The sequence below is a fragment of the Trichosurus vulpecula genome, chromosome 8 (genome assembly GCF_011100635.1).
Source record: "Trichosurus vulpecula isolate mTriVul1 chromosome 8, mTriVul1.pri, whole genome shotgun sequence".
NCBI classification, from domain to species: domain Eukaryota; kingdom Metazoa; phylum Chordata; class Mammalia; order Diprotodontia; family Phalangeridae; genus Trichosurus; species Trichosurus vulpecula.
The window spans coordinates 42,065,307-42,343,406 of record NC_050580.1 but is presented as its reverse complement, the minus strand read 5'-3'; the positions used below and the strand labels follow the sequence as shown (position 1 = coordinate 42,343,406).

The 278,100-nt window shown below is 39.8% G+C and overlaps 1 protein-coding gene across 6 annotated transcripts; it reads left to right on the top strand.

The window, feature by feature from the left end:
• The first annotated feature begins 56,578 nt into the window (after nt 1-56,578).
• CCSER2 (coiled-coil serine rich protein 2) lies at nt 56,579-207,564 on the top strand. Of its 6 annotated transcripts, XM_036769606.1 has the most exons (12): nt 56,579-56,899; nt 75,963-77,439; nt 81,448-81,650; nt 123,781-123,871; nt 132,266-132,428; nt 138,986-139,181; nt 158,756-158,842; nt 160,064-160,150; nt 169,646-169,735; nt 190,713-190,797; nt 198,882-198,921; nt 203,496-203,649. In XM_036769606.1, exons 2-12 carry the CDS (start codon nt 76,002-76,004, stop codon nt 203,557-203,559), a joined length of 2,544 nt encoding a protein of 847 aa, XP_036625501.1. In that variant the 5' UTR covers nt 56,579-56,899; nt 75,963-76,001; the 3' UTR covers nt 203,560-203,649. The 6 variants fall into 6 exon arrangements, with proteins under 6 accessions (XP_036625501.1, XP_036625502.1, XP_036625499.1 ...); XM_036769607.1 differs by lacking the exon at nt 198,882-198,921 and having other exon boundaries at nt 203,496-207,564; XM_036769604.1 differs by lacking the exons at nt 190,713-190,797; nt 198,882-198,921 and having other exon boundaries at nt 203,496-207,564.
• Nucleotides 207,565-278,100: the final 70,536 nt, after the last annotated feature.

The window sequence follows — 278,100 nt, the reverse complement described above, 5'->3', positions numbered from 1 at the left end:
AAAGTGGTTTGGCAATCGAGGCCTTAAGGTTTTTGCAGCACTCTTGCATGTAGTTAATCTGGACCTAGTTGATGGAACTCATGGAGGACAGCATGGTAAAGGTTTAGATTTCAATTTTCTGTTAATCATTTTTAGTCTCTGCTTCCCAGTCAGAAGATCATTCTCTTTGGTAGTAAAATCAGAAACAAAAAAGTAATTCATGAGATCATAGCTTTAGAGCTGGAAAGGACCAGAAAGATGGAGTCTCTTATTTAACTGATGACTAATTGTCAGAGGTGAGATTTGAACCCAGGTCCTCCTGACATGAAGGCCAGGACTCTTCCCAATATGCCTTTCCCTCCATAATCTGTTATCCACATCCCATCCTCCCTGAATGGCAGTCTTATTCCTTCTCTGACCTTTCTCTTTCCTCCAACATAGTTAAAAACAAACAAATAGAAAAACCATTTTAGGTGATAACATTCTTTGCAAGCCTTAGTTCCATCAATACATTTATTTACCTGCTGATATTTTTACTGGATCAGGCAACTTTTACACTTATGCTCAGTTACTTGCCATAGCTTACATTTTGGGGATGTGCGATTTGAAAATTCCCCAATTCGTAGGTACCCACCTTGTTTACAGTCTCTTGCTATGAGAAAAAGTGCTGCTATATATAGTTTGGTATATAAAGGGCCTTTCTCTCTGTCTTTGACCTCCTGGAGATAACCTCTCAGTAGTGATATTGTTGGTCAGAGGGTATGAATAGTTTAATGACTTTTCTCTTCTAGTTCCAAATCGTTTTCCTGAATGGCCGATGATTTCACATCTTCACTAAAAGTATATTAGTGTCCCTGTCTTTCCACAGACCCTCCCACATTGATTATTTCTGTCCTTTACCATTTTTGTCAGTTGGGTCTGCTTAGCTTGCCTGGCGTTAGTCTGACAGCCCACTGGAGAGACACAGATGTATTTCTAGCTATGATCCGATTCCATAGTGTCAGAAGGACCTATAATACCTAAATGATTGGCCTTTCAGGGTCAAGGTCAGGTTTCTTTAGACTGGAGTACATTGGGTAAGTGAACCAGGCATCCCTTGGTTTGGGATGGCAGCCAGCCTTCCATACATAGGCTCTGTTGTATGAAGGTTGGCAGTGATAGAACCACCTCAACACTATTGAACTTACCCCCTTTAAAGTTAGAAAGCCCTTCTTTGTGTTGGCCCATCAAAGACACTTAATTCCACATGAGCCCTTGGCTTGAGGCCTGAAAAGCTCCATGTTTCAGTCTCCCACCCCCACTCCCAGCTGCCAAATGTGTTGGTTATCAGTTTCAGGCTTCACTGGGTTGTCTTATGTCCATGACTTGGAAATGACCTTCTGCCCCACTCCTAGCTTTCCAGTATCAAGTTTAGTGGGTAACTGGCACCATAAACTGAGGGGCTTGTAAGAACAGCTGCCCCACCTTCACCTGAGCACTGAGGAAGTTTTGGGGGTGCTGGGCTTTGGCTAGAAAGCCTTCTGGCTTGTCATTATGCTCTGTGAATTTATCAGGGAAACTCAGTGGGCTGCGCTGGTTGCTAGGGCTGAGCCAGCTGCCCCCAGAACCAAGACAGTCACCTTTGACCATTTGTCTGCAAAGGCTGGCTTTTACCAACTGTGCCTTCTCAGCTTGGCTGGCCAGATTCACTGAATGCCCATGTAATGCTGCAATCAGGCTATGTCCATAATGCCTTCCATATAGCACCTACCACATAGAACTGCTCATAGTACGGTAGCAGTGACTGAGGAGATCTGACCCAAGAATGAAAAGACCTCTGCCATTTGCTCCTGTGTGCCCTCAGGCAAATCACTTAACTTCTCTGAGCCTCAGTTGTTTCATCAGTAAAATGCATTAGATCCCCTCGAAGGTGCCTGCCAAGGTTAACTCTATAATCCTGCAACCTTTGATAATAATCGCAGTAAGAAAGAACATAATAGCCTGGCATGGTATAAAGAGCTCTGGATTTGGAGTGGGAGGACCTGAGTTCACATTCCAGCTCTATTGCTTACAGCTCTCTGGACTGCAATCTTCTTTTCCATAAAATGGGGGGCTTGGACTAGATAACTCGGAAGGTTCCCTCCACATCCAAATCTATGATCCTGATATTAATGACACTTCATAGAATCTCTCTATTCTTTCGAGATGCAGCTCAAGTACTGTATAAGCTCCTTGAAGGCAGGGATTATCTTTTGCCTTTTTTTAAATCTCCACTGCTTAACACAGTGCCTGGCACATGGGGGTGCTTAGTAAATGTTTATTGAATTGAACCTTCTACATGAAGTCTTTCCTGATCTCCATCTGCTGGTGCCCGCAAGCCCCAAATCACCTTGTGTTTAGCCATGTGGTATTTATTTCTTTTATTTTTATTCTGTATTTACTTATACATTTATTTGTTGTCTCCCCTATTAGAACGGAAGCTCCCTGAGAATAAGGATTGTTCCATTCTTTGTCTTTTTATTCCCCACCCCCAGCACAGTGTGTGACTTGCAGTTTGTGTTTAATAAATCCTTGTTTATTGATCCATTAAAGAGCAATCCTATTAAGTCCTACCACCACAACCACAAGCACCTTGCTTATAGTTTACAAAGTACTTTCACACACATTATCTGAAGACCCAGAATCCTTCCATCCCCAATTCTGGGATCTTGAACTGCCCATCAGTCTGGAGAGTCGCTCTCACTTTTTTTTTGTAAAGTTAATTTTCATTTCTATCTTTTTTTTATAACCTTCATTTCCAAATATAATTTCTTCACCTCTGCTCAGGGGACCATCCCTTGTAACAAAGAACAAGAAAGAAAGAGAAAATAAGAAGCATTTCAAGCAACCTAATCTACTTTTCAATTGACTCTGAGAATATATGCAAAGTCCTGCACCCACAGTCCTACCATTGTAAAGGAGGTAGGCAGGTGTATCTTCTAACCTCTTCTCCAGGAACACACTTGGTAATTATTATTATGCCTCATTCAGTTTTATTTTTTTCCTAATTCCATTGTTGTCATCAATATATGCATGTTGTTTTCCTGGTTCTGCTTATTTCATTCTGAATTGGTTCATGTTAGCCTTCCCATGTTTCTTTGAATCTTCATAGTCATCGTTTCTCATGGCCCAATACTAGCCATGACATTCATACATCACCATTTGTTTCAGCATTGAAGATGTAAGGTGAAATAACCTCTTCTTGAGCTGGCCCTCCTGCTCCCAGGGGTGCCTGGAAAGCCAGCTTTCTAGCTGACAGAGCTGTGGGTGTTGGTGGGCTGACTGCTGCTGTCAACCTCCTGTCCCTTCCAGGTGATATTAGCTTTCTTCCTAAGGCCCTGCTCTCTCTTCTCTCTCCCTCCCTCTCTCTCTCTCTCTCTCTCTCTCTCTCTCTCTCTCTCTCACTCTCTCTCTCTCTCTCTCTCTCTCTCTCTCTGCCTGACACTTTGGAGCCCTACCAGATGCAGCTCCCAGCCAGCCATCTGGTAATCACTGACTGTGTAAGTGATCTCAGGTTACTAGACCATGAGTCTCCTATTGGCAATCCCCAGAGAAAAGGGGTGGGCACACTGGCTCTCAGTCCTGTGGCTCTGTCAATGGTAGTGTCCCATAAATAAAATGAAAATGAAACAAATCATAAACTCTCCCCACCCCAAAAGTCATTTGTGAATTTGGGAGTCTCCCTAGCCTGGCTGGGGCCAGACTAAGTGAAATGTAATTAGGTTAGACCTAGTTAGGCTGGTGTATCTGAACAAAGACAACGGCCAGGAAATGAGCACTTTTAGAGGTGACTCTTTGGAGTGGAGGGGGGACCCCCTGGAAGGAAGACTGGAATAGTGCTAATAGTGCTGCTGGCGGGGGCAGGGCAGGGACTGAGGTTTGAAAGAACTTGGGGCTGTGGGAGAATTGGTGGGGAGGGACAGGGACAAAGAAGCTCAGTGGGTGGGAACACCTCAAAGCAATAGCAATAACTGATATTTGTAGATCACTTTAAATTTTTCAAAATCTTTTACACACACCACTGAATTTGATTCCCACTACAAGCCTGGAGCATAGGCAATTGTACTTTGCCCTATTTTACAGTAGAAGAAACTGAGGCTCAGAGAGACTAAGTTAATTCACCATGGTAACACAGTTAATAAGTGTCAGAGCCTGGGATCAGACCCAGGCTGTCTTGTTTCTAGGTCCTGTGCTCTATCCACAAAGTTTAAATTCTATCCTCACAACAACCTTGTAGTTCACTCTCATTTTACAGATGAAGAAGCTGAAGCTCAGAGAAGTTAATCACCTAGCTTGGGGAAACATAGCTAAACAAGATTCTGAGGTGAGATTCAAACCCATGGCTTGCTGTTTCTATTACATAATGCTCCAATACACCCCATTCAGCAGGATTTTGATCACTCATAAAGAAAAAGAGGTTAAGTCAGAGAAATTCTGAATATGAAGATGCCACTGAGACCACATTTAAGCTTCTTGGAGGAAAATAAGTTTGACTTGAAACCAAAGAACAGGCAATGGGAGAAAGTGGTAGTTGGAGAAGGGGGTGAGCTACTTTCTTAGGAACCAAGGAATCCGAATGAAATAGCTCTGGCCTCACACAAGGAGGTGGAAATATGGGAGGATCAGCAAAGATCAGAGGGATCTAAAGGACCTAACACCAAGAAGAGACAACTGATTTAATGGTGAAACAAAGAGGGCTCAAATGGCATCACCCAAGGGAATCTGGGATTGACTGGATAACAGGAACCATGCTGAAGGGTCAGTGACCTTTGGGCTTTGCTAGCCTCGGCAGAAGGCATGCAAATAATGCAGAACTGAGATGAAGGAGAGACTGGGAGGGGCTGCCAGTCATGGAGCAGGGTGGGAGACAAGCAGAGGGGAATTCCAGGGACAATGAAACCAGTGTGGGGAGCAAGAGGCCAATTCAGTGACACCAGAGTAGGAGATATAGGAGAGAACAGCAAAGATCTGCATCTAGAAAAGGAAGATGGATGGAGGCAGTCAGTCAGTCAGCATTTATTAAGATAGAAGCATTAGGATTTGCAGTTTTATGTGCAATCATCTTTTTTTAATTATACTATTTTATGGAAATGCTTATTTTATTCCATAAATTAAATGAAAATTTAAAAAAAGACAAAAGCAAAGATCTGAATCCAGAAAAAGAAGATGGATGGAAAGACTCAGTCAATCAGTATTTACTAAGACAAAAGCAGTTAGGTTTATGGTTTCATGTGCAATCATCTTTTTTATTATTATTACATGTTATGGAAATGCTTACTTTATTGCATAAATTAAAAATAAAATAAAATTTTTTAAGAATAAAAGCAAAGACCTGAATCCAGAAAAGGAAGATGAATGGAGGGACTCAGTCAATTAGCATTTATTAAGCATTAGCCTTTATTTATTTACAAATCAGTACACATTTATTATTTATTATGTGCTAGGCGCTGTACTAAGTGTGGGGCCAGAAAATGGAATGTTGTATAACAGGCAAGAAAACAGTTCATCAGAGGTGAATTGTGTAATATGTTCTGTGTAAATGTGTACCCCACTATTTCCATACCCCACTATTGGAAAATAACCAGACAATAATTTATGGACTGTGGGTGCTCTGTGCTGCAGTGGACTCTAGCAAACAAAATGATGTATAAGTGAAGAAGGCTGCCTTCAGAGAGAGTTGAGAGTATTGCTTCTTTGGAGGTCTGCAGACAAGGCTGGATGGTCTCCCTTTGGAGACATCACAGAGGAGAATCCTAGCAAGTTCAAGTTCAAACTGGTCTGCTTGACCTTTGAGGTTCTTTTCAGTTCTGCTGTGTGTGTGTGTGTGTGTGTGTGTGTGTGTGTGTGTGTGTGTGTGTGTGTGTGTGTGTGTGACCTTGAGGAGAAGGAAAAGAATGACAAATTCTATATCTATCTGTCGGGGCACTGAGAAGCTCTGTGATGCTGTGAGAGGAGCCCTGGGCTCAGTGTCAGGAGAGGATTTGGCTTAAACTCCAGCTCCAGCATTTATTATTTGGAGCCTATCCTAGTCTCAGTTTCCTCCCCAATAAAATAGGTGCAATAAATCTTCTACTACTGCCTTGCAGGGTGACTATGACACCAGCCCTTTGTAAAGCTTCCATGAATACGCTATACAAATTTTCTTTTTTGTGGCAGCAATAAGTTTCTTAGAAAAACAACTGTTAGAGGGAAGCCATGGAGCACCTTGATCCTGTCTTATGCTGAATGACCTGGAGCTAGCCACTACCTTTTTGAGCCTCAGTTTCCCCATTTTTAAATTGAGGCACGGGGATGAACTCTATTACCCATACAACCCCTTCCAGCTCTAAATCTCTAATTCCATGAATGCCTGCTTCCAGTAATGAATGAACTTGAGAAGAGTTTAGTGCAGTTGGCTGCCTTCCATGGTGTTTGAGGCTCACAATTCCCAACTGCCACTCAGCATTACTGTTAGCCTCTTCTGTCCCTGGTACCTGGATATTTATGTCACCATGGCATAGAGAACCTAATTCTGCCCAGCTGGATTTGACTCTGTTCCTGAATGATGGCACTGATGCCACCTTTCTCAGTGATTTTTTGAAATGTTCTTCCTGGCTATTCATTCAAAATTAAGAAAGGAAGTGTAAGGAATTAAATTTTTTTTAATTACAGGTTTAGCAAAGGGAAACTCCAGCAGAGACCTTCGGATTGTTCATTAGGGGAAAGAAAAAGAATAAACTCCTATTCACTTCTAATGCTTTTCTGTAGAAGTAAGTATAACTTTCCCCTTAAAACAGGTTCTTCCTTTTCTCCCTTTCCTCTGCCAGTCAACCTGGATTTAGTAGTTGAAACTTAGCTGTTCAACATTGTGTGATGAGCAGCTATGATAGACTTAGCTCTTCTGAGCAATGCAATGGTCCAAGACAACTCCAAAGGACTCACGATGGAATATGCTATCCAGATCCAGAGAAAGAACTATGGAGTCTGAAGGCCGACTGAAGCAGACTTTTTCACTTTTGTTTTTGTTTTTTCTTTCTCGTGGTTTTTCCATTTTGTTCTAATTCTTCTTTCACAACATGACTAATGTGGAAATGTTTAATATGATTGTACATGTATAACCTATATCAGATTGCTTGCCATCTTGAAGAGGGGGGAGAAGAGGGAGGGAGAAAAATTTGGAAATCAAAATCTTACAAAAATGAATGTTGAAAATCATCTTTACATGTAATTGGAAAAAATAAAATACAATTAAGTGGGGGGAAAGAAACTTAATGGTTGAAGTTTAGCGCAGTGCCTGGAACATTGTAGGTGCTTAATAAATGTTTACTGGTTAACCAATCAATAAACATTTATTAAGCACCAGCTATGTATCAGGTACTGTGTTAAGCTGACTGTTTGGGTTGAAGGGCATGAAATTTAGTATCAGCAGGTGTTTTTTCTGAAAATGCTGAGAAAACTTTGCCTTGAGAGCCATCCTGGGTTTCCTGCCTCTTTCCTCTCCTTTTATTTGCAATATATCCAGAAGAATAGTCAACTATCTGCAGACAAAACCTGAACAAAATTGGTCCAGGCAAAGTATGCATCATTATTTTCTCTTTGTTTTCACTTCTATCAACTAAAAAGTATTTACTGAATACCTACTATGTGCCTGCAGCTATGGTAACAGTTGTAGGGGATAGAATTGAAGTATAAGATATAATCTTTGTCTTCAAAGGACTCAGAGAAAATCCTTCCATCCAAGGTTGAGCCCCCTTTCCCCCGTATTCTATATGTATTTGGGGGGGGGCATGTAGTGTGATGTTTTGAGCAGACTGTTTTTACTATGCCACCTTAGTAAATTCCCATTTCTAAAAGCTAATTAAGTTTAGCTGGCTAATTGATACCAACTTATAATCATTAAAGTAGGGGCTAGAATGATCCTCAAATCCATTAGGGTCCATTAGAATCCAGTGGGGAGATATAAGCAACTGCCTCTGGGGACCTAACCTGTCATTTTGAGGGCATATGAGAATCAGCCCAAGGTCTCATCCACAAGTATATTCTAAAATTTTCTAGGAATTGAAACCAATCTTACTGACCTATAGTTTATATACTCTATTCTCTTTATATTTTTTGAAGATCGAGACATTTGTCTCTTTCCAATACTGTGGTACCTCTCTTGTTCACTCCAGCCTTTCAAAACACACTGCAGAGACTCAGCAAATATACTTGCCAGTTCTTCAAGCTCTCAAGGATGGAGTTCATCTTGGTCTGATGATTTAAACTCACCTGGGGCAGCTCGGTGCCATGATAATAACAATGATAATAATAACAACTAGAATTTATATAGCACCTTAAGCTTTACAAGATGTTTTTACAAATATTGTCTCACTTGATTCTCTTAACAACCCTGAAAGTAGGTGCTATGATTATCACCATTTTACAGGTGAGAAAACTGAGGCTGGCAGAGATAAAGTGACTTAACTGGAGCTATCCACCTACTACTAAGTGTCAGGAACTAATCATTAGGTCCTCTTGACTCCAGATCTAGTGTTCTATCTACCATGCCACCTGGGCAGCTATCTTGGGTATCAGTTTCCAACTAGCCATTTTTATTATCTCCAAGTTTGCCCCCAAAACTTCAATTTATTCTGAGGTTTTGCTCTCCAGACATTATTCTTTCAGGACTTTTTTATTAAACCTCTATAACCTTCCCTTGCTTTTAATTTTTGTACATATATTTTTAATCTAAGTAAACTGGTAAGTTACCTTTAGATAATCAACTTTTTCCTTCTCATCTGAATTATTTCTCTTTGTCACAGAATTTTATTCTTAAATTTCCCATCCTACCTAGGATGAATTTCCCTATCAAGTTATAGTCCACAGGATTCTACATTTATTTTTTCTGAGCCCTTTGAAATCTAGGAATTATTCCTACCATGCCTAACTTTTTTTCTCCTCTATTACAAATTCCAAGATGGAGTGGTCACTTCCCTCAGAGTTTCTCATCATTTCTGCTCCAGCAACCAGGTCTTTTCTGAGTGAGAATCGGATCCAGCAAAGAATTTCATGATGTTCATTGCTCTGCATTTTCAAGATGAAATTATCATTGTCAGGTTAAAAAAAATAGCTCTTTGCTTTTGGCAGAGAGAGGAGGGGCAGAGGGAGAGAGATGGGGAGGGAGAGAGGGAAGGAGGGAGAGCATGATTTAACAGATGTCTGAGTAGTTGAATACTCCATCAGTACTATATCATGCCTACATTCTAGGCTTGTGATCCTTCCTGGAATGCCTCATTTATTTCCTCTTTATGTTCTTGTAATATGCTCCAAGATGGCAATGTTGTTTCTCTTTCTGCCTCCATTGATCTTCCTCCAAGTGTACTCCACCATGTTTCTCTCTTTTGGTTCTTGGATTCCCTCACTTGAATATATCTTCTTCACAATCCATACTTCTCATTTCACCACCACCCTCTTCCTCTCTAATTATCCTACTTCTCTTGAATGAAGTACATCCTTCCAGAGACACATTTCAGTCATGGGTCATGTGATTCAGCAATATTGGTTTGGTGAGGATGAACTAGAAAAAGAAAAGACTGGAACCAAGTCATCTCACCACTCTGAGCTTCAGATTCCTCATCTATATCAGTATTTTCCAATACTATCTGTACTCCCTACTTCACAGATTTGCTTATGGCTTTATAAACCTTGAAGTGCTATATAAAATGTGAGTTATGATTGTAATTATTTCTCTCCAGAATGAAAGAGACGTAGCTGTCCTCTGCCCTAGTCAGACCATCCTTGGAATGTTGAGTTGAGTTCTGGGCATCACATTAAAAACAGTTTTATTTTATATCTTTTGTTTTTATGCAAGTCATTTCCCAATATTTTTCCTGCTCCAGCCTGCTCCCCCACCCCACCGAGGTACCTGTCCCAGAGCTCCTCCTTGTAACAAAGAAAAACAGTTAAGCAAAATGACAAATCTAGATTCTGAAAACCTGGGTTTGAATCCTGGCTCTGACATTTCTGCTTGTGTGACCCTGGACAAGCCACTTCATCTTTCAGGATTTACTTTCATCATCTATGAGATGAGGAAGTTGGATTAACTGGCCTCTGAGGTCCCTTCCAGCACTAAATCTACTATCTCGTGATCCAGGCAATGAATTAGGAGTCTACTGCTGTGACTTAGGTGATGAGGGTCTGAAATTAGGGAAAGGCTATATAAGTGGAGAGAAGTAGAGAAGCTATATGGTGGGGAGAGAATGGCCAATACTCAGCAACAGCTTTTCCTCTTCAGTTCCTTCTGTTTGAATCCTTCTCTTCTCTTTGTTCCACCTTCTACCCCTCTTATTTTGTCTTCTACCTCTACCTCTTCAGCCCTCCTTCAACTCATCTTTCTCTTTTTTCTCCTAATTCTCAAATCTGCCCAAATTTGCCCTCCCTGAGTTCAATGTCTGCTCTTCACAATTCCACAAAGCTCCAAATCATCATTATGATGCCTTCTTTTGCTCCTGTTCCTTCTCCAATTTCCTTCATGCCTTGATACTGCTTTTTGTATACTGAGTATGAAGCACAGTGCCTGGAACATAGTAGGTACTTAACAAATGTTGTTTGATCAATTGATTGGAAGCTGAAAGTGTAAATAAATCTAGAAAGGCAGGTGGTACCATCTTAGAGACCATAGAGGACCTTGAAGGCTAGACTGAGGAGTCTGAAATTTCCTTGGTAGATACCAGGGACATAATGAAGGATTTTGAGCAGCGAAATGTCATGATTAGATCTATGCATAATGGAAAATAATTCTGGCAGTAGTTTGAAGGATGGGCTGGGGTAGGGAAGAGACTAGAAGAAGAGGTGAAAAGGCTCTACAATAATAATAATAACTACAATGACAGGGACAGCTAGGTAGCACAGTGAAGAAAGCACCAGCCCTGGAGTCAAGAGGACCTGAGTTCAAATCCGGCTTCAGATACTTGACACTTACTAGCTGTGTGACCTTGAGCAAGTCACTTAATCCCAATTGCCTTGCCATCCCACCTCCAAAAACAAACAAACAAAAATAACTATGACAGCAGCATTTTGAGGTTTATAAAGGACTCCAATATGCTACCGCATTTGATTCTTAACAACTCTGTGAGGTAGGTGCTATTATCACCCCCCCCCTTTTACAGATGAGGAAACTGAGGCTAGGAAAGGTTAAGTGAAATACCTAAGATCACACAGACAATAAGTGTCTGAGGCAGCATTGAACTCAGGTCCTCCTGAATCCAACTTCAAAGCTCTTACCCACTAAGCTACCTAGCTTCCCAGTAGCGGTTTACAAACGTGGGTTGCAATTTGGGTTGGCCCATACTAGAGTGGTGACCATGTTCACAGAGCTGATATGCATCAATTAATGGTGTCCTAGGATAAAGGAGACTTACTGAGGCCAACCCTTTGAATTCCGAGAAAACACGTGAAACTAATCTGAATGGGTCAATGGAACTGGTTGTAGCTAGAAGCAGCGATTCTACCAAATTAAAAATGCTCTGGTGTTGAAACTGGAGTCATTGAAACATATGGGACAAATGGAAACATCTAGTCTAATGAAATATCTGGACCAGTGGCCTCTCCCATGGTTCAGGCAGAACAGCTTCTAAAACACTGGAGCAGCTGTGGGTAGTAGAGGGAGGTTTTAAAGCAGGCCTGAGCAGCTTAAGGGATCCAGAGGTGGTCCATGTAGTTCAGAAGATTCAAAGGCAGATCTGGATAGTTTGGGAAATTGCAAGCAGTTGTATAGATTTCATTGTTTTAAAGAGAGCAGATCCAGACCGCTAAAGCTCAGGTTTCTTGTGCTGTCACAGGCTGATATGGCAAATTCCAGCAATTAGAGAAATCCCATGGGGAGGGGAAGGGGAGAAACTAATCTTTGCTAGGGTCGAAGTAAATGAGGATCCAGGTGGAAGGAGAGCAGATGTAATCCAGAGGCCAGGCTCAGGTGAGCTATCCAACTAACCATAGGGTACCTATATTTTAAGGAAGCCAAGGGATTCAATTGGTTGCTCAGCTAACTTCAAATGCTGAAGGGATATACTGCAAATTAGGAAACCAAAATTCAGAATTAGGAAGTTAGCTTTTTGTCTGAACAAAAATTGCTCCCTGGATAGTAAGGCCTTTTTATTCTAAAGGTATGTGTTTTATCTTGGTTGATACTTATGTGATACTCTACATGGTCCTGGATGGACACTACCATCTCCTACTGACTCTACTACCCCTGTTGAGTCACAGACCTGCATACCATCTGTTCCCCCAGCTTGTGCCCCTGGATCTTGAGCCCTTGCCTTGATGAGGTGGCATTAGTGAAGGAAGGATTCTGCCAATTATAGGAAGCACACATGGTGTGCTGGCTCTCCTATCTTCTCTTTGGCCCCTAGTATACTCCTGCTATTCTATTGGATACCTCAATGTCTCTGTGAGTGGAATAGCACCCAGAAAAGTGTATTGTAACAAAGTTGAACCTTGTGAAAAATAAGTTTTAAATGTGTCTGACAATTATTTATTGGCCTGTTGAGCAGCTTGAGTGCGTCCCATGTTTATAAAGGCTATGAGGATGATGGTGGCATGTAATAACCACTGGAAGTGTTGTCTACATACCTAGAACACAGATTTTATGGTAAATAGCTCCTTCTTCAAAATGATATGATTTTCTCCTACATTGTCAACTTATGAAGAACACTTGGGGCTGGGGTGGCCTGTGAATGAACAACATTATCCACAGCAATATTGGAAGTATTGGTCTGTATAATTAGTTTCTTATCAGTTAATCAACAAGAATTTACTAAGTACCTACTATGATCCAAGCACTATGTTAAGGGCTGGTAGGGAAATAGTCTCTGCTATCAAGCTTACAATCAGTGTCATTTCCATTTCCATATGAAAGTAGATACAAGGAATCTTTTGCCTAGATATGTATGCATAGACAAAGTATATAGCATTTACAAAACCCATAGTTCATGCATAGTTATGCACACCACATTTTACACATACCACCTAGGTATGGAAAAGAACTACAACAAAAAGTTACAAAATAAGTTCTTTGGGGAGAAGGAAAGGTAGTAGCTGCTGAGAGGATAAGGAAAGGTTTTATGTGGTATGTGGTTTTGAATCTTTTTAAAAATTTTTTATACTATAGATTCTATTACAATTCCTGCATGAATATATTAATTTTAAAATTTTCTTAATTTTTTTCTCTAAAAAATAAAATAACACTGTAATGGATAAATACATGACCTATATTGAAATATTAAAGAAAAAATCCTTATAGTTCCACTGATAAAACTAAGAAATAAATATTTTCTAGTCTGAAGTGCTTTCTAGATTTTTCTGTAGCATGCTTTATCAGCATGTACTCAAATTTCAGAAGAACCAGTGCCTTCCACCAAAATCTCCTCTTAGGCATATCGACTTTTTTTTTGCTTTTGAATCTTGGAGGAAACAAAGGGTTGACTGGTTTTTGGGGTCATTAAATGTGCCCCATTTCTAACCCTGGGTGTCTACTGCAAGACCCTGGATTGCACCAGTAAATTATTGAGTGCTATCAAAGTTTAATTTTATGAATACCATTGATTCTGCAATAGCTTCCTTGTGTTGACTAATAGAGTAGTTTTTCTTCACTGGTGTACAAACTTGTGGGTTGAGTTCATGGTACTCCTAGCTGGGGCCTTAGGAAGGGGCTCAGGATCGAACCAAACCTACATCTTATTAGATAATTGGCTATGTCAATAGAGTCTAGTAGATATCAAAGGGCTAAACTTCTTTGGTTAGAGGGTTAAAAGTCTCTCTAAGGAGTACCCATAAGACTACAAATTAATGTGGCTAGTGGAAAGTAAATGCATGATATAAAAAAGCAACCACATTTTACACATGCTACTGAAGTATGGAAATGAACCACAACAAAAAGTTGCATTTCTTCAAATTTACCAACCTGAAAGAAGCAAACAAAATTCCAAAGGTTTGCTGTTTGGTCCCTGCACTTTTGTCATCAGTCTCGATTGATCTCCTAAATTGGTGTGTGCCATCTGTGATCACAGGAACACTTTGATTTGAGACATGTGAAAATATTAATTTAGAAGAGGGCTTTCACACAGCACAAGATCTGTGTTAAACAATGAAATGGTTTTTCTGAGTTTTGTCACAGCATTAAATAACCTAAGCAGTAGTGTTTAGGAACACTCCCCTGCTCATACATGTACAACAACAAAAGCAACAGCAATAAGAGCAATGTTTACACAAACTACCAGAAAACTCAGAATCCTTTTATTCCATAATCAGTCTCCATTCATGGCATTATCCAAACCACAGCCTTGTTTATTTGTTTGGACAAGGTAAACCAAAAGCCATACTAAGGATCATAGCTTGGTGCATAGTAAAGAGTATTGGATTTGGAATCAGAGGACTTGAGTTTAAATCTTGGTTCTGTCACTTACTACCTGTGTGATCTTGAGTAAGTGACTTCACCTCTGTGGGCCTTAGTTTCCTGATCTGTAAAATAAAAGCATTGGACTAGCTGGTCTTTGAGGTCCCTCCCACCTCTAGATATATGATCCTATGAGTTCTAAGTTTCCTGTAAGCTCTAAATATATGATCTGTGATCCTACAAAAGGATGCCTAAGGAGGCCTTAGTTTCCCCAATCTAGTGCTCTGCCAAGAAAAGGAGAGATAAACAGAGAGGGTTAGGGCCCCTGGAGGATGAAACTTCTGATGAAGGGCATCCTTAAGGAGCCTGCCAGATCCTCTTCAGACATGAACATCTGCAGAATTTTAATTAGACCAGGGGATGCGACCTTGCCTTTTGGGAAGCATGATGGTTCTGAAACTTCAGTACAGAATAAATGAGTGTAGGTACATGTAACAACAACACAGGTCCACCAAGGAGGTAGAGCTGATGTAATATAGGGCAACATTCTGAGTATAAAAGACCTCAGCTGGACAGTGAGACTGAAAGAGCAAGTTTTCCCCTGGGGATCTGTCCAAGGTACCAGCGGGCCACTGCTTAAAGCTCTCTGTGACTCCAGTGGAAGACATTAATAGTAAGGCTACTCGTAACGGCTTTTACATAGCTGGCTCAGCAATACCTTTCTGCTAGTCTAAACATTAGTACACTGGAAAAGCCTGGGGCTTTTGGATCCTCCTGATGATCTGCATAGCTATCTCTGGGGAGAGACTGGAGCTAGGAAACACTATGCTTAAAACTTCTGGGTGATCCTATGATCTCACACAAGCACTGGAATGTGAATTAAGCATGGGCAATGTGGTGTATTGGAGGGGAAAAAATCACTGTACTGTGCCCTAAGAGAAGCCTAGGAACACATTTCCACCCTTGTCACTAGCTGTGTGACCACTGACAAGCCACTGGACATTTTCAAGCCTCAGTTTCTTCATCAGTAAAACGAGGGAGTTAATCAGTCAATAAATATTTATTAAGTGATCACTGTGTGCTAGAACCTGTATTAAGCACTGAGAGTTACAAAGAAAGGCAAAAATAGCCTCTGTCTTCAAATAGCTTAATTTTAATGGGGAGGGAACATATAAATAAATGATACATCCTGAATAGATCCTTTATGGTTCTTTCCAGATCTAAATATTTGACTCTGTAATCCTAGTCCTTCTGTGCAGTAACTTTTAGCTCCATTCTATAAGTTTTGAAACTGAGGTTCCCAAGATATTATGTATTCATGTAACCAAATGGCTAAGGTAAGAGGAGTGGGGGTTTCGTATTTGCTAGACAATTATGAAAAGCTAGCCTGAATTTATGTGAATGGATTTTGATGGAGGTGTAAGGAGCATAGGACAAGTGATAGCTACAGGTCAGGGTTTCAACATTGCCAAGATGTTCAATTGATTTAAAAACATTATTTATATCTTTTGTTTTTACACCTACATTTCTCAATCTCTCTCCCTCCCTCTCTCTCTCTCTCTCTCTCTCTCTCTCTCTCTCTCTCTCTCTCTCTCTCTCTCTCTCTCTCTCTCTCTCTCTCTCTCTCTCTCTCTCTCTCTCTCTCTTCTCTCTCTCTCTCTGTCTTTCCCTCCCTCTCTCGTGAAGTGCTATTCCTTGTAACCAAGAATGAAAATGAGGGGGGAAAGTATAGCAAAACTAAACAATGCATTGAAAAAGTCTGGTCTTATCCAGTATTCCACATCCACAGTCCTCCTCCTCTGCAAAGAAGTAGGGAAGATGTCTTTAGGATTCTCATTATGTGATTTGGTCATTTTAATTTCATTCAGTTTTGATTGTTGTTCTTGTTTCTATTTATATAGTCAGAGTTATTGCGTATATTGTTTTCTGGTTCTGCTTGCTTTACTCTGATTCAGTTCATGTCTTTTCCTATGTTCCATGATTTCATACAGCACAGAAATATTTACCTAAAATTAGATCCATGTATCACTACTTGTTTAGCAATTTCCCAATCAATGAGAATCTCCTTTAAAATATGGAGTACTTCATGCTATTGTTGTTCAGAAACCATGCTAATTAATCTCTGTTATTCCAGTTTTAGTGTTTGTACTGCTTAAATGCAATTTTAAAATTCAAATTTATTATTTTTTCAACCAACAAATATTTATTTTGTCTTCCATCCATTCCTGTCCCCATCTAGTTAAACAAAAAAAAGATACCCCTTGTAACAAATATACATAATCCAAGCAAAGCAAACTGCTACATTTGCCATGTCCAGAAATGTTTGTCTTATTCTTCATTTTGAGTCCATTTCCTCTCTGTCAGAAGGTGGGTGAAATGTTTTATCTTTAATCCCTTAGAACCGTGGTTTGTCAATTCATTGATTAGTTTTCAAGTTTTTCAAAATTGGTTTCCTTTATAATGTTGCTTTGATTGTACATATTGTTTTCCTCTTCTGTTTGCTTTACTCTACCTCAGTTTGTACAGGTCTTCCCTCTTTTCTCCAAGACTATTCCTATAGGGCAATAATATTTCATTATATTCATGTCCCATAATTTGTTTAGTCATTTCTCAATAGATGGAAACCTCCTTAAGGTTCCTTTCTTTTTTGTTTCTAAAAAAGCTGCTATAAAGATTTTTGTACATATGGATCCTTTTTTAAAAAATCTCTTTGAGATATAGGACTAGCAGTAGTATCAAAGGTCAAATAAGGGCTAGTGACTTTTTGGGAATAGTTCTAAATAGCTTTATAGACTGGCTGAACTAATTCATAGCTCCACCACCAATATACAAATGTGCCTGTTTCCCCATAGCCTCTCCACTATTTGTCATTTTCCTTTTTTGTTAGCTTTGCCAATCTAATGGAGATGAAGTAGAACCTCAGAGTTGCCAGCTCTTATGTGAACACTTTAACATTCACAAAGCACTTTCTACATGTTATCTCTTTTAACCCTCAAACAATTCTATGATCTAAATGCTGCTGTTATCTTCATTTTACAAATAACCAAACTGAGGTTGAGACAAGCTAAGTGACTGGCCCAGGGTTACATAGCAGGTGTCCGAGTTATGATTCTAACTCAGGTCTTCTGGACTCCAAGTCCATCATGCAACCTATCTGCCTCAACGTTTTGATTTGTATTTTCTAGCTATTATGATTTGGAAGAAATCTGTTCATATCTTTTGGCCATTTGTCTACTGGGAAATCAACCATTTAAAAATGTAGCTATTTGGGGGATTTTCAAGGATCTGTACCACTGCAACACAAATGAGATTGAATTTCTGGAAGGAAATTGACCCAAATTCTGGGTGCTCTAAATAATGTGGGCAGACAGTGACACCCAGCCTTTGGGTTGACTGGTTGGCCATGGTATTATATTTCTTTACTGAGTCCTGTGCACCCCTTCTTTAAGATTCTGCAGGAAGGAAAGCAGGAAGGGCTCCAAAGAGAGCTAAGGGCTCTGTGCTTTCTCCTTCCTGTTAGAGTTGCCTCACCTACTCTCACTACCTCTCTAGGTGTCTACACTGTTCTCTACCCCCAGAGGCCCTTACTTTCAGCTATGTATCACATTCTTTACCAATGTGATAGCAGCTTAAGATATCCACCTCCCCATTCTTTCTCTATACCTAGGAGTATATTCAATACTGGGCTCTAAAAAGCCAAAAAGTATTCCATATCCAAAGGAATGAATCTCTAATAGTGGAATATAGGCTAGTGTAGTGCATTTTTGATGGAGTGACCAGTTCCCTTTAAATCACACTGTAGAAATAGCTGCCTACTTACAAGACTGATCTTGTCCTTAACTATTACCTTTAAAATAAAAACCATTCCTAGGATGAATCAAACTTTAAGATCATTGCTGCTCCTCTTCCCAATCAGTTAAGCATCTCTATGCCAATTTTGCAGAGGACTAAACCTAAATACATAATTAGACTTCATGATAAACTGCAACTAAAGACAGAAATAGAACCAAGGAGTCCAGAGTTTTTAGTCCCTAACATGAACCCCATACTACATAGTCATCACGCATCAGTGACAATGTGGTATGGAGGATTGCAGGGCTAGACTTGGAAGAAGGAAGCTTTGAATTCAAATCATAACTAAAATACTAGCTTGCGACCCTGGTCAAGTCACCCAACTTCTCTAGGCTTTGGTTTCCTCATTTGTAAAATAGGAATAATAATACTTATAATACCAAACTGATGAGGGGCAGCTAGGTGGCACAGTGAGTAGAGCACCGGCCTTGGAGTGCGGACCTGAGTTCAAATCCGGCCTCAGACACTTGATACACTTACCAGCTGTGTGACTTTGGGCAAGTCACTTAACCCCAATTGCCCTGCCTTCCCCCCTCAAACAACAAAATAAAACCAAAATATCAACCTGATAGATTTGTAAGGCTCAAATGAAATAAGATCTGTAAACTGCTTTGTCAATTTTAAGGTGTGGGATTTGGAGTTAGAGGGTCAAATCTTGGCTCTTCCACTTATGCCCTGTGTGACCTTGAGAAAGTCACCTCCATGGGCCTCGGTTTCCTCATTCATAATATGAAAAAGTTGGACTAGGTGCCCCCTGAGGTCCCTACCAGCTCTGGATCTCTGACCCTGTGATCTTATTGTATACATTCCAATTATTATTATCCAAAGGAGTACTGGGGTAAGAAAGGGGGTAGTAGAAAGCATATCTGCTTTGTAGCCATCAGACACACCAAAACCTACAACCATGTTTTTACTTTTCTGATCTTTATTCTGGTTGCCTGACTGAAGGCAAAATTTGATGGAAAAAGTGAAAAAAGACAATTCTTTCCTTGGTCTGAAGAGTTGAATCTCAATAAGCCTGAGCTGTAGCTAGTCTGACCAGATTTCAAAGCTGCTGCCTAAATGAGAGTCTAATTCAATTGGTTCACCCAATGAAGGCAGAGAAAGGGGGAGGGGTGTCTGAGAATGTTGGGTGTAATATGAGAGGTTTTGCTACCCAGAGCAGCATATGGCAAAGCTTCGGTTTCAGCTCAGGGTAGCTGTTTCTGCATTAGTAATTGAATAAAGCAATAATGTTTCCCACACTCTTCCTATGTTGGCAGATTCATTGCTAAGTGCTTATGATCAGAGCCCTGACTGTTTCTAATGGATGATGATAGTTCACTCACATTAACCAAGAACTATGCTATAAATGGATATAATTTGTATTGATGGTAGGACTTAAAATCTGGGGCCTAAAACATCAGAGTAGGAAGGCTAAGAGTCAGTGGCTGAGTCTTGAAGAGAATCCAGATCTCCTGAATGTCTTTGGGATTTTGTCAAGATTTTGTGCCTCAATTTCTTCATCTGGAAAGTAAGGAGTTGTTAAGGGTTTACTGCAGGCTTTGTCCTTAGCAAAACCACTTCCGATGATTGTCTTCTCATAAGGCATGGTACAGTGGAAAATGTACTGGCTCTGAAGAAAGAGAACACATGGGTTTCAATTCCAACTCTCATGCTTACACCTTATGGGGCATTGGGCAAGTCACTTAGTCTTAAAGGTAGCCAGTGGTACGTTGAATATAGCATTGTACCTAATCAGGAAGACCTGAGTTCAAATTTGGCCCTGGGCAAGTCACTTAACCTTGCTTGCCTCAGTTTCCTCAACTGTGAAATAAGCTGGAGAAGAAAATGGCAAACCACTCCAGCATCTTTGCCAAGAAAACCCCAAATGGGGTCACAAAGAGTTGGATACAACCGAAACAACTGAACAAGAAATGATGACTATGATGAATATAGAGAAGTATGAAAAAACTTACATAAACTGATGGAAAAATAAGAAAGCAGAACCAGGAACACAATCTGTGTAATGACTGAAACTCTTGTAAATAGAAACAATAACAATAATAAAGCAATTGAAAGTGAATGCTACAAAACTATAAATGACTGTTTGGCCTCAAAGAAAGGATATGAATAGATTTCTCCCTCCCACCTTCCTCATTTCTTTACAGATGTGAGGGAAGATGGACTTGGAACTTAACATGTAACATGTTGGTTAGTTCAGTTAAACTTTTCCTTTTTGCTTGTATTTGCATTCTTAGCCCTTAGGACAATGCTTGGCACATAGTAAGCACTGAATAAATTCTGACTTGATTTAATTTTTTAATTCTTTATTATAAAGAATGGCTCTCTGGGGTGGAGGAAATGTGGGTGACATAAAGACAAAAGATATAAAAATTTACTAAAATAAAGTTTAATTTTCATAAGAAAATAGAATAAAACAAAGGAGTGGACTGAATGACCTCTTAGGTCCCTTCCAGCATTAAATTTACAATTCTATGACAAGATCTGATCCTGGAGACCAGGGCCACTGCCAACTCCTTCATAGCTACTCTGGGTGATATAAGCTCCCCTTTGCTCCTGTCAGCTTAGGATTGGGCTGACTAGCATTCTCCCTTCCTCCCTTAATTTATCTAGATGTGTTTGTTTGCTTGTATGTTTGGTTACCACTGCATCCCTTAGTTATCCAGAGTTCTCTATCACATAGGAGCCATCTTGAGGGGAAGGCTACCTCCATCTCTCCATGCTCCATGATGGTAATATATTATCTCAAAGTTTTTTTAAATAAAGATTTGCTATAGAGCAACATAGGGGAAACATTTCCAAATGACTTTTCACTTACCTGTCACATTCTCCATACAGAAGATACCCTACCAACATTGTCTGAATTTCAATATTGGACTTCAGAAAACAGAAAAGTCTTAACAGTTTTGATGGGGATATGTATGCATGGAAATCCACTGGAGGGTAGAGGTTTCACATGTTGCCAGGCTCTTCTGGCTTAGCCCTGGTCCTATCACTGAATAAAGGGCATAAGTATACATTTCTTAGTTCCCAACTGCCTCAGCATCTTCTATCTGGCCTTTTCCCCAATATTAACCCAATTATAGGTCCTTTGCTTTGGATTTTGCTGAATAGTCTATGGCTGAGCTTTCTAGAATCTGCTTCTCCCAAATTACTCTAAGGAAATGGAAATGTAGATCCTGAGGCTGGTACTTCTCTGCATCAATGTCTCTATTTTGGTCGTTCACAGGAAACAGCACCCTAGAACTTGACCATAGAAGAAGTTTCATCTTCAGCCCTCTGGACCTAAGCCTAGAGAGGTCCTACTTAACTGACCTCAAAGACAATTCCACCTTTGGGTTTCAGGCATTGTAGCCACCCTCACCCTATCAAGAGTTCTCCATGATGGAAGTTCTGTCTCTCTGTTTCTGTCTGTGCCTCTGCATGTCTCTCTCTTTCTGTCCCTTCATCTCTCTCTCTTCCTCTCTATTTTTCTCTGTCTGCCTCTGTCTCTCTGTCTTTTTTGTCCCTCTGTCTCTGTCTATCTCTGTCTCTCTCTCTCTCTCTTGATATTGTTGGATGGCCTACTTGAAGCAAAGAGTACCAGCCAGATCTTTTTTATTCGTTCACAGAAAGGGAACTCAAAGGCCATCTAGCCCAATCTTCCTTCTCCAAGAACGTTAATAAGTGATCACATAGTCTTGTTCAAAGTCCTATAGTGAAGAGAACATTTTTCCTTATTTCAGTTCTAAATCTATATCTCTGTAATTATTACCCATTGTTCCTAGTCCTTAGAAAGAAGTACAAGACTGATTGTTCTTCCATATGATACAGCTCAGGTGGCTCCCTATCATCTCCAGGATCAAATATAAAAGTCTCTGATTTTTAAAGTCCTTCATAATCTGGCCTCTTCCTATCTTTCTAGTCTTCTTATACATCATTGCCCTCCACATCCTTTGAGATCCAGACACTGGCCTCCTTGCTTTTCCTCTTATAAGATATCCCGTCTCTTGACTCTGGGCATTTTCACTGACTGTCCCCAATGGCTGGAATATTCTCCCTCCTCATCTCTGCCTCCCAGCTTCTCTGACTTCCTTCAAGTCTAAGCAAAAGTCTCACCTTTTGCAAGAAGCCATTCCTAGTCATCCTTAATTTTAATGTCTTCCCTCTGAGACTACCCCCAACTTATCCTGTATGTATTTTGTTTGCACGTGGTTGTTTGCATGTTATCTCCCTTATTAGACTGTAAGCAACTTGAGGAACAGAAGTGTTTTTTGCCTTTATTTTTATCTCTAGTGCTTAGCCCAGTTCCTGGCACATAGTAGGAGCTTAATAAATGCTTATTGACTGGCTGAGTCTTCAAGTACTTGGAAAGCTATCATGTTGACCTTAAGTCATTTCTTCTTTAGGATAAATATCCCTTGTTCCTTTGGCTGATATTTGCATAGCTTGGTCTTCAGTTTCTTTACCATCTTGGTTGGCCTCCTCTAGAAATGTCCATCCTCGAAAGTAGCCACTAGATTTGAATGTGATATTCTTGTTGTGGTCTGATCAGGCAAATATTCAAAAGGGTTATTACTCCCCTGTTCCTTGACATTATCTTGCTCGTGAAGCAGCTGAAGATCGCATTACTTTGGGTCGCCATGTCACACTTTGATGTACATTGATCTTTCAGTTCATTAAAACCTTCAGATCTTTACCACACAAACTGCCATTCAGACACTCTCTGATCTTGTACTTGTGAAGATTAATTGTTTATCTCAAATGTAAGACTATATATTTATCTATATTAAATTCCATCTTCTTAGAATACACCTAATGCTCTAGGCTTGTAGGATCTTTTTTGGATAGTGAATGGTATCTCAGATGTTAGCTCTTCATTCCAATTTATGTCATCTTCAAGCATTTGTAAGTATGACATCCAAGTGGCCTTCATCCAAGTCACTGACTAAGATGATAAATAACTCAGAGTCAAGGCCCAAATCCTGGGGAACTCTTCTTGAGGTGTTCTTCCAAGTTGTCATAAACTGACTAGTGGCTCATGTTACATCCCTTCTTCTTGTCCATAAGGATAACATTGAAGGCTTTGTGGATTACTTTGCCTAGAACTATGTATCAAGTCTGTAGTAGCAGTTTTCTAACTCTCCATTCTTGGTTTCAGGACCCCTTTATTCTCTTAAAAATAGGATCCCAAAGAGCTTTTGTTTTATATGAATTACATCTATTGATGCTTGCCAATTAGAAATTTAAATGTCCTAGTATTGATATGAAAATGATTTTGACCTCATGGAACCCTGGACTACACTTTGGGAACTATTAGTCTGTAGCATTTCCTGGTCTACCAGACTAGTAAGTCCATTAACAAAAGGAAATGAGGCTCATTTGGAATAACTTGTTTTTTGATGCATAGAGAGTGCTAGATTTGGAGTCAGAGAACCTATGTTAAAATCTCAGCTCTCCTACCTACTGCCCATGTGACCTTGTTGTTCTGCCTCTCTGGGTCTTGTTTTTCTTATCTGTGAAATTAGGAATTGGACCAGATGACCTCTGAGGATGCTTCCAAATGTGAATTCATATGATCCATGCTGACTCTTAGTTATCACTTGTTCCCTTTCTACATGTTCACAAACTATCCATTTAAGATAGGTTATTAAGATAGGTTTGTTATATCATGAACCCCTTTGAAAGTCTATGAAGCCTATGGACCCTTTCTCGGAATAATGCTTTTCAATGTATAAAACAAGATACATACAATTATAAAGAAAATCCATTTTCTTTAAGTACAATTACCAGCATATTTTGTATTAAAAAGTTCATGGATCCCAGGCTAAGAATCTCTGGTGTAATTCTAGGAAATCAGTGAATAGGAACATACTGGAACTGAAGACTGTGGTGAATGCTATAGGCTCTGTTCCAGGTAATTTCGAGTATGCTGTCTGGCATTCTTCTCCATGTATGTCTCACCCCTCCCAGGCATGATTTGAAAGTCTATGCTGGTAGCAAGACCCTGATAATACTGCTTGCCTTAACTGTTTTTCTTGGCAACCTTCCATGCTGTTCCAATCCTCAGCTGTTCCAACGTCTGCTCTACCCTGCAGCTGTCCCTTCAGTTTATGAATGAATCAGCTAGGGGAGAGAAATTTAGATGAATAGGAGCAGATCACACTTGAAGAGAATCAGGAGAGGCAGAAATATATAAAATATCAACTGCCAACACTAAAAAGGTCCATCCTTCAAAGATTCTGTATTTAGACTGTTATGCCACATGAAGATTTTTACAAAAAATGATGCAATATGCACCTCATGAAGCAGAATGGTCTTACCAAAAGAATCTGATTGATGTGAGTTACATGTGGCTGAAACACAACTGCAGTCCTATGCTCTTGTAGCAACATCTGTCTCTGAAAAACAGGTGCACCCATAGCAGTCTGGGTGTTTTAAAGTGACAGCATATTTTGGTAAAAAGCAGTCTTGTTGGCTGCACAGAGAAGGGGTATGTGTTTGCAGTTCTATCTATTTTTTCTAAAAAGCAAACTGCTCTTGTGAACCAAAAGAAAGGGATTTGTTAAAAATAAAGTCAGGATTGGTCCTTGGATGTCTAAATTTGTCCAAAGCTTCTCTTTTGAAGCATAGGAAGGGAGTACCAGGCTTCTTTAGGTTATCTTTCTTATGCCACATTCTTCCACTGTTGGAAATGGAGAAAATCTCCCCAGACCCATACTTCTGGGGAGTTTTGGAGCCTATTGCATGTTTCATTTATCACGTGTCTTTATTTTCCTGTTCAAAAATTCACTAGCATCTTCATGAGCTGATGTATAAGATCATAGAATTTTTAGGTAGAAGAAGAGGCTTTTGATATCAGCGAGTACAATTCCTTACTTTTACAGAGAGGCTTGCAGAAGTTAAATGGTCATGGTCATACAGGTAGTAAATAGTAAATCTGGGATTCATCCTCATGTTTTCTGACTCCAATGTCTTTTCCCATTACATGATGTTGCCTTTCCACTGAACCACTGGATAGGGAGTTAGCTTCCATTCCAAAAGAGCCCTGATTCTCCAGAAAGTGTAATTGTATAGACTTAAGCCTAGAGGACTAGGGCTATTTTGAAGCATATTAAGGAAATTTCAGGTTTCTTATGAACATCTTTGGTTTTTTTCCATATTTGAAAATAGGAAGATTCAACCATCAGTGTGGTTACCTAAAGTTTTTTTTTTTCTGTGATAAGTCAGGGTGGGCCTCTGGGATAGACATGGTCAAAATGGGCTACGCGGCAGAGCTAGGAACCCACAGGATTCTGTAGTACTAATAGAGGTATAGCAGAGGTTTAGCAGTCAATCCTCTCCCCAAAATGTATAGCCTACCTGAGATGACCAATCCTTTCTTCACCTTCTACTGGCTCATTTTCCTTATTCATTCTCTCATCCCAAGTTCTGAGGCAATCAGAAGCTATGCTCTGATATTTTCTCATTAATTACTAAAATTATAACATCCCTCATTAATCAATTATTCTGATCCCCACTCCAGCTTATTATTTAGCAAGTAAATTGAGAAAACTTTTCCCACAATCTTTCACTCATCTCTTTGTATTTCTCTTTCTGACTTTTTGTCTCTGTCTATCCTTCTGTTTCTGTCTCTCTCTGTTTATCTCCTAAACTTAAATAAGCACCAAAATGACTGGTTATACAATTCGTTAACTGTATAACAAAATACAACAAAGATAAATTTATATTATATATTATATAACATGTTACATATATATACATATGTAATTTTATACATATATTTTATTGTTAAAATACAACAAAGAAAATGTATAATGTATCAGCTGTGAGAAAGATTGCAGCAAAGTTTTCTCTAATAACATCTGCTGATCTCCTCAAATCTGGAAATGCAGTCCCACCATTCAATTCTCTCAGGATACCAATTAGAGATACTTTTCGCAAGATTTCTTTTATGTTTCTTCATAAGATAAGCTAAAATAGTTCTCTCAAAAGAGAGATGCTCTTTATCCTCTTTCTTCAACTACTTCAATCAGTCTCTCTTCAGCCATAATAGGGAATAGTATCTCTATAATGGCAGTTAAATTCCTTGATGACCCCTCACAAAATAACAAATAAACTGTAATGGTCCAAAATTCCATTACTTCTTAAAGATACAGTAACAGCACCTGCAGTCTCTGTCAGAGAGGTTATTGAAGCTATTGAAGGTTAGCAGTGGCCCTGCTCAGGATGATAAATTAATGAACAGCCTATGCCTATGCCTTGTTGGTTTAGAGTCCTAAGCCACCTTCATTCCTTAACTAGAGATGTGCTGTTTTGAAGAAGAACAAGATGATAAGGATGGATTCACATAATGTGGATGCCATCTTGATTTGCTCCTGTTAGTTCACAGACATTTACATTTTAATTATTCTCTTTGTATACAGCCCTTTGCATTTTGTCTTCTCCCTTAGATTGTGAGCTCCTTGAGAGCTGTAATTGTCTTTTGACTTTTTGTGTATCCCAGCATTTAGAACAGTACTTGGTACATAATAGATGCCTAATAAATGTTATATAACTGATTAGAGAAGGCAGCTAGATGGCTCAGTGGGTAGGGTAGATAGAGCACTGGGCCTTGAGTCAGGAAGACCTGAGTTCTGGCCTTAGATATTTACTAGCTGTGTAACCATGGGTAAACACTTAATCTCTGTTTATCTCAGTTTCCCCATCTATAAAATGAGCTGGAGAAGGAAATGGCAAACAATTTTGGTGTCCTTGCCAAGAAAACCCCAGTTGGACATGACTAAACAACAACAGTTAGTCAAGATCCATCCGAGAAATGAAGATATTGTAAAGAATTTCTTTACCATTTTAGCAACATTATCTGGGTCTCTTAAGGAGCAAGAAGGGTTGAAATTAATCACTACTAGAAAATTCAGCAGGCCACACTTTGTTACCTTTAATTGGATTGAGTTGTTTCCAAATGGAGGACCAGAAGCCCCATGATTTAATCAGTGTAATAAATGTAATAAACTTACCTGAGGCTCAAAGACATCAAATGACTTGCCTATGATCCACAATACTTGTTCAGTGTCACATGGCCGGTATGTGTCAGGGGCAGAACTTGAACTCAGGTCTTTCTCACTTCCAAAGCCAGCTCTCTATTCATTGTGGTATGCGACCTTTTGTTGTTTAGCATGAGAATAACAAAAAAACTCAAAATATACTATCTATCTTCCAATTAAATCAATGGCTTGTCCATTGGTTCTTTTATTTAAGCCATTCAATTTTACTACATCCTAATAGTTCTCATCCACCCATGGCCATAACCATGAAGACAGTTGAAGTGGGCACTGTGGAGGGCTTAGAGCTTAGTCAGACATCAAAGAAGCCAAGGGCATCCACTGCATCCTGGACGATTGCCAATGGTCTTGACTTTTGTCTTGCCACTGGACTTTGATAACTCTGTAAGAGAGAGCGAGTCTGATGGCTTTGCACAACTCTGCCTCACTTAAATCCAATTCATGCACAAGTCAAGACATCACTATTATCCACTATTTTACCCTAACATTGTGATGTCATTGGTCCTCTTTGAAAGCAAAGGACAAACAACACAACACAAAATCCTATGACCCTTGTTGCTAAAGTCAGTATGCAGAAATCCTATCCAGAAGACCAAATTACAGATGCTGAACCAAATACCATCCTCTTGTAGGCACTCTAGCAAGCAGAGAACTTAATGGCAACCATGTTCTACTATAGTTAATCTGGTGGCAGCATTAAGACTTCCTTACCTAGGTCTTAACCAAGCCATGCTAGAAGCAGGCTCAACCTTGGTTCCAGAAGATGACAGTGGAACCATACTTAGAATCTACAGCCTCAGTCTATAATGTGATATAGAAGGATCTAGCAATGACTTTTTTTAAAAGTAAGTTCAGGAAGAGTTGCTGGCTCTAACTGGAGAGAAGAAAAGTCTTCAACATATAGAATCAATCCCTGCCAGAAACAAGATAATCTTTATGGCATTCTGGGATTGATTTTTAAGAAATCTAAAAGAGGGCCATGTTCTAGGAGAACACAAAAGGTCACACAAGGTACTTTTCACACAAAAACAAATAAAAAACCAAAAAGGTGGCTGATAAAACAACAGCAATGACTAATCTGTCAATTGCCAACAACAGCAATGACTGTGCTAATTACTCATCTCTGCAAAAATTATTATGAGAATGGTTTATATGCATTCACTGAGAATGTTCTTAACAAAACATGACAAAGTTAAAGCTAAAATAGATTTAACCAAAAGAGAAAAATAGGGAAACTATCTATGTTAGCAATTCAATGTTGACATAATAAGGTTCATAACCTCCTCCACTTCATAAATTGTTTGAGACCATTTAAAATAACTAGACAGTATAAAATTCCTAAGAGTATACTTGCCAAGACAGACACAGGAACTATATGAAGACAAACATAAAACACTTTTTATACAAATGGAGTCAGATCTAATAAATGAAGTAATATTTATTGTTCATGGGTAGGTAAAGCCAATAAAAATAACAATTGTATGTAACTAGTCTATCTATTTAATGCCATCCCAATTAAATTACTAAAAAAAAATTATCTTACTAAGTTAGAAAAAATAAAGTTCATTTGGAAGAACAAAAGGTCAGATATTTCAAAGAAACCAGGGGGGAAAAACATAAAGGAAGCAGATATAGTAGTATCAGACCTTAAACTATATTATAAGGTGAGAGCATTGTTGAAGTATAAAATGGAAAATTTTGACTCCTTTAAATTAAAATTTTCTTGTACAAACAAAAGTTATGCAGCCAAAAATAGAAGAAATGCAGAAAATTGGGAAAAAAAAACTTTTATAGACAACCTCTTGGATAGGATATGATTGGGTTGGAATATTGTTGTGGTATAGGAAATGGTGGCTGGTTGATTTGGAAAAACATGGAAAGACCCAGACTTATGAAGGAAGATGCTATCCACCTTCAGAGAAACAGGTGACAAGCGGAATAAGCATAGTATGGTCTTATGTGTATGTGTATGAGTGCATATGTGTATATATGTGTATGTTTATAGATATCTATGTATATGTAGATATATCCATGCTTAATTGTAGCCTTCTTTAGAATGGGAGAGGTGGGAGGGAGGGGAAAAAAGAAAGTAAAAAGTGCACAGCAAAGAACAAAAGAAAACCTACCAGGAAGCAAATAAAAGCTGGGCAACTTTGAAAAGAATGTGTAGTATTTATTATAGAAGTCTTCTTGAAATGGAAATTTATTGTTTTATATTGAATCCTCTCTTATGTTCTGCTGTGTACAGGGTGATGTTTTTTTTCACCTTTTCTCATTTTCTACTTAAGTTGAAAATAAATTTAAAAATTTATAGAAGAAAGAAACAAAACATGAAAAGGGAACAGGCAGGCTTTTGTAGATAATTTTCTATAAGAAATTATAACTTTATGGTTTTGCCTTTGATTGTGAGGGGTATCGAAAAATATAAAACAATGAAAGAAAAATATATCTTTAAATTAGTACCTCAATCAGGTGTGTGATGGTTCATGTAATACAAGTTGTCACAGATGTTGTCAGAAGAAGCACAACAGAAGGGATATTAGAAGGAAAAAATGGTCTGACAGTCTATGCCCATGCATAGAAAGCAGCTTTCTAGTCCTCACAATTTATGAAGTGGAGGAGGTTATGAACCTTATTATGTCAAACTTAGTAAATATCTTGGCTCCCTGGGAACTGTTGAAGAGCAGAAGGTAGTAACTGAAAATGGTGATCACTTTGAGGACTTTGATGTAATTACACAAATGTATTTCCCTTTTCCTCAGACTTTTTTTTTTGCAAAGAGTATCAGGATCCCTGCCAGCAATCAAAGGCTGTATAAATCTCAGTTTCAAGTTTCATCATAGAAATCTTTGAGTCCCTATATTTCAAGTTCTGGCATGGAGTACTTGTGGCCAACTGGAAAAAAAACAACATTTTAGGAACTAGTTTAATCATGACAGCAGGATAATATTTCAACTGAGTGAAACTTTTCTTGGAAGTCCCTATATTTCTTTATTTTTAATTAAATTAAAAAATGTCATTTAACAAACATTTATTTTCTTTCCCTCCCATTCCCAACTCAATTTAAAAGAGAAACAAAACCTTTGTAATGAACATATAGAGTTAACCAAAACAAATACCTCCATTGGCCATGTCCAGACATATATGTCTCATGTTGCACCTTGAATCTCTCACCTCTCTGTCAGGAGTGGGTAGCAAGCTTTACCACAGATCCTATGAAATCATCGGTGATCATTGCACTCATGAGTATTCTTAAGTCTTTCAAAAGTTGTTTGCCTTTACAGCAACGTTGTTGGTTCTGTTTCTGGTTCTGCTCAATTCATTCCACATCACTTCATAAAGCATTCTCAAATTTCTCCAAAACCAATTGTTTCATAATTTTTTTAGCGTAATAATAATCCATTACATTCACATACCATAATTTGTATATCCACTTCCTTTTCCCCTACTTTCCATTTCTTTGCTGCAACAAAAAAAGCTACTATAAACAGTTTTGTACATATGGGTGTGCCCATATTTCTTTAGGAGAATAAGACAGTCCTTTCTCCCCTGGGCCATCTTGACTGCCTCTAAGGTGAATAAATTTGGGCACAGATGAGCTACAGTTATCATGTAACTATAGGATCCAACCAATCTTCATTGAGTTACAAATAAAGATAATCAACGACTTTTGTGTAACTTTTGTGGCCATAGCAGCAAATTCTGGATCCAAAAGGAGACAGGAAAGAAAAGCAGCATCTGGACTGTTGGAAAAATCGAAAGCAACGATTGTGTTTAATTGACTGGAAGGACTATAGGTCAGACAGCTAAATGGGAGCAAGTATGGAATGTCTCCACTCTCAGTTTTGTTGACTCCTCTGCTCCAGACTTTGTTTTCACAGAAAAAAACAAAACAACAACAGTGGGTAGGTTTTAAATTACTAGCAATCTTTGACTACTAAAACACGTATTTCATACCTTGTGGACACTGAGTGCCCCTTCCTCCAAAGGCAGACTTTCCCATTGATATTCTGGCTAGGTGACAAAACTTGTATATTGTTTCCTCCCTGTCCTATGTTGTGCTAAGGTTAAAATTGCTCTCCCTACCCCTGCTCCTGAAAGTTTATCCATAACAGGTGTTCTTAACCTGAGGTCCATGGACTCCTAGGGAATCTGTATAGAGATTTAAGAAGTCCTGTGAACTTGGATAGAAAAAAAATTATATCTTTATTTTCACTAACCTCTAACAGAAAATTAGCATGTCTTTTAATTATGACTACAGACAATAAACCATAGTAGCATTAACAGTACTTAGAACTCTTTCACCAATAGAAATCACAAACATTTTCATATCATATCATTGTTGCTGCAGATGTCTCTGAATATCATTTATAGTCATCACTACTATGAAGGTACTGTGTTATTAAATTGGTCTTTAGATCACATGTGATTACAGTCATCTTATCTCAGAATGAATTTCAATATAATAAGCTTCCTTTGTAATCCTATGTATTTTATTTTGTGCACTTAAACTTATTATTCCATGAAGGGCTCCATGGGCTTCGCCAGACTGACTGCCAGAGGGGTCCAGAACACACAAAAATTTAAGAACACCTGATCTAGAAGATGAATGGTCTCCCAAATAGTGTCACTATATTCTATTTCTCTCCCCACTCAATTCATCCAATTCATAGGTTAATCTTTCAAATCTCATGTCATGTCCATTTTCACACCCCTCTGATGCCTCCTCATTGTCAAGCCAATAAAGTCTAAACTTAAATTTACATCCATGGACTCCTGCAATCTAGCCTCAAACTACTTTTCCAGAATAATCTCAATTTGCTTCCACCCATGCACTCTACACACCAGTAAATTAGACTACTTGCTCTCTTTCAAACATGCTATTTTCTGTCCCTGTCCCTTTCCTTATGCCTTTCCCATCATCCCCCCTGTTATTTCTAGGTATTGAACCCTACCTACCTTTTGTGATATGCTGCCTTCTCAATGAAACTTAACTGGACTTTCCTGGTTCTCATTAATGCTCGTGCCTTCCTTCTAGGGAGTATTTCCAGTTTGCCTTGTGTATATCTTATTTCCTTGTCTGTACATAGCTCTTTGCACATTGTCTTTCCCCTTAGACACTGAGTTCTTTGAGAATGAGGATTATCTTTTGCCTTTCTTTGTATCTCCAGTACTTACCACAATGCCTGACACGTAGTAAGTGCTAATTAGTGCTTTTTGACTAATAGTCCCAGCCAGAAGTAACCTTTCCTTCCTCTGAACACCTAGAACATATTTTTTGGGTACCATTCAAACAGAACTTAACATTTTCCTTGAAGTCAGCTAGGTGACACTGGATAGAGCACAGTGCCTGGAATCAGGAAGATCTGAGTTCAAATCTGGCCCCAGAAACTTACTAGCTGTGGGACCCTAGGAAATACACTTCACCCTGTTTGCCTCAGTTTTCTCCTCTAAAATGCCTGGGAGAGGGAAATGGCAAGCCACTCCAGTGTCTTTGCCAAGAAAACTCCAAGTGGGGTCATGAAGAGTCAGACACAACTCAAATGACTGAACAGCAACAGCAACAGATTCCTCGAGGGCAAGGACCATGTGGTAGAAGCATCATGTACAAAAGCATCATATACAGTGGAAAGAGTTCAAGCTTTGGAGTCAAAGGACCTGGGTGCAAATCTTGCCTTTGTGTGAACCACCCAATTTCTTCACTGATAAAATGGAGGTAATAACACCTGAAGGACCTACTTTAACAGTTTGTTGGGAGGTACAGATGAGATAATGTGTGTATAGTGATATCTAAATGTCAACTTTTATTATTACAAGGATCAGATATTCAAGAAGCAAAAGAATCTAGACAAGAGGCAGGGCACTGATGGTCTCTTGCCTTGGCCTTGAAGGGAATCCCTCAGTCATTTGCTATTTCTGAAACATTGGGAAAGGCAAGGCTTGCTGTACCACAGAGATCTTTGCAGCAACTTCTCAGCCTCTGCCAATTATTGGACAATTGCTATCTTGGACAGACCATCCCTGTGTATGGTTCTAGCTACTCCCCACTAATTGGCACTCTCCCAGCCAAACCTCAGAAGGACTGAAAAATAAACATATGATCAGAATTTTAGAACTGGCAGGGACTTTAGGTATCCTCATGTTCCAGAGGAGGAAATGCAGGCCCAGATTAGTGCAGTGACTAACAGAAGGTAGGATTTCAACCCAGGTCTTCTGACTCCAATCCAGCCTTCTTTCTACTACATCACATTAAGGCTGGGATAGACAAACATTGCGAGGGAGATCGAGACAGAGAGAGAGAGAGAAGACCAAAGACTGATCACTCCCCATTGGCGATGGGATGCTTGTACAGGGGGAGGGAAAGGGCAACCCAAGAAGGTATTTGATAGAAGACTCAGGATCATGCATTATCATAAAGGCAGAGAAAGAGAGTCTCTAGGAGGACAGGGGTAGTCATCTAAAGTGTTACATGCATAACAAATAAAGGTCAATGAGGTGGAGGACTGAAAAAATGTTCCTTGTGGACAGGGTTCTGGGAAGATGGTGGAGAAAATTCCAAGCTCTCCACATTTCCCCCACAAACAAGATAAAATAATGCCTCAAGGTGAATGTAGATGGTAAAAATAAACAAGAGCTGGGGCAAAACAGTGGTCCTCCTGAAATAACTGGAGAAACTCCAAAGAAAAATCCCAGAACTAAGGTTTGTTCCTTATGAAATCTAAACACCTCCAGGCTAGTGTGAGCCCTGGAGCTAGCTGGATTGGGAGGGAGCTGTGGCCCTAGCCACAGGCATATTCACACATACTCACCCACCACCCACAGTGTGGGGAATCTGGTGTCTGAGTTGGGGAAGATTGAGGAAATCTCTGCTAAATAAGGGATGCCAGACCTAGCTGTGCTGCTGAGATGCGGCCCTGGGTGAGAAGGAACTAGCACACACCCCATGAGTGCAGAAGCAATGGGGCAGGGATGCTACTGGCTTTGGGTACTTACAGGAGGGTGGAGTTCTTGGTTTTTATTCCAGGCCAGACTGCAGGAGGGTCTGAAGGCATAGGCCCCATCCCCCATACTCCAGAACTAGAGGTGATTACAACAATAAGCTGCTACAAATAAAAAAAGTGAGCAGGCAAAAGAGAAAGAACCCAACTAAAGAAAGTAAATATGGGGATAGAGAAGATTAGGATTCATCTTTGGGGGAGGGAGGATGCTGAAGCAAAAAAAGCCTCTTGTACCCCAAAGTGAAATGCTAAATTGTCACCTGCCCAAAAAGAATTCACAGAAGAACTTTAAAAAGACTTTGAAAATCAAATGAGATTGAGGAAAAGTTAAAAAAATAAGAATAGTCCAAAAAAAACCCCAGAAGATTATGAAAGGAAAGTTAACCAACTGGAAAAAGGATATCCAGAATCTTAAGGAAGAAAACAAGTCCTTAAAAGTTAGAATTGGGTAAGGGAAGCCAGTAAAGTTAAAAGACACCAAGAAATAATAAAACAAAATATAAAGAATGAAAAAATAGAAGAGAATATGAAACATCTCATAAGAAAAACGAGTGATCTGGAGAACAAATCAAGAAGAGAAAACATAAGAATAGTCAGACTACCTGAAAGCTACAATCAAAAGAAGAATCTTGATACAATAATACAAGAAATTGTCTTGAAGTGTTAGAAAAAGAGGGAAAAGTAGAAATAGAAAAAAAAAAATCTGCTGATCACCACATGAAAGAGATCCCACAAGGAAAACCTACAGGTATATCATAGCTAAGTTCCAAAACCCCCAGTTCAAGGAGGAAATATTATGAGCAACAAGAAAAAAAAAAAACAATTCAAATATGGCAGAGCCACAATTAGAATCACACAAGACCTAACAGTGGTGACACTAAAAGACCACAGGTCTTAGAACACTATGTATTGAAGAGCAAAAGAACTGGGGTTGCGGCCAAAAAAGAATCATACCCAGCAATGTTAAGCATAATCCTGAATGAAAAAAATAAGGATATTCAATGAATTGCCAAATTTTCAGGATTTTGTTGCAAAAAAAAAAACCAAAAAAACCCTGAACTCAATAGAAAATTTGACATACAAAATCCAAGAGAAATATAGGTATACATCAAAGACTAAATACAAGGGACTCAATAAGGAAAGACTGTTTACTTTTTATATGAGGAAATGTAAAACGTATGTCTAAGATTGTTATTGGTAATTGGGTAGTTCAAAAGAAAGATTGAGGTAGACTTGAGTATGATGTGATTCTAAAAAATAAAACTGTTTAGAGAAAGGTAAAAAGAGTAATTATTTTACGAGGTGGGTATAAGAGGAAGAACTGACAAAAAGGAATCAGATGAGAGAAGAGGGCTGGTAGTTCTGGAACCCTACTCTCATTAGGAATGGATGAAAGAGTGTGTGAGATAAATGAAATGTGAAGACTTCACAGGGGAGAATGTGTATAATACTCATATCTATTCATATCTATATACAGGAGTGTTTAAAAATCAAGATATAGGGAAGGGGAAGATTCTGAAGCCATGAGAGTCTGATGGCTCAGCCTCTGGGAAAGTTTACCCTGAAACTTTTTGTTCTTTCTTCTGGTTCTGGTTTAAAGATTTGCTCAGTAAGAACAGGGTCATAATGACCTGTTTTTCTCTACTGTAGAGAATGGAGAGGGTTTCCCCCTCCCCTTATCCTATTTTCCTTCTTTAGATTTATAGATATCATCTCAGTTGTAATCATTAACTAAGGGAATGGGAATTGGAGTTTCTGTGCCTCAATTTCCCTGTTCTTTGTCTAGCTTTCATGCTCAGATTGTAAGCTCACCTCCCAGTCAATGGTGGGAAGGGTCAGAGGTGGGCAGGAATTCTCTTGTGTTAGGTATAAGTATGGGTGCCTAGCCTCTTGTAAAGCGCCTTCCTTGCTGGATTCGCTCTAGCGGGGGATGCCCAATTCTCGAGAATTGAATAAAGTTTATTTCTGTTCCCACCCTGAGATGGCTCCTTATTAACTTTTAATTGGTGAGGGTCTTTCATCCCACACAAGAGGGAACTGCACACACACACACACACACACACACACACACACACACACACACACATTTGGAAGGGTATAAAAGTCTTCTAAATTCAGAAAGAAATAAAAAGTTAAGGGGACACAGAGAGAAAAGAGGATAAGGGAAGGATTTTTAGAGGGAACCCTACTCACATCAGATCCGGGTTAAAGAGAGAACAATATATACATTTACAAACAGATAAAAGTCTTCTAAATCTATAAAGAAATGATGGTGAGGGAATAGAATTGGGGAGAGGGGTGTATATAGAAGGGTGTCTAGATTAATAGGGATGAGATAAAGAGGGAATAAGAAAGATATTTGGAGGGCTACAAAAGTCTTCTAAATTCAGATAGAAACAAGAGGGGAAAGGGTGGGGGGAAGAAAATAAGAGGGGGATTAAGGTTGAGGTAGGTTAAGAAATAGGTGGGCAAGGTAGTGGGTAGAAGTAATATAGAGGAGTAGGAGGAATAGGAAATAAGAGATACACACAAACATAAAATAAAGATCAGGAGTTGAATTTATTAGGAAAAACAAGCATGGGTAGTAATCATGATCTCAGACAAAGGTAAAACTAAAATAGATGTAATGAAAAGAAAACAATAGGGAAACTGTACTATATGTCAATCATATTAATATTGCTTTAGATTATTTAAAATAACTAAGCACTATAAGGTGGGAATATTGCTATGGTGTACAAAATGATGAGTTGGTGGTCTTAGAAAATATGGAAAGACATAGACTTATGACCATCCTCAGAGAAACAGAGGACAAATAAGTATAGTACAGTCTTACATAAATGCATATGAATGTAAATGTCTACATATTAGTATGAATATAGATATCTAAGTATATGTATGTGTATGGAAGTGTATGTATGTATATGTGTGTGTGTGTGTGTGTATCCATGCTAAACCTTTTTGGGGGTGCGGTGGGAGGAAGAGGGAAAAAGAGAAGAAAGTAAAAAGTACACAGCAGAGAACAAAGGAAGATTTACAAGGAAGCAAAGGAAAGATAGACAGCTCTGAACACAATGTGTAGTGTTTATTATGTAATTTTTCTTGAAATGGAAACTTATTTCTGTATATTTTGAATCCTCTCTTAAACACTGCTGTGCACATGGCAATGCTTTTTTTTCTTTTGCATTTAAGCTTATATGTTTCTTTTTTCTTTTCTTATTGTGTATTTAAATTTTAGTTTTTAAATTTAAAATAAATTTTTAAGAAAGGTTGTTTGATCTGGCTGGCCACTGGAGACCTAGGGGGAAGCAGAAATCATAGTATTGTGCAGTTCGGTGGAAAGAAGGATAACTTCAGAGTAAAATAAGCTGAGTTTAAATCCTATTACTATTCCTTAGTATACATGTGACCTTGGGCAACTCACTTAACTTTGGTTTGCCTTAATTGCCTCATCTGTAAAAATCTGGGCATTGTCTTTGAGACATCTAAGGTCTATTCCAGATTTAAACCAGCTAGGTGGTGCAGTGAATAGAATGCTGGGGCTAGAGTAGGAAAGATCTGAAAATTTGGCTTCAGACACTGGGCACGACCCTGGGCAAGTCATTTAACTTTTGTCTACCTCAGTTTTGTTGTTGTTGTTGTTTTTTTTTTTTTTACTGTAAATTGGGAATAATAATAGCACCTACCTCACAAGGTTGTGGGGATCAAATGAGACAATATTTGCAGTGTTTGGCACAATGCCTGATGCATAGTAGGAGTTTAATAAATGCTTATTTACTTCTCCCCACCCATCAAAAAGTAATCTTATTTCTTGAATACCTCTTTTTTTCAGGTGTGCTTCTATGTACAATATAACACTAATTAGACAGACATTTGCCTTTCATGCCATAAAATTATAAAACATTATCACTGCAGACAAAAAAAAATAGGTGTAACTTATCCTTACAATTCCTGCCTCAGCAATTTCAGAGTAAGGGCCATGGGCCGCCCTGATTTTTTTCTCTTTGGCTTCTTTGCTTTATCTGCTCTATATGGCTAATCTCTCCCTAAAAGCTAAGCATTATCTGTATCTGTAAAGAGGATTATAATGACTTATGATGGTAAGCTAATAGCTATCTGCTAAGACACACAGAGAATACTGTAGTGCATTTCAGATGAGCCAGGGGTGGGGGGTTGTGGGGGGTGGGGGAGGAAGTGCTCTTTGGAAGTCAATCTTGCATCTTTGCAGTGGTTTCAGGGTTGTTTTTTTTTCTCCTCCCAACAGGTTCTGTGCTCTTCAAACGTGAATATCGAAATCGATCTACAGGATACTCATAATTGTAATGCCCGTTGTTTATGACATAAACTTCTTGCTTCTAAAGCATTTCCTTTAAGGCTGGCTTCCTTTTTATTTTGAAGAAGCAACTCATAATTCATTAGGCCTGATTACTTTTCTTGAAATCAGAGCTGCACCATTTTCAGCTAGTGTGAATTTCACACATAAGGCAAGCAAATAGTTCTGTTTCCAGCTAATCTCACTTGCAACAGATTCATGGTGTATAATCTCACCTAGGCCTCCTACCATGCTTGAAAGCCCTTTTCTTCCACTCTTACCGAACACACAATAACTATACTAAATGTTTTCTTCTTTCATCTCAAAGCCTGTCAGGGTGTTGGTCTTTATGCCTCAGGTTTTTCCCCATTTCAGTCCATCCTCCATCCACTCGTCAAAGTGCCCTCCCTCACTTAAATCCAATTCACTTGCATGTCATGGCATCCTCTCCCTGATATCACAGGCCTCTTCAAGAACAAGGGACAAACAGAGCTACCCCACTGGGGACCCAACTGGAACTGGCCACTTGGGCAACATGGCTCCTTTTCTTTTCTTTTCTTCTCTTCTCTTCTCTTCTCTTCTCTTCTCTTCTCTTCTCTTCTCTTCTCTTCTCTTCTCTTCTCTTCTCTTCTCTTCTCTTCCCTTTCCTTTCCTTTCCTTTCCTTTCCTTTCCTTTCTCTTCTCTTCTCTCCTTTCCTTTCCCTTTTCCTTCTTTTGTTTTTTTATTTTCACTTCCTTCTTTTCCCTATGTCTACATAGCATATTATACCCTCACCTGTAGATACACAGCCTAAAGAAATGTAAATTTTGATGCTGATACCTTAAGGACCATGCCTTAAAGCCAAATCACTCTAGCTTTCATTCGTTGGCCAACAATGGTAGTTGTCCTTCCTTCTTGAAGAGGACCAAAATTACATCACTCTGCTAGAGTCAAGTTTCAGCGTGTCCCACTGTGGCTGATCAGACCAATAAGAGTTCGGAATGCTCTACCACAGCTGGTACAAATAATCCATGTGAACACTTAGGGTGGATATTCTAAATTTGTGCATCCTGCATTTTCTTTGAGCTGTTTCAATTCTGCTTTGCTCATAGAGCACAGCACCTTCTCTGATGTGGGAATGCCATGCTGCCCGGTCCTGTGCCAATATCTCCCATGTCACACAATCAATTCCAAAGTTCTTGAGAGACATTTTAAGAGTATCCTTGTATTGCTTCTTTGTGGCAAGCTTACATTTTATATTCAAACAACATGGCCAGCCCATCTGAGTTGTGCTCAGAAGCAGAGTTTGAATGGTTGGCCAACAATAGGTCCCAGGCCAAGACTTGGTCATTGTTTAGGCCCTGATTGGCTCAGAGTGAATGTAAATAGCAATTCTTTCCATTTTGGCCAGAAATCCTGAGGGTCTTCCCCTACCAGATTGTTTGGTTTTTTTTTTTTTTTGACTAGGTAAAAGAGGCCATTCTCTGTCTCATTTCTTACCTAGCCTTAATCACTGAATGGGCGTTGCCTCTGTCAATCTGACACCTGTTAAAGACCTTACCTGTAAAAAAAACCCCAAGGTTCCCCATTGCATCCAGGGACATCTCCAGTCATCCTGATCTATATCTTGCCTCTAGACCCAGATGGCTCCAGAAGAGAGAGTGAGGCTGGTAACTGCACAGCCCTCCCTCACTTATATCCAATTCACTTGCAAGTCATGACATTATCTTCCTGATGTCATGGTTCTCTTTGAGAAGGAAAGACAAACAGCCATGTTCTAACTGTGTCAGCTCCTCGTTAGTGAACTCCAGCAGCTCCCTATTACCTCTGGGATCAGATACAAAAATCCTCTGGCTTTTAAAAGCCTACATCAGCTGGGTTCTTCTTTCCTTTCCTACTAGTCTTCTCATTCTTTATTTACATCCACATAATCTGTGATCCAATGGCAATGACCTCCTTGCTTTTCCTTGCATAATATTTCCTGACTCCTTTTCCCAGGCCGTCTCTCATACCTGAAACATTCTTCTTTTCCCCTCTGCCTCCTGGCTTCCCTTGCTTCCTTCAGGTCTCAGCTAAAGTACCACCTTCTGCAAGAAACTTTTCCCAGTCCATAATTTTAGTGCCTTCCCTCTGCAATTATCCCTAATTTATCTTGTGTATATCTTGTTTGCACATAGTTGTTTACATGTGGTCTCTACCATTAGGCTGTGAGTTCTTTGGCAATAGGGGCTGCCTTTTGTCTTTCTTTGTATCTTCAGTATTTAGCACAATACCTGGCACATAGTAGTCACTTGTTGCTTGTTGACTTGCTGACTGACACACAGAATCCTGACCCAGAATCTTACTTAACTTAGAAGGCTGAGTTCAAACAATGTGAATCCCTGTAGCTATGCCTGTTTCACTCCATAGAATCTTTTTTTCCCCTTAAGCATTAATATTTTCTCTATTTCTTCCTTCTGGTCAGTAAGGTTAATAGCAGGACCTCTCTATATGCCTCTAATTCCCTTCTATCCTACCCTCTCTAGTACCTTGCTCCAATGGTTATCTCCTCTAAATCATAAAATCAAAATATCTCCAAGATGGAAGGAGTCTCAGGAGCCATATAATCTAACCCATCCCTGAACAAGAATCCTCTCCATAATACACCTAACCTTTGCTTGAAGACCTCTAGGGAAGGGGAACTCACTACCTCCCAAGAAATTAATGGAATCTTTTGGATTGTTAGCAAGCTTTCCCTTATATCAAAGCTAAATCTGCCTCTGCAATTTTCATTCACTGCTCTTAGTGTTATTTTATGGGATCAAGTCTGATGCCTCAACCATTTACAAGCCCTTGAAATACTTAAAGACATCTATCATGCCCTTTTCCCTCTACTCCTCTCCACATCTTCTCTTGTCCAAGTTTAACATTATCAGTTCTTTTAACTAATCCTTAGCCATCATCTTGAGCCCCATCATCATCACTCTTATGGGCACTCTCCAGTTTATCACAGTATATCCTAAATTATGGTACATGGACCTGAGCTCCAGAATCTGGGTGTGGTCTGACTAGAACAGGGCACCAATGAACTATCACCTTCCTAGTCCTGAACCCTATGCTTCTCAAGGCACCTTTTTTGGCTACCTTATCCCACTGAAAAAATATTTTATCTCAAGTATAAGATTTACATTTATCTCAATTAAATTTCATCTTATTAGATTTGGTGAAATCTAGCCTACTGGAACTTTTGTGGATCATAGCTACCTCTCAATGTGGCTATCCTTCTGAGCTTTGTGTGATTAACAAATTAGATAAGCATATCATCCTGGCTTCCAATCAAGACATTAATAGCCATGTTAAACAACTAAGGGCCAAATGCAGAGCCCTGAGAGACTACTACAGAGACCTCAGTTAACAGTGAACCATCAAGGACCATATTTTGGATCTGGTCACCCAATTGGGTTCAAATCACCAAACCAGTGGTGTCAAGCACCAAGAGAAATGAATATATGTGGGGGCTGCATTTTGACTTAGGAAGCCACAAATTAACATTATTTATATTGTATTGTATTTTTATTTAGTTTGTTAAACATTTCCCAAATACATTTTAATCTGGGTCCCACTGTTTTTCCTTCTTTAGACCCAAGGTCTCTGAGTTTGACATCTTTGCACTAAACTATACTATTGTGTAACCTATATCTATCTTTTCCATAAAAATAGCAAGAGAGTCTTTGTTAAATTCTTAGCCTTTCTTTACCATAGATTGTAATACAGAGTGGTCACTTCCCCTTAAGGTCTCTATCATTTCTATCTTAACAGCTAGTTGTCAGGAAGTGGAATCAAGACACGTATCTACTTCTTCATGAAAAACCAAACTCCTCACATTAGGGATGAATTCTATCATAGGGGATCAGGGAGGATAGAAGTGGTAGGTTGTGAGTGGCAGGAATAATTATACTCATCTTGGAAGCATATGTATGTGTAATATACGCGTATCTCTATGTACACATATATGCATATATGTATTTTTATATATGTACATATATATGTATACTGGATTTGAAATGTTTTTCCACTATTTTCTCCCTGACATTGAGCTATGAATATGAGACAGAAATTCAGTGAGAGCAGACTAGTTCTTATACTTTTGGCTGTGTAAACTACTTATAATTCTTTTGCATTTAGTTTCCAAGGTGTGGTGAGAAGCTAAACTTAAGCCTATAAGCAGAGATAATTACCCTGTCTGGAATTCAGCAAACACTACACAATACTTTATTACTAATAGCAATAAAGAGTCACTCACAACAACAAATAATAACATACCATGGGGAATACAAGAGAAGTACAAGGCAGAATATTGTCTCTCAAGAAGCTTTCATTGGAGAATGAAGATGTACATTCTTGAAATGAAAAGAGAAAAATAGAAAACAATATTGTTTTGGGCAGAGCAGGGGATTGCATGTTTGTTGAATTTGTTGAATTAAGTAATGAAATGCATATTGTATATAACAGGTGCTCGGATGTTTGAATGAATGAACAAACCAATATATAAAATTGAATGTATGGTACAAAAAAAAGAGAAGGAAACTATGTGCCAGGCACTTTGCTAAGTGCAATATAAATATTACCTCATTTAATCCTCACAACAACCCTGGGAAGTAAGTGCTATATTTATTCCCACTTAATAGTTGAGAAAACTGAGGCTAACAGAGACTAAATAACTTGCCCATAGTCACATAGCTAGTAAGTTTCTGAGGCTGGATTTGAACTCACGTTTTCCTGACTGAAGACCAGGTGCTCTGTCTATTGCCTCATCTGGCTGTCCTGGGATATAAGGCCTGTAACATTTTGAGAAAAAGGTACATCATTGCGGAGCCATAATAATTTCAAAAGGCTTCATTAGTGGAGTGATGCTTGGATTGGGCCTTGAACAATGAGTTGAGCTTTGGTAGGAGAATATTCTAGAGTCTCAATAAACAAGGCAAAAGATGGGGAATGAAAATGTCAGAAGGAAGAGTGGGATATCAGAGTGACTAGAACAAGGGAAAGGTTCTATTATAAAGAAGCAGGAGCTAAGATATGGGCAGAAACCTTCATTTGTTTAGCCTAGCACAATGCTCAGTACAATGCACACGCTTATAAATGCTTCTTCTTAGTGTTGTTGGAAAGATAGGGTGGGGCCCGATCTTGGAAGGCTGAGGCAGAGGAATTAGACTCATCCTATGGCTGAGCTATTATTTATGCTCATTTTGTTATGGAGAAACAGATAATTAAAAAGTGACTGGCTTATAGTCACCTGACACCCTTGCCTTAGACTACTGCTTATGAATCCTACTACCTCTCAAGATAGTCTGGAGGGAAGGTAAGGACCTGCCTTATAGTAGGACAAAGTAGGACAATTAAACAACATTTTTTATTAGTGACTTAGATGAAGGCATAATTGATATACTTAGGAAATTTGCAGATGACACAGAGCAACAAGAATAATTATTATGATAAAATTCAATTAAATTCAATAAACATTTATTAAGTGCCTATGCCAGGCATTGTACCACATGTGGATAAGAATAAGAAAAAGAGTAGATTTTTCCCTCAGGGAGTTTACAATCTATTTGGGGCAGACAACTCACCAAAGACAGCTGAAAAGGATCAAGGAGTGAGGGTGGGAGGGGCAGGAGGGACCCAGAGCAGTGGCATGGTGTTCTATGCAGTAGAAGCCAAGCAGAACTGCTGATGGAAGATGTTGAAGGGTGTGAGCCCTCTTATAAAGGAAGGCTTTGGGAGGAATTTAATGCTCTACCCTCAGCTCTCCAATCATAGGGGAAAGGCAACTAGGGTGAGTTGAGAAGATGTTGAACATCAAAACATGAGTTGGGATTACAAAATTGGAATCCACATATAGGAAGATGACATTGAATAAGAATAAATATAGTAAAAAATAAATGGTAATAATAACTGTGAGAAATTATATACAACAGGTAATATTATGTGTAACAAAAATAAATGTAAAGTTATTATTATTATTGGATTTTTTGGAGGCATAGACCTTAGTTTCAAATCCTATCTCTGCCACTTACCAGTTCCATGACCTTGGGCAAATCATTTACACTTTCTGAGTCTTAGCTTCCTCATCTATAAAGTAAGGGGATTTGATTATGTGATATCTAAGTCTCCTTCTGGCTCTAAATTTGATCAATCAGTCAATAAAACTAAAAGGCCTAAAAATTAGGCATCTCCTATGTGCCAGGTCCTATGATCCTAAAATGGTAGATACAGAGGCAAGCTTCAGCTCATGTGAAAAGGATCTGGGTTTTGGTGGATGGCAACTGTCAATAACAAAAAAACAACAAAAATTCCTTAGCAATTAGAGCAGTCTAAAGTAGCATGGACTTTCTTGTGAGGTCCTGATGAGTTCCTTATCATGAGAGGTCATTAGCTAGAGGCTGGCTGAACATTTGTGGGGATGCTGTAGAGGGAATTCTTGCTCAGGTATATGTGGAAAACTTGATCTCTGAGGTACCTGCCAGCTTTTAGAGTTTATGAAATCAAGATTTAGTTGATCTTCTTGGCTCTGTTTTTGTACAGTGATTGGTAATAGAAGGTTTCCCAGGAGATCTCTGATTCACATTTCAAATCACTGTGGGCCCATTCTTCCAGAGAAAACTCATGGAGTTAACTTTATTAGCAAATGTAATTGTTTTAAAAAGAAAGGCACCTGATATTTTAATTTCGAACAATACTTCTCTGAGATGATTCACAGGCTTTTGTGTCTCTAAATAGAAATGAGAGGATAAAATAGAGAGTTGGTTCAATTGGCCTGTGTTAAGATTATTTCATTTTACTTAAAATTCTTAAAATTGTAATGCTTTGGATTAGGCCATCTAATTTGAAGTTCTACTTTATCATAAGGAATTTCTCTTATCTTTTAATGGGTGCTTAGTTTAGACTAGTCAAGCAAGTCAATTCTAGTCTTCTCTACAGAAGGGCTTGCTAGGCATATGATTTAGCCATATTCATTTCCAGATTTGTGGAAAGCCTTGACCTTCCCCCATGAAGCACATCCCTACTTAAGCATGTTGGGTTCCCATGTTGATTATTCACTAACAACTTGTTGGGATGCCCTAGTGTGGTGTTAAGGTGACTCTGAACCTTCATTATTATGCCAGAGGAACACAAGCTCTAGTAGGTTCTAACAAGCTGGAAAAATTTTGAGCATGATCCAATGGTAAATTGGCCATCTATTGGCTGAGGACCAACTTAGCTAAGTTTCAGAGAGGTCTGTTGTCATTACCTAAGGTGGGACAGCTGGTGATGAATTACTTCATCCATGTTGATCTTCCTTTTCTCTAAAGTGCTACAATAACTCTGTTCTCCTTTAAATATTCAATTTTGCTTACTCATAGTTCATCCATTCAAAATCTACAGGAGATCATGACACCATCAACTAAGGCTTGGAAGGACTGTATAGGATCTGAAGGAAAAAAGTACCCATTTGGACAGAATCACAGATCTTTTGAATTGCTAAGGAAATATTATTTTGATTGGGAATAAATTTGGCTTCTTGGTCTTCAGAATGGGCTAGTTGAAATATTTTTCTCATTTAATTTTTACAGGTTTGTGTAATCATTTATTAATGATGCTTTGGCCTCACAGGATCACAAATAGAAGCCATCTAGTCCACCCTCCTCCTTCCCCTCCCCCATTTTCCAAATAAGAAACCTGAAGCCCAGAAAAACAACATGATATAGCAAGAGAGTGCCAGATTTGGAGTTGAGAAGACCTGGATTTGTGTCTCTTTTGATATTTACCAGCTTTGTGAGCATGGGCAAGTCACTTAATTTCTCTGAGCCTCGGTTTCTTCATCTTTTAAATGAGGATATAATAGCACTAACTTCACATGGTTATCATGAGGTTCAAATGAGAAAATGTATGTATGTAAAGTACTTTGAAAGCTTTCAATACTATCCGAGTGTGAGTTATTATAATTAACTTGCCCAAGGTCATACAGGATGAGGATCGAGCCCATGCTCTGGATTAAGTGCTATCTTCACAGTACCCCACTGTTTCCCATGTTAATATAATCCATTCTCTATCAGTTTGGGCACACAGTTTGTTTTAGCCTAATAAATTCAGAAACAGACTGTGTCATTGCCTATGTCATGTGGCAAAGGGAAATACAAAAAGCTTGATCTAGATATAGGTCTTGAGATTTGTGGCTTCATTATATTTTAGTATTTTTTACTATTAAAAGTTCATATATATTTAAAGGATGTCAGGATTTACTTCTTGATGTGCTTATAATTGGTGAATTTAATACTAATGTGGAGACTTTTTACTATATGTGATATTAACTATCATGTCTTTTCCCCTCCCCTTCCCACTCCCAAGTCCCCTGTTTACTAGGCTAAACATGCTCCAGTCCCATCAATCAATCCTTAAAGAAATTAGCTTCAGGTGTCCTCAGCATTTTGATGTCTGCCACTGTAGGAGATCCAGCTTGTGAATGTGGTACTCAGGTTTAAGATGCTATGTGGTCTGTCTAGTACCGAGTCTAGAATTATAACCTGCTATCATCTGAATGCTGAGGGAAGCTCTGGGGTGAGAAAGCAGCTGAGGCATGGTGTGAAAACCAGAGAGTTAGAATCAGAGCCAGGAAAGGAATGATGGATGGTTTCATGATCTCAACAGAGAGATTATGAAGAAGTAGAATTGAAAAAAGACTGTGGAAATTAAGTAGCAGGAGGTGATTAGTGGCCATAGTGAAGGCAGTTTAAATGGAGTGATAGGCATGGAAGTGAAACTTCAGAAAGACAAGGGAATGAGTGATAAAGAAGTAGAAATAGATATAGATATAGATACTGGTTTGACTATGAAATGAATGTGAATTAAAAACTGAATTAAAAATTGTTGAAATGGTAGAATTGAGTTAAGGTGTTTTTCTAATTGCCTTTTTTTCAAATATGAGAGATCTGAGCATCTTTGAAGGTAAATGGGAATAAGCTATTAGATAAGGAGGGATTTAAGATATTAGTGAGTAATATGTGAAAACAAAATGCATGAGGAGATAGGAAGAAATGGAATCCCTAGCACAGATGGAGGGTTCATTTTCTAGAGGGATCTGTTCCTTTGGGACTACACATGTGACTGATATAAGTGGAAGGAACATAAAAGAACACCTCAGATTCACATCTGAACAAAAATCCTCTCTACAATAAGCTCAAGAAATGGGCATCCAGTTTCTTGAGCTTACTACATTTAAAGATAGATCATTCCATTGTTGGACAGATCCAGTTGCTAAAAAGGTTTACTTCTCTCGGGCAAAATCTGCCTCTCTACACAATATTCTAGATATAATCTGGCCAGGGCACAGTGCAGCAAGACTATTACCTGGGTGCTATTAGACTCTGAATGCAATCGAAATGTTCTGGACATTATGCTACTCTTAATGGAGCCCAAGATTGCATTAGTATTTTTTTTTGGCAGACATTCAGACTGAATACAGACACAAGAGAGTGAGTAAACAAATCTATGTGAGCTTGGCTGAAGCCATACCCACCATGTCTCAAGTCACAGAAATTTACTGTCAAATGCAGAGATAGGGAGACTGGAAAATCCAGGGATGGAACAATAATCACTCAGGCAATATAGATGAGGCTTCTTTTCGCAAGTTGATGCCTCTAGTGTAGGCACCTGACAATTAGCCTCTGAAAGAAAGAAACCTGAGAAAAGTGATCCCATTCTAGCTGTGAGAGGTTATTACAGCAGAAGAAGCTAGACAGAATCACAGTTGGAAAGCTGGTGAAGGACAACGTGTGAGGAATTTGTGTCTTTTCCTTGACTAATCCCACTATAGAAGGGGTTATTATAGATTTCAGGGGGTTCATGAACATGGATGGGAAAAAATGACATCTTTATTTTTTCTACTAATCTTTGATGTTTAGCATTTCCTTCAATTATGAATGTAGACAACAAATCACGTTCTGAGAAGGGGTCTATAGGCTTCAATAGACTGCCAAAGTAGTTCATGACACAAAAGGTTAGGAAGCCATGATCTGTAGAGTAGGTCTAGGCTGGGCCTCTGACATAGACTAAGCTAAAGGCAGCTTGTCTTAGTGGTCATTTCCCTCTGGTGAGATGACTAACTCAGAGCATGCCTCTGAATCCCTCCAGTTCCATATAGATATATACCAGAAAGACAGAAGTCTATAAAGGAGCTCTCCTCTCTCGGAATAAAAAATGTACCCAAACCATTTCCCCTTGACCCCATTTCCAAGATGTGGTCCAGGAAAAAATATTTTTCCAACCAGAGAAAACAGGGTTCTGGCCACAAAATGATGTAGGGAAGATTTCCAGGATAAACAGTTTTAAATATGTGTTCTGTTAGCACATCTCTTTAAATATTACTAACATGAATGGAATAGGTTATTATTGAGCCAGAAGAAAAGACAAATAATAATTAAGAGAAATATGGGAAGACTTATGTGAACCAATATAGAGCAAAGCTGAGAGACCCAGGAGAACAATAAACATGATTACAATAATATGAATGAAAACAACAATGAAAGATAGCTAACTCAGATTACTTGCAATAACTAATCTTGACCCCAGGGAACAGAAGAATATTTACAAAAAAAATAAAATGTACAATTTAAGAAAACAAGAAATAGAGACTTTAAATAAGCCAATATTAGAAAAAGAAATTTAGTAAGTCATAAGTGAACTCATAAAAAAAACAGGGGTGGAGCCGAGATGGTGAAGAAAAGGCAATAATTCTCCTGAGCTCTCCCCCAAACCCCTCCAAACACCTTTACATAATGCCATAAAACAATTCCTAGAGCAGCAGAACCCACAAAAAGATGGGGTGAAATAATTTTCCAGCCAAAGACAATTTAGAAGTTGGCAGGAAAGGTCTATTACACCTGGGTGAGAGTGGAGCACAGTCCACTGTAGGCTGTGCCATCACAGACCCAACCCCAGCAAACCAAGAGCTGCCTTTGAGAGTTACTGAATCTGCAGCAACAGTAGCAACTGGCTTTGAGGCAGGACTCTGTTGCTTTGTCCATACTCAGATCTGGGACAGAGTCCCAGGTGGCAGTCCCAAGGCAAGGAGGAGCACTAGCACACTGGAGTTCAAGTGGTGCAAGGACCCTCACTGAAGTTCCAGGGCAGAAAAGATTGCTTGTGGTCACTCACAGACCAGAGCACAGGCCAGGAGAGTAGTAAACACACCTCTTCTTAGATCATACCATCTTGGAAGAACTGAAAACTTACAGGTCCCTAGAAGTACCTCTGAAAACAGCTGCACAAAACCCATAAAGCTTGAAACAGCATGCCCTCCACCCTGGAAGCACAGCCCTACTTTAACAAAGAGTTAAAAGTCAAGAAGTAGGCTGGGAAAATGAGCAAACAGTAGAAAAAAAAATTCTGACCATATAAAGTTACTATGGTGACAAGGAAGATCAAACACACACTCAGAAGAAGATAACAAAGTCAAAGCTCCTCCATCCAAAGCCTCAAAGAAAAATATGAATTGGTCTCAGGCCATGGAAGAGCTCAGAAAGGATTCTAAAAATCAAATAAGAGAGGTGGAGAAAAAATTGGGAAGAGAAATGAGTGATGCAAGAAAATAATGAAAAACGAGTCAACAGCAGGGTAAAAGAGATGCAAAAAAATGCTGAAGAAAATAACACCTTAAAAAGCAGACTAGGCCAAATGGTAAAGAGGTACAAAAAGAGGAAGAATGCCTTAAAAACAGAATCAGTCAAATGGAAAAAGAAGCGCAAAAATTCACTGAAGAAAAAAATTCCTTAAAAAGTAGAATTAGACAAATGGAAAAGGAGGTACAAAAGCTCACTGAAAAAAATAATTCATGAAAAATTAGAATTGATCAAATGGAAGCTAATGACTTTACAAGAAATCAAGAAACAATAAAACAAAATGAAAAGAATAAAAAAATTGGAAGACAAAGTGAAATATCTCATTGGAAAAACAACTGACCTAGAAAATAGGTCCAGGAGAGATAATTTTAAAAGTACTGGAAAACCATGATCAAAAAAAGAACCTAGACATCATCTTTCAAGAAACTATCAAGGAAACCTGCCCTGATTTTCTAGAATTGGAGGGTAAAATAGGAATGGATCCACCGATCCACCGATCACCTCCTGAAAGAAATCTGAAAATGAAAACTCCCAGGAATATTGTAACCAAATTCCAGAGCTTCCAGGTCAAGGAGAAAATATAGCAAGCAGCCAGAAAGAAACAATTCAAGTGCTGTGGAGCCACAGTCAGGATAACACAAGATTTAGCAGCTTCTACATTAAAGGATCAGAGTGCTTGGAATATGATACTCTGCAGGGCAAAGGAACTAGGATCACAACCAAGAATCACCTACCCAGCAAAACTTAGTAAAATCCTTCAGGGGGAAAAATGGATATTCAATGAAATAGAGGACTGCCAAGCATTTTTAATGAAAGACTAGAGCTGAATAGAAAATGTGACTTTCAAATAGAAGACTCAGGAGAAGTATAAAAAGGTAAACAAGAAAGGGAAATCAAAAGGGACTTGATAAGGTTAAACTGTTTACATTCCTACATGCAGGTGGTAAACTGACTTAGAAAACCACATATAGACATTTTCTATATTCTACGGTATTTTTTACTTATTTTTTTAGTGATGCTGCCAGCTATATGTTTGATACGTCTCAGCTACAGTAACATATCAGAAAGATGATACACTATGACTAGGCCAGATTTATGCCAGGGATGCTGGAGTAGTTTAATATTAGGAAAACTATCAGCATAATAGCCCACACTAATAACAAGAACAACAAACATATAATTGTATCACTAGATGGAGAAAAGCTTTTGGCAAGATACAATACTCATTTCTGTTAAAAACACTGGAATAAATGGACCTTTCCTTGATGCGTTATGTGTCTAAAAACAAATTTGTTAAATATCTAAAACTATCTAAAACCAAGAGACAGCATTATATGTAATGAGGATAAAGTAGAGGCCTTTCCAATAAGATCACTGAGAAAGCAAGGATATCCATAATCGATGCTACTATTTAATATAGTGCTAGAAATAGCAGCATATCAAGGGAATAAACACAGGCAGAGTACATGAAATTATTGCTTTTTGCAGATGATATGATGCTTTATTTAGAGAGCCCTAAAGCATCAACTAAAATTAGTTGAAATAATAACCAGCAAATTAGTAGAATATAAAATAAATCCACATAAGTCACTGGTATTTCTGTATGTCAGCAACAAAACCTAGCAAGGCAGAAAGAGAAATTCAATTTAAAATAATTACAGAATGTACAAAATGCTTAGTAATCTACCTAATAAGATACACACAGGAATGACATGAATACAATTACAAAATAATATTTATGGAAATGAAGACAGAAGTAAATAATTGGAGAAATATTGTTTATGGGTAGGCTGAGTCAATATAATCAAAATGACAATACTACCTAAATTAATTTACTTATTTCAATGCCATACCAATCAAATTACCAAATCAATTCCCCATAGAGCTATAAATAGTATTAATGACATTCATCTGGAGGAGTAAAAGTTCAAGAATCTTGGCGGAAATGATGAAAAATCATGGAAAGAGAAGAGGCATAGTAGTATCAGTTCTTTGACTCTATTGTACAGCAATCATCATTCAAAGGATTTTGTACCGGTCAAAAACCAGAGAGGTTGATTAATGAAGTAGATTAGGTATACAGCATATAGAAGGAAACAAACCTAGTGGCCTAGTGTTAGATAAACCTAAAGACATCAGTTACTGGGAGAAGGACTCACTGTTTGTCCAATCTACTGGGAAAACTGGAAAGCAGACTGGCAAAATTGGTTTAGATCAACATCTCACGTAATATACCATGACAAACTCCAAATGGATACATGACCTAGGCATTAAGGGTAACATGATAAATACATTAGAGGCATAAGGAAGAAATTACCTTTAGGATCTATGGATAGAGGGAGAGTTCATGACCAAATAGGAATAGAGGGCATTATAGAAGATAAAATGGACGATTCTGATTATATAAAATTAAAAAGTTTCTATGCAAATGAAACTAATGCAGCTAAAATTAGAAGGGAAAGAGGAAAATGAAAAAAAAATCTTTGTGACAAGTTTCTTTTATGTCTCATTTCCAAGATATATAAAGAACCAATTCAAAATTATAAGAATAAGAACCATTTTCTAATTAATAAATGGTCAAAGGATATGAAGAGGCAGTTTTCAAAGGAAGAAATCTAAGTTATCCTGATGCTGAGTGAGGGGAGCAGAACCAGGAGAACATTGTAAACAGTTACAGCCACAACTGTGCACTAACTTTGAGAGACTTGGCTCTTCTCAGCAATGCAAGGTTCTAAGATAACTCCAAAAGACTCATGATGGAAAATGCTATCCACATCCAGAGAAAGAGTCTGAATGCAGATCAAAGCACATTATTTGCTCTTTCTCTTTTTGTTTTGTTTCTTCTTTCCCGTGGTTTATTCCATTGGTTATAATTATACATACATACATACATACACATACACATACATACATACATATTATATTATATATGTGTGTATATATATATATATACAGAGAGAGAGAGAGAGAGAGAGAGAGAGAGAGAGAGAGAGAGAGAGAGAGAGGGAGAGACTATATCAGATTGAATGCCATCTTGGGGAGGGGAAGGGAGGGAAGGGGAGAAAATTTGGAACTCAAAAGCTTGATCTCCTTCAGCCGCTCTCCTGCAACTCAATTGAATCTATTTTAATTACTTCTTGTATTATTTTCATATCAAGAATTAGTTTATTTTAAAATATGCTTTACCCTCAAAAAAGCTGTTTGTCCCTTTTTCCAGGTGCGAAATTTGATACTTACATCTCTGCCCCACAGCATGTTACAAAAACTTAGGGAGAAGTAGAACGGGAAGGGACAGGATGAGAGGGAAAGGCAGTATAGAGGAAAAGAATGAGAGCGTGGGAGAAAGGGAAAGAGAGAGAGAGGGATTCTTCTGGGGAGCCAATATACACATACATGAGTACATACAAAAAATAAAGTAAATACAAAGGAATTTGAGTAGGGATGAAGAGGGAGGTATCAACTGGTGGGAAGGGATAAGGAAAGGCCAGATACAGGAGATTCCATCTGAGGCAAATGCCCCTATTGTGTGCCAGGAATTTTGAAGGAAATCAAAGGTGCAGGGGGAGAGGGCAGGGGAGTCATTGCAAAAGTGTGGACACAAAGAGTGCTATGCCAATTTGGTTGGACTATAGATAATGAGGATAAAGAGGATCAATGCCATTAAGGCTGGAAAGGTGGGTTAGAGCCAGCCTGTGAAAGCATTAATGTTAAATAGAGGAGTTTGCGTTTGACCCTACATACACCAAGGAGACACTGGAGTTTAATGAGTAAGGCAGTGACAGTGTTTTAGGCATATTTTTGTCATACTTTGTGTGTGACACACAAAGGCACACTTTGTCAGTTGTGTGGGAGATGAAAGGGGAGAGATCTGAATCAGTGGGGCCAATTAGGAGGCTATTGATATGGTCCAAGGTTGAGATGATGAACAAAAGGGTTGGACATGTTAGTGGATTTCAGAAATCCATTACCAATTATAGAAGATATATTGATTTGAGAACTTTTGTTGGCCTTCATTTTTATTCAAGATGGCAGATTGAGCCATAAATCACACAAAGGTCTATCCTGACAGCTTATAATATTCAATCATTCCCTCTACCCAAGTCATTCAATTTTGATAATTATTCTACAACTAATAAGCCAAGTGACATAAATGTAAAATACCTCTGGACCAAGTTAAAACAGATTTCTCTTTGGTTAATGATAAAGACAAAATAGATAATTTAGCAGCCTGTAAAAGAAGACATGGAAGACTCCTAGAGGCAGCATGTTCAATGGAAAAGAGCAATAGATTTAGAATCAAATGATCTGGGTTCAAATGCTACCTCTGTGTGACTTTTGACAAGAATCTCCACTTCTCTGGGCCTGCCTCACTTGCCTAACTAAACTTGCCTTCTCAACACTGATGATCCTTGTTATCCCCAAGAGTCATCTAGTCTCTTCTTGAAGATCTTTAGTGGTGGGAACTCACTACCTCCTGGAACTGCTCATTCCATATGAAGAAGAAACTGAATGGGTTTACAAGGGTCATTCTGTGGACTATGCTGTCTTTCTACGTTCCAACTGACCCTGTTGATGCTTCACCACACTGGTGACTCAGGGTTATGGGGCACTGAGATAACAAATCTTATTGGCTCCTCACACAGGAGGTAATGATTCATGGACCTTTTAAAAAAGGAAATGGTTTCAGACTGGAGCCTCCTGGCTGTTACTCTTTAGCTTGATATGGCTTGATTGGTGATACCTCTGTGTGCCCAAGGAAGATCAGATGACCAGTAACCCCTTCCTCGTTTGTTAACAATAATAGCCAACATTTATATGATGCTTACTAGGTGACAGGAACTGTTCTAAACACTTTATAAAGACTATTTATTTGATCCTTAGAACAGCTTTGGGAGATCTATCGGGCAGACTTTCATGCTTTTGGGGACGTATCTACCATGATGGTTTATTAGTTGGTAATTTTACACTTCTGATGCCCAGGGAAACTCGGAGAAATATTAGAAGTTGGCAGCTGGAACCATAAATGGCCTGTCACAACCTTAAACAAAAATCATTTTTTCCCCTTCCCTTGTTCCACGGTTTTCTTCTTTCTCTAAAAAAGCAACATGAACCTTTTTGTTAATCACTGTCCTCTCTCAGCCTAGTCGCGTGGCCTGGCACTTAAAACATACTGTGAAAGTAGATTTGGTAAGACTAAACTATTTCCTTCTCTCTCATTTCGTCAAGGGGCAGGGGCAGTTTCTATTTTCTGAGTTTGTATCCTCTGGGCCTAGCATTGGCTGCTGGGGTACACAGCAGGTGTTTTTTGAATCGAATGTGTTATATACCTATTATTCCTGCACAGGCTTGGTTTCTTCCAGCCCTTTACTTGTATCTCCCCGTTCTTCCACAAGCCTGGGATCCCGTGGATTGTGAAACCGAAAAGAGATTAAGGGCTTAAGCCGAGTCACAGGGTGCGGGGAACAAAATTGAGGTTGTAGTCATTGCAAGCTCCTTACAAAGAGGAGCCCAGCCTTCCAGCCCAGCGCTGAAGAAATGCTCGCGGCCCGTCCGAGGGACGACTGATTGATTGCCCGGCTGTCTGCTTTTCGGAAGGAGGCCGGGGGAGCTCTCTTCGCCGTGGTGCCGGTACGGGTCTGAGGACCAGCCGGGTTTACAGGGATGGCCCACGCCCCACGCCCCAGCGATTAAGGAAGGCGGCAGGCCAGGCCCCGCACGTGGGGATCAGTCACCAGCCCAGGACGCCCGCCCCGCCCCAGGGCAGGGGCCGCAGAGAAGAAACAAGCCTCCCAACCGGCCGCAGTGTCCCGGGGACGGCCTCAGCCAAGGCCAAGGTCAAACAGCCCGGCACGCCCGCAGCGCCGCCGAGAGCTCCCGGACCTGGGCTGGGGAGGACGGCACCCCCCCTCCCCCCGGCCTCCATCCGGCCCGCCCAGCCCCGCCCCGCTCCTGAAGGAAGGGCAGAGCGAGGTCCGCAGAGGAGCTGCCTGGAGGAGGTCTGTGCACGGGCCGATGTGGGGGCGGGGCACCCGGGAAGGGGGTGGGGCCTAGGTTCTAACAGGCAGCACGGGGGCGGGGCCCGGACCTCGGTCCCGATTTACCGGGTTTGGAGAACTGTCAGGGAAGGGGCCGGGAGGGCGTAGGCTGGGAGGAGGCGGGGCCTAGAAGCCTATCAGGTAGGACGGAGGCGGGACCTGGGGCGGGGCCTGGAGAGTGTCAGTCAGGAAGGAGGCTGGACTCGGAAGGGCTCTTCCGACTCTGCCGGGCGAGTTAGGGGAGGTGGGCCAGGCATGCCGGAGGCGGGGTCAGCCTCGTGTCTGGCTGCTCATGCGCAGCCTGGATTCGGAGGGGGCGGGGCGAGTGGCGGCTGCGCGTGCGTGCCCGCGGGGCGCCTGGGGCGGGGCCGGGGCTCAGGCCGGGGAGGGTGGGAGGGAGGGGTGGGAAGGAGGCGAGGAAGGGGCGGCAGCGGCTGAGTAGCCTGAGGAGGCTGAGGGAGCGGAGGCGGCGACGGTGGCGGCGAAGGAGAACACGAACACTGGGTCCAGGCAGCCGCGGCGCGCCCAGCCGGGCCGGAGGGCATGTGACTGCCGGGCGTCGGGGGCGCTCCATCCTTCCCACCATCCGTCCCTCACCTCCTGGGCTCCTCCCCCGCTGACCCGGCGGTCGCTGGGCCCGGCCCGGGGGCGGCGGCGGCGGTGACCCGAGCCGGACCCGCAGCCGCGACCTCCCCTGGGTGAGTGACTGAGGGGGCGGAGCGGGTGGGGCGCCCCCCCCCCCGGGGGTCGTGGGCCTCCTCTGCAGGCTCGGGGCCGGTGGGTGGGTGTGTGACTGCTGAGGGCGCGGCTCGGGCCCCGCGGGCCCCCACCTCCCACAGCCCTGGGCGGCTCTAGGCGGGGCCGACCCAACATCCTGGCGCCCCTCGGAGGGCACGTGGGGGTGTCGGGGGGCTGGGACCTCGTCATGGGCTGTGCTCTGGGGGGCCTGCGGCTTGGGGGGGGGCAGCTCTTCCTTTTTGCATTAGGTGCCTGGATGCTATTTATAAAGCCGAAGCATCCAGCGTTTCTCCTGCTAAAAAGATTCAGAAAAGGCTGGGGCTCCTTTTAGAGGAGTCAGGGGACCTCCGCAGGCCTTCGGGGCACCCAAAAAACAAACTCCACATCGTGCCAGGCAATTTACTGGGATGGATCACATTGCCGGAGATGTCAGGGTTTGAATTGGATTGCCGAGACCTTTATCTTCTGGTCGCTTCACCGACACTTTTTTTTTGGCCCAGAAAGAGGGAAGGATGGATCCTTTGTAGTGGTTATTGGTGATTGCACTTGATCTTGAATTTCATACTTGCAAATTCATCTTTGTAGACTAGCCAGCCAATTAGGCTTGTTTTCCAAGATGAGGCCTGAGTCGTTCAGAAATCTGTTTTTAGGCACCTCCTCTTGCTTTGATCAGAGGTTTATATAGCCAAAGGAAACACAACTCAGCTGTTCATCCCCCTAGGTTAGATAAATTGTATATATGTAAATGCGTATATGCATATCCGTATGTAGATCATAGAGGCAAAGAGTGATTGATTGAGAGGTGGGAGGGGCATTGGAAATCCAGTCCACTCCAGTGGTTTTGCAGATTAGGGGAACTGAGACCTATAGAGGTGGTATGACTTGCCCAAGGTCACAGAGCTAGCAACACTAGGCTGCAAAATCAATTCCATTTTCCATCTATTACAGTATACAATATCGCCTCTCACAATAACAAAACTCTCATAGCTTGCTTTCTTTTTCTCTATCTTCAACATACCCCATATCAAATAGTACCTTTGCTTCTTCTTCTAAACTTAGGAAGAAATTGACAGATGGCAAATAGATATATAAGTTGTAAAAATTTAAATCGATAGTAATCTATAATAGAAGAAAATATGCTGACTAAAGGTAAATCATTATTTATATAAATTGATGGAGGCAGACCCTTGCCAGGTTCCTCTGTGCATTAAAATGTTACACAAGCAATTTTTCTTTTGGCAAGAGTATCCAGTAACCAGATTTCTTAGACCACAGTTTTGTGGTAGATTTTGTTATCTTCTTGGCTGCATCATTTCTTTGATACTATGCTACGTACAGTGAACTTTGTAATTAATCTGTGTTATGGCAAATAATATTATATCTGGCTGTACCATTTTAATGGAATGATTGCTAAATTTAACAGGACACTACCAAATGATAACATTTGTATTTGATGACCATGGTTGCTACACCATAAGAATATAAACTTTTAAGAAAAATACCCCTGAAGTTGTAACAGGAAGACCTGGGTTTTGCCTTTGATACAAACTATCTGTGTGACTAGGCAAATTACTTAACCTCACAGTGCCCCAGGCATAGTTTAAACTTTTTTGAAAATTGATATCTTTTGTTTTTATATCACTTTCATTTCCAAATATATCCCTCCCCAAAGAACTTTCCCTTGTAACAAATAATAAAAAAGAATGAGGAAAAAAAGGCAGCATAGCAAAATTAAACAACCTATGGATGTGAAGTCCCAAGCAATTCTCCAAGATGCTTTAAGTTACAGATGAGTTACTCATCTGCATTGATGGAGGGAATGTTCACATTGGGAGTTCTGCATGCCTATGAAATTGCAGGCCTTCCAGATTCTCTGCATTTCCGAGAGTTATTACTAATGCCTTCCAATTTTTAAACCTCAAACCTCTTGACCATCTGTCATTCCTTCATCACTTTCTTCATAGTTGTTACCTTTTTTTTTTTCCCCATGTTCTCTTCACTATTGTTATTTTCTTCAACCCTAGGCTTCATCTTTAATTCTATCCACAGAAATACAGCTTTTTGTAAACCCTTTAGCTAGAATTTTCAAATTTTATGTAATTAATGATCTTTTAATCTAGTGTCAAAGTAATGTATTTAAGGTTCGATAATTTCATCCATGTGTGTTCACTCCCTTCACTGACAAAGTTTGAAGCCCTTCCGTATCTTTGTAGATGGTCATGTGAATTGCTTTTTTGGGAAAGAAAAAAATTACCTTCAGTCCATTTCCTTGGAGATAATGAGCTTCTGTGAACTGACTTGCTTTTAGGTCTTCCTTTTGCTAGGACCATACTCAAAGCCTTTTTGCCTTGGTAAAATCTGCCAGAGTTTATGTTCACTGGCATAGTGTTCAAGAACCTCAGGACTCAGGACATTTCTCTGTCAGGATGAGGTATCAAAATAGGACTTTAATGGAGCTGTGCCACACAAGAGTTCCTTATTTTCCTTGGAGATATAATGTTATCCTCTACCAAGAATCATTCTGAGCATAGTCAAGACATGGATCCAAATCCCTGAATTAAGTGCATACTTAATATAAATGAACTGTGTTAGGTGCTAAGTTTGGGGGTGGGGTGGGGATTACGAGGTTTAAAGGGCTGTCCTGATGGGCTGGGAGAGGAATTTTGATACCCATATGGATAATCATAAACAGCGTTACTTGGCAGATACCTTAGAGAACACTTTTTGCTGCTCTTCTAGTGATGAACCCATCATTTTGCATGGTCTACATCTTCTAGTCATTAATTCCTTTATTTTAATTTGCTAAAGGTACTAGCCTGTCATCTAGTGGTAATTAATTGGAATTGCTGGTTTGTTTTTTGAGAAGTGCTTTCCAATTCTTACCATAGCTCTAAGATTGAAGAATGATTTTAAAATCCTTTTGCTTGGTATAAGGAAATTCAAAGAAAGAGAAAGCAGTTGTCTAGATCTTCCTGCAAGTGGTCATTTATGTCCACCGAAAATACAAATGTGTTTTACCTTTTATTCTTTGTCACTAGCTCTCTTCTTCCTTGTCAGAGTATCTGGAACTCACTGCTTCCCAGTTAATTCGTGGTTCTTCCAACTAAAATGTATAGTCTATCCTAAGTGTGAATTTTCTTATGAAATATGGTATATTTTTCTTAGTGCCTTGTGAACCTAAAGAGCCATTATTATATTTCCAGTTTAGAAATAGAGGGTGGGAGACAAGTAACAAGTAGGGCTTTTTGCTCTTGGGTTGTTTTCCACCTGTTGATAGCAGTAAAAATCTTTAGAATATTTGAGATGGTTGTGGGCTTATTTCAGGGCCATGAAGGTCTAGGTGAAGATAACATTCTATTCAGCTGTGGGCTGGCAGGGTAGGGTATGGAGGAAGGAAGGAAGGAAAGAAACCTAGGGTTAGAAGTAATATGTGGTTGTGATGGAAAGGGCAGCGGGTGATCCCTGGGGAAATTACCCCTGAAACTTCTGAAGAGAAGACAAAGCCTGCAGGTTAAATCCATATACATATGTAGGCACACCCTGAGTAATGTAAGCCTATTTCATGACAGTGTTGCTAATTGCCCCCCCCCCCCCACCCACCCACCCAATTAAGTTTACTTCCTCAGCTTGCACTCAGACTCAGGTTGGGTCTCCAGAGATAAGCCTGTGGGTGGCTACTCCTGTTACTGTAGCTCCTGATCCTTACTGCTTCCCATGAAGTGGTCTTGATTCACTTCTCTGGAGTAAGTAGGGACCTTAAAAGGTCATTTTATAGATGAAGAACAGGAAACTGAGGCCTAAAGAGATGAAATGACTTGCCCAAGGTCACAGAAGTAGTAACAGAGCCAGGATTATAACTCGGGTTCTGTGACTCTAATTTTAGATATGTACTATTATTTTTGATGTCATACTTTTTAGCATTTTTAGTCGTTTATGTATCCTCATATAAGTTGCTGAGAAATTGAGGTCATAGTCTTATCTAGAACACTAGCTTGTCTAGAATCACTGAGTAGATTTATGATAAAGTTGGTATTAGGACACAAAGTTTATTTTCTAATAATATACTTTTACACACTATACAGTACTTTAAGCCAGTAAGTGGTATCAAGTTAAATGTAAGAGAAATCAGGCCCTTAAAAACCAGAAAGGAAGCTTGTATCTGACAATCATTCGTTTAGGCACAGGAAATGAATCTTACCACAGAGCACACAGAATGTAGAGATTTACAAGATACTCTACCAGAGATTACAGACTGAAAGAAACTTCATGGTCTCACTTCCAGTCTTACCATCTTTGAAGATTTATGTAAGTGAATTCTTGTGTCCTCCTCTCCTCCTTGAAGGCAGTTGATAGCAAGTCTATTAGATGACTAAAGGATTTTACAAGACCCAAGCATTGAGATTATTTGGCACAAAAGAGAGAAGTATGAAATGACTTCAATGATGTAGACTGTATTGGAATAATAAGAATCTACTTTGAGTCACTATAGAGTAGGAGTTCTTAACGTAGGATCTACAGTTTTCCTCTGTTCCATGGTAGATTTCAAGGGGTCTTAGAAGTTGGACAGGAACCAAATTTCATCTTTATTTTCACTGACCTCTTTTTGAAATTTAGCATTTCCTTCAATTATTTAACATTTTAAAAAGTATTATTCTGAATAGGGGTCTACAAGCTTCAGATTGCCAGAGGGGTCCATGACCTAAAAAAACTCAAGACCCTCTGCTCTAGGGAGAAGAGGATAGACCAGGTGATTTCAAAAGTTTGAAAACATCTTGACCTAGAAATTACTCCCTGGCAACAATTTATGTCACTGGGAAGGTGACCATGTTGGTCATTAGGATGTCATTTAGTAAACTACAAGATGTTATTTATTATAAAAGGAATAAAGCTTCAGTACTCCTGTCAGTACGGATTACCACTCATCCATGCCTTTTCATCTTGTGGAATTTTTGTCCATGTGTTTTTTTAAATTCTCCACAGAGAAGTGATCTAGTGTCATAGAGGCCTTTTTCTCACTTAGTGGTTCTCAAACTTTTTAGTCTCAGGACCCTTTTATACTCTTAAAAATTATTGAGGACCCCCTCAAAACTTTCTTTTATTTGGGTTATACCTATCAATATTTACCATATTAAAAGTGAAAACATCTTAGTATTATTATGAAAATAGTTTTTCATTTTGCAGGTGTTCTGAAATGGTCTTAGATCTTCCAGGAATTCCTGGATCACACTTTGAGAACTTTGGCTGTAGTTCTTTAGATGCACATGTTGAGTCAGGAAGGCCTGGGGTTTTATCTCTCCTCAGGTTACTTAACTTTTCTGGCCTCCAATTTCCTCATTTGTAAAATGAGAGATTTGTATTCAGTGGATTCTAAGGTCCCTTCCAGCTCTAATTCTGTGATCCTATGAAATTTCATGGATACTAGCATTTAATTTGTTAATCCCTGACTGTCTTTTCACCCATGAAAAAAACAAATTCTTATTGGCTGCAGTGGTTGATCTATCAGTTAGTAAACATTTATTAAGCACCTGCTATATGCTAATCACTGGGGATGCAAAAAATCAGTTCCTGCCCTTGAGAAATTCACAGTCTAAAGGGGGAGTCAACATCCAGACAGATATGTACAAAAAAAAGATATATTCAGGTTAAATTGTATTTTAGCAGAGAGAAGACACTTGAATTAAGGAAGATCAGGAAAGATATGTTTGTTTTAATAAGGTTGATTTAGTGCTAAGTTTGATTACCCTTTAGAAAACTTTATTTTTTTTAAAGCTTACCGAATATGCTATGAATAATGCATTTTAACTGTACGAGAAACAAAAATTTGTTCTAATGTAAGTTTTTTTCCCTAGAAAAAAAGAATTCTAGGAAGTCTAACTTGTATTCTCAAAAGTTGCTTTCCAAAACTTTGTTTGCAATGTAATTGTTTTGAATTCAGAATGTATTTTCCCGTGGAAGCATACTAGTAATAGCGATTAGATGTACAGTCTAGCTCAAAAGAACCCATTTAACCAAAATGCCATACATTTGTAATGAAAACTATTTCAGTACTGTCAATTAAGTAAAGCAAAATCAAATAATAATTATACATTTTTCTTGCAACTTTTTGCTTGAGGAAAAGCAGAATTTTAAATGGAGGAACTGGTGGGTAGTCTGGTACTTCAGGTATTTGGCATGATAGAAAAATCTTAATTCTATCTTTTACAAATTGTCTTTGTGACCACAGGCAGGTCACTTTATACGTCTGGGTCTTAGTTTCTTCATTCTGTAAGGAGAGAATGTCCAGGGTTGGGCCTGATGCCAGTCAAGTTCAGGCTCAGGATTCGAGCTGCAAGGCACTTGTGAAGCATCTAACATTTACTTAACAGGAGCATAGAAAAAGATATTCAGCAAGAATCTAGCTCTAGTATAGCTAGCTCACTAGCTCCCCTTGCCTCTGTGTGGAAGGAGTGGGACCAAAGGGTGTGTCGATGTCTGTTCTTTTGGCTGGGTTTTTAAGGTCTAAATGACAAGGAAGCCTGAGTTAACGGCTCAAGCTCTAGTTTTCTGTATTGATCACATCTCTGAATGGTTTCACTTCCTTTTAGGGAGAAAATTGTTTAATCTACATTGCAAGTAGATGATGCTCTACCGCTGAGAGGCCGTATGGTTTAGGGGCAAGAATGCTGTGGAAGCATAATTAAAGAAAATGTTAAGAAATACACATTTTTATAGTCTGAAGTGAGGCAGCTAGGTGATAAAGTGGATGAAGCACTGAATCTAGAATCAGGAAGACCTAATAAGATCAAATGCAGTCTTAGACACTTGAAAGCTATGTGACCTTGGGCAAGTCACTTAACTTCAGTTTGCCTCAGTTTCTTCAACTATAAAATGAAGATAATAATAGCTATCTTCCAGGGTTGTTTTGAGGACCAAATGAAATATTTGGCACAACGTAGGTTCTATATGAATACTAACTATTTATTTGAAGTCTTTTCCAGACTTATCTGTATCTGGACCTGATCAAACTTTTGGTAAATAGTTAGGGGGGTAATATTAGGGTGTTAAATCCTTTTTCTTCTTCCCAAAGGCCTTTCTATAGAGAAACTGGAACAAAGTTTGAGGAGTTCTAAACCCCAGGAAAGTGGTACTTAGATTCAGATGGGGAACACCTTAAACCGATTAAGGTCATTACCTATCTCAGTCTTATTGACAGGTTGAGGGAAAACAGATTCTCCAAGATGTTTGCATTTTAAACAGTTATTCTGATATTGATATCTTTTGTTTTTATAACCCCTTAATTTCTGCATATATTCCCTCTTCTCCACTCCCAGCTGAGCTAGTCTCCTTGTGACAAAAAATAAGGGAGATAAAAGTTTAGTAAAACTGATCAATACATCAGCTGAGTCTTACAGTGTATGAAATGTGCCATACCCATCCTCATCACTGCAAACAAAGGAGTGAAGTGCCTTTTCTTAACTCTTATCCAGGTACAAATTTTGTCATTATAACTAATGACCAAATTAATTACAATTAATTAAAACAGGTTTAGCTTAAATTTTTTTCTTTCCCCTTTCATTGTGGTAACCACCACGTATGTTGTTTTCCTGGTTCTGCTCATTTCACTCTGTATTACTCATGATCTTTCAAAGACCACTAACAGTGACAGTAGTCCTAGATGTCGGCTCTTTTAATTTGTCCTGAGGTTTAATTTGTCAGGGCATAGTGAGTGACTTTAGTTCATTAAGAGTAGCTTGATTTTAAAATTTTTCTTTATCATATTAGGCTTAATTTCTTGATCATTTTTATTCCCATTTTTCCTGTCTTTACAAATGGGGAATTAAAAATTATTCTTCCTTATAAAATGAAAGCAGAAGCAAAATTAGAGTTCAGTAGTTGTCTTTTTATTGCCTGAAATGAATTCCTAACGTAAGACTTAGCTTGGCTGATCCTCAGACTATGGCTGCATAGTCTGCCATCCTGTCCATTTTATTGCTGTGATTAAGAAAAAGCCATTACCATTGCTTTGACTTTGATAATATTAATGTTCAGTGTGTCATTTGAGGAGCAATACACTTGAGTAGAAAGAACACTTGGCAGCTGAATGATCATGGTTGTAGTTTAACTTTCTCACTAGTTGGCAATTCACAGCTTCTCTGAAGTCCATCTTTTATTGCAGCAAGGCCATCTCAACAATTGATTTTCTTTTGCACTCTCCATAACAGTTTTTTTAAATCTCCTACATTACCACTTCCCCCTCTCTCACAGCTGAGGACCTTACCTCATACTTTAATTAGAAAATAGAGGCCATTCTCTGTGGACATTTCCAATTCTCAGAAACCTCATTCTCTCCCTTCCTCTAATCTCTAAGGATTGTATGGATCAAATGAGATAATATTTCTAAGGCAGTTAGTATAGTGCCTGGCATCTAGTAGGCACTTGACAAATGCTTGTTTCCTTTTACCTACTATGTGCCAACCTGCTCGAGATAGGGAAATCCAGTCTTTAAAAAGTAGATAAGAAAAGAAAAAAACAAAATAGGTCATGCCAGACTAACTTTATTGACTTTTAGGTAGAGTTACTAAACTGGTAGGTTAGGAAAATGCTGTAGATATAATTTATCTAGATTTTAGTAAAGCATTTGACAGTCTCTCATTGCTGTTCTTATGGACAAGATGGAAATAGACTAGACAATAGTAGAATTATCTAGATCCATACAAAATTGTACTTATTCTACTTCTAATTCTTTCCTCTGGAACTTTCATTTCTTCTAGGTGTTCATTATAGAGCTTGTGGAAAATCTGTTTGTTTTTTTTTATTTGAGTCTTGTAGTTGTTAGGGACTTACTTGCTTCTTATTCTGGAGGATTTCTAGGACTACAGTAGTTTTTGATACTGGTTGGTGTTTTCTTTGATTTACTCATCTCTCTAGATTTAGTTTCCAAATTGTGGTTTTATGCCAGGACCAGATAATACCCCCTCCTTTACTTTTGGGTTGGATAGTTAGCCCTGCTTGGTCTTGTCCTATGTCACTTAGGTTCTTGAGCTGATCCCCTTTCCCAGGATTAGATTGGGAGCTCTCTATCTTCAGGGTTCTCTCTGGAATCTTAGGACAGAGGGCTAGGAATCTCAGAGCCCCAGGACATGGGGTATCCTGATCTGAATGATACTATTGTAATATCATTGATAATCACTGCTTGCAGTTGCTTCTTGGGCTTCTAAGGCCACCACTTTGGAAAACTCTCAGGACTTTCTGACTACTCTAGGACTTGGGGCATTTGTCTGCTGTTGCCTCCATGTGTAGAGCCTTGAAGGCTATAAATGTCTCTGATCCATTTCTGGGTATGCTAGAGGGCTGCCTTCCTCCTATGCTGGCCTTGCTAGTGGCTTTCTTTCCTATTAACAACTGAGCAGCAGTTCCTGTATTGGACAGCTTTAATGGGGAGGGGGGGGTCGTCAACTAGGTGGTGCAGTGGATCAAATGTAGAGCCTGGAGTTAGGAAGACTTGTCTTCCTAAGTTGTAATCTGACCCCAGACACTTAGTAGGTGTGTCACTTAAGTCACTTAACCTTGGTATGCCTCAGTTTCCTCATCTGTAAAATGAGCTGGAGAAGGAAATGGCAGACCACTCCAATATCTGACAAGAAAACCCCAAATGGGGTCACAGAGAGTTGGAATGGACTGAAAAATGCCTGAACAGCAGCAGTACCCCTTTCCTATTGCCCATGGATCTTTGGGCTGACATCTTGTGCAGTTCTGGGGTGGGAGGAGTCATTTGCAATAGTCTCTCATTGGATTTCTTGATTCAGTCTGGTGTGAGCTTAAGGGTTTTGCTGGAGTAGGCATATGAAAGCTGGGTGGTCTGTCTCCTGTTTTGGCTACTATCCTGTTTGGAGGCCTGAAATTTGTTTCCCGTGTTATTGCCATCTTGTCCTCTTTCATATACCTTGAGAATTATTCCATCTGTGCTCTCAAAATTGTTGTATCCTGCCTTGCCCTCTGCTCTCTGTAGTTGGTCTAGTTCGCCTTTGTTTTTTTCAGTGTTATTTCCATTTCATCTGGCAGCCCACTCAAGACTGCGATGTTAGAGTCCAAATTTGGTGGTTCCATTGTCCTTGATGAAAAGAATTTATGACAAAAATCTCTACAAATCTTTTTTTAATTGTAAGAGATGAATCAAACTTCTGTTTCCACAGAAAATATGTAATATACCAGAAGTCTTGTATTTGCCCAGGAAGGCAGGAGAGAAAGTCTTGGGAACGTTGATTAACACTTCATTCCACTTGGATACCTGCTTATCAGAATAGCTAAAGGCAAACAACTCCTTCCTTGTACTTTGGATAAAATCCACAACTCCGAAGGCTGGAGGAGAACTTCATTCCACAGCACTATTTTGAATATTAGAACTCTTCTCCTGTTAATGGTGAAGATAACTCAAACACACTGTGTCCTTATCAATTGAGGATGTTCCTTTAAAAGAATTTATGACTTGTTCTTTTACTAAGTAAAGTATAAAGAAAATGAGAAATGTAAACAGGGATGGAAACCCACTTGGGGGTGGGGTTTAGGGGTTTTCAGGTAGGCAGTGAAACCTGAAATGCTGACCAATGAAAGGCAGGAGGGAAGTTTGAGTTGGGAACAGAGCATAAATAGCTTTGCATTTGTCTGAGCAAGCATACTCCATTAGGGAGCTACCCGTTCAGAAGAATAAATGTAAAATAAATATAATGAGAACTTTCCGGGCTTCACAACAAGTATTGTTCTTTCTAGAGTGAGCACGTTTCTCACAAAGTGAAATAATTTGCTCATGTTTGTTTTATTTTTGTATTTATTTTTTCAAGAATGCCTCAAATATCTTACTTTCTCATGGCATATCAGATTTAAAAAAAAATTGATGATTAGGACCATGTTATTTTAAGTTGCTGCTTGGGTGCCTTTGATTTTGATATATACTATTCTATTCTCCAGTGAATTCTTATGAATGAAGAATAATCTGCCCTTATTCAAAATGCTTTTCCTTCATATTTAAAAGCATGATTACTTGAAACATTTCTGTTATTAAAATTGTTAAATTTTACTACTCTGTACCATTCGTATATTTTCTTATTCAGTACTTTTTTGTTTATATTCAGAAGTTCTAGACAATTTTTTTGTTTAGTGTCTTGCATTTTATGCTACTCAGGTTTTTTGATTTGTTATATTCTTCTGGGAGACTTATGATCCTTATGTTATCTCTAGGCATCCTATTTTCAGGGTCACACTTTAGTTTGTATAGGATTCCTGTGGTGGGTTTTTTTTTTTTGCCTTTTGGTTCTTTTCTGCCAAATTTTTCTCACTTTAGTGTTTTTGTATTCAGTATCTGTTATTCTTTCTCTTAGAACTTCAGTTTCTAGCAGGAGTTTCTTCAGGAAAATAGGTTAGATCCAGTTGACCTTTTGAATTTCATTTTCTTAAGTGCTATTGCCATTTCTTTACTTAGTATTTTGGGTACTGAGGGGCAGAGTCAAAATACAGCTATTCTGTTATAAACTCCCATGAAGATAGATCAATATGAAAATTCTAGTGTATCTATTATATTTCTCATCTTTATCCTGTGGGTCTTCTCTGCCTCCCACCTTCAGGGAATAGAATTGGGAACTTTGATGGGTAACTCCATGGCAGTGCTTGTCCCTTTTCCCCCCTTTTAAACCAGGGAAATAATAAATTCAAGTCTAGGTTCAGTTGCTAATTATTTAAAGAGATCTAAACCAGGGACAGTATTGAAACAGCAATCTTTCTTAATGAAGTAAAGCTACAGAAACATCAACCACATTTCAGAATTCATACACTGTCCTTTCTGCTCCCTGTTTTCTCAGGGGATGATGGGTAATAGATGCCCTTTTCCAGTGGCATGATAGAAAAAATTATTCCTGCCTTACTGGATGTACAATGACTCTCCCCCCTCCCTCCAGAAAGAAAAGGGTGGGGGAGCTGTACATAGGCCTACCCCTTGTTCCAAGGAATCAGCAGCTAAATATCTGTTTGTTGACTTCCTCCATTTTGTTACAAATACTTTGAGGATAATCTGGTTTAGCTGAATCTCAGAGCAAGCTTTCTTTACCTTCAACTACTTTTCATTATATTGTAATACTTTCAAATCAGTTTGTACTCCAAACTGTTTGTATTGCCTTTGTCTGTCCTGATCTCTGCTCTGCAAGGAAGTGTTGTTTGCCAAATTGAGGTGGTTTTAATGGCCGCTGTGATTTGTTAAACTTCTCTAAGAAACAGTGATAGAGCCAGTGTTTTTGCTTTTATACATGTCTGAAGTCAAATGTGTGTTTAAAAGGTAGGGTTAGAGCTGTTATAATTCCATGCAAAGTCATGTGTTCTTTATCCTTTCTTATAATTTGGTGTTTACTTGGACTTTGTAGAAAAGAAAATGATTTATGTTTGTAAACAGTCATTACTTGGTTAAGATGCATTTTCACCTTAATAACAATAACATGTGTGTTTTGTTCATTTGTTTTCAGTTATGTCTGACTCTTTGTTGATCCTATTTGGGGTTTTCTTGGCAAAGGCACCGTATTTGCTGTTTCCTTCTCTAGCTCATTTTACAGATGAGAAAAATGAGGCAGACAGTTAGATGAATGGCCCAGGGTCACGCAGTAGGTGTTTGAGGCTAGTTTTGAACTCTGGAAGATGAATCTTCTTGACTCCAGGCCCCTGGAACTCTATCTACTGTACCACCTAGCTGTTACTTATATAGCACCTTCTGTGTATTAGGCATTGTGCTGAGTGCTTTACAAATATCGTCTCATTTGGTCTTTACAACAACCCTGGGAGGTAGATGCTATTATTATCCCCATTTTAATGTTGAGGAAACTGAGGAGGACAGAGGTTAAGTGTTCAAGATAGTAAGTGTCTGAGACTGAATTTGTACTCAGATCTTCTTGATTCAAAGAGTAGTTCTCTGTACACTCTATTGACTCTGTCTACAGCACTAGCTGCCCCTGCCCCATCTGCCATTTTTTTTGTGTGTGTGATTCAGTGCTTGCCACATCTAGCACCTTTTGAATTTCTTCTTGAAGGATCACCAGCACAGTACTGGTTGAAGAGGCATTATAGCCAATAGGTGAGGTCTTCTAGCTGCTGCTACTTGAGGTTGACATTGTTATGCTTGATGCATTGACCATAATGTCATCCTCAGTGCTGGATATACTTCATGAGAGTGATAGATATCTATGGTGAGCATTTGATATTAATAATGAAAAGTTCATAGAACAAACTTAACTCTGTCGTATCTTTCAGGATATCTTGAGTGATTATGGCATATGCACGGAACATATCTTGTTGGAGAAGCTTCTTTAAGATGGTATTTTGCTCTAATGAATAAAATACTTTTTTTGTATCAACAAGCGTTACATTCTTTGCCTTTAGATCAGTTTTGGGATTTGAAAGATGTAATCCCCTGTGGGATATTGTTGTTGTTTTTTTTAATACAAATTGTTAGTGAAAATAAGCTTTATTACATCAGATAATAAATACATACAAAGATGCACATAACAGTTTTAGTCATTTATCCAGATTTTTAAAAAATCATTCTATGGCAAACACAAGATCTGAAATCTACAGTTTTCATCTGAAAAGTAACTATCTGGGTTTTTAATTTTTTAGTAGGTTCATCAGTCCTCCGTATTTATAACTCATGAATTTTAAATCGACTTCAAAGCGCGAACAATCATGCAAGTCCTCAGACACCAAAAACAAAACAAGCAAAAAACCCGTGTTATTGTTTAAAGCAAGATCCCTATTATGTAGCCCTAACTGGGAGATAACCCAACTGCTAGGTAGAATGTGCAGTTGGCACTGACTCGTGAAAAAATCCTTAAGAGTTATTGGAGACTCTGGAAAAGGTGGAAAAGAATGACAATTTGGGTGTTTTTAAGTGTACTTAAAAGAAGAAAATCAAAGATAGGGTCAGGTTTTAACAGGGCAATAAACTGTAGTTGGCCGCAACACAAGCAGAACTTTCTACATGCAGTTTCTGGACTTAATGCTTTTTTAAAAAATGACCTAGGTTGTTCCTAACTACTTATAGTGCTTATTTTAACTGCAAAATTGCCATTTTTTCTCACAGACTGATAGGGATGGGGGGAAGAAAAGGGGAAAGAACCCAAACTTTTAGACCATTCAAAATAAGGGCTTCATATGAATGTTTTGAAAGTCACCAGAGGAATAAGTGTTCTTTCTTTTTCCCAAAGAAATGGAAAACTTTGGAAGTGAAGTGGGAGGCTAGGTTCAGTCTGTCCCAGGCATTCCTGGACTAATCCTTGAGCATGAATGATGCCCGCTTTAGCCTCTCCATGGCCCTTTTGGTCCCAGAATACATGGGTCTGATCTCTTTGCCTAGCTCTTAGATGATAGATAGCTAAGAGTTCTGCATATTTGCTTTGCAGTACCTGGCTGCTCCCTGTATCTTGGATATAGCCTAGAGATGTAGGTCCATAGTCATTGATCAACTGTTGGTACTGGGTGGGGGCTGCCATGCTGGCAGAAGGAGAGTGGACACTCCCAGCCTGGTTCAGGGATGTGCCTGACACGTGGGCCCAGCCCACTTTTTTTTCTGGGATATTGTTTTGAAGAGCCTTTTTGTTCCCTTATACTTCCATTAATTATTCCATTGATGTGAATGTGGCTTCATCTTCATAAAAATTTTAGAAAGGCATATGGGTTGGTAGTTATTCTGGTATTTCAGTTGCTTTTTTTGGATGGTAATAAGGCCCAAGGTTTTTTCGTGCTTTCTTTCTCTTTTCCAGAAGCAAAGCTAATAAATTCTTGTCTTGCTCCTAGTGATAATATTGACCTTCAAAAGGACAAACAAGTGATAGGGGGAATTGCTGTTTTGGATTATGGATTTAGAGCTGGAAAATACCATAGAATTAATCTAAAACAACTCATTTTGCATATAGAGCTAGTTATTGCAAAAGAAATGAAGGGAATTGAAGGGGGAAGTAACTTCAGTATTAGACTTTGATTAAGAAGGAGAGGAAAACTAGGCATATTCTGAGATGATTTTAGAGGGCAGGTATTAAAGGAATCAGAAAAGGGTTAGGTGGCAAAACATGGTCTAATATCCATGTGGTCCACGTACAGTCCTGAGACATAAACAGAAATAATTAAAATGACAAAGAAAATGGAAAGCTCTCTGAAGATAGCAAAGTAAAAAGATAAGGAAGTCAGTGGCCAACTGGAATTTAAAATGAACATATACTGTAATTGATCATGAATATGAAAGTATTTATAGTCCTATAATAATAAGATCAGATTCTCAGAGGCAGGCTAAAGACAGCAAGCTTGTTTTTTCTGGCTATATTTGAGAAAAGGGAATGATTAAAGAGTTATGTGTCTGGTTGTTAGGATGAATGAAACAAAATTAATAGGCAAAGGGAAAACATTGCTAAATTTAGATATAGAAGGGACCTTAGAGATGATCTAGAGTGACCACCTTTATTTTACAGATTAGGAAAAGATGTGACTTAAATAGCAAAGCCAGGATTTGAACCTAGGTCCTCTGACTCCAAATCCAGTGCATTTTCTACTGTGTTGTCTTCTGAGGAGAATGGTCTTTAGACTGGAAAGGAGACAATAAAAGTACTAAATAGGGAGTTGGAACCCAATATTAGTAAGGCTTTGTAGGAACATGTAGCTCTGCTGTCTTTATTGCAGGGTAGCAAAAAACATGATGTTTATAATTGCCGAGTAGTGTTAGTTATCTTTGAAGGAAAGGTGTCATAGGACTGTAGAAAAGGAAATATTTTCCCAATTTCAAAAAAGGGAAGAGAGTAACATGTTCAAACTGAAGCCAGTGAGGTTGGTGCTAATTCCTGAAAAACTAGAATATATTATCAAAAGGAAGGTTAAGAGAGGGAAGTGGTGATGACAAGAGCTAGCATGGTTTTTTCAAGATGAGATCATGCCAGACACATCTCATTTCTTTTCTTGTTAGATTTTACTAGACTGGTCAATCATAAAAATGAGGTAGATAACAATTTAACTTAGACTTTTGCAAAGGTTTAGACAAAGTCTCTCATGCTAATCTTGCAGGCAAAATGGAGAGATGAAGGTAGAGGATAGAATAGTTAGGGGAATTCAGAACTGACTGAATATACCTCAGATCCAAAGAATAATCAATGACTGAATATAATTAAGATTCAGCATTTTTATTAATGAGTTGGATGAAGGTGTAGATGGCATACTTTTCCTATTTGAAGATGACACAGCTAGGACTCAGGAGTTGGAGGTCTAACACTGGATGAGAGTTAAGATTTGAAAAGTTCTTTATAGGCTAAACTCTTAGGCTGAATCAGATCAAATGACGATTAATAGGAGTGTATGTAAAGTTCCACACTTGAGTTCCCAAAGTCAACTTTCCAAGTAGAAGATGGGAGCCTGACTAGGTAGCATTTCATCTGGAAGAGATTTGGGGGTTTTAGTAGCTTGCAAACTCAGTATGAATCGGTGTGAAATGGCAGCTCTTAAATGCATTAAAATAAGCATAATATCCAGAATGAAGGAGGTAATAGTTCTGCTTGAATTATGCCTGTGTGTGAAACTGCATCAGTCATGTTAGGTTTAGCTTTGGGTGCTACACCTTAGGAAAGATTTTGGCAAGCTGGAACATGGCAGCCAGGATGGTAAAGGCCATGCCATATGAAGATCAAGTAAAAGAACTAGGAGCACTCAGCTTAGAGAATAAAAGATGTCCTGGGTGGGGTGGGTAGGCAAGGAGGGCAACATTGGAGAGGAGTGGAGAAGGAAAGTTTGATGGACTGCCATGTAGGGTAGGATAGGAATTATATTTGTTCTGACTGGTCCAGTGGTCAGGAATAAAAGGTGGAAATTGCAGAGAGGTAGATTTTTGTTCAGTATAAGAAAAATACTTCATATTAATTAGAACTGTCTAAAAGTTGATTCTGGAGAAGGAAACAAACCATTCTAGTATCTCGATCAAGAAAATCCCAAATGGGGTCACGAAGAGTTGAACATGACTGAAAAAATGACTGAAAACAAAAAAAAAAAAAGTTGACTGCCCTGCCTTTACAGGAGGAGAGCTCTCAGGATGAGGCTGGCTGTAAGCTGAAGGATACTGTAGAGAATATTCCTGTTTATGTGCTGGTTGAGCTAAGTTATCTTAGTGATGTGGTACTTTCCAAATTTAAAAGTTTATGATTCTAGAAAACATGTCCCAATTTCCCATATAAAAGATGGAGCGTTGAGACAAAAGAGCCTGATCACTTCTTTAGGTTAGAACAATGTTTTTAGGGAAAATATTGGGGATGAAACACTCATGTACAAGCCACATTTCAGAAGCTGTTTTTCTTCCTTAGAGTTTCTAGGTGTATATGGTCTCAGGAGACAGTGAGCTTCTCAGCACTGAAGGGCTTCAAGTGGTGGCACTGGGGTAGAAGGGAATCTTGTTCAAGTACCAATTGGACTAAATTTCTAAGGTTTCTTCCAATTCTGAGATTCTGTAAATCTATGAAGTACTAGTGGTTTTCCTATGGACTTCTGAAGATTTCTTATGAATAGACATAGTGTATTTGTTTCTGTCTTGTCTTATATTACTTATATTTACTAATTATGTTTTGAAAAAAAACCAAAAGCTCCCTTAGTATAACACCTTAGTCCTCTGGTAGTAGTAGTTTCTTTATCGTGGAGGTTTCTCTTCTCCATTGAGGCAACTACCCCAAAAAAGTATATGTGGTTTTGCCAAGCCTAATGTCAGAAGAAATATTCTAGGTGCTACTAATCTTCTACCTAGACTCCTGCCTAATTTTATAAAATTTAATTTCTGTGAATATTTTAAAGTTTATGTTCTTACTGCATTTTCATGTTTAACTTTCTAAAACATTTGAACATTTTTAAACTTGATAACTGGCCTGGACATTTTCCTGATGTAAACCAGTATTTAGATTCTCCTTTCTACCACTTAGGCTGTTAGAATTGCAAAAATATAGAATTTGTGAGATCTGCAGCCCTTTTGAAGAAGGAATGTAGTCTAGTTATGGCTAGAAGCAGAAGGAAAGACTTTTCAATGGAATGTGAAAAACTGCAACTGTATTATTTTTCTTAAGCGAAAATTTAATGTTGTCCTTGCTAAATTTCTCTAAAACTGTTCCTTGTGGCACAGGAGTTTGCTTAGCAATACAAAATAGAGAATTTTGCCTATGGCTAGTGGCAGGATTTGTCCCGTGTTTGCTAACATAATTTGTGGGTCTAGTTTCTTTTTGCTGTATGGCTTTGGATTTTTATTCCATATATGAAGAGAAAAGGCTAATTTTTAAAATGTTGGTGTTAAGTTGGCTGTTTGGATTGCTAGTTAGATTGTTAAATTTTTGAATACACTAGGAAGTACATTAACCATGAAAGTTTACAAAAAAACCTTATCTTAAATGCACACTATCTATAAAAGGACAGTGGTAATCATGACTAATTTCTGGACTTGGTTTACATTAGAATCTTCAATCCTATAAAGTTAAGCTGAAACATCTTACTTAGTACATTACAGCAGGGCTGTCCAAAATATGGCCCTTGGGCCACATATGGCCTGCCTGTGGGTTTTAATTTCCACAAGCGAAAAAAATAAAATAATAATTTGCATGTAATACGTATTAGATTTTTTTAATTCCATAACTAATAAATCATCAATGTTAATTTTCTTTGGTGTTTTTAAGCAGTATTACAGATGGAACATGTCGCATGGAATTTTCAATGGATCTGTGGGATGCATTCCGTCTGTACAATGCAGTCAGTATGCACCCACCTTTATACTGTTGTGTTGTCGCTTTGTTGTTTTGTGTTTGCTTTTGTGCTTCCCACCTTCGCCTGTCATTGATGACACGTGTCCCCCCACTTTCTATTAGTGTACTGTATTTTTTTTTCTGGGTGCGGCTCTCGAATAATTATTTTAATGCAGCCCGAAGATAACCTAAGGTTGGATAGCCCTGCAGCATTATAATTGACTTTATGTATATATGATGACACTGTCTTTTTCTCCCCCTTTTTTAGATTCTGTCAACTTTCAAGAACAAATGTGCCCTATAACTCATGGAAGAAAAACTACAAGTCAAGACATCTTTGGGTTCCAAGTTGCCGAAGTATGGAGCAAAATCTATAGGCAGCACCCTGCAATCAGTGCCGAATGGGACAGCTGTTAACTTATCAGGGAATTCTTCAAGTAGCAGTGGCAAAAATTTCGTCAAGCACAATGGCTCTATTAATATGTCTTCCTATTCCTTTAACTGGAGAAAGTCAAATAAATACCAACTCAATGAGCAAAGTACTAGGGATTCTCACTCTACCCATAATTCATGTGGCAAACTAGTTGACCCTGAAAAACATGTTAATACTCAAGAAACATTTGGTAAAAGTGGATTAAAGAGGGATTTGAAGAGTGTTTCTTTACTTACATCAAAGATAGCAAAGCCATCCAATATGTTTGTTTCATCTTCAGAGGAGTTAAACCAAAAGACTTTGTGTGGACTATCTAGTTCAGGTAAATTCACCAAAGCATCATTATTAGGAAGGACTTCATATTCTTCACTTAGTGCTCCAAAACCACAGTTAAATGGATTTTATGGAAATAGACCAACTATAAGTATGCAGAGGCCTAGAGCAAACTCCTGTACCACCAGAAACAGTTCTGGAGAAAGTTTAGCACAGTCCCCAGACAACATTAAATCTTTTACCTGTGAAAAAATAGTACGGTCACAGAGTTTTTCACATTCCATTCAAAAGTCTTTCCTTCCACTTTCATCCATAACTAGATCACATTCCTTCAACAGGGCTGCAGATCTTGCAAGGCCTTATCAAAACCAACAGTTGTCCATCAGAGTGCCTCCAAGGTCAAGTATGCAGTCAAAAAATGTACGATCAGAGGTTCTCAATAGAAATGAACATTTAACATTTGGATTTAATAGGCCCTATGCTGCTTTTTCTGGCTCTGGTTTAAAGAAGTCGGCTTTACCAAATGGCTCAGGGGTGACATCTTTTGATTATAGGCTGGGTCGAACCTCTTTACTGAGCCCAAACAGACCACAATTTACTGGGAAGATTATAGAGGATGATAATAAAAATTCAGCTGCTGACAGATGTGTATTGGAGGATTCCTCAGTTTTGAGTAATGATGGAATTATTGAGAAGGAAGAAGACTCAATAGAAAATTATAGTACTAGAACAGAAAGTAGCCAGGGCATAAATGATAACATGCTGGAAGATAATGCAAAAGTCAGATACCTGAGTGATGATGTGGATGAAATATCCCTTTCATCTTTGTCTTCTTCTGATAAGAATGATTTGAGTGAAGACTTTAGTGATGATTTTGTAGATATAGAAGACTCAAACAGAACTCGAGTAACCCCAGAGGAAGTCTCACTCAAAGAGGAAAATCTTGGAAGTGTTCCACTAGTGGATCCATTTGATTCTCTGAAAGAAAGTGAAAAACCTTTCAGTAAAACTGATGAATGGATAGATATCAGTGTGCCAGGTAAGTATCTTCATTTTGTCTCCTAGAAAGTTTTATGATTTTTTAATAGCCAGGTTGCTTATAAGCACAGTCTTTAGGAATTTCAGGTAAATAAACAAAGGGCTTAGACATATTTAGCACCTTATTTAGAAATGTATAGTTATTCCCACTGTAGCCATGTTTTAGATCTCTGTACATTCTGTTAAGTAGTGAATGCTTTCTGGGTTGCTCTCCAGGGTAGTCTTATTGTCTTTATAGAACATAAAAATCTGTAACTACTTTATTCAATGCTTTATTATGTTGAACTGTTACCAGTATCCTGTTTGATCTATTTGCCACATTAGGCAGCTAGGTGGAGCAGTGGATAGAGTGCCTGAGCCTAGAGTCAGTCTTATCTTCTGAGTTCAAATCCAGCTTTAGACACTAGCTTTGAAACTCTGGGCAAGTCATGGAACCTTGTTTACCTCAGTTTCCCCATCTGCAAAATGAGCTGGAGAAGGAGATGACAAACCACTTCAGTATTTTTGCCAAGAAAACTCTAAATGGGGTCATAAAGAGTTGGACATGACTGAACAAATTGCCACATGTACTTCTTGTTAAAAAAATATTATTCATTTATTTTTAGCATTCTTTAAAAAAGTTTTTTTGAGTTCCAAATTCTCTCCATCTTCTTAACCCCCCACGGCCCTGGTCATTGAGAAGGCAAGCGACATCTGTGAAGCTATACAAACATATTTCCATATTAGCCATGTTGCCAAAAAAAAGCAAGAAAAATAAAGAAAGTGAAAAAATTGCACTTAGAATTCATCAGTTCTCTCTCTGGAGGTGGATAGCATTTTTTATCATGAGTCCTTCGGAATTGTCTTGGATCATTGTGTTTATCTGAGTAGCTAAGTCTTTCACAGTTGATTATTACAAAATTGCCATTACTATGTGCAGTGATCTCATTTTTCTGCTCACTTCACTCTATATCAGTTCATATAGGTCTTCCCTGGTTTTTCTGAAACCACCCCCTTCATAATTTCTTACAGCACAACAGTATTCCATTATATTCACATATCACAACTTGTTCAGTTATTCTTTGATTTATGGGCATCTCCACAATTTTCAGTGCTTTGCTGCAAAGCTGCTATAAATATTTTTGTACATACAGGTCTTTTTCCTTTTTCTTTGGGGGATACAGACGTAGTAGGATATTGCGGGGTCAAAGGATATACACTGTTTTATAGCCCTTTGGGCATGATTCCAAACTTTTCTTCAGAATGGTTGGACTAGTTCACAACTCCCACATATTCTTCTAAACTTTAGAAAATCTTTTTTTTTAAAGGAGAGATTTTATTGCACAAATAAATAGTAATATTTTGAGGAATATTAGAATTTCAAAAGGGAAGTTTTATTTTTTATAATGTACAACTGTAAAATAAGATAAAATGGAAAGATTATAAAGTTTTAGAGCTGAAAAAACTTTATGTAGTATATTCCTTTTTTTAACATATGAGGAAACTTTAGAACACTAAAGCTCAAATGACTTTTTTTTTTGTCGGGGGGAAGGCAGGGCAATTGGAGTTAAGTGACTTGCCCAAGGTCACACAGTCAGTACCTGTGTCAGATGTCTGAGGCTAGATTTGAACTCAGGTCCTCTTGACTCCAGAGCCGGTGCTCTACTCACTGCATCACCTAGCTGCCCCTCAAGTGACTTTTTCAATGTCATACAACTAGCTAGTGGCAGATTTGAATCTAGAGCCCCAAATCTCTTGTCTCTTTGTCTAATATGTGTCAATAATAGCACATGCTCCACTGATAGAATCTAAAAAAGCCCTTTTGGCAATATATAATTAACAAAATGAATTATTTTGTCCTCTGCATAATCACATGTCTCTGTAACCTCTCTTTAAGTGTTGTGTTTCTTAAAATCATAGGATTTAGAGCTGGAAGAACTTAGAGGCTCTCTGGGCCAACCCCCTCATTTGGTAAATGAAATAAGTGAGACCCTGAAAGATCACACAGGAAAAGGATTTGAACCCAGGGCCTCAGATACCAAATCTGTGGTTTTTTTCACTGTATATGTATGTTGCCTTCACGTTTTCATTAGGAGGAGACCCGGGGTGGGGGTCAGGGTAGGAAGCAAGATGGAGGGAGAGAAGGACTGAGGGGGATAATGCCTATATGCATCATACAGAAGCAAAAGTTAGGGAGGAATTATTCAATTCCATGCAATTCAGCAAACTATCAAACATCTTCTCTATGTTACAAACACTTTTGTGGTAGGGTTTTGCTTCTGTCTTAGTTTCTCTTGCTTCTTTGGCTAGCAGTTACAGCAAGGCCCACCAATTGTAATATGTTTGATGTAGGAGTGACTAATAAAGTCTTAATAGGTACTCTGTAAACCAGGCTCTCCTTTCCTGCCTGAGACTGCAGTGGCAGTGTTAACCATGTGACTGGACACTTGTAATACAGGGGCTTCAGACACTTGTCTGTTTTACTCTATGAAAAGATGTGAGAATGTAGTGGGATGTAGCGGGGTAAGCCAAAGGAAAATGTGGGGTGGGATTAAGAAGAAATGTTGAGTTTGAGATGCCTGTGAGACATATAGTTAGAGATATTTGACAAATGAGTAGTATTGTAGAACTGGAGGTCAGAAGGGAGACAGAGGCTGAATGTATGGATCTGGGAGTTTAATGCATAGAGGCCCTGGTTAGACTAATGGGAACAGATAAGCTCATCTATCCCAGGGGTTCTTAAACTTTTTTTGTTTCGTATACTCCTTTGGCAGTCTGGTGAAGCCTCTGGACTCCTCAGAATAATGTTTTTAAATAATAGGAGGAAATGATAAATGTCACTTAGAAGTTAGTGAAAATAAAGATATAATTTTTCCTATTCAAGTTCGCTGACTCCCTGAAATCTATACCCAGGTTAAGAACCTCTGAATTAGAGAGAGATTAGAGAGAGCAATGGACCCAGGATAGAGAGCCCTCAGGTACATCGATACCTTTTAAACTGAAGCCAGATTGAATCAAAACCAATCAATGCTTTTGAAAAAAAAATTCTTTTGGTACAAGATTGACAAATATGAAATGCCAGGTGGTTGCTTTGAAATGGCCCATATCTTTTTTTATCTATTAGATTGGCATTTTAAAAGAGAAGTTTTATTTGTAATGCTTAAATATTCGGAGTAGCTAGTGAAAAATTTTTCTTTAGGCAGTGTAGACTAACACTCATTCTTTTCAGTGTCGATTAGCACTTACTCTATTAGTAATGTTTTTGTCCCTTGGCATATTTCATTTCTTATTTTTATTTCTGCTTTGCTTACTTGTAGACATTTGGCAGTAGAAACTATCTTCTTAGAGTACCAGTATGAACCCTTGTATGTATAGCTATAAGGGAATAAGAATTTCATATTATCATGTATGGTTAGTGACTATTGAGTGTTACCTCTCCTTTTAGGTCTTCAGAATATGCCAGTGGAGTTTTGAAACCTAGGCTTGACAGTGTCTGTATACAAGAGAATTCTTGCCTCAAAGTTATTATTTTGTGCTTTGTTGCTAGAACTGGTGACTTCTGACTGGCTCTCATGAGGGCTCTTAAATTGACTGAAGATGCTGTTAAAATTCATGGCAATTTGAGGACCCTTCAAGAATGGCAGTAGTCACAGTGCAAAGTTCATAGATATTTAGACATTAAAGCAACATCTTTAGCTATTAGTTGAAAGTTAAAATTCTTGAAAGTATACTGTTAGGAGAATTTTAGATTTTTATGTACATTATTAAGTAGCTGAATAGAACTAAGTAGTGTTTTTTTCCTGTTAGAATAGAAAATAACTAGGTATATTTAAAAAAAATCTGGCAAGAAGCATTGCTTATTATTATTTTTGCTCAGAATTTGAAAAGTGTTTTAATCTTGAATTGAGTTTGGTTAATTTTTGCTAAAACCCATCAAATTACTAGAGCGTGTTTGTTAAAACCTAAGAAAAGTCTGTAATTATTATATTATTTTGTGAATTAATGCCTTTTTGTTCCTTTTTTTAACTAGTAGAAGACAAGAATGAATGCACCAAGCACACTTCAGGAAATAATCTGATTTCTCCAGATATGGATTACAGAGCTAGTTCTTCATTTGAGCTCTCCCCATCTGATAGCTCGGATGGAACATACATGTGGGATGAAGAGGGTTTGGAACCCATTGGAAGTGTCCATCCGTGTGGAAGTTATGAGTCTTCAGAAATGAACAGCATAGTATGTATGGATTTGTACAATTTTTTTGGTGCATTTCATTTTTCTGACTCTAGAACAATAAGAAATACTCATTTTTTTGAATGTGTGAATTAGTTGTGTAATGTAACTTACATGTTAGAGGGCTCCCAAAGTGTCTGGAATTAAACTCTGAAATAGAGGTAGAGAAGCAATGCAGAACAAGGAAAAGACATGCATGTCTTCATTCAGTATGCAATATATGAGTGCTTTTGGGATTTTAGTCTTTGTACCATCTTGGTAGCTTATTTTTATGAACTTTTTACTTCATTATTTTGATAGCTTCTCATCCTATGTGACTCTTGTCTAGGTCCTTGCATAAATCCTTCAAAAGATTAGAGGCCTTCTTATAGGTCTTTTAATATTTCATGCTCTTACTTCATGATTGGCTCATCTTCTTTTCCATTCATATGTGGCCTCGATGATGTCATTGTATTTTTATTAATAAAATACTATTACTTGTGTGTTTACCAGCATGTTAGGTAGGAGCCAGAATTTTTCATTGTTAGGTAATGTGACATTGCAGAAATGCTAAGCGGTATAGTACTCTCTGGAAATGGTTATAATTTAAATAGCTCAATATATTTAGGCTTGTAGTGGTCTTGAAATGATGACCCTCATTTAAAAAATCACAATTTGTTATGCTGGGAGATGGTTAATATTCCAGCAGTCTCTTCAAATGCTAAGTGAGATTAAATGATAATTTTACATTTGTTTCATTATTATTCTTTGGGTACTGGGAATTTAAAAAAAAAATTATTTTGCTGCTTGGTCTATCTAGCAGAGAGTTTACTAAGAAGCCATCCCTTGGTGGTGAGCAGGAGAAACCTAATGAATGAACAATGTCAATTGCCCACATTATGACATGTAGTTAGACAGAAAACTTAGCAGGCCTGCCATCGGTAAGTGGACCAGAGTCAAGCAGGAAGAGAAGAGTAGGTCGCCTTTAGGAAATTGAAAATCATTTTTTTTTTTAATGATCCTAAACTTCTCCCAGAAACAAATTCCTGTGTTCTTAATACTAACATTTTACCAAATACAGTGGAATTAAAAATGAGTGTTCATAAAGTAGTGGATATGAGTGCGCTGCAACATATATGAGGGACTTTGAAGAGGAACTAGAGTCAAAGGTATCATTAGGGAAGTATGATGAGGCAACAAGAAGATGGCTTCGTCCTATTGGCAGGAGTGAGGGAGGACAGATGGACAGCCCAAGTGCTCCACTGATATCTTTGTGATGATAGGAGAAAGTGAGGAAAGGCCCCAGTGTTTTGGAAGACCTATTATGGTGAATTTCTGGGAGGGCATAAATAAAAATGGAGGGAAAAACCAAATTGATTGGATTGGAGATGCATTTGGTTATAACATCTTGCAGTGATTACCTTTGCCTGAAGAAAATTGAGGATCTTGTGGCTTCTCTCTTAGTACTTTAAGCCTAGGTAACTAGGCTGCAAAACAGACTATCCTATAGACTATTCAGGTTGGGCATTTGTAGAGGTTGGGGGTGGAATGGAGGTACTATATAAACATGAGAGATCATAGGATAATGTTGAAAGAGGAAAGTAATTGCTCTAGCAGCAATTGGAGTGATCTCTCTCACTCTTAGTTTGTTTCATTAACATCCTCAGATCTGTTTATTGGGTACTGGAAGTGTTGCTGGGATTCCTGGTCCAGGTCATATCATTCTTCATTTTCTACCTCAAGATTTTCCTACAAATTGACCTACAGACAAAAGTTCTATTTCTCAGACCAGGTGACATAGTAGACTGCAACCTACATGGGAGAAGGCAGTCCTCTATTGAGGAAATCTAAAGCCTCAGAAGATTTTCAGTAACTTCTTACCCACTGGTACTATTCCCTGCCCACTTCAGTAGGCAGGAGGCTCGTGGTAGACTTTTATCAGCTGCCTTTCAGGGCCTCAGAATGGACCTGGCCTGGAATTAAATCACACTACTGGACCTCTCTCCATTCTTCAGCGCAAGAGTGAACTTCTCATGATCAATAGTCTAAAAACCTTCTGCTTGGAAGTCTAAGAGGAGGTGTATCTATTGATGGAATTGGTTCAATGGCCCCATAATGATAATACCTGACATTTCTGAAGTACTCTGAGGCTTATAAAACATTCTCATAGCACTGGATTTAGAGCTGGAGGAGCCCTCAAAGACCATTGATTAGTATCCTCTATCCCCCCACCATCTTGTACTCTACATACAGTTATGGTGCTCAAGACAGGTATTACAGGTATGATGATTACCATTTTACAGATGATACTATTGTCCCTATGAACATGTTTAAAAAATGGGCTAGATAAAACTTTAAGTGGACTATTACATTACCCCCAAAGAGTACCGATTAATTTACTGATGTCAAGTTGTAGGCAGTTCTCCATCTATGGAATGACACAGAGTTCTATTCCCAGTTCTGTTCATTTTTATTGTGGACTTCAATAGGGAGTTTAGTCCCAAAAGGCAGGAGAGTTATAGGATGATAGCAAGGAGGGCTGGATCAAGCGATGGTTTTTTGAATATGGTGGAGATGTTGGCATGTCAGTAGGCAGTACAGAAGCAGCCAACAGACAGAGAGAGACTCAAGATAAGTGAGAGAGTGGAAATGATCTTCTGGAGAAGACAGGATGGAATGGGTTCAATTATGTAGGAGATTGGCCTTAGGAAGGAAAAGGGCCATTTCATCTTGTGAGATGGGAGTGAAGGAGTAGGTAGAGGCAGAAGGCATCTTGGTGATGTGAGAATAGAGGAAGAGAGAAGAGGGGGGGGGGTATAGGGCTCAATTTTTGTCGGTGAACTATGAGGCAAATTTCTCAGAGGGTGGGGGTAGGGGAAGTCATGGGAAGTTTAATGAAGAAGGAAAAGGTTTGGAAGAGCTACTTTGGTGAATGAGGAAGTATAAAAGGATTACCTAGTAGCGGTGAGGTCTCAGTTGAAGTTTGGTAAGATGAATGTGTAGTGGACCTAGTCAGCATGGTTGCATTATTTTCTCCTGCTTCATTTAGCAGCACTGCATAGGAGTGAAGGCAGCTTGGATGGTGGGAATGATCCAAGGCTGAAACTTAGCATGCATGATTGGCGATATGTTAAGTGGGTGAGGGATACAAGAGAAGAAGACAGTAGAGAGTTGAACTAGTTCGTCAAGGAGTCAAGATGGGGAAAGGATGATAGTCTAGCTAGTACAGGAGTGATGGCCTGTGAGAGAACTGAGGGATCAAGGGATTGGAGGTTACAGTTTAGACAAACAGCAGGGCTTGGTAATGGAGGGCAGAGAGAGAGGTGGAATGCCAATAGAGTGTGATGAGATAAGGGAATTTTAGAGTTCCTGAATGTGCAAATGATGTATTTGTGGGTGATGGCAAGGTCAAGGATATGACCATCCTTGTGTATGGCTGAGGTGGGCTGGAGGAGTAGGATATGGGAAGCGAGTAAGTTGAGGTACTGAGAAGTTAGAGAATTTGAGGGAATAACAATATATAGGCAAAAATCCCTGCATATGAAGATAGGAGTTAGAGAGGAAAGAAAGATTGTGGACTCATTGAGGAAGAAAGAGGTGTTGGAACTTTGTAGGCAACAACGGCCAGGAGTTTGATTGGGTGATATAGCAGTTAAATGGTGGTGAACATTATAATAATAGCTGCATTTGTATAGTGCTGTAAGGTTTACAAAGAACTTTACATGCTTTATCTTGTTTTATTCACAACAATTCTGTGAGGTAGTTGTTTTAGCTGTTAGTAGTTCCATTTTGCAGATGAGTAAACTGAGGGTCAAAGTGATCAAATTACTTGCTTTCTAGGTACACAACTTTTAAATGTCAGAAGAAGGGTTTGAATCCAGTTCTTTCTTAATTTTTAAGTACAAAATCTTTTCTATTTTAGTATGTTGCCTCCCATGGTATACTTGAGATGTGATTCATATAATGTGAATTGGAAGGAACCTCTGGAAGAATGCCATAGGAATCTAATCCACATCAGAGCAGGAAGCACATCTCTACAGCACCTCTGAAAAATGATCATACAACCTTTCCTTGAAAACGTTTAATGATAAGAAACTTAATGCTTCCCAAAGCAGGCCATTACACTTTTGGAGACTTCTTTGGGTTAGGAAGTTTTTCTTTATATCATGCCAAAAGGTAGGTTTTTAGTTTCCAAGAGGAGAAGGTGAAAGGGCTCAATGAATGCCTCTCTGCTCTCAAAGAGAACAAAGTCATCCTTGAAACAGTATAAGTAAAAATGTTTGAGAAAAATAAAAAGAATTTTAGGAGGCAGAGAAGAACCTAACCTGTGTCAGGAGTTTGAAGGGCAGAAGAGTGTGACTCAGGAACACTCAACCATTTGAGTCACTTAATTGATTTGAGGCTTTTCTGATAGAGAAGGAATTTGAACCCTCTGCAGAGGTTATAATTTCCTGTGCTCCAGAGAACAATAGTGAGCAATCACGGGTGTTGCTAACAGACTTCTAGTAAAGATCCGAGGAGGAAAAAAAAGTAATTCTGACAAGTTCCTCCTAAAGGAAACCAAAGTGGATCATGTCAACCTGACATGAATAATTGGTATAGCCTTCCTAAGATATGACAAAGAATTGCATGGCATCAATAAAAGGGCTGGTGGACTATCACTATATATTGAGATTTACCCTGTAGGGCAATCTCTGAGCTGAATGGCACAAATATGATGGAGAATACTTAGGTGAGGAATATTAGAAGGAGAAACTGAAAAAGAAACTGCTGCTAGGTTCTGGAAGTAGATCACAAAACTGGTATGGAAGCTAACAGTTGGAACAGTGAGTGTAAGTTGTAGGTAGATGTCTATTCAAGAAGAAAAATTCCCTTTTTCTCAGGGCTATTCAGGACTGGAATTAGTTATCTTGAGAGATTGTCTGGAGAGACGGAGATAGAGGTCTTCTGGCAGAAGTTGGATGACCTCTTGTCAGGCATTTGTTTATTGGAGGGAATTCTTTCTTAGGTATGGGTTGTATTAGATTACCCTTAAGGCTCTTTTTAACTCTGAGATTCTATAATTCCATTTGTTAAACTCATAGTCCTCAGAGAAAAATTAAATGATAAAAAGGTTCAATGTAAAGTTTTTTAAAGTATGTTTAAATACTTATAAGTTTTAACTGTAAATATTTAAGTGATTGAGTTTTAAAGTTATATTTAACAACTTTAAAAGCAATTTTTGCCTTGTAATATATTATCTTTGGCTTCTTTAATGGTGAATGAATGCATTGTCTTGACATGAATTATAAAAATTCTTAATGGCAGAGTTTAGATTTGTTGCCGGGGCATAGGGACTTCACTATAGACCTTGAGTAAAACTACATAATGATGAAAATGGTATTTTAGGAAGATTCGTTATATATTCAGAATAGTAACAATAATAGTTAACATTGATAGCCCTTTAAGGTTTGCAAAATAATATACATATAAAATGTACATATATTTACATAATATCTCACTTAATCTTCACAGCCTAAACTCGGGAAAGAAAAAACAGAGATAGCAAGATCATTTTAGTGATGTAGTAATACAGAAATCAGATAGTAGGGGCCAGGAATTGTGGGATGGAGAGACAAGATAATTAGAGATCTTAGTGAGTGATTGAATAAAGTAATAGACTAGTCTTATCCCTCTTGTTTGTTAAATTTTTATTTTTTCAATTAATAAAAGTCCATTTTCCCTCCCTTTCACCCTCCCCTCCAATAAAAACAAACAAAATCCTTCTAAAAAACATGCATAGTCAAGCAAAACAAATTTCCCTATTGACCATGTCCAAAAATGTATGTTTTCCTTATATTTTCTGAATTTATCACATCTGTGTCAGGAGGTAGGTAGCATGCTTAAATAATCCATCCTCTGGAATTGTGGTTGGTCATTGTGTTGTTCAGACTTTAAAAAAAATAATTTTTAGTTTTCAGCATTAACTTCTATAAGATTTTGAGTTTTAAATTTTCTCTCCTCCCCACTCCCCAAGATGACCTGCAATCTGATATAGGCTCTACTTATACTTTCATATGAAAGATATTTTCACATTAGACATGATGTAAAGAAGAATTAGAACTAATGGGAGGAACCACAGGAAAGAAGAAACAAAACAACAAAAGAAAAGGGAAGCAAATAGTATCCTTCCATCTGCATTCAGACTCCAAAGTTCTTTCTCTGGATGTGGAAGTGATGCTATGACATGCAAGTGAATTGGATTTAAGTGACGGAGGGCTGTGCGAAGTCACCAGCCTCAGTCTTCCTCCTGGGTCCAGTGGCAAGATATAGATGAGGATGACTGGAAATGGCCCCAGATGCAGTGGGAGACCTTGGCCTTTTTAAGCTAAGTTCTTTAACAGGTCTCAGTTTGACTGAGGCAATGCCCATTTAGTGATTAAGACTAGGTAAGAAATGAGGCCAAGAATAAAAAAATCAATCTAGGAGGAGAAGACCCTGAGGGTTTCTGGCCAAAACAGAAACAATTGTTATTTACATTCACTCTGAGCCATTCTGGGGCCCAAAAAATGACCAAGTGGGGCTTGGCTGGGGACCTGTTCTTGGCCAATTCATTTGCATTGGGTTATTAAATAGTGACACAAAGTCTTCCTTTGGGTTTGCAGAAAATAGTCCTTGAACCACAAAAACAAACTGGCCTGCTTGTAGCCGTACATAACTGTCACAAGTATCACAGACGTCACATGTGGGGGCTCATGACACCAAGGATGAAAGTGGGTGATTAGGCGGATGGTAGTGCCTTTAGCAGTAACAGGAAAATTGGAAACAGGAAAAGGTTAGGGGGGGAAAGATAATGATTTCTTTGAACATACTGAGTTTGAGGTGCTTATGGGACATTCAGTTTGACTTGTTTAAAAGATAGTTGGTGTTGTGGGACTGGAACTTGGAAGGAGACTAGAGAGCTAGGTATAGATGGATTTGGGAATCACCTGCATAGAGAAGATAATTGTACTCATGGGAACTGATGAGATCACCAGTGTGAGATGAAGAGATGATAAGGGAGAAGAGAAGAGGGCTCAGGTCAGATCTTAGGGCTTACTTATGGTTCGTGGCAATGACTGGATGAAGATACAACAAAGGAGACTGAGAAAGAGTGGTCACACTGGTAGGAGGAAAACCATTATATTGTCACAAAACCTAGAGGATAAAAGAATCCAGGAGGAGATGATCAACTGTATCAAGGGCTGCAGGGAGATGAAAAAAAGTGAGGATTGAGAAGAAGGCATTAGATTTGGCAATTAAGAAATTATTGGTAACTTTAGAAAGAGCATTTTCAGTCGATAGAAATTGGAAGTCAGATTGCAGAGGGTTTGGAAGCAAGGGAGAGGAAAGGAAGTAGGGGTACCTAGTTAGTACAGGTAGATTTCTCAAGGGGTTTAGTTGAAAAAGAGAAGAGAGATACAGGGCGATAGCTAGTGATGTAGTCAAGCAACAGATAAAAATCAGACAGAGAATGGGAAGACAGAGGGGGCAGTCTGCTGAAGAAGAGGAGAGGGGTTTGCCTTGGCAAAGAGAAAGGCCACCTCTTCATCAGAGATAAGAGTGAAGGAGGATGTAGTGGAACAAGGTGTCTGAGTTATGTGAGATGAGAAGGAGCAAAGAAGAGTTAGTTTTTGGCAGATGGCCTGATTTAGAGAGAGCAATTTTGATTGAATGATAAAGCCAGACAGGTTAAGAAGAGAGGAAAGGAAGTGGAGGCATTGATTGTAGACAGTTTAGTAATTAGTTTAACTCTCACTTAAATGTCACTACTGGCCCATAAAGGCAGCAGAAATGATCTCACTTTCCCTGCACATAGTTCCTGAAGATAGTGGTTTATATATCAGTGAAACTTCAAAAAGACATAGGCCTCTATTAGACATACTGACCAGGGGGACTCTGATGCTTGGCTGGTAGACTGCAGTATGCTTCTCTCAGCTGAATCAACCTAAGGTGTCCTTGATGCCTATCCGTGTTGAATAGCCCTCTCCTACTATGGTCAAGTAAGTCTTCCTTTGTTTGTTTAACTGTTGCCTATTGGAGAACCAGAGAAGCCAGTCCTCTGCTCAAGGTGCTACAGGGGCATTTCAGAAAAATTATTCCTCCCTGAGCAGTTGTCAATCTCCTTCGGTGGAGCAGGTTTGCACATAGAGAATACTCATACTGATTTAATTATAAGACCAGAGCCTTTAACTCTCCCCCCCACCCTCAAATCTGTTTAATGGAGGAAAAACAGAATACAAGAATTTTACAATTGTAACAGGCCTCAGAGAGCATCCAGTCAGATTTCTTCACAGTTGAAGAAACAAGTCCAGCATTGTTTAGGGACATGACCAAAGTCACAGAGCAAGTAGATGGGAAAGGTAGGACTGGAACCCAGGTTTTGTGGCTTCCAGACTATTTTTCTTTAGATAATGATTATGTAAAGTTAATTTTCTTTATAATTCCTGAAGGCTCTGTTACAGTACCTTAATTACTTGCAAATCATCTAATGCCAATTAACTTGCTTTAAACATTAAAAATATCTATTAGTCTTTGCTTCAGGGAATCCAGCTTAAAGTTTTCAGTACAATTTATTCTTTAAATAAGACAGGTCTTAATTATGAGTGATGCATAATTAATATTCCCATGGAAAAATTTGTGAGGTTTGAATTCTGATTTAATCTAAACTATTAAGTAAAATAAAATCTAGATATAGATGAAAGAATATAAATAAAATATGGAATATGTTTATTTTAAATTTAGGCTTGCAAAGCCCACTTAGCTTATTATAATATATCAAAATCTGGTCTTCTTGGTTGGTCCAAATCCCTTAACCTGACAGAGCATTTCATACTATTCTCTAGGAAAGATATAGACTAGATAATATTAGAGCTCATGGGATCAAGTTACTCATTGAATAGTTGTTGAGTAGTTACTCATTGTTCATGTCAGCTTTGAAGGAGGGTTCTAATATGAGAATTGGTGCTTGGGTCTGTGCTAAATTGAATACAGTTAGAGATAGTGTGTTAACTAGTAGAACTATCCCAAATGGAATAGGCCTACTTGCCCCTTAGATGTGGGTATCAAAGACCACTTACCTGTTGGCTATGTCTTAAAGGGGTTGGACTAGATTAGGGGTTCTTAATGTGGGGCCTGACAATTAGATTTTTTTGAAAAAAATCTTTTGATAACTTTCATTATTATTGAATTCCTTTGTGGATCCTCTTAATTTTATCTATCTAAAAACATTCTGGGTCAGGTCCATAGGCTCTTGTACTTTGATAAAAAGATTCATGATACAACAAAGGTTAAGATCCAACTCTGAAATTATTCTGTAAGATAATATTTGTACTACTTACCTCGAAGAGTTGTGAGGAGAGTTTTGTATAAGCCTGTTAGCTCTAGACAAATATACATATTACTATCTAAGCAAAATTCACACATTTTGCTGAAGAGATTTTATACCAGGCATAGATTTGATAACAGAGAAGAAACGGAATTCCATTTGGTAATTGATCTATATACCTTGTGATGTAATATTAGAAGTTGTTTTGTTTTTCTAATTGAAATTTATCTTTAATTTTCTGAAATATTTAAATCAATTTTTTTAAAAATTCAATCTTATTTTATTTTCAAATAAAGATCTGCCTTCTCTCCCTTCTACCTCCAAATTTCCCCAACCCCAATAAAAAAGCAAGAAAAACAAAATTCCCATATCAGCAGTGTCTAAAACAATATGTTACAACTGCACTTTGAATCCATCATCTGGGGGTGTTCTAGTAAATGTTTAACAGCCAACTCTCTTAATGGGTCCTACACCCTCTTAAGTTTAATTTGCATTATTAACATTTTCTCTGTCACTTTCTGTTATTTAATAAATTTTTATTGATATCTTTTGTTTCTTTTTGTTTTTTTTTTCCGATTTTTTATTTATTTAATATATGTAGTTTTCAGCATTGATTTTCACAAGAGTTTGAATTACAAATTTTCTCCCCATTTCTACCCTCCTGCCCACTCCAAGATGGCGTATATTCTGGTTGCCCCGTTCCCCAGTCAGCCCTCCCTTCTGTCTCCCCACTCCCCTCCTATCCCCTTTTCCCTTCCTTTCTTGTAGGGCAAGATAAATTTCTATGCCCCATTGCCTGTGTATCTTATTTTCTAGTTGCATGCAAAAACTTTTTTTTTTGTTGTTTTTGAACGTCTGTTTTTAAAACTTTGAGTTCCAAATTCTCTCCCCTCTTCCCTTCCCACCCACCCTCCCTAAGAAGTCAAGCAATTCAACATAGGCCACATGTGTATCATTATGTATAAGCCTTCCACAATACTCATGTTGTGAAAGACTTTTTTTGCTCCTTCCCGACCCATCCCCCTTTATTGAATTTTCTTCCTTGACCCTGTCCCCTTTCAATAGTGTTTATTTTTGATTACTTCCACCCCCATCTGCCCTCCCTTCTTTAATCTCCCCCTTTTTTTTATCTTCTTCCTTCTTTCCTGTGGGGTAAGCTACCCAATTGAATATGTATGGTATTCCCTCCTCAGGTCAGATCTGATGAGAGCAAGATTCACTCATTCCCTCCTCACCTGCCTTCTCTTCTCTTCCTACAGAACTGCTTTTTCTTGCCACTTTTATGCGAGATAATTTACCCCATTCTATCTCTCCCTATCTCCCTCTCTCAATATATTCCTCTCTCATCCCTTAATTGGATTTTATTTCTTTTAGATATCTTCCCTTCATCTTCAACTCGCCCTCTCTCTATTTATATATATACACATACATATATACATACATACACATTCACTTATACATATATATACACATAAACATATATATGCATATTCCCTTCAGCTACCCTAATACTGAGGTCTCATGAATCATGCACATCATCTTTCCATGTAGGAATGTGAACAAAACAGTTCAACTTTATTAAGTTCCTTGCAATTTCTTTTTCTTGTTCTTTTTCTTGATTACCTTTTCATGCTTCTCTTGATTCTTGTGTTTGAAAGTCAAATTTTCTATTCAGCTCTGGTCTTTTCACTGAGAAAGCTTGGAAGTCCTCTATTTTATTGGAAATCCATAGTTTGCCTTGGAGCATGATACTCAGTTTTGCTGGGTAGGTGATTCTTGGTTTTAATCGTAGCTCCATTGACCTCCGGAATACCGTATTCCAAGCCCTTCGATCTCTTAATGTAGAAACTGCCAGATCTTGGGTTATTCTGATTGGGTTTCCACAGTACTCAAATTGTTTCTTTCTGGCTGTTTGCAGTATTTTCTCCTTGGTCTGGGAGCTCTGGAATTTGGTGACAATATTCCTTGGAGATTTCTTTTTGGGATCTATTTGAAGAGGCGATCGATGGATTCTTTCAATTTCTGTTTTGCCCTGTGGCTCTAGAATATCAGGGCAGTTCTCCTTGATAATTTCTTGAAAGATGATATCTAGGCTCTTTTTTTGATCATGGCTTTCAGGTAGTCCAATAATTTTTAAATTATCTCTCCTGGATCTGTTTTCCAGGTCAGTGGTTTTTCCAAGGAGATATTTCACATTGTCTTCCACTTTTTCATTCCTTTGGTTCTGTTTTATAACATCTTGATTTCTTATAAAGTCACTAGCTTCCACTTGCTCCATTCTAATTTTCAAGGTAGTATTTTCTTCAGTGATCTTTTCAACCTCCTTTTCCATTTGGCTAATTCTGCCTTTCAAGGCATTCTTCTCCTCATTGGCTTTTTGGAGCTCTTTTGCCATTTGCGTTAGTCTATTTTTTAAGGTGTTATATTCAGTATATTTTTCAGTTTTTTTGGGGGTCTCCTTTAGCAAGTCATTGACTTGTTTTTCATGGTTTTCTTGCATCCTTCTCATTTCTCTTCCCAATTTTTCCTCTACTTCTCTAACTTGCTTTTCCAAATCCTTTTTGAGCTCTTCCATGGCCTGAGACCAGTTCATGTGTTTCTTGGAGGCTTTTGTTGTAGGCTCTTTGACTTTGTTAACTTTCTCTGTCTGTATGCTTTGGTCTTCTTTGTCACCAAAGAAAGAATCCAAAGTCTGAGACTGCATCTGGGTGCGTTTTCGCTGCCTGGCCATGTTCCCAGCCAACTAACTTGACCCTTGAGTTTTTCAGTGGGGTATGACTGCTTGTAGAGTTTAGAGTTCTATGTTCCACACTTGGGGCGATGCGCCTGCTCTGCCACACCAGCACTCCTCCTTCCCCAAGAACCCCCAACCTGGACTGGACTTAGATATTCAGCAGGCTCTGCATTCCTGCTCTGATCTGCCACTTAATTCCTCCCACCAGGTGGGCCTGGGCCAGAAGCAACTGTAGCTGTAGTTCTGTAGCTTCCCCATCTCCGCTGCCCCCGGGGGCGGTAGGCGAACCACAAACGCCTTCCACTCCCCTAGCTTTTCCCACTAACCTTCTCTGTTGTCTTTGGTGTTTGTGGGTTCAGAAGTCTGGTAACTGCTGCAGCTCACTGATTCAGGGCGCTAGGGCACGGTCCTCCTGGCTCCTGGTCTGGTTGGTCTGCGCCGCTCACGCTGGGCTCTGTTCTGCTCCGCTCTGCTCCCAGCTCCGTGTGGGATAGACCTCACCCAGAGACCATCCAGGCTGTCCTGTGCTGGAGCCCTGCTTCCCTCTGCTGTTTTGTGGGTTCTGCAGTTCTAGAATTGGTTCAGAGCCATTTTTTATAGGTTTTTGGAGAGATTCAGCAGGGAGCTCACGCTAGTCCCTGCTTTCCAGCTGCCATCTTCTAGAAGTTGTTTCTTGATCAAAGCTAACTACCATTGTGTAGCTAAGTGGTAGGTGTGACTTGAGAAATTTTCTCATATTCAACTTAGGATAAAGAGGAACATTTAAACTTGGAATGCTTAGAATGCGGTTCCCCTTCATTTCTGTACAATTTCCTTTCTACTTAGGCACTTAATAAATATATGATTGTTGAATGAATTGTGACATAGCTCATCTACAAAATAAATTTCTAAGGCATCACGTGTCATAATAGCAGGCTGTAGGTAACTAAAAATGTAAAGACATTACAGATGTTGTATTGGAGGCACAGCTCACAGATCACTGAGAAGGGCTAAATGTAGGTAAATGAAAACCTCAGAATAAAAATGTACTTAACAAATGTGATATGACTTCGCTGAAAGAAATGTGTGTTAATACTCACAGAACTGGAAGAGACCTTAGACATCACCTCATCTGATCTCTTCATTTTGCAGATGAGGAAAGTGAAGACCCAGAGGTACTATGTTAGCCCTGTCATTGATAATTCTGATAAATTAAAGCAGATTAGTTAAGACTAGAGTATGTTCATTAGTTAGAATATATTGATATGGTTGTATAAAATTCATGACTTTTAAAAAGTTTAAACTTATTAAATATTGTAGTTACGAGTCTTTTCACACCATAGTGTTTATTTTTGTTTTGTATGCTCTTTATCGTTTAAGAAAAAATATGCAGAAAACTTCAAAAGGGAGAATGTTAAGAATGAGTTCACAAAGCTATTTGTTGTCCTCATTTAGAAATCAGAATTGTCATAGTAATACTATTATTAAATTCTCTATTACAGTTAAAGATAGCTCATTATGTATACTGAGGCACTGAGATCTTACTGATAAGTCATGTTAAACTGCAGTGAACATTGTTCAGTGGAGTACTGCAGAAAATCAACCTTGTACTTTTTGGAAAACCCTCATCAACAGTCAAATTACAGAAGTTAAAATTAACCTGAATATGGTACAAACCATGACTTTAATTTGCTCCACAGAAGCATAGATTGTAAATCAAAGAATTTAGTAGTCAAGCCATTTCATTTTACAGATGAGAATACTGAGGCCCAGAGAAGTCACTTGCTCAAAGTCACACAGGTTACTAAGTCTCAGAATTAGGGCATCAATCTACATCCTTTGTCCCTAAGCTCCTAGTGTTTGTTCCTTCCACTTCACCAGGATTAATCTTTTCCATGATTCATCTAATATATTAAGCCTCTGGACATGCTTTACAGAAACACTCTAAGAACTTGGACAGTAAGGAATCGGGCTTAATTTATCGTACTGTCGTGGCTTTTCAAACCTATTACTGTTTGTAAGGTAAACAAATTAATTGGGAAACTCTCCTAGACTGGTAAATATATGATATAGAAGGTGTGTGTGTGTGTGTGTGTGTGTGTGTATTTGAGGGGGACAGGAAGAAGGAAAAGAAGGAAGAAGGAGAGGGAGAGAAAGTTGGAGAGCCGAAATCCCAGTATTGCTTTTTTTCATTATTAAAATTTCAGTGATGTATTTTTTAAAATATCTAGTTTAATTGTGCAGTAATCACAAGGGGGCACTGTTTTCCTTGTTGTGGCAATTCTGTGTGCACGCATCTTTTGCCTGGTCCTTTTAAACTTCATGAACTGTGAATGTGTCTATAGTTGTCTCCTAGGCAGATCATTCTATATTGACTGTAGTTTTCAAAGATAGAGAGTGGCAATTTAATTTAGCATGTATATTTTAAAATTTGGAAGAATATTTCCTTCTTGTTGACATAGAAGACAAAAATTTAATATAAGTAAGAGTTAAAATTTAAGTTTAGCATGTCTCAAATACCATGATTCAGAAGTCCTTTAAATAAAATACAGTTCTTGTAATAGGCCAGTTTTAGCTATTCAATGTGAAGGAAAATTTTCCTACATTCCAAAACCTATGAGGACTCCCCAGTACATAAGTCCACCTACCTCATCCTATAATCAGATAATCAAAGTAACTTAAAAATAACTGCATAGGATTTTATATGCAACTGTATCCTTTTGTTATTATAGATAGGAGAAATGTAGACCATGTACTTGAACTTTTACCAAGTAGCACCAGTGTTATCCATTTTGTTTTTAAAATAAATTTATTTACTTTTAGTTTTCAATATTCACTTCCATAAATTTTAAATTTTCCCCACCTCCTCCCCCCCCCCCCGTTCCCCTTCCACAAGACAGTGTGCATTCTGATATAGGCTCTACAGATGCATTCTTATTAATTAGAACTAATGGGAGGAAACATGAGAAAGAAAAAACAACAAAAAAGGAGCAAATAGTGTGCTTTGATCTGTATTCAGACTCTATATTTCTTTCTCTGGATGTGGATGGTATTTTCCATTGAGTCTTTTGGAGTTGTTTTAGGACTTTGCATTGCTGAGAAGAGCTGAGTCTATCAAAGTTAGTCATCTGACAGTATTCTCCTGGTTCTGCTTACTTCACTCAGCATCAGTTCATATAAGTCTTTCCAGGTTTTTCTGAAGAATGCCTGCTCATTATGTCTTATAGCACACTAGTAATCCATTACTTTCATATACCACAACTTGTTCAGCCATTCTCCAATGATGGGCATCTCCTCAATTTCCAGTTCTTGGCCACCACAAAAAGAACTGTTATAAATATTGTTGTATATGTGGGCCCTTTTCCTGTTTTTATGATCTCTTTGGGATCCAGCCCAAGAAGTGATCAAAGGGTATGCACAGTTTTATTGAGCATAGTTCCAAATTACTCTCCAGAATGGTTGGATCAGTTTACAACTCCACCAACGATGAATTAGTGTTCCAATTTTCCCACATCTTCTCCAGCATTTATTATTTTGATGTTTTGTCATGTTAGCCAATCTAACAGGTGTGATGTGGTATCTAAGAGAGGTTTGATTTGCATTTCTCTAATCAGTAGTGATTTAGAGCATTTTTTCATATGACCGTGGACAGCTTTAATTTCTTCCTCTGAAAACTGCTTGTTTATATCCTTTGACTATTTATCGATTGGGGAATGACTTGTATTCTTATAAATTTGACTCAATTCTCCATACATTTGAGAAATGAGGCCTTTATCAGAGATACTGGTTGTAAAAATTGTTTCCCAGTTTTCTGCTTTCCTCCTAATTTTGGTTGCATTGGCTTTGTTTGTAAAATACTTTTCAATTTAATGTAATTAAAATTATCCATTTTGCATTTCCTAATGTTCTCTCTCTCATGTTTGGTCATAAATTCCTCCATTCTTCATAAATCTGAAAGGTAAACTATTCCTTGCTCTCCTTATTTTCTTATGATATCAGCCTTTATGTCTAAATTGTGTACCCATTTGGACTTTATTTTGGTATACGATGTAAGATGTTGGTCTATGCCCACTCTCTCCATACAGTTTTCCAGTTATCCATTCTATTTACTATTAATTTTGTTATGTTATTTCATGTTTATTGAGAAAATAGAAAATTATGGGTAATGTGGTCTAATATTAGTGCTAATAGTCTCAGAAGTGACTAGAAAGACCCCAAGTATATTATCTTCATATAGGCGTTTCCTTTCCCTAAATGTAAACATAATATCAGGAAGAAGTTAGGACAGCACATCTGGACTCTCTTTTCATTTATTTATTTGCATGCCAGCAATGTGCTTCTAGTTGCAGATGTAGGCCCTTGAACAAGAGGTGGTATAGTGTGGTAGAACCAAGCCATCTTACTTCGCTGAGCAGAGCTGAAGAAGTCAGACTAGATGATGTCAAAGGTCCTTTTCATCTCCATCTCCATGATCCAATGAGCAGGTAATCTCTAAGGTTCCTTTCAGCTCTAGAAGCTATGAACTGTGATTATAGTGTGTACATATTTTTTTAAGCACAAAGATAAGAGATACATTCAGGTTAAAATTAAATGATAAAAAAACACAAAGAGATAGAAGGTACGTTCAGGGAAAAATAAATGGTAAACCACTAACATGGAGTATTTTCTTCATGTTATAATGAATTATAATAAGGCATTGGCACTCCCCTACTTCAGAGGAATTTTATAAATGAAGATTTTTACAAAGGACTTGAAGATCCCTGAAAAATCCTAGGGAGACAGTTTCGTGTGGTGGAAAAAAATTATTGAATTGGCAGTCAGAAGGCTTGGGATTTAGTCTAGGCTTTCCCCCTATCTAGCTGTGTGGCCTTGGGTAAATTGTATAACCATCCTAGGGCTATTCTATAATAGGGATCTTGGACTAAATGATCTCTGCAGTACCTTCCAGGTCTAAAATTCTAAGCATTTTCAAATAGTTGATAATGCCTGCACATGCACACGTCTCTCTCTCCCCCTCTCTCTCTCATGTGTTAAAGGAAGTCAGTATTCCCAAAAATATACCAGTTAGTTGATATTGAAATATTTTGTTTTTTTAATTGGTTATTAATCTTTTGTTGTTGTTGCTGTTTAAGATCTATGATTATAGTACTCCTGCTGATGCAGATTAACAACTCCTTTTAAATTTGGAGAGTTAGTTTTAGGGAGTTCCTTGAGAGCACTAAAAGAGTAAGTGAATGGCCATGTTCACATAGTATGTGGCAGACAGCAACAGAATGTGCACAGGTCTTTCAGAAAGGAGTAACTCCAAGGCTGGCCCTCTATCTACTGGAACATTTCCTCCCCTAAAAACAGTGACCTTATCTTTATTTTGTATATGTTTTGTGTATATTTATGCATAAGTATGTGAAATCTCAGGTAGAATATAAGCTTTTTGAGGGCAGGGACTGTTTTATTTTTGTCTTTGTATCCCCAGCTTCTAGCACATAGATGGTTTATATAGGCATATTCTTTGCTTACTTCATTCATAGTAAGTGTCTAGTGAGTGTGCATGGCCACTGCCTTAATTTAAGCCTCCATTACTTCTTATCTGTACTGTAATAATAGTCTTCTAATTGGTCTCTATCCCTCTAGTATCTTCTGTTTTCCAATCCATCTTTATACACAGCTGCTAAAATAACCTACCTGAGGCCAGCTCTGAACATGTTGTTCCCCTTCTCAAAAAACTTGAGTGATTTTCTGTTGCCTCAAGGATAAAATACAGACTCCTTCCATTGGTATTTAAAGCTTTCTGAAATCTGGCTCCAACCTATCTTACCTGTCTTTTTAAACGTAACTCCCTATTTTCACATTCCATTCCTGGAATGCTCTCTCTTCTGATCTAATTTACCTTTTAAAATTTTTATCTTCCTTCAAGGATCAGTTGAGACAGCCCTTTCTTCAGGAGTTTACCCTGAGTCCTTCAGCTGCTAGCACTTTCTCCTGCCTCAGTTTACCTCGTATAGTCACTTACCTATATATATCTGGAATCCTCTCATTAGAAATGAAGAAATTTTTAATTCTCAGTGCTTAATTCTTAGTAGGTATTTAATGAACATATGTTGACTTGAATTGTGGAGTCTTGAATGCTATGCTAAAGAGTTTGAACTTTAATATTGAAGATTATAATCATAATTGTTATTTTGTAGTATTTTGAGGTTTGCAAAGCATTTTAAAAACATTATCTCATTTATTCCTCTTGATAACCCTGTGAGTAAGTACTACAGGTATCATTATCCCCATTTTACAGATAAGGAAACTGAGGCTCAAAGACGTTAAGTGACTAGCCTATGGTCACACAACTACTAAGTATCAGAGGTGGGATTCGAACCCAGGTCTCTACTGACTTCAAATCCAGCGATCTTTCCACTACACCATGCTGCATTTTGTTCAGGTAATAGGGGTCCATCAAAAGGGTTTTGTCACAGAGGAGTAATAAGACAAACTCTAGGCATTCAATTCAGCAAATATTAATTATTACTATATGCAAGGCCCTGAGCATAAAGAATGTATTTGGTAGTCAGTCAACAAGCATTTATTAAACATTTACTGTGTGCTAGGCACAGCAGTTGAAAAGATCCTTTAAAGCAGGGAGAGAAGGGAGGAGGAAGAACAATGTGGTAGTTATCCATTTAGGCAGTGAGAGGAAGTGAGTAATGGCAGTGGGGATGGAGAAAAAGGGATGAACTCTAGGGATAAGTTGTGGAAGCAGAACCTGTAGGACTAGCTAACCTATTAACAGGAGAGGGGAAGAAGGGAAAGTGGGAGAAGAAGCACCGTCTGAATGTACTGGGCCTAGAATTAGAAAGGCCACTGTGTCCCGCTTCCTTGCTGTATCACTGTGAACCATTACTTCACCCCTCTGGGCCTCAGTCTCCTCATCTAGGAAAAGAGGAAATAACTTCTAAGAATATTTACAATTCAGACTTTCTGTAGGTTTATGCACTGACAATAAACATTTTCCACATGGGAGATTGGAGAAATAGTAGTGCCATTGACAGGATTTAGAAATTTAGAAGAGGGGCAGGTTTGGTGAGAAAGACATAAAATTGTGTTTTGTTCATGTTGAATATGAGGCTCTAGTGAGACATCTCATTGAAAACGAGTGTTTGGAGCTTTGGGGAGATCTTGGTCTGGAAAATTCTCTCATTTCATTTCATTCAACCAGTTTTTCATCACATTTACATATTAAACTCTTTGGGGTTTTAAGAGCTGTTGAGCATCCTGGTATAGTTTGGGTAAGTTAGAGGTATTCCAACTCAAAGTCATTCTTCCATTTTACTGGCCTCTCAGGTCTAGAGAAGGGATGTAGTTTGTCATCCTATTCTCAGTAGCCTTCAAAACCATCACCACAAGACTTGTGCGGTGCCCCCCTCCCCCATTACTTCATTGATTTCCATTATGAGAATTTGCTAACCTGTAGTTTCAGGAATTATTACCCCACCTCCCTTCATACTTTACCCAGCAGACTAAGCAACTGTCCCTTTTCGGTGTCAGTAGCCCCTTATAGGGTCAGCCCTGGGCAAAATTGGAAAATTTATCTTTGGTACCCTTCTACTTTTCAACATGGCATTTGACTGGGCATTGAACAAACATGGTAGTCAGAAGACCAGGCTTCCACGTCTGGCTTTGCAACAAATTAGTTAGCATGCACTTGGACAAATGGATTTCTTTGGACCAGACTCTTTGCTTTTAGCAGGTTAGTGTGATTCCCACTTTACTGTGAGTCGGCCTGCTGTTTCCCAGTGTATTCTAGCCCTGTCCTGCCTCCATGAATTTGTGTCTCCCAACCCTATAATATACTTCCTTCCTATCTCTTCTGTTGAAATATTTTTCTTCTTTCAAGACCCAGCACAGGCACTTCCCCTCCACCTCTCCATGAATCCTTCCCTTATTTCAGATTTCTTACTCCCTAGAGGATTTTGTCTGACTGTCCTCAGGTGCTATCTCCTCTGTGAAGCCTTATCTAATCCTCCTAGGTAGTTGTATTTTCTCCCTTCTCAAAATGTCTTATATTTAATTATCTCCGATCATGTCATATCTCTTCTTTTTTCCCTCAAGGGAAATACATTGTTTTGTTTTCCTTTTTGTATACATATCACTTATCATGGTATCTTGTACATAGTAGGTTTTTTTGTTTTGTTTTGTTTTTTGGCAGGGCAGTTGGGGTTAAGTGACTTGCCCAAGGTCACACAGCTAGTACATGTGTCAAATGTCTGAGGCCGGATTTGAACTCAGGTCCTCCTGACTCCAGGGCCGGTGCTCCATTCACTGTGCTACCTAGCTGCTCCTCATAGTAGGTTTTTAATAGACATTTTTATTCAGTAACATTCTACTTTGAATTATTTGTATTTGTATAGCATTTAGCACACTATTAGAACTTAATAGTAGCTGACATTTATATAGCACTTCCTATGTGCCACAGACTGTGCTAAGTGCTTTACAAATATTATCTCACTTGGTCCTCACAACAACCCTAGGAAGCAGATACTGTTATTTTCTCCCTTTTACAGATGAAGGAACAGACAGATTAAGTGCCTTGCCCAGAGTCCCAGCTATTTAAGCGTTTGAGGATTTGAACTCAGGTTTTCCTGACTTTAGGCCCAGTTCTCCACACTGTGCCACCAATTGCCTCAACCTAATACATATTTGTTGACTTAACTCTTTACCTGTTTTCTTCAAAACCTTTCTTCATCTTTCCTTTCTTTCTTCCTTCTTGTTTCAAGAGATAAGAGGACCATTTTTACCAGGACTTACCATCTATCTTGGTCTTGATTCTCTTCCCTTTTGCCTCCCTGAGGATCTTATTGCATCAGTCATTTTTCCTTACTCTTGTATCTTTGATCTCTTCATGGTCTTCTCATATGCCTGCTTAGGTCTTTCCTATCATTAAACAAACAAACACAAGAGCACCCCACCATCTAACCTGATTACCCTTTTGTTCTGCAATTCTGTTTCTTTTTCACTGACAGATTTCTTGAAGATTGTCTACACTCATTACCTCTGCTTCCTGACTGACTACCTACTCACTGCTCCACCTCATGCAGCCTAGTTTCTGTACGTAGAACTTGCCTAAAACTGTATCTTTAAGGTCACCCATCAGTGACCTAATAGGCAAATCCACTGAGCTTTTTCTTTGTTCACATCCTCTTTATTCTCTTTGCAGCATTTGCTATCACTGATTAGCTCCTCCCCTTCATTATCTCTTTTTATTGCTTTCCTCCTACGTTTATGAATACTCCTTTTTCTGTCTCATTGTCAAACTCTTCTGGGGTCTCCTGAGTTTAGGCAGACTCTCAAGATTCTTTCTTTAGTCATTTTCTCTTCTTGCTGGAATAGGGGTTTGAGAATTAACTAGAATTCTGGATTTGTAATTCAGAGAGACAGACATTTCCTTATTGTTCTGCAGTTTGGATTACCACAGTTTTGAAGGAAAGAAGGAAGGAAATATTAAGTACCTGCCAATGTGCTAGGTGTTGTAGTGCTTTACAAGTATCATCTCATTCAGTCCTCCTAACAACCCTGGGAGGTAGATGGCATTATTATTATCATCTCACAGTTGAGGAACTGGGGCAGACATGGGTTAAATGATTAGCGCTGGGTCACACAACTAGTAAATACCTGAGGCCAGATCTGAACTGTCATCACTCCACTGTGTCACCTAACTGCCTCTAGTTTAAGGAGGAATTACAAGGAAGGGGTATCACTATTGAGAGTAGAATTTGCCATCTAGTACTGTATCCTTTCTGATGGATAGAGGTGTTGCTGAATTCCATTCAGGATTTTCTTATAATCCTTCCAGGGAGGGGTGGTAGTTTAGTGTGTGACATTTTCTTCTTTGATCCCTGCTCTCTCTTGTCTGTCCCCCTTCTCTCTGGAGATTTAATCAGCCACTCCTTGTTGCAATGGAGCAGCTAGGTGGCTCAGTGGGTAGCACTGGGCTTGGCATGAGGAAGACTCATCTTCCTGAGTTCAAATCCACCCTCAGACCTTACTAACTACGTGGCCCTGGGACAAGTCACTTAACCCTATTTGCCTAGATGTAAAATGAGCTGGAAAAGGACATGGCAAACCACTCCAGTATCTTTGCCGAGAAAATCCCAAATAGGGTCACAAAGAGTTGGATATGACTGAAAAATGACTGAACTGAGAACTCTAGAACGTGACTCAAGTCCACCTTCCAGCTCACCATGAATTAGCTGAGTCCTCATTTTGGAGGTTCCCTCCACCATGCTGATGGTGCATTCCTTCTGGTGGCCTCCATTTTGGGGACAGGTCCAGGTCAGTTTTGCTTTATTCCTTTCCTGGCTCTGCTTCTCTACCACCATGCCCTTGGGGTAGGTACATTTTTTTCCCTCCTCTCTCCCTTTCAGCTCCCTTTTAAGTCTTGTCTTCTTCCATTATAATGTAAGCTTCTTGAGGGTTGAGACCCTATTTTTTCCTTTCTTTGTAATCCCAGCATGAAGAACACTGCCTGATACATAGTAAATATTAGTAAGTACTTTTTGCCTGCCTGGCATAATTTTACTCTTACCAGGGGTGGGGAACCTGTAGCCTCGAGGCCACATATAGCCTTCTAGGTCCTTGAGTGTGGCCTTTTGACTGAGTCCAAGTTTTACTGAAAAAATCCTTTTATTAAGGGGATTTGTTCTGTGAAGTTTGGATTCTGTTAAAGGGCTATACATGAGGACCTAGAAGGCCACATGTGGCCTTGTGGCCTTAAGGCCACAGGTTTCTCACCCCTATTTGTCCAGCCTTAGCTCTGATTATTCTCTTTCAAGCAACCTTTGCTATAGTCACACTAAACAACCTGCCTGCTCTTATACCTTCTTACCATCATAACTTTGCTCATTTTGATTCCCCTGCCTCTTCCTACCACCTCTGTTAAAATCTTGTAAGGCCCAAAGTGAATGTTATTTCTTTCTTAAAATACTCACAGATTTCTCTTTCCCTACCCCAATCTAGAAGTGGTCACTTCTTTCTTGGAACTCTCATGTCAAATTCACATAAGTCTTTTCATAGATTTATTAAATATTAGGGTTAGCCAGAGTATACTTGAGAAATGCCTTCAGATTTGGTGTATGCCTTTAATAATTGACCTAATAAATGAGTCATATAGTGGTGGAGGTGGTAGAGGCCTCTTGGTTTACAACAACCTTTCAGTCTGTTGGACGTTGTTGGAATATTACCTCCTCCTTAATGCTTTAAGTGATTACTATAGATGGTAGCAATCTTTGACTCCTGTAAAGCCTTTGGGTTATATTTCTCTATTCACTAATTTATGTTATAATTATTTTATGTATGTCATAACTGCTTAGCTAGCATGTGAACTCCATGAGGAGTATCTTATTTAATATGTCTCTTGTACTCTGCAAATAGTAGGTGCTAAATAAATATTTAAATTATTAAAGAAAAATGTTAATTTTATTGCTTTGAGATAATATAAACAGTAATTCAGCTGATGGTGGGAATGAATTGTAGTAAACTAAGAATTAAATCTTGTTACCTTAATTCCTCTTCTTACTGCTTTAAAGATCTGAAATGAATATATGGGAAAAACCCACTGAAAAAAGTGCTGATTTCCTTGTTCTACCCATCTGATTACTCATTGGGACTCATAGGACACGAGAGAAAGCAGTGTTTAACCTATAGAAATGTTGTAAGATTATCTCTGCTTTCAATAATGATGTGTAAATCCTGCCTGTTAGGTACTAAGTTGTCCCGAAGCCTTTCGCACAATTAAAAGTCTGAGTTCACAGGGTTTATAGATTTTAGATTTATGTGTATGGAGCTTTACAACTAGTAGATTGTTGGATAACTCAGCTTTTACTGTGCTTAAGGAATTTTTCTGTTGACTTCTCTGACCTAAAAGGGGTTCCACTGTTAAAGGAGAGACTATAAAGTGTTAATGAAGCTATTTAGAGATAGAGAAAATGGAATAACTTCAAATCTCCAGCACTGGGGTCCATTGTATTTCAAAATGTGCTGACGTTTAAAAAATTTTGTTCTTCTATAGCTTCCTAGGGTGGGGAATTGGAGGTGAGGGATGGTAAGGGAGAAGTAAGGTAAGAGGAGAGTAAGGCCATAGTTGGTTTTACCTGTAAGTGGAATAGGTAATTTTTTGCTCTTTTTATGTGTTTATGTATGTGTTATATAAAGAACTCTCTACTCTAGAATATCTCTCCCATACTGCCTTAAACTGGAGATTCACCTAGGTCAACCGAATGACTGCTGAGACCCAGAGCAGTGATTAATGAATTAATGGAAAATCAAAAGAGATCTCTAGTGTTTTGTCTACAGAATTCTGCCCTAAAAAGAGTTATGTTCAGTATTTTTATTAGTTACTTGGATGAAGGCATTCAATTTTTTTTATTGATACTAACTTAGAAATAAAAATTACTTAATCTTATTGGTTTCATCCTAATACCTAGTAGAGAGATAAAAACTAAGGAAAAATATTTTGATGAGTCAGTAGAGTGTCATTATGTGGATTGGAAAAGTAGTCTGAGGTATACTTGGTGCTGGGGCGGTGGGGTGGGGGGGAGACAGAGAATATTGGGCATCCAGAAGTTAGGGAATGATTTTGTGGTTATTTGGTATATCTTTTGTATTTACTTACATGTGTACAGGTTATTTCCAGATAGAATGTAAGCCCCTTGGGGACAGAGACTTTCATTTTTTTTTTTGAAGCTTTAGTATGTATGTAGTACCCAGCACAAAATAGACACCTAATATGTGATTGTTGATTAATAGGAAAGGAATTAGAGAATCGGAAAATTTTAGAAATGATCTGGATCTCAGAGACCATTTAGTTTAACCTCTTCATTTTACAGATTAGGAAGGTGAAACCTAATTCAACACATATTTACAAAGTGGATAGAGAGCCAGTCCTGGAGTCAGGAAGACCTGAGTTCAAATGTGGCCTCAGACACTTACTAACTGGGTGACCCTGGGCAAGTCACTTAACCCTGTTTGCCTCAGTTTCCCCATCTGTAAAATGAGTTGGGGAAGGAAATGGCAAACCACTCCAGTATCTTTGTAGCCAGAATGGACTTTGTTTTCTTTGAATGACTCAACTTGCCTCGTTGAGCTTCCCTGGACGCTGGGGCTTGCTCTTCCGGGGCAGGACCAGAGCTTCCTGTGTGATGAGTCGTGAGGCTGGCTGAGGGGAAGTGTGTTAACGTGGTCTACGCTAGGGGGAAGGGCCAAGTCAAGAACCAATCGGCCCTGGTCGTTCAGGCGGCGCTTGATGATGTCAAAAACTCTATAAGAGGGGAGAGGACAGCTTGAAGATCCTCCTTTCCTTTTCCGGTTGGAGCCAGAGACACCTACAGCCGAAGCTGAGCTGCCGGTAGCAGAGCTGACTAGAGGCTAGTGGGTAATCTTCTTACCGTAGAGGGGAAGCATGTATACGATTTTGCCTTATACCATCTCACTTCTCTGTGGCCTCCTGGTTACCCTTGTAAGGCGGACTTATTGGGCCTGGAAGCTTTTGATGAAAATATCAAAATGGGGACGCTGGTTTGTGGGCTTGTTATTGTGGAGTGTAAATACATACTTTAGTTCTCCTGCCTTCTGCCTAGAGAATTCCTTATATCCTGTGGTTCCGGACCTTTTAGGCACATATGAGATTCTCTTTGAAATCATAAATTCTGCCTTCCTAATATAATCTTTGCCAAGAAAACCCCAAATGGGGTCACAAGGATTTGGACGTGACTAATTGACGAAACAACAATAACAGCAATATACAAGGCATTCTGCTAGGTGCTAGTGGACACAGATAACCAATAAGAAAGGAATCCCTGCCCTTAAGAATCTTACAATCTAGTTGGTGTGATGAAGCATATATGTTATTATGATACAAATCAGAATATTATAAATACTTAGAAGATATAAAATGCTGTGAGAGATTCAACAAAGGAGAAAGAGCTACGATCAGGGCAAGCTTTATGGAGCAGTTAGTACCTTGCTGGTCCTTGATGGAATGGATAGGATTTTATTTCATTAATATTTTTTTTATTTGATGGTTTTTGTTTTTACATTAGGCATTCCTGGCTATATACTTCTTTTGGTAGTGAGCCTTTTGTAACAGAAGAAAAATATATAGTTAAGCAAAACCAAGTGACAAATCAACTGTCTTAAAATATTTGCAGCATTCCTTGCCCATAGTTGTCTACCTTTCCAGTAAAAGGAAGGAAGTGCATTTCCTCATTTCTTCTCATGGCTATGATTGGTTGTTATAATAACATAATATTCAGTTTAATTTTATTGTTCTTTTTGCTTACATTGTTGTGGATGGACCTGTATTATTTTTTAACTTGTTCTGCTTATTTCACTTTGTATCAGTTCATACAATTTTTCACAGGTTTTGCTAAATTCTATAGTTAATGTTTAATAGCCTTTTCCTGAATTCCTTTTGTTCTTTGTTTCTTACAGCACAATGTTTTATCATAATTTATGAAGCCATTTATCAATTGATAAATAAACTCCAGGTGTCAGTGAAGAAACCCTGTTCCACAGCTCTATCGCTCTGCTTCCTTCTTTCCATTCTCCTCAACCTTTCATCTCTCCCAATATGTCCTATTTCATATCTGTCCATCCTGTTTATTGTGCCATCTGGAATGCCTACTCCATAATTGTCAAACTTGGTTTTAACTTGAACTTTTCTCATTTCCATTTTCTGACACTATAGGAGATGTGCCCCCACCTCCACCTCATAACACTGCATCCACCCGTGGTCACCTTTTCCATTATTGGCTATACTTTTGTCATACCCCCAACTCATTGGTCAGAGAGTTGAAATACTTTTTCCTACATTGTCACTTCTATATTCTCCCTCTACTGCCATCATTCAGCAAACCTTTCCTGCTTTGAGGTTCACAATATCTAAATTTATTAACAAATGTAAATCTTGGCAGCTGTTACCTACCAGCTTCTAGGATATTCTTATTCCTTCCTCAGTGAATTCAGTGCCTGGCTCCTAGTCTCTCTCTCCACCCTAACTTAGGCCCTCATACTAGGGGATTTCAACATAGGTTTTTATGTTTCCTTATATCCTCTATCTTCCCAGTTCCATAATCAGTTCCATTCCCATGCCACTCCTCTACTCTACCTTAGTTACACACAGAGGATACCTTTGATCTTGTCATCATGCACATTTGTGTTACATCCTTTATCTGCTAATAATCTTTTCTGATTCCATATTTCCTGATGTCTAGCCCTGTTCTTCCCTCTCACCGTGGCTTCTTTTTTTAAAGGCAATTGGGGTTAAGTGACTTGCCCAAGGTCACATAGCTAGTAAGTGTGTCAAGTGTCTGAGACTGGATTTGAACTCAGGTCCTCCTGACTCCAGGGCCGGTGCTCCACTCACTGCGCTACCTAGCTGCTCCTCATAGTAGGTTTTTAATAGACATTTTTATTCAGTAACATTCTACTTTGAATTATTTGTATTTGTATAGCATTTAGCACACTATTAGAACTTAATAGTAGCTGACATTTATACAGCACTTCCTATGTGCCACAGACTGTGCTAAGTGCTTTACAAATATTATCTCACTTGGTCCTCACAACAACCCTAGGAAGCAGATACTGTTATTTTCTCCCTTTTACAGATGAAGGAATAGACAGATTAAGTGCCTTGCCCAGAGTCCCAGCTATTTAAGCGTTTGAGGATTTCAACTCAGGTTTTCCTGAGTTTCTATTCACTGCGCCACCTAGCTGCCCCTCTCACCGTGACTTCTAATCTCCCTACCCTTCAGTGCTTTCTCAAATTACTACCCTAGCATTCCTTTCTAAATCTCCACACCTTGAACCAGTTCAATTCTAAACTACCTTTTACTCTTCTCCCCTTGTCCTGTCATTCACCAGGCCTTGACAAACTCCAGTCCTGGGTTATTCCTTTTCTAATACTGCTGAACAAAGTTAGATGCTGATTGGATCCACTACAAATTTATATCTAATCTCAATTGCATCTTCAGGGTAGCAAGGTAATTCTACTATTCTCAAATAGATTATCACTCCACTTTTTTTCTTTTTTTTTTTTTTAAGAGGGGGAAGACAGGGCAATTGGGGTTAAGTGACTTGCCTAAGGTTACACAGCTAGTAAGTGTGTCAGGTGTCTGAGGTCAGATTTGAACTCTGGTCCTCCTGACTCTAGGGCCAGTGCTGTACTCACTGCGCCACCTAGCTGCTCCAGAATGTTGGCCTCATTGTTTTTTGTTTTTTTGCAGGGAGGAAGGCAGGGCAATTGGGGTTAAGTGATTTACCCAAGGTCACACAGCTAGTAAATGTGTCAATTGTCTGAGGCCGGATTTGAACCTCAGGTACTCCTGACTCCAGGGCCAGGATTATCTACCCACTTAACACAACTACTGTTCCAGATCTTGTACCTCCTTGAGTCTCCAGTTGTACTCACCCACCCTCTCAAGTGATGACCTTGCCTCAAAAAAGAGACTATTTCCTAAGAGCTCACACTTCTCATCTCCCATTCCTCTGACATTATACCACACTATCTCCTCTCTCTTTAGTCTCTGATTATGATGTGGTTTTTCTTCCTATCAAGGCCAGCACCTAGACACGTGCATCTTCACTCCCATCCCCTCCTCTCTTCTCCAAAAAATTGTCCCCCAGTGTCATCCCTGACCTCTTTAGCCTTGTTCACCTTATTTCATGTCTTCTTTGCTGTTGCTTACTCTAACCATGTCTCCCTCATCTTAAAAAAAGAAAACTCTTACCTCACCCTACTTTCCCCACTAAATGTCATCCTATATCTCTGCTCTTCTTCTTAAACTCTTTTAAAAAAACTCTCTAGTGAGTACTTCATTTCCTTTTCTCATTCTTTTCTAAACTCTTACAATCCGTTCTTTGACCACATCTTTCAACTGACATTGCTCTATCTAAAGTTTCCAGTTATCTCAGACTTGGCAAATCCATTGGTTTTGTAACATTTGACACTGTTGATCACCTTCTCTTACTGGATACTTCCCATTTTGTTTTTTCATGACACTGACCTCTCTTGGTTCTCTTACTATCCGTCGGACTACTCCTTAGTCTCCTTTGCTGGCTCTTCATCCATTTTACGCCTGCTAACTGTAGGTGTGTTCTTTAAGGCAATGTCTTCGGCCTTCTTTTTTCCTTCTGTATTGTCATACTTGGTGACCTCATCAGCTTCCTTCCCAAGATTTCTCTCCCTATGTCTAATCTGTTTATAAACTCCAGTGCTTCCCTGTTTTCTCCAGCATCAGTCATAAAGTATTTTATTTGGTATTTAAGTTTCTCTACAGTCTGGCCCCTTTCTACTTTCTAATTTTCTTCCTTGAACTTTATTACCTGGCCTTAGTGGCCTATTTGCTTTTTCTCACACCTGACACTCTATCTCCCAACCCTCTGCCCTTGTACGGCTGTCCTTCATGTCCAGAATGCTCTGGCTCCTTAACCTCACTTGCCAGAAGTTCTGGTTTCCTTTGAAAGTCGGTTTAAATACCATTTTCTGGAGGAGAGCTTTACTGGTCCTCCTTGCTACTAGAGCCTTTTCCCTCTAACGTTACCTTCCATGTACTTCGTATCTATCAAAGTATTTATATTTTGTTTCTCCCATGAGAATGTAAATTGCCTGATGGCAAGGACTGATTTTACCTTTTTTTGTATTTCCAGTGCTTAATGAACATTAGTTGGATGAAGATTTATTGATTAATGGGCACTCATTTTGTTTCTATTTCTTCCACAAAAAACATTTTGAATATTTTGGTATATGTGGGGCATGTGCCCAGCAGTGGAGTCTCTGGGTCATAGGATATGAACAGTTAAAGTAATTCCACATTGTTTTCCCCAGGGGTCAGATTCATCCTCAGCTGTACCAAGAGTATATTGTATGCTTGTTTTTCTGTACTCCCTCCAAGAGTGGTTGTTTTGGTCTTTTTCTATCCTTGTCAGTTTGCTGAGTATTACGTGAAAATTCAGGAGTTGTTTTAATTTGTTTGGCTTAGTGACTTGTAGTAGTCCTTCATGTAGCTGTCACATAGTTTGAAATTTTTTTGAGAGCTGTTGACTTGTATCTGTTGACCACTTACCTATTAGAGAATTACTCTTGGTCATATGTTTGTGTAAATTTCCTATATATCTTGAATATTAAGACCTTTATCAAAAATAGTTGATGTAAAGATTTTCCACCCATTTATGTTTCCATTCTTCTTGAGGCAGATAAGGTGACTCAGTAAATAAAGTGCTAGGTCTGGAGTCAAGAAGACCTGAGTTCCTTTTTAATAGAAAGGATTTTAATAAATGAAAATGGGAGCTGTACATTTCTGATCATTTCAGTTGAAAAGTAAGAGCAAGACAAGAAAGGCCAGGACCTTGTTTGACTGACGCATAGGTGGTAGTAGCTAAAAGAAAAAGAACAATAGGAGATCAAACTGGAAAATTAGGTGGGAGACAGCTTGTAGAGGCCTGAGAGAGGTCTGAGTGCTGCGGAGTTTGGAGCAGTGGGAGAGATAGCACAGATGTTGAATCAGGTAATTGATGTCATCAGACCTGTGGGTTAGACCTTTGCCTGCAGTGGCTGATAGAGGTGGGGTTACCACTTGTGAACTCTTGCAGAGCTCCAAGTGAGAGGGAATGAAGGCTTTAAGTTGGGTGATCACAATAGGAATAGAAAGGGGACATATTTAAAGGACAATGTGGTGGTAAGATAGCTAGGATTCATTTTAGCAATTTGGATGGGGAGGGGGGAGGTGTGGTGAATACTAGGGAAGAGGTAAAGAGGACCCTGTGGTTTGGATCCTGTTGTTGCATAGTAACTGTAAACATACAGTGAATGTTTTTTTTTAAATTTATTTCTTTGATTTCTTTAATATATTTGGTTTTCAGCATTGATTTTCACAAAAGTTTGAATTATGAATTTTCTCCCCATTTCTACCCTCCCCCCCCACTCCAAAATGGCATATATTTTGGTTGCCCTGTTCCCCAGTCAGCACTCCCTTCTGTGACCCCACTCCCCTCCCATCGCCTTTTCCCTTATTTTCTTGTAGGGCAAGATAAATTTCTATGCCCCATTACCTGTGTATCTTATTTCCTAGTTGCATGCAAAAACTTTTTTTTTTTTGAACATCTGTTTTAAAAACTTTGAGTTCTGGGGGCGGAGCCAAGATGGTGGCTGGAAAGCGGGGACTACTGTGAGCTCCCTGCCGAGTGCCTCCAAAAACCTATAAAAAATGGCTCTGAACCAATTCTAGAATGGCAGAACCCACAAAACAGCAGAGGGAAGCAGGGCTCCAGCCCAGGACAGCCTAGATGGTCTCTGGGTGAGGTCTATCCCACACGGAGCTGGGAGCTGGGAGCTGGGAGCGGGGAGCGGGGAGTTGGGAGTTGGGAGCAGAGCGGAGTAGAGCCCAGCCTGAGGGGCATGGACCAGCCAGACCAGGAGCCGGGCAGAGCGGGCCCTAGTGCCCTGAATCAGTGAGCTGCGGCAGGTTACCAGACTTCTCAACCCACAAACACCAAAGACAGTGAAAAGGTTAGTGGGAAAAGCTGCGGGAGTGGAAGGAGTTCGAGGTTCGGCTACCAGCCCCGGGGGCAGCTGAGGTGGGGCAGGTACAGCTGCTCTTGCTTCCGGCCCCAGGCCCACCCGGTGGGAGGAATTAAGTGGCAGATCAGAGCAGGAGTGAAGAGCCTGCTGAAGATTTAAGCCCAGTCCGGATTGGGGGTTCTTGGGGAAGGAGCAGTGCTGGTGTGGCAGAGCTGGAACCTCTCCCCCAAACGTGGAACATAGAACTCTCTAGTCTACAAGGAGTCATACCCCACTGAAAAACTCAAGGGTCAAGTTAGTTGGTTGGGAATATGGCCAGGCAGCGAAAGCACACCCAGATTCAGTCTCAGACTTTGGATTCTTTCTTTGGTGACAAAGAAGACCAAAACATACAGCCTAAAGAAGACAACAAAGTCATAGAGCCTACAACAAAAGCCTCCAAGAAAAACATGAACTGGTCCCAGGCCATGGAAGGGCTCAAAAAGGATTTGGAAAAGCAAGTTAGAGAAGTAGAGGAAAAATTGGGAAGAGAAATGAGAAGGATGCGAGAAAACCATGAAACACAAGTCAATGACTTGCTAAAGGAGACCCAAAAAATACTGAAAAATACACTGAAGAAAACAACACCTTAAAAAATAGACTAACTCAAATGGCAAAAGAGCTCCAAAAAGCCAATGAGGAGAAGAATGCCTTGAAAGGCAGAATTAGCCAAATGGAAAAGGAGGTCCAAAAGACCACTGAAGAAAATACTACTTTAAAAATTAGATCGGAGCAAGTGGAAGCTAGTGACTTGATGAGAAATCAGGATATTATAAAACAGAACCAAAGGAATGAAAAAATGGAAGACAATGTGAAATATCTCATTGGAAAAACCACTGACCTGGAAAATAGATCCAGGAGAGAGAATTTAAAAATTATTGGACTACCTGAAAGCCATGATCAAAAAAAGAGCCTAGGTATCATCTTTCAAGAAATTATCAAGGAGAACTGCCCTGATATTCTAGAGCCACAGGGCAAAATAGAAATTGAAAGAATCCATCGATCGCCTCCTCAAATAGATCCCAAAAAGAAATCTCCTAGGAATATTGTGCACCAAATTCCAGAGCTCCCAGATCAAGGAGAAAATACTGCAAGCAGCCAGAAAGAAACAATTTGAGTATTGTGGAAACCCAATCAGAATAACCCAATATCTGGCAGCTTCTACATTAAGAGATCGATGGGCTTGGAATACGATATTCTGGAGGTCAATGGAGCTACGATTAAAACCTAGAATCTAGAATCACCTACCCAGCAAAACTGAGTATCATGCTCCAAGGCAAAATATGGATTTTCAATAAAATAGAGGACTTTCAAGCTTTCTCAGTGAAAAGACCAGAACTGAATAGAAAATTTGACTTTCAAATACAAGAATCAAGAGAAGCATGAAAAGGTAATCAAGAAAAAGAACAAGAAAAAGAAATTTCAAGGGACTTACTAAAGTTGAACTGTTTTGTTTACATTCCTACATGGAAAGATGATGCGTATGATTCATGAGACTTCAGTATTAGGGTAGCTGAAGAGAATATGCATATATATATATATGTATATATATATATATATATACATATATAAAATATATGTTTATGTATATGTATAAGTGAATGTGTAGGTATGTATATATCTATGTGTATATATATAGAGAGAGAGAGAGCAGACACAGGGTAAGTTGAAGATGAAGAGAAGATATCTAAAAGAAATAAAATCAAATTAAGGGATGAGAGGGGAACATACTGAGAGAGGGAGATAGGGAGAGATAGAATGGGGTGGATTATCTCGCATAAAGGTGGCAAGAGGAAGCAGTTCTGGGGGAGGAGGGGAGAGGGCAGGTGACGGGGGAATGAGTGAACCTTGCTCTCATCAGATTTGGCCTGAGGAGGGAATACCATACATACCCAATTGGGTATCTTACCCCACAGGAAAGAAGAGGGAAGAAGATAAAAAAAAGGGGGTGATGATGGAGGGGAGGGCAGATGGGGGTGGAGGTAATCAAAAACAAACACTATCGAAAGGGGACAGGGTCAAGGAAGAAAATTCAATAAAGGGGAATGGGTCGGGAAGGAGCAAAATATAGTTAGTCTTTCACAACAGAGTATTGTGGAAGGGTTATACATATGATACACATGTGGCCTATGTTGAATTGCTTGACTTCTTAGGGAGGGTGGGTGGGAAGGGAAGAGGGGAGAGAATTTGCAACTCAAAGTTTTAAAAATAGATGTTCAAAAACAAAAAAAAGTTTTTGCATGCAACTAGAAAATAAGATACACAGGCAATGGGGTGTAGAAATTTATCTTGCCCTACAAGAAAGGAAGTGAAAGGGGGAGGGGAGGGGAGTGGAGTGACAGAGGGGAGGGCTGACTGGGGAACAGGACAACCAGAATATACACCATCTTGGAGTGAGAGGGAAGGTAGAAATGGGGAGAAAATTCATAATTCAAACTCTTGTGAAAATCAATGCCAAAAACTACATATGTTAAATAAATTTAAATTAAAAAAAAAAGAAAAAAAAACTTTGAGTTCCAAATTTTCTCCCCTCTTCCCTCCCCACCCACCTTCCCTAAGATGGCAAGCAATTCAACATAGGTCACACATGTGTCATTATGTAAAACCCTTCCACAATACTCATGTTGTGAAAGACTAACTATATTTTGCTCCTTCCTAACCTATCCCCCTTTATTGAATTTTCTCCCTTGACCCAGACCCCTTTCGAAAGTGTTTGTTTTTGATTACCTCCTCCAGGGGTAATCCTTCCTTTTGCCTTTGCCCTTCCTTTTATCATTCCCCCTTTTTTATCTTCTTCCTCCTTCTTTCCTGTGGGGTAAGATACCCAAGTGAATGTCTATGTGATTCCTTCCTCAGGTCAAATCTGATGAGAGCAAGATTCACTCATTCCCCCTCACCTGCCCCCTCTTCCCTTCCTACAGAACTGCTTTTTCTTGGCACTTTTATGTGAGATAATTTACCCCATTCTATCTCTCCCTTTCCCCCTCTCTCAATATATTCCTCTCTCATCCCTTAACTTGATTTTATTTTTTTAGATATCATCCCTTCATATTCAACTCACCCCATGCCCTCTCTCTATACATATATATGTATACACATACATACATACATACATACATACATACATACATACATATATATATATATATATATGTATATGTATATTCCCTTCAGCTACCCTAATACTGAGGTCTCATGAATCATACACATCATTTTTCCGTGTAGGAATGTAAATAACACAGTTCAACTTCAGTAAGTCCCTTGTGATTTCTCTTTCTTGCTTACCTTTTCATGTTTCTCTTGATTCTTATGTTTGAAAGTCAGATTTTCTATTCAGCTCTGGTCTTTTCACTGAGAAAGCTTGAAAGTCCTCTGTTTTATTGAAAATCCATGTTTTGCCTTGGAGCATGATACTCATTTTTGATGGGTAGGTGATTCTCAGTTTTAATCCTAGCTCCATTGACCTCTGGAATATTGTATTCCAAGCCCTACGATCCCTTAATGTAGAAGTTGCTAGATATTGTGTTATCCTGATTGTCTTTCCACAATACTCAAATTGTTTCTTTCTGGCTGCTTGCAGTATTTTCTCCTTGATCTGGGAGCTCTGGAATTTGGTGACAATATTCCTAGGAGTTTTCTTTTTGGTATCTTTTTCAGGAGGCAATCAGTGGATTCTTTCAATTTCTGTTTTGCCCTGTGGCTCTAGAATATCAGGGCAGTTCTCCTTGATAATTTCTTGAAAGATGATATCTGCGTTCTTCTTTTGATCATGGCTTTCAGGTAGTCCAATAATTTTTAAATTACCTCTCCTGGATCTATTTTCCAGGTCAGTGGTTTTTCCATTGAGATATTATTGTCTTCCAGTTTTTCATTCCTTTGGTTCTGTTTTATAATATCTTGATTTCTCATAAAGTCACTAGCTTCCACTTGCTCCAATCTAATTTTTAAGATAGTATTTTCTTCAGTGGTCTTTTGGACCTCCTTTTCCATTTGGGTAATTCTTACTTTCAGGGCATTCTCCTCCTCATTGGCTTTTTGGAGCTCTTTTGCCATTTGAGTTAATCTATTTTTTAAGGTGTTGTTTTCTTTAGTATTTTGGGGGGGTTTTCTTTAGCAAGTTATTGTCTTGTTTTTCATGATTTTCCTGCATCATTCTCATTTCTCTTCCCAATTTTTCCTCAACCTCTCTTACTTGCTTTTCCAAATCCTTTTTGCGCTCTTCCATGGCCTGAGACCAGTTCATGTTCTTCTTGGAGGCTTTTGATGTAGGCTCTTTGACTTTGTTGACTTCTTCTGGCTGTATGTTTTGGTCTTCTTTGTCACCAAAGAAAGAATCCAAAGTCTGAGTCTGAATCTGAGTCTGTTTTGGCTGCCTGGCCATGTTCCCATCCAACTACTTGACCCTTGAGTTTTTCTTGGGGTATGACTGCTTGTGTAGAAGAGAGTACTTTGTTCGAAGCTTGAGGGGATGCGCTATGGTTACAGAGCTATTTCTATACAGCCAGCTCTGCCACAGCAGCACTCCTCCTTCCCCAAGAACCACCAACCTGGACCTGACTCATATCTCAAGCAGGCTCTGCACTCCTGCTCTGATCCACCACTTAATTTCTCCCACCAGGTGGGCCTGGGGTCGGAAGCAACTGCATCTGTAGTTCTGTAGCTGCACCACCCCTGCTGTCTCCAGGGCAGTGGCCAAACCCCAAACTCCTTTTATTCTGTCTCCCGCAGCTTTTCCCACTAACCTTCTCTGTTGTCTTTGGTGTTTGTGGGTTGAGAAGTCTGGTAACTGCCGCAGCTCACTGATTCAGGGCTCTAGGGCCTGTTCTGCCGGGCTCCTGGTCTGGTTGGTCCTGCCGCAGCCCATGCTGGGCTCTGCTCTGCTCAGCTCCCAGGTCCATGAGCGATAGACCTTACCCCACAACCATCCAGGCTGTCCTGGGCTGGAGCCCTTCTTCCCTCTGCTATTTTGTCGGTTCTGCAGTTTTTCTCTGTTGTCTTTGGTGTTTGTGGGTTGAGAAGTCTGGTAACTGCTACAGCTGACTGATTTAGGATGCTAGGGCCTGTTCCACCCAGCTACCAGTCTGGTTGGTCCAGGCGTGGCTCATGCAGGGCTCTGCCCCACTCTGTTCCCAGTTCTGTGCTATAGACCTTACCCAGTGACCATCCAAGCTGTCCTGGGTTGGAGCCCTGCTTCCCTCTGCTATTTTGTGGGTTCTGCAGTTCTAGAATTTGTTCAGAGCCATTTTTTATAGGCTTTTTGAGGGACCTGGGAGCTAACACAAATCCCTGCTTTCCAGCTGACATCTTGGCTCTGCGCCCACAGTGAATGTTTAAAAACAGTTATGAATGCAGCAGCAGGCTAGTATTACTTGCATTGTAATATTTGGTAGAGAGGGTAACAGCAATACCCATAAAATTATAATTTTATTTATTATATTAAATAACATATGTTGAATTAATTTTATTTCAGTCAAGGATAGTTATCCAAATAATTTTGTTCTTGAAAGGTCATATCAGCTCTGTAACCATTTAATTATTCACTTTCTGGTGTGGCTCTTGAGAGGCTGTTTATATTTTGTTGCTTTGGTGAGAGAGTGCTTGCTTTTCTTCCGTTTCTAATTTATTATTTATTTATTTTTTGCATGCTTTTCTTTTTCAATTTTGAATTCCAAATTCTCTCTCTCCCCTTTCCACCTGATGAGAAGGTTAACAAAAGTATCAGCTAATTATACATGTGAAATCATGTATAACATGTTTCTGTATTAGCCATATTGCAAAAAAAAAAGGCAAAAAAGATAAAGAAAGCGAGAAAATTATTCTTTAAAAATTTGCACTCAGAGTTCCTTAGTTCTCTCTCTGGAGTTGAGTAGCATTTTTCATCATGGATCTTTCATAGTTCATCATCATTACAACATTGCTGTTATTGTGCACAGTGATGCCTCACTTTACTTTGCATAAGTTCATATAGGTTTTGCCTATGTTGGGACTTGCTTTTCAACAAAGTAAGTTTGAAGGATAAATAATTGTTGACTTTTGGTTTTCAGGTGTTGACTAAGTGTCATTCAGTCAGTCAGTAGATATATATTAAGTGTCTGTTACATATTAGGCACTGTGCTAAGAGCTGGGGATAGAAAAAGGCAAAAGACTGTCCTCAAGAAGCTCACAGTCTAACGGGGGAGACAACAAGCAAACAAATGTACAAACTATATACAGGATAAAAAGGAAATAATTAAAGGAGGGAAGACACTAGAAATAAGAAGGTTGGGAACGGCTTTCTGTAGAAGATGGGATTTTAGGTGGTCCTTAAAAAGAAGCTTCTCAAGCCAGGAAGCATAGATGAGGAGGGAAAGATTGTAGAGAAGAGAAGAGACTACGCCTTGAGCTTAGAGATGAGGTGTTGAGTTTGTGGAACAACCAGGAGGCCAGACCAGTGTCACTGGATCAAAGAGTATGTGACAAGGGGGAGTAAGGTGTAAGAAGACTGGAAAAGTAAGAGGGAGCTAGATTATGAAGTGCTTTCAAAGCCAATTGTTTTATATTTGATCCTGGATATGATAGGGAGCCCCTAGAATTTATTGAATGGGGGAGTGACCTATACACCTGTGCTTTAGGAAAATCGCTTTGATGGCTGAATGGATGTTGGATGGCAGTGGGGAAAGTCAGGCAGGTTGACTCACCAGCAGGCTGTTATAGAGTAGTCCAGGCATGAGGTGATGAGGGCCTGTACTAGAGGGTTGATAGTATCAGAGGATAGAAGGAGGGGGCATATTCAAGAGATGTTGCAAAGGTGAAATTGACAGGCCTTGGCAACATATTGGATATGGGGAGGTGAGAGATAGAAAGGAGTCCAAGATGATGCTTAAGTTTTGAACCTGGGGACTGGGAGGATGGTGTTGTCCTCAACAGTAATAGGGAAAGTAGGAGGGAGAGTGTTTAGGGGAAAAATAATGAGTTTGTTTGGTTTTGGACTTGTTGAGTTTAAGATGTCTATGAGACATCCAATTTGACATGTCTGAAAGGTAGTTGGAGTTGTGAGATTGGAAGTCAGCAGAGGTGTTGGGGCAGGGTAGGTAGATTTGAGAATCTTCAGCATAGAGATACTAATTAACATGGGAGCTGATGAGATCACCAAGTCAAGCAGAATAAGAGGGAGAAGAGAAGCCAGGACAGAACTCTTGAGATACACCTACAATTAGAGGGCATGATCTGGAAGAGGATCCAGCAAAGGAGACAGAAAGAGTGGTCAGACAGGTAGGAGAAGAATCAAGAGAGAGTGGTGTCCTAAAAACCTAGAGAGAGGAGAGTATCAAGGAAGAGAGTGTTATCGACAGTGTAATGGCAGCAGCAAGGTTGAGGAGAATGAAAATTGAGAAAAGGCCATTGGATTTGGCAATGAAGCGATCATTAGCAACTTTGGAGAGAGCAGTTTTGGTTGAATGACAAGATCAAAAGCTGAATTGTAAGGTTTTTGTAGAAGACTTTTTCAAGGAATTTAGTTGGGCAGAAGAGAGATCTGGGGGGATAGTTAGTGGGAATGGAAAGAGCAAGTGAAGGTTTTTTGAGGATGGGGGAGACATGAGCATGTTTGTAGGCAGTAGGAACACAGCCAGTAGACAAAGAGAGATTGGTAATAAATACAAGATTGAAAGGCAAAGTTTTTAAAACCTGCCAGCCACTCAAAGAAGAGTTAGCAAAGGTATAAATGGAAAGAAACTAGAAGTGGAAGTCAGAGGACTGGAGTTCCAATCTTGACTCCACTACTTATTAATTATGACCTGGGGCTACTCACTTAACCTTTTCTCACTCTTGGTTTTCTCATATGTAAAATGGACTAGATGGTTTCAGAGGTAATTTTTAGCTTAACTCTTTGATTATAAAAATATTTCTGTAGTCATGAAAAGAAATGAATTCACTTCATGTATAAAATGAAATTAATACACTTCATGTATCAAATATGGAGCTTCATCAACTAATAATGCTTTATGGAATAATTTAAATAGAGGAGAAAAGTAAACCAACACCACCTTCAGAGAACTCATTAGATCTTTTAACTTGTTAAACAAGCAAATAAAATAATTCACAAAAGCATAATAGGCTTTTGAGCTGAAAGGAACTTTAGCGATCGTCTAGTCCTGTCTGTCATTTTACAGATGAGGGAGCTGGTGCCTAGCAAGAGGAATCGACTTGCTCCAGCTTGTGCAGATTGTAAGTAGCAAAGTCAGGATTTGGTCCTGAGCACTTCTTGCTATAACATGTTTCAGTTCCTTATACTTTCTGACAAGTAGCTAGGTACCCACAAGGGAAAAGTAGTCATGGATATATTGAATTGAATTATTCTGATAATCAATATGTGTCACCTTTTAAGGAAAACCATTTCCCTTGTTTTTTCCTCTGTCTGGAATATACTTCCCCTAACCCCAGTGTTCTTCTTAAGCTGTGATGACCAGTATGTAGTCCTGCAGCTAGCATGAGATGAAGGTAGAGGACAGTGGAACTCCCCCTCCCTATTCTCAGAAGCCCAGGCTAAGACATTACCTTTTTTTGGTGTCCACATCAGATTGCTTATTCACATTGAACTTGCAGCCTGCCATATACAAAGACCAGTATAAAACAGGGACCTTATGTTCTGCTGGGGAATTAAGACACAAGTATGTAAATAAAAATAATAATTTTTTTATCCAGACTTGTGATTTCATTGGTAATAGGAAGAACCTCCTTGGCTAATCCAGACCAGTGCCTGCTCTGCAGCTTGCAGTCTGAGAGCCGTCTTAGACCTTGCCACATTATGTGACTTGCTCAAGGTCAGTAGAGCCAGTACATGTCATAGGCAAGGCTTGAACCCAGGTCTTCCTGACTCTGGGGCTAGCTCTACCCACTGTATCATTCTGCTTCACACAAGTAATTTCAGGAGGGAGGGAAGGAGAAGGGGAGGGTGGGGAGAGAGTGATGGAGACAGAGAATGAATGAGTTAACATCTAGGGAGTTGGAGAGGGGAGCAGTGGGAGATCAAGAAAGTCCTACAGTAGGAGATGACCCCTGCATCCCTAGCCAGAAATCCTCAATTCCTATGTGGTTAAGTCATGGTCCAGAAATTTAAATCTTAATCACAGGCACTTAATTAGACATTTACATCCCAGAGCTGTCTTTTCCTCCTGAAGCCCTTTACCCTCAAGCGGCAGCAGAGATAAGAACACCAGGAGTATTCCTAAAGTCTTTGGTTTCTTGCCAAGGACTTCATAATCTCTGGAAATTCTTTCTAGATGCCTTCTGGCATACCCTTTGTCTTCCCATGAATCAATAGGAGTCAGGTCTTGGCTTCTTCTGGAACAATTTGGGTAGGCCCTTTCACATCCTGAATGTTTTCCTTTGAAAGACAGCCTGTCTCATATTTGTTTTTGCCCTTTGCTATGTCACAGCATGAATACAGTCACTACTTGTATCTTATTCTTTGACTATATTTCCTATCTCTTGGTGGGGTGGGGTATCTGTGAACTCTCCTCATTATTTCCTGGGGCACAAGAAGTTTTCTTGTCATTGGGTCCACCTCTCCCCTCAATATGAAGAACTTCATGTTTATTACATAGATACATAGTTTAATTTCACTTCTTCCCTTCCTTCTTTGAGTCAGATTTTTCCAGCTGCCAGTTTATCAAGTTAAGATTTTTGTTGCTGTTTCAGCTTCTTCTGTTCTTTGTTTTCCTCTTTCAGTTATTTCACATACCCTCATCCTTTCCAATAACCTGGTAAGTAGAGTGGTATTCCTCCAACCTTTTAACCCCTTTTCTAGTAGGGAAACCAACATGTAGTTTGTGCAAAAAATAAGCATCAGTCAGTCGTTGACAGAAATACAAACTGTTTTTTGCATGTCTGTGTAGCAATCTTTGTGCCCCCAGAAACTATTGTGATTCTGAAAAAAAATTTTTTTCCTTTATCTCTGCCTCTTAAAATCTCCAGCTTCCTTCCAAGCACACTTAGGTGCCCCCTCTCACATCTTTGTTCTGGTCTCCCTTGTTGTTACTGTTTTCTTCTCTATTGTTTGTGCTTGTATGTGTTTATGCTTGTATATGTGTTATATCCTCTAATAGAAGGTATGCTCCTTCAGGGTTGAGATTGTTTCATTCTGGTCTTTGTATTTCTATCACATTACAGGGTATCTTTCGTGTTGTAGGCACTTAAACATTTAGTTTAATTGAATCAAAGGGAGTCTCTTCTGATTCTGGATCCTGAATTCTCATTGTAATCACTTGCATTCTACCATTCATGGGATTTTATAATGGCTTCTCTTCTTCTGTAATATTAGAGTGAAAATATTAAAGGAAATAGCAAATTTGGCAAGAAAATGTTATAAACAAAGCACTTTATATTGGTGAAATGGTTTCTAGCTGTGTTTTAGCCCAGAACAAGAGGATCAGTTACTGCTTTATGAATTTGATTTCTTCTAAATCCTTTTGGAACATTCCACGGTGTTTTCCTCACTTGTTTTGATCTGTGTTTGTAGGATATCCTGAACAATCTTGACTCATGTGACCTTGAAGATGATGATCTCATGCTTGATGTGGACCTGCCTGAGGATGCACCTCTCGAAAATGGTTAGTGGGAAAGTGTTACTATTCGAGGAACCGTTTGAGGACTACTTTCCTAGAAACCTTATTACTGTTCTATAACTCGTAAAATGGCTACATACTCTTTCCCCCATATTTTGAGGAGATTTTTTAATGACTATGCTATCATCTTGACTGTAGTGGAATGTTGATGAGAGCACCCCCCACCTCCTTTTTTGCTTGGAGTTATGATTTCATGATAATAAAGAATTCTCCAGGAGTGGAAGATCACTCTTCCCCCCGGATTCAGATATGCAGCTTCTGTTTACATAGTTTTGAAAAGTTGTCTTGAGCATGATAGACTTAGGGACTTCCATTATTATACCAACAAGGATGTGTTAAGGGCAGGACTTGAACCCAGGTTTCCTCATTTCATAATCATCCCTCTGCCCATTTTTATGCTCCCTATAATGTTTTCCTTAATGATAAAAAAAAAATTCAGCATTTTACATACACATTTGCACTGTATTTGGACCACTGAAAGTTTGGCACGGTGGATAGAGCATGGGGCCTGGAGACAGGAAGACTTGAGTTCATCTCTGGCCTCAGATGCTCATTAGCTGTGTGACCTTGGGCACATCACTCAGCCTTTATCTGCCTTAGTTTCCGTAACTGTAAAATGGGGATCATATCATCTACTTCATGTTGGGAAGATCAAATGAGATGATATTTGCAAAGAGTAGGTGCTAAATGAGTATTTGTTCTCTTTCTTCCCTTCCCCACACACGTGAGACCAGTGAGAAAGTGTGGCTTGATCTTTCTTTGCAAATATGCTTACCTTCCATTGGATTCTCTTTCCACCGGTGGTAACCTATGGTGTTCACATGGCAGTGATACTGAGACTAAAACTACAGAGAAGATTGCCCCTTGCCATTCTATGAAGATATTTTTCTTAGCTTCTGTGGAAGAGAGAACTCTTTCAAGTCTGAATATCTTGATGGGGAGAGGAGTAGAATTCTAGGTTGAATGGAAGGTAGTTGGGTTACTGGTGTAAGAACATACGTGATTTTATTTCCTAAAGGCCCTTTTAGGGATGGAGCCTGGGAAGGAACCTGGAGCTGCTGGTCCTTCCCTGAGGTCTCACTAGAGATTAAGACTAATTGGATCAGCAGAGGGACAGGTTGACTAATATGAATAGCCTGGAAGGTTGGGTAGCTAGTGAGTAAATATCATATTTAAGAAAAAGGTTAGAGGTCAGAAGCCCCTCTTCTGCTCAGATATAATCAACTATGGGGAGGCCCTGGTGTCTATCCAAAGGAGCAGACAGGATGGATATTTGGAGGCCAAAGGGAGGATCACCATCTATCAGATATGAGGGAAGCTCAAAGGAATAGTATATTAACTTGAAAGAAAATTTTATACTATTTAGCATGCAGGTTTGAAGTTTCAAGAAAATATGGAGAAACAGGGTATTATGGACAGGGTACAAGTCTCAGATCTAGCTCCTATTTTGTTATGAGAGACCACTCAGTTGAGCTCCCAGGGGCTGGAGTACTGTGTCACTCCACATTCTATACTGAGGCATGAGTTTGGATTGGGTTCAGTTCTGAGGAGGGAGGCTGTCTTTAATTAGGAGCCTAATGCTGGTTAAGTTCCTCACACTGGTACCTCAAGGAAATGTTCACTCCGTAGCTCACTATGGTTCACTCCTCCTAGAGAGGGGGAGTAATAAAGCTTCTCAAAGGATAATACAAATCAGGTTTGGGACAGGTAATTCCTACATAAGGAACTTACAAGTATGCCTTAACAGAACAGGAATTCAGTAAGACACCTGTTAATGTTAGTAAGACACCTGTTATGTTAAGACAAAATTGTTGGTAGAATCTGCAGTACCTAAAGCAGTTTGTAGAGATACTGATGAGGCATTTTAAATTTGAACTTGGTTCCATACCCTCACTTTATCCAAAGCTGACCTCCTCTGAGCTTCATGCTCAGCCTCTTCCCTAGTCAGTCACTCTCCATGTGCCACTGCTGCAACCAATCTTCTCTGGTTAAACACTGCCATCACTACTCTCAAAGACCCCCCTCCAGATTGGTTAAACTCACAGGGTCACATTCTGGACACATACAGTTTGTGTTTGTTGCTCAGTTACCTGCTTAGCAAAGGAAACACAAAGAGGCAGCCCAAACCAAGGCTCGGGCTTGTCTTGGCAAGACCATGCGCTTCAGTGGCCACATGCTTGCAAATGCAGTGGAGGTCAAGGTAGAGAGGAATAGGGCCAGTCATCCCCACCTTCCATGACTTTGCAGACACTTCCTCAAATAGTCCTGCATGTTGCAGGAAAGAAAGAGGCGGAAGCCCTCTTTATATATCCCTCTTATATACCCTCTGAATCATCATCTCCTCTGATTCAAGAGCCAATTAGGAGACTTTTCATCTCCCAGTAAACCCTTTAGTGATAAATTGTACGTGGCCAGAAGCTGGTACAAAAGCTCTTAGCAGAACCAAGAAGGGCAGCTCTGAGCATTGTCTATTGAATGCCCCGATAGGTCCGTCCAGCCTGTGTTACACAGGAAATGAGAGGAAGGCCATAAACCAATGGATGTCAGCAGATGGCCAATCATTCTTTACTGTAGGATGCAGCAGTGTCTGTGAGCATTCTCATTATGTGACTTGGTGGAAACTGCTTCTAGGAAGTGATGGAAGCTCAGCAAATATCCACGATTACCCCTGCTTTTAGATTGGATCTTTACATTGAGGTTTGAATTTTTAAGATGTTTTTTGTTCTGTAGCAAGCAAAAAAATTACTTGTAAAAGCTACTTGCATATTTTGGATCTGTGATCTCTCTTCAGTTTAGATGTGTCCTCTGATATTCTTGTGCATTGTTCATTCATTATGTGTTCACATTCAGCAAAACATCACTTCTCACTTAAAGACAATAAGAATGCTACAATAGCATCATAGATTCCAAGATTCAGAAGAGACCTTTGAGGTCATTTAATCCAATTTGACTTGCAAAGGGATTCCCTCTATAACATGTCTGTCTAATCTAATATTTTGAGTATCTATTATAATTAACAGTGGACTCACTGTTTCACTGGATAGCCCATTTACATGTTGAGACAGCTCTTATTGTTAGACAGTACCCTTGTATATTGAAATGAAGCCTGTCTCCCTTTGGTGTTCTATACAGTGGTATTAGTTCTGTCTATTGTAACTATACTGAATGTCTTATACACTTATACATAAGAGCCCTTCATATATTTGAAGATAATTATTGTATCCTGTCCTCGTGAGTCCTCCCGTGTTTTCTCTTTTACGGTTTAAGTATCCTTCATTCTTCAAACATAATGTGACTTCAAGATCTTTATTATGCCCATATGCTGATCAGTTTCCTCTAGGTATACTCCAGTGATTTTTCTTAAAATCCACTGGTGGCTAGGTGGCGTAGTGAATAGAATACTGGACCTCAAGTCAGGAAGACTGACTTAGGAAGAGTTCAGATGTGTCATCAGTCACTTAATAACTGTGTGGTGCCGGCCAAGTCACCTAACATGTCTGCCTCAGTTTCCTCTTCTCTTAAATGTGGATAATAATAGTACCTACCTCCTAGGGTTATTGTGAGGATAAAATGATATTTGAAAATTGCTATGCAAACATTAAAGTGTTATATGAATGCTAGTTAATATCAGTAATAATAAAATGGAATCTCTTTCATGCTTCTGAAGTTAGATTTGCCTCCCTGCGTTAGCATCCTACTTTGTTACCCATCCTTAGTATGGGTATAGTTTAGAAATCTGAGCCCATGGTATTTATTACTGCCTTCCTTCTTGGTTTTTTTTTTTTTCATTGTGAGACAGCACTTCCTGCTGTTTTTCCTTTTACATTATAGCTCCTTTCTAAGGTATTTTATGTAGCGGTAAATCCTTGGAGTTGGTATTAAATACTTGTTGAGCTGGTAGATGTGTGTAGGCAGTTTTCTCTCACTTCCCTAGACAGATACATTTTTGTTGGACCTTATTGCATAGATACCATCCTTGCCAAGAGCCTCTCATTCCCATGTGTTAAGTTGGGTTCTGAAAATCCAGATCTTGTTCTGAGAAGCCATGTTCTTAACAAGCTATTTACTTCTTTCTTAGACTGTGTAACTGTAGAATCATAGTTGCCTTGTTTATGAGGTTTTTGAACTATACTGAAGTCCAAGATAGATAAACAGGCCTAACATTCCCTTCCTTCGCTATTATGACTTCTAACTTGGCATAATCTTCTAAGGTTCTTGTCATTTTCACATCATCAACCACTTATTCCTAATTGGTCCAAGTTAAAGACACTCTTAAAGAGTGTCCGTTCTCATTATGGTTTTTCACCCTGCTGAGAAAAATTTTCAACAAGTCTAAAATTTTTCAGATGCCTTTTTTTAGCAGAATGACACATAATAATGAATACCTCATATTCTCAGAATTTCCTAATCTTTATTAGGAAAGCATCATCCATATCCTTTCTCTAGCGCAATGTTCTGTAGTATACTTCTAAAATAGTATTGCTTTTGTTTTGAAGGAATATTGGGATTCTAAGAGCTGGAGGCAAGGAAGCAGGGAGTTCTAGACTGGGGGAACAGCTTTGAACAAAGGTATGCAGTAAGAATTGCATGTTCTCACAGTTTTGCCAGGGCACAAGAAGTGGACCACTTTCTCTGGAACATGAAGTGTTTTCAAGTGAAATAAGTATGAAGTTGGAGGCAGATTGTAAAGGACTTTAAATGCCAATTAGAAGACTTTGTATTTTATACAAGAGGCAATAGGGAGTTGATGTTTCTTGTACAGGGACATGGCTTGGTCATACTTGTGCCTTTGATAGCTTTGTGTGGGATGGATTGGAGGGGGTACACTAGTGTCAGAGAGGCTGTTTGGCAAGCTTTTGCAACATCCTGAACTCTCATTATGGTTGTGTGGAAGAAGAGAAGGAGATGAAAAAGGATGTTATGGAGATAAAACTGGAAAGCTTGTGTAGAATTATGTAGAATATTGTTGGTGAGGAAGCAAGAAGAATTGTAAATGACTGTAGAGGTGCAAATATTCTTCACTAAAAGGAATGGGAAGCCTTCAGAAGAAACAGGGGGACCAGGAGAGGAGGAAGTGGTTTAAGGAGAAAGACAGTGAATTCTGTAGTAGGTATATTGACTCTGAGATGCCTGTGGGATAGCCACTGAAGATACACATCAGACACTTGGTGAAGTGTCTTGAGAGAGAGAGAGAAGGGTAAAGAAAAGAACACTACTAGTCAGGTACCAAAAAAAGTTGAGAATTACTCATGGGTTGGTAGTAATAAAGATGAGGAGAACGTAGTGTAGAAAGAATAGACCGCACAAATAAATGGAAGTGGAAAGTGAGGTGGTGCAGTGGATAGAGCACTGAACCTGGATTCAGAAGATCTGAGTTCAAATCTAGTCTCAAATGCTTATTAGCTCTGCGACCCTGGGCAAGTCACTTAACTTCTGCCTTAATATCCTCATCTATAAAATGGAATAATAATAGCACCTACCTCTCAGAGTCGTTGTGATGATCAAATGAGATAATAATTGTAAAGCATTTAGCACAGTGCCTGGCACATAATAGGCACTACATAAATGTTAGCTATTATTTTTATTATTGAAATGGTTTGAAAAAGCACTGTAGAAGCATACTTTCCCCCTCTCCTTGGCTCCAGGAGTGCAGGTCAAGTGGGAAGAGTGGATATCAGTAGCCATATGAAAAGAATACTCCAAATCTGTAATAATTAGAGAAATCCAAATTAAAGCAACCCTGAGGTTCTGTCTGGCAAAGTTGACAAAAAAGGAATATGACAAAAGTTGGAGAGGCTTTAGGAAAAAGATCACATTAATGTACTGTTGATGAAGCTGTCAGTTCAGTCATTCTGAAAAACAATTTAGAACTATGGCCAAAAGATTACTAAACCTTTTACCCTTTGTGTACCCTTTGACTCATCAATACCACTACTAGACCTATACCACAAAGAGATCAAATAAAGACAAAAAGGATGCATATGTACAAAAATATTTATAACAGCTTTTTTTTGTAGTGACAATTGGAAAATAAGGGGGTGCGCATCTATTATTGGGGTATAGTTGAACAAATTATGGCATATGAATTTATTGGAACACTGTTGTGTTGTAAGGAGTGATGAAGGAGATAATTTTGGGGAAACTTGGGAAGACTTGTTTGAATTGATGCATTATGAAGTGAGTAGATCCGGGAGAACAATATGCACTATAACAACACTGTAAAAACAAACAATTTTGAAAGAGTTTGGTACTCTGGGCAATACAATGACTGACCACAGTTACAGAAGACTGATGTCTTCTGTAGCATCCTACCTACCTTCTGACTGGTGATGGACTCAGATATAAGATACACATATATTTTTTGGACATTGCCAATGCAAGAATTTGTTTTACTTGATTTTGTTTATTTGTTTGTTATGAGGGTTTTTCCTTTTCTCTTTTCCATTGGGGATACAGGGAGAGAAAGGTTTTTGCTAATTGAAAAAAAATTAAAAAACCTACTGCATAGCTCTAATGATTGTTTTTTATTCTTATTTATTGTCTACTTTGTGGTGCCTGACACTTTTGTCATCCCTCATACTTAAGTGATTAATAAGTTGTCTCTAAGTGAGGTTCAGTTTCCTTGTGGTTATGCTTTTACTGTTAACTTGCTCATAGAATATTAGAGGTGGAAGAGACTCCTTTAGAGACTGAAGCTTCCAGAGGGTAAATGAGTTGCCTAAGATTAACACAGTTACTTCTGGGAAGAGCCAGTACTAGAAGTCCTGTCTGCTGCTTCCTAACAGCCCCTCCTCCTCCTTTATTTTATAAATTTTTTCACAAAACTTGTGAAGAAGTTTACTTTAGTCTAGCACTTAGCCAAATTAATCTCACCTTCCAAGTTAGGAGAATCTAAGTTTTTACTGTGTTTGAACACAATATTTTAATAGTTTCACTTATGTGAATAATTTTGCAGGGAAATCCATTGTGTAAGGGTTCCTAATTTCAAGGATTTTCTTTTTCTCCAGAGGCTAACCTAAAAGTTATTTATATATTTTTAATGCCCTTTACTGTCATTTTGTACTTATTTAAAAGATTGCTTCAATACACATCGTTTTTTTTAATGTATTTTGAACATTTTGGTCAGTGAGCTGAGTGTTTGTACTTTATCATTTTTACAGCTACTATAAAATACTTCTGTTTGGGGGCAAGGTCTTCCTTTTTTGTTTACAGTGGTGTCCTGATTTAACTGCCCTTCAATTCTAGAAGTTGGTGTTCCAGCTCATTTATGAAAGAGTTGATTGCAAGATCACACTGACCCTGAAGCCTTTGTGTCAGAAGTTTTGGCTTGTGGGTGAAGCCACTGCAATCACTCCCCTCCCGGAAGTGGAGAAGCCTTTCTGTCTCTGCGTGGCCGGGACGGTGGTTAGTAGTATTTTTAGAAGCTGTCCTCGCTCCACAACTATGTAAGCCCTGGGCGAAGATGGTAGTTTGGAGTCACAGGGTAAACTGGGCTCCTTTCCCAATGCGTGCAGTCTGGGAGCTAAGCAGGAAGGAAGGCCTGTTTATCAGGCTCAGCCATGCCACTATGGCTGAGTAGGCAGCAGAGCAGCACAATGTTGCCCTGGGACAAAGCAACTTTTTCACTTAGTGGCCAAATATGTGAGGAAAAAATTTTCGGGTAAGTAAGAGAGAAACTTGGGCATTTGTGTCGGGCCTGATAGATGTTTGTGGGGCTGGGATTCCGGGAGTGAGCTGTGCTGCCGGAGCCAAGTGCTGGCTTTGTCTCCAGTGGCTTTTTAGACTTGCCAAACAGTTTGCACTAGGAAGTTAACAGAGACACAGGGAAAGCAGTTTACTTTCTAAAAATGTGAGCTTGATTTTTTTTTAATTTTGGAATTTGTAGAGAGATCAAGGTGAGCCTACATCTGTTTCATTTTTAGGATACAGTGGTTCTTTGCTTCCCTTCGGTGTGGGCACCTGACATTTTTCTTTTCTCTCCAGTTTTTAGTCTGAAATCAGAAGGGCTAGCAATGATAATAGCAGGTTTTTTTTGGTGGGGGTGGGAATTATTACTGGGATTTAAAGTGTATAACACCATAAGAATAATTTTTGTTTTAAAGTCTTATAGAAATTAATTCAAAGTGTTACTTAAACAGTTGTAAAGTACAAGTTTTGTCTTCATTGAAACTTGTCTTATTATCATTTATTTTTCCCCCAATGTGCCTGCTTTTCAAAATGTAATTTGTTTCATAAGTACTTAGTAGAAAGCCTTGACATTTTTCCAAGAATTTTTCTGTGGACTTTTTAGTAGCATGTGATCAACATACTGTACATTCTTGTTACTTTATGTAGTGTGTATAAATGTGAATAACAAATGTTGTTTTTGAATCTGTCTAGTGGAGTGTGAGAATATGAACCGCTTTGATGGATCGGACAGAAATGTTCGACAGCATCAGGAAGGCTTTTGGAAAAGGCCGCCCCAGAGATGGAGTGGCCAGGAACACTACCGCCTGAGCCACAGTGACAGCTATCATCAACATGGGAAAACGGACCTGAGCAGGTAGAAGCCTGTTGCTAGCTCGCTTCCTTGTTAGTATACACAGCGAAATTCTGCACAATGCCTTTTTATTCCCTAGACTTGTGTGCCAGGTTTTCAGAGGCACACAAAACATTCTATTGTCAAAGCACCAGTGGTTGTTGATGTAAAACGAGGAGCAGGATATTTTTTCATCACTTCCCTCTGTTTAGTCCTTGTGGCTTAAAGCTTCTTTTTGTTTTTTTCATCACAGATTTTATCCATGGCTAAAATGTAGTCTTAAGGAATCCCCTAAAGCAGGTTCTGTATTGATTTAATTTTTCATTTTTAATGTTTATGATTTTTCGTGCTTAAAAGATAAATTCCATGGATCTGTGATTTTTTCGGTGCTGGGTACTGATTGTAACCCCTTAAAACATAGTAGAGTTGCTGTGGCCAAAAAAATTCATATCCTTGCAGCCAACTAGTTACTTGTTAATAATAATAATAACTGACATTTACGTAGCACTTAGTATGTGCTAGGAACTGTGTGAAGTGCTGTACAATGATCATCTCATTGATCCTCACAGTAACCCTGAGAATTAGGTGCTATTATCATTTGCATTTCACAGGTGAGGAAAGTGAGGTTAAGGGGAGATTAAGTGACTTGCTTAGGGTCACACAGCTAGTAAGTGTCTGAGGCTGGATGACCCTGAACATAGCTAGGTTGGACCTTAGATGGTTCATGGCAGTAATATGAGGTGATTGTTACAGTCCATTTTGTTTCTTACTGAGTTGGAATTAATTTTTTAATGGACAGCTATAAATTAACTCTTTATAGACTGTATGAAGTAAAAACTGATGTTGCATAATGGGGAAAGCTATTTCTCACATGATGGGCAGAATCTCTCTAATCACCTTTCTCTTTTTTTATTTATAAAATAAGATTCCTTTTGAAAAGTCTTGTTTAAAAATTATAGATGTCTGTGGAATTAGTGAGGATAGATTATAGGACATTTCTGTAGTGTATGGAACAACTGAGCTCCATAGGTTTTTCATAGAATTACAATTGCAGGGGCCTTAGAATATAGCCTAGAATTAATGAATGCGTAGCCTAGCCAGTCTCAGCAAGACCTGGGTTCAAGTCTTTCCTCTGAAACATACTGGTTCTGTGACCCTAAGCAATGCCCTCTGACTGCCCCCAGGCAACTCTCCTGGTCTGTAGAAGGAATTCCTCTCCAGCACCTACTTACACTGATGAAGTCACAAGTAGCCCTAGTTTAACAGAAAAGATAGGGGGTCACTCAAGGCATGGTACATAGTGGGACATGCTTGAGATACTTTTAAGGCATTTTCTATGCCTGAAAGTGCCACTCTCTGTGATATGTAGGCATGCATTTTTTAGCTTCTTGTGACAATTTAGTACAGGGGATATTTGTAATGTGTGTATGTGTGTACCCTCTTCAGATGTCGGGGTATAGTTATCTTTATGAAGGCCTTGCCTTAGAAGTCATCTCTAGTCCAGCTAAGTAAGCTCAGGAATCACTTCAGCAACATCTTTCACAGATGACCAGACAGTCCTGCTTTTGAATGCATTCAGTGACAGAGAACCAAATAACAATGTTTGTTTACATAGTATTTTGAAGTACTCTCAAGTCAGTTCCTTCTACTCTGCAGCACTCTGCAGTCATGACTCACAGTTTAGGGAGTACCGAAGGGGTTGCGAGTGGAAAAAGTTTAAGCAGCCCTGCGTTGGACAGTGTTCATTTTTCATTGTTTCTTTCAAATGATTTAGTTTTTAGACCCTTAAGCATCTAGTGAGCCCTATGGTGGATACTGTTTAGTGATGACTTGAAGTTGTAGCACCCAGCACTGGAGAGAGTACTCCAGATGTAATCTGATAACTGTGGAGTACAGTGTTAATGCAGCCCAAGATTATGTTAGCTTTTCTAGCAGCTATGTTACACTGTTAACTCACCAGAAAAATTTCTTTGCATGTACCCAATATCAGAAATGTGGTTTTAAAAAATTAATTTTACTAACTTTAAAGCTATCCATGTGTCCTGTCCCTTAACTTCATAGTTCCTTAACCTCTTTGGCTCTCCTATCTTCCAGACATATCAGTCATCTGATCACTGGTGTGGCACAACCTGGATACAGGTGTGTCAGAGCAAAGCACTGCTTTGAAGTCAGCCTGGGGCTGAGATTTCAGGTATTCACTTTATCCCGGTGAAAGGCGTGAGGTTCCATGGAGCTGGAACCAAGCAGAGCTGCTGGTGTAATAGATGGAGAGCCAGCTTTTGTGGCACCAAGACCTCAGCTCAAGTGTGGCCTCTGACACCTGTTGTCTTTTGCGACCCTGGGCTAGTGCCACCTCAGTGCTCCAGGCAGCAGTCTCAGAGAAGCTGCAAAGCAGGGGCTGTTGTGCATTGGTAGAGGGAGTTTCCTCACTAGGAATTCCTTAGACTTAGTCTTGTCAGAAATGTGACCTCTGATGCATGCATTATGTCCCTTCAGTAAATTCCAAGTGAGGGGAGGGAGTGGGTAGAGAGGGGGCATGTCTCAATTATTTAATTATAGTTTATCTCCTCTAGTGCCTAGCACAGTATATTATAAATAATTATTAAGTGAAAAGAATTGGATTTGAGTCAAAGGACTTCAGTTTGAACCCACTTTTGTGGAATTCTGGACATGTCACTTAACTTTAGCTCCCAGTTTTCTTCTCTATTAAAGCAAGGAGGTGGACTTGGTAATATTTAAGGTCCCTTCCAGCTCTAAATTATAGCTATATTCCTGTGAATAGATGAAGTGGATTGACTGACTATTCGAAGTCTGCTCAACTTTTCTCAAGTCTCCAGCCTTACTTTTACTCCCACTTTCACTCCCCAGCCTCTTACCACCCCACCTCCTCCCCATTTGCTCGGCAGATCATGTCATATTTTATTGGGCAAATCAAGACCGTCAAGTACAATTCCACATCTTGGCTGCCTTTCCTTTTCCCCTTCCTGTCTCAGAATACTTCCCTTCTTTACAGAAAACGTTAATAGAAACAACTAAGCTTACTGCTAATTTTTAAATTTAAATTAATTAATGTCAATAAATAAAGTAGTATAAGACTTTAAGTAGCTCTTTAAGTCTCTGGCAGGATTCTTTACCCATTCATTCTTATTCACTTTTCCTTATGTGGTTGTAGTTTTCTTGTCCTCCATTCTTCTGATTCTGCTTCTTTCATTCTGCATTATTTCATATTTATTTCTCAGATGTGTTAGTCTTAATTGCATTACACTATTTCAGCATTCCATTCCACCACAACTTTTAAAATGATTACTTCTTTGCTTCTTCCACATAACTTTGTTTCCAGCCTTTTGTAATTACATAAAATGCTGCCGTGAAAGTTTTTGAATAAATAGGATTTGGGGGTTTGTTTTTGGTGATACTTCCTGGGAGCACTCCTAATAATGAAGCTATTGGATCAAATTGTGTGATTATTTTTGTAACTTTTATTATATACTACCATATTGCTCTCCAAAAAATTTCAATGTTTTGAAATTCCTCCAGCAATGAATGAGTGTACCCATTCTTCCCCAACCTTTCCAGCATTGAAAGTTCATTGATTTGAATTATTTTTACCAATTTGACAACTCTAAGGTGGTACTTCAGAGTTGTCTTAATTTTCATCCCTTTCATTAATGAAGTTTTGAACATGTTTTCAACTGATTATGACTCATTCATGTTTGTTCTTTTGGAAATCGTTCATATCCTTTGATCTATCCATTGTAGTCTCTGAAGTCACATTGTGACTTTTTAATAGTTCCATTTTTATTTTTAATATTTAACATTTTTAATTTTAATAGTTCCATTTATATTTTTGTAGTACAGAAAATTTTTAATGAAATAAAATGCATTTGTTTTGTCTTCAATAATTATTTCCATTTATAAAATAAAAACTTATTCCCCCTCCCTATTTAGATAAATATACCATTCCATTTCTTCTAGAAGTTTTTTTAAGTTGTATCTCCACATGGAACCCACTGAGGTATATAGTTGTAAGGCAGCAGTATCAAACTTAAAGACAAATGGATCCCTGCAGGCTGCACGTTGATGTAGAAAACCACAAATTAACATTACCTATGTTGTATTTTTATAAACTGTTAAACATTTCCCAATTACATTTTAAATCTGGTTCAGGTCATACTTTGGACATGGCCGATTTTATCCCAGGCTGAGTTTGACACCTCTGGTGTGAGGTATGGGTCCAGTTTTTTTTTTCTACCAAACTTACAACTTTGCCAAAAATGTTTGTTGAATAATGGGTCCTTTCCTCAGTAGTCTTTTGTTTTCTAAATATTTGTCATATAGGAACATGTCATATACATTTAATGGTGTAATCATTCTATTTCTTTGCTTTTTTTCCCTCCCTCTTTCTCTCCTCCTCCCCCTCTCCCTCTGAAAGTTTTGATAACACTGGCCTTGTAATTTTTTAAATTAGGGTGCAAACCCCTATGCCCCCCATCAGCTTTCCACTTCAGTGTGACCCCTTAATATTCTTGATATTTCCACCTGATTTCCATACAAATTTCATTCTGATTTTATCTAGTTTTATTAAAAAGCCCCTTAGTATTTTGATTACCATTGTTTTAAAAATAAAATTAATTTGGGAACTATGGTGATTTTTATTATATTAACCTGATCCATCCAAAAACAGTGATATTTGTCCAGTTACTTAGGGTCTCCTTATTTTGGTCATTATGTTGTTTTTTTGTGGTTTTTTTTTTTTTTTGAGTTCTTTGGAGGCACGTTGTATGTGATTCTGGCTAGGTTTTATTAGAAACAGCTGTACTTACTAGTATTTACCAAATATTTGGTGCTTTTCGTTTCTATAAATGAGTTTTTAAAATTATTTTTTCTTGATATTTATTGCTAGTAGCCTGTGATTTGAATTCTTGATTGTCAGTGCCAGTACCTCTAATATCTTTTCCCTTTCTTATTGCAATTGCTAGAACTTTTAATTTGATGTCAAATAAAAATTGTGGGAGTGTGGACATTCTTGATTTTTTTCTGTTTTTGGTCAGAATATTTCTCAGTTAATATGTTTGCTTTTGGCCCAAGATATATGCTCTTTATTGTATTAAGGAAAAATTCCTTTATTTTTATTCTTTTTAGAAAGCATATCTGATATTAACCCAGTAATGGTAAAATAAAAAGTAAATGTGTAAAGTTCAGCGTAGTGCAAAAATATGAAATAAAATTTTAATTAACAGAACATAGCAGTACATTAAGAAAATTATTCCTCACAATCAAGTGTGGTTTCTATCAAGCTTACAAGACTGGCTCAGTATCAGAAATATGTCATCAATATAAAATATATAAATAAAAAAATCGACAACAGAATCCCTTCTCCCCCAATATGTGTTTCTATAAATAGATGCAGAAATGCCTTCTGTAAGGCCCCCTTCCCTCAAAAGCTGATCCTTTCACCTTTGCCCTCTAGCTTGTCTCCTCCTACCTCTTTGGGAACTTTGTTTTCTCTATTTTTACCATGCCCTCCTACAGCAGTACAACAGCTTGTGTTGCTTTTCTCTGGCCTTCAGACACATACAGATTGTCCCTTTCTGTTGCCCCCTGTAGCCGATCATCCTATTTCTTTTACACTATCAAGATTACAGAATGAATTGTCTCTGCCTGCTGTTTACTTTCTTATCACCTAGTCTCTTCCTTATCTCCTGTCATCTGGGTACTCTTCTCCCACCAACTGGAGTAAAATGACTATCTCCAAGGTCACAAATGACCTCCCGACTGTTTTTTCTAAGTCCTCAATTTAATTAGCTTCTTTACAGCTTTGGACAGATTGACTCCATTCATTTGGCAAGTATTTACTAAGTACTTTCTGTAGGCAAAAAGCTTTATGTTATCCTCTCTGAGGATGCAAGGAATAAGATACAGGCTCTGTCCTCATGAGGTTTGCTATTTAGTAGGAAAGCTAAGACATATCCATAGAAATATTTCTCCTTTAACATGTGTGTACAGTAGACGTATAATGAGCGGTATCAGGTTCTATGTCTGGAAGAAAGAGTGACTGATCCTAACTCAGAGCAAATCAGAACAAACTTTTTTAATGGAGGACATTAGACAAGCAGAATTGGGGCAAAAGGAAAAACATTTCTGTTGGAGGATGCAAGTGAATGCTAGAAGGTAGAAATGGTGAGTACCAGAGTGAGATGGAGACGCAGACTCTGAAAGGGAGTAGGAGATGGGCTTGAGGATCTTAACACAACATGTCTGTGACAAAATTTATCAGATGCAGTATTTGTAGTGGGGTATGTAAGTATGTTTGAATGGAGGGAAGGAATCTTCTTATGAAAGCAAGCCTTAGGTGAAACTCCTTGGAAAGACTTTACTTCCATTTTAGCATTTGTTTTCTTAAACCATTGCAATCATTTGTGACTCATTTGCACTTTTAAAAACCTTAGTGTATTATTGTACTAAGTATGATTGTTCAGTAAAATTTAATGTGTTGATAGAGAAGAGTTCGAGAATTAAAAGACTTATAATAACTAGAAATGGTGCCCACATTTTCATGCTGAAATTTTTTTTCCCCCCAGAGGATCTCCCTATAGGGAATCTCCTCTGAGTCATTTTGAAAGCTACAGGGGAAGCAGTCTCTACCAGGGTCCTCGGATGTTGGTAGACGTACCTGAACATGCTGTGATGCTTGATGAAATGACTCTTCGGCACATGGTCCAGGACTGCACTGCTGTAAAAACCCAATTGCTTAAGCTGAAACGTCTGCTACATCAGGTCAGTGTGTATTAAACGCTTAAAATTCTAGCAGTAGGAAATCAGATTTACTGGACATGAGTTATGGGTGTGGTTCATTTCTCTTGTTACTTCTGAAGTACATATTTGGATTTCTTATAAGAATAATGCCTGTAGTACCTAAGATTACTTGAAATAAATGTGAGGGGAAGAGACTTGAGAAATGTTTAGTTATAGAACATGTATGATAAAGATATAGATAAAATATTACAAAGGTAATGTGTAAAGTTGCCCTTAATAATGCATACCATTTTCAAATAACGTCATTGATACATTATGGCCAAATCCCAGACTTCATGGTAATGTTATTCTGGATGGTCGTTTTTGTCTCCTACTTGTCCCCAGAGAACCCTTCCACTCCCTGATAGAAAGTGGAAAGTCCATCCAACAGGAAAAATGGTTTCTTGGCAGGCTCAGGGCAGCAGATTGCATAGAATATAATCTAATAGAGCGGTGTCCTTCTCTCTAAATCTTTGCCAGCTGGGCTATCCCTCAGTTTCCAGCATGGAATGATGTTTGGCATTTGTGATGGGGGTGGGGGGGAGGTTGGGAGATGGGAGAATGACTTGGATCAGAACTGGGAGTAAAGGGGAGGGTTCTGCTAGTTGAATGAATTGACATATGTATTAAGCACTTGCACTGGCCCAAGTGCTGGGGATACAAATAGAACAATAAGCCGGCCCTTCTATTAGGGGCTCACATGTTATAATGTAATGGGGGAGACAACACACAGGCAAGGTTTTAGTTACAAGGCAGATGGAAGGGTCCCCTGATCCTCGGGGTACAGAAGCAAAAGCAGATGGGCAGGTGTCTTCTTTAATGACATTTCCACTGATAAAATCAGTTTTTGATGTTGAACCATCTGACAATGCCAAGGGCATTGGTGACAACAGCTTTCTTTTCTGGATCTTTAGTAGTTACTCCTGGGAGCTGAGTTAGCACTAACCACAGGGATTAAGAATGCATTTAAGTAAATGTCAGATCTGAGGAAAGTCAGGAGGGCCTGAGGATTGGGGAAGGGGACAGTGACAGGTAAAACAGTTCAGCTCATGTTGGGCCATCATCATCATTGCCAGAATGTATAGAAAACTTTATTAATATTATCTCATTTGATCCTCACAACAGTCCTGGGGGGGTAAAAACTACTATCATCACCATTTTACAGATGAGGAAACCAAGGAAAATAGCACTTAAGTGACTTGCCCAGGGTCACATAGCTAGTAAATATATGAGGACAGATTTGAACTCAAGTCTTCTGACTCCAGGCCTGGTGCTCTATCCAACAAGCTATGATTGTCAAGCTCTTCAAGTGTACAGTGATAGAGCTGATAGACCTCACCCCTTTCACTAGGGAAGAGACTTCTTGTTCTCTAGGGCAGGACAAGAAAGAAACTGCCTGAGAGGGAGAGAGATCCAGAAGAGGAGAATCAGGGATTACCGTAATTATGATTAGATAATCTCTGGGCTTTCAGGCTATTTAAAATTCTTATTTGCCACCTCACAATAGACTTTCTCTTATGATACTCTAGTTTACTTTAGCAAACATTTAAGTGCCTCTTGTGTAACGTAAGATTGTCGTTTGAGGTGCTTAGGAATGAGCAGAGATCAGCTCATATATAGTCTCTACTTTTGCGGTATTTATAGTTTGGTAAGAGAATGTGATAAATATACTAACTATAATAGAAAAACATGCATAATAATTGTAGAAATTGTAATTAAAGAGTTTTGAGCAGAAGAGTATCATATCTATGTGGATTGTGGCATCTTGGATGTCAGTTGGATTCAACCCTCTCATTTCATGAGTGAGAAAACTAAGATTGAGAGAGAGAGTCCTGTCTCCAGGGTCACAGAGCTAGTAAATGTCTGAGGCAGATTTTGAACTCAGACCTTCCAGACACCATGTCCAGTACTCGATCCAGTCCCATCTATGTACAATAATTGTAATTTCTCTAATGCTTTAAAGTTTATAAGGAAAGGCATCAATGCGAGTGATGGATTGGAGAGAAGAATGTATGGAGGTAGGACTACTGTTTAGAGTTCATTTTAATAGGTGATGATGTGGGCCTGTAAGAGAGCTATGCCATAACCCGAGGAGGCTACAGACAGAATAGGTTTGAGGGACTGAAAATTGACAGATTCATTACCCCTTGTTACGCTAGTAACTGCGTTTGTGAAGCAAGGCAGAAAGAAGAATCAGAAATAATGTGGAAGGTCAAATGTGGGAAACAAGGTGAATAAGGAAGGCAGAAGTTGGATGATTTCTTGAGGGGAAAGCTGAGAAAGCTGAGGTTTGGACATAGTGAGTTCGAGATATTGGTGGGACTTCTAGCTTGAGATCATTTATAAATCACTGGGGAATCTGACTGGGGGACATAGATTATAGAAGCATTTGGTGATAGTTGAAGCCAAGGAAGTGATTGAACTTGCCAAGAGGAGAAAGTAGAGTAAAAATAGGGAGCTAAGGACAGAACCTTGGGGATCACTGCAGTGAAGGAACAGGAGAAGAGCCTGACAAGTCAGTGCAAGAGACAGTGATTGAAGAGCTGTGGTATCTGTCAAGCCAAGGGAGGAGGGAGGATGCAGCCATCAGTCAGGAAGGGATGGAGGCCCACCCTGCAGAGAAGGTACACAGGACCAGGTCTAGAGCTTTGTCCCTACAGAACCAGCTGCTCCTGAGATGCTTTGCTTGAGAATTCATAACTTGGAGCCATTGTTGTTAGTTTTGTTATCTTGTACCACAGACTTTTTTGATTTTGACAATGTAGATTTCAGGGAGTGTAGATTATCTATGTTGTGGTTTACCTGCCCCACGTTTCTGATCTCACTATAGCCTCCACTTTCACACAGCATATGTTTGTATCCTCTTCCTCACTGCAGAGAAGTAAGAGAGCCCGCTTAAGAGCCGCACCCACTGGAGCCCACATCCCCCTTCTGCCTGACACATGTTTAGCAGGAGGCCCTGCACGAGGACCCTCCCAGGTCCTGCCCCCCTTCCCAGCCCACCACAAATTGGCAGATTTGGGTTCTTTCAGAGAAAAGGCCAAGTCTCCTCCTTCTTGTGTGTCCTCCATCTTCTCCACCTTATCCTTATCCAACTCTTCTTCCTCTTCCTTCTCCTCCTCCTCCTCCTTCCCATCGATAGTACAGAGTAACCACTAAGGAATGTCTCATCGGGAGCTAGACTTTGGGAAGATAACAGCCCCCAAAAAGAAAAGAGTGACTCAGAGAAGAAGGCTCCGGGATCCGGAGTGAGAGAGATCAGTGTCTTGATCTACTCTGCTCTGATTATAGCGCCTCACCTCTGGAGCAGTGTTTTCAGGGTCCTATTTTAGGAATTGCATTGATAAAGTTGAGCATTTGAGACTCACTTTCTTCTGGATACTCTCTCCTCTGGTATGTGAGCACTGGGCCTGGAGTCAAGAAAATCTGAGTTCAAATGTGGACTCAGACTAGCTGTGTGACTCTGTGCAAGTCACTTCACCTATTTGCTTCAGTTTCCTCAACTGTAAAAGGGATAATAGCACCTACCTTATAGTTGTTGTGAGGATCAGATGAGAAAATACTTGTTAAGCATTTATTACAGTGCCTGGCACATAGTAGGTGCTATATAAATGCTCATTCCCTCCCTCTCCTAACTAATAACTATTCTTAACCCTACTACAATCGATCTTTGTACTTGACGGCTCTGTGGTTTCCTTGTTTTGAATACTTCTGACTTAGTTTGCAGTATCCCTTTACCTTTTTCTCTAACATGAGTTTTTGTCCAGGTTTGCCCCTAAAATCCTCTAAAGGAGATCTACCCAATGGTCTGGAAGCCTTCATTTCTCCTTTTAGAGTATTAGTTATACTGATATATCCCTTAGACTTTCTCCCTGGCTGAGTTTTTATTTTTTTTTTCTGGGAGAGGGGGAGTTATGAGGAGTGCAAGTTCAATGAACGAAGCACATATACACATTTCTATTCCGTAATTTGACTAATCATATGGAAATAATAAAAGGATGAAGGCTTGGTAGTGAGAATAGAGAAAGACGAAAGATCCAAGAGAAATAAATGGGGCAAAGCAGAAGGTGAAGGTGGAGGGGAGAGGATGTAGTAGATCAGCAAACCGCTCTTATCACTGCACTTTTATTACTAACCTTTGATAATAATTGAAGGAATGTTTAACTTCCAATTGATTTTTACCCTTAAATTTCTCAGGATTCCACTCTGAAAGGAATGGCTAGGTGAGCCTTCTTTCAGGAGAAAAATTTACCGGTAATGATGACCAAATAGATCTTTACCTGTGAGCCAAATCTAACCCTCAGGTTAGAGAGTCTCTGCCCCCTTAGTTTATCAAACCATTTGGTTTGCCATGTTTATTAAAGTACATACAGCATATAAAGTAGTATAAGAAGGGATGAACAAAGATAATTTACTGCCCATGAGGGTAAAGCCATTATTTATAATGGGGTTTAAATTGTACAGTTTTAGGAGAAACCATTGAGAAAACCCTGTTAGCTTTATTCTGAGTGAATTTGTGCCTTCTTGGGGCTTAGGTAAATTCACTGGGTTAAATAAAATTACATTTAACCTCTAATAGTCCAGAGGCTATGTGATCTTGTCAGTGTTGGTGTTTCCTCCAATATTGTGTTACTTGCAGCCCAAAGGACGCTCCTCCCAGAGAAAGAAAGGGCTCCTGCTCTGGCTCAGAGAGATCCCAGTTTCATCCTCAAGATGGGGTGGGCCTGACCCTAAGAGACAACATCAGGCTTTTTTTCACCTTTCTGTCTTGTTCTGACTCCATTCAAGAGTAAAACTGGGGTAAACCTCTATGCCAACTTTAGGTATGGCTCATGTCTAGGATCTCCTCAAAGGGGTTTGCTTCTTGAAACGGTACTCAGTGTACAAAGTAGGTAATTAGGTGTGTGTGTGTGTGTGTGTGTGTGCGCGCGTGCATGTGTGTATGCGTATGTATATTCTCTAAGATGTTTTGGCGTTGCAGAGAGTATTTCCTGCTGATAGCTGATGCCACTTCTTGACCCTTTGTGTACTTTTGTCACAAAACTACCGGTCAAATTGTCCATCAGTCTTCCTTCGCTCTTATTAATGTGGCTTGAGCCATTTTTTTTTCAGCCATACATTTATTTGATGACAACTTTCTTTACCTTCTCCTCTTTGAAAAAAAAAAGAGGTCACAAGCACAGCAAGATTTTGTATTCTCTGTACCTTTCATGCAATTATGTGACTGCAGATGGTTCTCTCATAGAAAACCATTGATGAAAGCATGCCTGTGTCCTCCTCATTTTCAATAAGTACACCTTTAATATATGTGTAAATCATTCTTATCATTAAGAGATGCAAAAGTAGGTTTTTATGGTCAGTAATCAGCCTTTCAGTGACCTTTCTCAGTAGCACTCCTTTCCCTTCCCGCATATCTTTAGAATTAACCCCTTACCGTATTAAAAATTGTGACTTTGGCAACATAGACTTGCTCTCTGGATTTGGTCTGGTACAGCTCCTTGTCTCATTTTTGTCTCTTTTAGTTTCCTTTCTAAATCATCACGTACTCATCAGAAATCAAAATAGAGTCCAAATGAGGTGGTTCCACTATTATTGATACAGAAAATAATTTATTAGATAAATGTTGACAGATCCCAATTTTTTGCCTTTTTGTGGTCCTCAGTCTTATCTTTAAGGTTTTTTCATGAAGTCTTACACCAGGCTTTCAACAAATTTTCCTCTCCCCTCTTTCCCTCTGTTTTATGAGATGCGATAGTATTCCTCATCTTCCAATATTCTCCTCCTCAGGGTTGTAAAAGGAATTTAAATTTTCAGCTAGTGATTCTCTTGGTAGTTAAGCATCTCCCATTAGTAAGGAGACTAGTTCTGGCTGAGGGGATATGTGGCCTATTTTTGTCTTCTCCTTGTGGCAGTTGCTTTATGTTGCTTAACCTTCCACCGGACGTTGGTGAGAGTTCATGGAGGCGTCTTTTCTTGTTCCCTTTAACTAGCTGCAGTGGGAGTCACAGTTGCTTGGTCGTCTTCTTTTCATCTTTTCTTTTTTTTTAGAGTTGTAATGAGCTCCAAGTTCTTTTTTTTTTAATTTTTTAATTTAATATATTTAGTTTTCAGCATTGATTTTCACAACAGTTTGAATTACAAATTTTCTCCCCATTTCTACCCTCCTGCCCACTCCAAGATGGTGTATATTCTGGTTGCCCTGTTCCCCAGTCAGCCCTCCCTTCTCTCACCCAACTTCCCTCCCATCCCCTTTTCCCTTCCTTTCTTGTAGGGCAAGATAAATTTCTACATCCCATTGCCTGTGTATCTTATTTTTTTAGTTGCATGCAAAAACTTTTTTTTTTGTTTTTGAACATCTGTTTTTAAAATTTTGAGTTCCAAATTCTCTCCCTTCTTCCCTTCCCACCCACCCTCCCTAAGAAGTCAAGCAATTCAACATAGGCCACATGCGTATCATTATGTATCACCCTTCGACAATACTCATGTTGTGAAAGAATAACTATATTTTGCTCCTTCCTAACCTATCCCCCTTTATTGAATTTTCTCCCTTGACCCTGTCCCCTTTCGAAAGTGTTTGTTTTTGATTACCTCCACCCCCATCTGCCCTCCCTTCTGTCATCCCCCCCTTTTTTTTATCTTCTTCCTCCTTTTTTCCTGTGGGGTAAGCTACCCAATTGAGTATGTACGGTATTCCCTCCTCAGGTCAAATCTGATGAGAGCAAGATTCGCTCATTTGCCCTCACCTGCCTTCTCTTCTCTTCCTACAGAACTGCTTTTTCTTGCCACTTTCATGCGAGATAATTTACCCCATTCTATCTCTCCCTATCTCCCTCTCTCAATATATTCCTCTCTCAAGCCTTAATTGGATTTTATTTCTTTTAGATATCTTCCCTTTATCTTGAACTCACCCTGTGCCCTCCCTCTCTCTCTCACTCTCTCTCTCCATATATATATATATACACACACACACACATACATATATACATACATACACACACATATACAAATATATACATAAACATATATATATATATATATATATATATGCATATTCCCTTCAGCTACCCTAATACTGAGGTCTCATGAATCATACACATCATCTTTCCATGTAGGAATGTGAACAAAACAGTTCAACGTGGGGGCGGAGCCAAGATGGCGGCTGGTAAGCACGGACTAGAGTGAGCTCCGTACCCGAGTCCCTCCAAAAACCTATAAAAATGGCTCTGAACCAATTCTAGAATGGCAGAACCCACAGAACAGCAGAGGGAAGCAGGGCTCCAGCCCAGGACAGCCTGGATGGTCTCTGGGTGAGGTCTATTCCACACGGAGCTGGGAGCTGGGAACGGAGTGGAGCAGAGCCCAGCCTCAGCGGCGTGGACCATCCAGAACAGAAGCTGGGTGGAGGGGGCCCTAGCGCCCTGAATATGTGAGCTGCGGCAGTTACCAGACCCCTCGACCCACAAACACCAAAGACTGCGGAGAAGGTTAGTGGGAAAAGCTGCAGGAGTAGAAGGAGTTCGAGGTTTGGCTTCCAGCCCCGGGGGCAGCGGAGGTGGGGCAGCTACAGCTGTTGTTACTTCCGGCTCCAGGCCCACCTGGTGGGAGGAATTAAGTGGCGGATCAGAGCAGGAGTGCAACAGCCTGCTGAAGATCTAAGCCCAGTCCTGGACTGGGGGTTCTTGGGGAAGGAGTAGTGCGGGCTCTGACAGAGCTGGACACCTCCCCCCCAAACGTGGAACATAGAACTCTGTAATCTACAAGCAGTCATACCCCACTGAAAAACTCAAGGGTCAAGTTAGTTGGTTGGGAATATGGCCAGGCAGCGAAAACGTGCCCAGATTCAGTCTCAGACTTTGGATTCTTTTTTTGGTGACAAAGAAGACCAAAACATGCAGCCTAAAGAAGACAACAAAGTCATAGAGCCTACAACAAAAGCCTCCAAGAAAAACATGAACTGGCCCCAGGCCATAGAAGAACTCAAAAAGGATTTGGAAAAGCAAGTTAGAGAAGTAGAGGAAAAATTGGGAAGAGAAATGAGAAGGATGTGAGAAAACCATGAAAAACAAGTCGACTTGCTAAAGGAGACCCAAAAAAATACTGAAAAATACACTGAAGAAAACAACACCTTAAAAAACAGACTAACTCAAATGGCAAAAGAGCTCCAAAAAGCCAATGAGGAGAAGAATGCCTTGAAAGGCAGAATTAGCCAAATGGAAAAGGAGGTCCAAAAGATCACTGAAGAAAATACTACTTTAAAAATTAGATTGGAGCAAGTGGAAGCTAGTGACTTGATGAGAAATCAGGATATTATAAAACAGAACCAAAGGAATGAAAAAATGGAAGACAATGTGAAATATCTCATTGGAAAAACCACTGACCTGGAAAATAGATCCAGGAGAGATAATTTAAAAATTATTGGACTACCTGAAAGCCATGATCAAAAAAAGAGCCTAGATACCATCTTTCAAGAAATTATCAAGGAGAACTGCCCTGATATTCTAGAGCCACAGGGCAAAATAGAAATTGAAAGAATCCATCGATCGCCTCCTCAAATAGATCCCAAAAAGAAATCTCCTAGGAATATTGTTGCCAAATTCCAGAGCTCCCAGATCAAGGAGAAAATACTGCAAGCAGCCAGAAAGAAACAATTTGAGTATTGTGGAAACCCAATCAGAATAACCCAAGATCTGGCAGCTTCTACATTAAGAGATCGAAGGGCTTGGAATGCGATATTCTGGAGGTCAATGGAGCTAGGATTAAAACCTAGAATCACCTACCCAGCAAAACTGAGTATCATGTTCCAAGGCAAAATATGGATTTTCAATAAAATAGAGGACTTTCAAGCTTTCTCAGTGAAAAGACCAGAAGCTGAATAGAAAATTTGACTTTCAAACACAAGAATCAAGAGAAGCATGAAAAGGTAATCAAGAAACGGAAATTGCAAGGGACTTACTAAAGTTGAACTGTTTTGTTTACATTCCTACATGGAAAGATGATGAGTATGATTCATGAGACCTCAGTATTAGGGTAGTTGAAGGGAATATGCATATATATATATATATTATATACACACACACACACACACACACATATATATGTTTATGTATATATATAAGTGAATGTGTATGTATGTATATATCTATGTGTATATGTATGTATGTGTATGTATGTGTGTATATATATGTGTTTTATATATATATATATATATATATATATATATATATATATATATGTAAAAGAGAGAGAGCAGACACAGGGTGAGTTGAAGATGAAGGGAAGATATCTAAAAGAAATAAAATGAAATTAAGGGATGAGAGAGCAACATACTGAGAGAGGGAGATAGGGAGAGATAGAATGGGGTGGATTATCTCCCATAAAGGTGGCAAGAGGAAGAAGTTCTATGGGAGGAGGGGAGAGGGCAGGTGAGGGGGGAATGAGTGAACCTTGCTCTCATCAGATTTGGCCTGAGGGGGAATACCATACATACTCAGTTGGGTATCTTACCCTACAGGAAAGAAGAGGGAGGAAGATAAAAAAAAAAATAAAAGGCGGGGGGATGATGGAGGGGAGGGCAGATGGGGGTGGAGGTAATCAAAACAAACACTTTGGAAAGGGGACAGAGTCAAGGGAGAAAATTCAATAAAGCGGGATGGGTTGGGAAGGAGCAAAATGTAGTTAGCCTTTCACAACATGAGTATTGTGGAAGGGTTATACATAATAATACATGTGTGGCCTAGGTTGAATTGCTCGGGTTCTTAGGGAGGGTGGGTGGGAAGGGAAGAGGGAAGAGAATTTGGAACTCAAAGTTTTAAAATCAGATGTTCAAAAACAAAAAAAGTTTTTGTATGCAACTAAAAAATAAGATACACAGGCAATGGGGCGTAGAAATTTATCTTGCCCTACAAGAAAGGAAGGGAAAAGGGGATGAGAGGGGAGGGGGGTAATAGAGGGGAGGGCTGACTGGGGAACAGGGCAACCAGAATATAAGCTATCTTGGAGTGGGGGGGAGGGTAGAAATGGGGAGAAAATTTGTAATTCAAACTGTTGTGAAAATCAATGCTGAAAACCAAATATGTTAAATAAATAAATTTAAATTAAAAAAAAAACAGACAAAAAAAATAAAAAATAAAAAGCTCCCATTGGCTAAAAAAAAAAAAAACAGTTCAACTTTAGTAAGTCCCTTGCAATTTCTTTTTTCTTGTTCTTTTTCTTGATTATCTTTTCATGCTTCTCTTGATTCTTGTGTGTGAAAGTCAAATTTTCTATTCAGCTCTGGTCTTTTCACTGAGAAAGTTTGAAAGTCCTCTATTTTATTGAAAGTCCATATTTTGCCTTGGAGCATGATACGCAGTTTTGCTGGGTAGGTGATTCTAGGTTTTAATCCTAGCTCCATTGACCTGTGAAATATCGTATTCCAAGCCCTTCGATCTCTTAATGTAGAAGCTGCTAGATCTTGGGTTATTCTGATTGTGTTTCCACAGTACTCAAAATGTTTCTTTCCGGCTGTTTGCAGTATTTTCTCCTTGGTCTGGGAGCTCTGGAATTTGGCGACAATATTCCCAGGAGATTTTTTGGGGGGATCTATTTGAGGAGGCGATCAGTGGATTCTTTCAATTTCTGTTTTGCCCTGTGGCTCTAGAATATCAGGGCAGTTCTCCTTGATAATTTCTTGAAAGATGATATCTAGGCTCTTTTTTTGATCATGGCTTCCAGGTAGTCCAATAATTTTAAAATTCTCTCTCCTGGATCTATTTTCCAGGTCAGTGGTTTTTCCAGTGAGATATTTCACATTGTCTTCCATTTTTTCGTTCCTTTGGTTCTGTTTTATAATATCTTGATTTCTCATAAAGTCACTAGCTTCCACTTGCTCCAATCTAATTTTTAAAGTAGTATTTTCTTCAGTGGTCTTTTGGACCTCTTTTTCCATTTGGCTAATTCTGCCTTTCGAGGCATTCTTCTCCTCATTGGCTTTTTGGAGCTCTTTTGCCATTTGAGTTAGTCTATTTTTTAAGGTGTTGTTTTCTTCAGTATATTTTTCAGTATTTTTTTTCGGTCTCCTTTAGCAAGTCATTGACTTGTTTTTCATGGTTTTCTTGCGTCCTTCTCATTTCTCTTCCCAATTTTTCCTCTACTTCTCCAACTTGCTTTTCCAACTCCTTTTTGAGCTCTTCTATGGCCTGAGACCAGTTCATGTTTTTCTTGGAGGCTTTTGTTGTAGGCTCTTTGACTTTGTTGACTTCTTCTGGATGTATGTTTTGGTCTTCTTTGTTACCAAGAAAGGTTCCAAAATCTGCAACTGCATCTGGGTGCGTTTTTGCTGCCTGGTCATGTTCCCAGCCATCTTACTTGACCCTTGAGTTTTTCAGCGGTGTATGACTGCTTGTAGAGTAAAGAGAACTATATTCCAATCTTGGGGGGATGTGCCAGCTCTACCACACCAGCACTCCTCCTTCCCCAAGAACCCCCAACTCAGACTGGACTTAGATCTTCAACAGGCTCTTCACTCCTCCTCTGATCTGCCACTTAATTCCTCCCACCAGGTGTGCCTGGGGGGAAGCAACTGTAGCTGTAGTTCTGTAGCTGCCCCACCTCCACTGCACCTGGGGCGGTGGCTGAAGTGGCAACTCCTTCTTTCACTCTGTTTCCAGCAGCTTTTCCCACTAACCTTCTCTGTTGTCTTCGGTGTTTGTGGGTTGAGAAGTCTGGTAACTGCCGCAGCTCACTGATTCAGGGCGCCAGGGCCTGTTCTGCTTGGCTCCTGGTCTGGTTGGTCTACACCACCCACGCTGGGCTCTGCTCTGCTCCCAGCTCTGTGCTTGAAAGACCTCACCCAGCAACCATGTAGGCTGTACTGGGCTGGAGCCCTTCTTCCCTCTGCTGTTTTGTGGGTTCTGCAGTTCTAGAATTGGTTCAGAGCCATTTTTTATAGGTTTTGGGGGGGACTTGATGGGGAGCTCACACTAGTCCCTGCTTTCCAGCTGCCATCTTTGCTCCACCCCCTCTTTTCATCTTTGTATGTGTTCTGTGACTTGGTACTATTTTGATCTTTTGTTTGTTATATAGAATTGATTTTGAAATTACTCTGATATCAGCAAACAGTTGTTTCCTATCAATTGAGATCTCAATTTATTTTTTTGTAATATTCTCATTCTCATCATCTCTCACTATATCAAAGAAAGTATTCATAATTTATAGTTGTGTTGTTTGTGTACATGTAGCTGACAGAACCTTTACCCTTTCATTTCTTAATCATCAACCATTTTTTCAATATATTTTTCACCATCCTTTTAAGCTCTATCTCCCTTTGTGTCGAAATCATTGAGTATATAATTATTGAGTACTGTAGATAAATCCAGTTCATTTGTAGGATCTTACTGAGGTCTTTGTAGCTTGCTCTGCCTTCTCATCTATTACAGTACATGTTGATGGATCACACAAGCTTTTCTTTATGATGATCTTCTTACCCATACTGAGCAAGGCATTGACCTCTCTAAAGTTTTGTAGAAATAATTTCTTCCTATCAGTTTCTTTTTCCTATCCTTCTTATTCCTTCTGGCCTTCCTATTCCTCTCATTGTCCTTTTTTAAAGTTTTGTAGAAAGTTTCTTTGTACGTCTTTAGAGATTTTTGTAGCTTATTTTAGAAATACAGAGTTTTTTGAATGTAAAATAACAACTAAAACACATACCTTTCCCCAGCATACCATCATAACTAACTTTCAAGAAATTACTGGACATTGTCTCATGTTTTAAAAAATAATTTTAACTATAGTTTGCATGACCTTGTTACATTAAGATCTCACATAAATTGCAATTACTTACTAAAAGTATTCTAAATAAATATATTTTCTTTCAATTCCAGAGTCTATATATTTGAAATGTACTTTATCCATTTTCTTCTGTATGAAGAAGATACTTAAAAAAAGTTTTAAAAGTAATTTTTCCCAACTCTTCTACCTTTTGGGGATATGCTTTGTGACTGAGTTACAACATATCTCAAAGACAAAATAGCTTTGTTGACCTCACTGATGATGTTTTTCAACAATGGATTTTTCAGTACTGCCAAATCCTGTAGTGATGATCCTGGTAGCTTTTTACAAATTTAAATTAGTTATGTCTATTTCAAGTGCGTTGGAACATGTAGGAAGATACCAGTGTTTGCAGCTTACACGAACCAGTTGGGTAAGATGGTATTTGTTGTGGACTTTTCCCACAGTGTAATAAAGCATAAAAGTGCTATAGCATATTAACTAGTCTTTCATTATGCTATCTTTTAAGAGGGGGAGGGTGTTGGCATGGATATATATATCTCTTTATGTTTGTAATGTTAATGTTTTGAGAAAAGTTTCCCACTGACAGCATAGATTAGGGGCATCAACCCTTTTTATTAAGGGGAACTACTTTTCATTTTCATTTGAAGATCTCCAAGGGTTTGGGCAATGGTGACTTTGCTAACAGGAAAATCCTCCTAAAATGGGTCAGTAAATAGGGTCTTTACTCAATGCAAATTCAATCAATGCAAATTATTGATTGGGCCCAGAAATCCTGTTGAAACAACAGGGAAGCTTCTAAGATACTTAGAACTAAATGACAAAGTATAGTTAAGTGATGTTAGTGGTATTCTAGTATTTCAAACTCAAGGTTACTGACAATTTCTCGAATGAACTTTGTACTTCACATTTACATCTGCAATTAATGTGTTGATTTTCCTTTCTTATGAAGCTTGGACATTCCAAGTCTTTTGAGATTGTTGTTGTCTTTTCTGTGTTCCATGAAAAGTAAACTTTTTATTGGTCATTTTATTATCAGAACTATTCATTTAAGCTAGAGAGATATTTTTCTAAAAGACTACCTATTCCTATCATGCAGAATATTCATAATGGCAAATATGTCTTTGGAAATATTCCGTATTAAATATTACTAGGGTGGGTAGGAGGATAACTGAAACTTTGTTGAAATTGTGCCAGAGATGCATTTCATATTAAAGTGCTTTGTTTTCAGTTGATTTACTATTTTGAAAATGGTAGAACATTTTAAGTGTTCCCTGCCCCAGACATACTATATCAGGAATATGCAATTATAAAAATGAAATTTATATTATTACAGACATTTTTGCAATGTAAGTTTCTTGAGAGCAGTATTTTGTTTTTGTTTTTATCATTTTACTGTAGCACCTAGAATAGGTCCTTGCAACACATAGTAGGTAGATGATTAAAAAATACTTGTTGAATTGAATTATTTTAAATATCATTAATATAATGCATTCAATTCTAGTTTTATTCATTATCCTATGGGATTAGTTTTACTTGACAGGTGTGATAGTTCTTTTATTTTTGAGGACTAGCATTAGTGACTGAGATATTATATTAATTTATCATCTTCCCATAGACATTTGATTGCTGTGAGGGGTGACTGTTTTCAAATGATATTGAAGCAGGCATCAATGAAATCCTAGCTAAATACAGTTTCAAATAGCACTGGTAACTATAAACTAGGATTACATATTTACGTTCTCGCTTCCAACCCACATTTATACCATAAAATCTAGAACTTACATATTATAGTTTCCTCAGAAAAGAGGGAAAAAAATGAGTTTTTTTCTAGATGACTGCTAAAACATAAGAAATATTCCTAATCTTGTTACCTTAATAATAGTATACATAAAACTCCAATACAACCAACATTTATTGAGTACTTATTAGATGCAAGGCACATTAGACTAAAGTCTCTGTCTTTAAGGAGCTTAAAGTCTTGAGAACAACCCCATCTCAAAAGCCATCTTAAAGGTACCATTCCTCTCTGTTGATATCTGACAGATTCTTAGGCATGGGGTGCCTTATTTTTGTATAGTTTTTATTTTTTTTTTACAATATTTTCATGTACATTTTCATTCTAGACTCCTAACATCCCTAAGAATTACATAGGTTTGTGTCATATCCCCATTTTTTCAAATTAAGACCTGAGGTATGGAGAGCTTAAGTGATTTGCCCAAGGTTATACCGGTAGTTTAGGAAGAGAACTTAGCTAGTCTTCTAATTCCAAGATAGGTGCATTTTCATCTAATGACAAAACACAGCCTCTTGATGAGACTTCTGACCCTCTTCCTCCCCCAGGCATATTTCTAGATTGATTCCAGATGATTACTGACCTATGATATTTCATTGGTGTAGGATTCTCAGTATGGGAAAACTCCCTTTGTCAATGGAGATCAAAAAAAATTGTACATTTTATAGCCTTAGAGAGTTTCCCCCAGTGCTGAGGGGTAGGTTAAGCACCTTGCCTAGGGTCAAAGATGTTCTGTAACAGCTGTTTCTGCAGTAGCAAAGAATTGGAAACTACAGAGATGCCCGTTATTTGGGGAATGGTGGAACAGGTTATGGTATATGAATGTGATGGAATATATTGTGCTGTAAGAAATGATAAAGAGGATGGTTTCCGAAAAGCCTGGGAAGACTCACACGAACTGATACAGACTGAAGTGGGCAGAACCAGGAGAATAATTCAGACAATAACAACAATATTATAAGGATGGTCAGCTTTGAAAGGCTTGGGAACTCTGATCAATACAGTCACCAGCAGTGATTCCAAAGGACTCATGATGAAACATGCTAACCACCTCCAAATGGAGAGCCAGTGAACTCCAGAGTTCAGATCACCTATCTCACAGGGTTGTTGTAAGGATCAAATGAGATAGCATCTTTTTAAAGTCTTTTTACAAACCTTAAAATGCTATATAAATGCTGCTACTGTTTTTGTCATCATCACCATCATTGTTACAGTACAACATTCCTCAGAATGGAGATGGGAGCTTGAGGGAGGAATATTAGAAAAGGATGACAGTGCCTAAGAGAATCCCTTTTAAAATTGTCACATCAGTAACTGAAAGTGGTTTCTTGATTTTGTAATGAAAATTACTGATTCTGGGAACAGAACCGGATTCCAGAACTAGTTCTGGAAGCTTATGATTATGTTTAAAATATATGCCTATTCCATAGTCTAGAGGGTTTTAGAGTAGTTCTACCACATGGCTTGATATGTTATCTATATTAGTAATTTAATTTTGTTATGTATTTTCACACAACATATTAAGAAATCTTTTCTTCACCCCTTTTCCACTACATAGATGAGAGTCATTTTCTTGGAAAAGAGAAGATAAATATGTTAAATTTTTATGAAACATAATAATATAAAGACTCAAGAAAAATAAATTTAGTTATGGTACAGCTTTTAGAATCAAAATTGTGTAGATATTTGACATTTATTAAACAAAATATCCTGGAAATGTCAGATTAAAAGTGAACCAGTAAAATTCATTAGTTTTCTTCCAAGATGTTATAGACGCCCTAAAAACCATGTGGGCATATGTCTGCCCATACAGATATTTCCAAGACCACTGGAATGATATTAACATTCCGTGTGTGGGTTTCAGATTGCTTCATGTCCTCTTTCAATGATAAATTTAAAAGTCACGAATAAATTCAAGGGCCACTCTGAAGAAACAGCTATAGTGATTGTGAAATTCTGGTTGACTCAATTCTGAATTCCACAGATGAAAACTTGACTGTATGGATTCAGTGCCAGAAAGTCTAAAAGCCTCTTCTGTGTGATTGCCACTGTCGTGCCTGGAATGCAGTGCCCTCATTGTGGGCAGGGCAGGGCCACCACATTATTTGTCAAATTGCAGAAAGGTAGCTGCAGTTCAGAGTACCACTGTTGGCAGTGTTTCTTAGCATTCACAATGTGAAATTAGTTTCTCTTTAGCAGAGTCTTAAGAATTTCTACCATTGCGGTGGTAGGTACTGTTTTTGTACCAAGTCTTTCCTTGCTATGCCCTAATTAAGGAATGTTTACGGTAGGACTTGTGTATTAGAAAAATAGAAATTCCATCCAATTTCAAATCCAGAAAACCCCAACACCTACAAAGAAAATTTGGCTAGACATTGGAGCCAGAAAACAATAATTAGCTGCAGACTATTTCCAAAAGTCAGTTATCCAGCCGCTTTACCTATCCAAAGCACGGATCAAGAAATAAATAGGAAAGGCCTTTGCTCCCCTCACACAGGTCACAGAATCTTGACACTAGAATATGAGTACTTTATTTTGGGAGGGAAGTCCTCACTCCAAGTCGAAGGGTGCCAAACTAGAAGGGAATGTGGTGATTGCTAGAGGCAATCCTTCTGAAATAAAATTAATCAACTTATCCCGGAAAAAAAGGGTGGGAGTGGGAGCAATACTTGGACAAAAATATCAAATGGAGATGTAAGAAGTCAACTAGAAGACAGGGACCATTTCAGCAAGCAGCTTTAATTGGACCTGAGATATCAACATAGATTCTTATGTATCAAAAATGATTATGAGGCTTCAAAAATGTTTGGACATGTAGAGAGGATGTAACATTGAGTTTTTTAGAAAATAATTTTTGTTTAAAAAAAGTCATTTTCTAACCTTAAAAGATAAATGTCTCCTTACTATAATACTTAATATCTAGCATTATAACCAACATTTCTGATAAGTGTAACAAAAGTTAATGTGGCTATTAGCTTTTTTCATGGTTAATTCAGTGTGACATTTTTGACTTCCTTTAAGAGTGCTGTACCTGGAGTCAGGAGAGACCTATTTCAAATGCTAGATGGTCTCTAAAATCCTTTCCAACTCTAAATCCTATGATTATGATTAAATTTCTGCACATTGCATATGTGCCTGCCCTAGCAGAGTAGCTAGTCTTTATATATGGAAGTCTACTTTGTAAACCAGTGGCTCATTTTTGAAGAAATAAGCAGGAACCATTACTTCTTATTTCAGATCTTCACACATTAATTGACAGGAGTCAATTAATACAAAAAGGCCTACTAAAGTATTGTGGAACACCCTGTAATGGGAAGATCCCTAGGTTTGGCATCTGAAACTCTGGGTATGAACCTTTGCTCCGCCACTTACTACCTGGGGCTTTTCTGGGTCTCAGTTTCTTCTGCTGTGAGATGAACAGGTTGGATTGGATCAGGTGCTCACCAAAACTTTTTATTAGTTCTTTGTCCTCTGGTTGTAGGATCCTGTACTCCTTAAGTTAGGTGCACTTCACTATTGATCAATTATAAAATTTAAAAGTAGTTATTAGTGAGTTTTCTAAATTAATGGTTTTCTTAAAGGTGATAAAAATAGAATGAAAGATATCTTTGCTGTGACACTTGGCCATTATTGTCTGCTCAAGGAAAGCAATAGAAAAGTATTATAGAAATGGCCCAGACATCTTTCTGAATTGTCTGGGTTTATGTATATGAGGATTCTGTTTCAATGATAGACAGTTGGGGGTATGTTCTGAATTATTAGGAGCATATGCCTGGAATTAACCATAAATAATACTCGGTCATTCTTTCTGCATGGTAGGTCTTTAACTATTCTAAATGTTTCATTTTATCAAAATTGTAGGAAGTAGAGCACTAGAAACTTCCCTCTTGTTAACTGTCCTTTAAATAATTAGCAGTTTAACTCCTATTACAGTTTTGATCACTCAGTAGTTGCTCTATAAATTCTTAATTAATGAAGAAATAACATTTTATTTCTTTTCATAATAACAGAATTATTTAAAAATGAAAAGAAAATAACTTAAACTTGTACCTCTTCCCTAGTCTTAACTCAGTAAATAGAATTATGCTTAGAATTTAGATTGAAGTTTCTTGAGTTCTAACTTATTGTTATTAAATGCGTTGAGTGCCATTGACATTGTATTCATTTGTAGTTAATTATGTTTTATATTATAAATTATGTTTTGATTTCATCAGTGAGTCGAACTGTTAAGAATAGAGGAAGTTTAAAATATTATAGGCAAATTCACTCATTAGACACTATGCGGTGTTAGCCCCAGGCAAAACAAAATTGTGCATTATAGTTAAGGAAATCCTTATTTTTTCTTACCAAGCTTTTGGTGCCTTTCATCCTCAAGATGTAGGGCCATTCCTGTTCCTTATGAAGAAGAGCCCCACCCATGTTCTGGCCTGCTCCTTTTGACTTCCTTCAATCCTTTATTGGGCCCCATTCGCCTCAGCACCCTGCCTTTGGTTTGGCTAGGTCAGGAATAAATGGCTAGGCCTGCTGTCTTGGTGTCAGTAAATATACTGATGTGAGGCAATTGATAACACCACTCTTGCTAACATAGTGAGATATTAGGTATTAAAAGTTGAAATTACCTTGTTTTAAGATCAGTGTCTGTATATTAGTATACTTGTCTTCCTACTCAGGTTCCACTACCCACAAAGGGGGCATTGAGAAGAACATTGAGGAGAACTTCACCTTTATAGTCACATCCTTGATCATTCAAGGAAACTTCTCTTTGTTCTTGTAGATGACTTCCTTTCTCCTTGACTTATTTGGGGGCATTTTTATTGCTCATTCCATCAGGGCATGGGAAGTGGAAGCAAGTGAAATTGTTCTCTTTTGCTATATATTGGCTGCTCTGTTTTAAAGATGAGAACCTTGTGAAATAGTTGGCTGAAAGGAAGTTTTAGGTTTACTTATGAATTTCATTAGTGCTTGTTTTTTGATTATCTTTTCTCTTGGACAGAATGATGGGAATGGCTCACAAGATGTTCAGCTGTCATTGCCGTCAAGTCCAGAACCAGAACCAGAGGTTGGGGATCAGATATATAAGGTACAGTGAGTAGGATAGTTCTATTTGTTTTAATTTGTCATTGTAATCACAGAATTGGGAGAGGCCTCAGAAGGCCTTGTAATCTATTCTGAACAAGAATCCCTGACATGTAGTTGTCCAGCCTTTGCTTTAACATTTCCCCTGAGGGCAGATCCATTATCTTATGAAACTACTACCCATTGAAGCTTTGCTCCTTCATAACTTATTCTGCCCTCTGGTATCAAGCAGAACAAATTGTACCCTTTTTCCATATGTCAAGATACTTAGAGACAGCAGAGCATAATACTCCTCCCCCCACCCCAACAGTCCTGTTCCCCAACCTTCAGCCCATCCTCAGATAGCAAGATCTCAGGGGGCTTCACCATTTTGTTTTCCTTGTTCTGAATGCTCTTCAACTTATCAGTGTCCTTTCTGAAATGTTCCCAGAATGGAATGCAGTACTACAGATGTAGTCTGATAAGGGCAGAGGACAGGGAGAGACATATGTCCTCAGCCCTGGGAACACTCTGACTCCTTAATGCAGCCCAAATGATGCCATGGTAGTGTTGATGGCTGTCATGTGACAATATTGACTTACTGAGCTTGCAGGCCTTTAAAACCCCCCACTTTTTTTTCAGATTAACTCTTGACTAGATATGCTTTCTCTTCTTGTACTTGAGAAGTTTTTTTTTCCAATTCCAAGAAGTTTTTTTAGGTTTGTTTTTTTTTTTCCCTATTCCTGAAGGAGACCAAAGAAGCCAAACTAAAATTCATTCTTGTTTACAAGTGTTTGATCTTCATAAATGTAAAATTGAATTTATTTATTTATAAATTATGTTTTTTAAAAGATAGGAGCAGATGTATTCAAGTAATACTTTAGTTGTCAGTTTTGATTTCTTCAGTCAATTACACAGCCTTATTATTAAAGAAATATGCTATAGGTTATTGCATAAATGTATCAGTTTCTTAGTGTCTCAAAGGGATTTTTTTAGTCTATCACAGATCATTTAGTTTCTGTGTGGATTGGATACTGTCATATGGAAAGAAGCTGTGGGTTCAAGTCCTGTCTCTGACATGTTCTTCTTCTGGCCTTGCAGAGAACAAGGCCCTGACCTGCACAGGTAGAGGGAATTTCCTGACCTGGAATGTTTCCTAGACAGAGGAGATCTCAGGCCTTGTGTTTCTCCCTGAAGCTCCTTCCCAGAGAATTTCATGTTTCCTTTTCCTTATTTTCTGTATCAGAATGAAGATCTGTTAAATGAGATAAAACTTCTTAAAGAAGAATTAAAGAAGAAGGATGAAAAAATCCAGCAGTTGGAGCAACAGCTCGTAAGTGTAACTGTGTATTTTCACAGAAACCTTTCCACCAGGCAACACATTTTCCTAATTCCCTTGATGTTGTGTTGGGTCAGGTGTCTTTCATTTTATATTTTACAGTGTTGGGAACCATCATGCTGAATGGCACTGTATTTACGACCTTTAAATCTGAAATTTTTGTTACCTGAAGTCACATGAGCAAATGTCTCTATTTTCAAAAAGGGGAAGAAGGCAGGGTCTTCATACTATAATTCACTTTTTTATCAAGAACAGTTGTGTCTATTCTCATTTCCTTTGGGGGCAGGCAGCATTACCAGACAGGTAGATTAGGACACTTTCATATAGAGTATACCTGGTTTTCAGTAAAGAATTTGACAAGGTCTTTGTATCATGGTGGATAAGATGAAGAAATATAGACTAGATGACAATATGGATAGGTGGTTTTAGAAACCATTGAATGACCAGAGTCAAAGAGTGGTTAATTAATCTGAATCAGCCTGAAAGGGATGCCTTGGAGGTGTGCCCCACAGTACTCTTACCTGTTCTGTTCAGTATTTTTTTCAGAAACTGAGATGCAGATGTAAACAAAATACTTACTTTTTAAAAGGTCCATAATTAGCAATTTTTGCAACTGGGGCAAGTAGCACAAAAAACACACTTTGAAATATGTTGAGGAGTCTGTAAAAGGGTGTGGAGAAAAAAGAACTCATTTGAGGCATAGTCATTAGGAAAAGAAAGATGCTATAGGATAGTTTTCAATTTAACTCATTCTTGCTAATGAAATTCTAAGTTTTGCTGCTGAAGAACTGAAACTGCTATCAGTTTAAATTTCAGTATCCTGGGTCAAAGACCTAGTTACCCTACCCTACTCATGGCTCTGCAAAATATCTACTATATTGGGTGATAGAATCAGGATGCAAAAAGATCTTGGTAGGCTAAAATGATCACACATACTTAGTAAGGTGAAACTGATACTGTTAAATCTAAAATCCTTTCCTTGGGTTTAAAAAAATCAAATACAGATGGGGAAGTTATGACTAGACAGCAACTCATGGCTAAAGGTAAAAAAGACACATAAGGTTGAGTGATACCACTTTACCTTTCCATCTTTTGCTTATGCTACATTCTCCAGTTGATGCATTAGAGAATGTCCAGAGAAAGGTGATCAGTCTAGCAAGAGGACTAATTATCATGCCTTATAAGCAATGATAGCAGGAACACACTTAATGAGGGATATGCTAGTTCTTTCCAGGTATTTAAAGGGCTCTTGTATGGTTTATTCTACTTGGCTCCAGAGGACAGAGATGGTAGCAGTGGGTATATATAAAGAAAAATTTCCTCATAATCAGAGCTTTCCATAAGTGGCATGGGCTATTTCTGGAGGTGTTTAGTTCACTTGGAAGTCTTCAAGCAAAGGATGGGTCACTATTTGTGGGAGTTATTGTTGAAAGGGTTCTTGTTGAGGTGTGAGTTAAGACTCAGCCATGTGTTGGTAAATGTTTAACAACCTGATCTGGAGAAAAGAAATGTGTAAAGGACACATCTGAAAGTTTAATCTGCATCATTAACATTTTGTCCATCAGTTCCTTAAGTCTGGACCAGGGGTTGGCAAATTTCAGGCCTCTGGGCCAAACCCACCCCTGTTTTTGGAGGGCCTACAAGCTAAGGGTGGTTTTAATTTTTTTTCAAAGGGTAAAATCTTTTTTATTATTTATTTAATATTTTTAGTTTTCAGCATTGATTTCCACAAGATTTTGAATTACAAATTTTCTCCCCATTTCTACCCTCCCCTCCACTCCAAGATGGCATATATTCTGATTGCCCCATTCCCCAGTCAGCCCTCCCTTCTGTCACCCCACTCCCCACCATCCCCTTTTCCCTTACTTTCTTGTAGGGCAAGACAGATTTCTGTTCTCCATTACCTGTATATCTTATTTCCCAGTAGCATGTAAAAACTTTTTTTTTGAACATCTATTTTTAAAACTTTGAGTTCCAAATTCTCTCACCTCTTCCCTCCCCACCCACCCTCTCTAAGAAGGTAAGCAATTCAACACAGGCCACACATGTATCATTATGTAAAACCCCTCCACAGTACTCATGTTGTGAAAGACTAACTGTATTTTGCTCCCTCCTGTCTTGTCCCCCTTTATTCAATTTTCTCCCTTGACCCTATCCCTTTTTGAAAGTGTTTGCTTTTGATTACCTCCTCCATCTATCTGCCCTCCCTTCTATTGTCCCCCCTTTTTTATCCCTTTCCTCCTCCTTTCCTGTGGGGTAAGATACCCAATTGAGTGTGTATGTTATCCCCTCCTCAAGTCAGATATGATGAGAGCAAGATTCATTCATTCCCCCTCACCTGCCCCCTCTTCCCTTCCAATAGAACTGCTTTTTCTTGCCACTTTTATATGAGATAATTTACCCCATTCTATCTCTTCCTTTCTCCCTCTCTCAATATATTCCTTTCTCATCCCTTAATTTGATTTTATTTTTTTAGATATCATCCCTTCATATTCAACTCACCCTGTCTATATATATATTCAACTGCCCTCTGTCTATATACATACTTTGTCATAAGCTTAAGGGGCTGTGCTGCTATTTTCAGAGCTACTTCTACGCAACAAGCTCTGCCACACTAGCACTCCTTTTCCCCCAAGAACCACCAACCAGGTTTACAGCCCAGATCCATGCAGGGCAAAGCAGGCTTTGGACTCCCGCTCTAATCTGCTACTTAATTCCTCCCACCAGGTGGGCCAGAGGCAACTGCAGCTGTAGCTGTGGAATCAGCCTCAGAGCTGTACCACCTCCGCCGCCCCTGGGCAGTGGCCAACCGCGAACTCCTTTCACTCTGTCTCAGCAGCTTTTCCCACTAACCTTCTCTGATGTGTTTGGTGTTTGTGGGTTGAGAAGTCTGGTAACTGCCACAGCTTACTGATTCAGGGCTCTACGCCTGTTCCACCTGGCTCCTGGTTGGTCCTGGCGTGGCCCATACTGGGCTGTGTTCCATTCCACTCCCAGCTCTGTGCGATAGACCCTTCCCAGCCACCATCCAGGCTGTCCTGGGCTGGAGCCCTGCTTCCCTTTGCTATTTCATGAGTTTTGTAGCTCTAGAATTTGTTCAGAGCCATTTTTTATAGGTGTTGGAGGGACTTGGCGGGGGGGGGGGAGCTTAAGCAAGTTCCTGCTTCCCAGCCACCATCTTGGCTCCGCCCCCAGTTTTCATTTTTTAGTAAAGTCTTACTGTATCTAAAAATGTGAAAACCATTCTTAGTTCATGGCCTTACAAATACAGTTCTCAGAGATTTGGTACTCAGGCCATAGTTGACTGCTGGTTCAAGCTGGTTCCAGCATACCCTGGACTAAATGACCCTGGAAAGCTCCCTTTCACTTCTTCGGTGTTTATGGTTTTATAATTTAGCTCTCAGAAGGCTCTGGCTCATTACTAGGTATTGTACAAGTAGGCAAAGCCCTGTTTTCTTCTTAATTGGATGTGATAGTATTTGTTGACTATAGAAATTATGTGTTAAAGTCACTTACTGAGTTATCAGTTGTGTTAGGAAATAGATCTAGGATTAAAGACTGACTTGAGGAGTCACCCAGTACCCAAACAGGAATCTTTTGTACAAAGTCATTGAGAAAGGATCATCCCAAACTTTGTTTGGATATCTCTCTTGAGGAGAAACCCACTCCTCCCAAGGCATTTCTTCTGCTTTTGGACAGAGTTCGTCCTAAGGAGCCTGGCTGCTTTTATTTCTGGCTCTTTTCTGCCCAGGCCAAACAGAACAAGTATGATTCCTCTTCCACATAAAGAGCCTTACATCGACTTGAAGATGGCCATTGTGCCATGCCACTCTGTCCTTCTAGTCTTAGCTCTGACTGCTCCCTCTGTCTACTCCATAGTCTGTCTTTTCACCAGGCTAAATATCCCCATTTCCCTTACTTGACCTCATCTTCATGATGTTGGAGTCCTCTGTTATCGTGGTTCCCTTCCTCTGCACACTCCGACTTACTGGTGTTCTTATGTTGTAGTGGACGGAGTGCTGAGCCTGGAGTCAGGCAGGCTGGAGTTTAAGATCCAACCTCAGATATTTCCTAGTTGTGTGTCCCTGGGCAAGTCATTTAACATCTATCTTCCTTAGTTTCCTCAGCTGTAAAAGTGGGGATTATAATAGTACCTACCTCCCAGAGTTGTTGTGAGGGTCAAATGAAATCACAAGTGCTTAGTGCCTGGCACATAGTAGGTAATAAATATTTTTCCCCTTGTCTTCCTTCTTGCTAGAAATATATCATTTACAGCTGAACACAGTATTCCAGAAGTGATCTGGCCAGGGCCGAGTGGAGTAGGACTATAACACTTCCATAGTCTTGGATATTCTCATTGAAGCTTAATGTCACATTGGCCTTTTTGGCCATAGTGCCATTCTATATGACACTTTTATATTATAATTATATTTATTTTGTGCTTATATGCAGAATTATATTTAATTTGCATTTAACTCAGACCAGCACCTAACTAGAAAATGAAGCTACCATACCACAGAGAAAGATCTTTTTTATACCCACAGTGCCCGGCAACACCAGTAGGTGCTTAATAAATGCTCAGTTGGAGCCAAATATATAGGAACACAAGCCATTCCCCAATTGAGAAATGGTCAAAGGATATGAACAGGCAGTTTTCAGAAGAAGAAATTAAAGCTATCTATAAGCATATGAAAAAATGCTCTGGATCACTACTGATTAGAGAAATGCAAATCAAAACAACTCTTAGATACCACATCTCTCCTGTCAGATTGGCTAAAATAACAAAACAGGAAAATGATAAATGCTGGAAAGGATGTGGGGAAATTGGAACATTGTTGCATTGCTGGTGGAGTTGTGAGCTGATCCAGCCATTTTGGAGAGCAGTTTGGAACTATGCCCAAAGGGCTATAAAAATGTTCATACCCTTTGACCCAGCAATACCACTTCTAGGGTTGTATCCCAAAGAAATCACACAAGCGGGAAAAGGACCCATATGTGCAAGGATATTTATAGCGGCTCTTTTTGTGGTAGCCAAGAATTGGAAATCAAAGGGATGCCCATCAATTGGGGAATGGCTGAACAAGCTGTGGTATATGAAGGTGATAGAATACTATTGTGCCATAAGAAACGGGGATGATGCAGACTTCGTAACAACCTGGAAAAACCTACACGACATAATGCTGAGTGAGGGGAGCAGAGCCAGGAGAACATTGTACACAACCACAGATATATGGATTCCGTGAGGACCAACCCTGACATACTTCGCTCTTCTCAGCAACGTAAGGTGCAAGGACAACTCCAGGGGACTCACGATGGAGAATGCTATCTTCATCCAGAGAAAGAACTATGAAGGTTGAATGCAGATTGAGGCATACTTCATGCTCGCCTATTTTGCTTCTCTTTTGTTTTTGTTTTTGGGTTTTTTTTTTTTGGTTCTGTTTCTTCTTTCTCATGATTCATTCCATTGGTCATAATTCTTCTCCACAACTTGACTAGTGTATAAATTAATTCAATGCGAAGTTATACATGGTAGTTATATGAGATTCCATGCCGTCTTGGGGAGGGAGGGGAGAAAATCTGGAACTCAAAATTATATAGAACCGTGTGTGGTAAACTAAAAATAAATAAATAAATTCAAAATGAATAAATAAATAAATAAATGCTCAGTTGTTTGGTTCATATCAAGACTAGATAGACTTTGTCAGCAGCTCCCTAAGGAGCTTGTCTTCCGTTCTCTTCCCCACCCTATCCCCACCTTTCCATCTTGCACACCACAGCCAGATTTAGATTCCTTGTGCATAGATTTCATCCTGTCATTCTTCAGCAATATCCAAACGCTGCCAAGTCCTGTTGATTTTACCTTTGTAACTTCTCGTATGACTTGACCTTCTCTCTTAATTTGCTACCATCCTCGTGTAGTCATCATCACCTCATGCCTGATCTGTTACAGTAGCCTTCTAGGGTCCACCCACCTCAGGTCCCTCCTCACTCCAGTCTGGCCTCCAGCCAGCTGTCAAACTGATCTTCCTAAAACACAGTTCTTACCATATCATGCCCCCTACTCATTGAAGTCCAGTAGTTCCCTGTGACCTCCAGTATCAAATATAAAATGATATGTTTGGCGTTTAAAGTCCTTCATAACCTGGGGCCCTCCTACTTTTCTAGTCTTCTTATACCTTATTCCCCACAACATACTTTGTAAAGTCCAATGATAACGGCATCTTGGATGTTGCTCAGATGTGGCACTCCCATTTCTCAGCTCTGCATTTTCACTGGCTGTCCCCCATACCTAGAATTCTCTCCGTCTTCATTTATGACTCCTGGCTTCCCTCAGGTCTCAACTAAAATCCTCCTAAAAGCATTTCTTGTCGCTCTTAATGTTAGTTTAGTATCCTCTATGTATCTTGTTGGTACATAGTTGTGTTTGCGTGTCATCTCTCCATTAGACTGTGATCAGGGGCTTTTTTTTTTTTTTTGGCTTTTCTTTTGTCCCAAGCACTTTACAAAGTGCTTGGCATGTGATTTGACTGTTGCCAAGGGAAGTTCAGGCTCATTTTAATAGCTTTTAAATTTTTTTTTTATTTGGAACTTAAGCACAGAAAAGAGCACTTCCATATACACTGCAGAACACAAAAGATGATTGCATATGAAACTATGAGTCTTCATTTCATACCTTTATATTTTTTTAATGTATAATAAATTCCACATGATAATTTCAAAACTGTGGTTTTTGTCTGTGCTTCTGCCTGGACTTCTTTCTGTTCTCTTTGTATTTTAAAAAGAATGTTTTAATAGGCCTATTATTTTCTGTCATCACCATTGCTTTAATACTTTCTTCCACCTCCTTTCCCAATTAAAAACTAGGTTGGGAAGGAAAAAAAAAAAACATTGTAACAACTATAGTCAAGCCAAATAAGTCCACACTATAGCCATGCTAAAAAAGTTTGTCTTTTTGCCCTTAACTGTATTGCCTCTATGTCAGCAGATGGGTTGAAATGTGCTGCCATAGGTTCTCAGTAGACATGGTGGATCATTGCTTTGTTCAGAGTTCTTATTTCTTTCAAAGTTGATCTTCTTTACAATATTGTTATCCTTGTATAAATTGTGTTCTGGTTCTGCTCATTTCACTCTGTGTCAGTACATATGTTCTACTTTCTGAAATCATTAAAGGCTCAATACTACATCTTTACCTTAATATACCCTAATTTTTTCAGCCATTTCCCCAGTTGATAGACCCTCCTTTAGATTCTAGTTCTTATACCTCTCTCCCCTACCCCCACCCTGAATCTCAGGGAGTTTCTTTTGCTAATGATTTCCTCCCCCATACTAGTCATCCTGCTTGTTTTCCTCTTGAGTTTAATATATTTCTACACTAAATGTGCTACGTATGTCTTTATGTCAAATCCCTACTTTGTCTGTTTTAGATTAGAGTGAAGTTCATCTGATGCCCATTTTCCCTGTTCCATGTTTTTACAGGCCTCTTCTCACATACCCCAGTTATGAGAAATAGCAAGCATCACCCTCCTCTTCCTCCTTTCTGCAACACTAGTGTATTCTTTTTCTTATCCTTTCTCTTTTCCTTCTTAAAACCTTCAGAAAGAACCATTCCAACTCGAAGTCTTCTGTTTCTCTTATTTATGCCCTGCCCTTTGAAGACATTACGGTTTTAAAGGAACACTTGTTTATTCTCCCTCTATTAAAATGTTAGTGCAGCATTAAGCCTTAAGCAATATCTGTTGAGATTTTTTTTTTTAAGAATCCAGTAAAATAGAGTTCTTTTAAGGAAGAGTGTTATACCAATGTGCTGCTGTCATGCTCTGCAGACTCTCTTGCCTTGGTCCCAGCCTGCTTATCTCCCAGTACTCTTCTTCATACATATTTCACTTTAGTCAAAGTGATCTGTTTATCATTTTCCCAAATTTAACTGTACTTTGCCAAATCCATGCCAAAATTAGAATGACTTACTTCCAGAAGTGTGGACATTGGGACATTGTACCTGTAATACAGTTTTCCTCCATCATGCTTAAACAGTTCATATGTAGGATGAGTTTTCAAGGTCTAGTTCAAATGATACATATTAAGCTCATGGTCCTCTGTGCTAAAATCATACTTTGGACATTTCCTTTATGCCTTGTATTTTGTAGAAGCTTTTTATTTAGTGTAATGGATAAAGGACTGGACTTGAATTTTGCTGCTACCTACCTACCTGTGTCGTCTTGGAGAACTCACTCTGTCCTCAGGCTCAGGACACTGAGGGGAGGTGCAGTGATATTCAGTAGCTTGCCCCCAAGGTCATTCAAGTAGTAAGAGCAGAATGAAATTTGAACTCATGTCCACTTTCTCCTAATATAGTGCTTATTTCACTGCCGTGCTATCTATGTGTTATTTGTTTAGAAAGAACATAATAAAATAATTTCTGAATTTAGAATTTAGTAATAATTAGTAATTTATTAAATTTATTATTAAATTTATTTAAATTAATAATTTAATAAATTTAAATTTAAATAATATCACTTTATGACAGCATTTCAAGCAACATTTCCTCTCTTTTATCCTCTCTAATATTGTAGAAATTAAATCCCTTTACCCTGAACACAAAGGAACTATATAAATTATTTCTTTAAATTGGGAATTATTTATTTCTTATACATTCTTTTGTTTTACAGAGAATTTTTTGCTCTGATTTGTTTACTGTAATAGGATTTAGCTTGTACTGGGAAAATGAAAAGCTATAATTATTCTATGATCTCATTGTCACTCACAGAAAATTCTTAGTCATTTGTACAAAGCAGCAATTTAGAAGCTTAGCTTAATGGATTTTTCTTTTACATTTTTTGCTTCAAGGCAGGGAATTTATACTCCTATAGGGCTATTTACCTAGTTGCTATGGTCACATGCTAGCAGGGAATAGCATTTTCAAGATTAACATCCATTGCTCCTTTTTTAATTTTGATTTTGTGATTATTTGAGACTGTATTGCACTTAACGCTCAAGACTGTACAGAGAAGCATGTTCAGTAATCATTCTTATTTTATTTTGGGATATATATGTTCTCTGGGTGGGATAACATGTATAGAATTAGTTTTTAAGTTAGAAGTCAGTCACCAGACGGATCCTACCCAAGCAGAGAGCTATTTAAAACCAATGCATGTTAACACATTCTAAAAGAGAGCGCATAGAAATGGACATATCAGGTTAACTGTATTATCAGCTGAATGAACAAAGCAGCTTTCCTCTAGGCAGGTAGGTTTTTGCAGATGGTCATTCATCTTTACCTTTTCAGGAACCAAACCACTGTGTTTGTTTTTTCTCCACTTTGGATAGTGACAAAGTTGGCAGAAATTATTTTGATATGTTTCTGTTCTTAATTCTCAAAAGAGACCTCTAATTTATCTAATTTATGTGTATCACCTAATTTGTATTTATCTATATGTACACAGCAAAGAGTATATCTATTATTTTTATTGTTTTTTTTTCTGGTTTGTCTAGGCCACTAGGTGTAAATGTCACCAGAATTCTAAAGGGGAGAAGTGCACATATGTTGATAAATACACACAAACATCCTGGAGAAGAATTTCTGTGAGTAATGTGCCCATCTTTGGCCCCCTCCTGAACCATTTGGTGTTGAATGTTATTGCTTTGCTCTGATCATTTCCCTGTTTATAGATTTTCCTCTTAAAGTACCCCCCCTTACAGTTCTTTTTTCTATTGCCCATTAAATATTTCTATGCCTCACAAAGCTTTCATTGTGAAGTTCTATAGAAATGGATATGTGTTTTAATATTGTTTCCATTTTGCACACTGATGTAACTTAGCCTGGGCATGTAATCTACTCTCATCACACATATGTCAGAAGAATAGAATTTGCAAAGACTTCTAAGGAGCAAAGAGCAACGTGTTCTTTCCTCCTTGGCATGATACATGTGAGGCCATGGAAGGTTTGACATATGTTAGTTTCTTGTTGAAGCATTTTATACTTGTTTCATTATTATAATTACTCAACTTAAATGGCAAATACTTTGAAATTCAGTTGTATCAGGTTCTGTGTAGTAAGTTATCTTTTCTCTGGCATGGTTAGGGAATAGGCTTTTCAGGTTAATAGCTACTGCATAGTCTTAGACACGTTGTCATAGGGCAAAGAGGTAGAACACAGTACAGTATACTTGTCACTAAAACTATACTGAGCATAATTTAGCCTATGATTATTCCAAAGACATTTGAGGATCTTGGAGTGCCTCAGGATCATCACTAGCAGCACCAGCTGCTAGAGTTTTCTCTTAGAATACTAGGTAAACCAGCCGTGACCATCTTGTGTTTTCTTAAATTCATCAGGGAGATTCTTGTGACATAACTTAGCACTTGTTTTCAGTGATCCCACCTACAGAGCTTTTCATGCTTCAGGCAGCATGATATAATACTAAAACAAACAACCAAAAAAAAAAAAGAAACCATTGGGTATGGAGCCAGAAGACTTGGATTTGAAACTGGACTATCCCTTTGGCACCTCTGGACCTCAGTTCCTCATCTCTAAAATGAAGCATCATTCTTGTGACAATATTCACTTGCAATATTTTGGCCTCAGTGCATGGGGGGTGGGGTAAGGGGGAGGGATACCATGGCATAGATTTGGCAAGTTCTAACTAAAGTCATGGGGCTATGAGGAAAAAAACCAAAAGCTTAGCCTGCAGACACCTCTGGGCCAACTCTTTGGTGCTACCTAGTATACTTGAGAGAAAAACCACTGACTGTGGTCTGAGACGAGCAACTTCCACCCTTAGTTATTAAGCCATCAGCCTTTCAGACCAATTTATTCAGCAAATCACAAAGGTTAAGAGGTTTCTAAATTTCAGATGCAATAGGATATATTCAGGAGAGATCTAACTTCCAGTATCCATTATGATAATTAATGGTTTTATGACTTTGAATGAGTCATTTAACTTCTCTTTGCCTCTCTAAAATAAGAATAATACTTTCACAGGGTCGTTGAGTGAAATCTTAAAACTTTATATAAATTTAAGTTGTTATTCTTATTTTTATTTCTGGCACATGTCAGATTATTTACAAACATGCATTTTGAGAACTTCCCCTTTGCAAACAAAGGTGGAGTTTGTCTTGCCTGCTTCCTAGGGCAAGCTGCTTGATTGGTTGTGCTCTGATGGGAAAATTGAAGGATTTCTGACGGAATCTTCAGGAGACTTGAAAACCCCCTACCAGTTGAGTCTACTAACCAGCAGTATTGTCAAGGCAGTGTATCTGTGACAGGCAAAGCAATACTTTTTTCTTAAGCCAGGAACAAATATACAATAAAGCAGTATTACTAGATTTTTCATGTAGGGCCTGACATGACCCATCTCTAATGAGTTATAAGAGCCCAGCTTCTCTATGCTCACCTAACAGTCTTTGCATGTGGTAGACAGTCTTCGCTCCATATCGGGGTTGCCCTTTGGATACTTGAGGATCAGTACTACATCTTTTTTGGGTCTTCTTGCAAAATATCTCTAGTTCCATTAAGTGATCCTCACGGGACATGAACTCTTCCTTATCCTGATGCCCTTCTCTGGATATTGTCTATGTCATTAATGATCTATCTAAAAGATGATACCCAGACCAACTGGGCCAGACAGTAGTGTTCACAGAGGCATACACAATAGGGAGCCAACAACTGCATTGCTGGAGATGAGAATAAATGAAAAACCATTTTTCAAATTTGGTATGACAGGTTTGATTATGTAATGTCATGCTTTCATATATTAAAATATCTTGGCTATTTTTCAGATGTTTGTAAGAAATAGTTTCCAGAATCATTTCAGGCAGGGTTAGTGGTGAGTTTAGATAGTATTTTAACAAAGCCCTAGGCCATGTTAAGGATCAGTACACAAAGTTAGGCTGAACTGTGCTTAAAAGAACACAAAGTGCTGTGGATCCAAGCAAACAATATGGATCTTAGCATATTTAAGTTCTTTGTAACATTCCCTTGACTGCTTATTTCTGACTTGCTTTACTGAACTCCTTGCTTCTTCAGACTGATTCTGTCCTTCTAACTGATGCTCAACCTCATAATTGATCAAAATTTGTGAATCGTCTTGTTGATGCCTCCTTGTTATGGAATTGATACTATGAATTATCCTGACTGGTTTTTGTAGCATTTATTTTACTCTCCTAACACCCTCCCCCAGGCACTTCTACCCAGTGGGATATATCAGGCTGTACTTCAATCTTAGTGCTCCTCAGTGAGGTGGTAGGAATGAGAGAATAAGCCATGCAATAGTCGGGTTTAAGCTGGAAAACAGAAGCTTCTGGGGATAGGCTGTGACTTATGGAAGACATGCTCTTGACACCAGCAGCAGCTGATTTGAGTGGGTCCCCTTACCCTTGCCTAGAGCTGTAAGCCCCTGGAGAAATTCTCAGGACAAGTTGATGAACTTGCTTTTAGCATTCTGGTAACTAGAAGCAAGGGTTGCACCTTACTGTCCCCCACTTGAGTGAAAGTTAACTTCCTGTGCTAAGAACTTTCAGAGTGCAAGGTGGACATCACTATTGATGACAGTTAATCGTTCACTGCTAGAAGAATTCAAATGCTTCATGGCAGTTCAAGCAAATTTTTGAGAATACAACATGCCTCCCTATCCCGTTCCAGTTAGGAAAGGTTGTAATTGAAGCAAACAAAATTAGGGACCAGTGAGAGTAGCCAGAGAGCCTTGATTCCTTGTGCCTTATATGTACAAGTTGCAGTACTTAGCTAATAAGTATGGGAGTTCCCTCAGGACCTCACCTACCTATGTCTTTTTAGATTCTGTTGTCAGAATGTTGTACGTTCTAGGCTTATATCAGAAAACCTGATGACCATGTCATTTCTGCCCTTATCCAAACATTATTGAATGGACAAAGCATTGTAATGAGATATGTGTTTATGCACATACGTTGTAAAACGACTGCTTCTTTTAGAATGAGCTGTGAAAGTAAATTTATTGTGTAAGTAGGCTAGTCAAGGGAGATAATTTGCTCCAGGTTTTTTTTTTTAAAGAGTGGGTGGAATATTTTGGCCAGGTATGTCATTTTAGGGCATAGATCAGGACTTGTCCATAGTTTGTGCTCCATCTTTAGATGTAGTTGATTAATGTGCTCCCAGAGCAGGTTTTGAACCCTGAATAGCAACCACACTAAAGAAGAGTATCATCCTAGTCATATGGCCCTTGGGACCTGATGTCATTGCTTCTGTTGCCATTTACGTGCTGATGAGTACAAGAAATATGTTTGTATTTTGCAGAATGCTATGTAGATCTCTTCTTTGAAAGGGAAAACCTAGAGTCCCACAGCACCAAGCCATTGATTGAAAATGTTAAATAACATAGAGGCAAGCACTATGGGACACTTCAACAGAGTCTCCTTCCAAATTGACAATAAAATCCCACTGAAGATTTTTGAATAAGGGACTGACATGGTTACCCTGTTTACTTAGGAAGACTGTTTTGGAAGCTGTGTAGAAAATACATTGCACAGAGGAAAAAATGAACTTGGGGTTGCTAGAGGAGCAACACTCTTCCCATACAAACTGAACCATAAGAATAACTCATACTAATAGAGATGGTCAAGTTTGTGCCTCTACAGCATGGCTCAGTCAGCTACTCCTCTTCGGGTTCTAGGGCCACGTGATTGATCCTCTTCAAACCCAGGAGCCTGGGTCCAGATTTTCTTGTTCTTCCACTCTGCTTTTAAGATGTAATCATTTCTTATTGAATAGAATTGAACAGAAGTAGGGAGGTTTGAAGGAAGAGTTGATGTAGGAATGGAAGATGATAAATTTTGTTTGGAACATGCTGAGTTTGAGGTGCTGATGGGATACTCTGGTGGCAATGTCCAGCAGATGGTTGATGATACAGTACTAAAGTTCAGCAGAGTATTAAGGCTGGATATATAGATTTGAATGTCATCTGTGGAGAGATGATCATTGACCTGTGGGAATAGCTGAGATTCCCAAGAGGGTAGGTAGAAAGAAGAGGAGTCCAAAGACAGATCTTTACATGAGACAGAGCAAAGGATACTTAGAAGAATTTAGACCAATAGAAGAAAAGCTAGAAAAGACCTGTGTCACAGAAGGGAGAAATCCAGGGATGTAGGGATTGGTCAATACTGTCAAAAACTGCAGAGATATCAAATTGGATGAAGACCTAGAAAAGGCCATGTAACTATTAAGAGTGCTGGTAATGTTGGGAAGAACTGTTTCAGCTAAGTGATAGGTTTAGAAACTATATTACAAGTTGAGGAATGAATGATAGTGAGGAGGTGTGAAGGCAAGAAGGGGCAGTGACTTTGTATTGATGAAGAAATAAATGAAATGAAATGTCAGGGAGGGCCTTTATAAAAAAATATCTTCAGATATTTTAGTGAATTTGCAGTCTCTAATTTGTGCATTCCCACCATTGGTGCAATCTGAAACTCATCCTGAGTGATTATTGTCCGTGGACTCCCACATTTTCTTCTTTAAGGATTTACTTACTGTGCTAGAGATCTTCCTCTTGTCTTTTTACATTATATGGGTACCAAAGCAGTACTCTGGCTATCCACCTCCTAGCCCTTATTCTCAATGAAGAACTTGTTTACCTTATTTTCAAATCAGGTATATATAGTATATATGCATAATACAATACCAACAGTTTTTAAAAATTCTTTCTTTTACTTTGAAATAAATGTGTACCAGCTCTTATGAAGGGAAATATAGCTAGGAAGTACAAAAAATGTAGATTGTATCTTCCTTAATACTGATTTTATAAAAATATATGTAAAATTAAAATATATCTGTGTATATGTGGGGATGTGTGTGTGCATGCACGCACGTGTATGTGACAGTTTTTGTTCAGAGATATAGATTTCTAAAACACAATTTATTTGATTTTGTTAAATACAATATTGGCTCATCAAATTTAAGAATAAATTACCTGTATTATACATATTGTAGTAACTTATTACCTAGATTTTCAAGTGATCCAAAAAAAGGTAAACTTATAAAATGTTCAAACTGGAAGTGATCTTAGAAGTAATTAGTCCAGCCCACTGCACATTGTAGAAAATTGACACCCAAAGTTTAATTAATTTACTCAGAGTTACAGCTAGTGGCAGAGCTGGATTTGGTACCTATTTCTTGACTCTCCTAGAATAATACTCTTTCCATTCTGCCATAAATTTAATGTGTTCCTGTCAAAACTAAATTATATGAGTTATGGAGAGATCACTTTGTATCTCTTTAAAAAAAAAACAACTTAAGTGTGCTTAAAATATTATATGTGTTATAAAGCAGTGTGGTCCCTTTAGAAGCAGCGTCTGTTTGAAAGACCAGACAGTAAAACACTACCTGAGTGAAATCTGAATAACAAGTATCTGAAATTTACTGATATCAATTTAGATTCTTCTGAACTTTAAACCTGGAAGAGACTTTAGAACTCCTTTTTTCTAGCCACCCCTGTTTTAAGCTTGAGGCAGCTGAGCACCAGAGTGGTTAAATGACCCACTCAGAATCATGCACGAGTTTAGAGGTAGATGTGGGACTCTGAGCTGGGCATCTCATTCTTGCTCCAGTGCTCCACGTCACTCCTGTGGCCCAGGAGAGAGTGTAAGGGCTTGGGCAGAAACTTTCTCTCCTTTATCCCCGTTGCCCATCACAGTGCCTTGCACAACATATAGATTTTTTGATTTAAATCAGTGATTTCATCGGCATGGATTGCTTTTGGTGCAGAAACTTCGTAGAGTAGTTTCTCTGTAACTTGGAGCCTTAGAGAGTGTTGTGGAGTTTTGAGAAGCTAAATAACTTGCTCGTGGTTGCACAGCTATTAAGTGCCCGAGACGGGGCTTGAGCCAAGGTCTTCTAATATGGGTGCTCTTTTCCATTCCATCCCAATACCTCTAGACACATTGCATCCCTTTACTCAGTGTTTATTGAATTAAATTCAGTTCTTGCCTCTACATTCTTACCCTGTTTGTCCTCTTTCTCTATATTTTTGAAAAATTTCCTGTTTGCCAATTTCCAGCTCAGTTGCCATGTTCTCCATGAAGTCTTATTATATAGCCTATAAGACTTTGCACAAACTCTATTATGTCACTTACCATAGAGTGCTTTTTATATTTCCTAACTAGAGTATAAGCAATCCGAGGTAGTCTCCTTGAACAGTGTTTTATTATTTTTGTATACTTAACAATACCTGCCATAACAAATCTTTGTGAAATGAATAAGAGAAGGCAAGTGCTTTAAAAATGGCTTTGTTCTTATTGAAATTATATTTTCTATTTTTTGTTATAAAATAAGTATATTAAAATTGTTTTAAAAATTGGCTTAATTATTATCAAATGTTTATTACATTTTTTTAAACACAATCTCTTATTTTTATTTTCCAATTTTTTTTTTTTGTTTTTGCAATCAGAAGAATTGAAATGTTCCATTAAAAAAAATGCCAAACAAAACACTGGATAACTTGTGCTTGTATATTGTAAATCAATCTTTTAGTTATGGGAGGAGAGCAGCTGTATGAAAGAAGGGATACTGCCTGAAAGGTCATTACATTTTCTGGTTTTAAAGTGCAAAGTGGTATTGATTGTTTTTTTGGAAACTTTGCAATGTTAGGAGTTTCCTTACTGGTGTTAACTTTACCAATGAAATTACACATCCAAGACCCTCTTACTCTTTGCCTCTTGCCACCCTCCTGCTGCCCCTCCAAAAACAAAGAGCTCAACATCTAGATGTATTGGTTGCAGTCAAACAGGGTCTTTTCTTCCCAAGTTGGAGATGCTAACTTATTGATACTTCATCTACCATTCTCTAAAGGGAAGAATGAGGTTTGACTGTTTCTCAAGAAGATTCTGAAATGTTTTAGGATTTTAGAACTAAATTTTGTTCATCTTTGAATTGCTAAGTGAAAATCATTATGTATCTGCTAGGATGCCATTAAATATTCTCTTGTTGTTTGTCCTTTGTTCTCGAAGAGGACTATGACATTAGGTAGGTGATGCCATGACTTGCTAGTGAATTGGATTCAAGTGAGAGAGGCTGTGCAAAGTCACAAGCCTCACTCTCTCTTCCTGAGTCATCTGGTCCAGTGGCAAGATATAAATCAAGACACCTGAAACAGGCCTTGGATGCAGTGGGAGACTATGGCCTTTTTAAGAGCTAAGGTCTTTCTTGGATCTCAGTTTGACTGAGGCAACGCCCATTCAGTGGTGAAGGCTAGGTAGGAAATGAGACAAAGAATGACCTCTTTTTTTTTTGTTTTGTTTTGTTTTGCCAAGGGAAAAGTCAAAGTTTATTAGGGATTCACCATAATGGGTTGTTTTAAAAAATCCCACCCTTTGTGATGCCCGTTTTCACAAGCAGGCCAATTCAATCTACTGAGCTAGATTGAATCTGAGCGCCTTCATGGAGGCAAGATGAGACTTATATACGCAAAGATTGTGGGAAGGATTGAGGGGTGGTCTGGGGTGACTAGAGGAGGGATTTAGGGAGGGTCTTGAGGAACCAAGAGAATGGCATTAAGGATGGGAAGTAGCTGAAGGCATGGATATTGATAGTATCAGGGGCGGGAAGTAGCTGGACAATAAAGGGCAAGGCTAGGGAGAGATTTGGACCTAATGATAATGTAAGGCTTATGGCCTTAGGGGAAGGCTAGATCTTGTTGGAAGATTCAAGGAGAGTTCAAGGGGGCTCCCAGAGATTGTATTCCAGGCTCAAGGGGGTTCCCAGAGACTATGCCCTCATCATTTCCCCCTCAAACAAATAGGACCCAAATTCTTTTGGAGTCCAAGGGGGTTCCCACAGTCTAAACCCCATCATTCCCCCCTCAAACAAATGGGACCCAAATTCTTTTGGGGTCAGGGACGAAGGTCTCAGCTTCTGAAACTGCTTCCTGCTGGGGAGGGGTGTAGGGCTGTCCCTGCCTCGATGGGTCCTGTTCAAGGGGTATATAGCCTGAGCAGTCATCTGGAAGTTGATGGCTTGGAGCCTGGAGGAGACAAAATGTGGCAAGAAGGTTAAGCAAACAACCAAACAGACAGTATAGGAGTATAGAGAAAGGACAATTTCCCTGGTGTAAAAGACAATTTCCCTAGGGGGAATTAAAGATGACTATTTCAGACCTAGCTCCCCTACTCACTTGTTCTATGTACCACACTGCTTTGGGGTTCAGGAGTGTGTGGCACACCCAAAGAATTAGGTCAGGGGTATCTAAGAACAAGGCTTGATATTTGTTGAGCCTGTGGCTAGCCAGCCACAGATGGCCATCTGCTTCTAGGATGCTCTGAAGTTGATGAGGATCCAGAACTTCTAAAGGCTAGTCAACTAGTGGTTTAGAAGCTTCTTCAATTAGAGTGGCTGTAGCAGCCATAGACTCTAATTGTTTTGAAAAACAGGCAACTGGTCTGGGGTCAGGTCCTAAGGACTGGGTTAGGACTCCCAAAGCCTGTCTTCTCCTTTCATCAACATACGGAGTAAAAGTTTTTTCTAGATTAGGTAAAGCTAATGCTGGAGTGGTGGTCAATTTAGTTTTCAAAGTCTCAAAAGCTTTTGCTTGGTAGGGGCCCTGCTCTACAGGGAGTGAGTCAGGGCCTTGAGTGGCAATTAGTGGTTGAAGCCCCTCCCAAGCCTTGGGCTTAATTGGATATTGAAGACAATGCAGGGGAACTATGGTTGGGGTGGCAGAAGTAGCTTGCCCAGGAATTCCCTGATCCCAAACAATTGGCTCAACCCTCTCCCACACTTCTGAGGAAACATTGGGGGAGTGCGGGGGAGGTCCGGTAAACAGAGGGAAAAGGGAGTTATGAGGTTTAACTTTCCCTGATCCCAAACAATTGGCTCAACCCTCTCCCACACCTCTGAGGAAACATTGGGGGAGTGCGGGGGAGGTCTGATAAACAGAGGGAAAAGGGAGTTATGAGGTTTAACTAGAGAAAATTGGCTTCCCAATTTCACCATCAGGTCCCTTCCCAAAAAGGGGGCAGGGCCAGAGGAGAGTATAAGGAGGGAGTATTCAAACAACAGATCCTTGATGGGTTGAGTTGCGTAGGGCCATAGCAATTAGTTAAAACAAGAGAACATAGCCAAGATTTGAGCGTGTTCTCTTTCTCTAGCTCTTTCCCTGTGTTTTCTTTCCTTTGCTGCAACCAGGTCTCTATTGTTGAAAACTCCGAAGGCTGTCTCCAGTAATTGGGCCTGACGCATTTGGGGTCCCATTGCCAATTTCTGCAGTTTCCTCCTAATAGTTGGGGCAGACTGATTAATGAAATACATGTTAAGTGTTGCTGCCCCTTCAATAGAATCAGGATCCAAATTTGTATACTTGTTGACAGCTTCTACTAGCCGGGCTTGGAAAAGAGCAGGGTTTTCCTTTTCTCCCTGAGTAATCTCCCTAATTTTTTGAAAATTTATTTGCTTTTGAAATGCAGTTCTTAGGCCTTCTAACAGGCAAATTATCATATGGTCTCTCTTTCTGCTATCTTCACTCTTTTGGTAATCCCATCCTGGGTCACTATTGGAAACAGCAGCTCTTCCTGGGGAGTATTTTATGGGGTCATTGTGTTTACCAGAAGCGAGTGAGACACGCAACAGAGTATAAGTTTTAAATGGAGAATTTATTAGCCAGCGGCTATCAGGGTACTGCAACCACAAATCAATGGCCTCGTGTTGGGGTGACAGCTTGACTTATATAGGACATGTGGGGGTACAGTGGTTAATTATCTCCTGGAACCTACAGGCCAGGTCACAGGGTTGGGGGGAACAGGAACAAAGGTCCTGGCTGATCAAAAGATTCAGTCAGGTTATTGTAAAGTGGGATAATCTCATTGACATTCCTTGGTGGAGTCATGGAGCCCCAGGGATATCTGCTAGACAGAAAGGGTCTGCCAGGTTATCCTTCAGTGGGATGGTCCTATCTATTGACATTCCTTGGAGGAGTCACAGGGCTCCAGGGATATCTGCTAAATGCCGAGGAGATCTGAATCCTTTCTTTCTGGGGGTGCTTGTCAGTAGCTAGGGGTTTCTCAGGGGTTCCTAATTTTCCCTTATTTCCCGTATTCCTCACTTTCTTTGATGGAGGTTTTCAAATCTTTGAAAAAGAACAACCTGATGGGGCATAGCAATAAAATGAGGGGGCCAAACAAAACGCTAAGCAGGGGTGAGCCTGGGGAAGGCATGCATTTTGATAGTAACAATAAAGGGCAAGGCTCAGGCAGAGATTCTGGCCCAATGATAACGCCAGGCCGATGGCCCCAGGGGAAGGCCAGACCCAGCTGGAAGACTCAAGGAGAGCCCAATGAGCCTCCTGGGGACTACACTCCAGAAATTTAAAAAATGGTATAAAGCGTTCCACACTTCCTCCTTTTGGTCAAAGGCAAACTGAAAGTTTTGCCTAAAGACCAATTAAAGGTATGGAAAAAAACTCTTATCTTCCGCAGGGGTGAAGTTTTAAAATCCCTATCTAGGTGGAGCCAGATTTTTCCCTTTTCTGTGTTTGGACATCCCCAGGGATGGGCAGAAATTGTAAACTAATTGTAAGCAAGCAGAGGGAACATAATGTTAAAATTCAGGAAAACAGTCTTGGGAACACAAGGACTCAGAAGGGAAAAAAGCAGGTCTTTGCTCAGGTTCTGGTTCTGGATACCGTAAGAAAGCCAACCGCATCCAACGCTGTCCCTCTCAGGCTCTTGGAACTGCAGGGCAAGGTCTCCTATAGGCCCAGATGTCCACTCCTCACACGGGGTTCCCAGAACGCATGTGATTTGATGATTAAGAGAAAAAAAGCACAACATAGGTCCCAGCCATGCAGGGCTAAGTTCGAACAAATACAGTAAGTAGTTCAGTATCCCAGCCACACAGGGCTGAGTCCAAAAAATTTGCAATAAAGTTTTTCCCATAATTCACAAACTGCACAATTACATTGGGTCAGGTACAGACCAATTACTTAGATGATTCACAATAGAGAGGGAGATTTGCATGTCACATGTTTTACATTTATAAATTGGATAACAAGAAAACTTCAACCTGAGCCATATAAAGTAATGCAATCATTATTAACAATCATATATAACATCATAAACTTTTAGCCATGCCATGTCTGTTTGATGGCATTTACAAATAGTCCACAAACCAGCACTTAATTGCACATTGTATACAAAGTAACTTTTAAATTACAGTTACATATTTACAATGTCCATTCAAGCAGCCCTTTTAAATCCCAGATGCCTGATTGTAGTTATCTGGTCCCTTGATAGTAAAAGAGAGTTCTGCTTCTCTAGTTCAGATCTAGAAATTCTCAGACAATTTTAACTTAATATAACTTACAGATACTTTACGAAGGGGATATATTTTCACTTGTACCACTATCCTATACAATTTTCTTGTGCTAGCATCCAAATTTAAGATCTTGTTACCAAAACACACTTATCAGCTTGAATTTCCAGAATTGATAAATTTTGGAGCCAATCATACACATCTGTACATAATTCTTAGGGGAATCAATCTGATCCTGTTGCCTTTTTCAAAATTTGCTATCCCTTCCTTTCATTAGACATTGATCACATTACATCTTTGCCTTATTTGCTTTGCCTAATCATTTCCCCCTTTTGGAGGATGTTATCCCTATATTATTTCAATGTTTTATTTGGCCATGAACCTAGGTTAAAATTGTAAGCTATTCATACCTGTATCCTATTATAATAACTCAGAGATATTTCAATACTCATCTGTTACCTAACAGATTTAGCATAATGCTTACAAAACTTCTTGTTAATATAAATTTGCTATGAAAGAAACGAGGGACTATGTCATGTATCTTAACAGAAGGAAAGAACTTCCTTAGCTCTGTTTGATTCCAGGCATGAGTCATATCTGATAGCCAATCTTATAGTCACCAGGTGCTGAAAGCAGGGCTTAGGAGTAACCAGGTAGGGACTTTCCTTTTCAAAAAGGAAATAGCAGAATTGGGAAATAGAGTCAGGAAGATCCTACCTAGGCTGTGACCAAGGTCGTCTTCATGACCATTTCCCAGGCACAGACATCCACCTTAAAGTTCTCAGCTTGTAATGCCTGCCATACTATTACTGGCTCCACGTGACCTAGTCCTGTAATCAGAACTTAAGACAATATTAAATTGTAGTCCCATAAAATCTTAAATAGCAAATAAATATCCTTCAGATGAGACTGCCCAAATTTCATTGAGCTAATAATTATGAAATCAAGCTACATAACTTTTCCATTTTCTCAATTACTTCCTCACACTCATCTCCAAATTACTTTAACCATCTGAAACTATCATTCTCGGGACAGGAGAGGCTTAGCTAACTCCCATTTGTCCCCAAACTTTCTTATCTGCCTTTTCCTATTTTCCCTCAACCTTAATTTACCTTTCCAAATCTTTCGAACCCATTACTCAGTCTTCCTTTACATTTCAACCATAAGACGAAACAACTCATAAGTTAGTACTTTTGTTGTCATAACTGTGTATACTGGAATCCCATTCCAGCTTCTTAAACACACAAAAAGGGGATTTGTTTTTCCATGATAACTCATTCTAAAGGAAAGGAACACTTATTAAAGAGATCTGCTGTCTCATCTCCCCCTGAGGGTGGGTTCTTCTCCATCAGATGGCAGACTTCACTAATTAAACTACCAGACCAAACCCATCTCAGGTCTTAGTCTAATCTTATCAGTTTTTTTAAGAAGCCAGGTTGGAGGCTTCTTGACCCCTACCTCTTCTTATTACTGCCCCTCCCCTTCCTTCCCTTCTGAGAGGTGGGCTAAGGTGAAATTCTTTTCTTCTTATCTAAACTAAGGGCAGGGAGGAGTAAAGAATGTAGACCTCCTTACAGAACATTTTCCAAAAGTATTTTCCCTTCTTTAAAACAATTTAAAATTTTATCCTGCTGTTAACAAGGAATGTTCACTAAACCTTTCTGAAGAGAATTATTTAGAAGGTTTTAGAATGATAGACATCTATCTCCTTCTCTTTCCTTAAAACAAATTAGCCCTTAAAAAAAAACTAGAATTGATTAACTAAATTGGTGCCAAATATCCTCATTCTTAAATATTGCACAGATTTCCTAGATGTTACAAAGGTCCTTAGTCAAAAAGTGTTGTAATGTGGAGGACACTTAGTTTTATAACTACATACCCAAATGTCCTTGGTTCAGTTAACAACCTCAATTTCTTAATTAAGTACAATTCTTAATCTAACAACATCCAGATTATAAGAGAAATTATTTTCTAACAGCATAGGTAATGCGATGTTAACCAATTTGTATATAATAACAAATTTAGAAGTAAGTACACCACAAGCAATTATCATGTATTTAAAACTTGAAACAGATTCTAATTAATTACCAATCTAGTGATCATAACTGAGTTGGATAAGCAAATCAAATCTGCTTCGTAACCGCTAGTGGTAACATTTTAATTTCTAAGGCCCAATACTCTCCGCATTGAAAAAGAAAAGGTTACTGTTTATAAAACCACATTTTAACAAAATAGTTGATTTATAACAAGAACAATTTCAACTGAACTTCCAGACAAAACTTGGAGGTAATAATTTCTTAGGTTACAGCAATTGTCCAACTTCTTAACCTAATGCAACTCTAACAAAATATTTTTATATTATAGAAATGTAACGATGCCCTAAACATTATTATGTATGTAAAATTTGAACTACTCATTTCAGTCTAGGTAGATACATGACAGTTTAAAATTACCAACTTTTCATCACATCCTTTAAAAGCATCCAATTCACATATATCAAACTCAAATTAAAATACAGTATAATTTTAGAAATACAGAAACAATAAATTTCAGATGACATCAATTGCATTTCCAGATACAATATAGGAATTGTTGGTCCTATTACTTCTGGTATTATATTAATACATTTATATATATATATATATATATATATATATATATATATATATATATATATATATATATATATATATATACGTGTATCACATATATTAATACGTTAACATCTTAAATACACTTTATTTAGCTGTATATTCTTCAGCACCACTACCTCTGGCCCAGGTATTAGGAACTTTTGCCTGGCTGTGAATGAACTTATGAAAGAAAAGAGAAACTTAATTTGCACCCACTTTTTCCAAGCTTCATCTTATACAAAAATGCCTAAAAGGATTTTTTTTTGACTCCTAAGGAAGATAAGAGGGAGTGGTCCTTAAGAGCACCTGGCTTGCAACTCCCCCACTCCTAAGGAAGATAAGAGGGAGTGGTCCTTAAGAGCACATGGGCTTGCTACTCCCCCACTCATTCTTTCTACCAAGCTAAAATATTTCTCAGTTTCCCCTTCAGCCTGCTGTCTAAGATAAAGGGAAAAATCACTTTTCAGTTTTCTAAGGGCTCCTCCCTAGGTGGGGCCTGGCAGCCCCTTGAGGGCAAGGAGCCTACCCTTCCAAGCGCTAATTAACCAGCCCTATCTCTTTACAAGTTTCCTTTTAGCTTCAGCTCCGATAATCTTTCAATGTGGAGGGTGGGGGAAGGGTGTGGCCAGGAGCACATGGCAGCTAAGAGGAGCACATGGACTCCTGACTAGACAGGTAGTCTCAAGCTGTTATTCTACAACCCCCCTAAATTCCTTTATACAGGTTTCTATCTCTCTCTTTCACAAATTTTACTTTTTAAAACTTTGCCACAAGGACGGGCCACAAAGGTACCCAGGGGCACAGGACTGACTGTCAGTCTGTGAATTTCTGTCCCTCTCCTCCTTTTGCCCAGTGGGGAGGGCGATTTAAGTTTTCCCTACAGTTCTCCTGCATTCTCTTCTAATCTGATCTGGGAGGAGAGGAGTTTGATTTAATTGCTCTAACCTTTACTGCAGCCCTAGCTCGGTGAACAGGACAACAATAGTGAAAAGATCTCAATGATTGTAATTCAAGCAAACTTCACTTTTTGCTTAATCCCAAAGAACCTTTTTTTTGTACTTGAATCTAAGGGAAAAGATTCCCTCCTAACTGTGATCAGGGACTAAGACAAATGTGAGAGTCCCACTGAAGACTTTAACGGAGGTTTTTTAGCCAGAAGGTCTTCATTGGGAGGAGGTGTTTCAGCAAGAGTGAGCTCCTGGAATGACTTTACAATTTCAGGAGTCTTTTTTCCCAAAATTCAACTAACCAATTTCCAAACTTTTTAACAATTTAAAACCCAGAATCTGCCAAATTATAACCCATTCCTGCCGTAGTTCCACGTTGGCCAAACGGGAGCCACAAGGAAAGGAGTCTATATGTAGCCTGATATCTTTGGCTGCCTATGTTTCAGATTTTTTTTTTAACAAAACATAGACATTTCACAATTTTGACATAGACACATGAACAGAGATATGCAGCCTGATATCTTTGGCTGCCTATGTTTCAGATTTTTTTTTAACAAAACATAAACATTTCACAATTTTGACATAGACACACGAACAGAGACAAACTCAAAATGTAACAAAAAAACACAGTGTGGATCGAATTGAAGGCTAAACAGATGCCCCTCAGAGGAAAGAAAATGAACCAGATTTCCTCCTAAAAGGATAATGACCTCCAATCTCCCCACACCCAAACACCAACAGAAAATCACTAGCATGGGTTAATTGAGGGCTAAACAGGTCCCCTCAGAGGAAAGAAAAGTGAACCAGATTTTCTCCTTAGGGATACAGCCCCCAATCTCCCCACACCCCAGCAGGAAGAGGCTGGCGTCCCAGCTCTTCCAACTCTGCCCACCTTCCTCTCGTCAGGGCTGTCATGGTAACAGAGACCAGATGGCTACCCCCAGACCAGAAAAACTTACCTCTAGAGGTCTGAAAACCAGAATTCTCCGTAGGCTGAGAAGGGTCAGGTCAGCAAAGAGCCCATTCTCCGAGACCGTCACTCACATCAGAGTCCTAGGAAAAGAAATCCCCAGGAGCCGGCCCTCTGAAGTGAGAGGTGGATCGGGGGCAGAGACTCCCTGTTGAGGTCCAGAATTCTGTGTGTGTCTCCAGAGCGGAAATACTGCCTAATCTCACTGGGGCCTCCAAAATGTACCAGAAGCGAGTGAGACATGCCACAGAGTATAAGTTTTAAATGGAGAATTTATTAGCCGGCAGCCATCGGGATACTGCAACCACAAATCAATGGCCTTGTGTTGGGGTGACGCTTGACTTATATAGGACATGTGGGGGTACAGTGGTTAATTATCTCCTGGAACCTACAGGCCAGGTCACAGGGTTGGGGGGAACAGGAACAAAGGTTCTGGCTGATCAAAAGATTCAGTCAGGTTATTGTAAAGTGGGATAATCTCATTGACATTCCTTGGTGGAGTCAGGGATATCTGCTAGACAGAAAGGGTCTGCCAGGTTATCCTTCAGTGGGATGGTCCTATCTATTAACATTCCTTGGAGGAGTCACAGGGCCCCAGGGATATCTGCTAAATGCTGAAGAGATCTGAATCCATTCTTTCTGGGGGTGCTTGTCAGTAGCTAGGGGTTTCTCAGGGGTTCCTAATTTTCCCATATTACAATTGCTAGCTAAATGATCCCCGAATTTTTGGGCATGTTCCCAGATTCTCCTCTTCTCCTCAGTGGTATAACAAGTAGAGAAGAGGATATGCAATTCACCCCAAGAAAGTTCAAATTATAGGGACAGATCCCAAAAACCCTCAGTAAACTTAGTGGGGTCTTCTGAGTAACTCCCCAGTTTTTCTTTAATTTGAATGAGATCCAAAATGGAGACTGGAACATGGACTCTCCTTGTCCCCATAAGGGAGGCAGGAAACTCCCTCAGGGGAAAACGTCTTGAAGGCGCTGTGGGAACTGGAGCTTGGGGAGGGAGGGGCTGGGGGGTGCCAGCTGAACTAGAGCAGACTGCAAGGCCAAGACATCTGGCTGGCAAGGGAGAAGATCAGCTGGTACCTAAGGAGGGGTAGGGGTCAGAGAGGGAAATACCAAAGAGACCTGAGTGAGAGTCACCTCAGAGAGAGGGGCCAGGGGAGGAGGTACTGCTGTGGGGGCAGGGCTCGAGGCTGGAACCCGAGTAGGGGTTGCCTCGGGGGTAGGGCCCATAGTGGTAGATACTGCAGGGCCTGAAATAGGGGGAGACCATGAGGCCAGAACCTGAGTAGGGGTATCTTCAGGGGAAGGGGCCACAGAGGGAGGCACCTCAACCAGACCCTTGGCTGGGACCTGAGCAGGGATTGCCAAGGTGGGGAGGGGCCATGGGAGGAGATGCAGGGTAAGAGACTTGGACTGTGAAGGAGGCAGGAAAAGAGAGGGGTTGCACTACAGGAAACCAAGGGAAAGAGCGGATGGCCACGGAAGGGGGAGCACAGGAAACAAGGGTGCCCTGGGGAGATTGGGGAGCAGGAGGAGGGGCTGGGGCCGAGGCCCTGGGGGCCATAAGGAGGGGGTTTTCCAAAATGTCCTGTTGACCCGCATTGCCCCTTTGGGGGGCGGGGGGGGACTCTAGCTATGAGCATCTTACAATCTTTTCTGAGAACGGGGTTCTGAGAGAGCTCAACGAAGGTCATTATGTAGGAAATTTCTCTCCATTTTCCTTCTTGCCAGCAGTATAGCTCTAGCTTCCAGTCTTGGCTGGAGAAGAACTTGAGATGAGCAGTATTCCTGGTCTCAGGGAACCAAAAAATGAAGAGGTTAAAAGAAAAATGTTGATGGTAGGGAACCACAGGTTTTTAGGGGTGCTCAAGACCCCACAATACTTACACGCCAGGTCCTGCCAAAAGAATTCTACTCAAGCCTTCTCAGCCAAGGGAAAAGACAAAGTTTATTGGGGATTCACCATAATGGGTTGTCTTAAGAAATCCCACCCTTTGTGACGCCTGTTTTCACAGGTGGGCCAGATTCAATCTACTGAGCTAGATTGAATAATCTGAGCCAAGAATGGCCTCTTTTACCTAGTCAAAAAACAAAACAAAACAAAACATCAATCTGGGAGGGGAAGACCCTCAGGATTTCTGGACAAAACAAACAATTGCTATTTGTAAATATTCTCTCAAATTATTAAAGAACTCATTCCCTCCCCCCCCCAAAACAAATCAATAACAGCCCATTCTCCAAACTAATATGTTGAGAATCACATCATTAAGATCCAGATGAGGCTGGTAGAGTTGGAAACTTTTGCCTCATCCATCACCAAAATCACCATACTCCATACGTGAAAAGAAAAGAGGTACAATAAGGAGGTTCTGGTCCTGAGCTGAGTAAGTGATGAAGAGGGTAATCAGTGAAGCCTTATCCCTGAAAAAGGAGCATCTTTGGACCTGGGTTGCCTCTGTTCTATTCTGGAACCTAGACTGAGCCTATGGAGAAAAGGGCCCAGAGGACTGGTCCATGTGTTTTTCTTAATCACACTACTCAACCACCCTGGCTACAAGAAGAGTACAAACAGCCAGACGCACCAAAGATTAAATCTAAGTCCTATCTCCAAGTATAGGGAGAAAGAAGCCTGTGTACAGTGGGTATTCACTGCTTGAACCCTAGTGTTCCGGTGTATAGCTCCCAGAATTACTCTACAGTTGACCTTTGAGTTCCTTCTGGAGGTTTGGGTATTTAGGAACTCATTTTCACACATTATAGGAAAATATTTATCTCCTTGGGGCCAAAGTAGGAATTCTCCATCTTCAGAGCTTTGATGAGGTTGTTCTCTCTCTCACTGGAAGACATCTCTCTGGAGAGATTGTTTAAGTAGAGTTAGGTCTTGGACACAGAATGAATAGGTGTTTTTTTTTTTCTTTTTAAAGCTCTGTTTTGGCATTCTTCTGGGATCAAAGACTTAAGACTGAAAAGGATATTAGAGGCCACCTAGTCCAACTCTTTGATTTTTCAGATGAGGAAACAGGCTCGGAGTGGTTGTTATTTGCCAGATGTCTCACTACCAGCAGGTGTCAGAGGTGGGATCTGAACTCAGGTCTCCTTGACTCCAAGTTCAGAATACTGTTCACCATGAGACAAACGAATGCCTTTTTCTTAAACCCTTACGTGGCAGACCCAGCTAGCCAGCCAAGAGGATTAACTGTTCATATTTGAGCACGGATCTACCTGTGCCCCTTCAAAACATGCTATTTCTATAGCCATGTTACCCATGAATCATCTTCATTTAACACTCCTCTATGAATACTATTATTCCCATTCCTCTTTAAACTTAAAAAAATACTAATTCTAGACACTCCAGAAATATTTTACGTAATAATACATTGTTCTTGCCCCCATACATCAGGTTGTCCTCCATGTAGACTAGATTGCAAAACCCATGATGGAATGCATCATGTCTAATTATCTTTATATCTCCCCTAGCACCTACCTAGGTGCTCTACATGTGGTAGGTAATTAGTAAATGGTTGGTTAAATGAATCATTGGTTATCTCTTTCCATGGCATCTGGGGGCCACCACTTTAGTTTTATGGACAAGAAACAAATCCAGAGAGATTGCTTGAGGTCACATACACAGCTAGTAACAGATTTAAGACTAGACCCTCTGTGCTCTTTCCTTTAAAAGCACCTCACAGTAAGCCTGGTTCTCTAAAGATGTTACCTCTGACAACTGCTACAGATTTTCTTCCTCCCCTCCCACTCCTCATCAAGTTCTTGGTGAGGTTCTCTAGCAATTTTGCTATGTTACCTGATCCTGCAGTAGGTGTCTACCAGTAAAACAAAGTGATTCTTACTCCTAAATATTTTTCTCTGAATTTCTAAGAAATAAGATTTACTCTGATATTCCAATAGAGACATCTACGGTGGACTGAATGGATCTATTTTCACTACTGGGACAGAACATTCCTGATATGAAAATTTATTAATAATCTTAGAAAAACATTTTTAAAGCTTGAAGAAAATGCATATTCATTTGTTTCATTTGAACATTAGTTATAATAACAAAACTTCCTTTATTGTGTTAAAAGTTTTCTCTTTTGGATAATGTTTTAATAAATGAGGCTGATGATTCAGATTATTTAGATCTAGAGGCATACATTTGCATACTGTAACATGCATACAATAATTTGTTGCAAGTTACAAACCCAGCTACCAAAGTTGGAGGTCTCTCCTAATGCTGATAGTTTTGTCATTTTAAGTCAATGTTCTTTATCTTACCTGTTAATGCTCTGATTCTTTCCAATTTCAAACCTTTTTTAAATACCCTTTCATATCACTGATTCTTTGCCTAGTTCAAATTTGGTGCTATTTTTATAGTAACATATTTAATATTTCAAGTCACTTTGTCCATTTTTAATGTTTCCTAGTCCTAGAAAAAGAAATAACTTACTACTTTCTAAGAAAATACCTAGCAGGACACATTCTTATCATTAATTTCAGATTTTCTTAGGTTGAAAGACGAGAACTTTGCCTCAATGTAAGAAAACTGACAACTTGACTACTGATGATGTATTCAGAGCACTTTGTGGTATGGATAAAGGTTGAAACCAAGCCTAAAACTTTTTTAACACTGGCTTTATTTTTTCTTTCAAAAGGAAACAGTATGGCTTTTGGTTTCTCTCTTTTTCTGTTCCCTTTTTTATTATACCTTCTCCCTTCTTTCTCTCTCTGCACAGGGTGGGTATTCTGCTCCCTCCTTCTCTCCTTGGCAGGGCTCATTCCAAGGAAGCCCTCGGACTGTACCACCGCACCGCAGACAGAGTGAGTCTGGATCTCTCACTCATACCTCACCTTGGCTTCCAGTAGACATTTCCCCTTTGCACGAAATGTTCATTCTAGAGCACCCTTCTTTCCCAGCCTGAAAGAGCTGCTGGCATATGATTTCTATGTTGCTATTTCTTAACACTATCTTTGACTGCATGTAAATGACTACAACTTAGACTTTCATAAAAATTATTAAAATTTAATTTTATTCTAACAAAACTCAAGCCTCAGGTGTTATGAATGGCATAAGCCCTGTAAACATATATATACATATGTATCTATTGTGCTTAATGCATTTTCCTTTTTTATAACCTCAAGATGAGTAAGCAGTACTTTTTTTATCTAGGTATGTTTAAAACATGTTCACACATGTCTACATGGGCATAACGTATCCAGAACAGTGTTGACTTCATTTATAAATACAGATTTGCTCGAGTATTTCCTAAGGTCTTTGGAATGCAGTCCAATAAGGAGGTGTCTTATTAAAAGACACCCTATAAGAAAGCTTTGTTGTCACTAGCATTTCTTTTAAATTTATGATCATTTAATATTTATAGGTTAGGAAAGTACTTGGCTTTCAGATACGCATGATTTACTAATACTGCTAACAACTTGGTTGTTTGACCCCTAATTCACTTGTTAATTTTGATCTGCTTTTCTAAAACTAGATTTATTGTGTTATACAATTTGCTTACTATGTGCACATCTGGTAAGTTGGTACTATTTTATATATTTATTGAAATGCCCTTTTCATGGATTTTCTTGAACTTATGAACTATATCAGTTGTCATTATTAGGCCTTTGTGCAAAGCTCCAGCTATTCTAAATGGGGGAAATTTTAAACAGGTAGGAATGTGAATTGTTTTTATTAAAAATCATGTCTAATGACATGTTTAAATTTAGAGCTATGAAATACCAGAATGAATTTTAAATAGCAATGGCTTTAGGAAAAATGACAAGTAAATTGAATTTGTCTTTGATGGCCATGCCTCTTTGCTTCGACCATCCCTCCTAACTACTCTCCCATTAGTGAATTTCTATTGAAGAAAGAGCTTCATGTGCAGTATTACTTTCAGTATTTTGGCATGATTGATATAGGCGCTGAATATAGGATGCTAATGGCCATCAGGTCATTGTTTTCTCCTTTCCCTTTCTCTGAGGCAACTGGGTGCCTTTTCCTCTCTGCTTCTAAACCTAACCTTCCTCTTCATTCATTTTTTTCTTTCTCCCTTCAACTTACTATCTGCTTTATCTTTTTTCCAAGTTGCCCTTCTTTCTTCTTCTTTGATCTCCATATCCCTACTTTCCTGTTCTAGTCTTCTCTGCTCTTACTTAGTACCACTGTTGGATTCTTTAGGAACTCTATATCAGTTTTGCCTGTAGGAAAAGAAGTAAGGCTAAGTGAACCTGTTGAGTGCAGGGAGAGATAACATGTTATTTTATATTCTCTGGGTGCCTAACACAGGGTGTTGCTCATAGGTACTTAATAAAAAGTTAGTGGGGGAGTGAAAATCCTTTATTTGTTCATATAAATTTTGTTGGCTACCATATATATGTGGCTTTGCGTAGAGACATGTCACGTCTCTTCTTTTTTTGCAGCTTTTTTTTGTTAAAGGCTGCTAATAGTTATGGTTGTTTAATATATTGCAAGTATTTATTACAGGTTATGAGATGAAGAAAATCTTCTTATCATTCCTAATAACATTTCAGCATGGAATGGAATAAAGCAATTTTCAATAATGTCAGTTATAAAAAATTCATTTATGTATATATGATACTTGTTTTGATCCTTGAAAGATAGGGTTATATAACAGAGCCTTGTCCTTGGAGTCAGAAGCCTGGGTTCAAGTACTTACTTTTGCACCTGGTTGCTGTAATACTGGGGAATAGTCATTTAAGTCCTCTAAGTCTCAATTTCCTCATCTATAAAATAGGGATTTAGTACTTGCATTAGTTCCCTACCTCATCCAGTTGTTGCAGGAAAATCAAAGTGTAATTGTAAACTGTAAAATGACACATCAATTAGAGCTTAGTATTGTTGTAATGAGAATGTATGATTACTTCCTTTTGCAAAGGAAACTTGTTATGGCCTGTTCCTTTGGTGCCAAAATTCTATTTCCTTGATAATCAAGAGGAGATAAATTAATACTAGAAAAATAAAAGGTTTTTTTCCTCCTATTTCTTTATTTCACAGGTTTTGTTAATCCAAAAATTATTCCTAAAAATGTAATCTGCTATAGATAAACAGAAAGATTAGCCCTCATTTTAAAGACTCTATAGTTTACAAAGTTCTTTCCTCACAGGGTCTCTATCAGATTGATACGTAACCTATCTATTATTAGTTCTCTTTTTTAAATTAAGACTTAAAGTAACTTATTTCTCTAGCTAGTTGGTGGTAGAGTTGGGTTTGAACACAGATCTTGAATGGAAATTCAGTGCTCTCTCTACTATAATCCATAACTTCCCAAGGAATAAGAGAATAGGCATGCAGCGGAGACATTCTGTACAAGGATATGGCACTGCTTAGCACGGGCTTGACACATAGTAAATTAGCCTGAGATGTTTGTTGACTCACTGACTTCTGCGGGAGAAGGCTTTACTAAAGGGGGAATATTTTTAATGAGTGGGAAAAATCAATAATATTTTAAAAAGAGAGACAAAAACAAACCCTATTGCTTTAAACAAATGCCAGTTTTGTTCTTTTGAACAACCATAATATGTTGTGTTATGGTTCTATGAAGCCTATCAGTAATTTTTCATAATGCTTTTTTCCCTTAAAAACCTCACTGGAAACCTAATTCTAGTGATTTCTAGGGATAGCAACTAAATTCATCTGCAGTGGAACCCACGTCCAGGCAACCACGACCTTCCTTTTGTCCATTAGGAGTTCTCAGTTCAGTTCAATTTGACTTATGTGATATTTAACAAGTCATTGTACTCTCCTTTAGAAGCTCCTTCTATGAAATGGCAATGCTAACCTGAAAAATTATTCACCAGAATGACCGAAGATCAGTTGCCTATGAGATGTTTTGACTAGTTAAAAAAATTTCAGAATAAAAATCAAGCAATTGATGAGCATTTATTAAGCAGCTACTGTGTGGCAGATCCTGTGTCAGGCACTGATAATTAAAAAGACAATAGTGAAGCAGCTTCCCTTGAGGAGGTTATATTCTATTAGGCAAGACAAACATGTGCCAGTAAACCCAAAATATATGCCAGTTATTGGGAAGAGAACTATCAACTAGGGGGATCAGAAGAGGCACCATTTAGAAGGTACTGCTTTATCTAAGCTTTGAAGGAAACTAGAGATTCTGAGAGGCAGAGATGAGAAAGGAGTATATGGAGACAGGTCAAGTTGTAGAGCGTAAGAAGAGTAGTAATGAATTGTAAAGGACATTAAGTGCCAAATGGAATAATTTGTATTTTGGTCTAAAAGTAATAGGGAGCCACTGGAGATTATTGAGAAGGGGAGTGACATGGTCAGACCAGTGCTTTAGGGAATATTGTTTTGGCACCTTGTGGCAGATGGGTTGGAGTGGGAAGAGACTTGAGAAGGGCATATCGGTGAGGAGGCTACTACACTAATTAAGGTGAGAGGTGAGGACCTGAACTTGGGTGGTAGACATATGACTGAAGAGAAAAAGGGGTGGATGTGAGATATGTTGTAGGGGTAGAATCAAACAGATGCAGTGAAGGAAAGGTAGGAGTCCAGGATGATACTGACATTGTGATCCTGGGTGACTGGAAGGATGGCTATGCATTTAACAATAAGAGGCAAATTTAGAAGAGGTGTGGATTTGGGAGAGAGATAATGGGAGCTATTTTGATACATGTTGAGTTAATGAGAGCTATTTTGATATGTGTTGAGTTCGATATGCCTATGAAACATCCAGTTCAGGATGTCTGATAGACTATGGTTATATGTGACTGGAGTTAAGGAGAGAGACTAGGGCTGTATATAGAGATCTGGAAGTCATCTGCATACAAATGATAATTAAACCTATAAGGAAGCTAATGAAGTTGCTGGAAAAAGAAAGCAGAGAAAGAAGAAAAATTATCCTAGGACAGAGGGTACACCCATAGTTAGGAAGTTGGGTATCTTTGGTAACTCAATAAAGGAGATTGAGAAGGGGTGGTCAGCCCGAAGAGAGCCCATAAGACATCTATGTTCTAAAGACACAGAGAGAATATCCAGGAGAAGAGGGTGGCCAGCAATGGCAAATGCTGGAGTGGTCTAGAAGATAGAGGATTAAGAAAAGATCATCTAGTTTAGCAGTTAAAAGATCATAGATAACTTTGGAGAGAGAGCAGCATCAGTTGAGTGATTACAACAGAAGCTGAATAGCAAAAGATGGAGAAGCAAGTGAGAGAAAAAGGAAGCTAAAGTAACAAAAGCATACAGCCTTTTCTGGGAATTTAGTTGTAAAATGGATTGGAGATAAAGGATTAGTAGAATAATCTTAACCATTTACCATGTATTTACAAATAGACTTTTTCACTTCATTTTGGGGTACCTGTTTTCATTATTGTAGAGTACTTGCCTTTTCAGCCTTTATCTTAATCAAGGTTAAATGACATTGCCAAGGAAACTAATCCCTCTTCAAATGTTGTCATCACTTTATAAATCTAGGAAGAGTCAGAAGATAAACTTTACTTTCTTTAGCAATCCCAATGTACCAGGAGATTTCCTTTTTAGCTAAATGAACTCTTTGAGCACTTACTATAATTTGTTCCTCTCTTCTGTAAGTCATTTCTCATTAAATTCATGCGAACAGATCCATGTCCAAAAGATGTATTAGTAATGATGAGTTTTTATCATAGTTATTTGTAAGCATTGCTACAGACCGTTAGATATAGGAATTGCTGTAGCTAAAATTAAAATACAGTTTCCAAGGTCAATAAAAACAGCAACTCTCAGGTAGAAGGCAGTTTACCTATTTGAAGTTTGGGTGCCCTTATCTAAAAAATACAAAAAAATTTAAACAGTGTTATAGACTAAATTGAAGAGATGTTTAAAAAAAAAACAAACTTGTGTTCTTTTTCTGAATTGTTTTTAAATTTCACAGTTTATGTGAGACTTATATTCCAAAAATAAAAACCAGATTGAAGGATAAGAAAAAAAAATTTTAATGGTTTGAAATCTGAAAAGTAGCATTTTACATACATATATTCTCAAATGATTTCTATTTTTGTCTTACACCACTGAGTACGTGTATTCTTCACCAAGAAAAATGCCCTCAGCCTAGCAAAGCTCTCACATGTATCCATAAAGATTTTTAAAATAGTAATAATACAGTCTCACAAAATGTTTTTCTTAAGATTTTTGTATAAACGATGAATTTTTCAGACTGAATTATTTAAAAAAGAATTAAACTAAATATATCATGCCTCAGAATAATTTTGCATCCAATGAAAAGCAATAGACTGCTTTTAAAAAATCCCAGTAAGTTCAAATGGTTATCCTAAGTACCTACCGGTGTGTCATGTTTTTGCTACTAATATTATCATACCTAACTGCTCATTGACCTTTCAACAAGAAAGAAGTTACTTCACAAAAGAAATGTAAATATTGTCAGGATTTTTCTTTCACTGATGGCTGGTGAAACCCTGCAGCTCCTTTATGCCCAAGCTTACGTTTTTTAAAAATATTACTCTGTTCTTGCTTCATGCTGTTATTTATTGTGCCCTGTTGATAGACATGCTTCATTGCCCCATTGCTGGAAATAGAATACACTCTCTTCGCTATTCTGAGCAAGCTTTTAAACTTCTAAAGCGATTTTTTTTTTCATGGCTATGTTCACCTAGGAATTTTTACTTTCTAACTCTTTTGTATTCACTAAGCATGTACTCATTGGAGTTGGTCATAGTTTCACCTAATTTTATTGATAGGAGTGACTTTAAAGTTGGAACATTGAGGTGCCGTGTCAGCCATAAGGATGACTTTTCACAAGTCAATAGGGAAGTTTTTGGGGAGAACAGTAGGGGTGACAGTGGCCCTCTTAGATTGATATTGATCGATTACAGGCTTACAGTTTCATAGAATTAGAGTTGGAAGGGATTTTGGAGGCCAGGTACAACCCATATCATGTTATAGATCAGGAAACTGAGGCCCAAATGAGTTAAGTGACTTGCCCAGGCTCACATGACTAGTAGGGAATTTGAACCCAGCACTTTCTGGCTCCAAGTCTAGCATCTTCTCCATTATACCACACTGATGTATGGAGTCCTGAGATTCATGGAAGAGCATTTTATGGAGCCCATTCTCTGTGGTCTATACTCACAGAGACCATGTACTTTGGGATAATCAGAAATTGAAACCCTTCATTATGTGAATTTCACTTTTATTTTCAGAATTTTTCTGAGCTGTCTTTCTTCTTCCTTCTCAGCTCCCTTTCCCACCCTTTTGTACATAATTTACAATGTCCTGAAGTATCTAAGTTTGTTCAGATCAAGGTGATTTGATTTTGGATACTCAGTGCCTATCTAGGTAATGACAAAGAATGAGGGCCTGAGTGGGGAGAGAGGAGGAAGTGAGATTGTATTTCCCTTAACACACTACAAATTATTGAGAGTGTGAACTGAATTTTAGTTTAAAGCAGTTAAAAAATGAATGAATTGCATTTTAAAATCAGTAATTTGTCAGCTAAATTTGGCAAGAATTGAAAATTCAGAATATTTTCAGGTATTTAGGTTCCTTTATGTGCTGTGTGATGCAGTCATTTGTTAATTAACTGCACAGTAGTATCTGCATATTCTGTCAGTTGCTGTTTAGGATATGCTTCTTATGACATTTTGTTGCAAATAGTAGAAACTGTAGTACTTCATTTCTTCCATATAAAGTTTCTTCATCAGGAATCTGCTGGGTAAATAGTTGTAAATATGATGGGATAATTTTGAAGCCACCTTTCTTTGATTTCTCATTGTAACTGTAGCATCTTGGTGTTCAAACACATCCACTTTAAAGAAGTTGATTCTGTCCATTTTGATCATCCACATGTGGAAAGAGAACCTTCAAGTTTTAATTGAGTGATTGTGCCCAGCTCTAGACTGTTCTGATGTATGTTCTGAAAGGTTAGAGACTAGGGAAATTAAGTCGCACTATAGCATTCAGTGGCCGTGTGCTGGAAAAGGATGAACTGTCTTAGACCATTATTTGTTCTTAAATTGTTAATTAGTGTCATAGTTTTAAAAGTTGTTTCTATATTATTCTCCTTTATTGCATTTTATTCAAAGAGTAATTTATTTGTTTAGCTATCAGATGCTACCTGCAGTTTTTCTAAGGTCTGCCTAAAGCAACATTCTTAGGAGAAAAAGGGTGTACTGATTGCTCAAAAATCCTGAAAGCTGATTAGATGGATGATGACTATAGAAAATTCATTATGAAGCCACACACTGTGCACAGACATTCTTTTGTGGGTCAAATCTTATCTGTAATGCATGGTGATATATATTGAATGTCTGCTGATAACAGAATGGGTGCTTCTTGATGGCCCCAGAGAAACAGCATCATACTTTTGTTGTAATAAAACTTAAGAACCAAATTACACCTGCAGTAGACTTTGTTACCTGAGCAATTAATGGCAAGGGAAATGAATAAGATGGTTTGAACATGGTGGAGAAATCTAGAAAGCTCTGTGTGTGTGTGTGTGTGTGTGTGTGTATGTTCTAATATGCAAGATGGATGGAGATCTGAAAGGATTAACACTAATTTTCATTTCTTTTTAAAATGATGCAAAAATATATTTCACTCAGCTCTTAGGTGTGAACACATTACATTATGACAAAAATATTTTATCTTTCATTGATACAAAGTCCTATATGTGAATCCTTTAGGTTGAAGAGTTATTTTTTTGAGGTGATAATTACTTGAACTCTTATGCCACTTTAGATGTTAGTAAGAATTAAAAATTCATTTTGAATAAATCTTATTAAATTCAATAAGTAGTGATGCCTAAGGGAGAAGTTAAGACCTCTAAGTTGCTATTCTGTCATGGCAATTACTCATTGTTGTGTGTTGGTCCTCTGACATCATTGTCCTTGTCTTTTTCTTGTCTCTGCTTTCCCATTATGCCATTGGCAAGGAGTTGAGAAGTTAGTCCATTACTTCTATGATAAAGCGTGGTACAGTACAATTTCAGATTTCTTCCCACCACCTTTTTCCATAACCATTGTTGTTTTTCCCACTTTGCATGGTGCATGCATTTCAAAGTCCTGCATGAATTAGTCATGCTCTATATTGCTCCATTTTCTTCCCTCCTCCCAATCCCTCAAAATGCTTGAAAACCAACTTTTACATACACAAGAAAAACTTTTAAAGTGGATCCAAGATCTTTAATTTAGAGTTGGGTTACCTTTAATGAAAATGTCATGCCTCTTCCATTATTAAGCCACATGATTAAAGTTTTTATTCAGCTTGACATTTCCAGCAGTTTACTGATAGCAACTGTGGTATAATTATAGGTGCTTAGAGAAATAAAAAAGCATATTTTTATCTGCCCACCACCAAGGCTACCTCCAGGGACATTCAACATTGAGTGTAGAGAATGCTTTCCACCTAAGAATGCTATTCTCCATATTTGGATCCCTCACTACTTTTGTCTCTGTGGCCACCCCAGCTTCAGGTCTTCTCAGAAATATTTCTCCCCATTATGCCTTTTCTAAAATATTTGGATTTAATGACCAACATGTTGCGGGAAATCATAGGCTGATAAGCCTAGTGTTGAAAACCAAGTAAGAAGGGAAAGAAAGGTCAAGAGGATTGATTAGGCTTATAGGGGCAGAAATTTAGAACAGGAAAGTTACTTCTGTCGAGTCCAACACATTCATTTTAGAGGTAAGGAAACTAATGATTTGTCCTATGCTACAAAGTAGTAATTCAAGAAGCGAAATTTGAAGCCATGCCTTCTCATTCCCAATCCTGTGCTCTTCCCTTCTATGAAGCCTGATGCCCAAAGTCACTTCCTAATGCCCTACCTTGAGAAAGTGATATGAGCCTTTGCTGTTTTTAAGCACAGATAAACTTCACACTAATCATAGGGCTAATTGGATAGATAGCACAAAATGATTATTTTGTTGTGCTTCATTTTTCCTACTACTAGAAACATGTAGAATTTTTAGTGGGGAAGAACATACCGTCATTGCATGCTTTGGATCAGTATATGGTTGCTGTGTTTCAGATAGTCTGTAATTAACCCTGATCTTAGTTATCCTTGTAACAAGAAACAAAAATGTTAGCTACAAACTGATTAGGGAAGAAAAACAACATTCAAAACCTTCTAAATTACAGTGTTAAGTTTTCCATTAATCTCCCATTGACATTATTAGAATTTGGGGAGATTCTAAAGGTTCATTAAGCTATCAAAAAGTACCATTCTTTCCTTAGCAATATGGAGCCAGTGTGGCCAGTTCTAATGTCTAGTAAATATTAGCTTTAAAAGATAATGTTTTTGGCTTTTTCTGTATAATCTATAGTATCAAAGGCAAATTGACCCTCATGTATTAGTAATGCTTCTATAATATTCTCTAAAACAAAAATACGCTAAGATATAGCTAGAGTTGATTTCAAGCTATACATTTCCATGTGTTTTTCACATGAATTTGGTTATCGTGTCCAAAGAATTCATTGCCAAGTGGCCAGCCTACTACTGGTAATGATCCTCCATACTTAACTATGACTGGTCTTTGGAAAACACATAATTGGTTCTTAGGACCAAACTTAAGGCCTTTCCAGCTTGGTGTAGGACCTGCCAGAGCTTGCATTCTTAATTGCATGGTTTTTATAAACTCAGGGTTACCTCCGTGCCATGCGGAGGCATTGGTGAGAAGTAAAACATTTATTTTAGAATAGATAAAGCATGTCCTACTACTAAATTTAAAATAATCTATAAATCCCATTAATGAATTTCTTTAGAAAACTGACAGCACTGATTACTTTTGAGGAGTCAGGAACATTGCTGATTAGTTCATAGGATTACAGGATCATAGATTCAAAGCTGAAAAGAGCCTGTAGAGACCAACTTTCTTCATTTTATGGATGAGAAGACTGAGGCCTACAGGGATAGTAAACTGACACAGGTAGCAATTGACATAAGTCAGGATCCATGTTCTCTGACTCTAAATCTAGAACCCTTTCCACTGTAGCTCACTGGCTTTCGTATCATATATAAATTGTTCAATTTTTGTTTTATTTTTAATATAAAACACAAACACCTTCATTTTTTGCAGGCCACCAGAAATCCTTTGGCATTCTGCAAGTGGCCCTGTGGCCACAAGTTGTGCTGGCCTGGCCTAAAACATTTTTTTCTACCTCTTTATTGAGTTAGGAGCATTGTTTTAGAGAGAAATCATGCATCAGGTAGACGGTTAGACCAGATACTCTTTGAGGTTCCTTCCAAGTCTGCTTTTTGAGCTTCACTCACCAGATTCATACTTTGGTTTGAATTCTTTCTAAGATAAACTCTGGTCACTTGGGTATTTAAGAATTTGAAGAGCTATACATGGGTAAATAATAAACATTTGTAGCTTACACTAAACTGTCAGTAATTCAAAATTAAGTGAATTCATTTTTAATTAAACTCTTCACTAACATAAAATTTATATTTTAACATTCATGCCACTATTTAAACATTTAACTTGACTTTTTAAAATTTGGTTACTATAGGTGTAATTTATAGTGTCCTTGTTTTGGAAGGGTAGGCATAATCAAATAATTTTAATTTTGTTTTTATGGTACCTAATAATCAGAAACCTCTTTGCCTTTTTATAATTGAGCTGACAAATATTTGTAACCATGTCTTTTCTTTACCTGTTATAGAAAGATAGCTTTGAAATAATTTGTTACAAGTTCCACTCTTTTTAGAGTTTTTACATTACTTTAGAAAATAGTAAATGGAGAATGGTTCATATGTCTATGTTAGAAGGTTAAAGACAGTAAAAAGGGAAGGAAAACTTTTCTTGGAAGAATGATGTTGAAGCTATCTTTGTTTTATCATTTAACAGTTGTTTTTTTTTTCTCCCTCAAGTGTTTAGTTTGTTCAGTGCCTCTATTCTGCCACTAATAACCAATTTACTTTTTCACTCTCCATGACCACTTTCAGTTGGGCTAGTTTCCAGGGATCCCTAAGAAAGAATATGTTGAGTAAATTGCATAATGAACTCAGTCACTTGAGTTATTAATTGGTTATTTTAGTGATGACTGGCTCATAGTAGACATGCTTAGCTTTACCTCGAAGACGTCTTAACAGAAAGTCTGAGAACTTTTAACTTGAATCTTTCACTGCTAGTACTCTATAATAAAATAATACTCTATAAGAAAATGAAATAGCCAGTGGTTTAATCAACAGTGGCATGAATTTTAAACTATAAAGACATTGTGAAGAGTTTAATTAAAAATAAATCCATTTGATTTTGGATGACTATCTTGAATTATTTGTGTCTGGTTAGTACTGTGCTAATTATTAGACCAAGATCATTGATAGCCTGTCAGCCAAGTTAACGTTCATACTTAAAGAAAGAGTCGCCCTTTACCCTGACCACAGACTAACCATTAACCTCTAGACAAGTAACTATTTTACAGTTAATAATTCTAGATGAAAGATTATGGATGGCCCAGTGTACCCCAAGTCAAATTCTGTACTAATAGTAAGGGACAGCATCCCTTTACTTTCAAATTATTGTTGTCTCTCCTTTATAAGACTAAATGTCAATTATTGTTTATGTTCTCTATGATGATTGTTGATTACTCGTTGGTCATGCACTTAAATAACTATGATCTCATCAATGTGGGTATGTTCTCCCCTGGTGCAGATTGCAGTGGTGCATAAAATAAAGTACTTATGATTACAAAGGAAACCAATTATATTGAAATACAGTTTTCAAAATATTTTTAAAAGTTCATGAGCCCCACGTCAAACCACCTGTTAAAGCATATTGACATTGTTGGTTTAGATATCATGAAAAGTTTCTCTCTGCGTGGATAGGGAATATCTGGCCTTCTGAAGGAAGCTTTGTCTATGATTAAGCATGGACATGTATGACTCCATGATATGCATAAGCTGTCATAGTCACAGATAGGGCAAAAACAACTTTAGAAATGTTTCTTTCCAAGTCTTTTCATCAGGAAGATTAAAAGTAGAGTAGATTTATCCACCTATGTTACACCGAAATAAATTTTTACCTGACATGTAATCTTCATCAAACCTTGTTTATTTGCTGATTAACACAATTCCAAACTCAGATACAACTAGTGTACATAAAATGCCTTCCAAGGGGGAGGAGGTGGTCATGTTTATAATTGTGCTAAGTAAATTGACTACTTTGAATTGATTAAACACAAATGCATAGGGTGATAATACTAAAGAAATCAGTTGACTAAGAGCTCTTGCCTCCACTTAGATCTATTAAAATAGAATTATGGAACAAAAATTTTTCTATAGTGTCAGTCACTAAACTTGTCCATTTTCCTGATTATTTTGGGGATTTCTTTGAAGTTTTCAGCCAGCATAACTTTTTGTTTGCATAATCACTCTTCTTGTATGTCATGAATTCACTTATGGTTTTGCCAGTTTTTTTTTTTAAGCACAAAAAGCATATTCAAGCTTTCAACATTAAATACCAGATCAGCACAGCCTGGACTTAATACTGAGTGTATTACTTTTGAAGTTTGCTGTAGTTAATATTGTTTTTCATTTTGACAGCCTCAAGTACTACAGCCTTCCAGCAACCTTCCCAGGCCCACCGACCACGCCCAGGGAAAGCTAATAAAGCCACAACACATCGAGGCCCACAGTGAAAGTCCTATTGTGGGCTTACATCAGGATGTTGAACGTCTAAATGAAAATTTTGCAGATGATTTTCAACAAAAAAGTGATTATGGCCTCACAGAACTGCCCCAGTCATTAAAATCACCATTAATTATGAAGGAATTTGCTACGAATAAACCTTCTGAAGAACACCCGAGTATGACAGGGAATGTTTCAAAGCCTAATCAGTTGACTGGTAATAAAACGAGTGAACTGGAATCTGCACCCTCTTTCCAAGTGAGTACAGGAGAAGACCAAGCTCAGAAAGCTGTGAAAAATCAGCCTTTGCCCACAGCTGGTACTACCCATCCAAAGGCCTTGCAGCTTCAAAAGCCATCAGTCGAGAATTCTTTGGTACCTTGTCCAGGGACCATTTCTGAATCATCTCACGCTAGACCAACAGCTTGCAAGACATCAGAGTTAACAACATGTAATCCAGCAAAACTTCAAACGACGAGTCAGATGAGCTTAATAAGTAAGCTGAATCAGAAAACTTCTAAACTTCGCCCACCTTCAGTCTCCTCTCTTAAACAGAAGCAAATAATAAGCAGTCCCAAACAAGACCCTCAGAACTTCCAAGGCAAGACAAACATCCCAAGGCCACTGACACAAAGAAAAGAGATCATGCAACATCAGACTGCCAATTTCCACTCTGGGGATTGTTTGACCTCTAAACGGTATTCTCGTCTCCCTAAGCCAAAGATACATTAAGGACATAATCATCACATGCCCGTTCTTTGGAAAGATTTGTTCATTCTATGATTGTTTTCCATACATCTGATTCCCATGGTGAAGGCACTATTAAAAAGCCTGCAAGTCTTGATATTAAAATTTAGAAGCTTCGATTAGTTTGGCTATTCAATTCCATAACCTAGTTGAAGCTTACGCCATCTGAACATTCATTGTCTCAGGTAAACACAGATGTTTGCTTTTCCGTCTCAAAGGCCTGCAGAAGAAACTTCAGTTTGTTACTTCCCACAGAAAAATTTATGCTTTACCACTGTATTCTACTAAATATTCAAGGTGTATGGTTTGCTGACATAGTCCTTTTTTAATAATTCTTATTAATCATGATTATTTAAAATGTGAGTCTTTTTTGTTTACCCCAACCTTTGAATATAACCCCTGTTTAAAAGGCTAGAGATGTTGGTGGAAATGCCCATCTCTATGCAGGTTATTGGCTCGTACTGTATTTCAGAGGCCTCTGTAAAATCTCCATGGTCATCTAAAGAACTCAAGCTTTTTGGCAGGTTACTAATGTATGTTATATTTTTCTCTTGCAAAAATCAACAAATCTTTTAATTGGCTTATCTTCCCTGGCCTTCTCCGGGTATCAGGCAAATCTCCCAGGATGGAGGGCATCATATTATGTATAAACATCTATGCATTGCTGTAACATCTCATCAGCATAATTTTTACGTTCAGCTGATGTTGTTACTGGGTAAATTTTGAAAATGGAGCTGAAGATGCATCTATTTGCAAAACTTGAAGATGCTAAGAGTTTTGCTGGTGATTGAGTCTTGAACTTAAAAGGTTAAGGATTCATGATACCTGTGTTTAAGGTTCTACATAATATATTTTAAATTAGATCTTTTAACTTTATTATAATATTTGTATTTATTGACTTTCTGCTAATATCAGAAGACTCTGAAGTACCTGACTTGAAATGTTTGCACAAAACTTTGATGTATGTATAGGGATTTAAAACTATTTTGCATAATAAAAATTGTGTTTGATAAGTAATATTTTGAGAAAAATCACAGATTTGCTTTAAGCAAGCCCATGATATCATGAGAAGAGCTGGTACTCTTAAGAGCTTTGATTTTGCTTTTCTATGCTTTTTAGCTTTCTTCCTTGTTTATATGGGGGTGTGCGCATGAGCGACAAATTTTTTGGGAGGCGGTTAGAAACTGAGGAGGCTTGTGCAAGAACTAGAGCTGGGGAGGGAAGAGTCTTTTGCTAAAATGTTTGACAGATGCTCTCAGTTACTTTTTTTTCTTTTACAAGGCAGCTGTGGGACCGAGAAGTTAGTGCATGCACAGATCTAGTGGTGTTTGCGTGCCATGAGGCTACAGATTTCCTCTTGTATTTCTCCATTAATGGCATCAGTCTGGAGTAATATTTTCCAAGAGAGGTAACCATTACAAAGTGCTGTGGATGGTCAGAAACATTGGGTCAGGCTTTTTTGTTTGTTAGTACCTGCTGACCACTAATTAAAGGGAATATGTCCAGGAAATCAGTTACATGTATTCCCAGTGATTCCTTTAATAATAATATACTGGTGAGAAGTAACTATCCCTTTGGGAAAAAAATAGGCAAATATTTGTCCTTTTTTTGCTTGAAATTATAAAATGCAATTTGTCCCCATGTTTGCTAACTCATCTTTCATTCTGAATTGTCAGAAAACCATTCACATGCACATTTTTGAAGGTATATGAGCCACATGTGTTTAGGCCTTCCTGATAAGAACAAATACACACACACACACACACACACACACACACAACCCCTCAAAAATGGTTTACCTTTGCCATAACTTCTAACTGAGAAACATCAGTATTACAGCAGGTTCCTGATATATCCATTATGGTCATTTTAAGGTAATCAGACCTATCAGCAAGGCACCTTAATGTTCATTAATGGAGACAGGCTCTTGGGGCTTAAAGTGTGGAAAAGATTGGTCCTTTTCCTTTATGAAAATTAAAAATACTTGTATAGGTGCAGATGACTTTAAAAGCATTGATTAGAGCATTAGGTAGTTAAATCTTTTAGAATGCTTCAAATGGTAATCATTGCTGAAGCCCATTTGCATTTGTCTTTTTGTTATTTTCATTTGTGCAATATTGTCAGGAGAATGAGACTGCTGTTCAATGTGTTTGAATAGGGATGAGAGCCTTTACTAACTATTTTAACAAGTGAAAAAATACAAGGAAAAAAAAATCCGATTTGCACTTTAAATGAGCTTTATTGCTTACAGTTGTGCCTAAAGTAATCAAAAAGCCCCCTATTGTATGTGACTATTTTTGTTTGTTTGAAATAAATCTCCCTGTAATTGTTGCTGTTTGAAGGCATCTGTACAGCACTGAACAAAGCTATTATACCACCTTGCATGTCACTTTTTCACTATGTTTTCTTTGTATGTTCCTTTGTTTTCCCATGTTTTTGACCTGATAACATACCATGGAATCTTTTTCTTTCCTCTAACTTCCACTTTCACATACTCCCATAGTCTAGTATGCTACAGATTAGATGTATAATCTCAATTTATGAGCACAGTAGTCATCATTTCCTTGATTTCATATTCACTGGGAATGTACTTTAGAATCCCTAAACACAATTGAAATGAGAATCAATAAGCCTGCACAAATTCACAATTTTTCATGCTGCTAAAGGGGTTGGATTCTTTGGGGATGGATACAGTGACATGCATGTATGTCCCATAAACACATTTTGAAATTCCTCATGGACTTAACATCAATATGAAGGGGGATTGGAGGAAACCACGTTCTTTTTTTTTAATTCTTATGCTCAAAGTGCATTTTCAAATGAACCTTCCATATCGTCTCTTTCATTTCAATGTGGCAGCATGAGTTTTGATACATTATGGAAAGTTTAAATTTAAAAATAATCTAAATTTTGTCATTAAACATGCAGTATACTTTTGATCACTGCTGTGATAAAGCTGCTTCACTGCCTCCTTAGATGTCAAATTATCACAATAAAAATGCCAAATCCAATAACATTCTATTATTTAAAGTCTTATGTTCGATGCTAGCTATAAGACAAAAATACAACCATTAATACTTTCAGTGTTCGTTTTTCCCTTTGTCTTTTTTTTAAATCCATCCAGAGTATATACTGTATATTGCAATTTGCTTGTAAAGTAGAAAACCCTTATGTAAAGACTCTTTCCTGAAAGTGTTGCTATAGTGAATAAAAATAAAACGGATAATTATAAATATCACCCTTTTCTCTTAACATTTGCTCATAGTTTATTTGCAATTTTAAGGATTTTTGTTTTTGTTTTTTAATCACAAGACTAAAATGGTGACAAAAGAAAACTGGGATTTTAGTTTGATTTTCCTGAGCTGGTGCGGGTGCTTCCTTTTCTGTGATATGTCAGGAGTTAGGAAATTACAGTGCCTGGATCTGCTTCTACTCCAACTTACTCAGCGTTTAGTGCTTCAGTTTCCCTTTGGGAACAAAACACTTATTTGATACCAATTTTAGAAAAATTCTTGTGAAGTTATGCTTAAAAATAAGCTTTAGAAACCTAGATCATGATGCTATGTAAGAAAAAAATCAGTATCCTTTTAACTTCTCTCATTCACAAAGCACAGTGGAATAAGGAAAAAGGATGATGAGTGAAACTATAACAGGGAATTATTTACATATTTCAGAAAGTCAGTAATTATTTCATCACTGTCAGTACTCCCTCCAGCAATGCAAATTGCCACCTTTTGGAAGTTGCTGAGGCCAAAAATCTTAGTTACCTGCTGCCCAGCCTTCTGTCTGTGAGCTTCTTGGCAGCTTGTGAAGACAGTATTTGTCGCTGTGCCATCACCTGAGCCTTTCTAGCACATTAGGACCCATCCGAATTTACACTCTGCTGATTTTCTTCATGAACCTAGGTCATTGTTGGGCCATCACATGGGATTGGAGGAGGACTGTCACAGAGGAATCGAAGGAGACTATCAGAATAAAAAAGAAAGGAAACTTTTTGGAAACCTAGACTTGAAAATGCAAATAATTTCACATCAAATTAAATTTTTGATGACTGTGATATTTAATAGAATATGAACGATTGATAACGCAATACATTATAGTACAGAAACAAATATGTGTGAAAAGGGATGCAGAAAGTCTTAAGGAAATTCCATTGGAAGACATAAAACCGACCTAGACATCATTCTCAATTGGACTTTTAGAAAGGGGGGAATGGTTTTATGGTGGAAAGTTATGACGAAGGTTTTTTTTAAAGGTCGGAGGTTGTGATCTGCTACTTGATCTAACCCAAGTAGTGAAGGTTACTTCTGAAACATTTCCAGCATCTAACCTCATCTTTCCACTCACACAGCCATCACCCTAGTTCAAGCTTTGAAAAATTCTCTGCATTGTGCTTCCTGCTTTAAGACCTTCCCTTCTCCACTCGTGTTCCTTAAAGCTGCCAAAATTATATCCTAAAGCACAGGTGTGAACTCATTAAGCATAGCTCCCTCTGACCTCCAGGTCAAATACAAACTCTTCTGCTTGGCATTTAAAGCCCCTCACAGCAACAAAGCCCCCAGCCTTGCCTTTCCAGCATTATAGATTACTCCCTTTCATGTACTCTGTGGTCCAATCAAACTGACCTTACTGTTCCTTTATCTACCATCTATCTCTGTTCCCTGGCACAGTCTGTTGTCTCATACCTGGCATGCCCTCCCTTCTCACCTCTGCCTTTGAGAATCCCTTGTTTCTTTCAAAGCTCAGCTCAAGAATTATCTTCCCCATGAGGTCTTGCTAGATCTCCTTAGTTGTTAATGGCTGTCCCCTCCCCAACTTCGTGAGCTTGTATTTTGTATACTTCTGGTACATCCATACATCCTTATTGTCTTGCTATGATAGAATGTAAGCACCTTGTAGACAGGGAACTGGGAAGACCTGAGTTCAAATTTGACCTCAGAAACTTCCTAGCTGTGTGACCCTGGGCAAGTAATTTCCTAAACTGAAAAATGAGGATAATAATAGCACCTTACCTGCAGGGTTTGTTGTGAGGATCAAATGAGATAATAGCAAAAGCACTTAGCATAGTGGTTGGCACATAGTAAGCGCTATATAAATGTTTATTCCCTTTCCTTTCCCTTCCCTTAAATTCATTAGGACAAATCCAGTCCAATCCACAAGCATTTATTAAGAAATGATACGTAAGGCACCATGCTTGGTGCTGCATAGATAAGCTGCCTTAGTAGAGACAGCAGAGTATTTTAGAAGAGTTTACACTGGGGGTCTATACCATAAGATAAGGCTTGGGGGCAGGGGTAATCATATAATGCTTGCAGACCACTGAAATACCTGTTGCCCAGCCACATTTGCCCTAAGCTATACTTGAGAAGATTCTTTGAGCCAAGTATAGAACTTTATACCTATTAGTTTCATCATCTCAGGTGTAGTCAGGCTATCATTTTAACCCCCAATGATCTTTTGGAATCTGATCCTATTAATCAAATGCTGCTCTTAGGCCCAATTCTGAATAATTCAACTGAAAGACTATCTTTAGTCCCACGGGAGAGAACCTGTGGTCTTTTTCTTTGCCTCATTGCACTTTACGGGTATAATTATCGTCATGGATGACTCCCAAGTATATATGTATAGAATCAATATTTCCGCTGACATCCTGTCTCGCGTCTTTAACCGCTGAAACATCTCCACTTGTATGTCCCACGTGTGCCTCAAGCTCAACAGTCTCAGACCTAAAACCTAACAACAATAATAGTAATGATGATGATGCCGATGTTAGCATTTATATCGCACTTTAAAGTTTACAAAAATGCTTTACAAATATCTCACTTGATCTTAATGGTAACCCTGAGAAGTAGGTGCTATTTTTATGTCCATTGTACAGGTGAGGAAAACATCTTTGTTCGGAATTTTTTCTTTCCCCTAGGTCTAAATCACACTCTTGCCACTGCTAGTCATTGCTCCTAATTTTATCTTCTAGTGCAGGGGGAATAAATGGCATCTCTCTTCCAGATGCGGGTCTTCACATACCTGAAAGTGGTTACCATCATCCCCTAAGTCACAAAGAATTCTATTCCATTTTTGTGTGACTAGGTGTTAGAATGCTTTTCTCTATAGGGAGCATACAATGCCTCCCTGTGACTTCCACCCATTTAGTCCTAGTAGAACTAAGAGCCCCCTGGAAAGATAATCATGGCTAGTCTTTACATAGCTCTTCAGGGTTTTCCAAGCCCTTTACATGTGTTCTCTCGTCTGATCCTCACGACAACCCTTGGCACAGGTACTATCATAATACCCATTTTACAGATAAGGAAACTGATGCTGAAAGGGCTAGTGACTCATTCATAATCACATGGCCAACAACTATGTGGGATAAGATTCAAACTAAGGTCTTCTGACTCCCGAGTCCAGTGCTCTATTCAGTGGGCCACCTGGCCAAGGTGGAAAAAGCCTAGTCCTTTTCCAGCTAACAACCCTTTAGATACTTAAAGCTATTGAGGAAGAGAGACAGTATAGCCTAGTAGAGTGGGTAGAGCTCTGGACTTGCATTCAGGAAGACCCTGCTTTGAATCTTGTCTTTAGCTCGTGCTACTTGTGTTGTCATAGGAAAAGTCACTTTATCTTTTTAAGCCTCAGTTTCCCTATAGAATCATCATAGCTGGAAAAAACCCTGCAGGTCATCTGGTCTAACGCTGTCTCTGCGGAGATGGAAATTGAGGCCCACACAGTTCACGTAACTTGCCATGATCCCAGAGGTGAGATTGGAACAGAAGTCCTCTGGCTTCAAATGCAGCGTTCTTTCCACTAAGCTACACTGCCCCATCTATAAAATGGAGATGATCATATCTGAACAGTGTTGTTATGTAGTCAATGAGATTATGTATGGCACTTTGCAAAGTTAAATTACTCTATAAATCGACCCTTTCCTCTTGATCCTCATTCTTGTTTCCTCTGAACCCCACGTCATCTCTTCTCTAGGCTAAATGGGCCCAGGGTTCTTCAACCATTGTATGACTTCCACAGTAGAGATAACCACTAGTCAACCCACATGTACCACTGGTTTCCTTGCAATGTCAAGAAAAAGAAAGGAGGGCTGCCAGCAGCATGCTGGGTTACATTCTCTCCCTCCCCCTCTGGGGTGAGCTGATGCATGACACAGGATAGCCTACAAAGATTGTTCTGGAGGGCTAGACAGAGATGGGCTGTGGTCTGTATCAAAGGGAACATCCTCATCAATAAGCCCAGAGATACATCCTAGTTTGTATTTTCATGGGTGAGGAGTAAATATGGATCCAGAAAAAGGACCCCAGAGTCAAAACATGAATTGGACCTTGAAGGACAGGCAAACTCTGAATATTCAGAGATGTGGCATGATTTTTATCATTTCACTATGTGCTCCAGTTGTCAATATCATTAAAATGTAGTGCCCAGATCTAAATACAATACTCCAGATGTAGTTAGACTAACACAGAATACCACAAGACTCATCAACTATTACTGCAGCCTAGGACTGTATTAGCTGTTTGGGCAAATGCATCATTATCAACTGATATTGAGCTTATAGACAATTAAAACTCCTAGCCCTTTGTCACATGAACTCAAGTAGGCAGGTCTCTATGTCTCATATTTGAGAGTTTTTTGAACTTCATCTTTTTGTGCAAGACATAATGGAGATGAGAAATCAATTTTTATCTATCTGTCAATCAATCAACATTAAGCATCTACTCAGTGCCAGGCTGTGGGGATGCAAATACAAGAATGAAACAAGTTCCCCTCTTAAGGAGCTTTCTAACGTGAGAAAATGAGTACATATATAAGTATATGCAGAGAAGAAATTCGAGATAGTTTGGAAGGGAGAGCACAAGCATAGGAGTGGGGGTGGGGAGGTAAGATCAAGAAGGGGAGGGCTTGTTGTAAAAGGGTATATTTAAGCTGCATCTTGAAAGAAGGGAGGGATTCTTTGAGGAGGAAATGCATTTCAGGTATGCAGTGCATACTGCCTCTGCACCTAATATTACTATCATTTAGTTCAATTCAGCACAAAAAGATTCTAAAATCACAATGCATGATACATTCAACATTAGAAGAAGCTTCCTCATGACTTACAACAGAGGATGGTGAGGGCATGAGAATTGTCTTTAAGTATTTAAAAGGCCGTGATGTGAAAAAAGGTGTAGACTTACTTTATTTGTCCCCAGAAGGCAAAACTAGTAGTCTGTTAATTTTAATAAAAAAAGGAAATGAGACTATTCTTAGTGAACCCATGCTAGTGCCTGGTGATTCCCATTTTCTTTTCTAAGTGTTCTCAAAACTAATTTGTTGACAGATTCCCAAACATTCCTTTTCTTTTTTTGAAAATTGGAACAGTTGTTTGCTTATTCCTATCCTTCTGGCAGTTCTCCCATTCTTTATGGTTTCTATGCCACATGTCTCTCCCTCCCTCTCCCCTCCCCTTCCCACCCAATCTCCCTTTCCCCCTCTCTCTGTCTCTCTCCCACGCACATATACCTTCAGTATCTCCCTTTGCTGGAAATCTTCCTCATTCCTTTTTGTCTACTTTGCTCATTCTTCATGGCCCGGCTGAAGTCGTGCCTCTTGTATTTTCTTTAAATAACATACCTTTTATTTATAAATAGGAGAACAGAGAGCACCTAGCTACCCTTGATGAGTTCAGTTCACTTTTCTTTTTTCCAGTCAATAATCATTTATTAAACATGTATTACATTTCAGGTACTATGCTCAGTACTGGGGATACAAAGAAAGGCAAAAGGCAGACTCTGCTCTCCAGGAGTTCACAATATAACAAAGGAGACAACATGCAAACAAATATGTACAAATATGTTATCTACAGGATAAATAGGAATTATTCAGCAGAGAGAAGGCACTAGAATTAAGAGGGAGACCACATTAATTCCATCCTAAGGTAAGGAGGGAACTGGTGGGTATGATTGCTCAAGTTGGCAGCAATCATTAAAATACCGTAAAGATTAGAGGAGAAAACAATCATATATTTTTTACATCTATGGGTAGGAGAAGTAGTCTTAACCAAACAAGGGCAAGAGGCAATTACAAAAGTTAAAATAAATTGATCACAGAAAATTGAAAAGTTTCTGCTGAAAAATTGATGCTGGGTAGGAAGAGAAGCGGTCAAATGGGAAACAACGTTTGTATCAAATTTCTCTGTTAAGGATTAGGTATCCAACATATATGGACAACTAAGAAATATTTAAGACCATATATCTCCATTACATAAGTGGTCAAAAGATATAGTTTTCAAAAGAATTACAAACTAATAACAACTATATGAAAAAATGCAGCAAATTACAAATAAGGGAAAACGCAAATCAGAACAACCATGAGGTTTCACTGCTCACACCCAGTAAGTTGGCAAAGATGACAAAAGACAAGAATAGTAAAGTTAGAAGGGTTGTGAAAAGATAGCAATACTAATGCCTCATTGATAGAGCTGCAAATTAGTACAATCATTTTGAAAAGCAGTTTGGTATTAGGAAAATAAAGTGGACTAGTATGTCCATACTCTTTGACCCAGAGATTCCACTAGTAGATATGTGCTCCAAGTAAGTCATTGATAAAAATAATGGCCTCGTATTGACCAAAATATTTATTGCAGCACTTTTTGTTTTAGCAAAGAACTAGAAACAAAGTAGATGCCTCTCTATGGCAGAATGGTTCAACTGTGATATATGAATGTAATAGACTATTATTGTGCTATAAGAAATAACAAATACAATTAATACAGAGTACCATGGAAAGATTTATATGAACTGATGCAAAGTGAAGAAATCAGACCCTGAAAAACACTATATGCGATGAGTACAACAACGTAAATGGAAAGAACAACCACCATAGAAGAACTGAAAGGGAATGTTGCAAAATTACAGACAACAGCTTTGGTCCCAGAAAAGAACTATGAGAAGATACTTTACCCTACTCCTTTGCAGAAGTGGGGGTCCATGGGTGTGGAACATTGTGTATATTTTAAAAATTTTTTCAATGTATTGATCAGTTTTGCTGACTTTTGTTTTCTTCTGCTTAAAAAAAATCTTTGTCATATGGATGGATCTCTGGGGAGAGAGGAAATACAGGGGGAAATTTAGATGATGTTTAAAAAAGATATCAATAAAATTTATTTCAAAAATAAATCTTCCCTACTTTCCTCCTCCCTCTCCCCGCCACTATGTACCATAGGACTAGAGAGGGGCAACTGTTCTGATTTTCAGAGAAAGGGAAGAAAGTTCTGTCTGCAAAATAGAGACTAGTGAACTTCAATTCCTCGAAAAAGTTCTCCCTATACTGAGCCTTCATCAAGCCACATCTGGAATACTGTGATCAGTTCTGGGTACCATACTTTGGGGAAGACATTGGTAAGCTGGAGGGTGTTCAAGAGAGGGCAAACAGCATAGTAATAAGAATAGGCTATGGTAAGAGGAGCAGCAATGGTTAGTGGGAATGAAAGCCAAATATGTGTGAGGAGACAGCCAAGTAGCATCTCTCTAGCTGCTTCAAATAATTCAAGTTCAAGATATTCGAGTAATCATGAGGGGTGCTGTGATGGTGGATTGGAGTTCACAGGACCTCAATTCAAAATTCACCTCTGCTGCTTCCTACCTGTGTGACCTTGGACAAGTCACTTGTCAGTCAACAAACATTGATTAAACATCATGTGCCAGGAATGATGCTAAGCACTGGGGTTACAAAGAAAGGCACCAAACAGGGTCTCTGTCCTCAAGGAGCTCACAGTCTAATTGGAGAGGCAATATGAAAAGAACTACGTACAAACAAAACTATGTAATCGCAGAGAGAAGAGACTGGAGGTTGAAGAGGGGAAAGGTGAGGCTCGGCTGAGGGGACTGGGGAAAGCTTCTTGTCAAAGGTGGGATCAATGCTGAGTCTTGAAAGGGGTCAGGGAATCTAGGAGGTGGAGGTGAAGAAGCAAACATTCCTGGTTGGGAGTGGGGGACAGAGAAAAGATGCAGGAGGTGGAGTGTATGAGAGCAGCAAGGAAGTCAGTGATGCTGGATCGTTGAACATTTGGAGGGGAGAAAAGTGGCTCAGTGGATAGAACACCGGGCCTGGAGTCAGGATGACCTGTGTCCAGATTTGCCTCAGACACTCAGCTGTGTGACCCTGGGCAAGTCACTTAATCCTGTTTACCTTAATCCACTGGAGAAGGAAATGGCCAACCATTCCAGTATCTTTGCCAAGAAGACCCCAAGCAGGGTCACAAAGAGTTGGATACAACTGAATAACTGAACAATGAAAAAGTGTTAAGAAGACACAGTTTCCTTATCTGTCAAATGATGGGTTTGTACTAGATGGCTGCTAAGGTCTGTTCCAGCTCTGATGAGGCCCAGATGAATTTACATGGCAGGGTCCTGAATGAATGGATGGGTATAATGGCGGAGTCACTGTCGGTGGCTCATGGAGAGGTGCTTTAGGACAAGAGAAGGGCAAATATTGTTCTGATTTATTTTTTTTTTTAAAGTGGAGGGTCAAGGCTGCAAACTATAGACCAGCAGTTCTCAAACTTTTGGTCTCAGGATCCCTTTACACTCTTAAAAATGATTGAAACCCCCCCCCCCCATGCACTTTTGTTTAAGGGTTATCTCTATCAATATTTACCAAATTAGAAATCAAAATGTCTTATCATTATTATTATGAAAATAGTTTTGACCTCCCAGATCCCCAAAGAGACCCCTCTTTGGGAACTACTGCCATAGACCATTGAATTTGACTTGGATTCGTGGCAAAATGAGCCCTTTGAAAGGGAAGGCAGTGATCATTAAAAGCCAGCATACCAATAACATTATAAATAAATATATATATTTATTAAATATAAATATAAAAATAAATATTAAATATAAATAAATAAAATTAGACAAATCTTGATTCTCTGCTCACTTTCCCTCATGTTAGTTAATTAGTTAATTTTCTCCTGCTCCTTATCGGATGCAGGGCAATAAGCATGCATAAGTGTCTGATGTACTGGATAGCCAAGGGAGAGTTTGGTTTGTATTTTTCCTCACCCAGATAGAGTTCCTTTTTAAAATATGTTTAATGATAACAAGATGAAGCCATGGCCTCCATTGTTCCAGACTAGTCTTCAAGAACAAAAGAGAAATGCCTGAAAGAGCAATGCCAAATCACCTTTCCTCCTTTAGAAATTAATGTTTATTCTGACACTATGAAGACCTTACAATTTTGGAGGGAAATTGTCAAGGACGTTCTACAAATCTGAAACTAGTGAGACAATTTGACCGAAAATAAGAGACCCTTTTGGCCCCAAATCAATTCACCAAGACATTTTTAAACTGTGAGGAGTACTTTTAAACAGGTTCCTTGTAACAAGAAATTTTAGCAAATTATTTCTGAAGAGAGTCAAGGAGATATGGATAGCCCATGCAGATCATTGTCGGCAGAGAGATGGAGCCCAAGTATATGAGGGCACAGTTAAAAAAAAGTGTAGAAATACAGAAGCTGTGTTATACTTAAACTTATTAATTAAACATCTTATAATCCAAAATTTAACTCAGATGAGACTCAGGTGCCCAGTATCTGCTGGAATGAAACACCCTTTCTGTAAATTTCAGTTTAAAGGGTCAAAACTTCTCCCTACTCAGTAAATCAGTCCCATCTGACTCTGGACTCTTTCATTGGTTGTCCCCCATGCCCAGAATACTCTCCCTCTTAACCTCCATTTCATTGCCTCTTTCTCATCCTACCCTTATTGGAACTTCCCCAGTTATATTTATGATAATTCCAGAGCTTAATTATAACAATTTCCAAACCGTAGAGCGGGAACTGAAGTCTGTCCTCAAGTCTCATTTCTCATTGTTCCCAGAGGACTCTAACGTTTTTATAGGCCTTGAGGGTCCATAATGATCACAAACTTTTCTTTATTGCCAAAAGGTATGTTAATCCGTGGGAACGGAAGTTGTCGATAACCATTCTTTTTGGTCAGTTACCACTTACTTGGGTTTCTTATAGGCCCTCAAAGCCTTTAGACATCTATATTCTTACTGTCATAGATCCTGGCAGCTGCTATCCATTTCTAGGTGAACTGTGGTGAGGAATCAATCTGTGATGGTGGAGAGGCAGACCCAGCAGAGAGGTAAATTGGAAATGATCAAGTCTGAGCCATGGCTGTTCCATTGGAGATCTGTCTGGAACAATTCAGGGAAAAACACTTGGTTGAAAAGTGCCAGCCAAGGAGCTACTGGGATCATGAAAAGAAACAAGCATTTATTAAGTGCCTACTGTGTGCTAAACCCTTTACAAATATGAACTCCTTTGATCTTCACAACAACCCTATGGTATAGGTGCTCTTATTGTCTCCATCTTACAGTTGAGGAAAAGGAAACAGAGATGAAGTGATTTGTCCAGGGGAACACAGATAGTAAGGGCCTGGGGTGGGATTTGAATTCAGGTCTTCCCGATTCCAGCCTCAGTGTCCTCACTGCACCACCTAGTATCAACTATTCCAATGACTTGTGAGTCCGTCTTTTTCCTCTACATTGGACCTGAACTAACAGAGCACTGGTGTCAGGCCCAACCCTAACATGTGGTGTGGGTGGTAAGTGGGATGAAATGAGGTGCTCTTGTGACTCACAGTTGTGGGAAGGGCAATATAAATATGGAGGGTGGGGTGTTAGGATGGCAGGACACTGTGTGGCACTCAGTCACTTGAAAAACCCTTTTAATCATGTATGGGGAGTCTTTCTATGGGTCAGGGAATAGACTCTCACTAAGGCAGATAGTACATTAGGTCAGTTGGGGCTGGAGGAGGGATGGGATCTCTCTTCAAGGTGATGAGGATACACCCAGAAGCCCACTATGGTACTCTCTGACCCAGACATTGTAGTTCTTGCTGAGATTGGAGCTATCAGAAGGAGGAAGAGTGAGAAAATGAGGAAGAGACTTAGAACTCCTACCAGTGGTTAAAAAAAAAAAAAGCCCCAGAATTATCTTATCACTGCTTCCTGGAGGAAGGTGATTCCTTACCCCAGGGAGCAGTGTGGGCCTTCTTTTTTGAGGAACTGGCATCGTACCAGAAGTTCCAACAGAAACCTAATACACTGGAACAAAAGTTCCTGGTGGCTTGGCCTAATGGAGTCAGTGCTGAGACACCCCCCACCTCCTGCCCCAGCAGCTGACTTCCATAGGCTGGGTCAGAGACAGCTAAATTTATTAATATTACTACCCTTTTTAGGTGGCTGAAATGGGGAGTTATTCATACCTAGACCCCATAAAGATGAATGCCTATCATAGCCAACTCCCCTTGGGGATCTGCAAGGGAGGGGGTGAAGTTGTTGAAGGAAATGGTTTTGAGTGCCCCCTCCTCTCCACAGTCTGTCTGCGGTGGGGAATTAGATACAGTCACATGGGTGGATCCCTCCAGAATGGCTTCAGACTAGTTACTGGTCTTCTCCACCACACAACTATACAGATGTGGGCTGATCAGTTGGTGAAATTTGAGCAGGAGGTTAGGACAGCTGTGGCTTGGGCAAATACTGCTGTCAGTTTGCATAAGCACAAACCTGCTGCTTTTTTAGGTGGGTAGAGGGCAATAGTACTCTCTTGGAGGAGCTTTGGTTTTGGCTCTTGAGAAATGGGATTTAGAAAGCAGTCAGTGACCAGCCCATGGTGGTACTAGTAAAATTGTACAAGTAAATTTACCACTGGGGTAACTAGGGGTGCTTCAGCTCCAATCAAGCTTGAGCCATCTGCAAAAATCTTGCGATACATGGATCATTCAGGGGAGGCTAACAGAGAGGGCAGACCATGGAGAAGGGGTATTAAGGGCTCTTGGGAGTCAGTATCTGTGGGAGCCCTTTCAGTACTATGTACTGTGGGTAGGGCCAAATGGAAACCCTTAGAGTTATCTTAACCATCCCATATAATTAATGCTAAATAAATATTGAGTCACCAGGGGGAGTGAAAGTTCTTTTCTAGTGATGGAGATGAAGGAAGCTGGTTTACTTTGTTAAACCAGCTCCCCTTACAGTAACACTGTGTTGCACATGAGGAACGCAGATAATGCTCAGCAAATTATGGTAGACTGTAGGGAGCTAAACAGTCATCATATCCATTAATACAGTTTTTTTTTGTTTGTCCATTTTCAAAGAGGGCCAATGATATCATGGGATGATGACTTGCGTATGAATTGGATTTAAGTGAGGTGGAATTGCACAAAGTCATCAGCCTCACTCTCTCTTTCAGAGTTATAGATGTCTGATGTCAAGCTCCAAGCGCTCCACAGTGTCTGCTTCAGTTGCCTTCATGGCCTGTTGGAACAAATTGTTCTCATCTGCTCATTCTTCTGGGGGAAGTCTTCACATGCTTGGGTAGACATCCCCCTATCTCACTGATGGTTTTGAGGCCTGTCAGCTACCCTCAGCCTCATTTAGCCCATCTGCTGAGACAGTTTTACCAGGGTGTGGCCACTGGGCGTGCTACAGCTTCTTGGGGTCACAGATGAGGGTTGGGCTCAGCAGCCCTCACACCAGAGCTGCTGGTCCTGCCTGAACTAGGTGAGCTTCTATGGACTAAAATACCTGAGTGGAAGTCAGGCCAGGAGGGATAAGAGATGCTCAAGAATTAAATTCTGAAGACCAAAGGAAAAAATAAAAGGGAAGCAATGCCTATAAGGAGGAAAAATGGGATTTGTCTGGAGGAACCAAAATGGATGCACAGGGAGCTTATCAACCAACTTAGACTTTAAAAATAAATATAGAGTAGGAGGAAGCCAGGCCAAGTCACAGAGTATAAGGTTCATCCTGAACCTTCACCGGGCTGTCTGTTAGGGGCATCTGCCTTAACGTTCCTCTTGTGCTCCTGGAACCATGATGTGCCTTGACAGGGCATGCTACCCTGTGAGAAGGCCTTGCCTCCCAGACAAGAAACTGCAGCAAAGGGAGAGGAAAGGGCCAGTTACCTAGGATGATTCTAATCATTAATAGTATAATTATTACTGACCTCATCGACGTCATAGACCAGACAGCCCCGGCCCAAGATGGGTGGAATGGGGTTATTGACCTCGCATGCTTGTTTCTCTCTTATGTGGCTGAGATTAGGCATTTTAGTCAGTACATCTACTTTTTCATTTAACCCATTGGGGCCTGAGGTAGTTTGTTATTTCTGAGGATAACAGATGATGGAATCATCAACACAACTTGTTCTATTTTTGTTTCACTTCTGATTCCCATTCCTGAACTTTTTCCTTCTCACCAGGCACCTCCCTGCCTCTTTCTTTTCTGTTTAGATTTTTTTTTTAAATTCTGAATTTAAACATTCCCCTCCCCCAACTGAACATTTAATATACACAGCAGAATGCAAGAAGAGGATCACATATGGGACCATTAATCTCCCTTTCACACTGATTACTTTAAAAAAAAATAAAGTCCATATGTTACTTAACAAATTATCCTGCTTGTCTGTGCTTCCTTCTGGACTTCCTTCTGTCCTCTTCTATGCATGTAAAATAATAATATTTCATTGGTCCTCTTTTTTGGCATCTCTATTACTGACCTCCCTTCCCTCCCCCTCCCCCAGCCCATCCTGCCTAATTAAAAACTGAGGGGAAGAAAAGTTTTAGAGGTAGTTACAAAAGATAAAATAATAACTTTGGTTATATGAAACTGAAAAAGCTTCTGCATAGACAAAATTAATGCATCTAGGATAAGAAGGGAAGCGGTCAATGGGAAAAAAAAATCTTTGTATTAACTTTCACTGATAAGAGTTTGGTATCCAAGATATATAAACAATTTATAAATATATTTAAGACTAACAGCTATTTTTCTTATTAAAACTAAGGTGTTCATACCCTTGAACCAGAGACCTCATTGTTGGGTTCATACCTCAAGAAAACTATTGATAAATGTCAAAATATTTATAGCAACACTTTTTGTGATAAAATAGAATTGGGGGAAAGAAAGTAGTTGTCCATTGATTGGGTAATGGCAAACAAACCGTGGTACATGAATGGAATGGAATGTTACTGTGCTGTAAGAAATGCTGTGTGTGATGGATGCAGAGAAGCATGGACAGATTTGTGTGAACTAATGCAGAGGGGAGCAAGCAAAGCCAAGAAAACATATATATATGCATATATTTTATATATATAAATATACATACACACACACAGTAACTACAACAATGTAAATGGAAAGAACCACCACACACCAAAAAATCAAAAGGGAATGCAACAAAATTATAAAGATCAAGTAGGACTCAAATGAAGAGATATGAGAAGATGCTCCCAATCCATCTTTTCCTGGGGGTGGGAGGTCCACAGGTGTCACACATTGCACGTATTTTTGGAGCTTTTTAATATATCTATAAGTTGTGCTGATTTTTTTTCTTTAAAAATAGTCCTTGTGGAAAATCTATTTTTTCCCCTATAGAATCTCTGCTTATAGTTTTTACAAAGTTACTTTCCCTTTAGGCTGGTTTTTTTTTTTTTTGGAGTGGGGTGGGGTCAGAATCTCTAGATCAACAATTATTTTTGATAATATTGGTTCCTTGGTTGGTCTATCACCTCTCCAAGCTTTAGTTCCTGAATTAGAGTTTTGGACAGTGGCCAGACTCTGCCTGCTTCTGGTGAAGTGGTCAGCCCTGATTCATCTTTCTTTGGGTCCCTTCAGTTTCTGAGCTGAAGGACCATCTCATGGGGTTAGATTCTCTTAGAGCTTTGAGATTTGGAGTGTGGCTCTCCAGGGCCCTCTGTGATGTTGTAGGAGTGCTAGGAAGGTCTGAACTCCTGGGCTCCTTGGCTGTCCAGGTCTGGGCATTATCATGGCATGCCAAATACTGATTATTTGGTTATTGTCCCAGATCCCCAGGGCCTCCAGGATCTGGTTTTCCCGCAAGGGCTCTCTTGACTTCCCCCTCCCCTTTTTCCTGGGAGCCTTCTACTTTTGCTTCTTGCTACCTCCACACTCAGAACTCTACAAGCTATATGTGACCTGTGACCTGTTTCTGATAGCACCGAGCATCTACTAACTTATTCTGCTGTGTTGGTATGCTGGCTTTCCTAGTGGCCCCTTTCCTATTATTGTTGTTTAGTCGTGTCTGACTCTACCTGATGCCATTTGGGACTTTCTTGGCAAAGATAATGGAGTGGTTTGCCATTTCCTTCTGCAGCTCATTTTGCAGATGAGAAAACTGAGGCAAATCGGGTTATACAGCTAGTGAGTATCCGAGGTTGGATTTGAACTCAGGTCTTCCTGGCCCTGTGCTCAATTCACTTTACCACCTCATTGTCCTGTTACTCATGGATAAAATATAAACCTTGCCATTTAAAGTGCCTCCCCCTCCCATGACTAAGCTCCAAACTAGTCAAATCAACCAGCATTTATTATGCTCCTACTGTGTGCCAGGCAATATGCTAAACTCTGGAGACATAAAGAAAAGCAAATGACTGTCCCTGCCCTCAGGGACACGTTCAATGGGAAGTAATCCACGGAGGGAAGGGTTTACATATTTTTTCCATTCATTCCATGTAATCAGTCACCTGCTGTGATTTGGGGTAGTCTGTTGTCCAGTCCTATGCCGCAGCTGGATCTGAGGCGTTCGTGATCAGATGCTGACCCCCTTCAGTGGCCATGAGCTGTCCAGCCCATTCATGGGACGGGCTGTCCCTGCTCTGCTAACACTCCATCTTCACGCCTCCCCGACCAACCCCTTCTCTGAAACAACCCGTTTCCGGGAATATCCTGGCTGGGAGATTCTGGCCTCCTAGATAATTGGCACTCACCTGCCTCCGATATCATGGGTGGGAAGCCGATCAGGAATACCTGCATGACAGAGCCTAGTCAAGGTGTAACCAGGGTGTCTCTCCCCCACATTATCAGTTCATTTCTGCCACCTGCTGGGTATGAGAATTATCACATCCTAAGCTGGGATGCTGGGTAGCCTTTCCCCTTTAGGGATCCAGCTGCAACATCCCTGTCTCTCCGGGTCACTAGGATCCTGGCTGTAGTCTTGCCCCCTCTTCACTTCTTCCTTCCCTCATTAAAATGGAATGCCTTCCTCTGGGTGAGGGCTAATGCACCCAAAATGAAAAGACCTGGTATTTTTAATGTCAATGAATGGTTTGCTTCTTCAGCGGGAATCCCCAAGTCCCCCAAAAGGAACTGCAAAGAACTGGGACAGTAACTGGTATAACAGGCGGAAGTCTTGTCCCTTGGAGGTGTAGGTGTTTTCTGTATGGTCTCAGGATCCTCACTTCTTGCTACATTTGAAGGTAATAAGGATATGGTGTGTCAGATAAAGGGCCAGACTTTGGAATCAGGAAGACTGGAGTTCAAATCCTGCCCTAGACACTTCCTAGCAGTGTGACTCTGGGCAAGTCACTGAATTTCTCTAGACCTCAGTTTCTCATCTGTAAAATGATGAAACCAACACTGTCAGCTTTTTGGCTTGCCCTTAAAGGAAACCAGGAAAGGAAAAGGATCTCCCCTCCCCCATCCCCTCTCTTGGGGTGGGACTGTTCTCCAAATTTTTCCAGCATGGCGGGACTTGGAAGAATGGGGTTTCTCCCAGTATAGCCTCCAAGAATCCTTGGCACTTCTACCTTGGAGGAGACAGTGGATATGGATGGATGAAAAGCCCTCCACACCCGTACTATTACCAGAGAACTAGTAGACAAGATGGGGATCCAATAATGGGGGACGAAGGTATCCAGAAGAGGACCCACAGCCTCACTACTTGGATGCTGTGCAGTTGGACTAGAGCTCTATATGTTGCTGCTCGGGTTTCAGAGTCTAGAGTTAGATCAGACCTACAGGTGGGGGTCAAGCTGAGAGGGTTAAAGGGATGTTCAGGTAGGACGCCAGGTCAGGAACTGTTCCATCTTCTCTATCAGGATATCTTTACTTTGATTTGAAGGAACCATGATTCAGAGAATTACTTCCCTTTTTATTAAGAAATTCCTTCACCCATTTCAGTTACAGGCCTGTTTGGCACAGCTCTATGGGTTGATTTTAAGCCTCAGTGCAGCTTGTTTAATTTGAATTCCTGAGCCTTTCTTATTTACTAGGGACACCATAGGAAGCATCCACGGTGCCCTGTTCTTTGGACATCGTCATTCCATATCTCCTGGGTAATACTCTTTCACTCAGGTGAGTGACTAAGGAAGTCTCAGCATTGCCCTGTGGCTGAAATCAAATCTTATTACTAGTTTCAAAGCACAAAGAGAGTTTCTTTTCAATTAGAATCAGCTAATGACAATTGTAAAATTTCTACTTGTATCTTTAAGCTATCTCCTGTGTGTTAATTAGTCAATTCAAAGCTTCCAACAGGCTGCCTAATTACTGAGGGGAAGAGTTATGCCAGCCAATAATTTTAATTAGCTCAGATCTAATCACACCAGCATTTGGGGAACTCTGCCTGCCGCTCCCTTTTCTAGGTATAGATCTCCCTAGACTGGCTTTGTATTGGCAAGAATGGATTTTCTAAACCCATTTTATGGAGGATACCTGAAATGGGATGGCTGGCACTGGGGGCAGGACAGGCAGGTTTGTTCCTTTCTTTGATTGGCTTCAGCTCTATTTAGATCCCAAACAAAATCCTCACGGTACATGTTGTTACCAGAATTTGTCTCTAGGGGTCTCTCCCAACTAAGGGATTCTCCATTTCTGTGAAGTGAAGTCTAGAGCCGTTTCCTGCATTCTAGCTTCCGGACAAACTCAGGCCCACAAGTAAGCTCATGATGTAAGCTCTGCCTGTCGATTTCCTAGTCATCTCTGCTCGGAATGGGGCCCCCAGGTGGGGTCCGAGGTTTACACACAGCAGGTTTGGGGTCCTCAGTATTCAGGTCTGATGTTCTAGGATCTACATGGAATTTGAGCTCAGTTCAGTTCAACAACAAGTGTTGATCCCGGCTTCCTCTGTGAGGTGCATCCACAGGCATTAGTGAGGCAAAGTAAAACAATCAGGCCTCTAGGCAGCACAGCGAGTAGTGCTAAACTAAGCATCAGAGAGTCTTGAGTCATGGGCGAGCCACCTGGCCTCTGCCTCAGTTTCCTCAAATGTAAAGTGAGGATAATAATAGCACTTCCCTCTCAGTAGTAAGAGAGCTTGGGAAAGGAGGGATCACAGATGGGGAAACTGAGTCACTGAGCAGTGAGGTGACCTTCTCAGGGTCACACAGCTAATAAATGTATGAGTGAGCCCTGGAACCCCTATTTTCTGACTCCGAGTCCGCATGCGACAATTAATTTGTGACCCTATCCTATTTTCCATGCCTTCTTGCACAGGCCATCCTTTTCCTGCCTGTAAGGTACTCTTACCTTCCCTCCAGCTCTTAGAATCATCTCATGGGATTAGGAAGCCCTGGATTCAAATCCTGCCTCCAGTGTCCCCTGGCTTTATGATCCGGGACAAGTCACTTAACCTCTCTGCACCTCACTTTCCTCTTTAAAATTTGGATGTTGGACTCAGTGTCTTTTCATGTCCCTTCTAGCTTTAACTCTGTGACCAAAGGGGCACAGAATGAATATCAGCTGTGGTTGTGATCGCAGGGAATACCCACCCACATCAGTGAGGTCACAGAATTGTGATTTTCAAAACCGATGTGGAATTAAGAAATGGAATTAATTTGTGCCCTTCCAGGTTCTTAGACTGGCCCAATTTTAAAAAGGTTTTTGTCTTTTTCCCCCTCTGACTTAAAAAAAAATGACCAATTCTCCCTAAATCTGAGCTGGTCTTAGACTGTTGTTGAAGTTCTTTCAATGCCCTTCCCTAAGTGAGGATTGCCTGTGAATGATGAATTGACTGGCAGCTCCCTGGAGAAATGGAGCAGGGAGACAGAGAACCTGCCTCTAGCACTCCAGCTGCCTGTGTGACCTTGGGAAGGCTGCTTTCTCTCTGGGCCTCAGTCTCTCAGGAGAAGAACCAAGAGAGAGAACAGGTCATGGAAACCAAGGGGGAAGAGGGCCATGTTACAGCCTGCAGAGAGTGAGCACCAGGCTGGGAGCCAGCACTGGCAGACAGGTATGTCCTTGGGAAGATCCCTTATTTGCTCTATGACCTTGGATAAGTCCTGGGCCTTCTGCAGTACTTCCAGGCTCTGTGGATTTGCTGGTATGAGGAATAGCTAGTAGAAGGTAAACTCCTTGGGGGCAGAGACTTTCTTACTCCTCTGTTTGTATATCTAGTACCTAACACAGGGCAGCTAGATGGTACAGTGGATAGAGAGCCAGGCCTGAAGTCAGGAAGATCTAAGTTAAATCTGACCTCAGACACTAGCTATGTGATCCTGGGCAAGTCACTTAACCTTGTTTGTTTCAGTTTCCTCATTTATAAAATGAGCTGGGGAAGGAAATGGCAAGCCATTCCAGTATCTCTGCCAAGATAACCCCGAATGGGATCGAAGAGTCAGACACAACTGAGCAACAGCTTTAAATCTATAATCCTATGATCCTGGTTTTCTTCAAAGTTCAATTTACTGCCTTCCACACAAAGTCTTTGCTGATTCCCTCAGCAGCTAGTGCCTTCCCCCTAACTTTCTCACATCTGTTATCTTGTGTGTAAAATTTTGTGTTTATATGTATATGTATGTATGTTTCAACAATCCGGCTAGCAGCTGTTGTGGGGGTGAAAGACCAACACAAGCCCAACAACAAGCATGCTACCAGCACGCTGCAAAAGCCCAGATTCTTTTGATCTGCTTTAGTAAGGAAAGCAATGTTAAGGGGTTGACAAGCTTACTTTAATTCAGCATGTAAATACCATTCCCCTAGTTCAGGGGAAAAACCTAGCACTCTGAACTTCAAAGCAAATACAAACAAATTACAAACATCGACAGACAGACCAAATACACTTCATAGTTACCAACATCTGAGTTCAGCCGGGAGCTCATAACAAGGGCTGGCCCAGAGTCACGCAGGCCACCATGGCTGTGGGTAAGAGCTCCGAAAAAGAGAAAGCCAACCCCTGGTTTTATATCTTTTTCAGGGTCAAGGTGACTCACCCACGTGACCTAGAATCGTCACAAAGAGGCGACTTAAACCCACGTGGTCTAAAAGCCTCTGATTCCCAAACATGTCACTCAAACTCATGTGTGAACTAGGCCCTCCCCTGAGGCAAGGAGGTCACCAAGGACTCCCAATCTAATCAAGGAAACAAAGGCCAAACTCTTCAAGGGCACTTGGTTGAACTGAGTGCTAAGAGCCCATTTTGACTGCCAACACAATGTAGAAGTATATATACACACATACATATCTATGAGCATATGTGTACAAACATATGAGCATATATGTATAAATATATATATTGTATATATAAACACATACACATGTATATTTGCATGTATATTATTAAAAATAATAACTGGCATTTATATAGTGCTTTAAGGTTTCCATCGATCCTCACAACAGCCCTGGGGAGGTAGGTGCTATTATTATCCTCATTTTACAGTAAATAAACTGAGGCAGACAGTATAAACTCTTGACTTGAACCATGGTCACTGGTCTTTCTGACTCTGGGTCTAGCATTCTATCCCTTGCACCGTCTAGCTGCCTCCATCTGTGTTGAAAGGAAACTTGAACTAATGGGAGTTGATTGATCTCTCCAACAGAGCACATACCCAAAGAAAAGAGGGTGGAGGGCAGGGAACAGTCCTGGAAGGAGGACAGGAGATTCAGCAAAGAGGCTGGGAAGGGGAGTCTCCTCCCCATCCTGGGCCTCCGTCTCCTCATCTGTTAAATAAATTATCCTCTCCTGAATCTCTCTGACCCATCTTTCTGAGGTTTCTTCTATTCTAACTTGTACTCCATTTTATTTGGATTCAATTCGTTAAACATTTATCAAGCATCTACTATGTGCCAGCCCCTGTGCTAAGGGCTGGGGCAGAATAAACAAAAGACAGTCAACACACTGGTATGAACCCTCTGTTGCAGGACACTATAAGAGGTCCAAAGTGAAACAGCCTCTCCTCATTGATTCTCCTGGTGTGAAACGACAGACTCCAAAAGGGCGAGATCCAGGAAAAGTATTCTGGGAAAATATGCGGAGGAGGAGAACGACCTCCTCTCCCCCCAGTTAGTTGGAAGTATCAGGGAAGGCTTCCTGGAGAAGGGGAGACTAGAGCTGAGCCTTGAAGGCAGGCAGAGGGGAGGTGGGGGTACACCTTAGGCACTGAGTGAATTATTTGTTTCGTCTCACAGTGTAAGCTCCTTGAAGGCAAGGACTGATTTTTAAATTTGTGCCTCTCTTCCGCCCTCCCCCCGTAGCTAATGCTGATGACACAGAATGAATCCTTCAGTCACGTGGACGAAGGGAGAAAGGGAACTGTGGCGTCGGCGGTTGCTATAGAGACAGAGCGGGGCGGGTGGGGGAGGGTAGCAGGAGCCGGAAGCTCAGATCATGTGACCAGAACTGGGCGAGGCATACGTGCTTTAGGACTCCGCGTGACCGAAGGAAGTTCTTCAGTCGGCTTGAAGCCGGCGCGAAGATCTCTGGGAAATGGAGTCCAGCAGTGAGCCGCGCGGAGGAGCGCAGGCCTCTGGGAACCGTAGGCAGGTGACGGAGCCTCCTCGGCGGCCATCCCATTGCCGCCCAGCCCCGGCCCTGGGACGTTTCCCGGTTCCCATTCTCAGTTTTGCCCAGGGGAGGGCGCGCGGGGCTGGGGAGACTTTCGCGTTCTCTCTAGGTCTCCCTGGCAACCGCCCCTCCCGTCAGTGACGTCATCCGCCCTCCGCCCCCGCTCTGGAGAAGCGGAGCCTGAGGAGGGCGCTGGCCCGAGCAGTGCTTTGCGGCTGGACTCCGGGCTCGGAGATCGTATCCCACCCCCCGTCCTGGGATCCGGGCCTGGAAGAGGCCCCAGGGCGAGTCTTTGAGAACTGATGCTCCGAGGGGACAATGACCGGCCTTAGGTCCGACGGCCCGTTCAGTGTCCGGAGAGGATTCGAACCCCTATCTCCCGAGTCCAGGCCCACGTTCCGCTCATTCCACCTCGGAAGGGATTGCGGATTTTTCCCAAGAGCTCGGTGCTGCCCAGACGGGGGCCCTCTGAAAGGCCCGGAGCGAGTGACCTAGAGCCCCTGGGGGTCCCAGGGACGACCCCCTCCCCCCTCCCGAGAGCTGTTATTCACGAGGCAGTTGAAGACTTCCCGAGTCTGCCGCTGGTGTCATTAACGCCCATTTTCCCGACGGGAAAACAGGCGGCGAGCGAGCCTGCGTGCGCCCTGTGCTGGCGGCAGGATTTGAATTCAGGTCACTCAGACGCCGAGGTCGGAGCTCTCGGCCCGGGATCCCCCTGTCGGGCAGGGGCAGAGGAAGGGGCTTTGGGAGTCCTGCCCCTCCCGGATGGGCCACCGGAGAGGAGCCAAAATCAGCCTCTCACTAGGTCATCAGTGACGTCAGGGACCAGGCCTTTTGTGCCTTTTCAGGTTTTCCTGCTATAAAATGTGACTGGGGCTTGGAGGGAGCCGCCCCGCCCCTCCCGCAGCTGCAGTGGCTCCATGCTGAACAGGGCAGGACGCCCACCTGAGACCAAGGAAGGACAGGAAACTGGGCGCCTGGCCAGACTCAGAGTCCTCACCTGGCTTGTTTCTGATTATGCTGTTCATCGTTCAGCCCTAAAATCAGAGACAGAGACAGACGGACACAAAGATCTGTTTAAAAGGGGAAAGTGGACAATTCTATGTAATGACACAAAATTACTGTGTTAGGTAAACATTTTGATTACATTTCAGCTCCGATGAAGCTATCCGTTTTTGTTACCACTTCTTCCTTTACTCACTTTCTTCGTAGTTCTACAAAGAGAATGATTGAGGACCACGCCTAGGTTACTGGGGGAGAGTGCCACCTGTCTTCTTAGACCCGCGGCCAAACTCTCCTGCGTGTTCTCTGTGTGGGATATTCCATCTCCCACCCTCAGAACTTTGCACACACAGGGTGTTCCCCGTTTCTGGAGTGCCGGCCTTAGCTCTGCCTCTTGGAATCCTTGTTTTCCTTCAAAGCTCAGCATGAGACCTCTCTCCTAGAACAGTTATTTTTAAGCTTAATTTTCCCCTAATTCCCCCTCCCTCCAGTTGCTAGTGCCCCGATGTTTGTAAATATTCAGTGTTTATTAGAATGCAAGGTCATTAAGGAGGTCACAGCACCCAACAGTGCCATGACCGTAGTAGGCACTTAGTAATGGCTTGTTGAATAGAGGAATGACTTCAGAGGTTAACTGCTTGAGCGTGAATCCCCAGGACAACATCCCAAGCACTGGAGTGGTTGGCTGGCCTCTGCCTGAAGACCTCCAGTTGCTGGGGGAGTTCATTGTCTCCCAAGGCAGTCCTGATCAAAATGAGAGTTTTAAGTTAGAAGATAACTAGATCAATGAAGGGAAGGGTGGAGGAAATAAGCCTTTATGTAGATCCCACTATGTGCCAGCACTGTGCTAAGTGTTTTACAAACATTGTCTCATTTGATCAGCTAGCTTGAATGGCCCCGCAATAAGAGGGAAGGAGTTAGAAGCAGAAGTTTCCAAAGTGACTCAGCAAAGGCTCATTGTCTCACAAAAGGCCCCTTTGGTGAACTACCAAGCATTCTAGGTAGTGCTTAGGCAGGAGTCCTGTCTAGGCCCATGTGACCCATAGTAGACAAAAATCAGCTCATGTCAAATTGGAATTTGGTCGGTCATGGGATATAAGCCAGATGGATGAAAGTCCAGGCCTCAAAAACTAGACTACATTGGGAGGGGCAGGGGTTCAGGGAAGGTCACAATGGTGAGCAGCAAGGACAGCCATTTAGGGTATGTGGGCCTCAGAAAAGTCCATACACTGATGGAAACATCCTGGCCCAGCATCTACGGAGGCTCTCAGCCCAGCTTTCCCTTCAATCAGATTTGTTGAAGACCTTCCTGTCCTGGAAAAAAGCTATCTCAACCCAGTGCAATCTTTCCTGGTAGCTGACCACTCTGGGTTTTGGCAGGGCCTTGGAGCACTGCATCGGGAAAGTCTGGCTGGAGGCTGAGGTCTAAGCAGGCAGCTGCTGAGCATTCTTATTTTCTCCTGCTGGTCCATTGGCTTTGGGCTTCTGGTAGACCAAGCTGAGCCTCCTCTCTAATGCCCGAGTAGCATTCATGTGGCCATCTGGTCCACAGCTGTAACAATCCAGGGCAGCCCACTCCTGCAAAGAATTTCTCTGACCTCTGCTCCCATGTTCTTTTGTCTCTCTGGGAGGAACAGTTCCATTCTCCAGCAGACTTTCTTTTAATTCTGAACTTAACCAACACTGAATGAGTGGAAAAGAAAAAGAGGATTAGTACACAAAGCTGTGTCTTTTCTTTGAGCATATACTGACAACATGGTCTCTACCTCACAGCTGTCCGGATTGTCTCTGTTTCCTACTGACGGTTCTGTCTTCAGCATACCTCCTGTGAGCTCCTTCTTTGAAACTGGGGCAGCCTGGGGTGGCCTCTCTGTTGGCAGTCTGAGGTGGCTTCTCCATTTGCAACCTGGGGTGGCCTCTCTGTTTGCAGCCTGTGGTGGTCTCTCCTTTTGCTTTTGTGACCTGTACAAGCCAGCTGAACCTGTTTCTCCTCATTGCTATTCTGTCTCTGTCTCATCATAGCCAATTTGCTCTCCCGTATGTGTTAGCCATATATCCTATTGTCCCTTTTATACCTGAGCACAGCCCACTTGGGACAGTCTCATGGGGCCTACAGCTCTCACTGACCCTTTGCCTGTTTGCTTTTGGCGCTGTCTTTTTACATGCAATGCCAATTCTCTCCCACAGGCTGGAAGGTATTGGTGAGCTTTGTGCTGTGCTTTGCCAGACTGCTTTAAGCAATCCCACACTGGTCTCTGGCTTCTGCAGTTCCCAAGCACCTCTGAAATCAGATGCTGCCTCCTGAGGCTTTCCTTGGTCGCCTCAGTTTCTCCACAACAACCTTCTGCCACTGCCACTGGGTTCTGTGGAAAGGGCTCTGAATTTGAGGGTCAAACTGCCACTTATTACCTACATATGTGACCTCCAGCAAGTCAGCTGCCCTCTCTGGGTCTCAGTTTACTCATCTGTCCAGTGAAGGGGTTGGTTAGATGAACTCAAGCCTCCTACCTCTAAATCTATGATTCTCCTTTAGGGGTATACCCTATCCAGGACCGACACGACTCATTTCCAGAAATTTGCCATAGCACAGGTAGAATGTAAAGTCATCCCTGGCCTATGCGCCTAGGCGGAGCATTACCTTTTCTGCTAACAGTTGCCTCAGGCCAGCCTTCTCCTGCTCGGGACTGGGTTCAGCCTTTTCACCCTATCCCCTAGGAGTCTAATAACAAGTTCCCAGCCACATCATCATCTGACTTTTGTCTCTTCAGGGCTGCTGGCATGTACTACGTGAGGCAGAGAGCTCTTCTACTGCCTCCATCATACAAAGCACATGGTCAACAGGCAACGCTAGAACTAGGAGTCCCTCGTGAGGGCCCAATTCTCCTGGTGCATACCTGTGCTTCAGTGAATCATCAGCAATGGTGTTATTTTAACCCATATGGTAATCAGAAAGCTCACAGCGAAACACAATGTCACCACTTAATTGCATAATAAAGCAATAATATTAACGCTTAATCACATAACAACGCAATAATGTTAATAACCCATAACATGTAAAACACAACGTACACAGACTTGACATTTTATGTCATGGGAGGAATAAGAAGTACTGTGTTCAGCAGAGGAATTGGGTGGGGTGGAGGAGGCAGGGTAGGAGGGCTGTGGATGACAGCCTTGAGGGGAAAAAAAGGCAAAATAAATGCTTAGGGTGGCTCTATTCAAATGAAAATTAAAACCTCCAAATCTTAAAAAATCTTAAAAATCCTGGAATTGTGTTCAGGGGTCCTCATGTCTCTCCTTTGATAGGACAGGCCCACAGATAGAACAGGTTGGTGGCCCCTTGAAGTGTAGGGTTCTAGAGGACGATTCAAGGTACAAGGCACTTGGTGGTTGGACTGTTACATCCCAGGCTCTGTCTCCAGGGTCGTCCACCATCAGTCATCACTGCATCACCCTTTCCACGGGCATCTTCCTCACCTAGAGCCATCATCCTGTTAATGGTCATTGACAGATCTAGTTATTAGTTAAATAAACCATTGGATTGGCAAAATCAAGTTTTAGGTACCTGCACTGCAGAATGTAATGTGTATTACAGAATGCAGTACTCCAATAATTCCCCAGATCCAGCTGTTATCAGCTCTCTTTGCTTTCCGGGGGTGGAGGTGGGGTGTGGAGCCAACATGGGCATCCAGAATCTCTTCCATCCCCCAGTCAGATTGGGATACACTGCAAACTTTTGTTGGTTCTCCTGCTCATTGCTGCATGAAGAACAAGACAGCAGAATAGAGGATGGTGATCCCCGAGGTGAGCCCCTCTTCCTGCCACCCAGCTCTGGGAGACTTCATTGTACTTGGATCCCTGAAGCTGCAGTGTGGAAGATGGAGCCTGCTCTTGGACAGGAAAGGCTGGCCCACTTGGAGTGGCCTGCCTGACCCAGAAATCAAATGCTGAGAAGGAGTCACCCAGGTACACTTGTTCCTTTCTTTATGCTGCTTCTGTCTTGTGCCCTAACTGGAAGTCACTCTCCTAAGTCCTTGTCCTCTGGGTGCTCAGGAAAGGATACCTGAAGCTCTGAGGTAGGGATGGACCCACATGTGATTTCACTGTTGTAGGGATTGCCTATGTGAAGGAAACTCCACCAGTGAAGGTTGACACCTCGTCTGAAACTCACAGTCTTGGAGAATTACTTAGAACATTTGTGAGGGTAAGTGACTTAGCCACAGTCACACAGCTAGTATGTCTTAGAGGGGGAACAAGCACCCAGGTCATCCTGGCTCCAAGGTCAGCTCCCTCTCTGCCAATCCATGCTGCCTGTAATAGGCAAGGCCATCCTGGCCCACTAAAACACTGATGTGCCCTTTCTTACACGTGGTCTTTGTCTTTCAGCCAAATCATTCCTGATCTCAAACTATGCTTTTTCTTATCCAGGCCTTGGCTCAGGCCATCTCCTATTTCTGGAACGTACTTTTCTTTTTTTTTAATTTTAGTTTTCAATATTCATTTTTAAAAGATTTTGAGTTCTAAATTTTTCTCTTCTCCTTCTCCTCCCCCATCCCCAAGATGCCATGTAATCTGATATGGGCTATACGTGTGTGATCATATTAAACCTATTTCCGCATTAGTCATATTGTAAAAGAAGAATTAGAAGGGAAAAGCCATGAGAAAGACAAAACAAACAAAAAAACAACAAAAAAAGAGAAAATAGAATTCTTCCATCTGCATTCAGACTCCATAATTCTTTCTCTGGATATGGATAGCATTTTCCATTGTGAGTCTTTCAGAATTGTCTTAGATCATTGCATCACTCAGAGGAGCTAAGTCTAACAAAGTCAGTCGTAGCACCATGTTGCTGTTATGGTGTACAGTGTTCTCTTGGTTCTGCTCACTTCACTCAGCATCAGTTCCTATAAGTCTTTCCAGGTTTTTCTGAAGTCCTCCTGCTCATCATTTCTTATAGCACAATAGTATTCCATTACATTCATATGCCACGACTTGTTCAGCCATTCCCCAATTGATGGGCATCACCTCAATTTCCAATTCTTAGCCACCACAAAAAGAGCTGCTATAAATATTTTTGTGTGTGTGGGTCCTTTTCCAGTTTTTATGATCTCTTTGGGATACAGCCCTAGCAGTGGTATTGCTGGATCAAAGGGTACACACAGTTTTATAGCCCTTTGGGCACAGTTGGAACATACTTCTTCCTAAGACCCACGTACTAAAAAGCTTTTCCTTCAAGGTTTAGCCCAGACTTCATGAAGCTTTCCCTGACACCCATAACTGGGGGCGGTGAGAGATTGATGGCCATCTGAAAGTGTTCCCTCCTGGCACAAATATTCTTAGAGCACTCTTTCTCCATTATTCGTCTGTACTACAGTCTCCCTTGTATCTTGCTTATTTATGTATATGTTTTATCCCCCTGTGAGACTGTAACCTCCAGGGCAGAAATGCTGTTACCATTCATCCTTGGATCACTACCATGCAGTGCTTTCAATATAGTGGATGCTTAATAAATATAAGTTCAGTTGTAAAACTGAATTTCCCTCCTGTCTCTCACATAACTATTCCTACTTTTGATTCCTTCCCTCTTGCTCTTCCCATTCAGTGCCCTGGTCTCAGCCCATAGGTCTTTGGCTCACATATCCCCTTTTGCTTTCCCTCAACATGTAACCTTTCTTCAAGAAGCATTTCCTGGTCTGCAATTCTCATGCCTCTCCACTGAGATCACCTCCAATTTACCGTGTATATAGCTTCTATGTATGTAGTAGTTTGTGTGTTGTCTCCTTTATTAAAATGTGAACTCCTTGAGGGGAGGGTTTGTTTGCCCCTTCCTTTGTGTCCCTGTTGCTTAATATTAAGTAGGAGCTTAATAAATGCTTGTTGATATGATGACACCTGGTGACAAACCATTCCCTCAGGCCGTGCTTCTTCTGACTTCATCTTCTTAGGCATGAGTGGCCTTCCCAAGGGCCCAACAGATGTCGCCTGCCTTATAAAACCTCCTTACTCAAGCCAAGTCTAGTCCCCTTGTCTTTCTCTTGGTTGGACATCAAGGATACCAAGGTCATCCACTGCATCCTAAGCCATTGCCAGTCATCTTGACTTTTGTACTGCCATTGAATCATGGAAGAGAGAGTAAGGCTGACAACTTTGTGCAACTCTACCTCACTTAAATCTAATTCATGTGCAAGTCAAGACATCACCCGTGATATCATTGGTCCTCTTTGAAAATGAAGGACAAACACCAACTGTAGCTGGTTGTTGTCATTAGCAGCGTCCTTCTCTTCCTCACCATCACAGCTTGAAGATTCATAGAGTGCTTTACATGGAATATCCCATTGGAGCCTTCCAACAACATGTATTATTCCTGCTTCCGGATGAGGAAATTGAGTTAGAGAGGTCACATGACCATAAGTCATATATGCCCTCACTGCTATCAAGGGCTGCGGGCAGAATTAAAGCTCATTTTCCTAATGAAGAGCTTCTTTGGGTGCAAGTTCCACACGCTATCTACTACCCCACACTGTCTTCTCATCACTTCCTGGGTAACAAGTGCAAAGCCTGTGGAAGCCATTTCATTCATGCAGCATCCACTGAGAAACGGCTCTGGGCAGGAGGAAAGCTAACAGCTTCTTTCCTGAGGCCCAGCCTCAACTGGGCTTTTATTTTCTTTTCTCTTTTCAGGCAGTGCCCTGGGTGCTGATTTCTGTGATAGCCCTGTTCTCTGCCTCCTCCTTGCTGTGAAAATTTGGTGTTTGGCCTCTGAGGCCTTGAATTTACCCTCACACAGCCTCTTGGCTTGTGTAGAAGTGTCTCCTGCTCTGCGTCCTTCCCCTTAGTTCCCCAGAAACAGAGGCAAGGCCTTTCCAAAAAGATTTCTAGAAACTAAAGGCATAAATAAGTCAACCTACAGAATTTAGAATTAACAAGCTCTAGAACCCAGGAAACAGAATGTTAGAGCTATATGGAACCTAAGAAATCAACTAATCCAATGCCATCATTTTACAGAGGGGAAAAACTAATGCCCAGAGAGGTTATTTACAAGGTCACTCAGTAAGCAGAAGAGGTAAGAGTCAAATATAGGCTTTCCAACTCTAGACCCTGGGCTCTTTTTCTCTCATTTTAGAACATTTGTTCTTGTTCAGTCATTTCAGTTGTGTCCAACTCTATGCGACCCCATTTTGGGGTTTTCTTGGCAAAAATACCGGAGTGGTTTGCCATTTCCTTTCTCCAGCTCATTTTACAGATGAGGAAACTGAGGCAAACATGGTTTAGTGACTTTCCCAGGGTCACACAGCTAGTAAATGTCTGAGGGAGGATTTGAACTCAGGAAGATGAGTCTTCTTGACTCCAGGGCTGGCACTCTGTCTATTGCACCATGCTACTTACAATGGCTCTGATTTATAATCTTAAAACATTGTCTGGACTCTCTGAGGGATTAATATGCTTGTCCATGGTTACACAACCGTCATGTGTCAGGGCTGGACTTGACCGCAGGGGCAGCAAGGGGGGCCATATGGCAGGGCTGGAGTCAGGAGGACTTGAGTTCAAATGTGACCTCAGACATTTACTACCTGTGTGACCCTGGGCAAGTCACTTCACCCTGTCTGCCCCAGTTCTTATCTGCAAAATGAGCTGAAGAAGGAAATAGCAAGCCACTCCAGTATCTGCCAAGAAAATTGCAAATGGGGTCACTAAGAGTCAGACATGACTGAATAACAAATAGCAAGATAAATAAATAGATAGATAAATGCATAAATACATAGATAAATGGATAAATAAAGAAATAAATATTCCTAACTGTCAGGCTAACCTAGCCATGCAACATTTCACCTCGCACATAGTAGTCACTTAATAAACATTTGTTGAATTTAACTGAATTAAATTTTATTATAATTTGATGCTCATTTCGATTCTTCCTCTAATAAATTAATGCCTGCCTACACCCAGATAGCTGATTCTGAAATATCTAATGTGCTGCTTAACTGGTCATTCCTGTCTGTTAAGATAGAGTTAAAGATGCCAAGGTCATCCACTACATCCTGGGCCACTGCCAGCCGTCTTGATGCTACTGGACTTCAATGACTCAGGAAGGGAGAGTGAGGTTGACGATTTTGCACAACTCTGCCCACTTGGAATCAATTCATGTGCAAATCAAGACATCACCCACGATATCATTGGTCCTCTTCGAAAACAAAGGAAAACAACATCTCCAACTTAGAACTTTAGCTCAGGAAGGGAAATGCCCTCATTATACAGCTGACGAAAGAGAAGATCGTAAGGGTAAGCTGACATGACTAGATCACTTGGCTGATCACGGGAGACCTGGAAGCAGACCACCACCACCCTTCTTTCTTTGTGGTGCTTACATTTTAGTTTTAGTGATGACTTTTGGTTTTTTATACCACAATGACTCTCCAATGTTGTCTGTCCTTAAGCCCTGACACGTAGCCACAGTTAGGATCTTCCCAACATTCCCTCCCTATAGTTCCCCAATTTCTCCTGAAGGGCAGGAAGTATGTTTCATAATCTGTATTTTGGTCCCAAGATTGTTCATTGAATTTAATCTAAGTTCTTGTGTTTTTTAGTGTTGGTTTTTTTTTCACTTATGTTACTGTGATTATTGTGAATTTCATTCTCCTCCTTCTGCTTTCATAGTTCTTCATCATTTCATAAAAGTCTTCCCATGCTTCTAAATTCCTTATTCTATCACATTCATAAACCACAATTTGTTCAGCCATTGCTCCCCTGCCCTGCCCCCAATGGTAGACATTCATTTTAGTTTTAGTTTCTTGCTAACGCATAGAGTGTTGCTATGAATACTTTGGTATATGTGTGATTTTTCTTCCTGTCCTTTACTTCTCTGGGGTATATGTCCAGTAGTGGGACTGCTGAACAGTTTATCACACTGCTCCTTGAAAGGTCCCTCTTCTCCTCCCCAAGAATGATGTCCTGCCATAGGAAATAGTCTGTAAATATTTGTGGTTTGATCCGTATGAAGCAATATGCCATAGTACAGGGTGTTCTAGACATATAGGCAAAAATGCGTATTTCCAAGAAATGAAATGAATGAAATTTTCAACCACATTTTATTTAATTGGAATATTAACAAATAACATCTTCAATATGATTTCCATCATTTGTGATGCCAAGGTTGATGCGCTTTGCAAGATTCATGTGAACTCGATGCAATAACACCACATTGCCATCAATTGCCTATGTGTCCAAACTTTAGGAACGCCCTGTACAAAAACACCTGCCTCAGAGTCAAGCTACTAGGTCCACATTCTGGCTTGGCCATCTTTTTTGGCCAAGAGTTTGACACCTGGACTAGATGATCACTCTAGTTCTAACATTCTAGGACTAAATGACCCTTGTTTTGGTAAAGGGCTTCCAAAGGGCTCCTAGTAACACAACTTGTTGAAAGCACAAGACAGGCCATGGGCAAGCCCTTGTTCAAAAGAATTTTCAGTTCATTCTTTAGGGTCATGTGTTCTTTAGTCCATTAAATATTGTTTTCACTTTACAGAGAAATTCAATTCAACTAAAGTTTACTAATCACCTACTACGTGCAAAGTGCTGACGGATACAAAGAAATGAATGAATCAGGCTCTATGTTCATTCAAGGAATCTTACATTTCACTGAGGTCTATGACATGGAAAGAAGTAGGTAAATTAAAAAAATACAAGCAAAAGTTATTTCAAGAATGAGAACGCAAGAATGACTTGCGGTGGCGGGGTTTGGGAAAAGACGAATAGGAGGTGTCACTTGAGCTGTGCTTTGAGGGAACTTGGGTATGTTGTGAGGTAGAGGTGGGGAGATAATTCAGGGAGACAGGTTCAGGGAGGTGGGAGATGGAATTTCAGGTGCTGTGAACAGCTAATTGGCCAGTTTGGAGGATGTATGAAAGGAAGTGATCTGAAATAAGTCTGTAAAGGAAGGGGGGAGCCATATTATAGGAGGAAATGTGCTTGGAAACCATATTTACTGGAATGCATCTATTCAGCAAAGCAAAGCCTACCTGCACTGCTCAGGGAAGGACCAGGAACTAGTAGTTTCAGGGGAATACTCAGCCATCCCTATATGGATATGGGAGATTCCTCCCAAAGTGTAGGGGCTGAAGAGTGGAGGAATCAGACACACTGAGTATCCCCATTGTTGTTGTTGTTGAGTTGTGTCTGACTCTGTGACCCCATTGGGGTTTTCTTGGCAAAGATGCTGGAGGAGTTGGCCATTTCCTTTTCCAGATCATTATACGGATGAGGAACTGAGGCAAATAGATTCCAGTGACTTGCCCAGGGTTACACAGCTACTACATGTCCAAGGCTGAATTTGAACTCAGGAACATGAGTCTTCTTGACTCCAGGCCTGGCCCTCTATCCACTATGCCACCTACCTGCCCCATCCCCATTAGGATCCATGTTATTATATTCATAGGCCCACAAATTGAGGCCAATGTTACTTTTCTGGGACAGACCTAGAAGGACTGATTGACTGTCCAGTTTTCCTGTTTGGAAAGCTTGCTCATGACTCCATGGAAAGTGGGGGGAGCAGGAGGGAAAAGAAACCCCAAATGTTTCAATTGTTCAGACTTCATTAATCAGCCCATCAAGTGGGTAGGCAGTGATATAATGCTTACTCCATCTCCCAGATGAAAAGAGAAGAAGTAATGATTGGATAGATTAGCTGTCATAGGAACTGTCTGCTATCAACTGGTTCCTGTAACATTATCACATCCTTCTGAGAGGTTATGCCTCTCCCAGCTGCAAACACTGCATGGGAGGATGATAAAGATCCTTCAATTATGTCCCATTTCAAGCAGCCTTCTGTTCCTCATGTTTATGAGATGAAATGTATTCTATTTCGCATTGTTGTTATAGGATGGCATGTATCATTTGTCAAATGGCAGGGGAGTTATCAGAAGGAAATGGCCCTGAATTAGAAGATGTGGAAAGAACAAAACCAGGTTAATGATGTCTGTTTTTGGGGCACTCTTCGCTTCTCCTCAGATACTGTTTTCTTTGTCTTATAGAATCCAGGCTCACAGAAGCTGCAGAGAAAATGTTCAAGGATTTGTGAGAGGAAGCGGCAGCCTTCAGAGCCCATGAGGATTCCCAGCCTTGTCCATTTTCTATCCGTAGCCCATGATCCTGTGCCATAATTGAAGATGTCCTTCAAAGCTCAGTTTAAGCACCTTCCCAACATGAGGCCTTTCCTTAGCTCTGAGGGTGCTAATGCCTCACCCCTACTAAATGACCTTGTAGATATTTTTGTATGAGAGGCAGTGTGGCATAAAGGATACAGCCATCCTCTGTGGCAAGAGGCCCTGGGTTCAGGACCCATCTTTGACACATACTGTTGAGCAGGCGAGTTACTGAACCTCCTGTGCCCTCAGCCAACTCTTAATAATATTAGTTGTAAAATGGGTGCCTGATGCACATTGGTAGAGGAAGTTTTCTCACTGAGAGTTCCCTCTGCCAATGCAATCTCAAGTCCAGTCCAGAAAAAAAATGCATATACTTGTGGTTGATGTATAGATTATTTTCCCAAATAGAATGTGAACTCCTTGAGGGCAGGGCTGTTTCATTTTTGTCCCTGTATGGCCAGTTCCTAGTTCGGTGCCTAGCACACAGTAGGTATTTGATAAATGCTGGTTGACTGACGCTTTGTACTGTCCAACAAGAGTGGCACCACCAAGGGAGGGTTGCATAGACTTATGGATCATTATCATCATCCTCGTAGTGCGTTTATATGGTTCTTTAATGTTTGTAAAACATTTTACAAATATACTCTCCTAGCATCCTCATCACAACCCTGAGAGATAGGTATGAATCATATCCTTATTTTACAGAGGAAGAAACAGAGGCAGACAGAGCAAGTGACTTTCCCAGGGCCACTCAGCCAGTGACCGTCTATGGCTCTGTTTGAACTCAGGTCTTCCTGACTCCAGGCCTGGCACTCTATTACATGGGTGAGTACTGGAAATTCTGGCAGACATAATCGTTGCCCCAGATGTTAGAGCCCGAGGGGAAGGACCCAAGTCCACAAGGGCTAAGCCCAGGGTGGTGGTAAATGTGGATAGAGTGCTGGAGTTGTAATTCAGCAGACTTGAATTCCAGTCCTACTAGCTGTGTGACTCTGGGCAAGTCACTGGACCTATCTCCTCCTTGGTTTCCTCATCTATAAAATGGACATCATAGTAGCACCAACTTCTCAGGGCTGTAATTGGCAGGATATAGGTGAAGTGCTTTGCAAACCTTAAGCATTAACTATTAAGCCAGAATCACAGCTAAATCTGTCCAACCCTATTCATAGAGAAGTGATAACAGAGCAAGCTAGGGTACTAATTAATAAAAATGAACGTTTATAAACAAGGTCTCGAGGGCAGGTGCGAAAATCCAAGCTACAATGAGTCTGTGGCCACTGTTGAGAAGCGATAAAGTGAATGTGCTAATTCTCGGTCGGCGCTCTATCACATTCCTGGCACGGAAGGGATCAGGACAACAAGCACTGGGATTCTCTGCCTGCTGGATTTTGCTCACTTGGGTGCTTCTGTCATGCTGCTGAATGTGATCTGTGCCCGGGATCATTGCCTGGACCTTTGTGCCCATCTCACTTCTCAAAGAAGGCTTCCTATGTCTTAGGCATGGAGTTTGTGGGGGTAATATGATGGGAGAACTTGATGAATCATATGGAAGATCTGAGCAAAGTTCTAGGGTCTGGCATTCCTACCTGTGCACTTCGTACTCAACCAGCTGATCAGCTACTCTGCAATTCCATCTTCCCACTCCACTGAAAACTGATAATCAACTATCTCCAATCCACAAAAAAAAAAAAAATCCTATGGGCATGGTAGCCACGGGTTTCTGATTTTGGTTGGCTTTTCAGACTACAAGTCACAGGAATATTGGCTGAGCTTTACGGTACCCGGAATTCCAGTTGGGAGGCCAGAAGACTTATTATCTTTGTAATTGAGAAGAGACTGAATGTTCTACCCTCTAAATGCCAGGAGAATCGATCTGATCAAAGGCCCAGAGGACACAGAACTCTGCTGCTCATTTACATCTGCATTTGTTCTTTGTTCAGGCAGTGTACTTTTTGTTTATTTTTATTTAAATATTTTGCCACTGGAGTATCCTGCAGACCACCTGGACAGAAAGAGAAAATCCATGAGGAATTTGGGAAATAACAGTAGTGATGAGGAACTTCAGTTATTCCCACGTCTGCTGGATCTCTCTCTCACTCTCTCTCTCTCTCTTTCTGTCTCTCTCTCTCACCCTCTCTCTCTCTCTCTCTCTCTCCCTCCCTCCCTCCCTTTCATCTCTCTCCCTTTCCTTCCTTTCCTTTCCTCTCTCTCTGTCTATCTTTGCATCTCTCTTTCTCTCTCTCCTCTTCCTTCCCTCTCTCTCTCTTTTCCTCTCTCTCTGCCTCTCTATTTCTCTGTGTCTGTGTCTCTCTGTCTCTCTGCTTTTCTTTGTGCCTGTGTCTGTCTGTGTCTGTGTCTGTGTCTGTGTCTCTGTGCTTGTTTGGCTCTCTGTCTCTTTCTTCCCTCCCCAGCCCCCACCAGAGCAGCAAATTCTTGACTTGCAATAGCAATAATTTCATGCTTCAAAAGATGGAGGAACCAATGAGGGCATGTTCCATTTGGGGCTTCATTCTCATTAGTGGGGAGGAGCTTGTTCCTGGAGTGGAAATGATACAGGCACCCTGGGAAAAGTCATCATTACCTCCTACAATCTGTGATGGAGGAGAAGAATCTGGGCATACTGTGGTGTGTGCTCTGGATGGAGGCAAAGCAGGTTCCATAGGGTTCACAGGAAAGATAACTCAGCTTCAATGGACTAAAATGCCACAAGGGGAAGTAAGCCCAGGAGGGAGGGTTGATGCTCAAGAATGAATTTCTGAAGACTTAACGGGAAACAATTCTAGTGAGGAGGAAAGATATGATTTGTCCAAGGAGGCTGATGTGGTTGCACAGGGAACTCGAGTTATATTGAGCAAAGAAATGTGTGGCAGTTAGAAACATGTATGGATGGGCAGTGTGAGGTGGCATTGGGCAAAGTTAACATGATCCTTGGTTGCATTGATAGAAGTCCAACTTCCAGGAGTCGGGAGGGGATAAGCCTTCATCAGATCTCATCTGCTGTGCTGTCTTCAGTGCTGGGCACAACAGTCTAAGGAAGACATTGATAAGATGGAGAGTGCCCAGACAGGGGCATTCAAGATGACAGAGGGTCGTGAGCCCACATCATGTGGAGATTGGTTGAAGGAACTGGGACTGTTCGGGTTGCACAAGAGGAGACTCAGCAGGGACACAATACTGTCTTTGGATCTTCTCTTCAGTAATTGAAGGGCTGCTGTGGGGAAGATCAGGTTTGTTCTCCCAGGTCTGGAGGGCAGAGCCAGCAACAACGAGGGGAACCTGGAAAGAGTCAGATTTAGATTTGAGGTTGGAAAAAGCTTCCTGACAATTAAGCTGTCCAAAAGTCAAATAGCTAACTTGAGATGCTGTGTGGATGCCCCCTGCTCTGACACTGGGCAGCTGGGGCTGGAGGATGACCCTTGGGGCATGTTGTATTGGGGATTCCTTCTAATAGGGCATTGGCCGATAAACCCTTCCTAATGAGTTTGCCCTCAATGAGGAGCCAGCTAGGTGGCACAGTGGATAGGGCCTAGAGTCAGGAAGACTCATCTTGCTGAATTCAAGTCTGGCCTCAGACGCTTATTAGCTGTGTTTCCCTAGGCAAGTCATTTAACTCTGTCTGCCTCAGTTTCCTTATATGTAAAATGAGCTGAAGAAGGAAATTGCAAACTGCACCAGTACTTTTGCTAAGAAAACCCCAAATGGGGTCACGAAGAGTCAGACACGACTGAACAACATCAAAAACTGAGTTTGTAGAATGCAGTGCTTCACAGGAAGCGGCTGGGAGGAGAGTCTTTCCTGGGAGACTCGTGATGACGTTTGTCTTTGTGAGTGCCTCGGAGAGGCTTTAGAGCAGGGGTTCTGTGACTGGTTCTGGACTGCCAACCACATGGTGAACGACCTTTCTTTTCTTTGGAGGTAGTTGTGGAAAAGGAATTGAGAGTGCCTTCATAAGACCTTAATTAACCTCGGCCTTTCTCTCTTGGCTGGATGTCTTCTCTTAGTCTAGCTTCTTTGCTGACACCATCTGATGAGAACCAATGTTCTGAAGGGAAAACCATCAGGTCCTCTTCCTCTAAGGCCAGCCTGTGGACCTAGGAATATGGCCTCCACTCTTGGACTGTTTCAGTGTTTATCCCTTCATTACAGGTGTAGGGATTGGTAACTATGATCTTGTGAGTTTCAGGAAGGTCTTGAGAAGAAGCCATCCTGGAGTCTGGGAGTCCAGACACTGAGTCCATTCTGAGTTTTTCAGCCAATCCATAGTGCCCTTAAGGACTGAGGAGAGAAGTGACTCTCAGGACTCAGCCTGAGAGTAGCTGAGACAGTACTTGAACTTGGTGAGTCTAATGTTAATGTAGAAACTGGGCTAAGATTGAACCTTCATCCACAGACACCAAGATGGCCTGTGAGATATGGAGGGGAAAATATGGACTTTTGTTCTTGCTATTAAGTCCTTACTATGTGCCAGGCACTATGCTAAGTGCTGGGAATAGAAATACAATCAGAAAGAAAGACAGACCCTGCTGCCTTCAAGGCAGCATTCTCACATTCTAATGGAAGAACACACACATAAAAGGAAGTTGAAAAGGGCAGTGGGGTAGAAGAACATAACCACTGGGGCATGGTAGAGAAAATCCAGAAAATCAGGTGTGGAACCCCAAGGGGAATAAAGACATGACTGGCCTGAGTGTGTTCCTTAAAATGGAGCTTCTGGAAAGAACAAGCCTATCAGAGGAAGAGGCCACAAAGCAGAGGTGTATGTCCAGTGTCACTGTGGCATGGTTAAAGAAAAGGCCAAAGAGTCAGGAGTTGAATGTGGTGTGGGGTCCATCATACACAGTAACAGGTGAAAGCCATTAACTGAAACTCTGTGAAAGGTGGAATCCTGGACATGGTGACCTGTTAAAAATTATAGCTTAGATACTGAATCATAATTCAGACACTGAGTCATAACTTAGATACTGTGACCGGTACATGACCGGTACATGACCAGTACCCAACCTTGAGTGCCTGGGCATTTACCCAACAGTGCTGAGTAAATGCCCAAATATCTGGGACCTGGGTTTTATACTAAGTATGAACTAAAATATTAGCTAAAACATTAACTAAACAGAAAAATACAAAATATCCACCAATCCACAGTGAAGCATCCTATGGCTCATCTTCCCTTTGTCTGATTTCTATAATAACCACAGGCATTTTGGGGGGTCTTTGTAGGGATCCATTAAATCATCTGGTAACTGCCCCAGATTGGCCCTGTTTGTAAGTATTCATAATGACTGATTACACTTTAATCATCAGTCTAGAGCTCCTTGGCCTTTTTCTTTGATATCAAACACCCCATGGTATGGGGGAGGTACAGGGTTCTCCAGCCAGAGGAATTCCAGACCATGCAGTGGAGAGGAGTTGGTTTGTAAAAACTAATTGATAATAATTGGTTAACTGGAACTGGGGTAGCTAAGAATGGTAGTAGTGGGGAACCACACCCAGAATAGGAATTCAAGCCAATGGCTTTAGTGAAGAGATACTCCAACCCCTGGGGGTTATCCTTAGAATTCTGGAGAGTAGATGTAGTTGGCCTTGTTCTGAAAGAGAGAGACCAAAAAGAATACCAGCCCCCAAGTACTGCTGTTGAATGATTCCTATTTCTTTTTTTTTTTTCTTTATTCATTTTTAGTTTACCACACACGGTTCTACATAGTTTTGAGTTCCAGTTTTTCTCCCCTCCCTCCCCCCTCCCTCCCCAAGACGGCATGAAGTCTCATATAACTGTCATGTATAACTTCGCGAATGATTCCTATTTCAGCCACCTTTTGAAAGTCCCAAGGTTGTAGACACTTAGAAAGAACAAACATTGAGTCAGTTAAAAAGCCAAGGCCAGTATACCTGGGGCCACATGTCAACCTTGGAGGGAAAGGGCCCAAGGCCTCTCTCTCATAGCACTGTCTTTCACCAGACCTTATCAGCAAAGCAGTCAAACTAAGAAAAGAGTTTCAATCGAGAGAGAGAGGCAGAGGTTGACTAAGGCCAACGCAAGAGGCTGCCATCCACCATATGGATAGCAGACTAGAACCAACTAAGAATGTCTCACACCTGCTTCAAAGTCTTTCCAAGGTACTTCCCTACATGTCACCACAACTCTCTGTTTAGAAGCAGGTGGACTCTTGCTTCAGCTAAGCCTGGTGATGCACTCTCTGCCAGCCCCCAAAGTGGGAGCTAATCTCACATTCCATATGTACGAGTTGGACTAAATGACTTCCCTTCTAGCTTTCAAATTCAGCAATCCTGTGATACATTACTCTAGTCACGTTCATTCTCCTGGCAGTACTTACACTGCTCTGCAACAATTCATACAATTCTTCCTATATTTTTCTGAATTCTTTATATTCTCCATTCCTTACAGTGCAATAACATTCCATTACATTCCAATACCAAAAATAGTTCGACCATTTCCCATTTTGAGAATCAAGTGCCAGGCCTGAAGTCTGGAAGACTCATGCTCCTAATTTCACACCTGGCCCTGGTTACTAGCTGTGCAGCCCAGGGCAAGTCCTTAACCTATTTGCCTCAGTTTCCTCATCTGTAAAATGAACTAGAGAAGGAAATGGCAAACCACTGTAGTATCCTTGCCAAGAAAACCCCAAAGGAGGTCACAGAGTCAGACCAAAATGACCGAACGACAACAACAACAAACATCAAACAATGACAAAAACTTGATTTCCAATTTTTTGCTACTACGAAAGTGGTGGGATATTTTATTACATGCTGGACTTTTAATTTTGTCTTTGTTTTCCTTGGGGGAACTTACCCAGAGAAGAGCTTGCTGGCTTGAAGGGTATGAACAGTTTAGTCATTTTTCTTAGATTCCAAATGGTTTTCTAGAATAATTACACTTGTTCTCAGCTCCACCAAAACGAGTATTCGAGTGACTGACTTCCCACAGCCCCTCCAGCATTGACTATGCACTTCTGCTTATCGATTTTTCAGTAGACACCAAATTGTAACTGTTTTGTGTCTTTCCTGCTCCATCAAGCACGCTGTAGTTTATGGCTGTACACCCTCCTCTCTGTAGGGGAATGCAGCCTAGCACACTTAATCCAACCTATTAGGAGCTTTGATCTGGTGAATCTCAGAAGAGTTAAAGGATGCTTTTTTTATCATTGAGTGGATTTGATGGCAAGTTCAGAGAAGACTCTTGCTCTTTGATCGCATACCTTAGCTCAGAAGCATCATCCAGGAGACGGCAGCTGTGGTGGGAGCCTCAGGAGGAAATACTGGGAAGAGTACAGTCTGGTGGGATTGAACTCCTTATAAGGGAATCACTAAAATTTATAGGATCCCAGATTGAGAGCTAGTATTAGAAGTGGCTTAAAAGCTCATGGCATCATTTTAAAGGTGGAGATGAAATGATATGACCTGTGTTACACAGGCAGTGAGAGTCACAGACAAAATTCAGACTCAGATGATTTGAAATAAATCACTCTTCTGTGGCACCATGCTGCTTCTATAAATGCTGAGGGAAATGTGTTGTCTCAGTGATTTGTTACATTCAGTCACGGAGTCAAGAAAATTAGCCACCATCATCTATATAGGGTGAAGAATTTGGATACTTGAATAATTCAATAAACATTTAGTAAGTGTCCACTATGCCCAAGGCACTGTGCTAAGTGCTGGGGAGGCAGAGGCAAAAGGCAGTCCCTGCCCTCAAGGAGCTTATGTTCTAATGGAGGAGACAATATGAAAACAAATATATACAAACAAGCCATATACAGGATAAACAGGAAATGATCAAAAGAAAGAAAGCACTGGAATTAAGAATTTGGGGGAAGGCTTCCTGTAGAATGTGGGATTTTAGCTGAGACTTAAAGGAGGTCAGGGAGTTCAGTAGTCAGAATAGAGGAAGGAGAGCATTTCAGGGTTAGGGGACAGCTAGAGAAAATGATCTTCAAAGAAGGAGAGGTTGAAGAATAGTGATGGTAAAAGAAGAGTTTAGGAGTAGCAGCATGGATCAAGTAGTCTTCCATTTCCCCCCCTAGGACTACTGATGTGTGTGTGTGGGGGGGGGGTGTGAGGGTGGTGTAGGAGAAGCTTCATCTAGTCATGGAGAAGAAGGCTAGCAGTATAGTGCTACCAAGGGAAGCCAGGTCTCAGTAAGGTCTAATAGAAAGACTATAGAAGAGACCCAGGACTAAAATTTGTTCATTATGGAACGGGAATTCCAGAGGACACAGTGGAAGGTTTGAAGTGGGATGTGGTTGGAGTAGGGTTGAGGAGGAAGGAGATGAAAGAACAGGATTGTTTTATCTCCATGGTTGGGGATAGTTTTCCCCTATGTGCTTAGTGATTGGTTGATAAAGATATAGGGAGAGAACGGTAGCTGGAAATTTTTAGCTATCAAGGTAGTAGTGAGTAGTAGATGAAAAAGGGATGTCATTGCTGGTCAAGGCTCAGGGGTTTGGGGCAGTGTGTAGGTGGTGCTGATGTAGTGGGTCCTCCAGTTGGCAGATGGTGCTGGACTGGGCTTGGGTCTTGAGACAATTGGGATTAGTTGTGTATTACAGCTGTTGGCATTGCTTTTGCTGTAGAGACAGAAGATAGAGACTGGAGTAATTTTAGGGGCATAACCATGGCTCACCAGCTTCCATGTCAATGGAATGAATTGTTACCTTTAAAGAAGTAAGGAACAATCTTTCAGCAATGATGACTGCCATTTTGTTCTTTGTTGTTCTCAGTACAGTTTTCTGCATATAGCAGGTGTTTAGCAAATGGTCAAAAATTTTGTAGACTCATTATTCCCTAATGATTGTTAAACCATTGCTGGCTGTAGGGGTAATTGAAAAAACCTCTTTCTTAGGGGAGTGTGTATGTGTGTTTGTGTGTGTGCACACACATGTGCATGTGTGTAAGGTAGTCTGTCTCAGTCACATTAAGTTTAGCTCAAGTTTAGGTTATTTATTTAGTTTAAGTTTAGTTGTCTTTAGGGGATTGTGAAAAACAAGGGTTAGAGGGTCCATAAATACATGGCACTCTGAGAGAAAAAAATTCAAATCCAAAGCACTTATAATGATCATGGCTTTTATGAAAAAAAAAAAAGGTTTTATTGATGCCTTTTTAAATATCCTAATATTTTCCTGATTTAATCTTCCCTTCCATTTTGTCCTTCCTTATAACAAAGAAAATTAATTAAGCAAAACAGACTCACAGAGTCTGACAGCGTATGTGACATTCCACACCCATAATTCCCAACCTATTTGCAAGGAAGGGAGCAGGAAGTCTGCTTCATCATTTGTTCTCTGCCACCAAACTGGTCTTTGCAAGTGATCTGAGCTCAGCTGCCTTTTCATGGTCCTTCATTTACATTGTCAGTTTTACTCTATCGTGGTGGTCATTGGGAATTTTGTTCTCCCGTGTGTGTTGTCTTTACTTTCCATTGGTTTCTATTTTCTGGTCACCCCGTAGTTATCATTTTCAATCTTTCCTTCTTTGCATTTGTATTCCCAACACCTATCCTAGTGTCTGACACTGTTGATGCTTAATAAATGCTTCTTGATTAAGTGATTAATGGGAAGCTGATGTTTTATTAGATTCACACACCATGACTCAAACAATGGGTACCCACTTTGTTTCCAGGTTTTTGAAACCACAAATAATCTTACTAGAAGTATTTTGGTATGCATTAAGAAAGAAGCATTTCTTAAGAACTTACTGTGTACTAGATGCTGTACTGAGCACTGGGGAGACAAATGCCAGCAAAATGAAAGATGATGTCTGCCCTCCAGGAGCTTACGGTTTAATGGAGGAAGACATACACAAAAAGGAGCTCAAAAAGATGGAGGGGAATGTCGAAGGTACCTAGTGCCGGTGTCAGGAAAGGCAATGAAGTCAGGCTAGCCTGGGTCTCTTCACAAAATGGAGGCACTCACCAATGGGGTGAGCAGTCATCAGGCCTTGCCGAAGAATATTCCATCATGAGCAGGCTGCAAGGGTATAAGATATTCCAGGGCAGGTTACCTAAGCCTGTTCCAGGGGGAGGATCCCCAGGAGCTGAGGGGAATGATAGGAAGAGACAGGATAAGAAGCTGGAACTTGCTGTCTTTGACTACCTTGGCATATGTACCTAGTAGGGGGATTGCTGAGTCAAAAGGTATGAACATTTTAGTGACTTCCCCCTCATAGTTTGAAATTGTTTTCCAGAAGGCTTTTTTGACTATACACCATTTTCCTCAAAATTATTTTTTTTCTCTGCAGGTTTTTATGATGCTTTCTTTTCCCATGGACATCTATGGCAATAAGCTTCACTGTGTTATTAGCTTTATAAAATAACAAAATGTTTTGTTTGTTGCCCAGCAATTTTTGGTCTCATTACAGCTCAATTCTAGTATGTCTTGGAACATTATTAAAATATATATTCTTGGACTCATATATTTACAAACCCCCATTTAAGGCTAATTTTTCATGTTTAATCTTAGCCATATGATTATGCCTTCTGGGATAAAACACAGCAGTACATCTTCTGATAATATGTTCAGGTGTTTAGCTAGTTTCCATACATCTTTAACACCTATCATTAGCCAAGATTTATAGCATCACTACTTGCTTCCGAAATAGTTTCCTTTTATTATCCAAATACCAACCTGCTCCTGCTGTAAAAGCTTATCTCTTTGAGTTTCTTAGATGATCAAGAATCATGGAACATGGGGGTTTTGCAAAGAACACTGAGAGTAATAGGGAGTCTTATTGCAGAGGTAAGAAGGCTTCCATTCATAACTACCAGTAATCTATGAGAGAGGAGTGATGGGCATGGGGTGAGAACAAGAGATCAAAGGTGGGAAGTCCAGGGCGGTACACTGGAGCTTCTGAGCTTCCAAAGGAATAAGAGAAGGCCTCTAGCATGGTAGATGGGCACAATACTACTGCTACTAATACGTTGTTGTTGTTGTTCAGGTGTGTCCAACTCTTTGTGACCCCATTTGGAGTTTTCTTGGCAAAGACATTGGAGTGGTTTACCATTTCCTTATCCAGCTCATTTTACATATGAGAAGACCCAGGGAAACAGGGTTAAGTAATTTGCCCAGGGTCACACAGCTAGCAAGTGTCTGAGGCCAGATTGGAACTCAGGTCTTCCTGACTCCAGTGCTCTGTCCACTGTAGCACCTAGACGTCCTAATTCACATGGCCTTTCGTTTTCAAAGGGCTTGCCATACATTATCTCCTTACAAGGATGACCCACAGAGGTAGGCACTACTTTTATCACTATTTAGCAGATGAGGATATCACTGAGGCTGAGAGGGGTTAAACTACATATCCAGGGTCACATAGCCCAGTGCCCAAGGCAGGATTTGACCTAAGGTCTTCCTGACTCCAAGTCTGTGGTTCTACTATGCCAAGTTTACACTTGATGAAAAGCTTTTGAAGGGCTGCAATCTGTACCAGTGAAAGAATTACACCATGGAAACCATGAATCCATGGTAGTAGCAAACGACGTATTAACTAGTAGTTCTGTGAACCTAGTTCTTATTCAATGCAATCATGTATGTCTCCTCTGTACAAACTTTATTAGAGTCTTTTAAAAAATTACAGAAAACGTATCAATTTGAAAATTGACCTGCTTTCATTTTGTTTTAAGATGGTGGCTTGATACTCTCTCCTGACTTCCAATTTACCTTTCTTAGAGAGGGGGTGGAGTAGATCAGAAAGACCTGGGTTCCTATCCTACCACTGAGACTTATGTGTGGTCCTGGGCAAGTCACTTGACTTCTCTCAAAATCCATGCCATCATCTGTGAAATGGGAATAATACCTACCTCAAAGGGTTGTTCTGAGACTTAAATGAGATAATGTATAAAAGGTGCTTTGTAAACCTTGAATTGGCATACAAATATGAGCTATTACTCTTATTAACTCTATTCTATTTATTAATATAATGAAAAGCAGGGTCTAGAAAAAGCTGACCTTGGAGCCAGGAAGTCCTGAGGTCAAGGTCAACCCCTGACACGTACTGGCTGTGTAAAGCTGGTCCAGGTCCCCTAACCCATCACTGCTTGACTTAGAGCTCGAAGAGACTTTAAGTCCTTAGAATCCAACTCCCTCATTTTATGCCTGTACTATTGAGATCACCTCTCATAAGGTCTTCATGATTCCACTCTTTCCTGTTGTGTACAAACATTTATTAAGCACCTACTATGTGCGAAGCCATGTGCTTGAAAACCTCTGCCAGACAAACCTTCCTTATTTAGAGAAGTGTCATACCACTTCATCGGGCAGAAGAATCGCATCCCACTCTGCTCAGAAATCTTCAGTAGCAAAATTAAAGCTATCTATAGTCATATGAAAAAATGCTCTAAATCATAATTGATTAGAGAAATGCAAATCAAAACAACTCTGAGGCACCACATCACACCTATCAGATTGGCTAACATGACAAAACAGGAAAATTATAAATGCTGGAGAAGATGTGAGAAAATGCATTGTTGGTGAAATTGTTTATTGATCCAACCATTCTGGAGAGCAATTTGGAACTATGCCCAAAGGGCAATAATAATGGGCATACCCTTTGCCCCGCAATACCACTTCTAGGTTTGTATCCCAAAGAGATCATACAAATGGGAAAAGGACCCACATGTACAAAAATACTTATAGCAACTCTTTTTGTGGTGGCAAATACTTGGAAATTGAGGGGATGCCCGTCAATTGGGGGCTGAATAAAGTGTGGTATGTACAAAGTAATGGAATACTATTGTGCTATAAGAAGTGATGAAGAGGCAGATTTCAGAAAAACCTGGAAAGACTTGAATAAACTGATTCAGAGTGAAGTGAGCAGAACCAGGAGAACATTGTACATAGTAATAGCCACAATGCACAATGACTAACTTTGATAGACTTATCTCTTTTTAGCAATGCAAAGATCCAAAACAACTCCAAAGGATTCATGATAGAAAATGCTGTCCACTCGCAGAAAAAGAACTATGGAGTGTGAATGCAGATTGAAGCATATTATTTGCTCTCTCTTTTTTCTTTTTTTTTGCTTGTTTCTTCTTTCTTGGGGTTTCTTCCATTGGTTCTAATTCTTCTTTACAACATGACTAATGTGAAAGTAGGTTCAATATGAATAGATATGTAGAGCCTATTTCAAATTACATGCCATCTTGGGGCAGGGGGAGGGGAGAGGTGGGAAGAAAATTTGGAACGCAAAATCTTGTGGAAGTGAATGTTGAAAACTAAAAGTTAATTAATTAATTTTTAAAAAAGAAATCTTCAGTGGCTCCCTGTTGCCTTCCAAGTGTGTGAAAGCATTATCCTGGCATTCAAGGCCCTCCACTATCTGATGCTTTTCCTGACTTCTCATTTTACTCCTTACCATGCACCAAACAAACTGGATTACTTTGAAAGAAAATTATTTTCATTTTACTATATATTGTCTTAGCAATACAATGGTTTGAAAATACAAATGGCTTCCGCTTTAAATTCTATGTAGTTAACTTTTTATTTTTTTCAGTAAGTACTATGTATTCATTACAATAAAGTCATATCAAAAGCCACCCTATTCGATGAAATGAAATACATTTTCTTGCTACATTGGTAGCAAGATGATGTAGTGTATTCTTAACCATTCCTCTTTGGCAGTTTGGTTCAGTGCCTGAGTTTGAATTCAGAGCAATATCACCGTACAGCAATAAATCATATTGAAACAAATGTGGCATAAATAGCCTTTAAAAATTAATCTGTCCCTTCACATACCCTACCCTCCAAGTGAGCCAAAAAAAACCCGAACACCTTGATGTACAGCTGCATGGATTGGCCAAACAAATACCCACATTGGCCATGCCAATGGCCAACCGGATTACTCTCTTCCCTGAATACACCCTACCTCTCTCACTGTGCACACGTTTTCCATTTTCCTCCACACCATTCTTTAAAGCCCAATTCAAATGTCCCTTCCTCTGTGATTGCCCCTGTTGGTAATGCTCTTTCCGTTGGACCTTATAGAGTCCTGTCTGATGCAGGTATCATTGTTAATATTGTGCATTACAGTTATCTGGGTTGGTGTCTTAAATCCCCACTGGACAGTAAGTGCTTGTGGCATACCCAGCCTGGTGCTCTGTATGAGGGCGTGCTTAAGTAGAGCTTGCTAAATTGAACTTGTTAAATTGTACAGGGTGTTTTTTTGGGGGGAGGTGTTCAGGGATGAAGGACCCTCCCCTTTCCCTCCCTCCACCCCCTGTCTTGCACAGTGGCAAATTAAAATCAAATTTGTTCTCTCCCCAGAAGCAGCCCTGGAGACTTTGATTTCACCTTTGACTGGGAAGATACGGGAAACATGGCATCAGCAGTTTGCCCAAGTTGCCTTGTCTCGGCTGTCTGGGTGCAGGCCAGAAAGTTGGCAGTGACAAGGCAGGAGACTAGTAGTGACCCTCCCCCAAAGGCAGCTATGAGAAAGGACTCTTTCCTGTGAATTCTGCTCAGGGCTGGGACCCGCCACCCCATCCTGTCTTCACTGAGAAAGGAAGACTTTGTACACAGAATTTCATTTCAGACATGAGTGAAGGCCCAGAGTTGCCTCCATCCTACCTTAGAGGTTTGGAACGAACAAAGACTCTGTACATCACTCACTCCCACTCTGCCCCCCTTTCTGGGAGCAGTCTCTTCTCTTGGTATGAATGTAGCTGCTGAGAGTAGCTTTTAAGAAAGCCCCTGTTAGGAAGGAGCTGAGATAGTCCCATTGGAGCCATTGACTTCAGTGGAGGAGCATCTCTGAAACCTTGATTTCCTTGACTTTGAAATCAATTTTAAAGATTAGTCTTCAGGGAAGGAGCGAAACTGCCTGCTGCCCTCTTCTGAGTTCAGTGCAGGTTTATCCTACCAGCTACAGGCACAACAAAGCAGGAAACCTGAGGCTGACTGGGGCAGATGCCGCCTTCTTGTCCTGTGGAGGGAGATGTTATCATGGCTGATGGAAGAGGGAGGCAGCTCTGGAGAAGAATTCCCTGCATTCTCCGCTTTTATTGATCCCGCCTGCACTCCACATTTGTTGGAGTCTCTGGGCATTTCCCCAGATTTGGACACATAACACACACAAAATAAATTCACAACTCCCACCAAGAGGGAATTGTCAGCACACAGACTGTAGGGAAAAGGATCAATTCAACAACAAACATACAGAAAATAAGCTGAAGTACCAAGGCTGCTCCCCTAATCCTCACGTCCTCTTCACCAGGGAGCGGTGTTCTATTGCTTCTATTTTTTCTTTCCTTCTCTGCTGCTGCCGCTGGTCCATGTTCCAAACCGGACCACTAGAGCCACTTGGTTCTGGCATCCCCTTGCAGGGGAAATCTTTTAATCATATCTATGGAGACTTTGACATGACATAAATTCTGAAATTCCTAGCGGTATCCCTGAATGGAAGAAAATGAGCTAAAGAGATAAAATTTTTGAGAAGTACTCCAAGATCGAACCTAGCCACATAAGCTTAGAGGTTAGGGTGATAAGGTACAGATTAGTCAAGTAACTATTAAAGTACATTTTCAAAGTACTGTCCTTCATGCACTCCACATTCCTGCCAAAGTGGACTTGGAGGAAGGAGATGAACTCAGGCCTGCCCTGAGACATTATAACAGTTACTATCTGTGGTACTCTTCTTTGAATCTTGGTTTCTTCATGTTTAAAATGTGAACAATAATATTTGTATTCCCTACCTCACAGGGATATAGTGAGGAAAGTGCTTTATAAAAACAGTTTATGGATGTGAGCACTTTATACTTTTCAAAGGGAATTTCTCATCCAGGATTTTCTTTTACTTCCTCTATAACCAGGTGATGTAGATAGAGGAGGTATTACTATCCTGATTTCATGGGTCATCTAGTGGAATCAATACTGAGGTGGGAGTGAGACCCAAATTTTAGCCCCAAAGAAGCTGTTATGTGCTTATTTATGCAAAGCTGGGTCTTAGATTCAAGTCTCCCAAACACTAGGCCTTTCTTTAACTTAATGGAACATTCCTCAGGACTTCAGTGAAAATATGCTAAGTGCCTACAATGTGCCAGCCTCAGTGATAGCACTACGGATACAGATTACACAAAAGAGTAAAGCAGTGCCTGGAGTCAAGAGGCCTCCCTTTTATTGGGGAAGTCCTTAAGTACACTCAATATTCCCTTCCTTCTCCCTAATCTTTGGCTCCCACTTTCCATTTTCCTGATCTGACAGGGTTGTGTTTTGGAGTGGAAGTTATGGGAAGGCGGTTTGGAAATCCTAAGTAAGGAGAGTTAAACAAATATGCTTGGGCTCAGAGGATCTCTGGCTTTAAGAAGCAAGGAGAGGGAAAAAAAATCCATCAGGCATTTTGGCCTTTGCCTGCTGTCAGCTCTCATTAGCTCATGGCTACAGAATAATGAGTTCTGCTTATCCTCTCATGGGTCAGCTGAACTTGCCCACCATCTCTTCTTCCTGTCATAGTCTCTGAGGCTGTGCCTCATTAATTTTTCTATCCCTCCATCAATCTTCCCAGAAAGGGAAGATGTTCCCCCTGCCCTTTCCCCACTCCCCCACTGGGCTCCATCCTTATCTCAGCATCCTGTCCTGACTGAAGGCAGGCTTTAAAGAAATCCTTTATGGAGGTACCTGCAAATATGGAGCCTGGAAAGTGGGCGTCCCTTAGGCAAGATCACACCGAGGAGAAGGAGCAGTCCTTCCTGGGGATATAAGGCAGGGGTAGGGGAACATTCATCATCACAGAATCAGAGAGTCACAAAATCTTGGAGCTGAAAGAGACCTCGGAGGACAGCTTCTCCAAGCCAGGCCTGAGCAGAAAGCCAATCCCCACTACAGCCTCTGAGACAAGCGCTCTCTTAGCAGTGATAGCTAACATTTATCTAACGCTTTTTATTCCTCCCAGTAACTCTGTGAGGTAGGCGCTATTGTAATCTTCATTTTATAGACGAGGAGTCTGAGACATGGTGACCCAAAGTGTCTGAGGGAGATTTGAATTCAGGTCTTCCAGCTTCCAAATCCCATGCTCCTTTGCATATCCTCTAACCTTCCCTGGAAGACCTCCTGGCTGAGGAGCCCACTGCTTCCTGAGGCATCTCATTGACTTTGGGATGGGTTGGATTGCTAGGACATTTCCCCTCATAGCAAAGCTGCATTTGTTTGTTTGTTTGGTTGTTTTTTTTTTGCAAGTTCCATCTGTTGCTTCTGGTTCTGCTCTCTGGGGCCAAGCAGAGCAAATTGATTCCCTTTGCTTTATTAAAACATTTCAGATACTTAAAGATAGCTATCATGTCCCATCTTACACTCTCCCTTAGGCTTTTTCTTCTCCAGGCTAAATATCTCTTTGTGGGTCATGGTCTCAAGTCCCCTCACCTTCCCTACCTACCCCACAGATGTCCTTCCATCATCACCTTGTCTCTTCTGTGTTGTGTGAGGAGTCCTCTTCTGCCCGCATTGATCCTCCAGGAGGAGGTGAATCTATATGAAGATAAATGTGGCAATGTTGCCAATTCCTTACATTTATAAGTATGGCCACCAGTATAAAAGATCATTTGGGTTCATTCCTATGAGAGGGTTCATTCCACAAAGATGCCCTTCCCAGGATAAGCTCATCACTTCTAAACTCACCATCTGCTAACTCAAGCCTAGATTGATGTCACCTTCCTCAGCCTCCTCTCTGCTCTAATTGGAGGGCGGGAGGCTGGAGTATCAAGCTCCTCTCAACACCTTCCTTTATAGAGGGCTGAAGCTGGACTCAGCTCGCTCCACTTGGCACTTGCTGTTCCTCTGGTTTCAACTCCACAGACTAAGAAACCTCCTGGTGTTCTCCCCACCCCCTTCCTGCCTCCTTTTGTATGTGTCTCACCCCATTAGACTGTAAGTTTCTTGAGGGCAGGGATTGTCTTTCTTTCTTTTTATTAATTGTATCCCTAGTGCTTAGCCCAGCACATAGTAGGCCCTTAATAAATGTTTATTGGATTGGATTCAATCCCCAGTAAGTTAGTTAACCAACAAATAAGAATTTATTAAGTGTTCACTATGTTCTGTGCTAAGTACTGGGGATACAAATACAAGCAAAATGAATCCTGCCCCCAAGAAGCTTACATTCTAACGGGGGAATACAACACATAAAAGTGAGCTGAAAAGTGGGAGTGAGGGATGATGGAGGGGAGATACTGCTGTAAAGTCTGGAGAATCAGTAAAGCCAGGAGAGGAATGAGGGATGGCTGGCTTGGGGCACCTCTCCCAGAGAGGGGCCCTGGGAGGAGCTCACCAAAGGCAGGAAGGGCTACAAGGAAGAGAAGGATGTTGCAAGCATGGTGGCTAAGTTGGGGGAGGGACTTAGAAGCAGAGCTGAGAGGAGAGGAATGCCCAACTTGCTAGGGAAGGAGCTGTAGACCCCTTGTAGGGCATAAGAGGTTAGCAGTATTTAGAAGACAGGAGTCAGGGATGGGAATCAAAGGAATGTATGGCTAGAAAAAAGTACTGGGGAACTTTTTGATGTTTCCTAGTTGATGAGACAGGAACTGAGGCTGACTGCCATAGTCTGTGAGTGGAAGCTCCTAGGCTGATCTGAGCCCAGGAAGAATACTCTGGTAGCTCACATCTTGGGATGGGTCTTTAGATCAAGGCCTCTGGGGGATTCTCAACACAGGCTTCTGCTAGAAAGTATGAGGGGGTGGGGGTCACACTCCAAAGATCTCCAGAGACCAAGACAACTGCTGTAAAAACAAGGCCAGGTGAATGGAGATAAGAAACCCTCTGCTTATATAAAAGCCAAGCTCAGTCTCTCTGAGGAATAACAGTTTGAAATTTTAATATGTTTGAACATCTGATATGCAGAATTTAAAACTCTAGGTGTAGAAAGGCGTGTCTGAATTTGACCTTCAAAAACCACTAAAAAAATTCTGCTTGAGAGCCTGAGAGGAAATAGAACAGGAAAGTGGTGTAGTACCCTGTACCTACAAGATCCTGGAAGACTGATTACTACTGCTAGGAAATAATAGTCATAGATTCTTACAGATGGAAGGAATCTTAGAGATCGTTGAGGCCAAATCTTTTCAATTTTTTTCAAGTCCCCAACTCTGTTCCCTTTCCTTTCAATGTGGTTCAGTTCCCATGGACCAACTTCTCATGGGGTTTTCTTGGCAAATACTGGAGTGGTTTGCCATTTCCTTCTCCAGTTTTATACAGGCAGGGGTTAAGTGACTTACCCAGGGTCATATAGCTACTAAGTGTCTGAGGTCATATTTGAACTCTGGTCTTTCTGACTCCAGGACTACTACTCTGTCTTCCTAGCTGCCCTTACTTTCAGTAGCTGATCTGAACTTTTGCTCTACTGAGATCAAGGCTGAGTCCTCAGCTCCCTTTCCTACCCCAAATCTTTTGGGTCCCTCTAAGTCACTATGCCTTCTCCCATCCTTTCCTTTGTCCTGCTGGTCTTGGGGCATGTGGTGGTCTTCCTCTTTGCCAAACCTAACCTCTCCATTTGTGCCCTTGGTCTTATCCTCTTCATCCTCCCCCAGGACCTTGCTCTTTCAATCATTCCCTTTCTGTCTTTTGCCTTCACTGATTCATTTGTCCTGTCCACAAAGATATTCAGTTCTTCCACACCCTAAAAACTAAACCTTAATCCTTCTACCCCATCAGACACTCATCCTACATTACTCCTGCCCCTATAGAAAGGGGCTTCTACTTCACCCACTCACTCCTTAATCTCTTGCAGTATAGCCTACCTTACCACTTGATGCTTTTCTTGATACTTTTTAAATTCAATTTCTGTTTTTTTCAATGAAAAAAAAAAGGATCTTCTCTCCCTTCTGTCTCCCCCCAATATTCTTTCCTCCATTTGGCATCTGACACTACTTTCCTGGTCTTTGTCCTGCCTTGATACTCTTCCTTCTCTCTACTTTTTGTTGGCTCTTCCTCCTGCCCCTGAGCCCTGAATGTAGACATTGCCCCAAGGCTCTGTGCATGGTGGTCTTTTTTTTTTGTTGGTTCCCTTAGAAATCAAAATCATTCAGCATTCATTTAACACGTATTTATTAAACACCTAATAGGCTATGTGCCAAGGCAGTGTGCTAGGAGCTGGGGAAACAAAGATAAAAATGAAACAATCCTTGCCTTCAAAGGGCTTACGTTCTATTGGGTAGAAATATGGAAAAGAGCATATACAGAGCCTATACAAGGTTCTCTTTTTAGCTTTTTTCAACTTTTTTTAACTTAACTTTTAACTTGCACTTCATTTTTTAAAATTTATGTCTTGGTTTCACTTTCATTAAAATTTTTTTATTCATTTAATTTTTAATTTATAGAATAAAACAAACATTTCCATAATGTAGTACAATAAAAAAAGATGACTGCACAAGAAACTACAAATCTGTTATGTATAACTTGCTTTCCCTTTTAAGTATGTAATAAAGGTTCTATATAGATACATACATACAAACAAATGTATTATATATTATGTATATTATACATGTGCAATATACATATATATTTAAATTTGTTCTTGGGACATAGGATAAACTCTATTTTAAAAGCGGAAGTAATTTTATTCATTCCTGTAATGGTTAACATCAACACTGTCTAATACTACATTGTCTGTCTCTAATCATATCATAAGCATGATTAATTCTCCCTTGTACTTCTCTTTGGTCAATATGGATGAAAAGAAAACCTCGTAATGTCCATGATTTTTGTCCTTTTTCGACAGCGACCATCCATGATACTGGTACTGTACAGCTGCGGGTTATGGAAATATAGAATTCAAGTTGAAAATTACTCAAAGTGTAATGAAGAGGACCATGGTGGGCATGAGTAAGCTGCAACATATCACCGAGAAGAAGCTGTGCAAGAAATACAAGGTCGGAGACACCATTGGGTGACTAGGAAAAGAGCCAGGTTGGCATGTACTGAGACTAAGAGATACTCATGGACTGCTTTGGTTTTATCCTGGGGTCCACAAAATGTCAGAGATCAATAGGACGCTCCCCACAAGTGACTCTCAACTATTCCCTGCTAAGGTTGCCCAGTTCACGATTGGAGTTTTCCTGACATCAAGCCTAAATCTGTCTCTCAAAGGTATGTCTTCCAGGGCTAAAGTAGAATGAGTCTAATCTCTCCTTCCCTATAACATCCTTTCACATTCAAAGATGGTTATCATTCCTCCAACTCAAGTCTTTTCTTCTCCAGGTTAAACATCCCCATTTCTTTCACCTCATTCCCATATGGCTTTGGATCAAGACTCTTCACTGTCCTGGTCATTCTCTCCTAGTTTATTCCTATCAGTCCTTCCTAAAATGTGGTGCCCAGAATTGGACCCAATATTCCTCTCCTCATCTACTTATGTGAACATTCTATCCAGCCCTGATCCAGACCATGACATTTTCCACATGAAGCAAAGCTGGGGAACCTTTCCAGGTTTGGGATGAGAAGTGACTTCAGAGCAATGAACAAAAAGCCAAGGCTGTTTGGGATTTTATATAGGCAAGGAGAGAAGGATGATTTCACTGGAAGAGATTTCTGTGAGAGGCCATCAAGGCTGCAGAGCTCTCCCAGATTGGTACTATATGTGCCCACCAGATAAGCCAGAATGACCTAGGTGGCCTAGGTTCTGGACTGGGAGGCAAGCATGAATAGGACAGGACAGAAAACAAACCAGTGAGGCTGAGGTCATTAACATCAGCTCATAGGACAGTGTCAACAACACTCTAACCCAGAGGATATTGCTGAGGTCAAGAATGGGGGCTGGAAGGGGACAAGAAACTCCCATTACAGTAGGCTTGTCCAGAGCTGCACCCCCCAGAAGGTTCTCATGCTCTGGTACCATTGTTTGAGCCCCTGACAGCCCGCCTCCAGGGGTCTCCCATGCAACAATCACAAGACAAGTCTTCCAGACTCAAACATAGGAAAATTAGAGTAAGTTCAAAGAAAAATGATGAAAACCACCAAGAGAACAGGTTATTAAGAGAGATGAAAGTCAGTTTAGTTGGCTGGGGAAGAAGCCACTAAGTACAGCCAGGAGGTCTCTGCAGGGGGCTTAAACGTAGTCCCCAGCAGAGAGGAATGGAAGCAGGGCCTCTGCTCCAGGGTACAAACAGAGGGATACCAAACTCCACTCTCGTGTGCCTAGAGGCAATGTGCTTGAGCTGGCTTTGCGGTTAGGGAGACCTAAACCCAAATCCTTCCTCTTCCACATAAAAACTGCCTGGGTGACCCTGGGGACCCGGTAGGTCCAGCTCCCCTGCCTACTCTTTAAGATCCTAACTTGTAGAACATCTTGGTGGGGGGAGTTTCCTTATCAATGAAATTCTAGATCTGACCCCCCTAAGAAGTGCAATGTAGGGGAAAGTCCTTGAGACACTGAGTGAAGAAGATCTGGATTCGAATCTGACCTCTGACATTTACTAGCCATGTGACCACAGACAAGTCACTTAATCTCAATGAATCTTAGTTTCCTCTCCTGGAAAATGGGGATAATAATGGATCACCAATCTCACAGGGCTGATGGGAGGAAAATATTTAGCAATTTTTAGAGTGCTACATAAATATTAGTTATTATTAATATTTGGTGGAGGAAGCTCATGGAAAACAAACAGATGTTTAAGTTGTAGGAAACACTAAGATGGGTGAAGATGAAAAAAGATGGTTTCTCAATGTTTCCTGGGGCTGTCTCACTAGCCAGGAGGTCTTAGAAGAATAAATGAATGAAAAAGCGTTTATTAAGCACTTATTGTGTGCCACATACTACACTAAGTGCTGGAGATATAAGTCCCAAAGTGGAGACACTTTCTACCTTCAAGAAGCTCACATTCTAACGGGAAAAGACAACACATACATGGAAGTGGTAGCCCGGAGAGGAGTATTAGGGATTAGGAACAGTCATACAGCAGCAACATGACACACCCTTTCCAGTAGCAATGGCAGAACTGAGATGATCATGGTTCCAGAACTGGAAATGGGGGGTGTGGAGGTAAGGAGGGATACGCATACAGGGGTAGGGCAGCTGAGGCAAAGATGACCAGGGTGCAAGATGAAACGTGACTGGGGTCACCTAGATATAGTGGGCCATGAGAGGAACTCATCATTTCCGGGTGGGTGGGGCAGGGCAAGGGCCCTGGAGCTGAAAGGGTTAAGTTCTCCAGTCTGATGGTGTAGAGGCTAGAAGACACTGGCCAGGCTGTGGGCTACATGGATTAGATGATCTCTAAAGTCCTTTCCAATTCTGAATTCAGTTAATTAATCAAAAAGCATTGATTAAGTGCCTGGTAAAAGGCAAAAGATTATAGTGGATAGTTAGCTTTGGAGTCAGGAAGACCGGAGTTAAAATCCTGCCTTCAACTAGCTGGGTGGCCCTGGGCAAATCACTTAACCTCTGACTGCCTTGGGATTGTCATCTGTGAAATGGGCATCATAACATCATCTACCTTAAAGATAGTTGTGAGGACTTGAATGAGATAATATTTGTAAAGGGCCATATAAGAGCTTGCTATCATATCTCTTGGGCATCCGTGTACCAGTACCTTCAACACAGAAGGAAATGACTGCCATCTTTAGACAGTCTCAGCTTTACACTTAATGCTCTTTTTTCAATATTTTTTGTTCCACTGTTATTGGGATGAGATACAGTCAGAGACCCAACCTAGAAATTCCCCATCCTTGTCAGTATTCAATGACAGACCAAATGGCCGCTTGTCAAGACAAAAACGGTTATTGTCAGGGATGCTGATGTTGAGTATTCCTGGTTGGGTATGGTAGATAGATAACCCCTGAGGTACCTTTCAGCTCTGATCATTCCATGGCTCCCCAATATTCCCACTATCCCTTATGTTTGAAATCCCACCTTTAGAATTTAACTTCTTTGGGTTCAGTGGTGCCTTCTCCAGGATCCTTTTAACATGGCACTAGCTTTGAGAGAGAGAGCACAGGGGTCACAAACCCACCTCCATGGGGATGAGGGCTCCCAATCCCTTTCCATTCACACCCAGGCTGCAGGGACTTGGCATGACAGACAAACAAACCTTTCCTCCTCAGACCTTTCAAAGCCTCCCTCCCATCCCCGCCCCGGTTTGTTCCCATTGCATGGCCTTTAGCCTCATTTCTCAGAAATCCTTCTGGCAGGTCCAGTCAGCCTCTCAAAGCTACTGTTGTTAAAGACTGCTTTTCTGGACATTAGGACAATCTGCTCTCATTTCCCAGGGAGCTGACTCACCTCAGAACCAGCAATGATCAATTTTACCATGCCAATTTCTGACTGAAACATTTCGCTTCATGTTCCAGGAACTGAGACTTTCTGTCCCAGTCTGGAGACAGACCCCAGCTATGTGTGTGAGCCAGCCCCCAGGGATCTCTATTGTTTTTATTTTCAGCCTCTCAAGCCTTACCGATCGATAGAGATAAGGAGGCCAAATGAGACTGCTGCCTTGTGCTGAAGTTTGAGCTGGGGTGGGGTTGGGGCATCCCATTTAGATCTGGAAAGGCCCTTAGAACTCTTCTAATGTAACACCCTCATTTTAGAGATGAGGAAACTGAATTTGCATCTATGCCCTCTGACTCCAGATGCAGTACCACTGGGCCACGATAAGAATGTTTCCTATGGAGTTTCATGGTTTAGGTTCCATTCTGGATCACGCCACAGGCTGTGGCTGAGCCCTCTGTGTCACCTAACACACATTCATGAGAAGCAGGTGATTGTGCTGTAGTCTCAGATTCTGTCATCCTCACAACAATCCTGGGAGCTGGGTTATCATTATCTTCATTTTATAGATGAAGAAATGGAGGCTCAGAGAGGTTAGGTGATCTGTCCAGGGTCACATAGCTAAGAAGGGACTGAAGCAGATTCAAACTCTTGTCTTTCTGATTCCAAGTCTAGCACTAGGCTACCTCACTGAGTATTTAATCAAAGTTGAGTCAGCTTGAACTTAATCCCCATTTCTTTTCTTTTCTTTTCTTTTTTGAAGGGAGGAGGCAGGGCAACTGGGGTTAAGTGACTTGCCCAAGGTCACCCAGCTAGTAAGCGTCAAGTGTGTGAGGTCAGATCTGAACTCAGGGCCTCTTAACTCCAGGGCCGGTGCTCTATTCACTCCCATTTCTTTTCTCTTGGAAGCTGGCATCCGTGTACCAGTACCTTCAACACAGAAGGAAATGACTGCCATCTTTAGACAGTCCCAGCTTTACTCTTCATGCTCTTTTTTCCATATTTTTTGTTCCACCGTTATTGGGATGAGATACAGGCAGAGACCCAACCTAGTGCTGGCTCGGGCTTCATTCGCAAGAGTAAGATAGCCACTCTCTGTGAGAGTAGGTTCTCTGCTCATGATATAGAGTGAATAGCTTGCAGGAAATTGTTTCTGGATGCAGCCATGCAGCCACCTGCACTGGGGTGGTTTGGCCCTTGGGTTTCTTCCAATTCACTTTCCTGAACATTTCCAAACTGTCGAATTTCCTTGCAGAGACAAAAATAACAAATTGAACAAGGGAGGGACTTGGGGGAATGTAAGGGGACAAGGTAGTGGTTCAGTAGAAAGAGATTCGAAGTTACTTGTGGAGAAAGTGAGCCAACCTCAGCTCTGGAACGAAATAGAAATCAGAATTTATCTCTCCAATACCCACACTCTTGAATGATTCATCAAAGGCCTCCCCCAGCTGCCGGGCTCTGCAGGATGCAGCCCTGATTGAGTGTTTCACACAGCTTTTTTAACGAAAGGATTTATGTGCTCTCAATGATAAATGGTGTTGTCTGGGAAAACTTTACCTAAGCTTTTCAGGGATAAAAAATGTCCCCTGGGGAGTGGCAAGTCCCCTCCAGCCCGAGCTCATAGAGATCCTGTGGCAGAGGTGATGTGGACTATGGAATCATGGAACCTATGGATGAGGCCTTCAGAGGTCATTTCATCTACTCCTAACCTGGGCAGGGATGCCCTCTACAACACCCTCTAATTGTTAGGAAGTTTGTCTTTGTATAGAAATGCGGTCTGACCAGTGCAATGCACAGGAGCTCAACATTGTCAGCCTTGCTACTGGCTCTGCTTTGGTCTTATTACCTGTTTTTGCTAATCCATCCAATTTAGCCCAATCCATTTCAGTGCAATGCAATCCACTCCAGTTCAGTCCAACACAGTCTAGTCTAGTTCAGTCCAGTCCCATCCAATTCATCCCATTTAGAAATTTTGAATTTAGAAAAGCATTTATTAAATTCCTGTTATGTGTAATGCTAAGAATACAAAGCAAAAGGAAACAGGCCCTGCTCTCTAGGAGCTGACTTACATGCTCTTGTGAGGGATGAAAGATTTGTACAGATAAGTAAATACAAGATAGCTTGAGGAAGAAGAAAGTACTACCAACCAGTAAGATCAGAAGCTGAGCTTTTGCCAAGTCCTGTGTGGGTTCCCCTTCTCCCCACCCTCCTCCCAAGGAATGATTTACAGGTTTTTAACAGGTCCCATAATGAAATACTGCTTGTAGTTGTCGAAACCTAGCAATCATGATGGACTTCTCAAATTGATGGGGGCTTTCCTAATTAAAGCAATATCCGCACTATGGTGGTTCATCCTCATCCCTTTGCTAGCCTATGATAGGTTTGAAGAATTACCTTGACTTCTGTTGGAGGCACCTTCCCCAACCCCAGCTTCATGCACAAATTACTGTGTGGACAGCTAGGTTGGGATAATGACAATTGGCTATTTGTGTGTGGTGGAATTTGAAGAAGAGATGAGGGTCTAATCTACATAAATCATTATTCCCAGTATAGCAGGTTCTAGGAAATGGTAATCATTGACTTGGCAGAATGTGGTGAGGGGATAGTAGGATATAAACAGTATGCAAATATATTCATGTTGGGTTTACTATGTCTGGAAAGTAGATTTCCATTTGCCTTTCTCCCCTTGGCATTGCGAGGAGAGGGTCAACCTCATTAGTTGAGATCTAGGTCCATGTCCAGCCTCTGACACATGGTAAAGAAGAGGAGGGTACAAGGAATTCACTAGTGTAGGAAGAAGGAAGAAGGTGGTGGATAGAATATGCTATTTCTCATAATTTGGGTGTGTGAGAAGAAGAGAATACAAGCATGGAGGAAGACGTAGGGGAGTAGACATCAAATGAATCTCACTGTTGTCTGAACTGAACAAAGGGAGGTTGAATACGCACACACACACACACACACACACACACACACAGTTTTGTGTAGAAATTCATCACATTTAATGGGGAGACAAGCTGAATAGTAGATTGAGGTTAAGAGGGGTGATAATATCAGAGATGGAATAATCAGAAACAAAACAAACTGATCCTCATGGGAAGATTAAAAGGAGCAGGGGAACAAAGAACTAGAATATGAGGGGAAGCCTCAGATGTCCTTTTAGACAATTGGGGAATGGCAGAACAAATTGTGGTTTATGAATGCAATAGAATATTATTGTACTGTAAGAAATGATGAGACAATTTCAGAGAATGCTGGTTCTGCTCACCAGGAGAACAATTTATACAGGGGCATTAACATTGTTAAGAAAAAAACAACCTTAAAAGGTTTGAGAACTCTGATCAAAGCAATGACTAATCAAGTCTCCAGAGGACCATGACATATGAGGAAGCATGTTACCCATCCCCTGAGAGAGAAGTGATGAGCATAAGGTAAAGAAAAAGGCATATTTTTGGACATGGCCACTGTGTGGATTTGTTCTGCTTGAGTATGCTTCTTTGTTACAAGAGTGTTCCTCCTTCTCTTTCTTTCTCTCAAATTTTTATTTGGTGGGGGGAGGTTAACAGTTATCATGCCCAAAACAAGAGGGCCATTGCAACATTTTAAAAAAAATACGTAGGAGAGAAGAGAGGGGGAATACAGTAGGAAGTACAGAAAAGCAAGACAATTTTGAAAATAAAAGGTGCAATTTATTATATAGCTTTTAAAAAGTATTATGAACTGCAGATTCTTTGTTTTATAAAGAATCTTCTTTTTGTGTTTTGCTCTATGTATGGAAATACTCTTTTTTGGTTTAAAAAAGCGCTTGCTCCAACAATAAGATTCAATAAATAAATTAGCAAGATAAACAAAGGCAAAGAAGAAATAAAAAGACCACTTTGGGCAGACGATGTGATGGTTTCCTTTAGAGTACCCTAGAGATTCAAACAAAAATTAATAGAAACAATAAATAAGTAGTGGGATTTAAAATAAACCCAAAATATCTTTTTTGTTCATTAACTGCTCCCCCCCCCAGCAGAGATAGGAAAATAAATTTCACTTAAAATTACTACAATGTCTAAAACATCTGGAAGTCCATTTGCCAAGACACACAGAGGAATTATGTAAATACAACTACAAAATGCTCTTTACAGAAATAAAGGAAGACAAATAATTGGAGAGGAATTAATGACTCATGCTTAGACCATGCTGATATAGTAAAAATGACACTACCACCTAAATCAATTTATAGACTTAGTGTTATACCAATCAAATTACCAAAGGATTATTTTAAATAACTTGAGAGAATTAGAACAAAATTTACCTGCAGGAACAAAAGGTTAGGAATCTTAAGGAAATAATGAAAAAAAATGGGAAGGAAAGAGGCCTAGTAGTATTGATCGCAAACTATACTCTAAAGCATTAGTCATCAAAATAATTCCACACCAATTAAAAGGTAGAAATGTTGAGCGATTGAATAGATTAGGTACACAAGATTCAAAGGCAATTAAATATATTAGCATAGTGACTGATACATCCAAGTACACAAATTACTGACAAAAACTTCCAGGAAAATGAGGAAGCAACTCTGGATAAATAAGGCTTAGATAAAGATGCCACATCCTATGCTATAATAACCTCCAAATGGAAACCTAGGTATAAAAGGTAATATAATGATAGGATAGGAGAAGAGTTTTTACCCAAAGGATAGAGAAGGTCACATGAGATAGAATAAACCATTCTGGTTACATGGAATTGAAAGTTATTGTGCAAACAAAAATATTACAACTGGAATTATAAGGGAACTAGTAAACTGAGGAAAAAAAAATCCTTGCAACAGATTTTTCTGATAAAAGATCTGATATCCATGATACATATGGCCTTGGTACAGATATAGTGTCCCAAATATCCGAGACTTTAGAGAAACTCTGTATGAGAATAAGAACTATTTCCCACTAGATAAATACTCAAAGGATAAGGACAAGCAGTTCTCAAAAGAAGAAAAGCAAGCTATCAACAACCATATAAAATGTCCAAATCATGAATGATAAGAGAAATGATCATTAAAAGAATGCCAACCTCACATCTATTGGGCTATCAAAGAGGATAAAAAATGGAAAATGACAATTTTTGGAGGAGACTCTGGGAGGAGAGGCACACTCATTTACTATTTGTAAAGCTATAAATTGATTGAACTATTCTGGAAAACAATTTCCCAAATAGAATCCCCAAACATCCCAATAGTAAAGAAGTCTCTAAATTGTCCATGGCCTTTGATTCATTGATGCCATTACAAGGCCTATACCCCAAAGAAATCGGAGACAGAGGCAAAGGACCCATATTTATATGTTTTGTTGTGCAAAGAAGTATAAACAAAGAAGGTAGCTGTAAGTTGGATAATGATTAAACAAATTATGGTATCTGAGTGTAATAAAATACTGTTGGCCTATAAAAAATGGCAAAAGGGATAGAGTGAGAGAACCCTAAGAAGACTTTATGAACTGATACAGAAAACCAAGTAAAACTACTTATGCAATGACCATCACCTTATAAAATAAAACAACTTTTAAAGACTTAAGAACTCTAATCAACGTGATGACTCGGCATGACTTCAGAAGACTAATGATGAATCTTGCCTCCCACTTCTTGGTGTAGAATGATACAGACACTTCCAGATATGACCATCACAACACAATTTTTTTCTTGACTATACTTTTGTTACCAGGGAGGGCTTTTATGTAAGTGTATGTGTGTGTGGGAGGGAAATGGACTTTAGTGATAGTAAAGCAAAAAAAAAAAAAAAGAGAGAGAGGAAAGAAAAGTATGTTAATGAAATGTTAAAAAAATAGAAGAGACCAGACTTCCGGGGGTGGAGTCAAGATGGTGGCAGGAAAGTAGGGTCTAGCGTAAGCTCCCCCACCGAGTCCCTCCAAAAACCTATAAAAAAAATGGCTCTGAACCAATTCTAGAACTGCAGAACCCACAAAACAACAGAGGGAAGCAGGGCTCCAGCCCAGGACAGCCTTGATGGTCTCTGGGTGAGGTCTATCCCACACGGAGCTGGGAGCTGGGAGCGGAGTGGAGCAGAGCCCAGCGTGAGCGGCACAGTCCAACCAGACCAGGAGCCGGGCGGAGCATGCCTTAGTGCCCTGAATCAGTGACCTGCGGCAGTTACCAGACTTCTCAACCCACAAACACCAAAGACAGTGGAGAAGATTAGTGGCAAAAGCTTCGGGAGTGGAAGGAGTTCCCGGTTTGGCTACGGGCCCTGGGGGCAGTGGAGTTGGGGCAGCTACAGCTGCAGTTGCTTCCGGCCCCAGGCCCACCTGGTGGGAGGAATTAAGTGGCGGATCAGAGCAGGAGTGAACAGCCTGCTGAAGATTTAAGCCCAGTCCGGGTTGGGGGTTTTGGGGAAGGAGTAGTCCTGGTGTGGCAGAGCTGGCACATCCCCCCCAAACGTGGAACATAGAACTCGTTAGTCTACAAGCAGTCATACCCCGCTGAAAAACTCAAGGGTCAAGTTAGTTGGTTGGGAATATGGCAAGGCAGCGAAAACGCACCCAGATTCAGTCTCAGACTTTGGATTCTTTCTTTGGTGACAAAGAAGACCAAAACATACAGACAGAAGAAGTTAACAAAGTCAAAGAGCCTACAACTGAAGCCTCCAAGAAAAACATGAACTGGTCCCAGGCCATGGAAGGGCTCAAAAAGGATTTGGAAAAGCAAGTTAGAGAAGTAGAGGAAAAATTGGGAAGAGAAATGAGAAGGATGCGAGAAAACTATGAAAAACAAGTCAATGACTTGCTAAAGGAGACCCAAAAAAATACTGAAAAATATACTGAAGAAAACAACACCTTAAAAAATAGACTAACTCAAATGGCAAAAGAGCTCCAAAAAGCCAATGAGGAGAAGAATGCTCTGAAAGATAGAATTAGCCAAATGGAAAAGGAGGTACAAAAAACCACTGAAGAAAATACTACCTTAAAAATTAGATTGGAGCAAGTGGAAGCTAATGACTTTATAAGAAATCAAGATATTATAAAACAGAACCAAAGGAATGAAAAAATGGAAGAAAATGTGAAATATCTCATTGGAAAAACCACTGACCTGGAAAATAGATCCAGGAGAGATAATTTAAAAATTATTGGACTACCTGAAATCCATGATCAAAAAAAGAGCCTAGATATCATCTTTCAAGAAATTATCAAGGAGAACTGCCCTGATATTCTAGAGCCACAGGGCAAAATAGAAATTGAAAGAATCCATCGATCGCCTCCTCAAATAGATCCCAAAAAGAAATCTCCTAGGAATATTGTCACCAAATTCCAGAGCTCCCAGATCAAGGGGAAAATACTGCAAGCAGCCAGAAAGAAACAATTTGAGTATTGTGGAAACACAATCAGAATAATCCAAGATCTGGTAGCTTCTACATTAAGAGTTCAAAGGGCTTGGAATACGATATTCTGGAGGTCAATGAAGCTAGGATTAAAACCTAGAATCACCTGCCCAGCAAAATGGAGTATCATGCTCCAAGGCAAAATATGGGTTTTCAATAAAATAGAGGACTTTCAAGCTTTCTCAGTGAAAAGACCAGAGCTGAATAGAAAATTTGACTTTCAAACACAAGAATCAAGAGAAGCATGAAAAGGTAATCAAGAAACAGAAATTGCAAGGGACTTACTAAAGTTGAACTGTTTTGTTTACATTCCTACATGGAAAGATGATGTGTATGATTCATGAGACCTCAGTATTAGGGTTGCTGAAGGGAATATGCATGTGTATATATATGTTTATGTATGTATATATATATATGTGAATGTGTATGTATGTATATATGTATGTGTATATATATGTTTATGTATGTATATATATATATATATGTATATATATATATATATATATATATATATAGAGAGAGAGAGAGAGAGAGAGAGAGAGAGAGGGCGCACAGGGCGAGTTGAAGATGAAGGGAAGATACCTAAAAGAAATAAAATCAAATTAAGGGATGAGAGAGGAATATATTGAGAGAGGGAGATAGGGAGAGATAGAATGGGGTGGATTATCTCGCATAAAGGTGGCAAGAGGAAGCAGTTCTGTGGGAGGAGGGGAGAGGGCAGGTGATGGGGGAATGAGTAAATCTTGTTCTCATTGGATTTGACCTAAGGAGGGAATACCATACATACTCAATTGGGTTTCTTACCCCACAGGAAAGAAGAGGGAAGAAGGTAAAAAAAGGGGGGGATGATGGAGGGGAGGGCAGATGGGGGTGGAGGTAATAAAAAACAAACACATTGGAAAGGGGACAGGGTCAAGGGAGAAAATTTAATAAAGGGGGATGGGTTGGGAAGGAGCAAAATATAGTTAGTCTTTCACAACATGAGTATTGTGGAAGGGTTGTACATAATGATACACATGTGGCCTGTGTTGAATTGCTTGACTTCTTAGGGAGGGTGGGTGGGAAGGGAGGAGGGGGGAGAATTTGGAACTCAAAGTTTTAAAAACAGATGTTCAAAAACAACAAAAAATAGTTTTTGCATGCAACTAGAAAATAAGATACACAGGCAATGGGGCGTAGAAATTTATCTTGCCCTACAAGAAAGGAAGGGAAAAGGGGATGGGAGGGGAGTGGGGTGACAGAAGGGAGGGCGGACTGGGGAACAGGGCAACCAGAATATATGCCATCTTGGAGTGGGGGGGAGGGTAGAAATGGGGAGAAAATTTGTAATTCAAACTCTTGTGAAAACCAATGCTGAAAACTAAATATGTTAAATAAATAAACTAAATTAAAAAAAAAAATAGAAGAGACCATAGTGGAATTCAGAAAGGGATGCAGGCAAGCAGGGCAATGTTGGTACTACTATATTAAATATGACTTCTATTAAAAGAAACAAGATATATGTAGTGGATTTGTGGATTCATGTATAATTCCCAATTTCTTGCCTTTGTATAATGAATTGTCCGTGTTTACTCATGAGTTTCTAGTTCATGATAAAAATTTAAAAGGAGGTGATGGATTTTATCTCATTGGGATTCTTCAACTAGAGGCTGAATGTCAAGAATGTTAGAGAGGAGCTCTATTTTGCTTGTGAGTTGCATAGATAATGTGGGTTCCAATCCATCCTATACACTGCTTCTGAAGTGATTTTCCTCAATTGCATATCACACCACGTCAATCCTCTAACCCAATAATCTCGAATGGTTCCTTATTACTTCTAGGATAAAAAAAAGTGAACTCCTCCATATGTACTTTCAAAGTTTTTCACAACGTAGCTCAAGTAGTCTTTCTAGCCTCACTGTATATCAGCCCATGCCTACACTCCGTAATCCACCCAACCCTGGCCTGCTTTGATATGTACACTTCATCTCCCATGTCCATAATTTTCCATTGTACCCCACCATGCTTAAAATACACGCCTTTTCATCTGTGCCTCATAGAATCCCTCTTTCTTTTATAATTTAACTTAAGTAACACCTTCTACATGAAGTCTTTCCTTGATTCCCCCAACTATAAGTGACCTGCTCTAACTTTTTTATAGTTAACTAACTATAACTCTCCTATAACTAATTATAACTCTCTTAATCATCAATTATAACTTTCCAACTCTCTTATAGTCAACTACTTTTATATTTTTCTGTATATACTTATTTACGCACTTGTATCCCCTGGTTGGAAGGCAAGCTCCTTAAGAATAGGAATTGTTTAATGTGTTTCATATTTATCCCTAGCATGTGGCATAGTACTCAGCACATAGTAGGTGCTTAATAAACGTTTGTTGATTGATATGAGCTGCCCACTGGAACTGGGACCTCTTACATATCCTGGACAAGGATTCTACTTCCATGGTGCTAAATATTGCTCCGAACTGCCTTGCATTTATCAGGGGCTTCTGCACCAGGAGCAGGCCAGACAGGGCAGCACAGTGGTTCTACAGAGTGTTAATTAAAGGGCCTGAAAAAAGTGGTTAATAATATTCCATGCAATGAAAGGGACATCTATGGTCAATGTCTGCACTTCAAGGACGACCTTAAACTAGAAATTGTTGTTGATGTCTGTTGGGGAATATCCTAACCAAGTCTGCACTGGGAAAGAGTTATGAATTTCTAGACCAGATTTAGAGAATTTTCTAGTATCATGTAAAAAGCTTAGGGAAATAGTACAATCTTACCATACCTATCAGACCATGGTGAGATTTATGAGGGAATTGATGAGGGATTTATGAGATTTATATGTATTTGGAATATGTAGAGTCAAGGAGTTCTAGGACTATTGGTAGAAATAAGCTGACCAGAAATTGGCTCATGGGGACTGAGAGATGGTGCTTATGACAGTGCCTTCCCTCCTTCACCCCCCAGCACAAAGCTTAAACATTTCTCTATTAAGATACTTCCCCCCTTCCCCTTCTGTATTGGTTGGCAAGGCTGGACTGGCAGCAGTATGTGGCAGCTCCTTGACTGGGTCTGAACCAGAGTAAGTCCCTCATCCTGCATGGGAAGTCACCTAGGGAGCTTGGGTAGTCTAGGTAGCTGGGGTGGCCAAACCTAGTTTGAAAACAGATGAGATCTTTGATGTGGAGGCCTGGCGGTATCAGGGCAGAGAGTGTTGGACCTGCATCAACTTGCGAATTCATCACGAAGTCTGCCAGCCCCTCCAGAAACTTATCCAGGCATGCTGCCTCTTTCCAAGACAAATATTGGCTGAGTACCCGGAAATCACAAGTTATGACAGATATGCTGTCCAGTTGGAGTATCTGAATTGTTCCAGCTGATAGCACCTACCTACAGGGGGCTGTCAAAAGTCAAAGAATCATGGCATCTCAGAGAGCTGCAAGGCAACTCAGAGGTCATCTAATCCAACACCTGTCTGAATACTAATCCCCTCTACAATATTCCTGGCAATTGGTTACACAGGCTCCATTCGAAGACTTCTAGTGATGGAGATATCACTACCTTTCAAAGCAACCATTTCCACTTTTGGACAATGCTAATGATTAGAAAAATCTCCCTGATATCAAAGTGTAATCTATCCCTCTGCAATGTCCACCCACGACTCTTGTCTGAATGGTTTCTGGAAAATCTAGGGAGCCCTTCTATTAGGTAGTCTGCTCAGGGTCAGGCTGATTGACCTTTTGAGGTGTGAGGAAACACCATTAGCACCAGGTTCATCCATTTCTAGGGCTCTTTAAAGAGAGACAACAGGAAACACGGCAAGCAATCATTCAATAAACGTTTATTGAGTGCTTACTATGTGCTAGGCGGTATGTTAAGCACTGGAGAAACAACAACAAAAAAAGCAAAACATGGTACCCGCCCTCAAGGTGCTCACGATCTAATGGGGGAAACAACATGAAAACAAATAAAACAAGCTATATACAGGATAAATAGGAAATAATTTTTAAGAAAACGAAGGCATTAGAATTAAGAGAGGTTAGGGAAATTTTCCTATAGGAGGTGGGATTTTAGTTAGGACCAGTGAGGTCAATAGTTAGAACAGAGGAGGGTGACCACTCTAGGAAATAATTGGGAATCACAATAGGAAGTAGGCACTCTGGTGTTGTTTGACTTGAAGTCTGAAGGCTGTTACTCTTCGTTTCGATTCATCCACGCACTCCTTCATTCACTCATTCATTCATTTGACAAGAATTTGTTTAGTCAGTAGGGAAACTCCAGGTGCAAAAAGGAGCATTTGTTCTCAGTTGAAGCGATTTTGTTGGTTGGTTTCACTTAGCTGGTCTTTTTTGTTGATTGTAAGGGAAGGCTCAACAAAGGAGATATAAAATGACTAGTGTGAAAAATGCAAGGCATTAATACAAACTTTTGAAAATAAAATGCATATTTAAAAAGTTGTTAGGCTAGAAAAAAACAAAAAAAGTAATTTATTTAGTACTTTTATGTGCCTGGGCCTGTACCTTGGGGATATAAAGATAAAAAATAAACAATCCTGGCTCTCAGGCAGCAAATAGCAGGTCTTTAGGATACATAGTTCATTTTTACATTGTTGTAAGAAAAATCTTTTGAAAAAGCAGGTTATAAAGGATTGTTTTTATAGTGAAGAAACTTGGAATGACTTCTATTCTTTTGGACAATTATTAAAGCCTAAGGCAAGGGTTCTTTACTTGAGGTCCACAGACCTTTCAGGGACAGATTTCAGGGGGTATGTTAACTTGGGGAGGAAAATTACATCTTTATTTAATATATTTGGTTTTCTTTGTTATTCTATATATACCATGCATTTAAAAACACTGAGAAAGGGTCCATCCACAGGTTTCATGAGACTTCCAAAAAGGTCTATGATACAAAAAAGGTTAAGAACCCCATGGTCTAAGGGGGTATTTTGAGAATTACATTTTGATTACATAATATTTATCAGTCCTCAAAGGACTAATGTACTCTAAGAACAGGGAGACTCCTTCAAAATACAACTTGGGTGCTGCCTCCTTCCCTTACCCCTCCCTCTTATTCCCTACTTGAAAGAACTATGTCTTTCTAAAAATTACTTTGTGTACATTACATTATGTATACTTTGTATGTATACAAGATGTATACATCTACATTAATTGTATTCTATATAGATATTATATGTAACTGTTAATTAATCAATACAATATGTTTAATAATTAATATACTTAATAAAGTAAAATTATTATCATTCTCAAATTCCATGGCCCTGCTGCCTATAGGATCTGGGCAAACCTTCCTGGTACTTTATAATTCTTGGCATGGTCCCTGGGCCAGATACTGCAAATATGTGAAGGTCTAGTTAGAAACGGCATTCACTGTCTTTGGAGTTGGAGGACCTGGGTTTGAACCCAACTCTGCTTCATATTTTCTCTTTCTCATTAGGAAAATTGTTTAACTTCTCTTGGCCTCAGTTTCCTCATCAGTAAATTGGGGAATGCTCTGTCTTCCTGGCA

Excerpts from the sequence above, each read along its gene's own strand:
- CCSER2 (XM_036769604.1), top strand. The coding sequence starts at position 76,002 with ATGGAAGAAAAACTACAAGTCAAGACATCTTTGGGTTCCAAGTTGCCG. Across the intron at positions 132,429-138,985 it reads GGGAAAACGGACCTGAGCAG|AGGATCTCCCTATAGGGAAT; the intron begins GTAGAAGCCTGT and ends TTTTCCCCCCAG. Across the intron at positions 158,843-160,063 it reads TTGGGGATCAGATATATAAG|AATGAAGATCTGTTAAATGA; the intron begins GTACAGTGAGTA and ends TTTCTGTATCAG.